Genomic DNA, 226,572 nt, shown 5'->3' with positions numbered 1-226,572 from the left:
GAGGATTTTGTAGGAAGAAACTTGCTTTATGGTGACCGTTTGGATGGATTCTGGGGATCTGTTTCTAGCCAAATGGCACTTGCAGTTTTAGAGATATATATGTAAAGCAAGACATACTCCTATCTTTCTTTCTATATTGTTTTCTTTCTTGTTTTGAATTTTGTTTGCTCCCTCCCTACCCCCTTCCCTTTCTTTATTCTTATTCTATAGCTGATCGCTCAGGTGGGCACTTTTTTTTTTTTTTAAAGTCTAACACAAAGTTGGATTCCTAAAGGCTGCCTTATGTGAAAGTGTTTTAAAAGTAAATTGAGGTGAAGCTACCCTCGCATGTTTTTCTACCTAAATTCCAATTTTATCAACAGCATTTGAAATATTTTTCATAATGATGGTGTCATTTTAAAATGTGAAGGATTACTTCCAATGCAGCAGCAGTGTGTGGGTGATCTAATTGTTCTTCTATCGAGGTTAAATAGTTTTGCACAATGAGATGTAATTTTGTGTAATTGTCTGGTAATTCATTTTATTTCTAACACTTTCTTCATATTCAATTAAAGCGATTTCTAGGAGCAAATTATTTTCCTATTTATTGGAAAGTACTGAAGCTTCCAATTTTATTAGATGGTGGGTATTATGTACCATGTACTCATTAATGTCTTCACATTCACCTTGGATGAGAGCAATCAATCTAAACTGAAAAGACAGAATATTGAAGTCACACACACACACACACACACACACACACACACACACACAGAAGAATGTCAAATACTTTAGTTTTGAAGCTAAAAATATGCATGTTTGATTGAACTGAACACACTTTACTTTCCAGGTGGAACAATCAATTATTCTACTGCTCCAGTTAAGATGAGACATCTTTCCATGTGGCCCTTTGACAGTAATTAACAGTCAAGATGCGGTTGCCTTGAGTCTGTCACTTTGGAAAATGAAGGATGCATTATAGGGAAATCATAATATCAGATTCAACTCATAAGAATATTTTCCTTTGTTAGGTGTTCCATTTATGCCCATATGGAAATAGCACCTGTTTCCATTCCCAACAAATATGAGAACAGCCCCCAGGGAAGAGATCAGAGTTTGTTTAGTCAAGGGCCTGGAAGATGAAGTATTTCAAGGTTGGTTTTTCTACTATGATAAACACAGGTCTGCCTCAGTGTGTGTGGAGAGTCAATCCAGCAATGTTGTGGTTGCTCAAGTCTTTGATGCTCAAGTTCCTTATTGAAAATGACATGTTATTCAATTGTCTCACTTATCCAGAGGGTCTGATCTAGCTGGGGGCTCCACAGCCGGTGGTTCATAATTCATGTGCTTTCTTTCGATTGGCTATTTGTCCATGTGCTTTTTGCAATCTTGGATTCAACCATTCATGCTCTTGCAGTCCCTCCTGGAGCTCCACCTGGGGCCTGGCTGAGGATCTCTGCATCCACTTCCATCAGTTATTGATGAATCCCCAGGGGTGCCTTGGTCCTGGAGGACATGGGAATGGAGGGGAGGGGCTTGGGGGAAGGTGGGGGTGGGAACGGGATGGGGGAAGACAGGGGAACCCATGGCTGATGTATAAAATTAAAACACATAATAAAAAAATTAAAAAAAAGAAAAAAAAAGAAAATGACATGGTATTTGCACATAACCCATGTGTATCCTGTTATATATTTTGAATCATGTCTAGACCATTTAGAATATCCTATGCACTAAGAATGTTCCACAATAGTTATTGTACTCCATTGCCTAAGGAACTATGCAATTTTTCATAAGTATTTTTGATCTGAGGCTTTCCGGGTCCACAAACATGGAACATAGAGGTCCAGAGAGAGGGCTGACTATCAATCTTTTTAAACATGAAGTCTTTTTTATTTTTATTTTTGTAATTTAATGAAAGTAAGTCATGTTGGATTCTCTAGTTTATCGAACATTTTCATCATGTGTAAATAAACCAAAGACCGAAAATGACTCAAAGTCAACCATTATTCTGCACCCAAATGTCACACTACGTGACTCATCTGTGGAAGACACACTGTTGCTCTCATAGATATTGAAAGTAGAATGGTGGCGAGCAAAGGCTGGGCAGAGTAGGAAGGAGGAAGAGATGGGGAAATATTTACCAATGGGCACCAAGTTGCAATCTAGTAGGGGTAATCTAAGCGTTCTGCCTTATAGGGAAGTGTCCACAGACAATGGTTATGTACAGCATCCTCAAAAAAGATAGGACACAGGACTTTGAATATTTTCATCCAGGTGAAGTGATACATGTGTGAGGTAGACATGTTTAATGTGATTATGTAAGGTATACATGTAATGACATATAGCTATTATAATTCTTGTATCTTTATGTATCAATCAAAAATAAATTCAAAGAAAACAACAACTAGCCATTTATACTCCTCTACTTCATAAAGGATAAAGAATTACTACCTGGCATATTTTAATGGTAGCTCACGAGTTGTAATGAATAATGTAAAATATCTCTTCTCTCCCTCATTCTTCTACTGATTATAAGCAATACCAAAGGACTGTCTTCAGAACTCCTAATATGTAGGGTTGAAGCATCAGTGAAGTACTATCATGAACCGATGCATTTATCTCCTCCAAACTGGCTGTTGTCTCCAGTCTTTCTGGATGAACACCACGAAAACCAAAAATCAAGCAGTTATTCCAACTTTTCCTAGAAGGTTAACACTTGTAAAACCAGAAGACCAAGAATGGAATTCTTTGCAAGATTTTCTACTACTCTGAAATAAAAAAGAAAGCAGAAGCATTTAAAAATGGAAGAAAAAATAAATCTAAAGTTGGGATTCCTTTAGAAAGAAAAACATCTGTGTCTTCTTCTAATGGCATTATAATTGCACACTAATTCTGCACAAGTAATTCTAGCAGCTACTTTACAACTGTTTTAATTGGTGACAATTCATTTCCTACTTGATTAATAAAAACATTAACATTTCTATTGGCTTGGGAGATGTATGAGGAAAATACACGGAAAACCAGGAGGTTTGCACCGCTAAGCCTCTAAGTATGTTAATAAGGGTAATTATATGACATTATATTGCTGAGCTGTTCTTTAACATGATATGTTTTGGTAGGTTCATGTTCACAAGAAAAAATAACTGTCACAAAATTACTGGTGTGAGTAAGTCATGAAAGATAGACCAGCAACACTGCAGCACCCTCAAATCTATCTCATCTTGTAGACATTTAAAAAGGAAAAAAAAATGGAGAGGATAGTAGATTCATATCTTCACATCTTACATCAAAGAATCAAATAACAATATGGACTGGTCTCAATGATGTGAAGGTCAGTAAATGTAAAGAGCTATTGTGATAAATGAAACTTTTGTCTATGTTCATTCTTTCATTTATCCATTGTTATTTAGTGCTGACTTCATTAATTCAACAAATATTTATTATTTCATATAGTAGGCATAGTTTCTATATCTGCAGAATTTTCCAGTCAGCCCCTTTCATAGGCATCAGGTTCTCAGGCTCATTATGTTTTAATCGTGGTCTTCCCTGTCCAGAATTCACATGGGTGAGATCATCTCATCCATCTTATCACTTACAACCTTACCCAAATCAAATCGTTATTAACTCACTTTCCTCCTATGAGATTCAGACATACACGTTATTGTCTTAATTAGTGGTTGGTCTTTTCCACAGACATCTCTACATGGCCAAACTCAGTATGGAATGTCCCTGCCCTCAAACCTGTTCCGCTTCCTGTGATTGTCACCCCGTCTACAAATGTAATAATACGACGCAATGTGGCCATTTGTTCTTTTTTATTCTTTTCACTCCATACACGTAATGTTATGATGCTATTTTTACTAAAAGACACAGAAAGATCTGGAGGTTTTGTTCAGCACCCATGAAATGAGGCTCGTGTGCGGCACTTTCTCCAGTTTTCCTAAAAGTGTGGAGTGTCTCAACAACTTTCATTCTGGTCTGCCTGTGATTTGCCCCAACCCGTAGCACAATCACCAGAGCCAGTTGGCTCTCTTCTTCATGATCCTTCTAACTTTTTCTGGCACTCTGTTTTCCATCAACGGATCACCTCGGTGTAACAGGAAGAAGATTAAGTTGCCCCGAGAAACCTGTTGTGGTTGTCACAGGTGAGCATCGTGGGTGAGCATGGATGAGTAAGCATGGATGGGTGAGCATGGATGAGTAAGCATGGATGGGTGAGCATGGATGGGTGAGCATGGATGGGTGAGCATGGGAGGGTGAGCATGGGTGGGTGAGCATGGGTGGGTAAGCGTGGGTGGGGAGTGTCCATTTCCTTTTAAAAAATGTTGACTGCATATTTAAAAATATTAACTTGTTGAAGCGTATGCTAATTTTTCAGGGGTATTAATTCTCAGGGTTGAATATAGATTGGACGATTGAATCAAACTTTGACACTAGTCTACACTTTTTCCTCCTAAAGCTTCGAGAGCAATCTATTTTATATTAACCTTGACTGTAAAATAAATTTATCACAAAATTTCCATGAGAAAAACAAATTCCGTGAATATTACTTCCCTCAGGTCCCTATAGCAATATTAGATTTGAAGAACAAGTTGCCACCTTTTAATCCGTTCTATTTAATTTCTCATGCAATGTGGCGAGTTGAACTCTAGGGGGCAGTCTCATCATAGGAGTTCCAGAAAATACACGTCCAGTCCACCACATGGTAATTTTTGAGTCCTTGTGTAGACCACAATTACTAATCTATTGTGTGATTAATCTTTATATTTATACCATTTAATATATCTCTGTATTTGTAGAATATAAGACACTAGTTTTCAGAAACAATGCATCATGAAGCACATATCCTGAGTGTGGTGTGCATTTGTGTATCCATATTGAACATGCTCTATGTAGTTACTTTACTAATAACAGAATTTCACCATCCAAGATGTATAAACCCTTCAGCTGAGATAGGAGGAGTCAAAACCCTGTCTGTGCACGTCCATACTGCACATCTTGCATTCACTGGGAATATTTGATGTTCTTTGAAAATAGCAGAAGATTCAGTTTCATGTTTATGCAAAACAAAAGCACATGTTCCATTTTGTTGGATAAGTTTTCTAATTGGATTAGTCTGTCATTTTCTGGTAATTTTATATAAGTGATCAATTTAAACTTTGGCTGTGAAGGTGACATCGTGATATGGAGGTGAGCAGAGTGGGAGAGTCTTTTTTTTTATTTTATAAGAATTATGAGGCCACAAAACCCCACAAGGCTTATTATTCAGATAAACTGGGCAATGGAAAATGTTGAAATACCCTCTCCTGTTTTTATGATAAGGTACAAAGAAGATTCGACAATGATATTCTTCCTGAATGATACATAACTTGCTAATTTCTTGTCTGTTTCTGAATGTTTCATACCTTTGAAAATCAGAGAAGCCATATAGAGAAAGTTGGAACTTCCTTTATAATGAATATGAGTTTGGAAACCTTCAAAATATCCATCTACCCCAGTGGTTCTCCTAAAGCTGTGGCTCTTTAATACAGTTCCTTGTGTTGTAGTGACCCCCAAACATAAAATTACCTCATTGCTATATCATAACTGTAATTTTGCTACTGTTATGAATCATCATGCAAATATCTGATATACAGGATATCTGGTATGTGACCCCTGAGAAAGGGTCATTCACCACCCCCCCAAGGGGTTTGAGACCCACAGATTGAGAACCATCAGCTTATGCACTGAGTCCTTAAGTCACATCTAGGGCACAGATCTTTACCCTGGACTTCAATTACAACATCTAACTCTCTATTCATCTCACTGGGCTGTCTTGGAGGTGTGTTTATGGCATCTTGAATTCAGTATGTTCTAAACTGAATTTCAGGCATTTTCCCCAAATCTACTTTACACACACACACACACACACACACACACACACACACACACAGCCCTTCTCTTTTCTGTGTATGACGATTCCATTCATCTAAAAGAAAAAAAAAGACTAGAAGAAAAAGTTTAAATTTACCCTTGAGTATCGTTTCTCACACAGTTCACAGCCCTTTGGATAGGAAATCGGATCTCCCCTGTCTTAAAAATACATCCAGAACCATACCACTTCTCCCCACCAGCCTAAGTACTGTTTCTTCCAGGTTACCTTTCCATCCTGTCTTAGGTTAGCAGGCCTGCTCCTCTTGTTCACCCTTGCTGTCCCTGCAATTAATGATTAAATATTAGGAACCATCATGCCACTGGGCACCATTGATGTAGGAGCTGCTGCCTTTGTAGCTTTGGAGAGCGTGGCTTTCTGTTAACCTCTGCCCTTCTGTTGCATTCTCCACCTTTCACTCTGGCTTTCTTTCATCTCTTAGGGCCTTAGGGATTCTTCAATTTTAAGGCTTTGAGCACGTATTATTTTCCCCTCAACTTTTATTGATTCTCTGTGGATTTCACATCATGCGTCCGGATCCCAGTTACATCTCTGTCTCCTCGCTTCTGCCCTCTGCCCAAGCAACCTCCCTCCCTAAAACAAAACAAAATTTAACAGAACAACCAAAATCCAAACCAAAAATGGGGTGAAGAATCTCGCTGTGGAAGTTGTGGTGTGGCCTGCTGAGTCACACAGTTTACCCTTCATCTTTACTTGTAAGTGTTCATTGCTATGAGTCATTGCTGTGAATCAAGCCTGGCTCCTGTTACCCTATTGATAACCTCTTGGATACCCTGTTACTGTCCTGTGCCATGGAGATCCTGCAGTTTTGGATCTGAAGGTTCATTCCCTTCCCATGCTCCAACAGTTCATAGATGAGGTGGATGTGAGCTAACTCATGGCCCTGGTTCTTGGTAGCTGGGTTGGTCAGCCCACGAACTTTCCCTCATCTTCAATACCTGGGTGGGCTAGCTCTCCGGAACTGCCTCAGCTAGCAGCCTACAACAACGGGTGGGGCCAGTTCAGCTCTCAGGTCCCCAGATCCAGTCCACTCAAATTCGTCGGTTTTAATGTTTTGCTCAGGTTGAGGTGCAGAGCTCTCTCTCCTCATTGTTATAGGGGCACATGGGTGGGGAGTGGGGAGTCAGCTCTCCTGCTCTCCTGCCCTCAGGCTGGCTCACCTGCTTCCTGACAACAGGGTTAGCTCTAGTTTGGACTCAGAGTGGGTGCAGAGCCCATGTTCTTGTGTGCTGCAGCCGGTGAGAGGCAGGGCTAATTCTCCCGCTTTTGTGACCCTGGGACCAGCTCTCTTGCCTGCTGCAGGTAAGCAATGGTTGAGCAAGGGAGGGCATCTGTCTCTTACCCATGTCACCACATGGCAGATGAAGGAGGTGGGGGTCAATTTAATTGCTCCAGTGTGCTGCCCTGATGAGTTGCATGCCTGTGGTGATAGGTAAGGCCATCTTTCCCAAGTGCGGGGTGGCGGGAGGTTGGGGGAACAGGAGGAAGCTCTCCCATGAGAGACCAGGCTTCTCATATTGCTGCAGTATCCAGGGAAGGGCAGGGCCATCCATCCTAGGGTCAGCAAGGGCGGGGCTGGCTCAGCATGGTCCTTGGATTTCCACACCTGTGGTTCCTATGTCCCCTGTGCTAACACTGTCCAAGGACCTACCTGCAGCAGGACCACGGATACAGACATAGCCCTCAGCAGCAGCTTGGGCCCAGACATCACTGTGGCCCTAGCGGCAGCACAGACCATCCAGATCAATGGCGGCAGCTTGGACTTCAGCACCAACATGGTCCCAGACCCTGGGCTTGTGCAGAGCCCTCAGTGGTAATAGGAGCCGTGGACATCACCCTAGACTGCTGCAGGACCACAGCACATGTATTTCTTTAGTCTAATACTCTTCTTCCGGAAATACGCGTGCCTAACTCCTTTACCTCACTTAACACTTTGCTAAAAATCCAATTTCTTTTTCAATGGACTCTTGCCTTAAAATCCCTATATAATAACATGGCTTACTCCTCAAGATCACCACCCCAAGCCTCCTTTTTTTATTAAGGAATTTTTTATTCATTTTACATACCATCACAGATCCCCCTCTCTTCCCTCCTCCTGCCCCTTCAGCCTCCCCCTTCAACCCACCTCCTATTTCCTCCTCCAACAAGGTAAGGCCTCCTATGGGGAGTCAGCAAAGCCTGGTACATTCAGTTGAGGCAGACCCAAGCCCCTCCCCCTGCATCAAGGCTATACAATAGGTAGTGGGCTCCAAAAAGCCAGCTCATGCACCAAGGATGGATCCCTATCTAACTGCCAGGGACCCCTTGTTGTGGATATCTATATGTTGTGAATGTGTTGCTCTGATTTGGTTAATAAATAAAACGCTGATTGGCCAGTAGCCAGACAAAAAGTATAGTATAGGCTGGGCAAAGAGAGAGGAGAATGTTGAAAAGTACAAGGCTGAGTCTGTATGTTTATTTATTTGGGTCTGAGTGGCTCTGGGCCCCGGGTGGGACTGGAGATAACTCCAGCTACAGCCTCTCAAGCAGGTCAAGCTACACTACTGTCTTGCTTATGCAGAGGGCCTAGTCCAGTCCCATGGAGGATCCATAGGTATTGGTCTAAATTTCATGAGTTCCCACTAGTTCAGTTTGGTTGTCTCTGTAGGTTTCCCCATCATGATCTTCACACCTCATAGAATCCCTCTTTTCTTTCTTCAACTGGACTCCTGGAGCTTGACCTGGGGCTTGGCTGTGGATCTCTGTATCTGCTTCCATCAGTTACTGGAGGAAGGCTCTATGATGACAGTGAGGGTAGTCACCAATCTGATTACTGGTGTAAGCCAGCTCAGGCTTTCACATGTATATGTTGTGTATTTTTCTCTCCATTGAAACATACTGGCCTGCATGTATCTCTAATTTGTATTGAAAATAATCAACAGAGCTTGCTCTTCAGCTATGACTGTGAATGTGTTCGTGGGAGGGAGTGCTTGTGAGCACATAGACCTTGAAGATAGATTGCCTGGGTTAGAATTCCAGCCTCATGATTTACCAAGTTACACCTACTCTTAGAATTTCTGTTGCTGTGAAGAGACGTCACGACCACAGCAACTTTTATAAGGAAAAAATTTAATTGAGGTGGCTTGCTTACAGTTTCAGAGGTTCAGTCCATTATCATCATGGCAGGAAGCATGGTGTGCTGGCAGACATGGTGCTGGCTATACCTTGATCAGAAGGCAACGAGATGTGGACTCAAGTACTGGGCATGGCTTAGGCATATATGAGACCTCAAAGCCTACCCCTACAGTGACATACTTCCTCCAACAAGGCCATACCTACTCCAAGAAAGCCACACCTCCTAATAGTGCCACTCCCTAGGAGCTTATGAGGTGGGGGCAATATTTACAAATTACCACACACCATTGGCAAAGTTCATAGACATTTCTCTATAGGAATGGCAAGTCTTATGAACATTGTGAAGTGAATATAATGAACAACTTTGACATTGGCTGAAACCAGTAAGCACTGTGAGAGTGCTTGCTATTTTTATTTCTCAAGCAGGGAGGAGTGGAAATCTTGGGGAGCAGCTGACATGCAAAGTGGGAGGTAAAGACATTGCAGTGTATGTGGGTCTCCACTGAAGTGACTGACTATAGTCAGGTTTTCTAGAGGGTGAAAAAGCCATGAGAAACCTGACGTTTGGGCTTCATTTCTGCGCCCCACCTTTGTGTAGAATTATTTTTTCTGATAGACCAGGGGTTCCTCAGATTCATTCTATGTTGCCTATAATTAAATATCTTTCAGTTTAGTTTAGTTCTATTTACTTTATATTGCAAAGCCCATAAAATTCTTGATGTTGTCACTTGTCTTAATACAGATACATAAGGATAGATGTCATAACCAAGAGAGACAGAAATCTGTGTGAAGTCTAATGATTATTATTATTTTGAAAATATCATGTGAATTTCCAGATGTTTTGAAGCCAAGAAAGAACTTTGTTTCCATTTGGTTGGTTTTCAGTCTGTTTGTTCTCTTCCCAGGATAAGTAAGACTAGTGGAAATCCCCATGCTTATCTACTAGAGGCAGTGACACTCACTTCATATACTTTTCACCAATGACTATTCTTTAACACTCAGAGCATGGAAGACATTTGGTCCCAAAGACTATCCTGACCACTCATTTCCCATCCCCGGGTCCTTTAATCCCCGATAAAGATACCTTTGGAAGCTTTCTCAGAGCATTGTCCTCAAATCCAGGTGGACTAGTTGCTTCTGGAGGTCATCCTTGAAAAAGCCCTAGTTTTGGCAAGGTCTTTGTAACTGAAGAGGGTTGTATGGAATTCAAAGAGGGAACTTAGAAACATGCGAGAGATGACAGAAAAAAATATAATTGGAGAGACAAAAGCCTGGTAAATGCACCTTGAAACCCAGTAGCTACCATATGGAATCTGTTATGGGAAGTTTATTGAACCCTTACTTCCTCAATACCACCCAGGATGGAAAAGGCAAGAAGGTTCCAAGATACAGCTGCATGAGCGGATGGAGATATTGTACTGATTCCATGTCTTAGAATGCTAATTATAGACTGTGTGGAATTTCCACACAGTGTGGGCCCTGGGTAAAGTAGCAGAACAGCGTTAGCAGCTACTTAACAACTTAGAGTTTATTCCATTGCATCAAACCAGATGTTACAAAGAAAACTGAATAAGAAAGAGTATTCTCTAGGGGGAGAAAATGCTTTCCAAAATGTATATTTTTAGAAGGAGGTACCTGCTAAATAAGAAAGACAGACTTAAGGAAACACTGGATAATGTATCCCACCTATCCATAAATAGAAGCAAAATAAAAATGGACCTGAAAAAAATATGAACATAAATCACCTAAAGACTCAAATCTGTTCTAAATGGCACAATAGAGAATTAAAGTACATCAGCTCTTTAGCAGAGGTCAGAGAGTGCGAGAGATGAACGAATTCTTCCTTCAAACTGTTGCCAGGAGCATGTTTCTAAAAATGAAATGACATGTTTGTTCAAAGCCCTTGTTGCCTTCAGGATACAGTCTGACCTTGCTGGCCGAGCTGGCAGAGCTTCTTACAGACAGTTGCTGTAGAAGTGGACACTTCCATGCCCAGAACTGTAGCACGAATCCTAATTGGTTTTAATCAAAACCCAGAGCTGAAAGGTCTGAGAGACAAAGGAACCAGCTGCAGCCACCTGTCACCTCACCAACTCCTTAGCCGAAAGGACTGAGTTCCTCTCTCCTCCTGCTTTATATTCCTCTCTCTTCCCAGCCATATCACAAGAAGTCTCCACCTCCTTAGTGCTGGGATTAAAGATGGGTGTGCCTCCCAAGTACTGGGAGCAAAGGCATGAGATCCCAAGTGATGGGATTAAAGGTGTGTGCCACCACTGCCCGGCCCCTATGGCTATCTATTGGCTGGCTTTGCATTCTGATCTTTAGGCAAGCTTTATTTGTGAGATCAGATACAAAATATCACCATACAGAACTGTGGTGATACTATATTTGTAAAATGTGATTTTATTTGTATATTAATAAAGTTGCCTTGGGGTCAGAGCAAGCCTTAGCAGAAGCTGGGTGGTGGTGGTGGTGGTGGTGGTGGTGGTGGTGGTGGTGGTGGTGCACACCTTTAATCCCAGCACTTGGGAGGCAGAGCTAGGAGGATCTCTGTGTGTTCAAGGACACAGCCAGCATGGCGACACACGCCTTTAATCTCAATACCAACCATAGAAGACCTGGAGTCTGTACAGATAGGCAGTGACGAGGAGGTCATGTGGCTGGGTTTACAACCAATGAGAAAACAGAACAGAAAGTCTATAAAAAAAGACAGGACACACAGAAGTAGGTCTCTTGAGGAGAGGAAAGACAGCAGAAGCAGTGAAGGGTAACGTTTTCAGCTCTAGCTCTGACCTTGTGGCTTTTAACTCTGCAATTGGATCTGTGTTTCTTATTTAACAAGACGGTTACATTTACACAGAACTATTTGTTTCTCGTGCACACCTCATGTTTTACCTGCTTTGATTGCCTGCCACATGATGGGCACTGCCCTGAGCCTGTTGTTTGTGAATGAATTTTATTTAATCATCCCCATGACTCTGTAATGTAATGTAATGTTAGGGACGAGAAACCCAGAACACTGAGAAACTAAAGAGCTAAAAAAAACCTGGAACTGCTGCACGCATGACGCTCACTTAGGGTTTTATGCATTGCTCATGGTTTTGTATTTACCTGGAATTCCTTTGCCACTACCCCTACCCTGTCACACATAGTCTTTCTGGGAAACTGGTCGTCTCTCGAAAGATTCAGACAAAATATGTTTGCCTTTGGGAAGTCTTTAACAAGAATCTTTTTTATCTATACTCTGAACTAAATGCTTAGCATGTCTCTAGCTCAGCTCCAGTATTGTGGATTGTGGTTAAGTGATTGCTTTTCTGAGATTGGGAACCTTCTGAAATCAGGAGTTGGGCTTTATTTACTTCATTTGAGCACACATATCATAAATATTTGCTTACTACTTAAGGATATAAAAAATGGAGACGTTACAGATTCTTATTTGTTCAGAATACTATTTAGAAACAAAAAAATGAAAATAGATTATGCACATTGCACATATAATCTCTGAGAGTAACTTATTTCTCTTATCTTGATACAAAATAAAAGTGTAATGCATGGATACTTGTTATTGTCATAAATTCTAGAATCAGCTAGACAAAGGACATGGAAATAGTCTAGAGACTTAAAAAATGTTCATCACAAATGTCTGCTTTTAATCTTTCAGATCCCAACTGTCTTCAGGTTGTTATTCCCTATAAATGCTGTGGTAACTCTACAACCTTCTCTGTTCAAACTCCCAGTGCTGGACAATTTGATGCCATACTTACCGCAAATGAAGGAGGGGCAGATATAACTGTGTTTATGAAACAAAATAAAAAGGGTTGACATTTAACACTAGAAACAGGATACAATTGGTTCCTTTCATCAGTGGAACTAAGTTAAAGAATATATATTATGTGCTTAGAGTAATCATGTGTTTTATGACTTGCACAAACTTTCTTTGAAACATGGTTGCACTGTTGGTCTTGAAAGCACAGGGATCCCCCTGCCTCACCATCTTGACCTCTGATATGATAGGTGTATGCCATTATGCCCAACCACCCAAACGTTCTCTTGATTTTGGTTTGTGTAGGTTGTCAAATGAATAGTCTCTACACTTTACTGTAGTCATGTTCAAGACTTTTTTTTTCACAGTGATTTTATGATCTCACATGAGAGCAGGAGATTTCATTGTTCTGGTATGCAGGTGAAGCTACCCAAATACAAAAATGCAATAAAGAATTTTTATCTGTCTGTTACAAAACACAGTTTGCATTTTAACAAATTTTCAGTGATTTAATCCGAGAGTGAGGAAAGTAACTAATTATAAGCAGAATATGAAAACTATATTGTGTTTTTGAATCCAGGCCCCCCTTTAGCATCTTAGGCAATTATACAGCTGTACTTTATATAATACAAGGCTGTGGTCACTCTTCCCACCGCAATTTGTCTGTAGAGAATCAGTACAGAGTTTTTTTTATTTCTTTGATTGTTTGAAATTAGTATTTGTTACTATGTAATGGTTTTTACATACCAAGTAATTGCCCTTGAAATTCATAATGATTTGCCATCTCTTTAACTCACTTAAATTTTTACAAATATTAATTTTGAGGACTTGAGGAGCATGGAATTAATAGAAAATGGCTATTTTGAGTGGTTGTACAAATAAATGGTAAACAATAATAAATGCCCTACTAACATAAATCTGAAAATAGTATGTCAGTTTCTTTATCATTTTCTCTTAAAATTTTTTGTTTTCACATGGCATATTGTCACCATTTGTCACTCAGAACCATGATCATTCTTTCTCTGTTTAAATTACTTTTCCATGACATAACACAATTTGATGTCACAAAACCTCACTATTTTGATAGTATTTTAGTCTATTTATTGTCAGCTCATTAAGTTACATTGCGTGTGTGCGTGTGTGCGTGTGTGCGTGTGTGCGTGTGTGCGTGTGTGCGTGTGTGTGTGTGTGTGCGTGTGTGTGCACGAGAACATGTATGCTGCAGCACTCACATGAATGTCAGAAGACAATTTGCAGGTTCACTCCTTTTCTTATGGCAGTTCTGAGGATCAAACTCACGTCATCAAGCCTGATGGTAAGCACATTTACTCACTGGGGCATCTTGCTGGCCTCCCTCAGAACATTATTTTAATATATTTGCTTGCAGATTTTTTATTTTTAATGATTTATTTATTTATTATGTATACTCTGTTCCCTCTACATGAATGCCTGCAGTCCAGAAGAGGGCACCAGATCTCATTATAGATGGCTGTGAGCTGGGAATTGAACTCAGGGCCTCTGGAAGAGTGGCCAGTGCTCTTAACCTCTGAGGTATCTCTCCAGCTCTTGCTTGTAGTTTTTCATGCACCTTTATTATCAGGATTCCCTATTTCCCTTCTTTATATTATAAATTATCTTGACTAGCATCCCTCTTATCAAAATATTGAATTCTTGATTATATAAACATCAATAGGTGATATGAATTGGCAGAATAAATATTTAAGATGACAATCTAGGGTATGACATTTTCATAGATAGTTCTGACTTTTTATTATTGATTATTTGGAAGTCTCACATAATGCACTTCCCAGTCCTCCCAGGTGCATCTCCAATTTGTGATCTCCTCTAAACAAAACAAGAAAAAGAAAAACTAAGAAAAAAAATACCAAGTCCAATTTGTGTTGCCCATATACTCACTGAAGCATGGTCAAACTCCCAGTGGCCAGCCGTGATAATTCTGATTTTTTAAAAGATAGACTCTTCTAAATGGTGGGAAAGCACACTACATTCTATCAGCAAAGTTGCTTTTTTTTCTTCTTCAGGGGGTATCTTTTCTCTCTTTGTCTAGACTTCATGCATCTTAGCTCAGTGCTTCTCAACCTTCCTAATGCTGTAACCCTTTAATACAGCTCTTCATGTTGTAGTGACCGCCCCAACCAAAAAATACTCCATAACTGTAATTTTGATAGTGTTATGAGTTATAATGCAACTATCTACATTTTCCGATGGTCTTATGCAACCTTTGTGAAAGGGTCATTCCACTGCAAAGGGGTCATGGCCCATAGATTGAGAACCAATATTCTAGACTATGCTCATACTTTCACAAAACTTTAACTTATTTCTTATCCTTTGAGTATCATATTTATTCCTTTGGATTTCTTTTATGTAATTTATGTTGTCACACCAAAATTAAATGTTTGCCATTGCATTTAAAGTGGCTCCCTGTGGTGATATATTGTGTACCCCAATAAAGCTTGCCAGACAATCAGAGGACAGAGCCAGCCACTAGATTAAACTTAGAGGCCAGGCAGTGGTGGCACACACCATTAATCCTATCACTGGGGAGGCAGAGATCCATCTGGGTCTTTGTGAGTTCAAGGCCACACTGGTAACAGAGCCAGGCAGTGGTGACACACATCATTAATCCCAGTACTGGGAAGCACGCACACCTTTAATCCCAGGAAGTGATAGCAGGGTGGAGAAAGGTATATAAAGTGTGAGGAAACAGGAACTAAAGCAGTTCACCTGAGATCCTTTCGGGTGAAGACTCAGAGGATTTCAGTCAGAGGAATTGTGGAGTTGCTGAGGTAATAGGTTGGCTGTGGCTTGCTCTGCTTCTCTGATCTTCAGGCAAGCTTTATTGGGGTACACAATATATCACCCCAGCTCCCATTAATTGTAACTGATTAGAACATTTCAGGAGCTGATATTGAATATATAAAAAATACTTTTCAATTTGGAAAGAAGGATAGCGTGATTAATAAACATTATCATCTTTTCCTTGCTGTGCATTTAATATTCTTTAACAAGATAAAAGAGAAAAAAAAAAAACCAGTAAGCAGGAAACATCCCAGAGTAATTTGTTAGTAGTGTGTTATAGGTTGAAGACTTCCGGCATGTCAGCGAATATCCATGAGGGGAGAGTGACTCTTCACAGCCATTGTCTGGAAGCTGCTGATGGAAATTTTCAGCATTATGAAATCCCATGCATACACTGCACTTCTGCTTTCATGGTGCGTTACTAGGGGTGCTTTGGAGGAATTAAACTTGATTTGTTCATGCTGAAACCAATATTGCTGCATTCTCACATCAGACAGGAAGGAAACTAAATATGCCTGATTTTTTTTTTTTTCTTTTGCTCCTGTAAGCTGTGGGGTCCTTCCTTAGTGAACACCCAGTAACTGGTTCTTTTGGATTGATAGGTCCAGACGGACATGCAAGAAACGGCCCAGTTCTCCATCCTGGGTCTGTCCACCCTGCATATCATTTCTACTAGGATTGAGAACTGTTTCAGTAACAGTCCTCAAAACACAAGATATACAAACAGGAACAAAGGCTGTACGTAAGCATATTGCCTGTTTCAATATTCAAATACATCTCTGCCTCTTTAAGAGTAATTAGTTAGACTATTCTCAGCTTGAGGTTGTGAGCGTTGACTCTAATATGTTTTTTCCTCTGTCTCCCTGATATGAGCTTCCACATTCTTCGCTTTTTTTTTTTTTTTTTTTTTTTTTTTTTGTGGGAGTGTTGCCAGACAATAGAGCTGCTAACTGTCTGCTGGCTGCCAGGTTTTCATTTGTGTTTTAATTTCTCCATTGTTCCACTAGGCAGAGAATGAGGTACCACTTTTCCAGTGCAAGCAGGCATTCCAGCAGCAGATGGCGGTTTACACTGCGGTAGTCACAGGAAATAAAAGACAGCTTAAAAAAAAAAAAAAAAAAAAAGGACAGGGAATATATAAAAATTTTCATGTATCTAGTGAACTAAATTACCAACTATTAATATCTATGCAAATAACTTTTTTTAGTTGAGTTAACATTGACACTGTTGGATTTATGGACCTAGAACTTGGTCATAGCTGGTATTCTTTTACTGTATTTAAAATAAGTCAGGGAAGAGTATATACTGGCAATTTGGGTCCTTTATTATGCAGAGAAGTATTAAGGAGGAAAGAGGATGCAATATGCATTATGTGATTTAAAAGTTGGTTTTTTTAATGAAAGAAGAGTGACATTTCTACTACTTTTCTTGATGATTAACTTTGTCACAGTTTGGAATCTACTTAGGATATGTCCTAATGATATTTCCGAGGTTGTGTTTGCACAAAACCAAGATGTAATGTATTCCCCACACGAGGAGACTGGGAACATTTGGATACAACACTACTGAGAAACATATCACCTTTAGTTCAAAGTTTAAAATGATTTTTGCTGAGGTGTTTCTCTTTCTGCTTCTAACTCCTCAGGTCTGCTCGGCAGGGCAAGAAATGTCTCAGTTTCTCTCCGAGTTTACAGAAAGTCAGCGCCAATGATGAGCATTTCAGGGCTGTTTGAAAGCAGGTAGTTTATGCTGTAGAAGTTTGATTTTTATTATTTGTGTCTTAAACGATGTAGCCCCAAGTGAAGTTGAGTGTATGAACCATAATAGCAACTGAAAATAGGAACTGTTACAATAGTCTTCTGGATGAGGACAATAGTTTCATATTAATGAATGAAAATAGTTTGCCTTCCACTAAAATTTATGGCAATACTGAAAAGTGATAGTATCAACTTACTTAGGTTACAATATCAGCATTGTATGTGTGAACGTGTGCATGAAGGCTTTGTCAATGTACTTGAACAAGCAGAAGTTAGAACAAACTCAGGGTATTTTTATTGGAGTGAACTAGAACAGCTAACAGCATCACATGTCAGTATTACCAGGGTAAATAAGTAACAATTCAAGGCATTTGCATGCTAACACAGATAACATGAAGTTTTGATTTAAATGAAATTTCTCTATGAAGGAAATATAGTTTAACCATATACAATGAAAAGGAACCAAAGCGTGAATAAAGTTATTTCCGCAGATGGTGTGAGAAAAGTGTTTTCCAAATGTTTCTGAGATAAGTGTTTTAATAAGTGGCTTTTCATTAACCTGGAGAACATTCACATCTAACAGCATTCCTCCAGGGATGGACCTTCTAATTAGTGTTATGACTCAGGGAGACTAAAAAGAAGCTGTCTTCCTGTCATCGTGGTCAGCACTAGTAAGTTCACTTTGTAGTTAATTAAAATCTATGGGATTAAAAAGCCAGGGATAGCTATGTTTAGATCCAATATTTTGTTAAAGATGAGGGACTTAGACGTAGATGCTCACAGCTTGAGAAGCAGCACTGGTTTGCATGGAGAATGTCTGAGTAATATTCCCGCCTTGGTCACCTATCAGTTAGGCAATCCCAGGGATAACCATTAAGCTCCCACTTGCAAAATAAGGACAATTATTCTTACCTAGGTAAGGAAACCTTATTAAAATAAAATGTAAAACTATTTGGGAAAGTGCAAAGTACTCAAAACCCAAAGCACTATTATGATGAAACACTCAATGTTTTCTCAATGCTTTGGTTATTTATGCCTATTAATATTTAAAGAAAAAAAGATGCCTTGGAATGTGAAAAATGGAAGACGTTGTCTTTTAATTGCAGTATTTGGATCCAATTAGCTTTTTGCAACATTATAAGCATCATTTACATATAAGCCTGCTCTGAACATACACAATCAAGTAAAATGGAATAAACTACCCCTTTAAGTTGTGGGGCTCCTGGTTGTAATAAAGTATGTTTGAGTGGCCATGCTTACTTAGTTGTGAGAGGCGACTTCAGCTCCAAACTTGATGTGGGTGGGAAAGGAAAGGACTTAGAAATGCAACCATGGTCATGTCAGTTGTGGGAAGTAAAACAGTTTGAACAATTATTCCACACCAGCGGGGAATTGTGTATTTCAGAGGCTGCACTGAGCAGGTGTGCACTTCCCAAATGTGGCAGGAGACTCGGAGTGGCTCAGAACTCATTCAATGTGTAAAGGGGGTGTGAAACTTCTGTTTTTATCAGCCTCATTTTTGCAGTGTGTCTATTGTCTTCTACAGTGTATTAATAATTCTTTTTATATCTTTGTGATCCCTCTTAAATTTATTGAGACGGAGAGAGAGAGCATTAATAAGCAAACAAATGGAACAAACACATATTATGGGAATAAAAATTAGTTTCAGTTAGAAGAAAATGTGTTAACACAGAAATTAGAATGTAAGGGGGGTTAGAATGGGTGAACAGGTTTAAATAGACCAGCAAGCTGAATTCTAATAAACTTAAACCAACCAGTGTGTTTATAAAGACCAAAATTTCATGTAAAAAACAGGCTTTTGGTGACATAACTATTCCACTAAAAGTTTAGCATCAGATTTCTTTCTGTTGAGAAATGAAGTATGTTGAACATAAGTAGAAATAGGGATGTGGTACCAATTAGAAGGCAAACTTCTGGACTCTGGGAAAAGGAGAAGAAGATCCAGGAGGGGAAAAGGACCTTCTTCTCTTCTGATTTTTATCCACTGCATAAATTATGTTAGAAAACATAATACCAATAGCTTTTTAAGAATTCTTCTATGAGAAGTTAAAAATAAAAGTCTATAGTTTATACGCATTTTTTTTTTCTTGGAAGAGGCTTTTGTGACATTTACTTTCTTTTCCTGGCCTAGGTGAGATTGGCTATACCAGATTGTGTGGTGCTAATGTCTGCCAGGAAACCCTGGGTGTCCTGTGTCATCTAAATCATACTTTAGAAACAATACCATCGGGTAAATACAGGCTATGCCGTTGGGGAATTTTATTTTCTTCAGTTATCGCTCCTTTCTTGAGCACTGACTTGTAGGCTGGGCAGAGGAAGAGGACTGGGATGGATACTTTTGAATGCACAGGGAGGCTGTGAGGAGGTCCAGGTGAAGAGCATTGCTTCTCTCCTGCAGTCAGACCGTCCATTCATTTGTTCATGATGGCCTCTACTTCATTCCTTCCTTTTTATCCTTCATTTTATAATACTGGTTTCAGAATTCACTGTACTCTCTCATTGTAAGATTTCTTCCCAATTAATCATTTTCTGTTCATTTTTGTGCTTTTGGATTTTTCTTTTTCCTTTTCCTCCGTGTCGTCCTCATCTTCCTTCTCCTTCTCCTCCTCCTCCTTTTTAATTTTGAGAGACGGTCTCTTGTAGCCTAGCTGGCCTCAAACTTGCTATAGACAATGCAGTACTGCTATTGAACACTTTATTTTCCTGACTCCATATCCCAATATCTGGGATTATAAGTATGTACCCCAGAGTTGAATCAAGTATTAGTTTATTTTTGAAATTACAATATAGTTATATCATTTTCACCTCTTCCTTTCATCCTTCCAACAGCTCCCATGTATTCCTACCCCTGCTTTTGAATTCATGGTCTCTCTCTCTCTCTCTCTCTCTCTCTCTCTCTCTCTCTCTCTCTCTCTGTGTGTGTGTGTGTGTGTGTGTGTGTGATTTCAGAGCTGATCACTTGGTGTTGAATAGCCATTGGATTTGGATAGTGTTTTTTATCACTTTCACAGAAAAGTAATTAGGACAGTGGCTCAATTTGTAGAGAGCTTGTCTACTGTGTGTGAAGCCCTAGGTTCTGTCCCCAGGACTATAACTAGGTTTGGTGGCACACACCTGCCATTCCACTCCTGGAAGGATGGAGGCAGAAAGGTCAGAAGCTCAAGGTCATCTTCCACCATTTCACTACCTAGGGGATCTGAGACCAGCCCAAACTGCATTCAGATCTCTTCATGAAAATGAAAACAAAAATACAAAAGAAAAAGGTTGTTTTAGTTGATGTTCAAATGAAAGTGAGTGCAGGCTAGCTCAGAGACAACAGGGGCTAAGCTAGTGTGAGTGCAGGCTAGCTCAGAGACAGCAGGGGCTAAGATAGGTAATGCACAAGTGTGGCTCCATTCTAGAATCTCTTCTTAATTTCTCTCAGGCTTTAGGTGGAAACTCTTGCCACCACTTTTGGGTACCAACTGTGTCCCGTCTGGCCCACAGCAGCTTATAAAATAATCACTCAGAGTCTTAATATTATTTACAAACTGTTGGATCTATGGCTCCGGCTTCTTGCTAGCTACTAGCTCTTTCATCTTTTTTTTTTTTTTTTTAAAGAAAAGATTTACTTACTTATTATGCATACAGAAGAAGGCGCCAGATCTCATTACAGATGGTTGTGAGCCACCATGTGGTTGCTGAGAATTGAACCCAGGACGTCTGGAAGAGCAGACAGTGCTCTTAACCTCTGAGCCATCTCTCCAGCCTTTTGTTCTTTCACCTTACATTAACCCTCTATGTATTGCCTTGTGGCCATGGCATTACCAGTCTGTTGGTATGTTGCTCCTTGATGGTGGGCTGGCATCTCTTCTGACTCCATCCTTCTTCATCTCTGTCTTCAGTTTGAGTGTCCCTGCCTAACCTTATTTGGCCTTGAGGTTGGCCAAACAGTAGCCAACCAGTACTCTGTACAGTGTGGAAGAGCATTATCCCACAGCAAAAATATGTAACTGGCCTCTGTCTTATAATGCTGTAGTCAGTTGTAGTTTAAGCACAGAAGAAAGGCAAGAATGAGATCTTTTAAAAAGGATGTTGTTGTTTTATATGCATTTAGACTGAAATGTAGACTGACCTTTGGGATAGAGTTCATCCCCTTAACAGATTCATTATGCAATGTTGGAAGAGGCCATTTCCTAGCACACATTCTCATCTTTATGGTGGCTATGTTCTGGCGGAACTGCAAATATGGGGAAGGATGCTTACTTACTACAGTAACAGCTCAGGAAAGATACGGGGAGGTGAGGCAGTGTTTTCCAACATCTTTAGCTCTGGGAGGGTCAGAAAAGACTCTCTTTAAGAACAATCTTATACTGCAGCTTATTATAAAACAGAACTTGAAATTGCTATTTTGTTTTGCCTAGCATGCTAAGAGTTTAAAAGATAAGTAATATTTATTAATATAGATAAACTGAAACTCATTAGACACCAAATATTCATCCCACTTGCCAATTCTTTGAAACTATTAGCTTTCTGGCATTCTTTCCCTGAGCATGGGGAGTGAGAGAAGATTTATATCCCCTGAGGAATCTTATAACTATGACAGAAGGGGAGGGAATAGCTATTCTAAGCATGAAAAAAATTGCTCCCATATTTAAAAGTAGAAACAATTGCCTGTGAATCTAGACAAAAGAGCAAGCAGTTGACACAGAATATTTACAGAACTTTGCCATTTCAATTTTTTCATCCTTCAGCTGGATTTTATGAACCTGGAATAAATCGGCAGTCTATCAGATCAGTACTGTGCAGTAGAATTATGAAGTGAATCAGAAATAGGAGACAACGAATTTTAAATTTTGTAGTAGAAACTTCAAAAGTGAAAAAGAAATAAAGATAATTTTTAAGTAATATATTTTACCCTAATGTGTTTTCAAAATTCTAATTGGTAACAAACATAAAAATTATTGAAGCATTTTACATCTTTTTTTTTGTATTGACTGCCTCAAATCTGGCATCTATTTCATGCTTGAAACACATTTCACGTTCCCACTATGCATATCTGAGGCCCTCTGTAACCATGGGTGGCAAATGGCAATCATTGACAGAATAGCCACAGCGCGTAGCTATTGTTATACATTTTTAATAATAAAATGAAAGTTTGTCAAAAAAATCTCTCTTTTGATGCCCAGCTCAAATCCCATATCTTTGAAGGTATTATCACTATGAAAATGATATTTTCTTGTACAGCCTCTCAGAGACCTTTCTTTTAACTGGTACTGTGTTCCTTGAGCATGTCCTTTGTTACTATTGATATTTAAGTGCTAATCTCCTCAAGTCTTTTTCTTGAGGAAACTTTCACCTATTTAGTGATAGAGTCCTAAAGTTGTGTCATAAATAATGTAGTGATTTATTTTTCTCCACAGCTTCCTCTTTCAAGACCCCAGGAGATGGCTACAAAATGTTGTCATTTGATGCAGTTTTGGTATGCTTATCTTTGGTCAGTTTATGTGAGATTTTATGAGGGGATTCTATAAGGAGTAGACTGTGCGGAAGAGTCATGAGCCAGGGATTCTGTCCTCTGAATTCTGATTTCATGCCCACTGGAAAACCTTGGGCTGGTTATTATTCTCTGTTCCTAATTTCCTACCCATGAAAGGGTTTTCTATTGATTGGCTGAGAAAACTCATCAAGATGATGTTCAGCAAATGCTCTGTTTTGCAAATTCCAGGACAGTAATTTCTTCTGCGTTTCTCACTGTTTTGTATGATTATGAGTCCCATCGCTATGCACAACCAGGGAAGCATATTTTAGTGAGAGAACTATCTTCCCAGTACCTGAAAAAATGTATTTAGTCTTCTGCTCAGTTCTAGAAGCACGGCATTTATCTTAAAAAGCACACCCTGAGTCTGTCCGTTTCTTCCCATCTCCACTTCAGCCCCCTTTCTTTTCTCACCAAGACAACCCAGGTGACACACGACCCTCCCTTCTCACAGTTGAATAGCATTTTAGATTTCCTTGCTGTTCATATAGCATCGGTTTTAACATTTGTCCACTTGCTTTTCAAATACATCCTGAACGATGGAGACCTCTCCTGATTGATCTTTATTTAATTTTCCAGCCCACTGAGTGACTATGTAGCAGCTGTTTATGTCTCTTTGTTCCTCAGATCTCCAACCACATCCCTGTTAGATGACAAGCACATTCACTTTACTTGGGCATTCGACATCCGGATCGGATTAACCCCCCCCCCCCCCATCATTGCTCTCTCAGTTTAAATATAATTTTATCTTCCTTCCTGGTTGTCAAATTTAAATAAAACTTCTCTTTCTAGTGCATCTGTGATTTGATTATCTGATTTGTTCATTTACATAATCATTTGTCAGCAGGCGCCAACGCTGGGAGTAACTTCCCTTCACCCAGAAACCTTTCTGTTTTGCCAAAACAAATTGGTTCCTGGAATTATGTTGCCCTTTTAGTATGTGCTCAGTAAGTATTTGCTGGATAACGAAATGCCACACACAAAGTAATTTCCACATATGTTTGGGGTGATTGTGGAAAGCAGTTATTAATTCTGATTGACAATATTAGAGAAAAGCTGAACTTAAGATGAACCTTTACTAAGCCATAGCATCAGACTCATGGAAAAGAGGGCAGGATATTCTATATTAGCAAGGTCATGAAGTCAGGAGCGAGCATCCTATTTGTCATTTGTAAATGTCATTCAAGACAGAGACGTCCTGAATAATAGATGGTTCATGAAAAATTCTGTCCTTTCTAGAATGATTCAATTCATTCCTATATTCAGTGCAGTTATTTGGAGGTAAATACTCAAGAATTTTTAATGTTAATTGTAAAAGAGTCTCAGTTCTCACCCTGTATATCTGTCCTAAACTTTACATGTTAAGTCATGTGCCACAGGGAATGATCTTTTCATGTGTTACACTGAGGCCAATTAAAATTAGTCATTGTAAAATGGAACATATAATCCCACCATGCTGTCTCACTACATGCTCTTCAGAGACTGAAAATTATGCTTCTGTTATTAAGTAAAGATGATCTTTTTAGAAGCATATTGATCTTTAGAATTCGTATTATTGTTATGGATCACACTATGTTGCTAACGGTTATCCGAGTCATTCGCAATCAATGAGATTATTTGTTAAAGTTTAATGAATTGGGCAACAATATCCCAGTTGCTCAGCGAAGTGCACTTGCATAATTGGGATCGTTTCTCTCTTCATATAAAATTTATTATCCCAGCTCTCCAAACACCCTTTAAGAGTTCAACTAAGGCACAAATTATGTTTTCCTCAGTTGGGTTCTGAGGCCTGTGCATTCTTTATATGCTCTGTGAGTTTTTATTCCACTAAGAGGTTACAAAATTTTATGTTTAGATCAGGTAAAATTCTTTTCTTTCTACCTTTCATTAATGTGTTAATGTGACTCATTATGTCTGAATGTAGCATTCCATTAAGATAATATCCACGTGTGATCGTGTGCTACTTTCTGCTACTACTCCTTTCAGACCTCAGGTTCCCAGCATTCCACTCACTCTCCTTATCTTCCCATGCCTGACAGGCAAGGAATGCTGTCGGCAACACCTATTAGTTAGTAAGCACTGAAACGTATCTAGATTTTATGATTTTCCCTCTTTCAGTAAGAAAATTTTATTTCCAGAAGATGGTTGAGCATATCTGCCTAGGCAACAATTTCTAACCCTACCACACAGCATATTATTTATCCAACAAATAAAGTCTAAATAATTTATAAAATCAATTATAATTGTTTCCATTTAGCCTTAGAAGCATGCACTAAAGAACAATAAATACAGGGCTGGTTAGCCTTCAGTGAATTAATATTCAGGTTATTAGAACTCTCAGATTATAGAACTAGAAATATCTAAAGTCAATGGGGATTCTGAAAGTTTTAATGAGCAATTTAGTGACCTGGCCCAGGTTATGTGGAAGATAGACTAGCATGAGATATGTCGTTTATCATTCATTGATTTTCTTCACAATATTTTGTGGGGCCTTTTGTGTTTTGGTTGTGCATTTTAGTAACTCTCTTTGTTGTTGGTTTTTATGCATGGACTGGTTTTCAGTGACATATCCTTAATAATGTCCATCTGTACCTCTCTCCTTAGGAACATGTATGAATTTGCTGGAAGGCCTTGTGAGTCATTGTTCTGACTGCCCATTCCTAGCTCTGGCTTCACCGTTCCTATCTCGTATTACCTTCTTGTTATGGCACCAAGTTCTACTCCTCTATGCTGCTTGGGATTCCTGGAAAGTCTTTTAAGGGAGGGAATTGATAAAATAGTTCAAGTCCAGCCACTCTGGGTGCTAAAGGGACTAGGTGAATATACAATACCTTGTCATACAACATTTAGATTATATCTCTTAAGCTTATATGATGACCTTCAACTTGAAAGGAGAATGATAGATCAACCTGTTTGGTGCTTACGTGTCCCCTAAATGTGGCTTTGTTCAATACTTTTTTCTTGGGGTGGGGAGAATTGCTGCTATTTGTTAACTACAATGTGAAAATTAGAAATATTTGCTATCATGTTAATTAAAACTTGAAGTCATTGCCCTGGGTCTAAATTTTGGCTCTGTTATTTACCATTTAAATGAGATTTGGGTAAAATTATCTAAATTCATTTACCATTTTACATGGAAATAATAGTATCCATTGATATTGTTCCTTGATTTTTTTTTTTTTTTTTTTTTTTTTTTTTTTTTTTTGAGACAGGATTTCTCTGTGTAGCCCTGGCTGTCCTGGAACTCACTCTGTAGATCAGGCTGGCCTTGAACTCACAGAGATGTGCCTGCCTCTGCCTCTGCCTCCTGAATGCTGGGATTAAAGGCTTGTGCCACCACCGCCTGGTTTGTTCCTTGATCTGATGGAAGTATATGAAAGTTTATGGTGCATCATAATCTTTCCAAGAGTTCTTTTTGTTTTGTATTTCTTAAGCTTAGGTATATTATTATGCCTTAGCTGTGGTTTAGCTACAGAAATATTTAAATGTGGTATTAAAGCTTATCAGATAGTTTTGTTATATTGCAAATATAAATGCAACTTGATAGTCTTGACTTTTAATACATTTTGATAGACATGTGTGAATTTTTTGTGGCATTCTTGAGGTATGTCATGCTTTGATTCTACTTTGCATCTGTTCTTTTGAAGGTAGAATTCACCAAAACCCTGGCAATGGTGCCATTCACTTCCATTCTGTATTTTATTTTTTTCCTCAAAGGTTATTTGTCATTTGTGTCAAAACAAACCCTTAATACCTTTGAATTATTTTCCTTATAGACACTGACCAAATCTCTGTTACTCTCCAGCTTTAAAATTCCATGCCAAAACATTTAAGGGTTACAGTGGACTACATTGTCTAACATGTAGCAATTAGTGACTTGTTACTATCAAATCTTGACAAGTGGCCAGAAAGTTCAGATGTGCTATAAAATGTCAAACCCACACACCATTTCAGTGTTAATGTGAAAATTAATGAAATCATTAATAGTTTTATGTTGATACATATAAAGTAGTGGTTCTGATAGATTAGGTTAAATGAAATGTTAAAGTTCATTTTACATGTTTTTCTTTACCTTAAAATACAGTCACAAGAAAATGAAAAATTCCTCTTGTAGCTTATATTATAAGTTAACTGGTCAGAGTAGCCTTAAAGAACCACAGGGTGCAGGGACATATTTAGGTCCCAGAAATTTCCATAACAAAAGAAAAACTAACTTTAAAGGACTTATATGATAAAATGATTTGATCACTTGGTGTGCAAAGACACTGAGGATTAACTTCTGGTAAATTATCATCCATGATAAAAATCTACGAACAGAACTCCTTTGGCTAGCCCTAGCCAAATTTAATATGGTGCTGTTTTTTTCTTAAAATTCCAGATAATTTTACCATTTGATTTTTTTCAGTATTATTTGTAAAATGATGAAGTGTGAGAGTATCTTTGCTTTGTCTTTTGCTACACCTGGGAGATTAAATTCCATGGATAGCTACTTATAGGATTATTATGGCAAAGCTTTCTCAGTGAATCCAGTCTTCAAGCTATCCCCTGAATCTTGCATAACTCCATCTCCCCCTTGTCTCTCCTTAGAGTCTCATGGAACCCTGGACCTTAGTCTCCCATTCCCACATTTTATGACTCTGAATTCATATGCCATATTCTAAATCAGTCCTTAAAACAATCAAAGCAAGTTAGGTTGTTGCTTTTCTACTGAAAACCATCCCCACTGCTTTAGGGGAAAACAAATTTAAAACGTCTTGTATGTCCCATATGGACCACCAGGCTCAGTGCCAGAAATGATCTGTCTTTTCTTGGTTATCTGATTTTTTTTAAATGTCTAGCATATTAATCTCCTGTTTTGTTTTTGTTTTTGTTTTGTTTTTTTGTTTTTTTGTTTTTTTGTTTTTTTTTTTGAGACAAGGTTTGTCTGTGTAGCTTTGTTCCTGTCCTGGAACTCACTCTGTAGCCCAGGCTGACTTTGAACTCACAGAGATCCACCTGGCCCTGGCTCCAGAGTGCTGGGATTAAAGGCATGCTCAACTACCATCTAGCTCATCTGCTATTTTTATGAAAGATTTACTTAATTCCTCTGAAGTATCCAGGTCTTTCCTTTGACTGATTGGCAAATTTCCAGACAAATAAATGTTTCCTTGTCTTCATGAGATGTATGTCATTCCTAGCCAAGAGACTATCAGTGGGTAATATTAAGCCTAGTCTAGGAAGCCATATTCCAGATCAAAGCCATCCACTCACCAGCCCTTCCTTGAGCTTCTCAAGGCTTATAGAAGGCAACTTTTACCTTCTTGCCAAAAGCTTAATGGATTTTACTCATTTTCTGAGATCTCTGAAAAAGATACATACAAATCAGTACTTGGGAATAGCAGTTAGTTGGACTGCTCTGTTCCAGTATGTTTTGTGTATTTTAACATGCTTTGACACAAGCTGTGAAGATGGGTAAAGCATCCATCTCTCTTTATCTCTACCTCTCTTCCCCTCTATCCTTCCTCTTCCTTTGTTTGGGACAGCGTCTCCTGTAGTCCACACTGGCCTAGACCTCACTACATAGCTGAGGATGACTTTGAATTCCTGGTTCTTCTGCCTCCACCTCTGTTCTAGTTAACTCTAACTCTCAACTTGACAGCCTAGAATCACTTGAAAGAGTCTCTATTTAGTTTGTCTTCATCAGGTTCATCTGTGGCTTAGTCTGTGAGGGGTTGTCTCGATTGTCTTAATTGATGTAAGTGGGCTCTGCCTAGCATGGGTGGTGCTGTCCTCTGGCCAGGTAGTCCTGGGCTGTTCTGTAAGAAAACTAGCCAACCATGAACAAGTGAGGGAGCAAAGAAGTAAGCCAACATGGAGTGCTCCTCCATGGTTTCTGCTTCATGTTCTTGTCTTGCATTCCTTCCCTGGCATCCCTTAGTGAGGGACTGTGACCCTGAAATATAAGCCACACAAACTCTTTCCTCCTCAAGTTACTTTTAGTTAGAGTGTTTATCAGGGTAGCAGAATGAGATTAAAACAGACTCCCATGTGTTATGTCAGGCCAGCGTATGTATATGTTTATATTTGGTCCTGGCAGGAAACTTCTGTACAAAATTTAGTTGCCATCTTTTCTTGGGACCAAATATTCAAATGTCTGAGACTATGGAACAAACCACTGAACACATGCACACAAAACAAATAATAAGAAAGATGTGATTAAAAATGTCATCTTTAAAATACTAAAAAAAAAAAAAGTTAGGCTACTTTCAAATTTATGTGACTGCATAATGCTTTTTTAAAGAAGTATACAGATTTTTTTATTATATCATTGTCAAATCATCCCTAGGAATGGAGTTTTGAAATGAAAAAAAAAAAAAAAAGGAGTCCAGTGAGTCATTCCAGAACCCATCCTTTTGGTGTTGGATTGGGTCTGTATCAGTGTGTTTTGATAGGCTTGGCTTCATCGCTTCTCTCCCTCCACCTATACTGTTTGGGATCGACTCCTGAGATAAGGCAGAACACCAACATGACTCATTGGCCACACACTCTGTGCGGAAGCTCTGGTGAAGGATTCCAGGCAGCAGAAACAGCAGTGGAATCATAGGTGGAATAATATACCTGCAATGGGCACTTATCATTTAAAAACTCATATTTCATTTCCAGTATGAAAACTACTCTTTGAAAGAAACATGTACTTCAATCCTAATCAGAAATGTATGAGTTATTGTCACAATTTTCCCAGTTATCCTCTGTGATAAACCACCTAGTTAATCAGGGAGTCTACGTTGATTTTAAAATGATTTTAATGCTCAAATAGAACATAACCTTAAAAAAAAAAAACCAACCAGATTAACCAACAGATTATGTGAACTCAGAAATATCCCAGGAATAAACATAAGTTGATGTTAACTCTCATAATTACATTTAAAAATTAAGAGACTAAATGTCATTGAAAATATACATCCACATATAAAGGTCATTTAGGACTCACTGTTTTCTAACAATTTGATGAATTAAAAATGCCCCTGTAGGCTGTTGATTTTCAAAAAAGTTTTTGGAACATATACTGTATGTAAACCTATATTTTTCAGCTTCATAACTGAAAACAACCCAAGAGTAAAGGGAACAATCTGAGAGAAAAACCATAATAAAGACTTCACTATGCCTCCAAGATGCGTTTCTCTGCTTTGGAGCCTGCCATGAGGCCATGGGGAGATGTTTCTAGTGGATCTTGTTCCTGGCCATGGCTTTGTTACTATCACAGATCTTGGAGGTAGAGAATATCAGGTATGGTTTTCACCCTCGAACTTGGTCAGCTTGTGTGTATGTTAATTTGCTCCTGGCAGGAAATTTCTGTATAAAACTCATAAATTCTTTTCCTTGAATGGATTTTAAAAGCATAAGATGTAGACAAAAAAAAAACATCGATGTCAAATTAATGAGTATAAGTTTCAGCTTCCTGGGGTTTTATCTTAGGGATGTCTTTTGTGTCTTATCTCTCTTTCTGTCTTCCCCTGTGTGTGTGTGTGTGTGTGTGTGTGTGTGTGTGTGTGTGTGTGTGTCTGAACTGAACCTACAGCCATCCATCCAAGAGTTCATGAATAGTTTAACAAAGAAAGGGCAGAGCTATTGAGTAATCCAGGCTCATTAATTGTGTACTTGCCAGGAGAATCTACTTTAAATCATTAATGCAGGCAACATTTCTCTCCAGAGCCATCAATGTGATTCTACTGCATGAAAAAATGTAATAATGATGGATTTTCTCTTCTTTTTCCTTTTCCTTTTTATTGGAACTTCAGAGACACAGGTATTTTATATGTACTCTTAAAATATAAGGGGCTAAGTAAAAGGCTGTAAATGCTTTGAAGATGTCATTGTTTCCTTGTTGACAAAGAGCTGGCGTGGGTAGAAATACTGATTTATACTTTGATAACATAGGGCATTTTGTACGTTTCCATCTTATTTTATGTTACTTAGTAAACAGTTATTTGATGTAACAAATTCATAATTTGTAATGATATGGAACTTTGCTTTTGAAATTTTAAACAGTACAGTTATGTAGAGAAGTGTTAACTTTTAAAATAATGATAGATTTATTATTGTAACTTGCTTTTCAGAAATAATGTGGTATTGACTTGGCATTCTAGGTTGATGTTTCCGACACTATTTATGGCACTGGTTACGATGTAACCCTGTCTTCAATTTCTGCTACAACATACAGCTCACCTATGAGTAGAACAGTGACAATAAATGTGACAAGTAAGTCCATGCTTTCAGTTACTTTTAAAAGTGTGTTTCCTCATTGTAACTCTGTTGGATGGAAATACCTACATGGGCAGCATTTGCATTATATGTATGAAATCAGTATAGAGTAATTAAAGTCAGGTGGAAAGTTGAGAAAATGTTTAGAACCTGCCTTCTCTGGCTCTTCTGTCTCTTTTACTTTCAAAGAGAAAAGGTAATTATATTTGCTGTGAAGCAGATCAGAGAGACTGTTAATGGTAACATTTGGATTATTAGAGCCAAGAAGATAAGCTCACTATTCTTGTTAAGGAGAGATTATTCAGTTCATAAGGCTGTTTTTTCTTTTCTTAATTCTTGTATGAACAAATACTTTCAAAAAATAACTTGGCATCAAAAGTATATTTGGCATGTAGTGTTTAACAGCATTCCATTTTTTACATGCTTGTAAAAGAATGTGGTATTACCTAAGAAATTTATTTCTTAGTCTTTTTTTCTTTTAAATAGCAAAGCTCTTGGGAGGATAAATTCATACTGGTTTCTGAGAGCTTCAAACATTCACATTTATAAATACATTTTTTTAAACTTTTTTTGGTAGAAATAGAATAATTATCTGATCATTTAATAATGTATATTTTAAAAAATAGAACCAGGTCCTCCAGTCTTCCTAGCTGGGGAGAGAGTTGGATCTGCTGGGATTCTTCTTTCGTGGAATACCCCACCTAACCCAAACGGAAGGATCCTATCTTACGTTGTTAAATATAAGGAAGTGTGCCCGTGGATGCAGACAGCATATACCCGAGCGAGAGCAAAGCCAGACAGCCTGGAGGTTCTTCTCACTAACCTTAACCCTGGAACAACATATGAGATTAAGGTAAATGTTTTGTGAATGGATACTTAGTATTAAATAGTAAATCCACGAGAAAAGCGCAAGTGTTTTTGTCAACGTGTAAGTCTGCTGGCTGAAAGCTCTGAGTCACTGAAGAGTGGCAGGCTGCATGTGTTCAACACCCAACTATAAATGTAAAACCTGGTGAGGTAATTGTAATCTTTCTTCATCTCTAAGTAGATGTATATTTATATTGTATCCATTTTGAAAAGCTTTAGCTTAATATCTTCCATGGAAAGCACATTAAGTTTAAATTCAATACTTCAGCTTTTAAAGTGAACATATTACATGCCACATATTGATTATTTTAATTTTTTTGTGGTGCAAGGATGAAACCCAGAGCCTGATGTGCGTTAGGCAAATGCTCAGCTGCCAATCTACACCTCAAGACTAAAATACAGTTCTTATTAATCGAACTTAAATTTAACGTTGGTGTTTTTGTCTAACCCTGTTGAGCTTGAATGTACATTGCTAAGCTTTTGGATAATGGATTGAAAACTATTGAAGATATAGTTTTACTAAAAATAATGTGTTCAAGTCTGTTCCACTCAAGAAATTATTATTGAACTCTTACTCACTTTTGTATTTCTAAAAGTATGTGTTACTTTACAATGTTAACGATTCTTGATTTAATGTTTTATTTGAATACTAAAGATGAACATACACAAAGCAGTGCTGAATGGGATTAAGTAGAAATGTTTCCAATTAGGGATAGCTATGACATTTGCAGATGAGGAAGTAAAGAACAGAGGCATCTTCTTGGCTCCTTGCTATTTCCAACTTAATATAGACGCCTTTTTTTCTTTAAATAAAATCCCACTTATTTATTATTTATTTATTGTGTTACGTGAGGTGTATGTTCCAGGGGATATACATGCCATGGTACAAGTGGTCATGTGTTGAGGTCAAAGGACAATTTGTGTGAGTTGATTATTTCCTTCTACCTGATGGGTTCTAGTGCTCTGACTCAGGTTATCAGGCTTGGTGGCAGAAGTCCTTACCTTCCAAGCCATCTCACCAGCCCTGGCACACATCGTTTCTTTTAGTCTTGATGATAAGTGAGTATAGAGAAGAAAATATGTAAAAGCTGAGTGTGTGGCCTTACTAACGGTGGTGACCTTCCTTGATGGTAAAATATGATGCTATATTTTATAAGAAAGGTTTTTGATATCTGAAAATTGTAAAATGTGTTTTCTAGAAATGTTCATATTAAGTTAACTAGTATCACAACATGTACTCCTGGGTATCATAAATAAATATTAAATTTAATAGGATGTAAAAAATTATTGTTTGGAGCAACTCGGTTTGCCCAGGCTAGTTCTACTTAGATCTATTTTTATGGGTTCTCATTTTATTTCTCTGAATTCTCTCATTTCAGTCTTATTAAGAAGCCTGTAGTCTATGTTTCATCCCACACTTCATAAATCACTGTGGTGACATTTGCTTTCTTCAAATAAATGTTAGCCATTGATGAATTCCAAAGGGAATTTGGCATGGTACATTTGATATCTTCAGTATAAGTAACACCTAAGGGGGAACCTGTGAAGTGGTCTACGTATATTATTTCAGTTAGTCTTGGAAAAAACCCTGTGACACAGGTAAATTATTATTCCCAGTTAAATATGAGAAAAACATGCACCCTAGAAGAGTTAAGCAAATTCCCTAAAGTTCCCTGTCTGGCAAGTGGAAGAACCACAAGATTGTCTAGTTCCATTCATGGCATTTTGTAAAGGTTTAGGAGTCTCTCTGCCATTCACAGTGTCTTCTCTGCCCATTGATCTATCTCATTAAATTATGCAAGTTAAAAATAGTTTGTGTTTCCGCTAAATTTTCACTTTGTACTTACGTTGTGAATCCAACTTGTTTTTCACTGGTACTTTTTCCTGAGTACTCATTTGCCCAGTTATAGAGTGTGAATCTTAACGTCTGATGTCATATCAATAGTCCGTCCTATGTAGAGTACATATAGTGGGTAAAGACTGAGTTTTGGAAAAAAATATTTCAACTGAATTCATGTTCTACTATTATTATTTCTTTTATGAACATGGCCAAGCCTTCTGACTTCTCTCTCACCCAGTATTTTTTTTTAAATTTTATTTGTGTTTTAATTTTACATATCAGCCATGGGTTCCCCTGTCCTCTCCCTCCCGACTTCGACCCCTGCCTTCCCATCAGCCCCTCCCCTCCATTCCTATCTCCTCCAGGCCCAAGACTCCCCTGGGGATTCATTTAAACCTGGTGGATTCAGTACAGGCAGGTCCAGTCCCCTCCTTCCAAGCTGAGCAGTGTCCCCGAGCAAGCCCAAGGTTCCAAACAGCCAGCTCATGCACTAAGGACAGGTCCCGGTCCCACAGCCTGGGTGCTTCCCAAACAGTTCAAGCTATTCAGTTGTCTCACTTATCCAGAGGGCCTGATCCAGCTGGGGGCTCCACAGACTTTGGTTCAGTATTCATGTGCTTCCATTCATTTGGCTATTTGTCCCTGTGCCTCTCCAGTCTTGGTCTCAACAATTCACGCTCTTACAGTCCCTCTTTCTTGACAATTGGACTCCTGGAGCTCCACCTGGGGCCTGGCCGAGGATCTCTGCATCCACTTCTATCAGTTATTGGATGAGAGTTCCAGCACGACCATTAGGGTGTTTGGCCATCTGATCACCAGAGTAGGTCCGATCAGGCTTTCTCTCGACCATTGCCAGTAGTCTACAGAGGATGTATCATTGTGGATTTCTGGGAACCTCTCTAGCACTTTGCTTTTTCCTGTTCTCATGTGGTCTTCATTTATCATGGTCTGTTATTCCTTGTTCTCCCTTTCTGTTCTCGATCCAGCTGGGATCTCCTGCTCCCCTAAGCTCTCTTTCCCTCGAACCTTGCCCTTCATTACTCCCACTCTCGTCCAGGTTGTTCATGTAGATCTCATCCATTTCTCTGTCATTGGGCAATCCCTGTGTCTTTCTTAGGGTCCTGTTTTTTAGGTAGCCTCTCTGGAGTTGTTGAGTAACAGTCTAGTCATCTTTGTTTTACATCTAGTATCTTACTATGAGTGAGTACATACCATGTTTGTTTTTCTGAGTCTGGGTTACCTCACTCAGGATGATTTTTTTCTAGATCCATCCATTTGCCTGCAAACCTCATGATGCCATTTTGTATATGTACCATATTTTCTTTATCCATTTTTCAGTTGTAGGGCATCTAGGTTGTTTTCAGGTTCTGGCTATTACAAACAATGCTGATATGAACATAGCTGAGCAAATGCCCTTGTGGTATGATAGAGCATTCCTTGGGTATATGCCCAAGAGTGGAGACTTCCTAGAGATCAATGAAAATGAATACACCACATACCTTAACTTATGGGATACTATGAAAGCAGTGGTAAGAGGGAAATTCATAGCACTAAATGCCCACATAAAGAAGTTGGAGAAATCTCACACTAGTGACTTAACAGCACACCTGAAAGCTCTAGAACAAGAAGAAGCATAGTCTCCTAGGAAGAATAGACGCCAGGGAATTATCAAATTAAGAGCTGAAATCAATAAAATAGAAATAAAGAGAACAATACAAAAAAATTAATGAAACAAAGAGTTGGTTCTTTGAGAAAATCAACAAGATAGACAAGCCCTAATCCAAACCAACCAAAAGGCAGAGAGAGAGCATCCAAATTAACAAAATCAGAAATGAAAAGGGGGACATAACAATAGACAATGAGGAAATCCAGAGAATCATCAGGTCATACTTCAAAAACCTCTACCTCCACAAAACTGAAAAATCTAAAAGAAATGGATAATTTTCTTGATAGGTACCACATACCTAAGTTAAATCAAGACCAGTATTTTCATCTGAAGCATGTCAGCCACACTAGCTCCTAGTTGGATCACTTGACCTACCCACCACCCACCCATGTCACTTTCTGTCTTGGGAATATTGTAAGAATTAAAGGAAAGCTCTTTTAGAGCTTACCTGGGGGGTTGGGGTAGCGAAAGATGCATCATTTCTGATTCTGTGCATTCAGAAAGCAAAGAGTTTGAGCATCCAATTCTTGATCTGTTTCAGGTTGCAGCAGAAAACAGTGCTGGCATCGGAGTGTTTAGTGACCCATTTCTCTTCCAAACTGCAGAAAGTGGTAACTTTCCTAAGTCGTTAATTCTAAAGTAATTTAGTCATGAGTTTTTATTGTTTAAAAAACTGGAATGTGATGGAAATATGATGCAAAACACACAAAATTCTTGAGAATGCACTTTCAATTCCTTTTAGTTATTTGGGGCAGTAAAAGCATTGTGAAAAACAAAATTGTTCTTTCTAATCATAACAGCTGTCTGGTATAACATTGGGAGCAAAACGTTTGAAAGCACAAGAAGAAGAAAATAAAAAAAAATTATTGTCTTGTCAGGCAAAACAGCTCTATTTTAATTTAATTTATTTATTTTTAAGAACAATTCTTTCTCTGCGGCATAGGCTAGGCTTGAAGTCACTATGCCATCCAAGCTGGCCTCATACTTAGAATCTTCCTCGTTAAGTGTCCTGCCTGCTTGGTTTACAAGGAGGCAAGCTTATAAAACACCTTTATGGATATTTTGGTACATTGGTGGCTCATCTCTTTTTCCTCCCGTGCATCTATGTCCCCATGACTGTATAGTGATGCAAATAGACCATTGCCAAGCTGTAGGTGTATTTATCTTTTCCTAACAGCACCACTGATAAGCATGTTGTGACATTAGACGTGAAAATGCGGGCTTTGGTGATCAACATGTCATTTTGTAACACTCAGCCACGACCAAACTAGTTCACACATCTCCCTTCTTCCTGGGGCTGAGAGGAATTTTTGATGTCATCTTCAGTTCCTCGCTCCAAGTAATGTCTAAATCTACCAGCAACCCTCCGAAGCACTTTAATAAATTGTATCCAGGGTCTTACTCTACACTTCAAATCTTGCTGCCCAGACCACTTTCATTTCCTCCTTAGATGACCAAAATACCTTCCAATCCAATTAGAATCAAATGAATGTATAGAAAAATAGACAACAGTATCACCAATCAACAAATATTTACCGTGGACCTTATAGTCTAATGGGAGAAAATAAACAAATATGTGTTTTAATATGCCAGGTAGATTATAAGGCTATACAGTAATTTCTATGCTTTTTGAAATTATGAATGATATATGTCATTCATATATGTATATATACATATGTTTGTGTGTGTGTGTGTGTGTGTGTGTGTGTGTGTGTGTGTGTGTGTGTGTAAAATTCTCCCAATTGCTAAGCATAATTTAGCATCCTGGTACATGAAGAGGATACAACAGTCAGTATAGAAAAAAATGTGTAGTACATTCAGCAATCCAAGTTACTGGTTTAAGAGATATTAAATTCTATGGAATAAATGGGATGTGTAACTGAAGGTTACATCCTTGTAGTACCACAGCCTCTCAGAGCCAAATGAACACACAGAAGCTTATATTAATTGCAAACTGTATGGCCTATTGGCTCAGGCTTCTCGCTAGCTAGATCTTACATCTTAAATTAACCCATTTCTATAAATCTATACCTTGCCATGTGGCCCGTGGCTTACCAGTATCTTTATATCTTGCTTCTCATGGCTGTGGCTGCCAGCGTCTTCTCCGTTCTGCCTTTCTCCTTCTTCCTCTCTAGGTAGAATGTCCCGCCTAACCCTGTTCTTCCTCACCATTGGCCAAACAGCCTTATTTATCAACAAATCGGAGCAACATATTTTCACAGCATACAAAAAGACATTCCCCATCACTTCCCCTTTTCTTTCTAAACAAAAGGAAGGTTTTAACTTTAACCTAGTAAAATGACATATATCAAGCAAGAATTACAGTTTCAATATCTAGTCTATTTGTATTTTGTAAAATTAAAGAAAGTATTTTATCTATATCTATATTTGTGAGTCTAAAATATTGTATCTAATTAATCTTTTGTCATAACCAAGGAAAATTATGATTATAACTATCTAGTCTTCAACTACATCAAAGACCTCAGAAGGATACAATATTACCTAAGTAAACAGGTGTTGCAGTTGTACAGTATTATGCATTTAACAACCTCTGCTCCTTTGTTTTATTGTATTTTGTATACCTCCAATAAATTAAATATTAAATATTTAACAAACTTCTTAAATTTCAAATCCATTTCATCAATTCCCTTTAAAACTTTCCACTTATTATTTTATCTGTTAGTAACCACTCTCAATAACTGTGGTTAATTTACTTCTGTTATTAATGTCATTTTGGCATTACATTGTCATTGTTCATTCTTACTGTCTAACTTGTATTGAATCTCAGGACCCAACATGTTGCATGATTTACATAGACTTCTTTTACTACAGATTTTGGCATTTTTGAAACAGTGAAAACCTAAATTCTAGCCATTTGGCATCTTAATACCAGTCAGCATTATTATTAGATGTAGTTTACTAAAAGCATTTTTGTTTTATTCTATAATCTGAAAATATCTTGATAATTTATTTGCATACTTAAATTAATGTACACAGTTTCGTTTCACTGTGATGTAATATAGTTGTCGCTGAAACTAAACATACAGATTACCATTATGGATAGTTAATAATTGATAGTAAGAAATTTGGGGGAAAGGTTGATTTTGAGAGAATATAAAAACTCAAAATAGAAAAAAACATGAACTATTATTTAGCTATCTATCCACTTAATGTTAGACACTAGACATTTATAAACTTTTCAGATATGAATGTTGTGTATTTGGGCTACAAGTTTGAATTTATCACTTTTAATCAACTTCTATAGAACCTACATAATTCCAAAAAATATTTAAGGAAGTAAAATTTCAGCCATTCTTGTTTGTATATTCACAACTATTGATTGAATAGCTTTCATGTGAATTTGAAAAGCTTCATTGAATGAATGGATATGCTAAACCAGTAATTCTGAAATATGCAGATATGGTTAATTCCATTTCGTAAAAAAAAATTTAATGTGAAATAAATGAGTATATATTTAGGTAGAAAGATGATTTTATTCAAGGTATTACATATTTAGTTTCATATTATGTGGAAATTTAGTATCTCTGAATAACGTCAACAGCTTAAGTTTTACAACAGTTTCCCCCAACCTGTCCTACCCCCAGCTCCAGGTAAAGTAGTCAACCTCACAGTTGAAGCCCTAAACCATTCTGCAGTAAACTTGATTTGGTATTTACCTCGGCAACCAAATGGCAAAATCACCGGCTTCAAGATCAGTGTCAAACATGCCAGAAGTGGTATAGTAGTGAAGGATGTCTCTATCAAAGTAGAGGATATTTTGACTGGGAAATTGCCTGAATGTAATGTGAGTATTTTGCACATCAAAATTTTTATTAAGCTTGTGTCTTCAAGTTTTCATATTTTGCAAGATTATACTCTTAGGCCATAAGTGTCATGTTATGCGAAACTGACTGTATTTTTGGCGTGTGAATAAAAGATTGGAAGATATCATCTCTAAGGCAGATCTTGAAATACTACATTAAGGGGGCAGCATTTAGTTCAGTAATGGAGGAAGAACAGGGGGGCACTTTTTAAGTCCCTGAGGTGTGAAAGTGTAGTCCCTACTGGAGTAGAGCTCATAAGTCCATGTGTTATAGGAGATGGTAACTGTAGGGAAATGCATAGCCAATGCAAGATTAAACTGGTAGGCTGATTGGCATATCTTTGTGAAAATATTGCCATTTTTTCATTGATGTGAAACTTATGCAAACTATTGTAATTCTTTCTTCCAAATTATCTTTGGTATTTTTTATTATGTGGTTACTGATATAGAAACAACCAAGCAAAGTTATTTTGTTTTAAATAGTGCAGCGAAGTCTCAAAAATCTTTTGTTGTGAATTACAATCTATTTTGAATACACACATATGTATCTGCATATGCACCCTATCTGGAAACATAAAATTTTTAACATTGTTTTGCTTTATTTGAGTACTTATGATTTAAAAAAAATGGTAGGAATAGTTAAGAACATAGATTGAAATTTCTTGGGTCTTTTGCTCTATGTGTTAAACATGAATTTTAAAAATTCTTGTTGATGATGTAGGTGTTGTTTTACCTTCATTTTATGCTTTCTTAAATTCTACATAGAATTTCAAGATTAAAGTACAATGGACATCATAGATATTAGAGCCTAATATTATGTCCTAATACTATAGACATTATTGACTATAATTAAAATCTAGCAGTTTTTCCCCCTGAAACTCAATTTGTTAAATTTCTCACACACATTGAGAAATAATATTGATAGTATAAAGAAAAAATAAATGGATTGTATTTTTTTATGTTTACCTAGAGATATCATGTGTTTATTCCTACTGCAATTTACTTCACTCATTAGGAGAACAGCGAATCTTTTCTGTGGAGTACCACCAGCCCTTCTCCAACCCTCAGTAGAGTTACGCCTCCTCTTCGTACTACACATTCATCCAGCATGTTAGCACGGAATAAGATCAGCTCTGTGTGGAAAGAGCCCGTCAGTTTTGTGGTGACTCACTTGAGGCCATATACAACATATCTCTTTGAAGTTTCAGCTGTTACCACGGAAGCAGGGTATATTGATAGTACCATTGTTAGGACACCAGAATCAGGTATGATTTGATTTTTGTTAGAAAGAAAGAAACTGATCTGAAGTTATTTATAGAATAATCTTTCATTCTGTCCATAGATTTTTTTTTTGTTAACTTTACTTTCTTTAAGTAACTTTTCCTCCTATATTAGATAATAGGCATCCACTGGGAATATCTTCAATGCTAAACACAAAACTAAACACAAAAAGAGGTTTGAAAGAGGGAATTCTTCAGTTACTATGAATGACAATTATCAATCAATCCATGCCCTCTGTAATTCTTCCTAATTGTCTTTGCACTTCCCATGCATCTTAGTTATCTATAGTCTTCCTCACTGGCATTGTTATTACCAGATGTGCAAGATACTATCTGAAACAGCAGAGCTAATGCTGATTAACTCTTCAGTATCATATTATAACAATGGCTAAATATGTAAATGCTCAGATCTTTATGCACAGTATTTTCCTTGCTTGAAAAATGGAGGCAGTCATAGGAACTTCTGTGTGATGGAGTTTTAGGGTTAAATGAGTGCAGTTAAACATTATTAACAGTATTCATTTTTTGAGAGGTCATATTTCTAGGTATGATTTATTTATACATGTATTTACATGATTACCAATGCAGTATCATGACATATTAGTATAGGTAGTATGAACATAATATGTACCTGATATTTTAGTACACATCTGACACAAAATATATATCAGATATGTATATTGTAATATAGCATCAAGCATCAAATATGGTTGATAATTTTTGAGGATACTGGAAATTAATGGTAAGGCAATTTTATCTTTTCATCCAAAGGCACACATGTCGGGTCCTATTATTTTCCTTCACATGTTAGTTTGAGACTATTATTGTCTTTATTTAAATAGTTATATTGGAATAATAGTATATCCTTCTCTTCTATCCCATATATGGTATAAAATAATGTCATATGAATCATGGAAAATGAAATTTGTTGTACAAGAATTTTTAGTAAATACTCAGAGTTGTTCATTAGAACAAAGGTAAATACTGATGTGAAAAAATAATGGATGGTCGTTGTTCCTAAGTTTGAGGGATTTTATCTTAACTTTTCTATCTGTATGTTCAAAAGAAAGAGTTTCTCAAGCCAAATATCTATATTTGTTGGAAGTATTTGTGTATGTGTGTGTGTGTGTGTGTGTGTGTGTGTATGTGAGAGAGAGGAATACATGTATTACATATATTATATATGGTAATATATAACTAATATACATATGGCTACATTGGGACAATATGACATTGGCAAGGATTATATTACAATAATTTTAAGATTGAAGTATATTACATTATCATATACAGTACTAAGTACATTTAGAAAACTGAAAAGAAGTTAATGTCAAAATTTCATATGTCTTATTCAAATCCTTCAATTCTAGTCTGTTCCGTTTTTCTTTCAAGTTTAACATACTTTGCTTTTAGTGTGTTTTTTATACTTCATATTGTGCTATTTGTTTTTAACAGGGTATCTCTTTATCATATATATATATATATATATATATATATATATATATATATAATATTTATTTTCTCTATATTAATTTCAGTGCCTGAAGGACCACCACAAAACTGTGTAACAGGCAATGTCACAGGAAAGGCCTTTACAATTTCGTGGGACCCACCAACTATTGTGACAGGGAAGTTTAGCTACAGAGTTGAATTATATGGACCATCAGGTATGACTTATTCCACTTTGCCTTTACATTTTAGAATAAAAACTATAAAATATGTGAATAATTCCTAACTGTAAAAGGAAATAAGTTTTTGAAATTTCCCTAAATTGAGGTGAATAATAGAAAATTAATGAGGAAACCAGTTTCTTTAGATCTTCTATCTAAAACCACATATGGGTGAAAGGATGTTAAAGCGCTGTTCATGTTCTCCATGGGGAAGAAAGAACTAGAGACAGACCCTCAGGAAAGTCCTAGGGATGAAAGTACCTTCAAGCATTTGAATCAGAAGATCTTGACATATTAAAAGAACATTGGTTCCCCTATAGACCAGGACATTCACTTCTAATCACTAGTGCTCTCTGGACATACTACGAGAAATCCCTGTAATCTGTGCAATGTTATTGTGACCCTAAATCTGCTGTGAAGAGGTTATTCAAAGTGATATTGGTGGCTTTAAATGGTAACAAGTTCTCTGTAGCTGGAGACCTTCTCTCCAGCCCCACCAAGCCCTGTTAGTCCGACAACCCACTTATAAAATAAACACACAGACACTTATATTATTTAAACTGTTTGGCCATTAACTCAGGACTACCATTGTCTAGCCCTTACTCTTATATTCAGCCCATGTCTATTAACCTATACTTTGTCACGTGGCTTGTACCTTACATCTTCCTTGTCCTGGCAGCTGCTGGCAGTGACCCCTCCTCCCTGTTTTCTCAATTCTCCTCTCTGCTTGTCCCGCCTATACTTCCTGCCTGGCTACTGGCCAATCAGTGTTTTATTTATACATAGTGATATCCACAGCAGTTCTCCATCTTATAAAGAAGGAAGACTTGAGTATCCTCTTCCTAGAGGCAACCAGAGGAGTTCAGATATACTACAGGAAGTAAATTAAGTCATCGATTTCTTACTGAATAAGAAATCCCATAGTTCCTGTGAAAGTTTAATTCAAGCAATGATCAAATAACATAAACTCTCGCCTTGTTGTTTGTTTGAAAGCACTAAACAAACCTTAAAGTTGCAAATCTTTTCCTTGCGAAATGTCTATGGTAGGCATCATATGAGTAGACATATTTCCAAGTAACTTCTAGTTCTAAAAATCTGAGATGCATGAAGTCCCTAAAAGTAAAACATAGCTCATGTCCTATACTATACCTGGCCCTAGTACACACACACACACACACACACACACACACACACACACACACACACACACACACCACATAAGTATCCACTCACACGCATTTTTTTTTCAATTTGGTATATTTTTCAACTCTTGGAAGACATATACTTTCTTTTAATTGGAACTTTGAATGTTGAAAAAATCAAAGGAGAGGTGAGTAGGTTTGAGAGTAAGCAGAGTCGACAAATGGAATTTTTACTAGGAATAAATATTGCTGAGTTGCTAAAAATTGAGAGACAAAAGGGGAAATGACCTAAGGGAAGTGAGAATTGTTGAAAGGGTGCTTCTGATGGTAGTAGAAGATCTTTCTTGAAATACAGGGATCGGATTAAGATGAGAATATAGGTTTGTCTATAGAAGGAGTTTTCAACCTTCCGGATGCTGAGACTTTTTAATACAGTTCCTCATGTTGTGATGACTTCTAACTATGAAATAATTTTCTTTGTTGCGTCATAACTACAAATTTGCTACTGTTATGAATTGTAATGTAAATATTTTTGGAGATAAAATATTTTGGAAGTTTGCCAAAGGCATTGTGACTCACAGGTTGAGAAGTAAGGCAGAGTATAGCATGGTGTGGGGGGAGGCACATTCTGCTGGTGGGATTGTACAGGCAGATGTCTTCTTACTGACTTAAGTGTTTCAATATAATGAAACCAAGACCACTACCTGAGACTGGAGAGGGGACAGAGGCTTTGGAGGTCTGAAAAGAAAGCCTATAACAATCACTAACAAGGTAAGACTACTTGCCTATGGAAGATGAGAAAATGCAAGCCACCATTTTAGGACTCATTTTGAATGAGGTCAAGGTCAAAGTCATGGAAGTTGGAATGCATTTGTGCTTTTCTCTTCCTCCTTCAACAAGAGCAGTTGATGGGGATTGAAGCTTTATGTGAGGCAATTGTTATTGGCAACGACATCGGATGGAGTGGGCATCAGTGTTGAAGGTCCAAACAGAGTAAAAGTATAGTCAGTGGTATGATCTTAGAATGGAAGGTTCTAGGGAAATTAATGTTTCCTCATTAATTTAATGAATAACTGTAGTTCAAGTAGAATAACATGGCAGGAGATAGTTGCATGAAAATGAGATAATACATCTTTTGTAGTTATTGGTAATGATATTTATGATCAGAAAATTATTTAAGAGTTTTTTATAATTTAATGCTTATTTCTCAGGATAATAAAATCACCACATGCTAAAATGAAAGTGTTGAGTTACACACCATGTATAGAATGAAAGTGAGTGACCTGAGGCTAATGGAGATCATGTTAACATGGGCTCCAAAACCGGGGACTTTATATAAGGAAGAAGGGCAATGGTGTTCTCTGATACTCCTGTCTCCTCCTCCAAGCTCTGAAATATTGAATTATATACACACACCATCATGCTCATCATCATTATATGCTGAGGATCTAACCCAGAGCTTTGTGTGTGCTAGGCAAACAGTATCCCAAATGAACTATATTTATAGCCTCTGTTTCCAATTTAAGTATATTAAAAATATAAAATCAAACCCCAACAGGACTTTGTAGTGTAAGAAAAGTTACTTTAAGCACTGAAAGATCTTCATGTTGTTTCTATGTTCAAATTTGCGTCAAAATTAACCAAATATTTAAAATATATTCACTCATAATAATAAAATTTTAGTTTAACAGTTTGATTATTGTTCTTCCTTCTATATGTTGTATGAAATGATTGCATATTTATAAAAATAATCCATTGGACTGGTCTGCTTTTTGCAGGGCGAATTTTGGATAATAGCACGAAAGACCTCAGATTTGCATTTACGCACCTGACACCATTTACAATGTATGATGTCTATGTTGCTGCAGAAACCAGTGCAGGGGTTGGTCCCAAGTCAAATCTTTCAGTATTTACCCCTCCAGATGGTAAGAACTTTTTTCCTATATAGAGTTAATGTGATATTTTTTAAATCCTTGTGAATTTTATTGGTAAAATACAATTTTAGAAGGAATTTGATTTATGTCTACTTAAATCCCATAATTTTCTTTGCTAAATTACTATCTACTTTATTCTGAACCTGCATTCTCTAGAGTGTTAAACCTGCAGCATGCTTCATAAAGGAAAGGACCCAGGAACAAGGAGGACCAGAAAAGACTATGTACATTGAAGGTGCCAGAGACTCACAATAGCTTTTTAGCAGAATGCCAAGAAGTCATAAATTAATAACACACATTTTTATGTTGCTTAAATGTAGTATTAGGCAGACATGAAATGTGTTTTCTCACAAAAGTCATTTCTGGAGGAACCACTATATTCCTCCCACCCAGAACAACGTACTTTGTTGAAATCAAAGGGTTTTCTGAACTACTAAGGATTCCTATTGGGAACAAAATACAAAGTTTCCATCATTTAAGGAAATTATGAAAATAATATATCTCAAGAACTTATCATATTTTTGCTTTTTAAGCACCAATGTTTTTGGTGAAATCTATTGTTAACGTACTATTCACATTTTCATGGTACACCTAAACTTGCTCAATGGCTTCATTTCTGTCTAGATACAATTGTTGGCATGAAGGCAATGTTTCAGAATAAACTAACACTGGAAAAAGTTTCCAGAGTTTGTTTGTGTGGTAGCTAACATACAATAACCAGCAAGTTAAATATACATATATATGCACACACCTACCAACACAATTCAACTGGGTGTGATTCACGATGTTATCACTCATGGATTAGACCATTAGAGGGCAGCAACCATCAGCAAATTCTATCCCTCTCTCCCTTCAAAGAAAAATTAAACCTTGATACTATTTGGTTGTTGAAAGAATGTAAACAACATTATATTTATCAACTTAAAATGAAAATCTACATATAGGTCATACACATGCATAGTTTCAATATGCAGATTAAAACAGAAATGTATACTTATAAGGAAAAAGATTTCACTTGATGCTGAGATTTTAGTATTCTGCCCCATCCAAAGAGCCTTTGCGTTGTGTGATATTTTTTCCTAAAGTTTTGCTAATTCAATCTAAAAAGTGCTCTTGCACATTTCCCAGAAAGTTAAGGGATTTTTTGGGGTGGTCATAAAACACAGCAGAGGGTTTTCTCAAACTATTGACCCACTATTGTTTTTCTCTTTTGAAACATCTCGTGTGTGTGTGTGTGTGTGTGTGTGTGTGTGTGTGTGTGTGTGTGTGTGTGTTGTATGTGCCTCTGTGCCAAGGGGCATATGTGGAGATGACCAAGGAACAACCTTGTGGTGGGGCCTTTGGTTCTTTCTTTTTACCTTTTGGGTCCAGGGTCTAACTTGGCTGATCCTGCTTATCTGCAAGTGCTCAGTGGTAGAGCGCGTGTTTAGCATATGTTAAGAACTTAGCTTCAATCTACAGCATGGAAATAATCAAAGCAAAACAAACTAAAAAAAAAAATGAACGAAATTATTATTTTTTATGATCAATCTTGATCTCCAGCATTTGATCAAGATAAAGAATTAGATAACATGTTGCCACAGACAATGCTATCTTGCTTAAATTGGATGTTTCTTAAAATTTATTTCCCTTTATTTGTATTTCTTTTATTCACAAAATACATAGAATCCTAAGGAACCTTGTCCAGAATTTTCACATGGGCTGTGTTTCATACTCAATTATCTTGAGTGGATGATTCTTTTGTTGAATATGAAAAGCAATTTGTCCTGAATTTCATCTTACCCTCTCCAACAACTGCCTATCTAAGAGACTATATCCTAGCGACTCTTGGTGGAATATTCACTGGCTACAGGGAGCCCTACAAAGGCTGGAGAGGCATGGATCTTACATGCTTAAGCCCACCTTCTTTTATGGGGCCCCATAACCATTCATTCAGCTTCAGGAAGGGCTTTCCGTGGGCTTTAACAACTGCAAATTGTTTTCAGCTTCTGAATTAATTAATCCTGCTCCCAATAAAGAAATTGTTCCATAAAAGAATCCCAAAACTACATGAGGCAACCTAATAACTAACTCACTTGCTATAGTCAAGAAAATTGATATCTGGAGTTTATTCTTTATAATTTATTGTTATAACAAGTTTCATTGTATATTAATGAACATTATTTATTCGCTGCCCCATGTCTTGAAGTACTAAATATTCTGTTTTAATTAGAATAATTAGAACTAGCTTATTTCTCCTAAATTATTACCTTTTAAAATAACTAGGTTTCTGACCAGTGTTCAAATAGTCATAGACAAAGGCTTAGTTGACATCTTATAGAGAATGGTGTGTGCTATCAAATTTCAGTGTGGTTGATTTCATTAACACCAAGACTTTTAATATCCATAGTCTATTTGGTTAGGAGAGAAAAGATGCTACTTCTATAGTGGTTCTCCAGGATCTTTCCCTAAGGTTTTTATACATACATCACTTACTATTTTACTGAGCATGTATCTACTTAGGCATGAAGAGAGATGATGGAGGGGGATGGTAATTTAATGATGTCCAGCGTTCCAAATGTTATCTAATTGTTGGAAAACCACTGAGAGTCTCATCACTTCATGTTTTTCGTGAATATGAATGGATTTTAATTTGGTGCTCTCTCATGCTCTTTAATAGAAAACTTCTTAAATAGAAGTTTAACCTAGCTGGATTAAATGATGGAGCATGATTACTTTCATGTATTTTCTTTGCTACAGTATTATTTTCCTGTTTCACTTCTTATAATAACTTTTCATCTAAGAACCTCAAATTATTCTGAATTTACTTGTATTAATTTTTTCTGTTCTATTTCTTATTTTTTTTCATAAAATTTCCAAATGTATTGTGTTGAGAGTGACTCAGTGTCTGTGGCTAACATCCTCAGAATTGATTCTGCACTGTGAATAATTGCCCTGCGTGCTTGGTTTTCTTTAATTTTGTATCGATATTAAAGGGATCAACCTAGTCCGTTCTTTGGTTTCTCTGTAAGAAGAGTATGTGGGATACCAGATAAGTGTTTTTCTGAAGAGAAAGCTGCTGTCTGCCCCACTTCCTTCATCCACTAAATTTTTGTAGTCAATAAAAACAATGTAGCCCCTTAAACTCTACTAGAATTACAATAGCAGGCATTAGTGTCATGATGTAATTTTTAAGTTTTGTGGAGGAATATATGTAAAAATGGCTGCTATTGTTCATAAATTTGACTCACATGTTAACAGTTATAATACATGTGTATTTTTCTATAGTATTGATATATTCAGTGTGTTCCCACTATCTTTCACAAAGAAGAATGGACAATTCACTTGTTTTTCAAGTAGAAGATTTATTGTCTGGTTAAATACAAAGTTTAGTTGTGAGTTATATGTTAATTTAAATTAATGGAACAGTGATCTCTTCTGTGATAGTGCTGTCTAAGGTCTTTGTTACATAATCACACCCCAAAATTGTGGAAAAGAAAGGTAAAAAGTGGTTAGCTGTGTCTGTCACGGCTACTTTACAGTTACTTGAAAAGTTTTATTCTTGGATAATACAAAGGGTTTGTAAACACAGTGATAGCAACATAATACCTAGAAACAATCATCCTAATGGAATAAAACTTTCTTTTATACAATTTAATGATAAAAATTAAACTTTTCGTTTTTATAAAATAATAATTTTACTTACATAAAGCAGGTGAACTGTTGCAGAAGGCTTTATGCCTCTTATGTCCTTGTGTTTTCAGGTGCATAGAGTAATGACCACAATGTTTAGTGTTCAGTCATGAATGAGTGCCTCACTGATTGTGGGGTCCAACTCTAGAACTCTTTCCTTGACATCTTAGACCAAACTATGTGCTCTTCTCAGATCAGCGCATCAGTTTGGAGAGGAGTCTGAAGAGTTATCCTTTATTACAGACTCAAAATTGTAGCTAATATCATTGAGCTTACCTTCCACTTTCCATTACAGCTTTTGCCTGTTCTAGACCCTAGAATCTTAACCACCAGAATGATTTTTCAGTCATAAGTATTCAAGTAATTAGAAATATTTATATTATTACATTGTATATGGGGTTTCTGTTCTGATAATTCCATGGAGACACAGAAAAACAATCTATTGGAAGTGAAATCTACAGTTATAGCATACTCCATGTCTGGATTAGATAGAAATATGTTCTATGATCATAATGATGCTTATGGAGTTGTGACATTATTTTCAGCTTTTTTTTTTTAATTTATTTTTTTTTAAATTTTAGACAGGGAAGGGGTCCTTCTTCTCTGTTTCTTCCTGAGGTTGTGTGAATCTTTTGGAACCAGATTTTGCTAATGCTAGACTGCTATGAAATGCTGACAGGGCATAGGCTTAGCGTGCTATTATATTTTGACCATAAAGGGTGACGTTTTCATGTCATATTGTCTCTCAAACCTGTAGTTTAGAAGTTCCTTTGAGTTTTGATGCATACGGTAACTTTATAGGACTTGAGGGGAAGATAAGAATGCATTTGTACTACAGGTAATGAAAGTGACTTGATTGCCTGGTTATTCACAGAAATGGTGAACTCCCCTGCCTCGTGTATCCTCGCTTCCTTGTCTTTCAGGCACGGGGAGGTTTTCCAGATATCACTCTTGACCATTATAGACACAAATCTTGTTGTAACTACTTGGTGCTTTATGCAAACAGTTGTTTGCTTGTCTTATTTTTTCCCCACTTCAAAAAGTGAGGACACCTAAACTCTGGTCCTACATGGTTAACGTGTAAACTCAGCAGACAAATTAATTCAGCTGAGTCTTTACACAAGTTCATGTAATACATTAAGAGAGACCAAATTGTGCTTGTCAACTATATCTCATTGTATCCTGGCTGTGCAAAAAATACTGTTTTGGGGTATGTTATTATATTTTTTAATAAAGACTTTAAGGTTTTGACTAGGCATTAATTATTTTTAAGAGCTTCTCTGGAAATTCCTCCTCCTCCTTTTCTTCTTCCTCTTCCCTCTCCTCTTCCTCCTCCTCCTCCTCCTCATTATTATTATTATTATTATTATTATTATTATTATTATTATTATCATGTTTGTGAACTCTTGGAGGCCTGCACCTGCCATGTTGTGATTGTGGAGGTTAAAAACACCATTGGGGAGCCTATTTTTCCTTTCCTTTCATCAGGAGTTCTGTGGATCCAGCTTAGATGCTCAAGCTCAGGTTGTCAGGCTTGAAGGCTGGTTGGTGCTTTTAGCACCTGAGCATCTCACTAGTCCAGAGATTATTTTAGTGTATATGGTCTGATCAAATGGTATGATGTTTTGTTTTAGGGAAATGATTCCATGTTATCCTGTTCTTCATGTTTTTAAGAAAAATGCACATAAAATTAGTTTTAAATTTCCATGCATTTAAGGAATCTTTTGCCACACTGAGTTTTTAATATGTTAATAATTATTTTAGTCAATTTCCCCAGAGCTATTTATATATCTAATATCATGGGCTAAAGATTTAGGGAATATTTGCATTTGAGAATATATTTTCTATTTCTAATTCTATTAAAAAATTTTTGTTTTTGTTTTTAGTTCCAGGTGTAGTATTTGATCTACAAATCACAGAGGTGGAAGCCACAGAAATCAGAATTACTTGGAGGAAACCTCGACAACCAAATGGAATCATCAACCAATACCGTGTGAAAGTGTCCCTTGCAGAGACAGGCGTCATTTTGGAAAATACTCTGCTCACAGGACAAGATGAGGTATCACATTTTTCATTCTCCATTTTGCTGAGACCTTTTCTGTTGGTTCTTGGCAAACTTGCTACCAGGAAGTAAAATAGATTGAGATATGTTGAGATTTTAATTAGATCATAGTTTATTTTAGGACTTTTAATTAAATATTACTACTCATTTTTACAGGAAAAATGTCCACTGAACCATCATACAAGACTAATGGTACTTCTATATGTGGGTTTTATTATTCTAATCTGGTTAATGAGTTATTGGGAGACAATGATTGTCATTTAAATGCTCTTTCAGAGGCTTATAATCTAAAACAGTTGCCCCTGCCCCCCCCCCCCCAAAAAGACTACTGTCCACAAGTAATTCTGTCCTATTTGAACCTGAGAAGCTAACAGCCTCAGCATTTCCTCTTATTCATGAAAACATGTAACTACATATAGAGAAAGTCAAGTGTTCCATTTAACACGAGAGGCCTTGTTCTTCTTAATACATTACATTTAAGCACCGTGGTTATCTTATTTTCTCCTCTTCTCTCCGTAGGAAGTACAGGCAGCTGATCTGCCGCACTGTCTTTACTTCCTCAGCCAAGCCAGCCACTCACCTGTGAGGACCCTTAAAGCCCCCAGACTTCTCACTCATAGCCTCACGTTGGCGGCTCCCTGGGCACTCCAAGGCTAAGTGTACTTGGGAGCAGAGTAGCAATCAGTGGGCCATTAGAGATATAGGTGATGCTTATTAAGAAATTGGCTTCTGCTGTTTTTAGTTCAGAATTGCTACTCTTGTACTATAGCACTATTTTCCTTCTCCCGACTTGCTCTATTTTTGGTACCAGACTTCCTTTAACTCTGGCATTGATTTCACCATGGTACTCAGTGCTATGTAGCTGTGCAGGATCTCTCACTCCAAGTTGTTACCCACATCATCCCCATGTTAAACTTCAGTCCTATGTCAGGTCCTTTCTTCTGTGTCATGGATGATGAGTTATATGTTCTCTGATATTCTAGTTGGCATCCCATCAAAGAGCGGAAGCTTAAGCATTTGCTGCAGCTGAGAACATCTTAAAATAGATATGTGGTTTTTGTTGAACCAGGTGACAGGTTTCCCAAGTTTGCTAATGGCATTTGTTGAATAGCCAGACACACCTGCTTTTCTCTAAAAGTTAAAAGGTTCTGGAAAGGCCAGTTGGAGATTCTGTAGCATAGTAGAAAGAACAATATTATTATTAGAGCCCATTCAACCTGCATTTAGATAGGGACCTGGCTATTACAGGATGAAATAGTTAAGAGTGTAGTGCAGAAGGCAAATGGTTAAGGCTCAGTGTCTGGTTCTGCCATTATTGATGGCCTAATCCTGGGAAAGGAGTCCTGACTCTTCTGACTTGAGATGTAAGTTAGGAATTACACGATTTCCTGTACAAAGGGTCAATGATGATGAGGATTTCATGGATGATATGTGTAAAGAGCTTAACACTGTAGCTGACATTGTAGTAAGTTCTCTTCTAGCATTTGTGACTTGTTGGAATTAATCTTGGGATCAGAACTTTCACTCTACTGGACATTCAGTGTTTAAACCCTTCTTAATAAGAAGATCCATTCTATTCTTATGTCTGTAAAGGGATCATTTCTTGTTACACCAAATTCATTTCAGGTACTCTACTTCCTCATGTGATTGGTCACTGTGTTCACCTTGGGATATTGATATGAGTTGGAGGATACAACAGAAGGACTAAACCAAGGGGCCTTGAGTCTTTGACCTGCCTTTGCTGCACTTTACTACTGTGACCTTGGACAAGTCAAACTATAAAGAATTTCTAGTTTCATGTTTTTTAAAAGTGTGTGTGTGTGTGTGTGTGTGTGTGTGTGTGTGATTATATGTGAGGTGTATGTGCGGTTGAAGGTATACATGTGTCATGCACTCAGTGGAAGTCCTTATGTGACTTCTTCTTTTTTTTTGGTTTGAGGCAGGATCAATCATTGGTCCAGAACTTTGCTACATGGGCAAGGATGACTAGCCCAGAAGTTTCCAGACATCTGCATATCTCTGTGTGGTGGTTTGAAAGAAAATGGCCCACAAACAAAGTGGTACTATTAGGAGGTGTGGCCTTTTGGAGTAGGTATGGCCTTGTTGGAGGAAGTATGTCACTGTGAAGGCAGGTTTTGAGGTCTCATATGTGCTCAAGCCATGCCCAGTGAGAGAGATCATTTCCTGTTGCCTCTAAGTCAAGATGTAGGACACTCAGATACTTCTCCAGCACCATGTCTGACTGCATGCCACCATGTCGTACCATGATGATAATGGACTAAATGAAAATGTAATTTTCATTTCAAAGCCCCAATGACATGCTTTTCCTTTATAAGAATTGACATGGTCATGATGTCTCTTCACGACAATGGAAACCCTAAGACACCCTGCCTCATCTCTCTCCATCACTGGGAACACTGATGCATGCCACCATGCTCAGCTTTTTGAGTAAGTTCTGAGTATCTGAACTCTGGCACTCAGGCTTTCCAGGCAGTTGCTTTACCAATGGAGTGATCTTGCCAATTCATGCTTCCCCTTTTATAACTCCCCCCCCCCACACACATATTTTACAGAGGTAGGAGAGTAGCATAACAGATAAAATCCCTGGATTAATATCCTCATTGATTATCTTGTTTTTTTGTCATGGGTAGCTCTCAGGTTAGGCACTCTCTCTCCCCATTCACCTCTGCTTCTGTCTCAAGAGCACTTTAAATCGTTGGAATCTTGTTAGGAGTTCCATGTGACCTCAGTGTCAAATACAGGGGTTGAATATCTTTAACAATTCTCAGGATATTAACACATTTCTTCTCTAAAAGGAATGTATTTTCTTTCTTAAATTCATCCTTCTAACCCTGTATACCAATTGTTCGTTAATACTTTCTCTGCTTTTACATTCTGCAACTTTTCAGTGTTTTGGATTTAAATGATTAAAGAAAACAGTAACAAATGCATTACTATTTTCTAACATATTTTTTCAGAGAGCACCTTTTTTTTTTTTTTTTCTCAGCACTCTTACATCTCAGTACTTTATCTTGAAAGCGTTTGTTGTTGTTGTTGTTTTGATATCAGGTCTCCAAGTTACAGGTGTGTATTTTCAATCACTGATTCCTCTCTGTATTTCTGTTTTCTACCTTCTAATTCTGATACTGTAATTTTCTAATTGGTATGATTCTGTCAGGGCTCAAGTGTGTCTAAATACCACCCCTGTAAAACAAAATAACAGAAAACTGAACCAACCCCCCTCCCCCAACCCCCAATGAATAACAGGATGGTAGGAAGCAGGCCGTTAGGATCCTAGCAGCACAGGCTGTAGAACAGAAAGAATCTACAGGCTATCTGGAAGAAAGCTGGGTAGGGAAATTAATAGTTTTCATGTGACAAGGACTCTGTTTGAAGAGGGGCTGACCTAAAGCTTGATCACCAAGCTACGGCCTGAGGATTACTTCATCTCTTGGTCGATTTGGTTTTGAAACTTTTTTTTTTTTTTTTTAAGAAGAATGCTCTAGAAGACTTTAAAATGAACATTAATGACACTGTGTGCCTGGTTTTTCTTTTAGAACAATGGCACTATTGTCCTCCATTCATGATTACTTGAAATACTGAGGTCTTCTTCCATTTACATTCTCCTTAGTATTCAATAGTCACAGAGCCAGCTGTTTCTACCTTCACAGTGTATGTCTAATGCATCTCTGTCTCACCCTTGTGTTCCCACCTTCACTCAGTGTTGCAGTTTCTTTCCTAGACGTTCTTTGTTGTCCCCTTATGTCAGTTTCCCACTGTTATGTGACTGTTTGACACAAACTCGGCAGTTTTAAATACTACACACCTGTTCTATTGCAGTTTCTGACAGCCAGAGTGCAGAGAGAGCTTAATCAAGATCTGTGCATAGGGTCTCCTAAGGCTGCAGTCAAGGGGTTCACTGGGGTGTGGTCTTATCCTGAGGCTTGGCTGGAAAAGAGTCTACTTCTAGGCTTGTTCATTGTTTTAACAGATTTAATTTCCTTTTGGCTGTAGAGTTAAGGGCCGAGGCTTCTCATTGACTTTTGTTCTTAGTTGGTACCACCTTTTACTTCTAGAAGATACTACAGTTTCTTACCTAGGTCTGTTCAGTCTAGACTTTTACTTCATCAAACAAAGAAAAGTCTGCACAATGCCATGTGGTCACATCCTATCACCTTTGTAACAGTAACAGGTCCCATCTCACCAACAGAAGGGGGAAGAGATGATATGAAGCATATCAGAAGGAGGTAGATGATGGGGGGCCAGAATGAGAGGCTGCTCACAGAAGATTTCACATACACCCTGGTCCTTAGTGTATTATTTAATGAAAGTAAACACATAAGATCTGAGAACTGATAAGGAAGATGTATACATATACATACATATATATGTTTATGTATGTCATCTAGCCCCTCCTTAGAGTCAAAAGTCAAAAGATAGTAAAGTAGACTAAGACAGAGCATATTCTTTTTCAGCGATTTTAGAAGTAAACAAAGAACTCAAATGAGAAATACTTAAAATGCTTCTTAGGAACAAGTCTGGAGAAGGGAAGGCAGGAACAGGACATTGCTGTTGTCATTATAATCTTTTATCATTCCTTTTATCCCATTCTTTTTTCCCACCATCCATGGACACTTATCATGATGAAAATTATATAGAAGCAAAGCTATTCTATGCTCTGTCTCACTGGTCTCAAGATCTTCATTGAAATTTTTCCCACTGTCCCTTTGTGTCTTTCTTGTTACTTATAAATATATGAAGTATCTTTAGGATATTAGGTTTGATACCTAAAAGAATTTGAAAAATATATTTGCAATTCAAATACCAGAGCTTGAGGACTTTTATTTCAACTTTTCAACATGTATTTAAATCTCATCTGTTATATTTTTAATCAACAACTGGAAATTTAACCTCAACTGAGTGTTCCACCAACTGTGATGATAAGGAATAAGCACACTGGTGATTTTTTGTGACTAGGAGGTTCTATATATTCTGATAAACCCAGAATATACATAAATGACTGAGACATTTTTTATCCTTTTATGTTTGAGGCTGAGATATTTGCTTGGTGATATTTACTAGTGAGCCCTGCTCCCTGTTGTGCTTTCTAGACCTGTACTATTTATTATAGTGGCTCTTGGGGATTTGAAACCATGAAAATACAATCTAACCTACTCTGCTAGTTTTATTGACTTGATCATATGACAATAGAAGGAAGTTGAAATTTCATAGTGCATTCAAGTGACACGGCATAAGTTTTCAGTATTTTATTTGACACATGGTATCTTAAAATGCTATCTATATATTAATACAATAATAAATGCAGATTTGACTTTTTGTTGTGGATGGACAGTTTTCTTAAGCAATGGCTTCCCTTTCTCATTAGTTTTTCTTTCCAGACCATCTCTACCAAGTCCATCTCCTATGTGTGTTTTGTAGTGTGACAATGGTCCTTTCACCAAATTGAGCACTGTGGTCTATACTGAGTTAAACTAGAACCACACCAAGCAGAACTAATTTCTCCATTAGTGTAAAATTTTCTCCTATTAAAACAAAGATTAAAATTAAAGTTTTGGATACCTCATTCTTTCTGGACTGAAGCCTAAAGACCCCTATAGTGATTCCTCCATGAAATGATGTTTAGTGGAGTATCACATTTTGATATGGCCTGAGGCATCTTTTTCTAGTAGCCATCAACCTAGTTGCTAACATTACAGACTTCAGAGATCAATATTGATGATATCTTTCATCCTATAACTTTCTCAAGGATATCAATGTTTTTGCCTGGTGAACCTGAGAAGAGAGCCTGACTAGTTGGGACAGAGAAGGCTGAGTAGCTAGGAATGCTTTAGCAAGAGTATACTGAGCACAGATGGAACAAAACCTGATTAAAACCTGAAGCATTTGCTCACCCAGGTAATGGCTACAGTTAGCATCCTTTAGGATGCTTTCAAACGTATTAATTATGAACTTTCCTTTTACTCATTAAAAAAATAGCAACACAAAGGATGTATTGAAATAGGAGTATCTCTTAAGAAGTCAGGCAGTCCATTAATTCAATTCAGCAGAACTCCAGTGAGCCTAAGCTGATAGAAATCCCACTTGTTGCAATGAAGGTTATTACATGTAAAATCAAGTTGGTTTATTCAGGTGGATTAGGAATTTCACTCTGCAGACTTCTAGTTCTTTCTCATAAATTCCAAGGATTCCTCTGTAACATATGCTAGGCCTTTCATGTTGATGAATTGTGACATTCCCTAATTCAATGGTTCTCAACTAGGAGCAACTTTGCTTTTCTTTGTAAACATAGGGTAACCTCTGAAGACATTATCCTTGCAACAACTGGGAATATAATTTTAGTAGGTACGGGCCAGGGATGCTACTAAACATCCTGTAATATGCAGGACAGCATAAGACCAGTAATAAATTTACCTAATGTAGAAAGCCAACAATTCTCATGACCAGTCTTTTGCACTCAGTAGGTGTCAGACTTGTGAGTGCTGCATTGGGCTTTCTTTTTTTCCACTCTAGTCCCTTTATTTCTACCTATTTCCCTCTTCCCATTTATGTTTTTTTAAAAGTCAAATTGCATCTACTCAATTTTGCTCTTAAAATTCACTCCTTTCTCTCTGGAAGAGCCTAACATCTAACCTAATGCCATTTTGAAAGAGACAATGTGCTAGAACTATTCTCAGCATGGAGAAATCAATGATAATCTATAACACTCTGGGTTGATAGGAAGCCAGAGTTCAATTCCTTGCTATGGTTTGAAGTGGACTTTCCAATGAAGATTAGAATTGGGGTGAGGGTCAGAATCAAAAGCATACAAGGTAACTCTTACATCAAAATGGCAGTTTGTCAACAGGTACGCTCAACTTAGTTAATTGTTGGAATGCTATGGTTGGCTCACCAAAAATTTATTTGACGTGTGGTAGAAACTATTGAGAGATTTAATGCACAATCACAGTTCAAGGGCAAGCTCCCTGTGCTGCCTCATGGTGTTATCCTCAGTGCTTCCTATATGGTAGATTTTTCCTGGGCAAATGATTGATAGTGGGAACAGCTGTGTGGTTCCAACATAGCCTATTGGCTGCAATACCAGAGTGTTTTCTGAGTTACATGTTTGTGATTCATGTCTTCCCCCATTTCCCTGTAGAGTCAGAGCTCAAATGAGCTGTAAGAAGATAAAAGGTCTTTACTTTTTTCTATCACAGGTTCTCTTTCCTAGCTTCTTAATACTATTATAAGGGTCGTATAGGTGTCCTCTACCTTTCCACAAAATGTACATTTTGTGGCCAAGACTAAGGATGATTTGTGTGTGTGTGTGTGTGTGTGTGTGTGGTGTGTATGTGTTATGGGTGAGTCTTCTCATGTATGTTCATTTAAAAGTTGATAACAGAGATTGATATTAGGATGTATTTCCCAACTTATTCATTTAGTTCTAAAAACATGTCTATTAATTCATTGAGATTTTCAATGTGTTTTGGTCATATTCACCCCCAACTCCTTTCTTTTATTCCTCCCAGATTCACACACCCCACCTCGCTGCCGTACCCAACTTCACATCTATAATTTATTTATTTGCATCTAATAACTCATTGATTCCAGGCTGGGCTCTCCATATATTTCAGGGTGTGAAGACGTGTACTGGAGTGTTGTTGACCTACCAGGGGTCACACCCTTAAAGTAAATTGACTCTCTCCTATGGGACACATCATCTTAGTTTTAAAGACAAGATCTCTCACTGAACCAAGACTCACAGTTTTGACCATGCTGGCTGATCAGTAAACATACTACACCCACCTCTCGTTTCTTCTTCTTCTTCTTCTTCTTCTTCTTCTTCTTCTTCTTCTTCTTCTTCTTCTTCTTCTTCTTCTTCCTCCTCCTCCTCCTCCTCCTCCTCCTCCTCCTCCTCCTCCTCCTCTTCTTGTTGTTATTATTAACATGTGCTGTATTAATGCATGATCACATGTGTATGGGAGCATGTTTATGTTCACAAGCTTGTTGAGGCCCAAGGTTGATGGTAGGCATCCCTCCTCAATCTCTTTCATTCTTTTTGTTGAGGTAGGATGTTTTCAAAGACCCCAGTGCCTGCTTAGAAAGCTACTCTAGCTAGGCAGCTTATTCTGAGGACCTCCTGTCTCAGTCTTCTGAGCACTGAATTTGCAGGCAGGCTACCATGCTGCCTGACATTTATGTAGGTGCTGGAGGGATCTAAACTCAGGTCCTCATGATTATGCAATAAGCATTTCACTGCCTTGGTTATATCTTCCTAGGTTCTAGATGATTTTATTTTAGTTTTATTATTTTGGAGGCTAGAAGTTTTCTTAAATCATTTCTCCATTTTTTGATCTCTCAGAAAAGTTGACATTTAAATTACACGTTTTGTAGATATTTCAATTGAACTACTCTAATTTTTTTATCATCTTAGTTTTTTTTTCTTGAGCATCCACTATTACTATTACTTTAAAAATACTAAACAAATTAATTATAACAGAGGGAAAAAAAAACTAGTTTTGCCTCCCATGGCAAAGACAACCAAAAATATATAAGGTAACTAAGAGGTAGATGTCCTAGAACATAAGAATAATCAGAGCATACATAAATGATCATTAACTTTGAAAGCATAAGAGTATTTACTTTGTAAGGAACAGAATAAATTCTTTTAAAGGGGGTTTTTAGAAGTGAGTTTGGAAGCAAAAAAGACTCACTAAAACAGATTTTTTTTAATACATTTTTTTTCTTTGAAAAAGTTTTATTTCCGGAAATTTCAAGCAAGTATGGAAGTGGGGTGGAGAAAAATTCATGGCAAGACCCTATCAGGCCAGTATCTAGATCAATCTTGCTCTTTATGTCTACCTAGCATGGATCTCTAGAGAATGGACATTTTCAACCATTTAATAATTCCATGGCTACAACTAGAAAAACTAATGATATTGCCTTGGCATCATCTAATCTACACTATAATCAAATGTTCCTGCTCTTCTCTAATGCCTACATTGACCAGTATGTTCAAATTAGAATCTAAAGTCCACATGTTGCTGTGATTCTTAACCTTCCTGAGGCAATACCTTTGAAGTTAGTGGTTAACATTCATTTCAAATTTAACATTTTATATAGATCCCCGACTACCACATTTCCTTCATCCTATTTTGGTTAGTTATACTGCATTGGGATTAACAAAGGAAAGTGAAATCAAGCTGTCCCCTTCGCCACCTTTACTACATACATCTGTAATGTGCTTCTGATATTTTCACTTCAGTGTCTCTTACCATGGTGGACTTGACATGTATGGATTTGACTGTGGAATGTAGGAACCAGGACAGTTACTGACAGTTACTTTAGAACTATGGACAGGTGTGCTGTGAACCCTGCTTGAAATCTGTTGCATCAAAAGTTTCTTTTTGTCTGTAATTCATTTGATTACAGATAAATTATGGCATCACTAATATTGATAGTTAGCAGGTAGCCAGGCACTCAGTAGTAGTATACAAATGAGGATGCTCAGATAAGGAAAATAACCCCGCATTTAATAATATGCTCAGGATACTTATTATTTGTAGAATGAGAAGTTAAAATATTTCAGATATGAAAACTTAGCATGAAAATATCTAATTATACCATGCAGAAAACAACACACATCTGAAACTAATACCTCCTTTCTCCCCCAAATACAGTACCGATCTAATAAGAACTAGAGCAACCATATTATGTTACCACAGTGCAGGGATTTAGTTGAGAACTAAATCTTGGAAAGCAAGATCACAATACATATAGAAATGTTATTTTCTTATAAATGTGTAATTCCCAAGTGACAAACTTTTAAGTCATGAAGCACTGAGTTTTCATTCTTTGTCAATACTGACTTTTAATTACAGTATATAAACAACCCCATGTCTCCAGAAATGATGAACCTAATGGAACCAATGATAGGATTTTATGAGGGTTCAGCAGAGATATCTCCAGATTTGCACTCTCTAGCTTCATTCATATATAACAGCCAACCATACAATGACTTTCCTGGCCGGACTAGAGCTGAAGACCTGAGTTCACCAGTTGGTAGGTAAAAATTAATTCTTTCTGAAGTGGTTGAAACCAATAGCTAGCAGAGGTATGAACCTGAGCTTAGAGTTCAACCATATTATTAATGGTCTGTGGGCTGGAGTCAGATATTTCTTTTTAACTGTCGGATAGCCTCATGAAACAAATGGAAATGCCACACAAGCAGCGACTGGCCCTTTCTAACCCATTTGACCTTCTTCCTAGAGAAAGTAGCACCCCAGAGTCTCTAGCCAAGCTGCATAGACAATCAGTTATTACAGTTGCCAAAGCAGGTGTGATGGGGAGGGATTAATATATCTTCAAATCATTTACAGGCCTCACATTCTCTGTAGCTTTTGACGAATAGGTTTTCAAATGTCACTAAAGGTAAATAGGTCAGAAAGTTACAACTCTAGTGCACAGTGTAATAAACAGGTGTAGGTATCCCTGGGATGTGGTGATGTCATTAGTGCACACACTTGCTCTTCGGGGGTCAGTGAGTCTTATTGTTTCTAAAAGGAGAATGTAATAGATGGTGAATTGAAGGTTCGTGATAAGATAACACAGGGCTGCACTGTTTCTTTAAAAAAATGTTAGTTGGGGAAGAGCAAGCTATTTCACTGCCTTTTCTATGATCCAGTATTTGCCTCGTTCCAAAATAAAAGTTTTATGGTCTTCTGTTCATGGTAGAATTAGTAGAAGAAATTACATTGCAATCAATACCTCTTTCTTTTGTGGATTTATGTTTCTTCTACAAAGCCAACTGGGGCAATGCTAAAAACTGAAAGACACACAGGTTCTATACATCTGCTCTCTCTACGTATTTCAAATTTAGCTTAGTTTTTAATTGAAAATTCGTAGGCAAAATTTAAGAAAACATCTCAGACCTCTTTGTAGGCACCTGCATGTGTCAGTTAAATGTTAAGCAAGAATGTTTGCTGTAAGGAACCACTGGGACTAGTAAATGTATAATGAATTTTGAGTCCAAATGAAACTTTCATTTCTTGAATTCTACAATTAATGCTTAGCATTGATTTATAATGTTTCCTTCTTATATTGTTGTCTCGTGTTTGCTTTCAGGAAAGAATAACCTCAGCTAGTCTTGGAAAGTTATATATTTTTTTTCTCTAAACACTGCTCTCATGTTCTAAAACATTATATAACAACTTACAAACCACAAGATGTTTATAGATATTGGAGAATCTTTAGAATTCATAAAATGTTCATATTTATTACAAATTGTATGTCTACTATTCTGCATATGAGAGATTAATACATATTATTAGGTTTCATTGAGAAAAAATAATTTTGATTGTAGAGCCAAATGTCTTTTTTTTCTTGTTGATTTCAAATAGTAACCACCAAGAATCAGTATATTACTGACATCACTGCTGAACAGCTGTCTTATGTTATCAGGCGGCTTGTACCATTCACTGAGCACACGATTAGCGTATCTGCTTTCACCATCATGGGCGAAGGACCACCAACGGTTCTCACTGTTAGGACACGTGAGCAAGGTACAAATGCCTTTCCTTTGAAACAATTGCTTGCAAGTATTATTCATATGATTAATCCTTTTACTTCTTCATTCCTGTTAATTGTTCATTCTTCTTTTCAAGTGCCAAGCTCCATCCAAATTATAAACTATAAAAATATTAGTTCTTCATCTATTTTGCTATATTGGGATCCTCCAGAATATCCCAATGGGAAAATCACTCATTATACAATCTATGCAATGGAGTTGGATACACACAGAGCATTCCAGATGACTACTGTAGATACCAGCTTTCTCATCACAGGTAGAAAGAAACGTCCTGTTTCTTTGTGAACTCCCCCTCCTCTGATAGAAAGTGTGCACTTCTATCCACCTTACATGCTGCAGGACACATTCTAGATTTTGTTGATGTGTGCTTCTTGGATATCTTAGAAGTGTTTATGGAAATAATGATACAATGAATTTCTTCAAAATATATTCACAAACATAAAAAAGGCATTGTCACAACTATCACAGAAATACACTTAACATAAGAAATAGAATACATAGTTCATGAAAATAATTCATTATTGAAGACTTGGACAAGTGAATTCACATGAAAATCAGCTGAGACAATTCAGTTGACGGTGTGTGTGTGTGCCAATTTTCTTTGCTGTGTGCCAAAAATTGTTTTTTGTTTAATCTTTAGGTTATTGCCTTAACATTATAGGAAAGTTCTCTGATATCTGCATGGAAAACCTTGAAGCCCCAGGAATTTGGGAGACTGAGTATATGGAAGCTGACTGAGAGAGCCAGTCTTATAAACTATTCACATTAGCCCTATGGTTAATGGCACTAATCTAAGAAAGTTATTTGTGGAAGATTTTAAACAATTTTTTTCTGTTGTCCTTTAGGGCTGAAGAAATATACAAGATACAAAATGAGAGTAGCTGCCTCAACTCTTGTTGGGGAAGGTTCTTTATCAGAAGAAAATGACATCTTTGTGAGAACTCTGGAAGATGGTAAGAATATGCTGTGTATTTTTGATTTAAAAAGGAGGAAGGATGGTAAGGAGGAAGGAAGGAAGGAAGGAAGGAAGGAAGGAAGGAAGAAAGGAAGGAAGGAAGAAAGAAAGGAAGGAAGGAAGGAAGGAAGGAAGGAAGGAAGAAAAAAAGGAAGGAAGAAAGAAAGGAAGGAAGAAAGGAAAGGGTATTATTGTCTTGATGCCTCTACCTAATGGAAGCTTCAGTGTCTAAAGCAATAAGCATGAAAGATTACATGTTTTCAAAGGTTTGTTCTATCCCTCCCAGAGCCAGAATCATCACCTCAAGATGTCAAAGTAACTGATGTGTCTCCAAGTGAAGTGATATTGAAATGGTCCCCACCTGAAAAACCTAATGGGATTATTATTGCTTACGAGGTGCTTTACCAAAATGCAGACACCTTGTTAATAAAGAACACCTCAACAACAACCATAGTTTTAAGTGACCTAAAACCTTACACCCTCTATAATATTTCTGTCCGGTCATATACCAGACTGGGCCATGGCAATCAGTCATCCTCATTCCTTGCTGTAAGGACTTCAGAGACTGGTAAGTGTTTTTTGTTTGTTTGCTTAATAATTCTTAGTTATGTGGTAAACATAGCTGACAATTTAATGTCTGTATTTTTATGAGACAAAAAACCCCTCATTGTTATTTTTTGTGTAAAAGAAATCTATTCACTTTTTTTCTGGCAACAATATAGGGAAAAGGCTGAGCTGTTTAAAAATTTAAAAACTAATTTCCTATATAAAGAATCTTCTAATAAAAAATCCATGAATTGTTCAAATGAGGACTTACCTTCATGTTGCAGGGAATGGGAAATGGGTTGGGGAGGGGAAGGTTGGAGGGGCAGGAGGAAGGAAGAGGGGGATTTTAGATTGGTATATAAAATGAATAAAAAAATTTCTTAATAAAAAAATACCAAAGACTCACCCATTGTGTCTGCAGACTTTAGGCTGAGTAGCTACTTGCTATCAGTTTAGAGAAACACAGAGACACTCAGAAGACTGGATTCCTGTATTCTATGAGGAGTATAAAGGTAGTATGCAGAGTTTGTGCACGAATGTGTGTGATAAGACAGCACTTAGGGAGCAGGTGAAGTTCAGCCTGGGTCTTAATGATGAGGGTAAATAGGAGGAAGGATTCTGTAGAGGTTGTTGAATAGGCATGTAGAGCTGCGTGTGTGGTAGGCATACCCCAACTAACAGAAATAACACAAGAAAAAGTCTCAGTTTCAGTGGTGCATAAGCAATTAGCACAAGACAAATATTTTGCCAGATAATCTTGGTTTATTGTTTCCACTGTGACATGAACACATATTTGGAGTGATCACTACTAGGGCAAATCTGCAGTTTATGCTAAGTGAGATCTCGTTGTAAAGTTACTACTTCATCTGCACATTTAGATAAATAAACCTACACTGACTATGCTACTGTCTGAACTCCAGAAAGTTCTCACTTTGGAAGTTACACACAGCCAAATATCAGCAACCCCACTTAGGTTAGCCAGATACAAATGTGAAGTTCTCTCCTTGGCCTTAAAAATCTAGAAATCTAGTAAGACCGTATACCTTCATTGAGAGTAATCTCTTGAGATTGTTGCACAGATTTACTCTAATGAAATGTCACCACATTGTGGATACAGAATGACGATCATAATTACCAGTCCAGCACTAAGAGTGACAAAGCAGTTCTTTACAGCATTGAGGAGCTGCTGTGCCCTTGAACCAAACTTAATTGACACCACATTACACATTGGCATGCTTTGTTGCTCTTATGAACATTGAGCCTAAAGGCAGAATTTTTTTTTTTTAAGAAGGATAATTGTTCTTTTGTAACTTGTTTTATTTACATTGGGCCATTTTTTTTTTTTTTTGAATGCCTGCTATGTATATGTTACAGTTTCTGTTCATGGCTTTCAAGTAAGTCATCATCTTAATTCTAGAGTAGAGTACATACAGTTATTGTTTTTCATCATGAAAAACTGAGGCTCCCAGGGGGTCATTCAGTCAGCAAACATATACAATGTTTCACAATCTATTTTGCATACAGCAGTATAGAAACGGTTTCCTTTCCCTCTGCAGTTCAGATTAATTGGTAGGAATTTAATTGCTTAAGGCTAGCCAGCTGGCAAGTGATAAAACTGGAATTGAAACCAACCCATTAGTCATATAAAGCCCATTTTGTTCTCAAACTACATGCTGGAAAAAAAATATAAAATGTGAGGAGGATCTCTCAGTTCACAGTGGTGGTTGGCTATCTGAGCTTTACATAGCACAAGGAAGAAAATGATTAAGTTTCACTCTATTGTGACTTTTGAAGAAGCAGGATGCTTATCAGATATTTTACTTCTTATGTAACTATCATATCGAGGACACCACAGTTTAACGATGGATTAGAAAAAAAAAATGTTTTCTGAACATTGCAGATACGTGATATTTTACTTTGTATTGGTAAAGCACACTGATTTCCTTTCCATTATCTGTCTTATGAGCTCATTTCTAAGGCAGGGATAAGTGAATATTAGAATTTAACTTGAGATGTAATTTCAAACGAGAATTTCAGTTCCAGAAAATATTTAAGAAAACATGCTGAACTTTCTGTAGACAAGGCGAGGTGGGACTATTTTAATAAAATGACCAATAAATCACCACAGATAACGGAAAGCTCAGGCTTGATGGTAGGTCCCCTGAGCCCCATTTCAGGGTTCATTTATTAAGCTCCTGATAACGCTATGAAAGAACAATGTGTATGGAGAAACCTACCCCTGAGCTTTCTGGCCCACCTGTTCTGATGGGTCACACTGGGCTGGCTTGACAGCCTTCTGGGAAGTAGGAGACCCCACTCATGGAGGATTGTATTTAATGCTCGAGAGGCCCACCCTCATGTAGAGGTAGTCTCAAGGTCTACTGTACATTCTCCATCTGTCTAGAAGAAGACAGTGGAGTGACGCCAGGGAGGTTTCCAGGTTCCTGGTGAGCTACCAGCTTTTGCTCCCTTGGCAGAAGAAGACGGAGGGGGTCCTGTAAGATTCTAGGACATCATTTGAAGATGAATGAGCTCAAAAGAGCTATCTTATCTATTCTTAGAATTTAATAATATTATTAAAAAATAGATCTTTTTCTTATAAAAGGCCCATGATTTCAGCTAAGCTCTGTGTACAATTGTTGTTGTGAAAACTCATTGATAGGCTAATGCTGCTAATTACAAATAAGAGAACTAATCTGTTCAAGAGTGTCATCAGGTTTCGAGAACCCGAGTTTATTTACACTTGGAAGGAACACGTGGAGTTCCAGTAGGGGAGATCAATCCAGGCTGGTTTCGTGTTCATGTGCTTGAATGAGTTTGGGTACATGAAGGTATTCATAGGTATGTGTTTATTACAGAACAGGCAGTTTACAAATGAGGTTAGCTTTCTTATGCCTAGTACAGTACAGTAATCACCAAAACAACAAGAACCAGTGAGAATAACTCCTTTAATGGCATAGATAGTGTCTCTTTCCTTCTTACCACATAACTTTTTTTATGGTAAGCCTTTAAGTAAATATTTTGAACTTTTCTGATTTGGGGGGAATAACCACTAATCAATTTGACACAGCCATATACCAGAATTTTGAACAGAACTCTATGAATTTTTATGTATTAATGAAGAGCATCTTTAAATTTGTCTACCTACTTCACAATTTTATATGCCAAGCATACTGTCTTCTGACATCTTTGCAATAACACCCTTTATTGTGATCACAAATCAAATTTTATCTTTTGTTTCTAGAGGTTGAATAGATTCAGTTTATTCCAACTGGTAAGCACCATTGTGTGGCTGTTACCATTGGGAGTACTCTGAATGCTAGCTGAGAATATTCTCAGTGTATCTCCACTCTACAAAATCAGTGAGAGTCATTTCTCTGCCTGAAGACTCAGCTCTGGTTATCTCCTAAGGATGAATGAATAAAATATAAAGGCTGTCATGCTGAGTTCAGGGATGTGTTTTTGTCCTGATTACTGATGGTAGGCAAGCAATGCCAGAGGGACACCTTTGCAAAGTGTCTTTCAAAGTCACAAGTTTTACTGCATTAAAGCTTTATTTCCACAGCATTTTAAATAGCTTTACCCCGCCTTATAATTAGAGGACTTTTTTTTTTTCCTTTTTAAAAGGGAAGGGGGAATGATGTAATCACATTTTAATTAAAATTATTATTTTAAAATGAGTAACATTTTTAGTTAAAATATAATTATGTTGGGACTAGGCTCTGCAAATTTGCATATGGATTGGCTATGGTTTTCTGTAGTAGTCTCAATCTGTTGCAAAGAGGAGTTTCCTTGATGAGGGGTCAAGATTACACTTACCTGTGGGTATAAGGACAAATGTTAACAGATTGTTGGTAGTGATTATACCAGGCATGGATGGTATCACTCCTGTTGAATGGGTCTTAAGTCCATTTAGAGTATTGTTGGTTACCACCAAGATATTCATGCCATTACTTCATCTGTCAGGTTATTGTGCTGTGACAGTTGTTGATGTACTTCATAGGCATCACAGTTGCATAGGACTATTGGTTGCTTCTCATCTTTGCATGGTGCCTTCTGGGACCAGTCCTAATGAATATATACATAAAACACTGCTATACCTAAGGCTCAGGGGACAGTGTTGAAGAGGAAGAAACACTGTAAGAGCTAGAGGATCAGGAAGTTTACTGTTAGCTTGTATCTCCTGGTCATACCAAAAATTATACCCATAAAGTCTGGCCAGCATGACTGCCCAGTACCAAACTGGATGGAGAAAGCCCATGAGGCCTCAACCCTACCTAAAGAACTAAAGGCTGGGAGTGGGAAAAATGGTCTTCCACAGTACAGAGTAGACCGATTATCCTGCTTGCAGTGGACAGTCCTGAAAACACATGTACAGGTAGCATTATATGGACTGAGGTTAGGGATATATATCTATATATCTATAATATTATGACATATTGTAAATTCATGTGATATACTATATTTATACATATATTAGTGAGAAAAGAGGTAATGAATTTGAAGGAGAGTGGAAAGGGATATATGGTAGGGTTAGGAAGGAAAAGGAGAAGGGAGAAATGTAATTAAATTATAATCTATAAAAAGGAAAAGTATATCATTTCTCCCCTTCCTTTTACTACCTGAAAACCATCCAATTTCTCCTTTCTCCTACTCCAATCACGCACTAACCCCTTACTCATCTCAAATTCATAGCCTATTTTCCATTGATTATTATTGTTTTACACATAGACACACACACATAACCATATAAATATAGCCAGCTGTCTCTATTTAGTGTTGCTTGTATATATATGATTTCAGGGATGACCACTTGCTATTGGATAATTAATTAATGGAGTGGTGCTTGAGGAAGACTAATTTTCCCCCTTTCCAGCCATTAGTTGCTAAAAATTTCCCTAGTGGACTTTTTAGGGTCACTTATGCATACTATCATAACATCTTCAAATAATGTTACTTTGACTTCTTCCTTCTCTGTTTGTATCTTCTTGATCCCCTTCAGTTGTCTTATTGTTCTAAGACTTCAACTACTGCATTGAATTGGTATGGAGAGAGTGGACAGCCTTGTCTTAGTCCTGATTTTAGTGGAATAGGGCTAGTGATATTTTATATACCATAATAAACTTGCCTAGGGATCAGAGGACAGAGCCAGCCATGAGATTGGATATAGAGGCCAGAGAGTTAATCCTATCACTCAGAAGGCAGAGATCTGTCTGGATCTCTATGAGTTCAAGGCTGCACTGGAAACAGAGCCAAGCAGTAGTGGCACACACTGTTAATCCCAGTACTGGGAAGCAAAACATTCCTTTAATCCCAGGAAATGATGGCAGGGCAGAGAAAGGTATATAAGTTCAGCAGAGACCCTTTCAGGTAAAGACTCAGAGGATTTCAGTCAGAGAATTCGTGGAGTTGGTGAGGTAATAGGTGGTGGCTGTGGCTTGCTTTGCTTCCCTGATCTTTCAGCTTTCACTCCAATATCTGGCTCTGGGTATTTTATTAAAAGACCACCTAAGATTCGAACAACAAATTGTTTTGAATTTCTCTCCACTTAATTTAATGTTGGCTATAGACTTGCTGTAAATGGCCTTTATTATCTTGAGATATGCTCATTCTCTCCCTAATCTCTGCAGGACTTTTATTATAGTGGGAAGTTGGATTTTGTTAAAGGCCTTTTTTTAATCTAGTGAGATGATCATGTTTACTCTTTCAGTTTGTTTATATGGTGGATTACATTTGCAGATTTTCATCTATTGAACCATCCCTGTATCTCTGGGATGAAGCCTATTTGATCATGGTAGATGATCTTTCTCATGTGTTCTTGGATTTGGTTTGCAAGTATTTTATTGAGAGTGTTTTCATCTATGCTCATAAGGGAAATTGGTCCACAATTCTCTTTCTTTGTTGGGTTTTTATGTGGTTTGGCTACCAGGGTGACTGTGGCATTGTAACCCAAACTGGACACTGTTCCTTCTGTTTGAATTTTGTGGAATAATTTTAGGAGTATTGGCATTAACTCTTCTTTGAAAAGCTGGGAGAATTCTGTGCTAAAACCACGTGGCCCTGGACTTTGGGTTTGGGGGACTTTAATGACGGCGTCTATTTCAATAGGGGTTACGTGCCTATTTAAACTGCTTCTCTGATCTTGATTTCACTTTAGTAAGCAGTATGTATTGAGAAAATTATGTTTTTTCATTTTTTGTTTTTTTAGATTTCCAATTTGGTGGAATGTAGGTTTTAAAAGTATCTCCTTCTGATTCTCTGGATTTCCTTGGTGTCTGTTGTTTTCCCCTTTTCATTTCTAATTTTATTAATTTGGATACCCCCTCTCTTCCTTTTTAGTAAATTTGGATAAGGGTTTATCAATCATATCAATTTTCTCAAAGAGTCAACTTTTTGTTTCATTGATTTTTTTTTCTCTTTTCGCTGTTGTTTCTATTATATCAATTTTAGCCTTGATCTTATTCCTTGTCATCTACTCCTTTGGGGTGTGTCGTGTTTTTGGTCTAGAGCTTTCAAGTGTGCTGTTAGGTTACTAGTATGGGATTACTCCATTTCTTTTTTCTTTGTGTAGGCACTTAGTGTTATGAACTTGCCTCTTAGGACCTTCTCTATATCTATCCCATGAGTTTGGATATGTTGTGTATTCATTTTTACTTATCTCAAACATCTTTAACGTCTATCATAATTTATTTCTTGATCCATTTTTTTATTCAATAATGAGTTGTTCATTTTCCATGAGTTTGCAAGCTTCTTTTTTCTTCTGTTGTTGATATCTAGCTTTAATCTGCGGTGGTCTGATAGAATGGAAGGAGTTATTTATATTTTCTTGTATCAGTTGAGACTTGCTTTGTGTTTGAATAAGTAGTCAGTTTTTGAAGAAAGTCCATGTGATGCTGAGAAGAATGTATACTATGTTGTGTTCAGATGAAATATTCTATAGATATCTGTTTTGTCTATTTCGTTTACAATTTCAGACAGTTCCAGAGTTTTCTGTTTCTGTTTAATTTTTATCTGGATGGCCTGTCTATTAGTGAGAGTGAGATGGTGAAGTCTCTCACTATCAGTGTGTAAGGGTCAATATGCGATTTAAGCTGTAGTAGTGTGTCTTCGATAAACTTGGGTACCCTTGTGAGGTACATGGATGATAAGACTAGCAATGTCATCTTGGGAGATTTTTCCTTTGGTGAGTATGTAGTGTCCTTCCCTATCTCTTCTGATTAGTTTTGGTTTGAAGTCACTTTTTCAGATATTAAAATGGCTACATCAGCTTGCTTCTTAGTTGTGTTCTCTTAAAATATTTTTTCCCAAGAGAGATGTCTATCCTTGCTATTGAGGTATATTTTTTGGATGCAGCAGAAATTTGGATCTTGTTTTTACATCCAGTCTGTTATTCTGTGTCTTTTTATTGGGTACTTTGAGACCATTAATGTTGAGAGATATCAATTAGCAATGTTCATTGATTCTTCTTCTGTTTTGGGGTGTGTGTGTGTGTGTGTGTGTGTGTGTGTGTGTGTGTGTGTGTGTATGTTTCCTCTTTTTTGATTTGTTGGTCTGGGATTATTTATTCCTTGTCTTTTCTTTGGTGTGGTTAACCTCCTTAGGTTAGAAATTTTTTTCTAGTACCTTCTGTAAGACTGGATTTGTAAACAGATATTGCTTAAATTTGGTTTTGTCATTGAATGTCTTATTTTCTCCATCTACTGTGATTGAAAGTTTTGCTAGGTATAGTAGTCTGGCCTGGCATTTGTGGTCTCTTGAAGTCTGTAGCATAGCTGTCCAGGCCCTTCTGGCCTTTAGTGTCTCTATTGGGAATTCAGGTGTAATTCTAATTGATCTACCTTTATATGATACTGGTCTTTTTCTGTTGCAGCTTTTAACATTTTCTCTTTGTTCTGTATGTTTAGTGTTTTGATTATTATATTGAAGGGGACTTGCTTTTGTATTTCAGTCCGTTTGGTGTACTGTTTGCTTCTTGTACTTTGATAGATGACTCCTTCTTTGGGTTAGTAAAATTTTCTTCTATAATTTTGTTGAAAATATTTTCTGAGCTTTTGAGCTGGGATTCCTCTCCTTCCTCTACTATACTTAGATTTTGTCTTTTCTTAGTGTCCCAAATTTTCTGGATGTTTTGTGCCAGGCTTTTTTAGATTTGACATTTTCTTTGACTGAGGTATCCATTTTTTCTTTAGTGTTTTCAATGCCTGAGATTTTTCTTTTCCATCTGTTCTATTCTGCTGGTGAAGCTTGCCTCTGGGGTTCCTGTTCCAGTTCCTAAATTTTTCAATTCTAGATTTCCCTCAGTTTGGGTTTTCTTTGTTGATTTTATCTCCATTTTTAGCTCTTGAGCTGTGTTAATTATTTTCTTTCATTTTTTTGTTTGTGATTTCATAGGGTTTTTAAGAGATTTTATTTAATTCATCTTTAATGGCCTCTATTGTATCCATGTGGCTATTTTAACATTTTTGTATCATGCTTCAGCTATGTTGTAATACGCAGGGCCTCCTGAAGTAGGTTTGCTGTACTCTAGTGAAGACACTATGTCCTCATTGTTACTGATTGTGTTTTTATACTGGTTTGGAAAGATTGTAATCTAGGTGCTGATATCTGGTCTCATCTTTGTCAGGTAAATTTCCCCTTTTGTGTCTGCTGTCCTCTCTCATTCTTAGGAAGGTATGGTGAATGTTCATTGCCTGGTAGGGAATTCCTCTCCTATCCTGCCATGCGTGGCCACTGAAGATTCCAGGAAAAATATATTTATAGGTTTTGGGCACTGATACATAGGAATGGGGTGGGGTGGGAAGGAAGCCTGAGCAGGGCCACAGAAGAGACAAGAGCAGAGTGTTCCACCAGGATCTGCTTAGTCCCCTGGGAACTGGTGAAAAATGTGAGGGAAGGTCACAGCGGGTAGTCTGCTCATTCAAATGGGAGGCAGAAAACAATTACCACCTAGGGAGGCTTTATTTACCCAGAGGCATTCATAATTCTAAGTGTGGGGTGAAATGAGGAAAAATAAAGATAAAAAAGCATTCCAGATGGAGAAATTGCCAACTTTTGGAAATAGGGAGAAATGCTCTGTGTTTGAAGAAGGAGATGCTTGTCTCCTTTAAGCTGTGTGGAGCTGGTATGGAGTAGAGTGCCCTCTCAGATGTGAGTACAGACAGACAAACAGGTGGAGCTGATTCCGGGAAGTCTAATGATTCTCACTAAGGTGAAACTGTTGGAAAATGATGACATGAAAACATGATCTGATTTCCACTTTTGGCAGGTTTCTGCTGAATGTGTTACACATGGGAATAGAAAAAAATTAAGTACGAATACTGGAACACTTTCACCTGAGTATCTGTGGGAAAGGTAGTGGCATTTACTGTGATGGAGGAGTTCAAGGAAGCAGTTGTTTAGAGAAAGTTCAGTTCTCTTTCTAGGTAGGTGGCTGTCAAAGGGCAATTGGGCAAATACATTGAATCTCAAAGAATCCATAAGTTTGAAAGCATCGGAAAAGAAATCTCATGAGTTGAGCAAGATAGGACAAGGAACATAAAATACCTTGGGCTATACGATGCTGGAGGGTTTGAAGATGAATCAGTGAAAACCTAAGCAGCCATCATCACCCATGAAGTGGGAGAAAAACCCATCGCCACTCATTTGCATTTAGAAGCCACTTATTTACTAAGTCAAACGTTCTTGATGGGTGAAGAGTGTAGATGTAACTGTCTTGTTAAATAAGAGACACAGCCAATTGCAGAGTTAAAAGCAAGAGGTCAGAGCAATAGATGAGAGCTGAAAACCTTACCCTTCACTGCTTGTGCTGTCTTTCCAGAAAGAGACCTACTTCTGTGTTTTTTCTTTTTTATAGATTTTCTGTTCTGCTTTCTCATTGGTTGTAAACCCTGCCACATGACCTCCTCATCACTGCCTGTCTGTACAGACCTCCAGGTCTTCTATGGTTGGCATTGAGATTAAAGGCCTGTGTTGCCATGCTGGCTATATCCTTGAACACACAGAGATCTGCCTAGCTCTGCCTCCCAAGTGCTGGGATTAAAGGCGTGCACCACCATCGCCCAGCTTCTGCTATGTCTAGCTCTGACCCCAAGGCAACTTTATTAACATACAAATAAAATCACATTTCAATACAAATAAAATATCACTATAGAAGAGAGATGAGGACATGCATCTGATGGGTGCCGTGGTCAGATATGGACGGCATTAGTGACATAAGTGGAGTAGAATTCCTGGGAAAAGCTCCTGATTGGAGTTATGATTTAGAGAGCATGGTTGGTAAGAGAGGGTGGAATTTCAAGAAACTTGGATATCAAATGAGAGATAGAAAGGAACCATGTTTGAGGGGGGCAAGTTTTTTACGGAGGCCGACTTTACACTGGCCATGATACATATTACAATGCATGTGTGTCAACATGCATTTCTAGGTCATGTGAAGTCTGAAGTCTGAGTAGCCAGGGGAATGTAATCTAGAAGAATGAGGGCTTTAGAAAGTAGTAATGAGGGTAGGCATTTTATACAGATTTATAGTAGGAAGATATCTTCTGTGTTTTTTTTTTTTTTTTTCTTAATCAGTGGAATGGGTTATAAGCTTATCAGGTGTGAATAAGGAAGGGTGAGTTTATTGGCCTTTTGGGGGAGATAAGGGAGAGTGAAAATGCACATAAAAGAGGAGAATATTGAAGTAACTAAAAGAAATGTAGGCAACCAGTAATGAACAAGATCTACTTGTAATTTCAGGGTACAAATTCAAGTGAGGCTGTTCCCCATGGAGAGGTATTTCACGTATCCATTTGCAGCTGTTACACCAGGAATGTTCATACTGAATGGAGTTGGGTTATACCTAAATTGAGACTTGGCCAAGAAAGTAAGGTAGAAGCTGGAATTGATGAAGATGGCTGTGGAGTGATTATAATAGCTGCTGGGAACTAGCCTCGATGTAGGGAACTAAGGACACACCAAAGACAATGGACAATGAAAATTTGATGAAAGACAGAGAATTTTTGAATTGGGAATACAAGAGTCAGTAGCCTGTAAAGGCAGGAGGTGGTAGACAAATGGAGGAAGATTGACTATCATTGGTAATCACAAAGTCTCAGGTGTTGCCACGAAAGCCAGGTTTAAGGTGAAGTGGGAGAAAATATTATTAGAGTTAAAGAGATCAAGGGATACAGGGTTCAAGGGATTACATGCATCATTTGTGTGGATGTTGACAATCTAAAGGTGGTAGAGAAAAAGCTAGCTTCCCCAGGAGGTAGAAGTCCTTAAGACTTTTGGAGAAGTGGTTAAGGAAAATGATGCAGCCTATTTAAGTAACGTGATTTAGGAAGGAGGCGATGTCTAATGGAATAGGATCGTAAAGGACCTGTGATCCTTCAGGAAGAAGAAAATAGAAAATGACTGTACACAGCAGAAAGGAGGCATAAATATCTCTTCCCAGGTTTTAGACCGTAGTGCTCTTGGGATTGTGAAAGCAAAGCAAATCCAGTAGATGAGAATCCTTGGGGTCATGTTCTCAGCTGATTCAAACTTTGACTCAGACACAGAGAATGACAGAGGTAGTTAAGGTGGTTTCTGAGGATCGTTGTCACTGCAGCAGGTTGGTTTGGGACAGAACTAAAAATTTAGAATTCTTAGGAAGGGAAGATAGAGTTATAATTGCTATGCATTGCTACTGATATCTATGTATTAAATTATAATTTTTTTTATCAGAGTTTTACAGTACTGCATCAGGTTTTCTCCTAATGCCTTAACTATAAATAAGCACCTATAACTGATAAACACTGAGGGAAATCCATGCTTTCAGGCATTTCTGAATTTTATTACTCTACTATGTTTATAAGTAGGAATTTTATGTCTATTATATTTAGAATACCAATAATAAAAGATTAAATTCCTTTCTTTGGAGAGAAAAATCTTATAATAGGACCATAAAATGCAGTAATATTCAGATACTTTGCTTGCATTGTTGAACTGCTTTCTTGAGTAGTCATTATTGTTACTGCCGTGTCAAGGATCTTTTAAACCACTGCTGTTGTAACCATGAGTACTCCTCTCTAATAAATACTTCCTTTCAAAATGTACCCATCTGTTGCAAAAAGATGTTTCTTTTATGAGGGGTAAGAAGAACACTTATCTGTGAATATGAGGATAAATGTTTACAATATAGTTAAAGCTGCCCTGAGTTCATATACATGCATGTCACATTATATTTAGGAACACACACACATATGGTAAGTATAACTGTGAGTATCAATATTTTTTGAAATCATAATAAACTACATTATTCCCTCTTCCATAACACTTAAAAAATATAAATACACACACACACACACACACACACACACACACAAATGCACTTCTCATAGCCGAATATCATTAGGAATCATTACATTGACTTACATTGACTTTCTTTTTTTCAGTCTGGTTCTAACCTAAGTCTCTGGACTATCCTGCCTCTCTAGGTCTTGGTCCTCCAGGCAGTGTCAGGGGTGAGCTCCCTCTCATGGTATAGGTCAGAAGCTGGACCAATCATTGGTTGGCCACTCCCACAATTTCTGTATCACCTTTACTCCAGTACATCTTGAAGGCAGGACAAACTGTAGGTCAAAGGTTTTGTGGCTGGGTTGGTACGTCCCTCCACTGGAAGTCTTGCCTGGTTACAGGAGAGGGCCAGTTCAAGCTCCTCCATTGGTAGGAGTCTATCCTCATAGATTCCTGGGAGTTTCCATTGTGCTAGGTTTCTAGCTCTTCCTAGAGATGCCCCTGATTCCAGTTGTTTCTCCAAGTACTCTATCCCTCCATCCTTCCCCTGCCACCAGATCCCTCCAGTTCCAATACCCACCTCCCATTGAGACCAGACCACTCTCCCATCCATCAAAGGGGAAATAGAATTGACATCCTTTTAACTTCTTAACTCAGAGGAATGGCGAAAAAAGAATCACTTTTCTTCTGTCCTCTCTGCTTGGGGTGGCAGTGGGTATTTTTTCCCTCCCTGTCACTGAGAATGAATTTACCAGCCACCTGAGTAGAGGAACCACTGCTCACTTAAGCCTGTGATGCCCCTGGAGGAACTCAATGTGCTCCTCCTAGACTCCCTGGTACAATGGCCCTTGTGCCCTTGTGTAATTGCGTTGCTGGGGGCCCCAACTCCTCATGCAGGGGCACTTCTTACCCCTCAGTTGTCCCAAGGCATTGCGTTCACACTGTAGGCAAGTTGGACGTTGTACCAGTTTCCTCCCTAAACCCCCACCCCCTCGGTGTGTGTGTGTGTGTGTGTGTGTGTGTGTGTGTGTGTGCACATACGTGGGTGCAAATGAGTGAGAATGGATATATGTGTGTCCTAGCAACTTTTTGGAGGTTAGAGGACAACAGTCAGGAGTTGGATTTGCTTCTGCCTTGTGGAGGCGGGGCCTTCCTTACTGTTTGTGCTATGTTTTGTAAGCCTGCTAGCTGCCTGTGGTATTCCAGGATATTTTACATCTCCATCTCCCATTCTGCTGTAGGAGTGCTGGGATTATAGATGTGTAACACCAACATGACTGTTTTACACAGGTTCTAGGGCCCCAGTGTGAGTTATCAGGCTTGTATGGGGAACATTTTTCTTGCTGAACCATCTTCCTGCCACAGCTTTCCAATTTCGTTTAGTAACTTTTTATGTCACATGGAGTTTTAGTTATTGCAGGTAAAGTATTCCTTCGGTGCTGTTGATTTTCTCCATTGCCAGAATTAGAATACCATGCATATGAGAACCACTTTCTACATTACTTTCAACATAATGGGATCATTGAATGCAGAAAACCAGGTTTTTTTATTTAGGAATATCTTATATTCTTAGGAGGTGTCTTTACACTCAAGTTATATTACTCAGCCTCATATCCAAGATAGTTTCTTTTTTCATTTAAATTGCTTTTTAATCCCCCCCCCCCCCCCCCCCGCCCCATCCACTCCTCTTCCATCTCTGTTCAGAAATGGAGGCAGGCCTCCCATGGGCATCAACAAAGCAAGGCACTTCAAGTTAAGGCAGAACCAAGCTCCTCCCCCTTCATCAAGGTTCCCAAAAGCCAGTTTAAGGGCCAGGGACAGGTCCTGATCTCACTGATAAGAGTACCACAAACAGATCAAGCTACATAACTGTCACTCACATGCAGAGGGCCTAGATCACTCCCATGCAGGCTCCCTAACTGTTGGTCCAGTCCTTGAGCTCCCACAGGCTCAGGTCAGCTATCTCTGTGTATTCCCTGTCATAACCTTGACCCACCTTCTCCCTTTCTTCTTCAGGACTTCTGATCTAAAACCTAGTGCTTGGCTGTGGGTCTCTGCATCTGCTTCCATCAGTTACTGGGTTAAATCTTTCTGGTGACCATTAGGGTAGTCACCAGTTACAGGAGATGGCAGGTTCAGGCACACTCTCCAGAACCTGGAAACAATCAAGACAGCTTCTTGCTTTTTCATTGATTCAGTTTGGGCCAAACTAGCTTATTGGTCTTTTGAAACGGTATTGTAAGTGAAGGTCAAAATCATTTCAGAACCATTTTTGCTTCTCCTTTGTGCAACAGTGTTTAGCTTAGTACAGTCCAAAGTCTTTTAATAAAAGATATCCTTACAGTCAATTTACTATTAAGTATTAGAACAAGTACTTGATTAAGTTCTCTTTCTTAAAATATGAGGTTGATGTTTTATTTTTTCAAGAAGTGACCCATTGAGTGGCAAACTTAACCAGGACATTGATTTTAACTTCAAACATGGGTTCTATCCATTGATGTTTAAGTGGGAGCCCAATTTTCTGCTTTTACCTTGTGTGTGTCATGAATTCTTCTCTCTCAGGTTAAAATGACTCAAGTTATATTGAGATTCAATAGTGTGTTCATTGTGTGAAAATACAAATATCAATTCGAAACTCCGGAATCATAGCTTGTATTTTCCTTTGAGATGACTTTTCGCCCTCGACAGTTGTTAGTTGCTATGGTTTCTGTGCACCTCACTCTGTTAGGTTGTGTAGCACTGTCAACCTATGTCTAATGTTTGCCTTTAAATATCTTCTTGCAATTATGTGAAAATTTTAGTTGGGGACTTTTAGGGTACATTTTTAAAAATAAAATTACATTTTAATTTTTCCCCCAGTGCCTGATAGTACACCAGAAAATGTTACTTATAAAAATATTTCCTTGGGAGAGATTGATATATCCTTTCTTTTTAGGGTGCATTTGTTTTATTAAATCACATCTTTAATTTTTTCCCCAGTGCCTGACAGTGCACCAGAAAATATTACTTACAAAAACATTTCCTCGGGAGAGATTGAGATATCCTTCCTTCCTCCAAGCAGTCCAAATGGAATCATACAAAAGTACACAATTTACCTCAAAAGAAGTAATGACAATGAGGCAAGAATTATAAACACAACATCTCTGACTCAGAACATTAGAGGTAAAATATAATTCTGCTGTTTGATATTTCCCTTTATATTGACAGCATGGCCAGAAAAGATTAACCTAACATGTTAAAATAACTTAATTTATATATATATACTAGGAATAAGAATTCTTTTTGGCAAAACAATGTGGAAATTTATAAGTCGTATGTGAAAATACTCTTGGTCTGGTGTTTTCTACAGTGTCTTTTACCTTGTATTCATCAACAGAAGGGATTTTTTTGTGTGCATGGTATGTGTGTGTATGTATGTATGTGTGTGTGTGTGTGTGTGTGTGTGTGTGTGTGACTGCACACATTTGGAGGCTAGAAGACAATCCCAGGTGTTTGTGCTCATATGCCTCCTTGTTTGAGGTAGGATCTCTTAGTTGTTTGCCTCTGACCTGAATATGCCAGGTTAGATAGCCTGTGAGCTTCTGTGGATTCTCCTGTGTGTACCTCCCATCTCACCTTGGGAACACTGGAGTTACACAGTACAGTGCCGAGCTTTACTGAGAATTCAAACTAAGGTCCCCAGGATCGCACAGCTACTGTTTACCCCATCTCCACAGCCCCAGGTTAGGACTTTCAGACTGCTAATCAATCCTAGTTTATTTAGCTCTTACTTTTGAAAGAGTGTTGAATTGAGAGTTGTTTTAATTGTTTACCTACTGCATATTGCTAAAGGACATGTTATTCCTCTGCGTTAATTTATCTATTTTCTTTCTGCCTAGGACTGAAGAAATATACCCATTATGTGATCGAGGTGTCTGCTAGTACACTCAAGGGTGAAGGAGTTAGGAGTATGCCGATAAGCATACTGACCGAAGAAGATGGTAAGACTGCTGTGTACTGATACACTTTGTTAATATTTCAAGGAAACTATGGAGATGAGATTGGGATAATGTGACCATAAATTGGAGACATATACAGAATGAAACCTAGTGTAAAAATTCCTTTCATCTAAACTATCGACTATGCACGGTGCTGGTACTAGAGAGAGATTTCACTGTTATGTTGTAGGAGCAGCTACAAAAGTTAGATTTATATTGAGAAAAACCAGAAACAGTCTTCATTTATTTTTTTAAAATCAACTGTACTAGGTAAATTTAAGTAACAACTTTATGGGAGTTTTTAAGACCCACATTTTAGGTTGAATAGTGTGAATATTATAACCCAACAGTTTTCAGCATTTTTATGACATTTACAGAAGTTTTGGAGTAGGATTTATGCAACTTTCAACATGTTTTAAAGTGTTAGGATTAGCTTATTCATACATTCAAGATAATTGTTTTAGATTTCTTTTAGTTATTAGCCAGTATGCTACCAATGAATGTTAATATTCTTTTTTTAATGAAAAATAGATTCTTCTCTCTTACAATACATCCTAACCACAATTTCCCCTCCCTTCACGCCTCTAAGATCCCCCATATCCCCTCTCCCCCACATCTGCTCCTCTTCCATTTCTTTTCAGAAAAGAACAGGCCTCCAAGAGACAACAACCAATATATAACACAACAAGATACATTAAGACAAGGCCAAAGCCCTCACACCAAGGCTGCATAAGGCAACCCAATAGGAGAAAAGGAGTCTCAAGAGCAGGCAAAAGAGTCAGAGACACACCCGCTTTTACTGTTAGGAGTTCCACAAAAACACTAAGCCAACCTCCATAACATATACCCAGAGGACCTGGTACAGACCCTTGCAGATCCTGTGCTTGCCACATCAGTCTCCCTGATGTGAGCCCTGCTTAGTTGAATCAGTGGGCCATGTTTTCATGATGTCCTCCATCCCCTCTGACTTATACAGTGCTCCCCTTCCTTGGGGTTCCTTGGTCTCCGAGGGGAGGGACCAGATGGAGACCTCCAATTTAGACTCTCTCTCTGTGTAATGTCTGGCTCTGGGTCTCTGTACCTGTTCCCATCTCCTGAAGGAGGAAGTCTCTGATGATGACTGGACTAGTCCCCTATCTGTCAATATAGCAGAATATCATTAGGAATCATTTAATTGATTTTTTTTTTTTTGACCAGTCATGTTTGGTTCTACCCTAGGTCTCTGAGCCATCTAATCTATGGTTCCTGGACATCCAAGCAGTGTAGGACATGGACTCATTCTTATAGCATGGGCCACAAGTTAAAACAGACATTGGTTGGCCACCTCCACAAGTTCTGGGCCACCATTGCCTCAGCACATCTTGTTGACAGGGCAGAATATAGATAAAAGGTTTTGTGGCTAGGTTGGTGTCTAGGTTTCTCTCTTGGTGGCCAGCAGAATAATATTAAACATTTACTCATGTACTTTCCAAACCTGAGTAAAATTAACCTTGTTGCTGAGATCACTGCATTGATACTTCAACAAAACACAAGCACATATTAAAGATCATTAAAAATCACTCTGAGGGAAGTGCTTTGGAATAGTTTTTGTAGTTTATGCTTTATATGTTATATATTTTGACACAATTGGCTTTTAAAAAGATTTATTTATTTATTTTATGGATATGAGTGCTCCATCTGCCTGTATGCCTTCATGCCAGAAGAAGGCATCATATCCTACTATAGATAGTTGTAAGCCACCATGTGGTTGCTGGGAATTGAACTCATGACCTCTGGAAGAGCAGCCAGTGCTCTTCACCACTGAGCCATCTCTTCAACCCAACAGCTGGCTTTCTATGTAAAAGCAATTCTTTCTTTCTTTCTTTCTTCCTTCCTTCCTTCCTTCCTTCCTTCCTTCCTTCCTTCCTTCCTTTCTTTCTTTCTTTCTTTCTTTCTTTCTTTCTTTCTTTCTTTCTTTTGGGGATGGTGGTGGTTAAAGCCTTAGAGAGATTGGAGAAATACAAAAGCTACCAGCTAACCTCACCTCACCAGCTCCACAGCTTCCAAATAGCACAACTTCCTGTCTATCCAGGCTTATATGCCTTGCTTTTCTGTCCTTTCATTGGCTCTTAGCCCAGTTACCCTACTTCCTTTTCCTACACAGCTCTGTCACAGTCTATCTGTCTGTACAGACCTGAAGGTCTCTATTTTTGGTACTGGGATTAAAGGCGTGTGTCACCACTCTTGGCTCTGTTCCCTAGTATGGCCTTGAACACACAGAGATCCTGCCTGCTAAGGGATTAAGGGCATATGCTGCCTGACTTCATGTTTACTTAAAATGGCTGGCCTGTAAAAGCAATTCTTATTATCATGTGGGGTCACTCAGGTCATTAAAAATAGGTTGTCAAGGCAAATGTTCATCTGAATTCTTGGCCCAATTGTGTATTCACTGAGGAACAGAGAGAAAGACAAAAAAATCCCTTCTGCCTTTCCTGAAATATTTCAGCAAATGACGAATGGCCCCAGGGAAGTTGGCTTTGCTGAGTTAGACACTTTGAGTCGGAGAGCTTTCAGAGTAGAAGTGACCTATAGTAGACAAGTATATAAACAAGTAATTTGTGTACTTTTAATTACTGGCAGAAGTGCTTCCAAAAATTATTCACTAGGAATGAGGAGGAATTATGTTACTCCAGGGCATCAGGGAAAATAGAGCTAAGCAGTATGTCTAAGGAAGAGCTGAGGGAAGCCGGGTGAAGAGGTATGAGTGAGGCGAGATCATGCTAGTAGAAGACCCTTCATGTGTTCTGCTGATCTGAACAGCCTGAAATGATTATTCTGTAAAAGGTTTTAATTTTTAAAAATTCATTTATTTTTAGTTTCTACTATATTTAGTGTGTATGTGTGTATATATTCACATCTGTGTGTGTTACACTCCTTGGAAGTCAGAGGTCAACTCTTGGGAATGAGTTATTTTCTACTATCATGTAGGTTCTGGGAATCAAACTCAGGATATTAAGCTTGGCAACTAGTGACTTTATCTGCTGGTCACTATCGTTGGGCTAAAGTTCAGTTTTTCTGGATTGTATTTGATAATAGAAATGCCCAAAGTATTAATAAATATTATAATATATTAATATATAATATTGTATATAATATATTAATACTTTGGACATATATTTTTTCTGGCATTCTCCCCAAGAATCTTAAAGTTTATTATAGAATAAAAATGTGGATGTTTGTATCTAAATCACTTCCAGTTTGTGACTGGCATCCTTTTTTTCTAAAAATAAATGGAAATTATCTTTTAGAAAGTTGATAAGAGAATAGTTATAGGTTTGCTTTGATAAGTGAGAGAATGTTCTCTCCTAGAAGTGATTGATAGCACAGGGGACACATGTCTATGATGTGCAGACTCATGGGATAATCAGTATTCAACAGCGTTTTCCAATGTAGTGCCATTGAAAACACCAAAACAGAAATACTGACTATATAGCTGTCACCACGTCATTCACTCATTTTATAAAACAAGCCATTCTCTGCTATTTCAGAGTGATTCTAACCATTTTCTTATTCATGCACTATACTGCTACACTGGTGTTTCCTGTGGGATCCGTTCAATTATAAAGATTCATTAATCAGATTTTGGTCTTATTTAGTATTTTCTGACACATCTAAGGTTGAGGAATGCCATTGGTCTGGGTGAGGGTAGTCATTCTAATTTCCATTAAACTCTTATTCTTTTTGTTCTTTGAATGTATGACACCTTTTTTTTCCCCTCCCAACTCTTCATTATCTGGGGAGAGCTTTACTATGTGATACGTTTATTCACCCCGATAAAACATTTGCTTTTACTAGAGGATGCTAATTTACCAAGATGTTCTTGATCAGTCAATGAGTCACTGTGACAGACCCGTGTTGTATTTTTTCATGAAATACTTTTTTCCATTGAGTCACAGGAGCAGATGTTCCAAGAGCACCATGAAAATCTTCTTTCATCGTTTCATCTGAACGTAAACAATCAGGCTCTCCTGTCTGTGGAGAGAAGTGCTGAACCCGATTCCTTTACCAAAGAATTTATCAACCCAAAAACCCAACAACTATGCACTTCCATTTTCACACTTTCCATATATATTTAATGAAATGTGTCATTCTTTGTCACAAATTTTTAGCTCCTGACTCTCCTCCTCAGAACTTCTCTGTGAAACAGTTGACTGGTGTCACTGTGATGTTGTCATGGCAACCACCCGTGGAGCCAAATGGAATTATCCTCTATTACACAGTTTATGTCTGGTAAGAATTTTTTTGGAAGTAGTTCTGAGAACAAATATTAATGTGTAATATAATAGGAATGTAGTGTTTATTTCAGAATGTGATGCCACATTAGGGCCCTGATTATTAATAGGTGGGTTCAAATGCCTTTTATTAAGAAATAAGTTTACCTCATATTATGCAGTACATCAGCAAATAAAAATCTTTGCAACTAACACAAAAAAATTACGCTATGGAAAACTATACTAAAAGTATATTCTTGAAGGTCTGGATAATCAACTTACATGATTACAAATGTATAATTAAAATATTTGAAACTTGTAAAACAAATGCTTTACACAAATATTTTCACATTTTCTTACATAAAATAATTTCGATTGAAATATGAATCAAAGATATGCTTTTAGATATATTAAGGCCAACTTTCCATTGATGGTAAGCAGTGATTTACTGGTCACTTTAACTTTAGTTACTTATTTATCCTTCAATTTTGAAAATGATGGCATCTAAAGTGTGTCTCATATGAGTTTACAAACAGCTATATTGCTTTAAGACAACCCAGGAGACTAGAATTCTCCTTTTGATCTAATTTATGTTATTTAAAAGAGCCCACCACCCATGTAATACATTTATGAGACTGACGTGCTACCTACTGAGCTAACGAGGCACCTTATCTAAACTAACCAAAAGACAGAGAGAGAGCATCCAAATTAACAAAATCAGAAATGAAAAGGGGGACATAACAACAGACAATGAGGAAATCCAGAGAATCATCAGGTCATACTTCAAAAACCTCTACTCCACAAAACTGGAAAATCTAAAAGAAATGGATAATTTTCTGGATAGGTACCACATGTAATACATTTAAAAGACATTTTAAATTATTTCAACTTATAAAATAAAATTTATACAGTATTTTGTTAAAAAAAATAGATACTTCCTAGAAATGTAAATGTGAATTTGAGAAGAACCAGCATTGGAGAGATTACCCCATTTCAAAAGCTTTTCTTTACTTTCCTAAATTAAGATTTCCCCTAATTCTTCTGTAGACCTTGTATATACTATTCCTTAAAGTTTACCTTTCTTACATAAATACCTGATTTCTGGTTCTTTTGTCTAGTTTTGGTGACACTGGGAATATTGTGAATTGCTAGTGAAAAGGAAGTAATAGAAAGGAAGAAATGATTCTACTCCATCCATTATTCCACTTAGTTTATTCATTAATTCATTCATTCATCATATCTCTAAACCTGTAAACAAGACACTATCAACACCCTGTCTCAGTGAGCCTACTGTAAAGAGAAAGCTGGATTGTATACTCATAAGCAAACAATGGAGAAAACATCAAGTGAAAGAAGAGAACTTCGTAATGTTGTCTTCCTTTATGATCTGAGTAACAAAAAGGCACCTCTGGTCTTGCATTGATCTACAGAGAACTTTCCAATAGTAGGTATTGACTCTACTCCCCTACCCAAACCTCTTGGCCATGGGAAAACATGATTTGTCATTTTGAAGACCAGAGTGTCAGGTTTGATAAGAATTATGGAATCAGAGGAAAGTAAAATTTTGACAGAGCACTCATAAAGCTCAGATACCAAGTCATGAAGACAATCTGGTTGTCCATTTTAACTTAAGAGTTGCCAGAGCATTCCCAGCACAGAGATGAATTGTAGAGGGTGAAATTGTTAGCAGGACACCAGGAAGTAGGTTATTCAAAAGTCTAGGCAAGAGATAATATTGGCAGTGGAGGAAGGAGTGGGCAGCATTGTGCTAAATTTAGAAAGAAGAGCCCAGTGGACTTGGTGATGCATTGATTGGTTATAGGAGTAAAAATTTAAAAAAAAAAAAAAAGAGATGAATCAACAGTGGCTTCCTGATGTTTGAACCATGCATCCTGAATCCTGAATTTCTGATGTTTTAGTAAAATGTAAGTAAAACATCTTCTTCTGTGCTTTCCCCATGCCTCTCTTCACAAAGCATCTGGGAGTCTCAGCATAATGTACAGTACAGAGGAGCTAGAGAGCATACTAAGGTGTACGGCTGTATCAGATTTATATCTTTCTTGCCTTGGATGATGATGATCTATACTTACCACCTATTCTAGGAGCATGACTATAATTCTAGTTGTCTGTCTTTAATACGGAAGTGTATAAAAGTAGGAGGACGTGGCAAAAATGGGCAACTGCAGATATTTTATATTTAACATTCTAGCAAGGTTAGAGTCTCGTGTTATATAAAACAAGACTTTTATTCTCAATAACTTATTCACTATGCTTTTTGTAATGATGTTGAGGACTGTGGGGACGTTTGAGGCAACTCATGCTTTTCACATTCCATGGACTTAGCTTAATTTTTCTTGGGTAAACAATAAATTCAAAGTTCAATTCCTCTCTGAGAATACTTATTCTCTCATCTTTGAAGAGGTATTTCTTTCCTGATTCCTTTCAAGATAGACCTGAACACAAGGGAAATTTGGTGAAAGCCGCGTGCAAGTGTCTCCAGTTGAGGCTCTGTCTGACACTGATGTACAGTTATAGTTCCTGTTTGGAAAGCTCATATTTTCTGTTTTGTCCTTGATTTTCTCAAGACTTACCCAAGTCCCCAGGTCCCCTTGGCCCTCAGATAATAGACTCTTTCGGCTGTTTGCTCAGCCCCAGTCTGTAGCTGTGTGGTACCTGCAAGGTTCCTCCACATCTTCCAGTCACTCCAGGTAGTTGGTTCAGGACCCTGGAGACCTTGCTGTACAGGGTAGCACACCATGCTGAGATTTTCAAAGGGCTTTAAAGTTTTTTCACTGCTGCAAGAATAAGCCTCTTTACATGGGGTTTCCCTCCCAAATCTACTTCTGTATTTGACACTCTAATATGACTAGCATATGCCTCTCAGTCAGATCTCTCAGGAATTTTTTTTATCATGACTGAAAAGAATATTCATTTTCCTTGACAGATGGCAAGGGATCCTGTGTGTATGTGTGTGTGTGTGTGTGTGTGTGTGTGTGTGTGTGTGTATTGTACATGCATGTGCAGTGCATATATGTGCTTGCTTCTGTGTAGTATGTATATTCCTGCTATAGAAGGCCAATGGGTTGTCTCCTTCTGTCCTTCTTATACTATTTCCTCGAGATAGATTCCTTCACTGAACCTGATCTCAATATTTGAACCAGACTGGCTGGCCAGAAAGCTCTCAGTAGCTGCCTGTCTCCATCCACACTCACCCAAATGTAGAGCTTCCAGGCTCACAGAGCCATGCTCAGCTTTTTATGAGTATTGGGGATTTGAACTCAGGCCCGCATGTTTACAGAACAAGAATTCCTGTTGACTGATTCATCTTCTCCCTCTGGGTTATGAAATTTTTGGGTCTTAAATCATACAGGATTGGTTCTTTTCATTAATTGATTAATTAAAAACTTATGTGTATGAATGTTTTCCTACTTGGATATCTGTGTACTACATGTGTGCCTGGTGCCTGAGGAGGTCAGAAGAGGCCATCAGATTTCACCCCCACCCCCTGCCCCAGAACTTGAGTTATAGATTGTTTTTTAACTTCCATGTGGTTTCTGGGAACCTGCCATTTCTCTTAACTCCTGAGCCATTTCTCCAGGCCCTCAGATTGACTCTCAATATGCAAAAGGTAAACAGAAAATTTGCCAGCACACTTGGCTTTGCTAATCACAAACATAACGATGCACACACAGATACAGACAAAAACAGACTTAGCATGTCTAAATACACTTACATAGAAATCTGCTTTGTTTGTGGCTGAACTTAAGACAGTAAACTACCATTCACAATTACTAGAAACTTTATTATATATTGGGTAGGTGAGTAAATGAAAAGTATAGTTTCAAGGTTCAAAGCTTAATCTTCACTCTTTTAGAGTGTTTGCCATATGAATAATGCACTTTATACAACTAATGGTTACTTTAGTGGGGTGATTATTTTACACAAATATAAAGCAAAAAATACAATATATTCAAGAAGATAATCTACATAATGAAACATATATGAATGATAATGAAGTAGCTAAAAATGCATTTTTAATTTCCAGCAGTTACTTACTGAGATATTTCTTGTAAGCTTTGGACAGTGTTGCTATGAAGAGGTGATAGTTTTTGATTTTTGCTTCTTGATGACTAATGATTTGGAGAACTTTTGCTATCATAAGTTTAATTGAGAAGATATGGTGCAGGTATCATCATTCATTACTCACGGATTTCAAGTTAGTGAGACATAGGATTGAATCCTAGCTCTGATACATACATAGTCATCTGTGGTTCCCTTAAAATATTAAATCTAAAACATTTAAATCTAAAAGTGATGTGTGCTATGTGGAGCAAGATCTCTATTCCAGGCTTCCTGTATCTCCCATGATTCCAAATTTCCATCATTCTATATATTTTAATAATTCAAAATCCTCATAAAACCATCCCTTTGGATAGTCTTGCTTTCACTGTGTTTTTGAGATGAATGATTTTATATTTAGCATTCTGGGTGACTCTTCTCCTTGTCATGAATATTCCTATACAAAATTGCTCATGAGGATTGATGTGTAATCATTCTGTTTCCACTACCATGTTAGTCACAGTTTGCAGATGATTTATTCAGAAATCTGTCTTAATCTTTTACAGTTTAAAATAATTTGTTCCTCTAAACTTTTCATCATGAAATAATGCTCATCATATCAAGAAGATAAAGCAACATTTTTTTCTCCTTTATGTCAACAAATTATATGTTTTCAATGATGCACAGTCCTTGCTGAGGGCAAATACATTAATTAAATAGTTTTATCAGAACACTGTACATTTATTCTTTCAATGCACTTTGAATTGAGACACAATGTTCTTGTAAAATCATACAAAGCTAATTTACTTGCTATGTTCTTGAATGCAGCTTGGATTTGTTTAATAATTTTGTCTCTGTGTGTGTCAGTACAATTGAGAGATAGTTTTCTCCAAAATTGTTAAGGGATACCCTAAAAAGTATAGGTAAAAGACTATGGAGTAAAAGTGATATTGTAATTCTAGCTTATTTTCTTTCCCAAATACTATGAGGAGCAATACTGAACCACAGTTTGACAGATATATGTCAACACATATATAGAAATAAAAATGTATAGAACCTCAAAGTGGCTATAGATTTATTAAGTATGTAATAATATGCCAATGTAAAATAATTGTAAAGGATTTGCTTCAGGCCATTGATTGGATTTTTACGACAATTCTAATACAGCTCTTTATTAAATTTGTGGATCTAAAAATTTCTAAAAGTATTATAAAAGCTAATCTTTATACATGACTGTATGATATAAAACTATGCATAGTACCATTTTTGCAGTTATTACAAGATTTTCATCCTATTGAAATATTCTAGTAGAATAATGCAAGTAATACCAGTACTTGAGAAGTTGAGGCAGGAGAACTATGAGTTCAAGGCCAGCATGAGATGAATAGTGATATCATGTCTCAAAAAAATACCTAAAGTTTAAAACACTCAATATAAACTAACACTAAGCATGGGAATTTTCTTGACTAGACTTCTCATTTTGGAATGTTGGTGGTAAAGATAGGTGAATGAGTCAGAGAGTGTTTAAGCAAAAGGATGAAGTCACCATGACTCTTAAGAGGTTGGAAGGTAGCATTATAGGATGTAATATAGTGCTATGTTGAGTGACTGAAAGAAACAACCTTGGGCAGATGGGGTAGCTGAGTACATGATCAAACACGAGCTCTGTGGGGTTCCAATAAATGAGAAAGTGAATTAGCAAACATTATTTTATATTAGGAAGAAAGTGATTTCATAAATAATCAAATAAATGAATATTAACATTATTCGGGTTATCAGTACTTAGTGAGAAAAGGGACAAGTCTAGAATATTTAAATAATAAAAATAGTTCAGAAAATACATTCAGAAAACAACCATTAAGTTAAAACTACCCACATAAAATAAAATATCAACTGATGAAGATGAGAATTAAGACTGCCCCCTTTTATTACCTCTCAACCTTGACTAGGAAAGTGTACCTATCCACATTTAAAGATGTGGGGAAATTTGTTTAGTTCTAGCCATGTAATTTGTTATTACAGATGTTTGTTTGTTTCTTTTGTAGGAAACTGTTATTTACCATGGGCTTGATATTCCAAGAAACAATGAAATTGGTAAACAAGGAATTGGTCTCACGCTCTGGAACAGTGGTTCTCAACCTGTGCGTCACAGCCCCTTTGAGATTGAGTGGCGCTTTCACAGGGATCACATATCAGATATCCTGCATATCATATATTTACATTGGGATTCATAGGAGTAGCAAAATTACAGTTATGAAGTAGCAATGAAATAATTTTATGGTTGGGGTCAGCACACCATGAGGAACTGTATTAAAGACTGCAACATTTGGAAGGTTGAAAACCACTGCTCTAGAGTTAGCTTTTGGTCTAGGTGCCATAATTCATTCAGATAATTTACATGTAAAAATACCTAATAACTTTATCTCTAAGATTGTACTAATACTAATTTAAGATATTTTCTTCAAATAGGTCATGAGTGAAAACAAGGAAACTACATGGCATATTTTTTCAGAATGATTCCAAAGTAAATTAAGATTATTTTGAAACACAAAATAAAAAAAAAAAAGATTTTAAAATATTCTGCCAAGTTTAGAATTAAACTTAGTAAAAGAATTACAGATGACGACCTTTACATTTTTTTTCACAATTTTAAAATTGAGTGACATAAATTTGTCTGTTTTAGAGATTCAGTATTGAGTAACATTCATACTCCTTAACTACAATATGCCCATGACTTTGCACATATAGGGGTTAGATGTGCCTTTCTAGTCTTTCCCCCTGCACATTCCTCTCAACTCCTGGTTCTACTCATAAACTGTGTAGTGATCTTTCAAGTGAACAATTTCCTGCCCCTCTGGCCTTAACATCTCTTCCTTTCCTATCCTTTGGCCATAATTAATTTAATTATTCATCACTTTAAATTTTTTCTTTTGGTGTTTTTTGGGGGAAAGGTCATTGTCCTGTCCTTTGGAAATCCCATTGTTACTAATGAAATATTTTATGTTTAAATTGCTGCTTTCTCTCTGATTTGAGGATAAAATTTGTTTCTAATTATATTGATGTTTACCATAGTGCCTCATACAAAGTAGATGCTAAGTAAGTCTGGGTAACTTCTCTTGAATGTTGGTTTTACATGATCATCTTTATATTAGCAAAGGCATCTATGTTTGGGACATTATCTAAAGACATACACGATTCTCTTAGAAGACTATAATAGGAGACAGGTAAGATATGTGACTAGATTATTTTAAAAGTGTACCACATGTTACAGATAAACAGGAGTACACATACCATATCACTTATGGTCAGGGACATGCAAACAAAAATTAGAAATTTTTATCAATTTTGGCTTGTAGGAGTTGAGAAATTGATAGTATCCAAATCAATATGAGAGTTCATCCAATGTACACTCTCAGATATTCTTGATATAATTCTTAAAATAATTTAAATTTGGAATCATAATTATCGAGAAGCAACAATAACTAAGACAATTATTCAACCCATTTGGATTAATGATCACAAAATTTAAAAAGCAGAAATAAAATGACCATAATAAAGAGATTTCTGTTGAAAGATGGCCACTGGTTTAACATTAGTAGTAGCCAAGGAAAGAGAAAGCAAGATAATCTGAAGGTTAATTAAGAGAACAATGGTTGGCTGGGCGGTGGTGGCGCACGCCTTTAATGCCAGCACTCGGGAGGCAGAGGCAGGCGGATCTCTGTGAGTTTGAGGCCAGCCTGGTCTACAAAGCGAGTTCCAGGAAAGGTGCAAAGCTACACAGAGAAATCCTGTCTCAAAAAAAACCAAGCCCTGCCCCTCACCCCCCAAAAAGAGAGAGAACAATGGTTGAGTATTTTTGGTATGCCCGCATTAAGTAGTTACAAACTAGAATGATGTCAAATAATTTTACTAACATGTGAGATGATACAATTAACATAAGACACACAATAATACATATTTTATATATGAAAATGAAACATTATAATGGAGCACATACACATTCTATTATACATTAAGCTAATAAGTACAGAACAGAGAATTGAAACCTAACCCAGCTAACACCAAATGTATTGCAGTGGTGTCAAAGCTAGAAAGAGTGACTCCTCCAGGCTACAGATTTGCTCACTGATGGCTCCTCGGATGATATACTTGGTCCTGAGAATTCTGTGCCACTCATGACCTGTTAGCAGCTACTAAGAGCCAGGAAAACAGGATGATCCTCAGTGACAGTCCACTTCCGTCTCCACTTCCTCTTTGTTCTCAGTTTTACAGTAAACCACACAAGGGAAATTGTGAGCTCTTTGAATTTATATATGTATACTTATTTTCTACTTAATTTCTTAAAACACTGTGACGCTGCTTCTGAGAGAGTGTCTGATGGTACTGTTTGTTTCCAGTCTCACACTCACACTCTGAACCCATACATTTCTTTTCTCTCTATCCTAAACTATGCAGTTATTTTTCAGGTACCAGTGCTTACATTTGTATTAAATTGATGCTTCTGTAGTAGCAAAGGCAGACTGAAATGTATCTCTGTGAATCACCATTAGTTCACACAAAATCTATTATTCTCTCAAAATTTGAGGATTCCTATATTTCGTTGATAAAGGAGAATTTTCCATTCAGAGGGAAAATTTACTTACTTCTTGCCCTCCCCTTTCTTTCCTTCTTTGAAGCTTCACAGCTTCCTTTTTTTATTTAATTTTTTTTTTTATTATTTTACATACCAACCACAGTTCCCCCTCCCATCCCTCCTCCCCTTTCCCCTATCTACTTCTCCAAAAGAGTAAGGTCGCTCATGTTGAGTGAGCAAAGCCTGGTACATTCAGTTGAGGCAGGACCAAGCCCCCACCTCTGCATCAAGGCTGAGCAAGGCATCCCTCCATAGAAGGGACCCTTCTGTTTCTAAAGAAGAAAACCATGAGAGTACGTGAGACATCTTTTTCTGTGCTCTTACTCTATTCCCTTACATAATTTTTAAAATAATTTCATTGTTCTTAGAATGCACATATTTTTTTTCAATGAATATCTCAGGACCACTACATAAGTGTTTTTTTCCTGGATATAAATACTCATTAATACTCAGTTCAAAACTATGGGAACTGAGTTAATGTGAGTGAAATAAAGTAATTATATTGCTTTACTAGTGCAACATTTTTATTTTTATTTTTTAAAATTACTTCTTCCTCCTAAGATTTTGATGCTTACTTGGAGAATTCTGAGTCAGTATTTAGTCAGTTTATTTCCTAGTCAGAAGTGACATTTTAAAAGTGCTTTAAAGATTTTAATTAAATAACAGATGCCATTTCTGTTTTCTTCTTTTTTGTAAATTATATACTCTAAGTTGCATTTCTATTAAATAAATACATAATAAGTATCAAACTCCTTTTTTTGGATATCAGCACTTGGGCTAGGGGCAGGTAGGAGGATCAAGAGTTCAAGGACATGATGAGTTTGGAGCGTGTCTAAGCTACACAAGACCCAGTCTTAACAGAAACAAAACACAAGAAGACACTACTGCTCAGTATTGTCTATTTACATATTTGGGTTGGCTTAGAAGTAAAACTCACTCTTCTATTGCATATGAGAGATGGACTTATCTGAGAAAATGATAACAAAAATATGATCTTGCCAACATTAGAAGGAAGAAAGTATGTGAACAACCAAAGCAGTGGGGTGTGAAGTGTGCTAAAGTAACTGAATGCAGAGTATTTTGGGATGTCTGGTTTGATCTTTTGTTACAGTGTCAAAATAACTGCTAAAAGGGGCTGGAGAGATTACTAAGGGATTAAGTGAGTGTACTGTTATTGCCTAGCGCCAGAGTTCAGTTCCCAGCACCCATGTTGGGCAGTTTGAAACCAATTGTCACTCCAACTCCAGGGCATCTGATTCCTTCTGCCTCCCCAGAAATAGGCACACATGCATACACATAATTAAAAATGAAATAAATACCTGAGCAAACAGAACAAATTAAGAAAGGAGATTATTATTATTATTATTATTATTATTATTATTATTATTATACTCAGAACTCATGGCTTTAGAAGTTTCAGTCGTGGTGCATGATTTTATAGAACATCTCACCTCACGGCTCCCAGGAAGAAGAGAGAGCTACACAGAGCTTGAACTAGCTATTCTCTTTTCTACATTTATTCTTTCCCGACCCTTAACCACTGGGATGATGTCATCCACTTTCACACCCTCTCCCCAGTAGTTCATCGTCTCTGAAGACACACCCTCATATCCAAGGTCGTGCTTTTCCTACGTGTGATGTAATCCAATGAAGTTGCACTCTCCCCAGATTCACTAAAATTGGCCCAAGCCAATTGTAATTATAAACACTTAACACTTGGTTGAATTACTAAATATACTTGGAAGCTAATGAAGTTAATTTATTGAAGTATTCTGATATTTGATCCTTTTGATATTTCAGAATAAGGGGCATCTTTATCAAGTTAAGCCCATAAATTACTATATATGAGTGCTACATATTCTTGATGTAGTAATTCCCCCAAAGTATCTGGTGGCATTTAATCCAAATGCCAGTTTTAATTTTCCTCTGTCTCTTTTAGGGATAAATCATCATTAAAAACTATTAATGCAACTGAAGCCTCACTGGAATTGTCAGACTTGGACTATAATGTTGACTACAGTACCTATGTCACAGCTAGTACCAGATTTGGTGATGGAAAAAGAAGAAGCAGTATCATTAATTTCCGAACACCAGAGGGAGGTGAGTTCTCAAAGATCTCAGTCAATTCAAAGAATATTCAGCTCAAAAATAATATCAAATATCAGCATGTGCTACTAAGCCTAACAGCCGCCATTAGCTGGAATGTGAAACTGCGTCTACTTCCTGTCTGTGTAAGGTTGGGAAATCTAAGTATCTGTCTGTGCTTCAATTTCCCATTTGAAACAGTGTATGACATCACAGGGTTGTGATGAGGAGCTAGAGAGTAAGATCTGTGGATGGATTCAGCACAGGACTTAACATGTCATCAACGTTTTATCTGTTGGCTAAATGTAGAAAAATAAATTAACTGATGTTGACTCTGTCTGCTTTTATTAATTCAAGACTGTACATTAAAATAGGATTTCATATTCATGTACTCTGCTAGAAACTGGCAACAGTGTTATCTGCAAATCAAAGGCAATGGCAATCTTTTAGAGCCAAGATAGTACTCTATGAGTAAGAAAGTTCCCTCTATAGATATTATATGATAAAAGTGTAGAAGGAAAGTCTGGTGCATGGTATGCATTTCATTTTTGACATTCATGTAGATACTATTCCTAATTTAAGATTTTCAAATATGATTATTCCCATTTTTAACTTATCAGCTGTTACAAATTTAAACACTTCAGTTTAACTTGTAGCCCTGAATGCAAAGTTTCTGAATTGTTTGTTTTATAGCACCCAGCGACCCTCCCAAAGATGTGCATTATGTGAATCTCAGTTCTTCATCAATAATTCTCTTTTGGAAACCTCCTCTAAAACCTAATGGCATCATACAATATTATTCTGTTTATTACCAGAATACTTCAGGTACTTATGTGCAGGTAAGAGCTGAGTATTACTGTTTATGTCCCTAATATTGTTGATATTGTGGACTATTTATATTGATAATTGTGCATAGATGTAGTTTATAAAAGTCTCATTGATGTATAAAATAGTGGTGGAGAAAAGTCAGATACTTTTAAATTTTCTGCCCTCTCTCTGTGTCTCTGTGCCTCCCTTCCCTCTCTCTCTTTCTCCTCTCTTTCTGTATCAGCTTTCTACATGTTTACAGCAGTGAAGCTGGTATCACATAAAGAGACTTCAATTTTATTTTCTCCAAGAACTTTTCTCTTTAAACAACAATGGTTTCATTTACTCTCATTCACTTCTTAGCTGAAAACACATTTAAATTTTGTTCACATACAACACAGTTTCAATGGTTAAATATTTTTGCTTTTTTTTTTAAAAAAAAATATTTTGTGATAGGGTTTCTCTGTGTAACAGTCCTGGCTGTCTTAGAACTTGCTTTGTGGACCAAGCTGGCCTCAAACACAGATATCCCCCTACCTCTGTCCCCCAAGTGCTGGGATTAAAGGCATGCACCACCACTGCCCAGCACATATTTTTAGTTATTTCTTTTAGTTTTTGAGATTATGATATAATTACATCATTTTATCATTTCCTTTCTTTCCTCCAAAGCCTCCTATATACCCTTCCTTGCTCTCTTTCAAATTCATGACCTCTGTTTTTCAGTCATTGTTGTTACATACATATATGTATGTTATATATTCCTAAATACGTAAACACAACCTGCTCAGTCTGTGTAATGTAACTCATACATATATTTTCATGGCTGACTGTTTGGGTTTAGATAGCTAATTGGTGTGTTTTTCCCAAGAAGACTAATTCTCCTACTTTCTGCATTGGTTCGTTGCCTGTAGTTCTTTCTGTAGGGTTGAGGCCTTGTAGACTTTTCCCATCTGCTTGGGCATTTCCATTGATGTTGTCCTTGTTCAGCTCACATTTGGGAAGTCACATGGATTAAGACTTTGTGGGTGTGTCTTCTGACATTATCCTCAATTGAATTTTTTTTTTAATTGGGAAGAGAGTTTTTATGGTTGCAATGATATTATTATTGCTTAGCATTGGCTATAACAAAGACAATAGGCATATGATTATTAGTCTGCAGAATGTAGGGTTGGGACTGTGGTTTTCAGAGGGGAATTACCTGGGATATGAATTTAGTAGTAATAAATGAGCCAAGATGAATTTAATTTGGAGAAATGTTTTCAGTTTTGTCCAGCACAGTTACATGATTTCTCCAAATTAAATATTTTTCAGAATTCTAATATATAAAAAAGAGAAAATTATGGTTGTGTGGTTCAATCAAAGACAGGGGAGTTAGAATATAATCTGAGAAACATGAATTAAAAAATACTGTAATTTGCAGAGTAAGGTTTTTACTGGGAAAAATGACTAAATTGATGGTGACTTGGCAGTCCCTATTTCAGAGTGTCTTTCTAAAGGAAAGAGAAGGTAGATAGTCTGTACTTTGCAGTGACTGAGTTCCATTTGTTATTCAGGACACTTAGCTTAGAGTCAAGACTTGTGATTGGATGTCTCTACGTCTAGGTTGCAGTATGGCTTGCTGAGCTCATAGGTTAAAGACAGAGCTTTGCAAATCATCTCAGGCAAAGGCAGCAGACCTCAATAACCAGAGGTCAGGTCTTGTTCACATGCTGTTGTCTAACTGGAGTTATATAACTCCATACCTAACAGGAAACTAATTTATAAAAGATGTATAAATATAGATGTATGTTTAATTATAGGCAAAGATATTTTTAAACAAACGACTTAAGAACAAAGAACAAAAGAAACGTCTGTTTTTTTTTCCCTCTGTACATCAAGCAGATCTTCTGTCCCTTTTTGAAGATTGAAAAGAAACAAGGCAATTATTTCTTACCACAGAGTCACCCACAGACTCAACATTATTTCATTATGCCATGAAAGATGTTCAACATGAAGATTTTCCTTTTTTATGCATTTAAAAGAGGCATCACAAAATTGTTTGTGTAGTTTGAGATCTTAGCAATGGTTTCACTTCTGTCCATTATACTTGGAGTTGGTGCAAAATTACACAGTTTAATTCTCTTTGTCTGCAGCTGCACCTCAGTTTTGAATATTTACCTATGGTTTTAGCACAATCATTCAAGTCTATATATTCGAACCGCATATATAATATGATCCCACTTTCAACTCATCAGTTTTAGAACAGGTTATCTCCTATCAAGTAATTTTAAGAATGCTTTTAAGTGTAACAGCTGCAAGAGGGCACAGGCTAACGATCCTAAAACTTTTCAGGAGACAGACTCATGTTGCTTGACAATCACTCAGGCTTTAATGCACTCCTAAAATTAATGTTCAAAGCAGCATATCAACTCTATCTTTTTTTTTAGTTGGTGGAAGAAGTACTTGGAATGAAAAATTATGTAGCAGATTATGCATATAGCTTTTATCTTCTGCTTTCTCCCTCCCACGGAACTTTGTGGAACACCCCCACACTTAGCATGCTTTATTTACCTCCTATTCCAGACATCTGGTCCATGTTTTAGAATCCTTCTGTGATAGCTAATGCATTGAAAAAATGGGACATATGATATTTATATTCCATCTATGTTCCTGGAACAGATTCATGTATAGGTTAAATGAAAAACAAATATTTTAATTGAAATAACATTAGAATTATTGCCATGGAGCAAGATTTTCAGCACCTAGCTAAGATTCAGAAGCACTTGAACAGGAACTGAAGCCATCTTTTCTTGCTTTCTTGAGGAGTTTAAGCTCTTTGCTACTGCTAAATGATCTACCTTTATTCAGTTATCACACATTGTGTTTAGTAGAGGAAATTACCACTTACATCATTCAATTTCTACTATGTGTCACATTTTCTTAATAGCTCTGACAGAATGCCATATACATTTAAAAGTGCTAAAATATGTTTGCTTAATACTCAAATTAGAAAGCATTTGTGGGATACCTTCTGCCTATATTTACATGAATAAAGTGTAGGGTTTAATTAGATAATTTGAGCCAAAAGACATTATGAGGCAAAAATAAGATATATGAGGTATAGAAATTAATGAAATGGTCACTTGTATAATGTATAAGATTTTATGAATTTGTTTCATGTCTATGCATGTTAAGTCATACACCCAACTGGAACAAATTTTGGGTGAATCAAAATAATTCATTCCTTATTTGTGATGTTTAATAGATAATTTGAATGAATTCTACTTCAATGAAAAACTAAGATTCATTCTAATAACCTTCTAGTAATTAATACTTTTAAGTTGTGATTACATCAGCCAGTTATATTATGTGTACAGATATTTTATGTATACAGTTATTCTGAGTAGTTATTGTATGTGTACAGTTATTCTATGTATACAGTTACTCTATGTGTACAGTTGGTGTATTAGAAGGCATCCAAGCTCATAAATTACATTTTATGAGGAATTGTTACATGGCTTTAACATGTCTATTCTCAAATAAGACACCACAAAAATCAAAGAAAATCTTTTGTTGTACTGACAGATAATGTGCTTTATTGTGGTTAAGCACAATATTAATTGGTTTGGGTGTATCCTTGAGTCTAATCCTCAATAACTCTCTATAAAGAATTATTCTCTATAAAGTGGGAAGAATTATTCCTATTTTATTGTTAAGGGTCAAGAGACATTGAGATTAGATTTTAGTCCAGCCCTGCTTTTCTATATTTGAGTTTAGGTCTGTAAGATTTAAAGTAATTTGTGTAGAGTGTATTGTAGCTGGAGAGTTTCTCTCCGGGTCCCGCCAAGCCCTGGCAGTCCTGCAGCCCACTTATAAAGTAAACACACAAACTCTTATATTATGTAAACTGTTCGGCTTAATGGCTCAGGCTTCTAAGCTATCTAGTTCTTATATCTTAAATTAACCCATTTCTATAAATCTATACCTTGCCACATGGCTTGTGGCTTACCAATATCTTACATGTTGGTACTCATGGCAGTGGCTGGCAGCATCTCCTGACTCAGCCTTCCTGTTCCCAGAATTCTCTTCTCTGCTTGTTCTGCCTGGCATTTTATGTATACAGAGCGATATCCACAGCAGTGTATGGTACATTTTTCTTATAAAAGTGTTGATATTAATACACATTTGTTGAGGCAGGGTCCACTAGGTATCTCAGGCTCTCTGAAGTGTGTGTGTATATATGTATATATAGTGCAGACTGACCTTGACCTAGGGATCCCCTTGACTCATTTGTCCAGGTGTTGGAATTATGAAGTGCACCACTCTTGACTAACCTTATGGTTTTGCTTAAATTTATTTTCCTTTATTTTAGAATTATTTGTGTTTAATTATATTATTTTAATTTTAAATATTGTCCAGAAAGGAAATTGTAGCACAAATTCCTTAAATACTGAAAAAATATTGAATTTTATTTTAACCCTGTATATGAGTGTATTAACAGCCTTTTCTTTGTTCCCTACAACAGTACAATAAAGAGTCACTGGAGATAAATCACAGAAATGGTTTGAGTTTGTAGATAAGGAAAATACTTCCACACTTCCTTTATTATTAATGGAAAAAAGAAAATGAAAAAGTTGTTTTAATTTTTTTCATATCTATTTGAAAATATCCAATGCTTTGAAAAATACCTAAAAGTTTTCCAAGGGAAATTGATCTGGGCCAGTATAGCCATGGAGTTTTCCCTTGGCCATTTGACATTTTCTACAGAGTAGAGTCAGCACTTTTCTCTTTATTATTTTATGTATTGATCTGGTAAGAAAAACTGCTACCACTTAGTTCCTTTTTAGTACAAATGTAATTCAAGTTTAGTTGTTATGGTAACATTACTTTACGCTGTTTCTCCTAAGAATTAAAATATTAAAATAATAGCAGACAGTTCCTGGTCAATAACTGTTTTACAACATGGATGTGCCTACTAAAACACACTCTGAACTATTACAGTAATGTGCTTATTTTTCAGAATTTTACCTTCCTTGGAGTAACCAATGAGCCTGACAATGTGACAGTCTCTGCAAAAATATATAGACTGGCAATATTCAGCTACTATACATTCTGGTTAACAGCAAGCACATCAGCTGGAGATGGGAATAAAAGCAGTGATGTAATTCATGTATACACAGACCAAGACAGTATGTAAATCAACACATGTGTTTATCTTTAATCAGAAAACTTTAAAATCTCATAATTATGTCAGGAATTTCTCTCTATTTGTGCTCCTTGGCATTAAAATCTGCTAGACATATTTAACTACTTGTCCTGGGAGTTTACATATATCTTCTGTGGCTCTGACTATTACAACTACAACAGCTTCTTCCATTTTTCCTGCATAATATTATTTTCCACAGGGTTGATGTGGTTTATTTTAACACTCCGCTGTGAATGAACTGAGGGGTCTCCACAGTGTTTCTTCATAAACACTGGAAGTCAAGTGCTCTTTATGACTTTACTTCTAATGCCCACTAAATCTCATTTCACTGGTCTGTTCTGTTACAGCTCCCACATAAGAAGTGCCATAGTTCCTGCCCATCGTACATTATAACAACATTTGAATTGTATAGATTGAAATAAATCATAAATTGACCAATATAAGCATGACAAAGGAATACTTTGCTTGTTCTTGGTAAAAATAAGTTTTGAATACTGGACAGGCTCAACCAGTGTCCATTTCTTTCATCCATTCATTAAAGTCCTGTTGCTTCTGTTGCTTTGAGAGATGTCACAGTCATCCAGAACACTCCTGCAATCCTGGATAACCTTTGTGATAGTTAAAATATGTGCTCATTTGTTTCAAAAGTTGCTTTGAAATCCCCAGTAGCTAACTTTCTTTTCTAACTTTGAATCCACATAGGACTTCATGAAGCAGTTTTTAAATTGTCTTTGTGATGAACATAATAAAAATGTCTATTTTCAATTAAAATAAATTTCTTATATACAGCTTTTTCAGAAGGCTGTTCATGCTGAACATTCACCCAACTACGATGACTGAGCTTTTTTTTTAATTGCATAATTTAATTTAATTTTACATATCAGCCATGGATTCCCTTGTCCTCCCTCCTCCTGCCCCCCCCCCCCGAGCTTCCCTCCAACTCACCCCCTTTCTCATCTCCTCCAGGGCAAGGACTCCCCTGGGGATCCAGCTCGGTCTGGTCGATGACTGAGCTCTTGATTTTGATTTTTCATTTGATTCAGTTTTTGGAATGCAACGAAAGGTGGATTGCTGTCCATTTCCCACGTGGCTTCTGGTTCCATTTTATTTAATACTAAGGATTCTTTTTTATGTGTGTGCATGTTTTGTCTGCATGTATGTGAGTGCATTAGGTGATTAGAGCTCCCTTGGTGGCCAGAAAAGATCAAGAAACTCTCCAGCCCTATAACTGGAGTTACAGAAGGTCGTGAGTCATCATGTATGTTCTAGAAACCCAATCCAGGTCCTGTGCCAGGTCCTGTGGAGGAGAAGAAAGTGCTCTTAACTGCTGAGCCATCTCTCCAGCCCCTCTACTTGTTTATTTTTGAAAGATTACTGTCCTATTGAGAAGTGACTTTGATTTAAACTTCTGCTGAATTAAATGCCAGTATTCACTGTTTGAAAAAAATCATTATTTTATCAATAAAACCATGAAAATCTTCGCCTTGTTCTTGGCAAAAATGACTTAAGTAGTGGGCAGGTTCATACACAGAATATAATCAACAAGGTGAAATATATAGTTGATGAATGTTTAACAAAACCTTTTAGCATACTGTGGTCCATATCATTTCAGACACTCTAATTGTAGATTGCTTTTGAGATAATTGCAACCCATAATAGTTTATCAATTATAATTGAAGCACCATAAGTAATAACTATTTGCTGTGTATCGTGTCTTGTGCAACTTTCAAGTTTACATTGAGTCTAGTTGATATCTGAAAATTAAAATTTTATAAGTGGAATAATTTCTTAAAGCGCAAATTCATGTTAGTGTTTGATTAGCTGGAGACATCTTATTACTGGAGTCAGAAACTCTTCGAGTTAAATACTCTTACTACCAACATGACTTTGAGTAAGTCTCCTATTGACTCTGAGCATCATCTCTGTGTATTTAGATAATCATTGGGATAAGGAAATCAAACATATTATTTAGATAATTACTAAACCATTGATTCTACTTAGAAATACATGTTGCATATAAACACATGTAAACCTCATATGGTAAGAAAGGAAAGTCAGAAGAATATGATAGAAGTACAATTACCACATGTGTTAACACTAATAAGGCTTATTTCGAAAAATTTCCATATTAATATGAATATGCCTTTGTTTGTATTTAAGTAATGTACATGTATGAGCTGGTGATGGTGTTTTAATAATTACATTCAATTTATAAATTGTTATCACTGGGATAACTAATGGCTTTTATGTTCTCATCACTACCTACCTCAGTACCCGAAGGGCTTGTTGGAAACCTGACGTTTGAGTCCATTTCGTCAACTGCAATAAACGTGAGCTGGATGCCACCAGCCCAACCAAATGGCCTTGTCTTCTATTATGTTTCACTGAATTTACAGCAGAGTCCTCATGCCATGAGACCGCCTCTGATCACATATGAAAACAGCATGTATTTTGCTAATCTGGAAAAATATACTGACTATATATTTAAAATTACACCGTCAACAGAAAAGGGATTCTCTGAGACCTATACTGCCTGGCTACATGTCAAAACTGAAGAAGACGGTAGGCAAGATCCTGTCTTTGCTTTTTATGAAGATTATTAATGTCCTCTTCGTTTGTATTGCATTTTTAAACAAAAGACATTATTTATAATTATGTTCTCAGGTAATTAGCTTTTCCAAAGACATGACATGTCCTGAGGGGTTTAAAATTAAAAGTCTACTAATAAAATTAAGTCCAATTATATTTGAAGCCTCTTCTTTACTAGTGAAAATTTGTTATCTCATTTGACATTCTCTTTTTCTTTTATAGCTCCAGAAACTCCACCAGTAATCAACACTTTTAAAAACCTTTCTTCTACCTCCATTCTCTTATCTTGGGATCCCCCATTAAAGCCAAACGGTGTAATACTAAGTTACCATTTAACTTTACAAGGACCCCACGCAAACCACTCTTTCATCACTTCCGGGAGCCACATAGTCCTGGAGGAACTCTCGCCGTTTACCTTATATAGTTTTTTTGCCGCTGCGAGAACTGCGAAAGGACTGGGTCCTCCCAGTGTTCTTCTCTTTTACACAGATGAATCAGGTAAGCCAGGAGAGACGCTGCTTCAAGTGACTTCTCTTATGCTTTTGGTTGTGAGCCCAGCCTTTGATGGCTGAGCTACCCCTCCAGCCCTCAAGTGACTTCTCCATTCAGCTTGCACTCTCTCTTGTGAAGGAACAGACTGAACAGTGAAGAACTTTAAATCCAGCCAACTTACCATCATTCCCCTACTTTGCTGATCTATTTTCTTTCCCATTTCAAGCTTTAGAATTACCTGTTCTGTTTAAAACTGTTTTGAAGCATAGGGCTGTAAATAAAAGAGCAAAGTAACTTACGGTATTTGTTTCTAGAATTACAGCATGTGGTCCATTGTATAAATCTCTCTGAATTAGTTTCTTGAAGAAGCTAGACTCAAGATAGTATTTCTGTGCTACATGTTTTATGAACACAAGTTTTATAATGTGTTTCCCTGCAGTGCCTTTAGCACCTCCCCAGAATTTGACTTTAATCAACTACACTTCCGATTTTGTATGGCTGACATGGAGCCCAAGTCCTCTTCCAGGCGGTATTGTTAAAGTATATAGTTTTAAAATTCATGAGCATGACACTGATACTGTATTTTATAAGGTAGGTTGATTATAACAGCACATATTTATTGCAGAAACTGAATTAAAATGTTTTGAGCTGGGGGAAAATGTGCTGCTTCATATTAAACAGGGGAGGGGGAGGAGAAATAGCTCAGTAATGGGATATTTGTCTCTTCTGTGCAAAGCTCTGGGTTTGACCCCAAGCGCCACAATGATTAATTGAACAAGGGTAACATTTATTTAAAAGCCCCCCTTTTTCCAAAACATGGGATGTTTGTGGAAAATATAGGGAACCATTTTTCAGATATGAAAGCTGAATACTTCTTAAAACAATTTACTTATTCTCACAGTTTCTCCATTTTAAGAACTAACTGTACCATTTAATTAATGCTAGGTAATATGCAGTAATTTGTATGGTTTGTTTAAAATCTAATATATACTATACTACTTTTATTGAAAAATCAGTATCAAATGAATCTTTTTAACCTTTTTCACAGAAATGTTTACACTGATCTTGTGGTAATCTTTCCTGATGGCATGTGATGCTATCCATCTTGATCTTTTAAGATAAATTCTTATTCTGTGACTTTCAGTGGTAATGCAATCCTCAGTAGCTCTTCTTCTTTCCATTTTTTTTAGGACATAGAACAGTGAGAAATATGCAAAGCACCAATAAAACAATGCATTTGAAACTTAGGTGCATGAGTTCTAGTGTTTGATAGCCAAAATATGTTACAGTGAGCTAATATTTACTTAAGAAAGTTCTCTCTCTCTCTCTAATGGCAAATGAAGTCCTGGGATATTTTTATTTGCCAGAAGAGTTCAAAATACAGAGTAAACATTCAATATTGTATATATTATAATTTATTTCTATGATAAATCCATTTTCCACAATGTGCAGCTTACAAAGACAATACTAGAAAATCCAGAGCAATAATTATGGTTTATTTGCTTATTATTGTCATCATGAACAGTGTCTTCCTTCCTGGAATTTAATATATTATTTTAATATCTGATAGGTTGAGTAGAATTTGCATTTTGTAACTTCCTAAATGTGGAATGGTTCCCAGAACCATAAAACTTGTATTAGTGACATAGGTGTCTAGCGCTTTATTATCTATCTCAAGTTTAATCTTAGTGTTTCCTCATAAGTTTGGATTGCCTGTATGGGGCTACAGAAAATATTTACAGGAGAGAAATAGTTTTCTTGGAGTAATCTCATCCTTAAGATTACCTTGTATATGCATTGGAGTGTGCATGTATATACATTTCCATTGAATGATGATCTTTAATATAAACGTGCTTAACAGATAGCAAAGCAGAGGCTCTGACATCCAATTACCTGGTTTAAATATTTCTATTGAGATTCACAGTGATGCCTTACAGAAATTACTTATCGTCTTAAGATTATTTTCTTCAAATGCAAAATAAGAATTAAAAAGCTTCATATGTTATTGAAGATTGCAAAAGTAAAACCATAGAAAATACTTTGAACAATACCAGTCATTTAATAAATACAGTAGTGTTCATTGCATATAGATTAAAAAAAAAGAACAAAAATTCCCTGTAGTGTCCCAGTAGCTTTGAGCATGAAAGAACATTATACTGTTACCTGAATATGATTTCAATATCTTTAAACATTCTTTTTCTCTAGTATGTGTTTTCCATTAATATTTCACTAGTCGCAAACATATAATTTCATGCCACAAAATATTAAGTATGTAATTTTAGAGCAAGCAGTTCTCTTTTTAAAAATCGACCACATTTGTTTACTTCTGTTTGCCATTATTTTTAACCCTTTTTAATGATTTCATTTTTCTCCAGATTCCTTTAAATTTCTTCTCATGTCATTCCTACCTCTAAATATTTCCTTTACCATGCCAACTATTTTCACTTTGTCTGGCTTTCACGGCTACCCTGTTTTTCAACTTTTCCTGCCAGAATCACTTTGAGTTCTTTTAAATTCTTTTTTTCTGCTGTTTTATTCTTTTTCTGTTCTCTATTACCTGCCTCTTTGTCGGGGAAGACTAACATTAGAGCCACTCCTGATGACACTGCCTCTCCATCAGTCCACACTGACATTGACATCACTTAGAAATTTGGGTCACTCTGATGTGCTGCAAGAAGTCCTTTGTTTAGTGAAAAGCTTTTTAAAGACTCACTTATGTGTAAATGTATTCAGCAGCCAATAAACTAATTTATTCCAGTGAATGATGACACTCTCAAGTTCAGTCACTTCCCTGGTCGTCATTCTTCAGAAAACTCAAAATGAATTTTTATCATGCTTCATTTCTTATGAGTAACACATTTTGTGGACTTTAATAGCTAATATAAAATTTTCTTGCTGATGGGGACCATGTTATGTTTAGTAATTGTTATATTCAACAGATCATCTCTCAGCATGGTTTGTAAAGAGTGTGACATAAGAAAGAAGTGGTGGAAAAAGTCGCCATAGCATTAGTGAGCTTCAGATTTTCTTTTTTAAAAACAAATTTGAGATTATAATCACAGCATTTCTTCCTTCTTGCAAACCTTCCCATATATCCCTCTGCTCACTTCCAAATTCATGAATTCCTTTCTCATTAATTAGTGTTGCATGTTTAATACGTACACATATACACTTATCTATTTCTAAATACACCTGCTTTCATGGAGATGATTTTAAAATGTGATCTAGAGTTATTACCAATGTAGGTGCCTTAAGACTTAATGCTCTTTGGATGGCACAGTAGCTCAGCCAGTAAAGATTCTCACCACCAAGCCTGACCACTTGAATCCAATCCCTGGAACCACCCGGTGAAAGGAGAGAGCTTGACCTCCACACAAACACACTGGCACTCTCCCTGCCCCCGACATAAGCAAGTAGAAGGATGTTCTTGGTAAAATTCCCTAGGGAAATGTGCAATAAACAGTCAGTATAGTTTATACTTTGAGAGATACAGTTTAGTATTTGTTAGGCTGTTAAATGACTTGACTTTTCACTTTCATTAGCATGCATTTTCTAATAAAGCTCTTTATTATTGGCAGGAAGTTTTTCTACAAAAAAGCATACTCTTCTCTGGTCAACTGTCATACCTTCTTTTAGATTTTCCCCCACATTTTCCTAAAAATATTGTCAAAATAGAAATTTAGGAGTTGTTTTGTATTTCCAACTTAAGTTCCATGGAGACAGAGATTTTTGTCTCATTTCTGGCTTTCTTTCCACTGGCTATAACACAGTAGCTGACAGATAACTAAACATATGAAGATATGTTGGATATTAGGAAATAGGTGGATGTAAATTTGGAAGAAATGACTACTACTGCCTGGCCAGAAACTGTACGTAAATTTGAAACTTTCACTTAGCAAATTGAAAGGAAATTAATAAACACATGATTCTAAAAAACAGTTCAAAACCAAAATGATGACATTCTTCAAGATGCAGCTCATCCTTGTATCATAAACTCAACATGCCCTGTAGGACAAAATATTAATAATTGTTACTCTTAGGAGTGGATGGATAATAATAACTAAGTGGATATGAACATTAATAACTAAGAGGAAATATCATTATATTCAAGTATATCAGGTAATTACAAATAAATGTTTGAAGATGCCCTGTGACAAAAGATCTTTTGCTTTTCAGAATATTTCAGGTTTTCAGACTGATGCCAAGCTTGTTGGGTTGGAGCCTGTCAGCACCTACTCGATCAGTGTGTCTGCATTTACCAAAGTCGGAAATGGCAATCAATTCAGTAATGTAGTGAAATTCACGACTCAAGAGTCCGGTTAGTCACAGTTTCTGCCTCTGAGATGTTTGCTCTCTTATTTAATCAAGACTTTCACCATCCCTCTTTGTTTAATAAAATGTTGTTTAGTATTCCTCTCAAAGGGAATTGAATTCCAGTTCTTAAAGGTTAGGCTGGGTCATTTCTGGAATCATATATACACATCGATACATGTTGATACATGCATATTTACATACAACTTTTCTCCTAGACCTGAGTAAGACAAATGCTATTTCTCTTTCTTTCTTCCTTCCTTCCTTCCTTCCTTCCTTCCTTCCTTCCTTCCTTCCTTCTTTCTTTCTTTCTTTCTTTCTTTCTTTCTTTCTTTCTTTCTTTCTTTCTTTCTTTCTTTCTTTCAAGGACGTGACAAGGTAGGCTTGTAGACATCAGGGAAAACATCCTAAATCTTAGGATTACCTGTGGGGCTGGGAAGAGCAATGAAGTGAATGAGTGGCCACATCTAACACAACCATTTAGATTTTTGTGAATTGTGACCAGGATTTTTCTTCTGGAAATGATTTGAGATGCAAGAGTCCATGTTGCCTCTTGTACTTCCAACAGTCCCCTCGCAACATGAAGTACTATAAAAGGCGACCAGCCTAATCTCCCAGGAACTGACCCACTACAGCACAATGGTGGGAGCCCCATCTAGAATCTGTGTAGGCCTTGGATAGTTTTCATTTGGGAATTAGTTAATGGTGGGTTAGACATGCTCCTTTCCTTCCACTAACTGAGTTATATATTAGAAGACACTCCTCTCCCTCTCTTCTTTTTAACAATTATTACTGAATGACTGAAAATCCATTTTCCAGTCAGTTCATAGCAGCTCTAGATGGACTTGTATTAATGAACCTCCACATGAGATTGGAGGTTGAAGATGCTAAATCAGTAATTTCCCCATGGTCTTACAGACACTTGAGAACTTCTCTCACAGCATGCCTACAGACAAATCAAATCCCTAGTACTTATAGTGGATAAACCTGGAGCTGGGTAATTAGCGTCTGAATTAGAACCTGAGCTGCATGGCTTGTTGGTTGTGTAGCCTTCATAAAGGCTCAGGATTCCTCCAAGCTCTGTAGCTTCAATTGAAAGGAAATGCACATTAGTTACATACATTGCAGGAGTGGTCTAAAACATTTAAAAAGATCCGTTAGCTCTTACTTAGTAATAAGTTTATCATGCAATCGATTATGTATAAATATTATTATAAGTATTCCTGCTTTGAATGAAGAAGCCATGATCCAGACAGAATAGGTGGAGCATACCTTCAGAACTTATTGGTAACTCAACTAGAACACCATCGTTGTTTTTTTTTGTTGTTGTTGTTTTTTGTTTGTTTGTGTGTGGGCTTTTTTGGGGGGGTAGGAAATGATGGAGATAACTAGGGGAAGTGGTTATCAGCTTGAGGGAAAATATCTAAAGATTTTCAATCTATAAAATATTTAATAGTGTTTACACAGAATGAATAAAAGTTGAGTATTGTCTTACATAAACTGTATAAGCTTGTATTTTTCAGTTATGTCACAAAACATAATGCTCTCATTGCAAATGTGATATAAAATTTACATATGTGTATATGTAGACCAGGCTGTCCTTAAACTTGGGGATCTACCTGCCTTTGCCTCCCAAATCCTGGGATTAAAGGTGTGCATCACCACCACCCAACTCATTTTTATATATTAATTGCTGATTATTTGTTGGGAGTTCAGAATAAGTTATGTAGATGTACCCAAAACTTTTAATTTGTATATGTCAGACACATCTTAGTATTGCCTTTCTGCACTGATGTAGTCATCTTACAGAAGAAAGGTTAATAAGAGATGCATTTAGGACCAGAGAACAGTTGTTGAGAAGTCATAGATTTATTTATATTTCTTTCTTTCTTTCTTTCTTTATTTTATAATTAACTTAATTTCACATATCAGCCATGGATTCCCTCATCCTCCCTCCTCCCACCCCCAGCCCTCCCCCCCAATCAACCCCCCATTTCCACCTCCTTCAAGGCAAAGGTCTCCCCTGGGGAGTCAGCCCAGCCTAGTAGACCCAGCAGAGGCAGGTCCAGTCCCCTCCTCCCTACACCAAGGCTGAGCAAAGTGTCCCAGCATAGGCCCCAGGCTTGAAAGAGCCAGCCCATGCACCAAGGACAGGTCCTGGCTCCACTGCCTGGGGGCCTCCCACACAGTTCAAACTAATTAACTGTCCCATTTATCCAGAGGTCCTGGTCCAGTTCCATAGATGCTCCTCAGCCATTGGTTCACAGTTCATGCATTTCCACTAGATTGCTTACCATTTCTTTAAACCACATTTATGTAATAGCAACATTCCTTTTTTTTTCTGCTGTGAACAGTTTGTAATCTGTGAATCAACCAATACTGATTTTCTTCCATTATCCTCATCTTATCATAACAATGAAGTTATGCTATTAATACTAAAACTAGGGGGCATTGTTGGCTATTTCCAGTGAAAGTAGTCAGTGTCTCTAAATTATAATCATTCTCATAGATGGGGTAATATTCTTCATTCATGTCAACTACATAGAATGGACATCAGAAAAAAGAAGTTATTGTCAAATAAATTGAGAGAAGTTCTAACAGAAAAAACAGGTATTTAAATAATACCTCTAGTCACTTCCAAAATAGTCCCTGTTTTTCCAAAGAACCCCAATAAAATTTTGCTTATGGACTTCCCATCACTGTTGAGCCTGGAACAGTAATAGTAGACAGTTTTGTGCTGCAAATGTTCAGTAATAAGTATTGAGAAGGTTGCACCATCCTGATTATGAAAACTGGCATCTGTGACTGCCTGGACCTGAGGTCAATGCATTTCCAAAACTATGAGAATGTGTTTGCTTCTTGGGCCTAGGAAAATATTCCATTAAAGACTCAATATTGTAAGCATTAGCAAGATAGGAGAGAAAAGGGTCCATTGGCCATTTATGTTAAGAACTTGTTACACACATATTGGAAAAGTTGACATACTAAATTTTTATTTTTTTCTTTGTTCATGAAATCTCATCTTAGCTCTTGGTTTCATAATTCGACAATTTACTATGTGTGTATAAATTTTAACTTTGAGCAAATGTTTTTCTCTTCAGTTCCAGATGTTGTACAGAATATAGAGTGTATGGCACGTAACTGGCAGTCAGTATTAGTGAAGTGGGATCCACCCAGGAAGACAAATGGGATAATTATCCACTATATGATAACAGCTGAAGGAAATTCTACACAAGTTTCTCCCCAAGACCACATGTATACTTTCACCAAACTTCTGGCCAATACATCGTACATCTTTGAAGTAAGAGCGTCAACCTCAGCTGGTGAAGGCAAGGAAAACACATGTAATGTCAGCACATTCCCTGAGACAGGTAACTAGTATGGAGTACGTAGCTGGCCTGGTGTAAAATAGTTAACTAAGCCCAAATAGGTCATTAATAGCATGAAACAGTAGGAAGTGTGTAACTGACCTTGAATAGATGAGTTACATGAAAGCAGGTTACTGGAATGGAATAGTAAATAACATGAATCAGGTAACTATTAGTAGTATGAAGCAGCTTACTAGTTTTAAATGAGTAACTTGTATGAAATGGGCAAATAACCTGAAACATGCATCGAAGCTGAAACAGATAAGTAGTGTAAAATTGGTAACTAACTTGAACAGATCATCAGTATAAGACTAGCCTGATAACTAGCCTGATAGGTCTAATGATAACTAGTATGCAGTAGGTAACTAATCTGAAACTAGCTATTAATAAATAATATCATACATTTGTCAGTAGTATTTACATGACACTATTTTATTAGTGTGTCTGTGTAGTAGGTATACCTGTCTCTGTGTATGTATGTTTTTATGTATCTGAGGATGTGTGTATGAGCTCATATACATACATGCACACTTGTGAGTGGTTATGGACACCAGAAGCTGACATGTGAGTCTTTTTGATCCATGTCCACCTTCTATATTGAGTCAGGGTCTCTCAGTTGAATGCAGAGCTCATCCATCATGCAACTGTAGCTAACCAACTTCCTCTAGGGATCCCACATCTCCTCCTCCTTCCAAGCTCTTAATTTATAAGTAGGCTGCCATGCCCAAGCAGCATTTACATAGGTTCTTGGGATTCAAACTTTTCTCCTAACCCTTGAATGACAGGTGATTTACACACTCAGCCACCTCCACAGCCACTATAGCACATTTATATGAAGATACAAAAGTTTTGTTAGAAAAGAAAGCATTTTCTTCCTACCCATGTGATCTCTGAGTACCAACTGAATGCATATTTAACCTTCTTCACTATGATGAGAGATTGAAAGGAAGAAACAAAGACAGTTACACAAATATAAAACCCGCTAACCTATTGAGTGTGTTTTACCATTACTCAAAGTAATTAACATACAAACTTTCCAGAACATATCTTCTTAATAATTGTTTTCTGGGCATTGTTGGTGCTTCTGTGGACTCTTAAGACTTACGTATCAGAGTCCTGTGCATCCATTTCCTTTTCTAAACACTCAGATCTTCCTTTCAGACCATCTGAGCAAAAGAAAAATGTCACTTGGCTTTAGTCTGTAAGAAGACACTGTCACAGCTTCTCAGCACTGCTTTTTTGTGCTGTTACCTTCCTTCTGCCTTGTCCCATATTCTACCAGTTGCATACAGAAAAACTGGACTCATTCTTCATAACATGGCTCTTCTGGCTGTCATCCCTGATGAGAGCCGTGGTATGGCCATAACCATTTACCACTTCTGTAGTTAGAGTTTTCCTGCCTGGCCCAGTCAGGACAAATCTCTCTCACCCGCCAGTCCCACAGTCGCTCAGACCCAACCAAGTAAACACACAGAAACTTACATTGTTTACAAACTGTATGGCTGTGGCAGGCTTTTTGTTATCTACTTTTTCTATCTTAAATTAACCCATTTCTGTTAGTCTATACTTTGCCACATAGCTTGTGGCTTACCGGTGTCTTTACATGTTGCTTCTCATGGCAGTGGCTGGCAGTGTCTCTCCCCCAGCCTTCCACTTCCCAGAATTCTCTTCTCTCTTGTCCCGCCTATACTTCCTGTCTGGCCACTGGCCAATCAGAATTTTATTTACACAGAGCGATATCCACAGCACTTCCCCTTTTCTTTCTTTCTTTCTTTTTTTTTTTTTTTAGGAAGGTTTTAACTTTTACATAGTAAAATTACATAAACAAAACAAGAATTACAGTTACAATATTAAAGAAGATATCCTATCTATCTTATATTTGTGAGTCCAAGGTTTTATATCTAACTTATCTTTTATCATAACTGAGAAAATTATAACTATCTAGTCTTCAACCACATCAAAGACCTCAGAAGGATATAATATTATCTGAGAACCGGGAGAAGGATGCAAGTAACTTTCGGGAGTCTTGCAAGAGTAGACAGAGACACCTGGCAGCCTGGACAGTCACCTAATGTTCCTTTGTAAAGTTGGGGCATTAGTCTTCAGCCCACAGGGCTAGAGTCTCTTCGTCACTTCTCTCAGTGTCCTGTAGAATGTCTGGCAGTTTCCTCTGCGAATCAGGAACCTGAAGGACCATTTTGCCAAGCAAAGTTCAGTGGTCACCTTTCTATGGGTCCTGCACGTCCAGTCGATCAAGTAGTCCATACAAGAACAGTTTCTTGTCCAAATGGCTATTTTTGCCAAGGTGAAGATAAACTCCATATGAAGTGTCTTCAATGCCCATCCTCCTCTCTGAAGTAAATCAGTGTTGCCAGGAGCAGACAGTCTAACTGTCCAGAAAGTCTAAATTTTAAAAATATTTTAAATGCCATATTCTGTAGGTCTTTGAAGTATTTGAAGATTATCTATTTATCTGAAATATCTCTATGTATATCTAGAAGACTTAACTAACATGGCTACGAGTATGATTATCATAGGTGACTAATTATTAATCTATTTTTAATTATCCATTTCAATTTAAAATGAGCTATACAAACATAATACCTTAACCAAGAGTAGAAATATACACATAGTATAACAAAATTAACTCTAAGTTTGTATCAATAGACTAAAACCTATACCAATGTAAAACATTTTAAATGAGTTGTTGCTCTTTAGAAGTAAGTTCATTAATCTACCCTTTCATCCTATCATATCTATATCATATCCCCTTTTTATCTTTAGAAAGGGATTGCATTTATAATCAACCTGTTTTAAATAAAATAGTGGTTTTTCTCTGTCCCACACCAGAGGGCTCTTCTGATTTGGGACACAAGAAGCTCCTAACCTTTTCTTTTAACAATGTGCTTGGGTTTAGAGAAGGAGTGAGCCAATTCCATCTCCAAAGCCAGCTGGGAATTTGGGCGTAGTTTCTCTTACTTCTTCCTGCTGGAGGGGGGCGCTGTATCTTATGGGAACACAAAGAAAATTTTAGAATTATGGAGTATTCCATGAGAGTAAACCTCTGAGCCAGTTGCCTTGAAACCATTTTGGATGTTGGATCATCTGGGCCATGGTGTCATCGGAGACCTTTCAGGTGGTCTTGGCTGATCAAACCTGATGTATCTTAATCTGGAACAAATCCACAGCCTCTGGCTTTCTGTGGAAACAATAGCAGAGACTCTTTTCCAAAGCAACATATCCTTATATCCAAATTTTGAAGTCAAGGTACCTTTAAAATTTACATATTTATTTAACTCAACAGTTTTTACAATCAAATCTTTTTCTGTAGTTAAAAATCCCAAAGACAAGACAAACCAGATTCTCTGTGTAATACCCATCTTTGTAAGACTGAAATGCCACTGTGGCTGCTGGCTCCGCCCATCTCAGCTTCCCAACATGGTGGTGGTACAGTTTACCGCCAGCTCTGGGTCTGGAGCCATGTGTACCATCAACTATCAGAAGCAGTTCTGTCAAAGCAGTGCATAGCCCAGAATTTTTTTTTCTTTTAAACTGGCAAAGGCTAAATCTAACATGCAGCACACTTCACTTACTCTTCCTCATCATGAGACCATCTCACAAGCCTCGGCCCCTGGTGAAATCCACATCACCTAATTTAACTTCACATTTCTATCTTTGAGGATACAAACTCAGATCTTAGAAAGGCCTGTCCTCCTCTCCAGTGTCAGCATCCATTTAATCCCCACTCTCCTTTCTAATTTTTTTTTTTTTTTGAGACAGAGTTTCTCTGTGTAGCTTTGTGCCTTTCCTGGAACTCGCTTTGTAGATCAGGCTGGTCTTGAACTCACAGAGATCTGCCTGGCTCTGCCTCCCGAGTGCTGGGTTCTGGGATTAAAGGTGTGTGCCACCACCACCCGGCTCCCACTCTCCTTTCTAATTCAAAGCTCCTCTGAGCTCACAATATCCTTCCTTTGCACGTTAGAATGGCATATTGCAATAGCATCTTCTGCTTCTTATGTTGCAAACAATGTCATGATCTTTCTCTGAGGAAGATCTTTAACTCTGAAAAAATCCTCCTCTTTACCCAAATTCAAGCTGCTGAATACTGTTAGAAAAAAGTAGAAATGGTTCAGCTGTAAATTCTCCCTTTATGATGGTTGTAGCTGCTTGGTCATCTTGGATATGTCTTGGGTTGATACTTTGCCAGTTTTCCTATGGAGGAACATATTTACATACAGGAGTGATATGACTGTGGATCATCGAAAGCCAAGAGTCTAGCATACAATGGTAGCAGTCAGGTTCAAAAAAAAAAGAAAAAGAACATGGCAGACTAAAGAGTTCTTTGTGCTGTGTTTTTACTGCTTCCCATGATGCCTCTGCAGAGGTCTTATCATCCACAGTTATCCAGCCTGCTCTTCAGTTTTGTCTTTCTGCTTAAGGGCTTCAGTTGAATTGGTTCTAGCATACAATTTAGATTGCCTATGTTGTGACAGTTTAGATCTGTTATTTAAAGACCAGACTTGGCTGTTTCAAATGTAGAGATGATATCAAAAGTCACACTTTTTCATGTGCTTCATCTCTTCTCACACTCTAGAAACTCTATCTCGGACCTTATCACCAGTTAGAATTTTTCTCTCCTCTAGTACTATGTACTTTTACACCTTCACCGTCCCTCCTCATATAGTGGATGTCTCTCCCCCAACTTTATTTATTCAGCACAATAGACTTCATCTATTCATCCTAGGAAACAGTAGCTAAGCACGTATTACAGACTAGTAAAGTTCAGCTCAATATAAGATCTGTAGATTTCAATGACACCCCAAGCTTTGGTGGTCCAGATTCCTATAGTCCAATCTTGTTGCATCAAAGCCTCAAGTGATGAAGTATCTGACTCAGTACACTGAAGCCAACCACAGGCATCCATAAATTTGTTGAAGTACTGGACTATAAAATACAGGTATGTCTGTGGACAGAAGAACGGCTTCGTGTAGGTCTAACAAGGGGTGACAAATAATTTCTTAGTGGGTGGAAAGTACATCATTGCTAGAAGGAAATATTTTCAAATCTACACAGGTGTTCTTTATGAGGGAACACCAGGCTTAAAAAAAAAAGTTCATAAGCAGTCAAGACAGGAGAACTGGTAAAAAAGAAAGGATTATAATTTTGAAATAAATGAGAAGTTCAGACTTTCAAAAACTAGAGAGAGTGCTTGTTATTATTTTAACAATACTTGTGTTCTAGATTAAAGCCAGTCAAGAGGACAGAGCAGATTTCAGTTAACAGAGCCAAGATACAACCAAAGTTCAGTGGACATTAGATATACAGGCACCTGACTTCAGAGTCGAAATCTTTGTCACAACTCCCTAGGTGGGTAATGGAGGTATAATAAACAAAGAATTGGTTTAGTTATTGGCATCTTGATGGCTTCTTGTGCACCCACACAGTTTGTTCTTCTGACCTCTGTCTCAGAGTGGACAGCCATCAGATTCATTCCAGATTTCTGGAGTCAGAATTTTATATATTAGCACACCAACTTTTTTCATTTAAATGAGATGGTGTGAATAATAATAATAATACACTTACTTCTACTTTTCGCCCTTTACTTAGAGAGGCCATGTGGTTTTGTTTTTGTTTACTCAAAATTTCTGGCAGAAAGTCCCAAGACAGAAGGAACTTGTCAGCTAGGCACTTGTAAGTTGGTAAAAGAAAGAAATGATTTGCATTATTCTGGTAGCTATTTTTATCAGGACTTTTTAAAAAATCTATTTCTGTATATTATTTCCACATGCCCATCAGGCAAAAGTAGAACTTTTTTCTCTCAGTCAAATGTAAAATTTCTTATAATTAAGAAGAATCATTCAGATGAAATATTAATTTGTGCTTCAAAAGTATTTTTCATCTTTTAAAATTAGGTGTTGAGTCTAGTATATAATTATATTTATGATTACAATCCTCGTTAGGTATCTAATTTTTTATCAGGATTCACATGGATTGCTTGTTGATGAGATGCTAGTAAGAGCTAGGAACTCATTGTTCGGATGGAAGCAGTCTTATAGCTGTTGCAAGCTTCTAATTTATGGTGGAAAATTAGTCACAGTGTACAGCTAGCTCTGAGTCACAGACTCTGTTCTTATTCCTGTCATAAGAAGAAATCAAATTTGGCTCACTCTCTTACTGTCTGATGTTTGATCTTGACATACATTCTTCCAGGGATTTTCTCTCTCTGTCTCTCTCTCTGTCTCTCTGTCTCTCTCTCTTTCCCTCTCTTCTTCTCTCCCTCTCTCTGTAAATAAACACATGTACATGTGTGTAGGTCAGCATAGGACAATCTCAGATGTCATTCAGCAGTTGATATCCACTTTGTTTTATGCGGCAGGTCTCCTTACTAGCATGGAACTTGCCCGGTAAGCCAGGTTAGCTGTCGTCTACTGTGTCCATCCAGGTTAGCTGTCTACTGTGTCCATCCAGGTTAGCTGTCTACTGTGTCCATCCAGGTTAGCTGTCGTCTACTGTGTCCATCCAGGTTAGCTGTCTACTTTGTCCATCCTCCTGTCTCTGTCTCTCAGTGCTATGATTACAAGAGCACCCTACTTGGACAGAGCATGTTATGAATGAGGTTTTAAAGGAGCACATAAGGTATCAGATATCATTATAGCATTTCATCTCAAAAACTGTCTTTGAGGCTCCTCCAGTCTCCCCACCTCCTTGATTTCCCAGCCCCCCCCCCTTTTTAGATGTTCCATGTGTCTTTCTGTCAATTCTGCTCTTCCTCACTGTTTGTGGGTGTAGGCAGTGGGGGAAATGGGAAAGTACAAATTCGCCATTTTCCAAGTCTGATCAAGTGTGTCCTTTTAAACTCCTTTGTGTTGATCTTCATACCCATTCCAGGAGACATGAGTTGATGGACTGTATGAGGTCCTATAGAGAAGAGTGAAAAGGCAAATATATCTATTGTGCTTTAAAAGTTTTAATGATGCAAAGTTTGACCTTCAGTGCATCTTGAGAATGACTTCAGCAGTTTTGCTTTGCAAGAGTGAGGAATGAAGGGAAGGAAAGGAGGGTGAGTGTGCACTGGCTTTCTGTGGCTGAGTCTGACCAGAGCAACACTAATCCAGAACGCCCCTCCTGCCTCGTGGTTTTCCCTGCCTTAGAAATTCAGAACATTGGGCCAGAGAGATGGCTCAGAGGTTAAGAGCACCAGCTGCTCTTCCAGAGGTCCTGAGTTCAATTCCCAGCACCCACATGGTAGCTCACAACCATCTGTAATGAGATCTGGCACCCTTTTCTGTGTACATAATAAGTAAATAAATCTTAAGTTACTTTAAAAAAAAAGAAATTCAGAACATTATCTGTATTTATTGAAATCCCTCCCACACACACTCTTTCATAAGGTAAAATAGAAAACTTTGGTTCTATCATGAGAATTGTCTATTTAAAGGTCTACACTAATAGTTTTACAGATGAGGGTAAATACAGTTTTGTTCAAATACGAATTGAAAACTCAGGCAAACAATTTATAACCTCAATTCTGTGCTTGATCTACAAAACAAAAAAGTACTGCAAGCTAGTGTGCCTAGAGTTATTAAACACGGAGGCATTGTGGGAAATGTTTTAACATTCCTAGACTTGTGCCACATATTTTTAGCTTGGACCAGTTCCAAAGAGGTAATGTTTGGTATTTTCAAACAGCCCTAGGTATCAAATTCCAAATTTAAAAGTTCTTTTAAACACAATTTTTAAAAAATTGAATTTGGGTTACTATGTATAATTCTCCTTGACCTCCAGGTTACTCTAATATCCTTCATTAAGTGAACTCCAGGCAGGCAATCTTGGCTTCATCCAAGCTCCAGCTAAGGCCAGCTGTTCTTCAGGCAGCTTTTTAAGACTTATTTAGGAGTCAGAGCGTATCCTGTGACCTTATTTTCCATTCCTGCTCTATGTAGCTGATACTCTTTGGAACAGCTTTGACATATCAACCTCCTCCCTCATTTTTCCCTTGTTCTTTTTTTACTTCCAGTTTTAAGTAAGTTGTGTGTACGTGTAAAATCTGGCTTTCCTTTCTAGTAAATATAGTCCTTGAAAGCTTCAGGAGGGTACTTATTATTTTTATGAGACTATCAACTGTGTAGACAACATTTAGCAGTAGTATAAATATTCTGAGATGTTCAATAAATGAATTGAGAAAAAGCATGTTTCAAAAGAATATATTAATTTTCACTTGATTTAAAATCAATGCTATATAAATGATTTGTTCATATAAGTCATGCAAATACCATTACTTAAAGCTTGGTAAATTTTAAATACTAAAGCTTCTTGGCTTACGAAAATACAAATTTAAAGAAGAATTTTATTTTTAATGTAAGATAATAAATATTACCTACAATAAAATTCTTTTGGAATTCAAACAGAATAAAAGTCCCATTTCTTAGTATATTAGTATATTACAAGTTTAGTTTTAATTTCACCATATATTTACTATAACCTCAAATAAATCTTATATTAGTTCTATGATTAAATAACTTATTAGGAAGAGTTACTATCTTAAAACTTGCAGTTTTAGAAAGGTAATAAAAAGCCTACATGAAGTAATTAAATCTATACTTATTAAAGGATTCATTAAAATTAGTAATTAGTTTTCTGATTTGTAACTAATTATATTAATTCTATTGTAGATATATTTCTTTCAAATATATATTGTAACTTTGCTTGATTGTTTTTCTGAGATAGTGTCTCTGTAACCCTGGCTGGCCTTAACTTGCTCCTCAGACCAAGTTTGTAACAAGCCTCCTGTCCCTGTCTTTGGATGTGATGACAGGTAAGAACCAGCAAGCCTGCCTTCATTTTGAGGCTATCTATATACAAGCACATTCATGATACAGTGTTATATAGAAGAAGGTTAACAAAGTGTGTCTTTAGGATGTTGTGCTGTTACTGATTGAGTGCTTAAGCCATGCTCCCTAAGGGCTGTCCTGTGAGCTATTGTCAGAAGTACTTTGTGTACTTTGCCTACAAATTAATCATAATAAATAATGGCAAAATCATCACTGTCATACTCAGGTTTTCTTTGGTGTGGATATATTAGACTTATCTTAAAGCGTGTGTGTGTGTGTGTGTGTGTGTGTGTGTGTGTGTGTGTGTGTGTGTGTGTGAGTTTCTTTCAAAAATTCAGATTTATATCCAGAGGCACCAACATCTAGTATTTTGGGTGTCTATAAGATGTAGGACCTATTTAGAATATTTTCTGTGCTTTTGTAGAAATGTTTTTCTCATTTAATTTTTATAGTACTTTTTACTAATGGGGAATTTACATATGGCTAAAAGCACAAAAATTTAGTTGTAAAAGTTCAGTGAGTTTTGGAAGAATCATATACCCACCCACATTACCACTTTCAGTCAACAGGTAGACTGCTTTCTTACTTCATAGAAATTCTGCTTACATACCCACTCCTCAAGGCATCAACTAGCTCATGCCAATTCACGTAGATTAATTATAGTTGTCCTTAAACCTCATGTTCTCTTTTATGTATTACCTATTTCTTCCAATGCAAATTAGAAAGAAATTCATAATGTTATAGCCTCAGTAACTTTTATTCATTGTTAGATTCTTTTCCATTATAGAAACATATCATTATTTATAATTCTTTTTACTTTTGGTGGACACCTGAGTTTTTCTGAACTTAGTGTCATGAATAAATTTTTGTATTTTCATGTAGTTATTGAATATTCATATATGAACAAGCTAGTGTTAGATCATAACAATGTTCTTGCAGTCTTTCTTTTTCTTTCTTTCTTTCTTTCTTTCTTTCTTTCTTTCTTTCTTTCTTTCTTTCTTTTTTTCTTTCTTTTTTTTTTTAACAAGGTCTTTCTATATAGCCCTTACTATATATACTATATAACTATGGCTGACCTGGAACTCACTATTGTAGACTAAGCCAGTCTTGAACTCACAGAGATCCACTTTCCTCTGCTTCCAGAGTACTGGGATTAAAGGCATGCCTGGCCTCCAATAAACCGACCTTAGTAGTAAATAGGAAAACTATAAATGACATTTGATCTTCAGTGTGTGTGTGTGTGTGTGTGTGTGTGTTACCATATTTTAACTGCCTGTATGTGTCACTTTTCTGTTACTATGATAGAACACCAGGGTTTCTCTGTGTAGTTTTGGTGCCTGTCCTGGATCTCCTCACGCTGTAGACCAGGATGGCCTTGAACTCACAGAGATCTACCTGGCTCTATGTCCCGAATGCTGGGAATAAAGGCATGCGCCGCTACCACCCAGCTATTCTTTGCACTTTTGTTGGGGTTTTGTTGATATTACTTCCCATAGGTCATCATCCTTTATTTTCTTTGACACCACAACATTCCTTATTTACATCCAATTCATCTCCATTAGTTATTCTGGCTGCCTATCTAAAGTTCTGGTGCAACAAATAGCATGGTAAATATTCCTTACTTAACCAACACTTCTCAACCATACTGGCTGACCCAGCATGCCACATGAAATTATTGCTAGGAGACACAAAATTCACATAATTGCATAATTCTTTGCCTAGGCCAGAACTGAAAAATCAGTTCATAATGAACAGTAGGTGAAGTAAAGTAATACGATTAGTTACTGAATTTCTCATTCATCTGTTAAATTTTAGTAGTGATTTCATGATGAGAGGACTAACAGGACCATTTTTATTTCATAGAATTATTCATAGTTACCACATCATTGCAAGAAACTTGAACCCTGCTTTGAGGGACAGGTTATTAAACTGTAGCATCAGAAATTCAATCATACTGGAAAGGTAAAGTGAAGGCTTCCTTACCTCGTTTGGGGAGGTTTCTCTTCAATTCTTTGACAAATGTTATTTAACTTCAATTGTTGGTCTTTTTAAACATTAAGTTACAGGAGTTCCTTGCATAGTTTGGGTATAATCTTTATGCTAGTCAGCTGTTTCTTGCTGGGGCCAATACTGGAATTAAACAGTTGAAAAGAGTAAAAATTGATTTTGTCTCATGTTTTCAGGAGTTTCAGTCCGTCAGCACTTGCCACACATTGCTTATGGCCTTTGCTGATAGAGAGCCACAAGAAAGGGGGATGTACCGTGGGGTTAAGGCACCTACCTCATGACTGCCAAGAAGCGAAGAGAGAAACCTAGAGCCCCAATGTCCTCTTCAATGGCATGTCTGTAATGCTTATCTTTACCTTCCAGTCGGCTAAAGACCATCTCTTTAGTGTATGGAACTTTTGGAGACCACTTAAGGTCCAAGCCAGACTATATATATAAATTTAGTTATCCATTTATTTTATATCCTGACTACAGTTTCTGCTCCCTCCTCTTCTCCTAGTATCTCTCTCCCACTTCCTATCTGTGCCCCCACCACTCTTCTGTTTCTATTCAGAAAAGAGCAGGCCTTCCATGGACATCAACAAAACACGGCACATCCAGCTGTAGTAACTAAGCACTTCACCTTGTATTAAGGCTGGGCAAGGCGACCCAGTATGACGAACAGGTTCCCAAAAGCCAGTAAAGGAGTCAGAGACAGGCCTTGTTCCTACTCTTTTTATTATTATTATATTTGTGTTTTAATTTTACACATCAGCCATGGGTTCCCCTGTTCTCCCCACTCCCGCCCCCACCCCCACCTTCCCCCTATCCCCTCCCCTCCATTCCCATCTCCTCCAGGGCCAAGACTCCCCTGGGGATTCATTTAAACCTGGTGGATTCAGTACAGGCAGGTCCAGTCCCCTCCTTCCAGGCTGAGCAAAGTGTCCCTGTGTAAGCCCAAGGTTTCAAACAGCCAGCTCATGCACTAAGGACAGGTCCCAGTCACACAGCCTGGGTGCTTCCCAAACAGTTGAAGCTATTCAATTGTCTCACTTATCCAGAGGGCCTGATCCAGCTGGGGGCTCCACAGCCTTTGGTTCAGAATTCATGTGCTTCCATTTGTTTGGCTATTTGTCCCTGTGCCTCTCCAATCTTGGTCTCAACAATCCACACTCTTACAGTCCCTCCTCTTTCTTCACAATTGGACTCATGGAGCTCCACCTGGGGCCTGGCTGAGGATCTCTGCATCCACTTCCATCAGTTATTGGATGAGAGTTCCAGCATGACTGTTAGGGTGTTTGGCCATCTGATCACCAGACTAGGTCAGATCAGGCTTTCTCTGGACCATTGCCAGCAGTCTACAGAGGATGTATCATTGTGGATTTCTAGGGACCTCTCAAGCACTCTGCCTATTCCTGTTCTCATGTGGTCATCATTTATCATGGTCTGTTATTCCTTGTTCTCCCTTTCTGTTCTTGATCCAGCTGGGATCTACTGCTCCCCTTAGCTTTCTTTCCCTCAAACCTTGCCCTTCATTACTCCCACTGTCGTCCAGGTTGTTCATGTAGATCTCATCCATTTCTCTGTCATTGGGCGTTCCCTGTGTCTTTCCTAGGGTCCTGTTTTCTAGGTAGCCTCCCTGGAATTGTGTAGCAGTTTAGTCATCTTTGTTTTACATCTAGCATCCTCCTATGAGTGAGTACATATCATGTTTGTCCTTCTGAGTCTGGGTTACCTCACTCAGGATGATTTTTTCTAGATTTATCCATTTGTCTGCAAACTTCATGATGTCATTGTTTTTCTCTGCTGAGTAGTACTCCACTGTGTATATGTACCACATTTTCTTTATTCATTCTTCAGTTGAAGGGCATCTAGGTTGTTTCCAGGTTCTGGCTATTACAAACAATGCTGATATGAATATAGCTGAGCATGTGCCCTTGTGGTATGATTGAGCATTCCTTGGGTATATGCCCAAGAGTGCTATAGCTGGGTCTTGGGGGAGATTGATTCCCCGCTCTTAAGAGTCCCACAAGAGGACCAAGCTACACAATTGTCATATATATGCAGAGGGCCTAGGTCAGTCACATGCAGGCTCCCTGGTTGTTGGCTCAGTTTCCCTGAGCTCCTATGAGGTTAACAAATAGTACTCTCACTTGCTAGGTTGGCTTTCTTTTTTTAAAGATTTTTTGGGGATTATAATATAATCATATAATTTTTACCTACTTTTGAATACCTCTCATGTACCCCTCTTCCCTTAGGGGTCTTGCTTACTTTCAAATTCATAGCCTATTTTTATAAGTTATTATTACACTCCTATATGAATAGGTAGATATCCTAAATATAACCTGATCAGTCTATATAATGTCATTTGTATGTTTGTTTTCAGGGGTGCTCATTTTCTATTGAATTTTTTAATCTCATGTTAATACATTTACTTTCTTTCCTAAGAAGTTGGTGCTCATTTCATTATCATGAGTATATTACTTTAATTTTTATTCTATATATTGGATAGTTTTAGATTATACATTCAGGCCCATTATTCTTCTAAAGTTCTGTGAATGTTGTATGAAGTATAATTTAAAAATGAATTCTTTTGTACTATTCTCAATTTTATTAAAAATTTCCAAACTATTTGTTAAATGTTCTGTAAATTTTTTCTTATAGAAGTTTTGTCAAAAAATAAACTGAGTTTATCACTTTGGTCTATTTTAGATAGACTATCTTCCATCAATTTATCCATCTTTATTATAAAACTACACAACATAGATTATTATAGCTTTATAAGGTCTTATTATTTTAAGACAGGATCCTATGTAACCTCAGATGCCCTTGAACTCACTATATAGAAAGGATGACCTTGATCTTATCATCTTGCCTTCAACACCAGAATAATGAGATTACAAACTTGCACCACCACACCTGGCTTAAAGGTGTTGAGGTTCAAGCCCAGGGCTTCATGTATGCTAGGCAAACACTCTATTCTCGGCGCTACATACTCAGCTCCTATAGCAACTCTTGAAATCACCAGGTATAAATTCTACAAACATGTTCTTTTTCAAAGTTTTAGCTACATTTAATTCTTTACATTTCCATATACATTTTATTATTAAAATCGTCTTGTTAAGTTTTCAAATACAGATACAGCATTTTGATTGATGATGCAATGAATGGATATACATGTGAGAGATATGACTACTTAACATTTTAGAGTTACAATGAGAGTGGTTCTTCATCTTTTTGGCCTTTAATTTCAATAATTTTCAGTAAATAATTATTTGTCCTTTACTAAAATCATTCCTATTTAGTGTTTTTATGTTACTCAAAATGAAGACCTTAAACTGTAGTTATCACGTTGCTATAAAATATAGAAACAGTTGATCTTAATATTGATAATTACATCTGGTGCTTTTGATAAATTCATACTCAATACTTTTCATAAATTCATTTCTTAGTTGTAGAAGGCCATTAAAATACATCTTTTTAGAATTTCTAATATGTTAAAATTCCATATAGTCTACAAGGAAAGAAATTTTTACCTCTTTTTTTCAGCTCCGTGACTTTTTTTTCTTGTTTTATTACACTGGCCAGATGGATAAATCATGACATACTTGTTTTCCTCAGGTATAGGAAAGGATTAGTTCTTAATTAATTTGTGTATTATTGCTGTATGCTCTCCATTAGTGGCATTTTCCACATTGAGAAATGCTTTTTCTAGTTAACCATGCTGATTTATTGTTAAATGGGTATTGGATTTTGAACTTGATTTCCTGAATTCATGGAGGCATCTCTAATATTTCATCCCATTGCTATGAAAACTGGCATGACTTAGTTGGAATGTTACCTGAAATTTACACTCTGTAGAGAGATATACATGATCGGATGGATTATTCTATTATATGCAGATAGACTTGATTTGCTCATATGTTGTGTGAACCTGTATCTGTGTTCGTTATTAATTGTTACTTCTTTTTATTGTAGTACACTTTGTAAATATTTACACTGTCCTAATGAAAGTAGTTGGGAAATATCTTCCTCTTGTTTCCACAAATAGTTTCATGTTTTTCAATTTAAACTGTTTGATGGAGCTACCTTGTGAAGTCATCTAGCCTTGGGTTTTTGTATTATAGCAGATGTTTTTATGACTGACTTTTTGATATTTATTTAATTTTACACATATGTATGTTTTGTCTGCATGATCAGATCATAGTTCCCTAAAGTTATCCAGTGTGGAGGTTAGAATATATTATTATTAGTTTTGGATCCTTTCAAAATTATTTTTGCAAATCAATGTATCTGAGCTCCATTATTCTGACAATTCTAATCATGCGAAGTATTTTGTGTAGAAAATCACATTGAGCACTTGGTGATAGGTACCCAAGATATGTGTTTACATTTTAGTGGTCTATGTTTATTTAAATATATTATTACACATTCTGTTATACATATTTTGGTAACTAGAGATTCTACTGATCTTTTTCTTCTCTCTTCCTCCCCATCATACCTCTCATAGGAGTCCTAAAGATTTAAAAATTTTAATTGTTTACTATGAATATTTTCTTAGACTTTAGAGCCAGGGCATTTTTGTGTATACATCTTTTAATTAATGTTTCTTTCTGTAGAGATATGGTCCTTAGAAGAGAGGAAAAATTTAAATAATCATTCAGTCAGGATTAGTATTGTAGCACACATCTTGTTGGAATTCATTAATTTAACTATACATGCATTACTTTTTCCACTTATAACCTTAATTGTTAAAATAAAATTTACTAGGTACAAATGTTGGCAAGGCATTATAGATTAATCTGAGTTCCTTCTAACAATTAAATTTAAATGCACTTTGTACTGCATAAAACTATTTTTTAAGACATTGCTTACTAAACATTCTTATGATTTTTATAAGCTTTTATATGATTCTGTAGAAGATATATGAATGTATGCAAATATTTTACATTTCAGTGCCAGAGATTATTGCATTTTGTTAATTTATTTTGTCTTTATGATTATGGAGATTTATGATCTTCAGTTTTCTCTTTGAATTATTTTTATATCAGAGTGAAAATCATAGCTTTGTTCTACAATATCCATGTTTCTATTAACCTAATGCTGGGCTCATTTAATTTCATTGTGTTTCAGTTTTCTCTCTACCCAATACATCATCATGTTCCTTTGTATTTCCTCTTAGCGATATTTATAATTTTCTTTATCTTCATGATCTGCATTATATTTCACATACACAACATGTAACTGGTTTCTATAAAATTTACATTTCACAGGCTGAGTAGATGGCTCAGTGATTAAGTACACTTGCCAATTTTATAAAGGATCCAAGTTCAGTTCCCAGCACCATATGGCAACCCACGACCATTTTTAACTCCAGTTTTAAGAGATCTGATGCTTTCTTCTGTCCTCGGCAGGCACTTCATACATGTGATACATATACATATGTGCAGGCAAATACCATGCACATAAAATAAAAATAAATGCATATTTAAAAATTACCTTTCATTTTAATCAGCTAGATTATATATTGTATTTTGTTCAACTTTATATTTTACCAAAGAATTTCTGTTGGTTTTTATCTGTTACCTATGGTCATAATCTAAATGCCTCTCCTAATCTTTCACTGCCTTTCAATAGTAACACCACACCCCTGGTCTCCAGTTTCTTATTGCATCCTATGACAGCTATTTTTTTATTATCATCCCTTAGAAAATATCTTATTGCCATTTCTACATGGCTATTCAAGCTTCTGGAATACCTTCTATTGAATTTTGCTTGTTGTCATAGACCCTTTATAGTGGTTTCTATAAAATAAGCTGTTTTATGTATCTATGAAAAAGAACCTATACATTTAGACTTCTAACCTATGAAACTGAGATGAAGCCAGGCAGTGGTGGGCAGGCCTTTAATCCAAGCACTTGGAAGGCAGGGACAGCTGAATCTCTGGATTTGAGGCTAGCGTGGTCTACAGAGTGAGTTTCAGGATGGCCAGAACTACACAGAGAAACTCTGTCTTAAAAAAACTAAAATTGGGGTTTGGGGATTTAGCTCAGTGGTAGAGCACTTGCCTAGCAAACGCAAGGCCCTGGGTTCTGTCCTCAGCTCCAGAAAAACAAAACAAACAAAACAAAATAAACAAGCAAACAAAAACCAAAAATCTAGATGAATTATAATGCATGGTATTAACCAAATTCAAGTCAGTGCAAAATTTATACTGAAATTTTGGTATACTGAAAATTTGATACTAATATTGATTCATATATGTTAGTTTTACCAAACTGATATTTGTATGTGCCTATATTTCTGTAACTCTCTTTTAAAATATGTCACATAAAAATTCTAGCAACTGAAAGTTTCTTAACAAATTCTGAAAATTGTGGTGATTATCTTTAGCTTTTGTAAATATAATTAATAAATAAAAAATGATCAGGTAGTGTAAACATCTATACAAGATGATGTGTAATATATCTAAAATGCATAGTTAAAGTAAAGAAGTTTCAAAACTTGGTTTTGCACATTAGTGTACCTAACCAGGTTGTGGGAAAGCAAATCAAACTACCATTAGCATTCTGTGGTAAGAGGCTGGTAATTTCTAAAATGTGACACTATATATTAACATAATATTTAAATTTCATATGTACTTTCATCTTCTAAGTACATACTATAATTAAGTCCCTGAAATCTGGGGAATATTTAAATCTGTATCAAGCATAGTTCTTCAGACTCTTCAATTCAACTGTGATGAACATGTTTTTACTGATACAAATAATTTATGAATAAAAATGTAATTTCCTAAATGCCTTGGCCATTAATGTTGATCGCTTTATCACAGTTCAGTCATGTTTAGAAAATTTAAGCAAGCTGTGTGATTACTCCAGGAAACATGGGATGATGTGTTCAAATTAGTACCATCTGTGGACAGAAAAAGTTTTGAGATTTTTTAGTCATTCTTCAAGAATGGAAATCTGATTCTCCATGCTAAAGCGACTGTAATCCTCTTTCTATCTGTAATTCAATAGGGCAGTTGCCTTGAAATGGTCCAGTTCCACACACAGTTCATCAAAGTGAAGATACTGGTTCTAAATAAGGGTTACTGCTGGTCGCTTCTGAGTACTTGTGAAGTTGCCCTGTTATAGATTATCCATGAATAACAGCACACATTTGGGGTCTGATCATTTCTAGTTCATCTTTCTAGATACATTTAATGGAAAAATGTGTGCTGTAATTGATGCCAAATCAAAATCAAAGGACTATTGCAATAAATTATAATTTATTCACACAAATACTTGCTGAGCAGCCACACTCTTCAGTGTTGATTCTATGTAGCTGTCCTATGATACAAAACAGAACAGTATACAGCCCATGAGCAGATGTTTCCTCTACCCACAGCAAGAAAACTTTATGTCTGGACTTTGTTTCTTTGTCAGGCAAAAGTGTGACTCAATTTAAAATTTCCTTCTCTGGGGAATATTAGATTCTGTGAACCAGTAATTTACTGAAAAATTTATTCTGCATCAAATTTTGTTATGGAAGTCCCATTTCCTAATATCTGAAAGTTGAAAGAAAATGTTGCTCCTATAGTTTGCGTCTAAGATGAGAAGGGGACAGTATCTCTGTCTTCTCTAGTTCATTGACTAGTGTCTGCTCTTTAGTGTACATTTCCATATGCACTCCAGAGTCTTCTCCCTAGAACACATAGTTGTGACAGTGTTTAACTTCTTGCCCTTGAAGGCTGGAGCTACCTGGGCCTTGCAAGTCTCCACCTTCTTGGTTGGCTCCACCTCTAGTGGCTTAAAAACCTCTAGGGGAAAAGATGGGAGGAGTGGTTGGAGGTAGACTTAAAAGAAAAGTGTCTGGGCCATAGTACTTGGCTCCCAAGAGGAACAGGCAATGAATTTGACACAAGAGCAATGTAAATTTTAATAAGATTTAAAAAAATGTATCATCTCTTCACTGCACTTAGGCTAAAGCTAGAAACTTAAATCAGTCTAGAAGGCTTCACATGATGTGTTTCTGCCCCACCCCCACGTGTCTTACTTCCTTTCTTCTCATCCCTCTCCTTGTGTGTGGAGTGTTTCCAATATACCCTGCTGTTTTCCTCTTGAGTCTGACTACAAGCTGATGTTGTTCATCTGGCATGCTACTTCTCACATCTGCTCTCTTACTGAATTACCTCTCAGCAGCAGAGCTTGCTCAAGCCATCTAAATAAAACCCCATTGTATGTATTCATTTAATTGTACATTCAAAAATATTTATTGAATTACTAGCCTAGGTCATGGTAGACACTAGCCAATATTCACGCCGATATTTTTATGTATATAGTAGCTCGTCATATTGTAGAATTATTGTTTAATATTTTATTGATATGGGTATAGAGGCAATTCTTTTTTAGATCTTTTTTTTAAGTATTTTTTTTTGAGCTGAGGCTCGAACCCAGGGCCTTGTGCTTGCTAGGCAAGCATTCTACCACTGAGCTAAATCCCCACCCACCCACCCCCTTTTTTTAACTTTTGAGATTATAATATAATTCCATATTTCTCCCTTCTAAACACTTTGAAACTTGCTGCAAACCCTTCCATATTCTTTTCCTTGCTCTTTGTCGAATTCATGGCCTCTTTTCTTCTCACTAATTACTGCTACAGGCATATATGTATACTTATATACATATATGTTCATAAATATATCCTTCTCGGTGTGTAAAGTGCTACTCACATGTATGTTTTCAGGACTGACCATTTGGTATTAGCCAGTTGGTGTGCTCTTGCCTGGACAAGACTATTTCCCCTACACTCAGCATTCCCCAGTTACTTACAGATCTTGGTAAAGGGCTGAGATCTCATGGGCTTCTCCCTGTCTACTTTCTAGATCTTTTATACAGAATATTAAAGTAAAGCTGTGAGGGAAACAGAACTCCTTTAGTGTGTGTTTTTAGTGCAGACTTGAATAATTATGGTACACTAGACATCAGTTCAGAATAATAAAACCTGTAGAAACTAATAGAGTTCTAGTTAATTGTAAAGACCTGTTTGAGATTTGTGGCTTTCACTTTGTTCTTAGTTTTGTATCAGATGCTGCAAAAGTAGTGGCTGATCATTTTATAGAAGAAAAATGATACTAGATTCCCACTGCTGTATAACAAACTATCACAGACAGGGTGGCTCACAACAATGCAAATTATTAATTTGTAATGCTGTAACCAGAAATCCAGGTATTCTGTGCCCAAGTTTCTACTTTTTTTTCATATGGAATTCCTCTTTTAAGTTCACAGAGCTGTGGCAGAATGTAGTTCCTGGAAGGCCCCAATTACCCATTTCTTGGTTTGATTCCTGAGGAGGATCTGTTCTCAGATTTGAGAGGTGACTTATGTGGTTTAATCATGGGGCTCCTTTTTCTTCAAATGCAGAAATAGAGGTGCTTTGTTTTTAATATTGCTGTTAAAACAGTGAATCCATCTCTTCCAGTCTCCTTTTCACTCTTCTATAACAGCCAAATCAATTGTTCAACTTTTTTAAAAATTATATTTGTGTTTTAATTTTATATATCAGCCATGGGTTCCCCTGTCCTCCCCCCTCCCGCCCCTGCCTTCCCCCCAGCCTCTTTCCCCCATTCCCATCTCCTTGGGGGCAAAGACTCCCCTGGGGATTCAGCTCAACCTGGTAGATTCGGTACAGGCAGGTCCTGTCCCCTCCTTCCAGGCTGAGCAAAGTGTCCCCCGCATAAGCCCCAGGTTCCAAACAGCCAGTTCATGCACTAAGGACAGGTCCAGTTCCCACTGCCTGCGGGCCTCCCAAACAGTTCAAGCTATAGAACCTATGGTCAGGTCCACTGGGTATCCTTTGATTTTAAATGTTATGGGTTTGAACTCTTAATTATAGTAACAGTGTTACTTTCTTTCTACTCCTGGGTCAGTGTTTGGTAAAACAAGAAAATGCTGGATGTACAATCAGTCTTGCAGACACCTTTATATATAAGGAGAGAAGTTGACAAAGATTATTGGTCTCTACACTTCCTTCAAATCGTCAGAGTCAATGATTTTGTCATTTGTTTTCCTGTCTTATGGATTTAACCAGCAACGTAGAGCTAAAAATCAGCTCTCGCTCTTCTGCTGTTTTACTTCTTTTCTTGACAAATCCAGGATTCTGTGAAATGCTCTTTTTCCTGTTGAGTAATTACATGACTACACTTGTTAAAATGCTCTTCTGAGCCTCTTTTCATTGCAACACAAGTGATTTGTAAGACCTCACAGAAAGTCCCCAAGCTATTGTGCAATTCTTCTCTTTGTTGTTGTTAGAACTAGATCAAACTTGACTTTTAGCATCTCCACCATTACCACCTGAGAAATTCTTTCCCACATGCTGGCTCTTCTCTGAAAACTTCTCCTGACTCGCTAAGACATTTATACGTATCTGCTTTATGTAAGAAGGTTTTAAGATATGTTCTATGTTCAGGTGACCTCAGTTAAAAATGAGTCACTGAAATATTTGAATAAGCCATGGAATTGCTAAGTTTTTAGCTATTTCTAAAACTACCTCTACTATAGTTCCTTGGAATGTTTTTTTCTGATTGCTTTTCTTTATAATATGTAAAAATTAAACATATTGTGTTATAAGTAGCATGTCAAATATTTTATTGAGTATACATTATTTTTAAAGTAATACCCTTATGCAATAAAATTTGATGTTAAATATTATTAAAGTGATCAGCAGAAGCAGATTCTGTGTCTTTAAATAATATAATAATGTTTTTCCAATAATGTATACCTTCTATTATCTGTAGTTTGATGCCAATATATATATATATATATATATATATATATATATATATATATATATATATATACACACACACACAATTGGTCTGTAAATGATTTAGTAAAAATTTAAGAACCAAATCAGAGGGTTTTATTAGCTCTCAGTAGCATAAATGTCATGAGTAATTAAAAATTTTAAGGCATGAAGCCTACCTGTCTTTCCACAGAACTCCAGACTTACATATACGTCCATCATTTTTATTTCCTGTTGAGTATCCGGGACGCATTTTAGAGTTACCATACTGAAGATAAAAGTTTGTTCTTTTTGCTGAATCTTACTCCTTCCACAGAGCTCCTATCTTTTGATTTATTCTCATTGTTCAGTTTGCTCAGAACCAAGGCCTAGGCACCTCCATTTCTCCTTCCTTTTCTCACACCTTCCAAGTCACACAGGAGTTAATCCTGTCCTCTCTCCTTCAAGACATATTTGAGATCTGAAAGCTTCTTTTCCCCTACACCTGCTACCATCTGGGTCCAGGCCACTGGGGCCTTTTGCATTGACATTACAAAGCCTACACATTCATTTCCTCATCCCCACCATTGTCCCCTTAAGTCTGTCTTAACTCAGTAGCAGGAATGGTTCTGTGGAAACATGCTGGAGCCTGTCAGTCCTCTGCTGATGGGAAAGCCATAACAGTACTCTTCAATAATGTACACAATCTGTCCTGCAGCTCTCACACCTGCCCTCCTGCTAGTCACTCCTCGCTCCTTGTTGTTTTTCAGAAAACTGAAGCATCATCCCATGATAGGCACTTTTATCATGGTTTCCTTTATTAGATGTATTCCTTCTTGAAATGTTTATATAACTCCTTCCCTTTCCTTTATCAGGAACTTAATATCTTCTCATTTAACATGTTGTTATCTATGAAGCCTTCTCTCATTATCCCATTGCCCATTTTTTTCTACATCAGTGATTGCCTTCCAATGTACCATATTAACATTATCTGTATATTTTAAGGTTTTTTATATATATGAATGTTTTGTGTGCATGTATGTATGTGTGCTGCGTGTGTCCCTTGTGCATATGGAGACCAGAAGAGGCCACCAGATCTCTAGGAACTATAGTCAAGGAAGGTAGTAAGCAAATCTGTGGGTGCTGGGAAGAGAACCAGTGTCTTCTCAGGGAACAAAATGATATTTTAACCACAGAGCCATCTTTCCATTCCCCACCTTATTTGTATTTTTAATTGTACATATTCTTCTTGAATATAAATTTCACTGAGCAAAAGACTATGTCTAGGTTAGTTTACTATATTTTGGTACCTACAATATTATTCATACTTGTAGATTATCTTTACATATTTATCAAATATTTTAGTAATTTGACGTATTTAGGAATGAGTGAGTTTTCTGATCATTTATTAACTTTAACTTTCATCTGAATATTAACATAATTTTCATGAATCATACAATTTTCAAAGGTCAAAATCATTTTTTATATCATGTTAGCAAAGGGTATTATAGGTATGCATGAGCACTCATGGTTGAGAATAGTACCAATCCTACTTAGCCTATTGATCTTTCATATTTCTAATTATAATATGCTTTTATTACTTTTCCAATAAATTGCCTTTAAAAACATGGGCTTTAGCGTATAACAATTCAGTGGATACTGATTTCCCAATAGTGGGCTCCGAGTCTGATTAATGGTTCCTGGCTAGAAAACTAAAGTGTTGCAGGGCTCCTATTAAGAGCACACCGTTGTGACAATATATTGTTACTTTAATCTGTACAGTAATGCTAGTGTGTTGGGTGATATTACAGAAAGTGTCGTCAACTTCCATTATACACAATATAAATGATGTTATAGTTAATTACAGGAATTCATTAAGTAAGCTTGTTTATTTAAAACAGATTTTAATCAAAACTTCCAATGTAAAGAATGTGCCTATTGCTTTCTAGATACTTAAATAAATAAAAAAATCTTTAAGAACAGAACATTAAAAATTCAGGCTATATCTAGGGAAGCTCTGAGGATGATGTAAGCATATGATTATCTTTGAATTAGTAAATTTTTCTATGCAAATCCAGAGTGCATTTCTATAACCATTTCAGAGAGGGTTGTACAGTAAAACTAGAAATGAAAAACAACCAAAATGTTTTTCCCTTTCCCTTTTGAAATGATGGCCCCCAAAGAATCAACATGAAATTCGGCTCATTAAATGTGAAGATAATGATCTGACTGCTACTGTCATGTGACTGATCTCCACAGGTTACAATTATGTTGTTTGTAATTTTTCCCTTTAATTTTTAGTTCCTGGTGTTCCCACAAATATAGCAATTTCTAATGTTCAGTCAACTAGTGCAACACTAACATGGGTAAAACCTGACAGTATCCTTGGATACTTCCAAAATTACAAGATAACCACTCAGCTGCGTGCTCAGAAATGCAGAGGATGGGAATCTGAAGACTGTGTTGAACATCGAAAAGTTCAATTCATCTATGAAGCAGACTTAACAGAAGAAACAGTGTATGGACTAAAGAAATATAGATGGTACAGATTCCAAGTGGCTGCCAGCACCAATGCGGGGTATGGGAACGCTTCTAATTGGATTTCTGCACAAACCCTGCCTGGCCGTAAGTACTGTCATGATCTATTTATTCATACTGCTTTCTGTTATGTTATGTCTGTATTAATAATTTCTACTTATTCCATTGTGTACAAAAATCACCCGATGGGAAAATAAATCACTATGCAAACTAAGTTATGCAACAACATATTTGTTTTTTATCTAAACAGAAATGAATGTAAAATTAAATTCCAGTGATTGCTAGAACTTTATATATACTCCTAGAACCTATGTCAACATCTAGAGTCTTATATTACAACCAGGAATTATGGGAACAATCTCTTGTGGAATACCATTAAGCCATATTGATTAGCCATATGAGGCTCTAGAGTGGTGTCTACATTTTCACTTTGAATATATTGGTTTGGGGACTTTTAAGTGGAATTCTCAATTTTTTTCTTGATTTCAGACCCACACAAATATACATAACAAGAACACTGTAAATGTGATGACCCTAATAGATGTGAATTTCTGGGAAAATAATGTAAAGTATCTGATACTCACCTGAAGATAGGAGAAGAAAAATAATATAAAGAAACATAATCTCTCATAATAATATCTACAGTTTAGCACTTTTATATTCAGGAAAAAGTCATAAATTTTTTTCTGGAAATCATTGAGTATAGATAGATAAAGATTGCTCTTGCACTTAAGTTTCATATTTTAAAATAAGTGGGCATCACATTTACTTAAAAAAAACATTAATACTCATGATTGAGTAAATCAATTTCTATTATTTATTCTGAGTCCTGTCCTCGTAGAAGTTATGAGGATTTCAATGAAATGTAAATGACTTACAAGTCATATTTTTCCCCTTTTTTAATTTATTATATTTGTGTTTTAATTTTACACATCAGCCATGGGTTCCCCTGTTCTCCCCATTCCCGCCCCCCCCCCCACCTTTCCCCAGCCCCTCCCCTCCATTCCCATCTCCTCCAGGGCCAAGACTCCCCTGGGGATTCATTTAAACCTGGTGGATTCAGTACAGGCAGGTCCAGTCCCCTCCTTCCAGGCTGAGCAAAGTGTCCCTGTGTAAGCCCAAGGTTCCAAATGGCCAGCTCATGCACTAAGGATAAGTCCAGATCCCACTGCCTAGGTGCCTCTCAAACAGTTCAAGCTATTCAATTGTCTCACTTATCCAGAGGGCCTGATCCAGTTGCGGGCTCCATAGCTTTTGGTTCATAATTCATGTGTTTGCATTAGTTTGGCTATTTGTCCCTGTGCTTTTCCAATCTTTGTCTCAATAATCCACACTCTTACAGTCCCTCCTCTTTCTTCACAATTGGAGTCCTGGAGCTCTATCTGGGGCCTGGCCTAGGATCTCTGCATCCACTTCCACCAGTTATTGAATGAGAGTTCCAGCATGACCTTTAGGGTGTTTGGCCATCTGATCACCAGACTAGGTCAGTTCAGGCTTTCTCTGGACCATTGGCAGTAGTCTACAGTGGATGTATCATTCTGGATTTCTGGGGACCTCTCTAGCACTTTGCTTTTTCCTGTTCTCATGTGGTCTTCATTTATCATGGTCTATTATTCCTTGTTCTCCCTTTCTGTTCTCGATCCAGCTGGGATCTCCTGCTCCCCTAAGCTTTCTTTCCCTCAAATCTTGCCCTTCATTACTCCCACTGTCGTCCAGGTTGTTCATGTAGATCTCATCCATTTCTCTGTCATTGGGCGTTCCCTGTGTCTTTCCTAGGGTCCTGTTTTCTAGGTAGCCTCCCTGGAGTTGTGTAGCAGTCTAGTCATCTTTGTTTTACATCTAGTATCCTTCTATGAGTGAGTACATACCATGTTTGTCTTTCTGAGGGCCCAACAGTCCAATTAAGAAATGGGCTATAGAACTAAACAGAGAATTCTCAACAGAGGAAGCTCAAATGGCTGAAAGATATTTAAGAAATTGCTCAACAACCCTAATTATCTGGTAAATGCAAATCAAAACGACTCTGAGATACCACCTTACACCTGTCAGAATGGCTAAGATCAAAAACACAGAAGACAGCTTATGCTGGAGAGGATGTGGAACAAGGGAACTCTCTTCCACTGCTGGTGGGAATGCAAGCTTGTACAGACACTTTGGAAATCAATGTGATGCTTCCTTAGAAAATTGGGAATCCATCTCCCCCAAGACCCAGCTGTAGCACTCTTGGGCATATACCCAAGGAATGCTCAATCATACCACAAGGGCATTTGCTCAGCTATGTTCATATCAGCATTGTTTGTAATAGCCAGAACCTGGAAACAACCTAGATGCCCTTCAACTGAAGAATGGATAAAGAAAATGTGGTACATATACACAATGGAGTAATACTCAGCAGAGAAAAACAGTGACATCATGAGGTTTGCAGACAAATGGATGAATCTAGAAAAAATAATCCTGAGTGAGGTAACCCAGACTCAGGAAGACAAGTCAAATTTTAAAAACCGCATTTACAGAGATGTTTTCTGAAAAGCTGTTTTGGGCCCAGTCCTAGCTCTTTAGAGTCAAAATAGCTACTCATACCAGCATTATTCAATGTAATATGCCCTCCTTTTTAGTTACTTTAAACATAGCAACAAAATACCTGACCAAAGTGATTTAAGAAAGAAAGGACTTAATTTAGCATATCGTTCCCCAGAGATACAAAGCCCCTAAGTGGGGAAGGTATGGTGGCTAGCGTGTCAATGACTGGAGTAGGAACTGGAAGTAGGCCAGGCTATAAACCCTCAGGATCCGCCCTTTGGTGAGGTACTTCCTCCTGAAAGCCCCTTTTCACTAAAGGTTCCACAATCTTCCCAAAATGTCCAGTAGTTGGTCATGAAATAGTCAAACATGATCTGGTCAGGGACATTTTATATTAAAAGACAACACTCTTTAAATATGGAGTTTATATTGCTCCTCTCTTGATCAAGCCTCTAATTTAGGGATTTTTTTCAAACTAAAACTAAATTTTCCTGAAAGAGTTTGTTCTCATTTGCAAACAGACAGACAGGCAAAGACTGACAGACAAGCAAAGACTGACAGACAGACAGACACATTCACACAGACAGACAGACAGACACACAGACAGACACACACACACACACACACACACACACACACACACACGATTTTTTAGTGACAAATGGATTCTGTTGTAGGTCTTTATAGCAAAAAAAATAAAAAATAAGCTTTTATCTAGAGCATTTATTTGGTTTCCTGAATGTATCTTTTGTTACAGTTCCTTGGAATGCCTGGTGTCATTTTTTTACAGTGATTGACAAATGTTGTTCAGTGTAATTTTGCACTTGATGTAGAACCCCCAAAACTCAAATTTTTAACACACTGCTTTTCCTGGTCCTTTTCTTTTATACTCCTGTTTTTCTGGAAGATTTTCCCCTGGATTTTTTGTTTGTTTGTTTTCCTGACCTTCCTATCAGTCCTTCCTTGGTCTCTCTTGCCAATTTTTCCTGCTCTGTCTTAATACATACTTGTCTTTTTCTTTAATATTACAGAGCATCTTGGAGATCTTATATTAGTAACTTTCTTCTGTCCTATAGTTTTAAGTCTACTTAAGTATTGATTATCCTCAGATCTCTATTTATAGTCCCAAATGCTTCCAAGAACTGCAGATCAGTACATTTTTATGATTGACGGCATTAGCATTAGGCAGGTATGTGTGATAAACCTCTTGAAATAAGCACAATCTAAACACCAAATCTCCCCATATTTATCCTTTGCTCATATATACTATTATTGATTTGCTTGCAGAAAACAAAAATCCAGATAGTGTTCCTTTCTTCTTCCATCTGTCTGGGATTAACTTAACTAAGTGTGCTAACTTGACTGGTTTCTTAACTATAAGACTGACTTTTTAATCCTAAAATAGCTGACTTGTAACCACTTTGCCTTACCTTTAGCTCCATTTGTGCTATGGTATTTGGTATTTTTACTGCTAAAATTCCCTATTTTGTTTTCTTTTGGATAAAATGTTATATCTTGTCTTTCTTAGCATGAACAGAGAAAATATTTATATAGCCTTCTATTTAATGATTCATTCATGTTTAGGATTATTCATGACAACTACCTCTAAAATACCCATGTAGTTATTTTTTCAGCATTTTTTATTATTTAAATTTTTTCATTTTACATTCCAATCCCTGTTCCCCCTCCCTCCCCTTCTCTCAACCCCCCATCTCGCCCTTAACCTGACCCATCCCCTCCTCATAGGTGGTAAGGCTTCCCTTGGGTAGTCAACACAGGCTGGCATACTACTTTGGGGCAGGACCAAGTTTTTATAGCACTATCTTACATTGAATAAATAATTACCTAGCCATTATGCTAATCGTGCTTAGACAACCACATTCTTGAGTTTTATTAATGCAGCTTCCCTATCATGTCTTCAAGACACTATCTCATAGAAGGCATCCTGGTCCTGCAGTTCTTAGAACCTTCCAACCCCTCTTTCATGGTGTTTCCTGACCCTTGGGGACAGGGTTGCATTGTACATTTAACCAATTGGGTTTAGGCACCTGTTCTTTGCATTTTGGTCAGTTATGAATGTCGGTAATAATCACCGTCTGCAGCAAAAATAAACTCCTTGGATGAGAAAAAAAGTATAGCAACTATGGGTATGATGATAAGTATTCAGACTACTGTTGGAAATTCTTTTTGTTTAGAAAAATGGAAATAGACACATAAAGATGAAATAATTGGCAAAGCTATGACCTAAGGTGCTTCAAGTGGTAGGAGTAGGCAAAATGACAAATTAATCTTGGTAGAAAGTGCAACATTCAACATAACGAAGAAACTTTATAGCCTGGGAAACTGTGTGTTATTGCAAAGAGTATCACATGGAATAGAGTGTGTGGATTTAAGACAGTTGAATGATATTAACAATGGAAAAGGAGCAGAGAACATGTGTTATCTAAAGACCATGTTTCCTCTGGTCCAACTCTTAGGTCCTCTGGTGTATAGTAGGGAATAGCAAGGTTAAATATTTTTAAATGAACACATTGACTTTTTAACTTGCAGTTAATTTTTTAAAATTAAAAAATACGTTCCCAAACACATCACATCTGGCCTGTTCATTTGCAACTTTGGATTAGAATAGGCCCTTTTCTCAGTGTCTTATATGAAAGTTTCCATCCTGCAGCCTCTGACTGGCTTGCTCATGAATTGCCTGCCTCTACCTCCTCACTCTGTCGGGAAGTAAACTCTCCAAATGCTCAAACTCTTGCAGAGACACTTAAGGCTACTAGAGATTTGTTTAATTAGCATAAAAGGTTATCATGTCAATTCAGAATCTGGCATATAAAGCAAGAAAGTTGGATTCTTAACAGTCCATGTACTTGGGTTTCTAGTTGAATACTATTCCATACCCTACTTTTTGCACTTCTTACCCATTGTTAAGACTTTGTTACCATATTAAGTTTGCAAAAACAGATGAAAAAAATTACATTCATTTTGAGATTAGTCAAGTTGTATGGGTATTTTCAACCCTTCCAGGTGTGGAAAAGAAATAACTATGTTAATCTTAGTAACTAGAAAAAGAAAATAGTTACATAGTGATTAGGACAATATATGTATGTATATCTTATTATATATGTATATAATATATTATTAAATTAAATATTATTATATAATGTATAATATACATGTTACATATACACTAAACATATATTGTCCTATTCAGCATGCAACTATTTTCTTTTTCTTATTACTATTATAATTGGAAAAAATTTGGAAAAATATAATATTATATATATGATATGTACATAATATATATGCAAACATATACATTTTCACTATGCAACTACTTTAATTTTTCAGTTATAATATAATAATATATAATATACATACATGTTAAGATATACATACATATATGATTTAGAAAACAAAAAGGCACTACATGTATTTATATTTAGCATATATGTACCTTTGCTACATGTGTTATATATATGTGAAATAATATTTTAAAATAAAAAGCATTAATACACTCAAATATTTAAAAATCTTAAAGAGTAGTTATATTTTAAGTAGTCAAAATCAAGACTGGGGAATATATAACTTTTTGCAAATAATCATTTACATATATAAAGTTATATACGTGTATGTGTGCATATTTTAGCTTTGTGAAAATACATTATGTTTTTAGCATTCATAAATTTCATAGCCCTTAATATGAGAAGTCTTTTGTGTGTAGGTATAATAAATTAATTATTTAAATAATGAAGAGTTATTTACTTTTCTTATATTCTAAGGAATATGGCAACTTGGTATAATAGAAAAAAACATTTTTCTAATGATAAATATATTTTAATTTCTGAGTTACATATATGTACAATAGAGTACAATTTTATTAATTTTTATGAAGCCAAGGAGAATCCAATTTTATTTTAATAAAAGACTAAAATAAACTACATACATATATATGTATAATTAACAGATGTATACATGTACTACATGTATGCTCTCATGGTGAAATAACATTTAAAAAAAAAAGGAATTAGATGTAGATATATGGTACACACCTTAAATCCCAGCACTTGGGAGGCAGAGGCATGTGGACCTCTGTGAGATCAAGGCCAGCCTTGTCGACATAGTGAATTCCAGGACAACCAGAGTTTCATAGTGAGACCTTGTCTCAAAGAAAACAAGAGAACACAAACAAACAATAAAAAGGAATTAAAAAGACCGAACAAAAATCTCTTTAAAGGCAGTAAAGTTTTCAGCACTTAAATAATGCTTAGTTTTCTTCATATCAAAAATTAGTAAACATTTTATAAAATCAAATGATCCAGATGAAAATAATGTTTTATATTATTATCTACAATTAGAAGATGGTATGCTGTTTCATGATATAACTTAAGACAAAATTAATTTAATTCCGTAACTGAATTAGATGATCCTGAAGTAACAATATAAAATCAATGTTTCATATAAGTGTGTGCTTGCTCTAACTGTGGCAAGTTGTAGCTTAGCATTTATTAGTACAATATCTTACTAACACTTGGAGGTTTTAAAAAAATGTGATAATGCTTGATGTATAGTCTGAAATTAAACGGTTCAGAATTTAAATAACAAAAAAAATGTCAAAGTATGAATCACAAGGGTAAAGGCTTGTGTATAACATAAGAAATGTTATTATTGTATCTCCCTGGGCTCATAAAGAAGAGCAACAGGCCAGAACCTCTCAGGAATCGAGTTAGGATGCAAACTGAGAGCCAAATTGTCTTACTCTATGAATCTGCAAACAAACCAGAATGAACAGAGGAAACAATACCCAGCCAATTCAAGATAATGTTTCTTTCCCTCTTGTACTGTGATCTCCATAATTGAAGCAAATATTTTATCCTTAAGTCATTTCTATAGTAATCACATCTCTATTTCATTCTCTGTGTATATAGACACAAAGCACAAAATTACGTGTTTATTTTACTTAAAACATTAACTCGCATATTATTATATCTATCCATTTCCCCCCTGATTATCCATACCCTCAATTTGAGTTGTGTAGTGGGAGAGTACAGCATCGAAATCTGTTAAATCTTTGTGTTGTACAACAGGCATGTATAATATTAAGGAAATATACAACATTGAGGAAGGGATGGTGTAAATTAGTATAGAGAAACAGGAATCTGATAATGTGTGTCTCCTATAGACCACCAGGACAGAGTGACTGTAAGAAAGGAAAATTCCTGGGATAGAGCTTAGGTTGTGAAAACCACAGGATACCATACTCATGAGGAATTTTAACTACCCAAACATCTGTTGGGTTAAAAAAATTCAAAAAAACATGCCTCATCAAAGAATTTTCTAAGGAATGTCACTTTACAAACTAAAAAAGAAGAAAAGGCAAACAGAGGGCTGAGTATATGCACCTTAATGTGTTTTAAAAAAATGTTAATGCATTGCCATGTATTTACTTTTCTTAATTTAAGTTGCAAAATATGCTTACAAGCAATGTTAGAGAACACAAGTAGAGAGACACAATGCCAAAGTGATGATAGCTGTAAATTGGAACACTGAATCCAAGACACACACACAAAATGCACTGTCTGGGTAGAAATACACTGTTAGAATAGTTCTATCCTGCTGTCATGAGGGGAGATGAAATGATTAGAATTCATTCTATAAATGAAATTAATCTGACGCTATTAAAAGTTGTCTATACTAGCTACCTAGGACTATCAAATCTGTCCTTTAAAAATGTCTCCTTTAGACCTGTGTATTGATGTTACTGGTCTAACCATTTTAGGTTTCCAAAGATTCGATTACCAGCCTCCTCTGTACCCTGACTAGTCTTTTCCTCCTTTTTATTTCCTGGTTCAACAAATTAAACACCTGATTATCTAGTGGTTGAATGTGGCTACTAAGAAACCATTCTCAGTTCTTATTTTTGGTGATGCTCACCACCCAGGAGTCATTATCTGAGGCTAATGGACTTTCGTGTTTAAATCTTTCTTGTCTTTGTATTTATTTTTCTTTAGCGAAGGGCTGTAAGAATATTCTTCATATTCATCTTCTAGATCAATACCAAAGATACTTGAACATCTGTCCTGTTTTTTTTATAAATAATTTTTTTCTTTATTCTTATGTGTTTTAAATTTTATACATCAGCCATGGGTTCCCCTGTCCTCCCCTCTCCCACCCCCACCCCCGCCTTCCTCCCAGCCCCTCCCCTCCATTCCCATGTCCTCCAGGATCAACAACCTAGATGTCCTTCAACTGTCCTGTTTTCTAATTCTTACCACACCACTTCCATGATGAAAACTTTTTGGTTTTGTTGGCCTGTGTGTAATTTCAGTAATTTTTATACTGCCATTTATGCCTTTATGCTCCTGGATTTCTGCTGTTCTTAGTGTTCCTCTCATCCTCTTTTGAAGATCAGACACCTTTTCTTTCCAAATTATATTTTTGAAAACGTCTTCAAGACATATCCTTACTGGCTTGTGCCTTCCAAAATGTGTTTCTAAAATCTTAAACAAATTACTTCATAATTTATATATATTTTTTTGATGGGACTTCAAGTGCCTTAAAAACAGAAATAATTGGTTAACCATTACTTACATATTCTTCCGTTCCTCATGTATTTGTACCTATAATGTACTACAGATATTGAAGAAAGCCATGTGACTTGGTGAACAAACATTTAAATTCAAATCTATGTTTCAAAATAATTCATATAAATTTTCTTTGATTGTTCTCTGAATCTTGTCCTTCAAATATTTGTATAGGTGTTGTTACAAGTAAAATTTATCCAGTGAGTTAATCTCCACATAGGATGGGTTTAGCTCTTTTTTATTTTAAGACATGGTCTACTTAATGTTTTTAAGAATTTTGGGTTTTCTTTTTATTAATTAGCATAAATCTGAATTTTTATAAAGGAAAGAGTATGTACATAATATTTCTGTCAGGATCTCAAACAGTGAAGGAATAGCTTTCTAGAATGAATCTAAACATTAACAATAATTTATACTCTTTAGAATGCTTGAAGAATTCAAAGTTCATAAACAACTTGCTAAAATAATGAAGTATAATAAATGTACATAGTAAAGGAAGATTATTCACACAGGAAACAAAGGGGAAACACAATGTTAATACCTAGGTTATGACCATACAAGTAAAAGACAGTTGGGTAAAGGAATCTTCAGAGATGGATACAAACAAATACTGTTTCATGATATTATTTAATAATTACTGTCAAGTGAGCTTTTCCAAATTATTAAACAAATGTCCCAGAATTCAATACAAACAAAAGAATATGCAAGAAGAGTCCCAGGGAGGGCCCAGTATCTATAGGGTAATGGAAGCCAGAGGCTTTGAACCAGAACTCATTTGCAACGAACACTTACAAGTAAAGATGTATAGACTAAAATATATGCTTTGTGGCTCACTGTGTCACACTACAGCTTCCACAAAGAGATTTTTAATCTTTCCTTTAAATTAAATTAAATTGAATTAAATTAAATTAAATTATTATTTTGGTGAGGGGAGGAGGTTGTAAGGGCAGAGGATGGATACAAAGGGATGATGGGGGAGATGAATGGGACTGGGATGCATGATGTGAAATCCACAAAGAATCAATAAAAAGTTAAAAATATTTTCATTGAAATTACATTAACATAAGCAAAAAGACTGTTTTGCAACAAACATACTAAATTAAAGCAAAAGAAATTATAAAAGTTATCACCGTATTTTTTTTTAAAATCAATGTTTTTAGAGCCCACTCTTCAGAGTAAGGAAATAACTACCTCTGTCCTATTTATCCCTCAACTCTGGTTTGTTTCAGAATTAAAATCGTTGTCCTCCTTTCTCAGTACCAACTTCAAATCTCATTTTTAGTTGGATTTGCTTTCACTCTACAGAGAATAGTCTTTCATTTGGTTCAGAAAGATCTGTGAATGAGGATTCGTGCAGTGGGAGTTTGGGTCTATAACTTTACCTCACCAGCATTAGTTATCAAATCAGCAAAAATCCAACTGCTTCTTTATTTTCTAAGATATAATTAAAAAAACCCTCTAGTTGACTATGGAAAACTCAAAAAAAAAAAGAAACATGACTGCTGTAAGTCAGATCTCAGGTACGTTTTTGTTACTGAAAAATGTTTTTATTTATTTATTTTCATAAAATATATTTGATAATATTCTTTCTTCTCTCCCAATGCTGACCAGAACCTCCCTCTTCACCTCCTAACTCACATAGTTTTATGCTCTCTCTCTGTGTCACAAAGAATAAAAATAAAAAATCAGAACAAGCAAGCAAAAAAGAAATACTAAAAAAAAAAAAAAATTAAAAAAGATAAAAGGCACACAAAAGAAATGGAATCTGTTTTGTGTTGGCCAAGTACTTTGGGAATAGGACCTGCCCTAAAGTACAGTAGGTATACCAGTGGTATGATACTCCATTGGAGAAAACTGATTTTCCTTTTCCTAACAGTTGCAGATTGTAAATAGCTTCTTGATTAGGGGTGTGAGTTTGTGTACACTTCCCCTTTTCCTTGTTGGTAGTTTTTATCTGGTTTGAACTTGTGGAAGTCTTGTGCATGCTGCCACAGCTTCTGTGAGTTCACACATGCACCGACACAGTTGTGTCTGGATGGAACAGTTTTCTGGGGGTCATCCGTGTCCTCTGCCTCTTACAATATTTGGGGCTCATCTTTCATACAGAATCCTGAGTTTTGAGGGGAGGGGTTTTACAAAGATATTCCATTTAGAAACAATGCTTCAAAGTCTTCCACATTCTGTACATTGTCCACTTATGGGTCTCTGTTTCTTCCTGTCTAGTCCAAAAAGCTCTTCTGAAGGGAGTTGAGTGATGTATTGATCTACAGATCTAGCATTATGCTATTAAGTGGCATTTTCTTGCTGTGGTCCTTTAACAGAATAACATTAGCAGATTTTCCTTGAGGACCCCTGACCTATGTTGTCTGAGGTTCTTTGCCACCTTAGCATATGAGGTATGGGTTCCATATTGTGGAACGGGACTTAAAATCAGAACATGGTTGGCTACTTCCATAACATTTTTGTCACAATGCATCAGTATTTCTTACAGGCTGGTCTCAGCTGTAGGTTTCAGGGTTTCTAGCTGGGTGATACTGATAATTACTTTTGTTGGGCTGGGTAACTAAATTGAGAGCTATGGGTTCCATTGTTCAGAACAATGGTAGCAAGAGTCCACGGTCGTGTCATGGACTCACACAGCCCTAAGGACTGCACATCTGTACTGTCATGTACTTTGTTCATCTGTGGCCTTGAACCTGCACTCTCACACCTTAACAGGACTGGGAAAATCCTCCTCTGAGTGTTGTAAAATGACCAGTAAGTGACCAAGCATGGCTGTGTGTACATGAAATTTCAGCATCTGAGAAATGGAGGTGAGAGATAATGAGTTTGAGGTCATTGTAGTCTCCACATTGACTTCAAAAGCAGCCTATAATAAACAGACATTTTCTTGAAAAGAAACAGGGTGTGAAGTCAGCACAGTAACAGTACGGACATTACCCAGAGTGGAATAGTGCCAAGTACTGTTACAAAGAGCATCTGCCAAGATAATATTGACGAGAAATATCAGCAAGGTTATCAAATTAATCTACCAAAATATATCCCAATATATTGTCAGAAAAGGGTTCCTACAGAGTCTTAATGTTTTCAGAATGTAAATAAAAATTCTTTTAAAATCTCATATGTATAAGCAAATTGTATGCCTTTTTCTAAAGTACTAGAAATGAGAGATACATGAAATTACAAAAATATCACTGTGTGATATTAATAGCTCTAACTAATTGGTCTAAGAAAGATATGGATATCTTTATCCACATTTTTAGCAAGTAATCCAAGCATCTCCAATTATAAATGAATGAGATGGGGCTTTCTGTAACACCCCTACCCTCAAAGTATACATTGGAGGTTTTTTAAAATCTCTCTTTTTTTTTAAATTTTCTTTAATGATACCCAAATGATAATAATACCTAAATTATGCCCTATAACTAATGAGCAAGAGAGAAAAACAGCCATGTTTATTTTGGCCCTCATGTTCTATTCTGCTTCCGGTCTTAAATGATTTTTCATTATTTATAAGTCTCTTTCCAAGACAGACTGGAGTTGGGTACATTTCCTTATGCTGTTATGGAACACAATTACCTATTATGCTCTAGAAACTTGGGAGACTGGAAGAAGCAGTGGAATAGTGAACGTATTCCATAGTTTATCCATCACCAAGATGACATAGCGGTAGGCCAGTCTGTGGAGTGACTGTTCTCAGAAGCTTGTGTCCCCATGTTGATCACTAGCTCCCAAATTCCTATACAGCTATCCTCCCAGCCATCATAGAGGCAGGAAGCAGCTAATCTACCCCCATCTCTACCATTGCTACTATATTTCCAAAGGTAGTTGACATTAGAAAGCAATGATACTTACTTGTGGACAATAAATAACTGTCCTGGGTGCATATTAATTGATTGTGCCTTTCCCCAGGGTTCAATTGATTTAGTGTGAAGTACAGCATAGTTGGTAGTTATTTTTTCTCATGACTATTGAGGATAATACAGATGCTGCTGGTCTGAAGTCACTATTTTGCAAAGTAATTTTGCAAAAATGATACAATTCTAGAAAAATATATATTGTTCTAAGTCTAGTACAATATTGGAATGTTTTAATTATTATCTGGCAATGCTAGTGTTATAGTAGAATTTGTTTGTATTTCATTCATTGCATTTCTTTAGTAAACTGGTCTGAAATGATAACAGATAACGCCTTTAAGAATTAAATGATATATCTATATGGTAAAGTCTAATAGTGTGATCATCCATTAATCATTTTCCATACTTATTATATGGTGTAATTTGACAAATTCTTAAGTTTGCAGTGCCTGCTCTTTGTGGTGCTGTTATGTTGTTGTGAGTAACTAAACAGCAATATTAAGGTGTGTAAAATGAAAGGAAATATTTCATATACTAACAATGTTATCCCATTCCAGCCAAGGAAACCATGGTCTCTAGGGAAAGACAATCTGATATCACATTCATGGGACCACTGGACAGAGGCATGCACTGCGATGCTCTTACTGTGTAGAAACATTGCGAATGTGTTTCTTTGGGTGCCTTTAATGCTTCAGGTCCTTTACATACAAAGACTATACATGCCAACTACATTTTCTCTAGTCTTTAGAGATACCTGAAACACAAAGCTAATTCTTCCAGGTCCTGTGTCAAAGTCGGCTCACAGTCGTAGAGGTTGTTGATGCCTTTGCAACAGAGAAGCTATAGAACCATTCACTTAGTGATGATGGCTGTTAGGAATCTTGTGGTCCAGCATGTCCAATTCTGAACTACCATAACCTGACTAGAGGCATTTTTAAACAAAGTTTAAACTGAGCTTGAATGAAAAGAGACATAAAGAAAACTTTAATTACAATTCATAGACCTTGAGATTTTCAACCTTGTGAACTGCTGTCACTTTTTATTTTTATTTAACATGTATACTTTTAGGAAATTCACCCAAAGAAGGATACACTTAAAACAACAATTGAGTACTTACTATAATGGTTTCAACACTAATTTATAGCGATATGTAGAAGGCAACACTCTGAATAAGTCTTTGAATATGACACTGATGATAGTGTAATATCAGGCACACCAAAAGATATTGGTAATTAAAGTCGTTCAGACTTGGGGGACAGTCAAACTTTTATATGGACTAGGCAAAATGATGGTCTATCCAGACTCACCTTTCAGCTAATGCACTTAGCACAGAGACACAGATGGATGGGAAAGATGACCCTGACCCACATAAGACCCACATTCCTGTGCAAGGATAGAAGCATGAAAATCAGGAAATTATGGTTATTAGTTGCAGAAAATGCATTATTGTGAAAACCAGGAGGAAAGTGCTCATGAGAGGAAGTGATTGGATTATGGGGAATGAGAGAATAAGGATAGATCATGCCTACTGAGTAAATTGCCGTGATTTATAAGAGAGAAGGTATAGTGATATCTTGGCCCATTAGTGACTAGATTCATTTCACAAACAATCCTAAATCAGAATGTGACAGTTTATGGGGAGACAAACAATGTCTCCCAAAGATGCTTAAAACTTACTGAGCTCTCAAACTGGTAGAGTTTGAGCCTGCATAGCTTTGCCTCTCTTAGCTTTCTTTATTTAGTATTTAGCTAAATATTTTTTGTGTTTTCTTTTTATGTGTCTATAGTAATAGATTACCTTACACTATAGCCAAGGAAGAAAATAATGCTGGTGTATTTTATTAGGCATTTTTGGAATTTTAATAAATTCCACATAAAAGTTACCTAGAAGCCTTTGAGATATTTGAGTGCTTACATAATTTGAAAGATGATAAAATAATTGAATACAGGTTTATAAAGGATAATCTTTTGATATTTTAAATATTTCTTTCAAATTTACTATGAATTAAATAATTATTTTTCATTTCTTCAGATAGAATACATATTGTTTTATACAAATACTATACTCATATATTTGCTATGTATATTTATTTGTATTTCATGGTTTCAATTTAGGAGTTCTAATTTTTCATCACTCTAGTTGATGAAATATGAAATTTTTCACAGAAGTGGTTGACACAGGTTACTTTTGTGTAAAACAGGCAATTTTGTCATTAAAATTTACTGAAAATGCAAATATAGTTTAGAGTGATTATTTCTTAAAAGAAAGAAAGTATGAAAGAAGATCAAGTTCAGAGAGCTCAAGAAATGACATTTTCACATAGATCAGCAAGGGGCTGGATAGCTTACTTAAAAAAATGTTCGATCAGTGTGTGGAACATAAAATATTTAGTTTCATGGGTGGGTGGACGTGTCATGAGTGATTTCTGAATGTCATGTTTCTCTCTGCTCTGCTTGTGGTAGCTTGCACTCCCTGATGGGGGCTTTGATTGCTTGCACTGAAGGAATGCTTGCAGGATTGGCATTTTACACTAAGAGATAAAAAGTCAAAGCAAGGCATTTTGCTTCTTTCTGAGCTGGTATACAGATGTACTTGCAAATCCTTCCTGGGAGAGAGATCCGGATCTGCTCTGTACTAAGACTTAAAGATGCATACTGCAGTCCAAGAAGATGTTTACATATTCTCTTGAAAATATTTCCAAAACCAAGCTAACATCAATACTGAAACAAAACTCAAATTACCACCCTTAAGTCAGGACAATTCTCAATAATTGTTCATGATGTCATGGCACTAGCAAGAAGAAGAACTTGCCTGGTGGGGTACTTGTCTTAAAGTACAATCCTAGAAGCTCTGAGCTTGGTCATTTCATAGAGAAGAATCTGCTAGTTTCAAGAGATATTTTCTTCTTTGATCTATTTGATTCATGGGGTATGCAGGGCATGAAGGCTCCTCCCTTCATAAGTGTGATTAAGGTTCCTGTAAAAGAGACCTCATAGAGCATTCAGCTAAATTGCCCTTCTGCTTTCTAGAATATAATGACAGAACACTTCAAGTATGAAGTAGGCATCAGGAACCTTAATTTACAGTGGACTCTTCTACTTCATGATAATAATCTATGATATTTGGATTGTTTTGCTCAGGAGATTCTAAAAATATGCTAGCATTACCCTTGAAGACACTGAATCCTCAGGTCCTCACTTCCTCTTTCATGTTTACTCAATGTCTAGGCAGGATTCATTTTGCATTTCAATGTTATTATTAAAGTATATATTACATGAACTAACTTTGCCACCCAAATTCCACACTATGCCCTATGCCACTATCTTTGAGACTAGATAACTAATAAAGAATATGTATTTGTTTACATATAGTAATCTAGAGGATGGGAAGTGAAAGATAACACCAGAATATTTGGTCGTCTGGGGAGGTTTGCAATCTCTGGGGAGGACACATGCTAGCTATATCTTCACAAGATAGAAGGCTGAAGGGCAAATTAACTGAATGCTCTATGAAGCTTCTTGTATATAGTCCTTAAACCTACTCCTTACATGAGGAGCTCTTATGACCTCATCACCTCTAAAGGTGATGCTTCTTTATGCCATCCTTTTGACTGTAATGTTTCAACATCTAAATTTCAGAGGGGCATACACAAAGTATAACAACATCATAAATGTCTTTCTGATATTGGAATGAACTTGGGTCTTTTCAGGGAATGTTACTCACTTGTACTACATGCACCAGCCTTATTGAAGACATCTCAACATATAACGGATTTCCTGAATTTTTAAGTCATTTTTGCAGAGGCTGTGAAATACAACATCATGGCACCAGTCAATTTTATTGGCAGTTAATAGTGGCTTGAGTTAATTCATATCAATGCATTCACTTGTTCTTCAGCTACCTGAGTTTCTTCCTAAATGCTGAATGAATATGCCTTTTCTTGGTTTTGCCATTTTATTATTTACAGAATGAACTCCATATTTTTCAGCGTAGAGATCAAGCACTCCATAACTAGGTTCCAAAGTTACTCTTCAGGGATTGCTATTTAATTCCATTGTTCCTGCTATTTCATTCCCGTGATATGTACATTTCCTGAATTTAGAAATTCTGCATCTTTTTGGTACCATTCTGGCATTCTGGTAGATTTTAGGAGCTCATTTCCAGAGTAATTTATTTGTAGCCTTTACAACGAGATCCTGAGCAGCACCACTTTGCTGTTTTGATGTGCAGGAATGGAGAAGGATATTAAATCATATTTAATGTGTTGGCTAGTTTCATGTCAGCTTGACAAAGGCTGAAGAAATCTGGGAGGAGGGAACCTCAATTAAGAAAATTCCTCCATAAATTCCCGCTGTAGGACATCTTCTTAATTAATTAGTGATTGATGAAAGGAGGACCCAGCCATTGTGGTGGTACCATCCCTGGGCTGGTGGTCCTGGGTTCTATAAGAAAGCAGGCTGGGCAAGTCATGAGGAGCAAGTGAAGAAGCTGCTCCTCATGTGAAGGATCTTCATGACTCCACATCAGCACCCTTCTAATTCTAGCTGTCTCACAAACTGAAAACACACACAACTTTTGATAAATTTCCAAAATTCTGGTGGATCATGAATATGACTGATGTAGCCAATAAAGATTAGAGTTACTGCATAACTATATCTTACTCTACCTCTCAACAAAAGCATAAAACCAACACAGTTTGCAATCACATGATGATATTTTAAACAATGCCATCATTTTATACTAGTTCCCATCTTCAACTATGATTTTTGTCTCTTTCGGTAATCAAATGTTTCTGAAAGATTTGTGTTAAGACAGTTGTGCCAAGTTATTTACTTCTAAATAAAATATTTATTTATACAAATGGTGTAATTACGCATTCTTTTAGACACATTATGTCAAATTTAAGTATCATGCCTTATGATTTTAATTATTTTATGTGGAAGTCATTTATGTATAGTAACTAGCTTACAAATCTGGTCTTGTGATTAACCTTTAGCATGTTTGTGACCTGTAAATGAATGTAGAATTAATTCATTGTGACTATCCATTTTCCATGGTCTTTCCTTTTATACTGTAGCAAGTACTACCTAATGGGGCAGAGTAATTGATTTCCTATTGTTGCAGCTCCCGATGGTCCTCCTGAAAATGTGCGTGTGGTTGCAACATCCCCCTATGGTATCAATATCAGCTGGAGTGAACCTGCTGTCATAACAGGACCAACATTCTATTTGATTGATGTCAAATCGGTAAGGCATGTCTTACCTACTCTGAAAGGCAGTATAAAACATGGTTCATGATGCAGATTATTTAGTCAGATTTTGTACCATGGTCTTTGGTCCTTTCATAGATTGGTTAGCTTAGGCATTGACTCTGTAGTTACCAACTGCTCAACAACAATAGCTTCAATGCATGTTTCTTTTATTCTCAGGGCAAAGACTGCATATGTCAGAAAGTTGTGAAATTTAATTTAAAATACAGTGAATGGTGTCTTTTGGAATAGGGTGAGAAGGAAGAGATGTTCAAGAAGCAGTCTCCCAAATAAAGTCTGAAGAGAAAAATGTTGAAAAAATTTTGGAGGGCATGAAAGGAAAATGAGAAGAGATATCAAAGTAAAAGAATATTTTTTTCAAAACAAATAATACAGTCATTCCATGTCATGTCATGCAAAAGTTGGTGTACTGAGAAATGAAGCTTGACCCATGTGATGGACACTGACTTTTATGTTCATGGGGCCACTTGAATAACTAAAACAGTGGTGTGGTAAGATTTTTATCACACTGGCAGACTGGTTGCTTGTTTAGATATTCTGTGTTCTGTCTTTGGGATGCAGTCTAGGTCAGTGGCAGGAAATGGTAAGAATAAATGGATAAAGGAAAAAAAAGACAACAATAAAAGCAGAGGAAGTATAGAAAAGGATCCAGATGAGAAATAACAAGTCTGTGAGACTGTTGGAAACTCAGCTAACTCTTGGTGGTGAGTGAGGATAAGAAGCGAAGATAATTGTGAGGTGTATTACTTGGAAACAAGAGTAATAAATCTGAGAAGGGAAGCAATGAACACAACATAGACATGAGATTGAGAAGCCTGGGAATGAATCTTCTGCATGCAGCTGCAATAGCCAAACTGTACACACGTGTAGAGCTCATGGGAGAGAAATAATCGGTACTTATTATAAAATAGTTTGTATTCGAGGGGCAGATGAGACTAACTGTGGAACAGGCAAATAGCTTAATTCTTTAAAGGAGGTGCTTCTGCCTCAAAAGCTCGGCTATCATTAAAATCAAATGAGATTTTAATGTCTTCTCCCACATGGTCTTCAGGTTTGCTTCTTTTGTAGCCTATATTTGTGACGATCTTGATAGACAAATAGAAACAAATAACGTGAGTGCCCTGGGAATATGTATTTAATGCAAATGATAAAAATATAATGATGAATGATTATTCATTAAAGAAAGAAATTATCCTTTGGAATTTGGTTAGGCTTACAGAAAAGGTAAAAAAAAGCTTTTAGGATGATTTTGTCATCTCCTTGTTACAGCTTTCTTCCTGACCTTAAAAGTGAGCAGGTGAGATAAAGGAAAGCAGTGTAGGGAGATGTACAGTCACAGGTGCCAACTCAGTTAATTTCACTAGAAATTTTGTGTGTATTTTACAATTTTTTATTACCTTTATCCTCTGGCTTAAGTCATATTTGAATAATATTGAATAGCTTGTCTTTCACATAGCTCACGCTCTAATAGTCCACATGGCAATAGGAACAACTATAGGGTAAGGTATGATGTCATGGGGGAGATAAGGAAGTGTTTAGAAATTCCTGTTGTGAGGACAGAATATAAAGGAGGCTTCACAGAGTAAATCAAATCCATGGAGAGACTCAGGGATTGAACAGCATTATAGCAACCATGAAAGGCTCTTTCACTGAGTCAAGAAATGAAACATAAATAGGAAGCAGAGTTGGGAGAGAAAATCTGGAGTCCAGTTGTTGAACATGTTATAGTTAGAGCCTGGAGTAGTTTCTTAAAAAGGGTAGGTGATAAAATGATGAGTAAACAACCTTGGAATCGAGGACTCCCAGCACTTGAGGCTTCATTCATGGGTAAGTGGATGCGGTCACTAACAACCAACGTGGAGGAGGTCTACGGATGAAGAGTCATACACTTTTGGAGATTTTGTCTGAGGATCCACAGTTATTCTTTTAGGATTTTGAAAAATATCCTAAATATACAGTAGAGGACTGTGCCATGATATAGTCTTGTTAGTTGATATTGTTATCTACTGTACAAATGGAAAACACTGAATAGTTTAATATATAAATAGAGTATTTTTACATGATCAGAGCTCACTCATCATATTGCAAGATAGACAATTTTGGATTGATGGAAGACCTAGACTGCAATTCTATCTCAGATGTCCTGTAGTTACGGAGCTTGAGGGAGTCAACCAAACTTTGCAAATTTACCTCCTGTTAATAAATTCACTCTGTAGGTACTAGGAGTATGGGTGCCTTATACTCCTTTACAGTGACTGACTGTTTGTTATCTCTAGATAGTTATTATTCAGCATGAATAGGAGCCTAATCATGAGGAAAAATTCAAAATCCATATTTTATGTGAATTCAAGTGTTGATGACTAATTAAATACGCCTATATTTTGTACCATAACTATTGTGCTTGATGAATAGAATTTGTATATTGAAAGGTTTTCTACCATTTTAGAGAAGGGGGTTTTTCTCCCTCCACTGATTTGTACAATAAATGAAACTTTTGACTGTGATGCTGGTTATTGATTAGCCTTTTAGTCTGTTTCTTATAGCAGCATCTTCTTTAAGTTAAAAACTCTTACAAGCCAAAATGTAAAGAAATAACTGAGTAACTCCAAAATTCATTTCTCTGTGTTTCAAAGGATGGGCAAGTTAAACCTTATCTCCACAATGCTAACTATATAGAAAAACCTGCAGTATTTGGTGCAGCTACTTCTGAATAATGTGCCCTGAAGGGTTATGAATTTTCTCAAATTTACATAAGGAAAATCCATTCTAAATTTGTTATATATGTACATGGTGTGTGTGTATGTGTGTGTGTGTGTGTGTGTCTGTCTGTCTGTCTGTCTGCCCCCCCCTCTCTGTGTCTTTTCATCTTTCTTTCTCTCTCTCTCTCTCTCTCTCTCTCTCTCTCTCTCTCTCTCTCTCTCTCTGTATGTACATGTGTACATACTTGTGGAGGTCATAGGTCAACATGGGTGTCTTTTCAGCCACTTTCCACGTTATGGTTTAAGATATCTTTCACTGAACTTGTATCTTGCAGTCTGGCTGGATTGGCTGGCAAAAGGACTGTAGAGATCTGCCTACTTTTGTTCTTCTATCCCAGTGCTGAGTAACAGATGTGGCCTGCCCCACCTACCTTTTATACAGATGCTAGGGATCCAAACTAAGGTTATCATGGTTGTATAGCAAATGCTTACATACTAAGCTATTTACCCAAGGCCTTTCTATTTAATCCTAAATGCTTTAGCCAGATTTAATGTCTAGAGTGGTGAGCAAAATCTTCCATCAAAGACAAACTATATTTGAACAAACCATAGCCACATTTAATATACCTAAAGACACCTGTGGTATTGTGTTCCCCTGAAATTTTGTATGTTCCCCTAAATAAATTTATCTGGGGTTAGAGAACAGACAGCCACTAGAACAGAGCCAGAAATGGTGGCTAGAAAACGGGTCAGAGCAAGCCATAGCAGAAGTTGGGCGGTGGTGGTACACGCCTTTAATCCCAGCACTTGGGAGCCAGGCGGATCTCTGTGTGTTCAAGACCACTTTAGAAACAGCTAAGCATGGTGACCCATGCCTTTAATCCCAGAAATCCAGCCTTTAATCCCAGGGAGTGATGCAGAAAGTAGAAAGATATATAAGACATGAAATCCAGACACCAGAGCTAGTTAAGCATTTAGTTAGTTAAGCATTCGGCTGATTTAGCATTCAGGCTTTGGAGCAACACAGTTCAGCTGAGAAACATTGGGATGAGGATTCAGAAGCTTTCAGTCTGAGGAAACAGACCAGCTGAGGAAATTGTGACGTGAGGAAATTATGGCTTGTTCTGCTTCTCTGATCTTCCTGCTTTCACCCCAATAACTGGCCTCAGGTTTGATTTCATTAATAAGAACTTTTAAGATTCATGCTACAGACACCTCATTTGTGAATGTGTTTTAATTATGATGTTTATAGTTAGTGATGCCCATAGCCACTGTTATTTCTAACAGTGGTAGGCTAGAAGTTCTTTGATCTGTAATTATGACTACAATTTTAAATGAATGTGCATACAATGACAAAGAGTGAAAAAAGAGGCTGAAAGAGAAGGGATCTGGAGAGTGAGGAGGGGCATGTGGAAAGATCTGGAAGGAAAAAAGACAAGAGAGAAATGTTGTAATTATGTCATAATCTCAAAATTAAAAATAAATAAAATTAGAAAAAGAAAACATTAAAAGGGCAGAACATTTCAATGTGCACTTCAAAAGCAAGTTGTTCTCTCACAATTGTAGTTCAGCTAGAAAGTACAAAAATGTAATTTAAGTATCTATACCTTCTGAATTATGTTCTAAAGCATCATTTACAGAGTAGTTACACAAAAACCAAAATCTCCATGCCAACTACTTTAGATCTATTCTTTCTAAAATTTCAAGAAGATAGAATAACTCAGTATTATCACTCCAGGTGAAAGTAAGACTGCTTGAGAGGCTTGCCATATGGAGCTAATTGACCAATTTGGAATTTGAATGCTGGGTGATTGGGCACCAAAACCTATGTGTTTCCTTCTATTGAAGAAAGCTACTGAAGTAGACAATAGTTTCAGCGACACTGAAAGTGACTTTTGCTTATTCAGTTGATAGGTGTGTTGATCGTGGTGGGTTGATAACATTCTCTCACTTTCAACTGTTAAAATAATTATCAATGAATAAACTTACCATAGTACTTTGAATTTTTGAGAGTGATCTGTTTTTAAAGCAAATGAATGAACATTGGCCAGATCAGATATACTGATACGTGTAGCTTTGGGTTGTTATCTATCTTAATTGCTAACTACCTTTTCCATAGGTAGATAATGATGACTTTAATATTTCCTTCGTGAAGTCAAATGAAGAAAACAAAACAATAGAAATTAACGACTTGAAAGTATTCACAAGGTATTCTGTGGTGATCACGGCATTTATTGGAAATGTTAGTGGGGCATATGCAGAAGGGAAGCCAAGTGCTGAAGTGATAATTACTACTTTAGAATCAGGTAAGGACTATTTCTCACCATTCCTAACTGTTAACTGAGGCTTGGCTACTGGTCTTTCTTACAGTTCCTCACACTTTCCTGGAGAAATGCATGTGCTATGAGATTGATAAAGTGTAGTAAAATTAAAATCAAGGATGGTGTGATTGACCAAAATAAAGTTTGTTTACACTTTTGAGGCAAAGTAGGATATGTAGAACATTCAATCCTTATAAATATGGAACCAAATTAAATGTGCCCCATGGTACTTTTTTTGTATTTATCAAATCTGCTGTTTTAGAAACTGAATTACTTTGCCTAAATGTTTTCAGCTAACAATGTTTCATCGAAAATTTCACCTTGATCATGTCTGTCCTGATTTTTTTTTATGAAAATTGACTAATGATATTAAGTAATCTGATATTAAAGTCAGGTCACATATACTTGTCTTCTTAGTCAAGTGATACGCCATATTAAGTGATTGTTTCATAAATGTCAGAATCCATACAGATTTCCTCTAGCTCTGTGAACAGGGTCAGAATGGCTAAAAAGACCATAAAAGGGAGTCGGAAGTGAATGTGGAGAGTGACTCTCCCAAGGCCTGCTTGCTTGCTCACCTTCTTCAGACTTCTGAGGTTCTTTTCCTCCAGACATGTCACGGGAAAGATGAGGTGAAGGGTTGCTGTTGACTATTTGCTGCTGTCTCTAAGGTACCTACAGGAGGCAAAAATAGTTTTTAGCTTGTTTCTTTATTATGCCATGTTTTCCTATACTTACTGCAAAGTGAGGACTCTAATTTGCAAGGTACTTTTTTCTTGTCGTGTGCTAAGGCTCCATTTGTTTCTACTTTGCTGCCAAGTATCCCAGGGATCTATATCTTGATTGTGCTTCTCACATTTCTTCCTCCTGTTTCTCTGTAAACAAAGGGTTGGTGAATACACTCACATGTATACCACACAACACAACTTGTCAAGCTTGTCCTAACAACAGTTATCAAACTTGAATCGTGAACTTACAGGTTGCATATCAGATATGTACATTATGTTTCACAGCAGTAGCATAATTATAGCTATGAAGTAGTCATGAAATAATTTTATGTTTTGGGGGTCATCACAACATCAGGGACTGTATTTAAATGGTTGCAGTATTAGGAAGGTTGAGAACCACTGCCCTAGGAGGTAATTAATAGTGCTACTACCAGAAAAAAAAAAAAAAAAAAAAAGCAAACTAAGCCTCTGAGAATAGAATTTATTATGTAAAAGCTTGTGTAATTTGGGGATAGGAAATTGTTGCCAGCACTGAGAGAATTCCTTGCCTTATCCAGCTTTAAGCCTGATCCTCAATTTGTGGAAATGCTTTCTATATATAAAAAAAAGGATACATTTCTTAAGTAATGTAAATGTGTAAAAACAAGTGGGAAACTGTTTAAACCAAACTAAGCTTTATTTTGTTTATAAAACTTTCTACTTACCATGGGATATTTCGCAAATGATGAATTTTTCTGCTTGTCTTTTTTGTTCGCTATTATTTATCTGCATTTGAGGGTACTGCAAGATTCTATCTCAAAGAAGTTTGAAGTTAATGAAGCTTGAGCACCTGCACTGTGAGGCTACATCTTTTGTCTTCTCACAGACAATTTTGACTGAAAAGAAACGTTTCCATGTCATTCAGATCACAATAGATATACAAATTCATTTTAATGATGTGATGTAAAGAATAGTACTCTAGGGTTTGGGGACTTAGCTCAGTGGTAGAGCACTTGCCTGGCAAGCGCAAAGCTCCAGGTTCGATCCTCAGCTCCAAAAAAAAAAAAAAAAAAAAAAAGAAAGGAGAAAAAAAATGAACAGTACTCTATAATCTTAAAATAATGTTTTCTCATGTATCATTTCATTTTATAATTTGTTATAACTAGTCATATACTAAGCTGTCTTTTGTGGGTGGTTCGCTGTGTTTTAATAAGGGAGTGTTTCATTGGCATAGAGTATCAATTATACAGAGTACTGAGTGTCATTGTGACAATATCTCACCTGCATACACTTTGATCATATGCAACTTCTTTTACCTCCCCTTCATGACTACCTTCCTTTCTATAATAGTCTTTTAAAAGAAAAAAGTTTTTTTCTTTAATTTTTCATTACTTCTTTAAGGATTTCACACAATGATTATTTTAACTTATTTGCCTCCATAGCCCAATTCTTCCTAGGTACACCCCTTCCCCTTTAGCCCATTTTCTGCCTCCATCTTATCAGCCAGTTTGTGTTACACAAATGAATATATGGCCTTCTACTGGAATGCACTGAACTTATCGTGGCCCACAATTTTAGAGAAACTGACCCTTTCTCTTCTAGCAGCTAACTATTGCCAATAGCTCCTTGGCTAGGGATGGGACTTTGTGCCCGACTCCCCTCTTCATGCTGAAATTTGGTCTAACTTGGGTTTTCACAAGCTTTGTGCATGCTATCACAAGTAGCATGCGTTTATGTGCGCAACTGCCCTGCTGTGATTTTATGTTAGTATAATCAACTGGAATTTTACAAGTTTCAGCAATTTAAAAAATCCAATTAGAAAATGGTCAAAAGACATAAAGAAATATTTTTCCATCAGGAGGTATGGTTAGGAAATAACACACAATAAGATGAAACTTCCAGACCATTAGTCCTGGTGTAATTGCAAATAAAACACACAACATTATATAACCATGCAGCTACTGAAACAGAATTACAAAATAATTTTTAAAGTAGTGATAATATCAAATGATGGCAAAGATGTAAACTGAACTCTAATGCTTGCCAGTGAGAATGTAAAGTGGTATAGACACATGGAAAAATATTTGGCAGTCTCTTGTAAAACTAAACATGTACTTCCCATATGGCCAAGCAATTAATAGTCAACAATGATCATAAAGAATCTAAAACTTCTGTTTACAAATGCATGGATAGTAAGTAATGTCAACCTTCCTAGGAATGACAGAAGTTGTAAACAGCACAGATGTCTTTCCATGCTAACCAAACCCTGTTAAAACTGCAAAATGAAACGCTTCTTGGTGACAGTCAGGGCTGCTGTCCCTTTCTCCCGTGGTTGGAGACTTTACATCTGGGAAGATGACTCAGAAGGTTTAGATATTTGTCACCAAGACTAAATGACCAGCACTCCATCCCAGGGGCCCTCATGTTGGAAGGAGAGGACTAAATCTTGCAAGCTGTTCTCTACCTTGCACGTGCTTAACGTGGCACTCACATGTTCCCCCATCAAGAAAAAACTAAAGAAATACGTTTTTGAAAAAGGGTGAAGTATTGATACATCTAAAGCCTAGTGAACCTCAAACACATCGCACTAATAATTGATGTGTTGAAAATGACAAGACAACAGAGCAGAGGAACAATTGCTATTACAGGGAGGCATGTAGGAAAACATAAAAGTATGGAAGGTGACAGTTCTGTAAGTGATGGGCTAGTTCTGTCTTTCCCATGTTGGTGATTGCAGGAATCTATATTTGGCTTACAATTCCATAAAAGTAAATCTCACACAAAACCATGAAAACATTGATGACATCGGAACAAGGCCTGCCTTTTAGTTAGCAATATTGTGTAAATGCTTGTTTTCTGGTTTGGCACTCAATAAAGCCATATGCAGAGTCACCACTGGGAACTCCAGGAAGGTTACACGGGGCTCTGATCCTCTTGTGACAACTTCCTGTGAATCTGTGTTATTTCTGAAGAGAGTGATTGAAAAGTCGAGGAGGTGCTGGATTAATCCCCAGTACTAATCAAAGATCACATCCACAAGGCAAACAGATAAACTAAAGTACCACTAGAATTTCTGGAAAATAACTCGGTGCTTCGTCGTTCTAGTTTCCATAATTCATGATTTTTACAGTATGTGTAATTAGTCTTTCAAAAACACAAGTGTGCAGAAAATACATTTTATATTGAGATTTAAAAATTATAATTGTCAACTTTTTTTTTAAGTGCCCAAGGACCCACCTAACAATATGACATTTCAGAAGATACCAGATGAAGTAACCAAGTTTCAGTTAACATTCCTTCCACCTTCCCAACCCAATGGAAATATCAAAGGTTATCAGGCATTGGTCTACCGAGAAGATGATCCGACTGCTGTCCAGATTCATAACCTCAGCATTGTCCAGAAGACAGACACATCTGTCATTGCAGTATTGGAAGGACTGAAGGGTGGACATACATACAACATCAGTGTAAGCAGCCACAGTTTTTAACTGCCTAAACCAACTTATAAAGTCAATACTCACAATATGCCTGCATACCACCTTTCAGCCTCTTTACTGCTAAAAAAAAAAAAAAAAAATAGAAAGTACTATTAACAAAGAACCTTGTACAAGAATAGCAGGTACCCAGAAATAAAGAAAGAAAATGAAGGTTAAACATAATGGAGTAGAGACATGCAGAGTGACCGTTGCCTAAAAGAAAACTGTAAATTAAACATACAAAAGCAAATTTTGAAGAAAAATAGCACGAGCAGGCCATTTCATCGTTTCATTCCTCTAAATCATTTTTTTTTCTGTTAGTATGTTACAATAATTTTACAAAGGATGTAAGACAGGTACAAGAATGTGTGCAAGTTCACATGCATGATCATATGTCCAAATTATTTCTTCCTGTATTTACTTTGTGTCATACCTTAGGGAATATAAGCAAGATTGTTTTGGTTCAGAAACATCACCTCTCAGCAACCTATCATCCAACATAACAATGCCTAAAATAGCTTCCCTTCCTCAGAGCAATTGTTTGTAAATATCAACTTAGTTATGAGAACATTGTTAATAATATGTAAATATGTTCCTTGCTTCAACTTTGTATCTTCCTGAGGTTCTTGTTGCAATTGCAATTAAGTTTTATGAAATACCTACTAGAAGATAAGTGGTAATTTTAACTTCAGTTCCATCCTGATTTCTAACCCATCTGGAAAACTTCTTCAAATGTATGACTCAACCTCTGCAAGTAAAAATTTGGGGTAGGAATGCAGAACATTCTGTGAGGAATAAATGTAGTATAGATAGAAATATAGAGAGCATAGAAAGAAATACTGTATCAATTTGGCTGTTGAAAAATAAGAGAAAAATAAGAAATAAAACAAAGTACAGATGGTCTATAAACAAAAATATAACTGCTTGTAAATTGCAATATAAACATCTCAGGATATTGAAGTTTATTATGAATATTTGTATTTAAAAAGATTCCCAAGTATCTCCATACATCACACTATTTAAGAAGTGCTTTTAATTTTTTTCACCAATTTTTCTTACTCATTACCACAGTTTAAGTCCTATAATAAAGAAAAGATCATCACTTATTTTGAAAAGTTCCTTTTTAAAAGTTACAAATGACACCAAATTTTTCTTTTAGTTATTTTAACAGAAGTGTTTAGGATTGGCCTCTTTAATATACCATATACCATGCATTATTTTAAGTTTAATTCGACAAAAACATTTCCAAAATTTTGACATAATGCAAGGATGACCCATTAATATATAAAATGAGTTAATCCCAAAGAATATGTTACACATGCCAAATTGTATTTACTAATTACAAGGAATTTGGACTACTCTTGTGGTCTTTTGTTTGATTCAGCTAGATGAGGTGAAGTCAAGGACTCTGGCTCTTCAGTTTCCTGAGCACAAAGCTAATTGAAAGGATTCCCATTTGTGTAAATCACCCACTGTGCACACAAACAAAAATGTTTTATGTTTATATGCTGCATTATGCAGGTTATGCATCAGATACTTTGGGGCAGGGGTGAAGAAGGGCATAAAGGGCAACTTTCAGGAGGATGATTTAATACAGGAAAATAGGGAGGCAGGAGGAATTGGGTTTCATTTCAGACACAAGAAGAAGATCTTGAATATGGATTTAAAGGAGGGCACGATGTGCTGGCTACAGAGAGAAGTAACAGATGTTAAAGGAGAGGGAGAGGTGGTATAAGCTTAGTGGTTTTCTACTCTTTTCCTCCCGTGGGTTCAAACGGCAGGCAGCACAGCCTTCCTGGGCTTGGTGGTAGGGACGTTGGTGTCAGTTAGCATGTAGTCTCATGATTTGGCTCCAGAATATTAATTGTAAGAAATTCTTGATTGTTAGTGTCTTTCTGATATTTGTGGTATTAAGCAGGCTTGAGAAAATATAATTAGTAGGCAGATAAAATTGTTTTTAAAAGAGAGCTCATTTAAAAATTTTTTTAATTCATTTTACATACCAAGCACAGATTCCCCCCCTTCATTCCTCCTCTGGCTCCTCCCCACTTCCCCCTCAACCCACCCCTCATCTCTTCCTCCAACAGGGTAAGTTCAGCCCTGTGGGGGGCGGCAGCTAAGCCTGGTACATTCAATTGAGGCAGGACCAAGGTCCTCCATGCTGCATCAAGGGTGAGCAAGGTATCTAAGAGATCATTTTAAAAACTGTTTGTAACCATGCTCACTTGCACATGCATAGACTGGAAGCTTGGAGTAGTGATAAAGCCATTTTTGTTGTTGTTGTTCCAGGTTTACGCTATCAACAGTGCTGGTGCCGGGCCTAGAGTACAGATGCGAATAACCATGGATATTAAAGGTATAAACAAACTGCCTTCCATTGAATTGTTGTTTTCTTAACCAGATGGTGATTGTAATCTGAATCATGTGCAGGAGGCTAACCTTTACATGATGAATATGCGTGTGACATGCATACATTAAGTAATAACATGCACATATTAAAAGTTTAAACAGCTAAACGATGACATGAATTATTGTTGAAGAGAATGTCCGTCCTAAAGGTTGTCAGCTAAACTTTAATTTTATTGGAAAGAGCTTTTGAAAACTGCATCTGCCGAGACTGAGTCTCTGTTTGTGTTAGGAGCTGGATTCTGCTCAGATGATCAAATAGGGATTACCAAACTCCAGGTAACCAACCTTGTAATTGTGTAATTCTAACTCTAAAGTAGATCTGCCACTTCATTATTCTGGCAGGTATTTTAGAAAATTCTCCAGGCAGTAGTGGCGCATGCCTTTAATCCCAGCACTCGGGAGGCAGAGGCAGGTGGATCTCTGTGAGTTCGAGGCCAGCGTGGTCTACAGAGTGAGTTCCAGGAAAGGTGCAAAACTACACAGAGAAACCCTGTCTCGAAAAAAAAAAAAAAAAAAAAAAAAAACAAAAAAAAAAAAAAAAGAAAAGAAAGAAAGAAAAGAAAAGAAAGTTCTCCTCCAGCAAGTAACCACAAAACCCCAAAGAGTAATTGAAGTCCATTTGACCAGCAACTGCCTGACCAGATGTTGATATCAAGCAATTTTTTGTACTACCTCTATCACTTAAGAAAGTACTAAAAATGAAAGAAAACAAAAGGTCCCAAGACGTTTAAGAAAACCTCATCCAGCCTTGATATGAGGGTCCATGCTTAGTCTTATAACGTGGTATGCTGTGTTCAGTTGACACCCCTCGGAGGCCTGCTCTTTCCTAAAGGGAAATGACGGAGAAGTGGATTTGGGGGAAGAGGGAAGTGGGGTGGAGGTTGGGAGGAGTGGACAGAGGGGCAAAAAAAAAAAAAAGCAACAATAAAGCACCTTAAGTATTTGTTCCAGACTACCTGGAGTAGAATTCCTTCAAGTATGTCTTTCTAAAGGAGAGTATAATGTCTCTTTCTTTGGAAGGGACAGTGGAGGACAGAGGCTGGAGTGGGAGCTTTTCAGGCTGTTTAGATAACTCTTGAGACTGAATCCTGGGTTGGTCTTTTCATATCTGTTTGACTTTGGGAAATCTCAGCATATATAAGTCTAGAAAGTGCAGATGCTATTAGACCCTACCTTGCAGACTGTTAATTATGAGGATTAAGAGTGGGCATCTTTGAAAAACCTTTTAAACAAGACCTGAAAATTGTTATTAAGAGTATGAAAGAGTCGTTGGCAGATGCAATTTTACATTTTATCCTTTTACTAATAACTAATAAATACAGGTGTGTTATTTATGAGCATTATTTATTTGATTTGATAAATTTTGGAGCAATGGCTTAGTGGTGAAATGTGCTTGCTGCTCTTTCAAAGGTCCTAGGTCCTAGGTTCAGTTCTTAGCATCTGCTTTGGGTGGCAGACAATGACCTATTCACTCCAGTTCTGGGTTCCAATTCCCTCTTTGACTCTGAAGGTCCCTGCATGAACACTGTGCACATACAGACAAGCAGGCACTTATACACATTAATATTTTAATTAGTAATTCTGTATCTTGGAATATACAAACACATAAGGTGTTTCAACTTTTAATTTTTTTTTCACAAAACAACTTCAGAAAACACAAAGGAGAGGTCAAGCCACACCATCTGGATTTTTTTTTTTTCATCACTTTATATAGACACCCATATGTACAAGCACAGTTTACCCAGTATTTTTATGCTTGACTGAAATCTCTCATTTCACATGCTTTACCCATCTCTATGCGAAGATGCTTCTGACCTCCACTCTTCATCTATTGCCCACAGAGAGATACAAGGGCATGGGTGTAGTTAGAGTTTTCCTGCCTGGCCCAGAGTCAGGACAAATCTCTCTCACCTGCCAGGCCCACAGACACTCAGAACCAACCAAGTAAACACACAGAAACTTACATTGTTTAGAAACTGTATGGCCATTGGAGGCTTCTTGTTATCTACTTCTTCTATCTTAAATTAAACCATTTCTATTAATCTGTACTTTGCCATGTGGCTCGTGGCTTACCATTACCTTACATCTTCCTTGTCATGGCCATGGCTGGCAGTATCTCTCCTCCCCAGCCTTCCACCTCCCAGAATTCTCTTCTCTCTTGTCTCACCTATATTTCCTGCCTGGCAACTGGCCAAACAGCATTTTATTTATACAGAGCGATATCCACAGCACATGGGGGTTGTAGTGAAGACTCATAGAGATAACTTGTCTTTAGTGCTATGTATGATTTTGTTAGCTACATTCTAATTTTGAATTAGAAGCAGTCTCAATACATTTTTATCTGATGGTAAATATACAGCTGGATCATGGCACCCAAATAATAGGTTCCTGTTACTGAGATCTGTCCTTGAGGACTCCTGGTGACCTCCTTGAGGGTTCAGAACAGAAAAGGGCTCAGGCCTCTTCCTAGTAAACCTTTCCTTCCTTCTCTCCATTCTGTGACTGCTACACCAGGCAGTTGTATCTGAAGGCTCTGGCCACCTACTCCTGCATTTTGCCTCTTCATCTGACATTTTACCTGATAAGGTGAACATTTCCAAATATAAGGGAGACTGTTATCCAGGTTTTGGCATGGATGAACAGTAAGAAAGATGCTACCATGACTAGGATAGAAATTAATCAACCAGATAACAAAAGTGAAGAAAAAGAACACACAAAAAATGTTACACGTAAATAGTTTTTGAAAATTATTTATGACAGCTTTTATAAATTGAGTGTTTTTAATGAAAAAAGACAAATTGCATGTCTGAAAAATTGCACCTGGCCTTCAGTTTTTTCAGGAAACTCCCAAATACATAATTATATCTTTATGAGATAATAATTATTGTATATCTACTGTTTAGTTCGATATTTTCATGAGCTGTCACCTTATTAGAGAATATGAAGTTTGTTTTTTTCTGCTCAGAAAACTGTTAGTCATATTTTACTGTTTTTAGCTCCAGCACGACCAAAAACCAAGCCAATTCCTATCCACGATGCCACAGGAAAACTGCTTGTGACGTCAACAACAATTACAATCAGAATGCCGATATGCTACTACAATGATGATCATGGACCAATCAAAAATGTCCAGGTGCTTGTGACAGAAACAGGAGGTACCTCAGATTTCAGTCTATCTTAGGAGACTGTGGAATGTGACTTTCTGAATGCTAAAGAAAGTTCTACTCAAAATTATCCAGTAAAGTTGGTTCATGATTCTAACAAGATTTAAGGTTATCAATAGACTATTAATATTTTTAGTCATTATATCACTAACTTACTTTAAAAAATACTATACTCAAATGAGGAAAGGCCTGATCAAAATATGCCATCTATTTATTGTGTGTACTGGTTGGAGTGATTTGATTTTTTTGCCATGGTTCTCAACCTTCCAAATGCTGTGACCCTTCAATACAGTTCTTTATGAAGTGGTGACCCCCAACCATGAAGTTATTTTCATTGAAACTTCATAACTGCAATTTTGCTACTGTTATTAATTATAATATAAGTATCTGATATGCAGGATAACTGATATGTGACCCCTATGAAAGGGTATGTCAATTGCTGCCATGGGAGTCTTGATGCACAGGTTGAGAACCACTAGTCCACTTGCTACATTAGCCCCCACAGTCCTTCAGATTCCTGGAGACTGTCCAGGTTTATAACCTGAACTGCACCAGTGGTTGGTTTGTGGTATGACTCTTGCTGCATCTAGAGTTCTCTAATGGAATCATAAAAGTGCTGCATTGATGTGAAGATACCTTCAATGTGATTTGTGGTGGGCATTCTTTTTTCCCCCGTACTAGCTCAGCAAGATGGAAATGTGACAAAATGGTATGATGCGTATTTCAACAAAGCAAGGCCATATTTTACAAATGAAGGATTCCCTAATCCCCCATGTATAGAGGGAAAGACAAAGTTCAGTGGTAATGAAGACATCTACGTGATAGGTGCGGATAATGCCTGTATGATCCCTGGCAATGAAGAGAAAATTTGCAATGGACCTCTGAAACCAAAAAAGCAATATCTGTAAGTACAGTGTATGTCAACCATGTACTAAACTACAAGTTCGTTAATGTATGTCACCTATCTATTAACCTATCCATCCTTCTGGTGAGCAAAGGGATCTCCCACGGATACTGACTATCACACACTAGAAATGAAGAGCTAGAGGAAGCATTAGCTATTCATTGCAAAGGCATACAGTATTATAGGAAAGGCATACAATTCTGAAAGAAAGTATGATTTGATGTGATAAGTTGTTTAAAGGCAATTTAAAAAGTATGGCACTGGAGAACATGCAATGTGGGAGAAGTTAGTTATTTCTGTAATGAACAATGTGGTTGATGTGTTGGAACACAGTGTTTTGCTCTTTGCTATAGACAATGGTGTACATAGGCCTTCAGAAACAGTCTCATAGTCTTTTAATTAATTAAGGCTTCCTCTTATGATACTAATGCTAATATCTCTCTTTTATCCCATCAAACATCTGAATGAATACTTCATTAATTTTTGTTGAACGAATTGATATTGTTTTCTATTTTATTATAGATACTATTTTATAAAATAAGGCTACTGTTAAGAAGAAAAATATCTTATCCTTGATTTTTCCAAAGCTTATTGTTATTACTAATTTAAAAAAATGTAGGTGCTCACATTTCAGTGTGCTAGTTAAAATATTAAATTCTTCATGAATGTTTTTGGCTGAGTTAGAATTAGAATATTTAGAGAAATTGGGCAATTGAAGAATAGTGTTCCATCATTTATTATCAAAGGCAATTAGTTTAAATTTTAGTTATTATTTGAACTAAACATTTTTAAAGTGATAAAAATTTCATATTTACTCTTACTTGTTTCTTTTGCATATTGTTTTCTCAACAGTTCTTCTCATGATAGATGTTATCATAAGAGTTTGAGAATAAATCACACACTGTAATTTGGCTTACAAATTTAAGTTACTGTTGTGTTTTAGCTTTCAAGTTAAGTAATTTCAGGTGTCTTCAAGGATGATCTTCTGCATTTTTTCCATTTATAAAAATGGGTAAATACAACCAGGCATATAATGAAAATAGCCATCATTAGTCTTAATTTTTGTACATGTAAACAAGACAATTCTATGTAATTTCGTCCTTCGATTCTGCAATATTTTCAAAAATAGGATACAATGGCTACTTATGCTTTATATTTGTTAATTATAGTAGCCACATTGTTACTAACATTAAATGATTTCATCTAAACACATCTATGAATTAGATTATCTGCTTAATATTTTTTGACTACTGCTGGCTCATGAGTTTGGTCAAATTCCTACTCATTTTCCCATCAAATTCAATGAGCCTGAGAGCAAGATAATTATTCATTTAATATAGATTAAAGCATAGACTGCTCCTGGTTGTAACTTAGTCTTAAGCTCATGTCTTGTAAATTTATTTTTTATTGAATAAACTATTGATTTTCTATAATTATTTGTTAAAATATTTATGGAAAAGATAATGGGACATAAAATTTGTTTTTCTTTTACAATTTTAGGCCAATGTCTTTGATGAACACAGGCACAAACGTTCTCAATAAAATACTTTCAAAATGAGTTCAAGAACATATCAAAAATTATCCTCCCTGATCAAATTGGCTTTATCCCAAAGATATAGGGATAGTTCAACATAGGTAAATCAATAAACATAATTTATTACATAAGTAGACTCAAGAACAGAAACCACATTGTCATCTTATTAGTTACAGTAAAAGACCTTTGACAGAATCAAGCATCCATTCATGATAAAGTCCTAATGAAACTAAAGATACAAGAGATATACTTCAACATTTTAAAAACAATATATAGGATCCTCTAAGCATTTCCACCAAAACTAGGAATATGACAAGGATAGCCACTTTGTCCATACCTATTTAACATAGTACTTGAAGTCTTAGCAAGAGCAATAAGAGAAGTGAAGGAAATAAAGGGGATACAAATCAGAAAAAAAGTCAAAGTAGTCTAATTTGCATAAAATATGATTTGATCTATGTATGTGACCTTTAATACTCCACTAGAAAACTCCTATAGCTGATAAACACGAGCAAAAACATCTTCCAAGTACCAGGATATAAAAATGGGCACAGAAAAATCAGTAGCCTTTCTACACAGAAATGACAAACAGGTTCATAAAGAAACCAGGACATAATACCATTTACTATTGCCTAAAAAGTATCTTAGAATGAATCTCTTTTTTTTTTTTTTGTTACAGGTTTAAATTTAGAGCCACAAATGTCATGGGACAATTTACTGACTCTGATTACTCTGACCCTATTAAAACTTTAGGTAAGATTTTGTAGTTCAGTTTTTCTTTTTCATGTGTATGTGTGTAGCATCTCTGCATATATACAGGCATGTCTGCTTGTATGTGGGTGTATATGTACATGCAGGTGAGCATGTATTTGTGTCCATGTGCATATGGAGCCTGGAAAGTAATAGCGTGTTTCTCCCATCACTGTCTATTCTATTTATTGAGATAGGGCCTCTTGTTGAATTCAGAGCCTTCAGATTCTGCCTGTCATAGCCATCCAGTTACCTCCAGGAATCTTGTGTTGATCACCACCATGCCCACTAAGCTTTTAATATGAATTCTGGGGATCCAAAATCTGGTTCTCATGCATGCAAGTAAAACACTCTATCCACCAAGCTGTCCCTCCAGCCTTTATCTATGATCTCAGTGTGTTTATACAAGAATAACAGTTATTAAATGTTTGGGCAATACACTAATCCATGGCTGGATAGTCTTTGGTATAACGTATTTTAAAGATGATTAACCATTTTAAGGAAAAACGATATTTACAACATTCTTTTAAGAGATAGATGCTTCAACTATTCACATCTGGCTATAAATTTTGTTAAAGTATTTGTTCCTTGATGATATTATAAATAAAAAGGTATTTGGTTCTTAAATATATAGTCTCATACATTAAAGGTCTTCATAAAGAGAAATCATATGATAATATTTTCCTTTGAAATTTTCTCAAAACTACAAGCCTTTCTTTTCTTTCACACTACTTTCCTTAGTTTCTTCCACACAAATTGGACCTAACTAACACAGTTCAGTCACATGAACCCATCTCATCCGCACTGTTATGACAATACTTTCAGGGATCACTTCTATAGTTTGTGACTATCTTAGATATTCTGAATCAAGCATACCTCCTAGACTCGTTTCATGTATTAGCTCTCAAATTCTTCAAAATTATATTTCAATTTAGATCAGTGTGTTTCTCAGTCGGTGTGATTTTATGTCTCAAGGGACAATTAACGATGTTTGGAACCCCTTTGAGTTGAAAGAAGGAAGTTGAACTGGTGGCAGGTGATGGTGCTCTTGCTGTGCATGCATCCACGGCGCTTGCTTCTCATGGCATTGGAATTTCCACATCGCACAAGGCAGCCCACAACGTCAGTTGGGCCAGGAATGAGAAGCATCAGTTTAAGTGGTATTCCACTCCAATTCACATACGAGGAAACCAATGCTCGCACTGTTTAAGTCATTAAGTGGCCAGAATTTCAGCATTTTAGCTCAGGATTCCCTTACCACCATGCTACAAATGAAGGCTTAAGACCTGGATTTAAATCTTAGCTCTGTGACTTGAAATAATAATACAATTCCTCAAAGTATGTCTTCTTGTTCAAAATCTGAGAATATATTAAGGTTGTTTTAAAGTTCTTAAGTAAAATAATGTATAAATATTAAATTTTTTAGTTCTTAAATGGTTCAATGCTTAATGGCTTCTAAAGGCTTAGTGTAGTTTTTTTTTTTTTTTTTTTAATGTGTATGAGTATTTTGTCTGCATGTACACATGTGCACCATATGTGTGCCTGGTGCCCAGGGAGGTCAGAAGAGGGTATCAAACTTCATGAAATTGGAGTTGCAGATACTTGTAAAGCATGTGTGCGTGTTGGGAACCAAACCAGGGTTCACTACAATGAAAAGTGCTTTTGACCACTGAGCCATCTCTCTAGTCCCTAGTAGCTTCTTTTGATGGGTCCTAATCAAAGACTTTTTCAAGGATTTTTTACTTCATTAACTCCTTAGAATTTCCCTGAAAGGAAACACTAATTTTTAAATAATTGCACCAGGGCTTCAAAACTTATAAGCCACCTAACAAAATACTCAGGTGGGGATATCTCTGGAATATTGCTTGAAAATGTATGAAGTTGATATATGGCGCTGATCTTGGTGGTTTATCAGTAATCATGAGCTATGTACAACACAGTTCAGTGAGAACTGTAGGTGTGTAACATTCCACCGCTCTCAGACTGACCAAGATGTGCAAGTGTGAGCTGGCTAAAGAGTCAGCCTCTGTCACGTCTATGTAGAAAAATAAATGCATCCTGAAGAGTTAAATCAAGAGATATGCTGCCTACAGGCTTGTTTGAATAACCAGTCTCTCGTGTTAAAGAGTTTGGCTACAAAAATCATCGTCTTGGCCAGGCAGTGGTGGTGCATGCCTTTAATCCCAGCACTCGGGAGGCATAGGTCAGCCTGGTCTCCAAAGCGAGTTCCAGGAAAGGCACAAAGCTACACAGAGAAACCCTGTCTCAACCCTCCCCCCCACCAAAAAAAAATCGTCTTGGTTAATTGTACCCAATAGATGTAATAATGAGAAAGCAGGCTGATTGGACTTGTGGTTTTGAAATGGTGTGGACCATTTCCTCATTTGATAGCAGATCTTATCATGCCCCAATATCATCACAGTAAACTGTGTGCACTATGGTCAGCAACACAATCAGAATTTGGCAGCAATTCATACAGCGAAGTAATGGTTGCTCCAGTGTATTTAGTGATGGCAGATAGAAGGCAGACAAGATGCAGAACTCGAGTACCTTCTCTATAAAGAAGAGATGGGGGAGCTAGGTTTGCTGTCTGGGTGTCACTTGCCTCTGCTTGTCACTAAAGGGCAGTTTTGTGTAGACGATCAGTGGGAGCCAGGCTCAGTCATTTGTGTGCGTGGGAAAATTAAGACATTAGGGTGACGTGGAGGAGAGTTGCCTTGGAAAGGGGGACAGTCAAAAATCAGGAGCCATGCAGTCTGAGGACATGGTTACTTTCATTTTTCCAAAAGGCATAATCTAGAACACAGTCTCAAGGCACTTGTCAACAATGGCTTCCTCTTTATTCCCTGTGCTTGCAACCAAGGGAGAGGGCTAAACAAACACACAGTTCAGAAGCACATACTGATTGTGTTTGGAAACATAACAGCTACCACTAAATCATCCAGACACTAATTCCCATACACGCTGTAAATGGAGGGGGCTTTTAGCATGTGACTGATGTGGAATGAAGGAAGAAGCTCAGGCTCTCAGAAAGGCCACAAAAGAAAGGACCATTGAGACATAGAATGGATATAGCTAACTGAGTGCCAATGGGCTGGTAGTGACCGAGAAGGGTCTCATGTATGTATTAGCCAATTCCTCAAAGTTCAGTGTAATCTTCATATTTCAGTGATGTAAGGAAAGCCTTTCTGACTCTCTCTTAGACTGACCTTTCAGGGACTCCCTCCTGATGGATAGTGGTTCTATAATTGGCTTTTGCCCTGTAATGTTTAAATGGCTTTTAAAATAGTGACAGATGAGAGGGGAGGGCATTAACAGAGGCCATGAAATAGAAAAAGCACTCTTGGCAAAAGAGCGCTGCCCAGAAGATAAAGTAGAAGAACTCAGGAAGGAAATAATATTGATTGTCTCCGTAATGAGGAAAGGCCCACAGATGGAATGGGTCACTGTGCACCTGCGGGCAAGCAAAGAGACATGTATTTGCAAGAGTACCTTTGTGTAACCAGATGATGGCAAAGGAAGAAAGGAAGCCTGAGTCAATTTCTGTCCCAGTTATGCCATGTGTCATCATTTACATTTACAGATGACATCATTTACAGCTGACTAGTGGCACCCAGGGCTGCTGACAAGCCCATAAAGACATGTGCATGAATGTAATCCCAGACTTTAGTGGAGGGAGTATAGGTCCCATCAAGGTTATCCAATCACAGGCAGATAAGCTTTCATTTAGAAATATCTGCATACCACTGGCAACAAACACTGAACTGAGTAGCCTATCAATTAAAATTTCAGTGCTTGAGAGATTTACCAAGGCTGTGTTTTGGGAGATCATGCTAGCAGTAATTGTCCCTCTCATAGGAGTTAGTATATAGGATTGAAAATAGGACCCCCCAAAAGTCATCACATACCAACTAACTGAAAGGGTTAAAACTGAGTGAAAATCTTGCATTGAGAAAAATCTTTGTGGCATAGTAGTAAATGGGAAACGACATACACATTACTTTAATTATACTTAATTGATTTTTGTTTTTACTTTAGATTGAACATTTAGCACCCTCATTTTCGTCATTTGCATGAACTCTCTCCAGCTTTTTAAATCTTCCCAAGGCATCTGACTTCATGGAGACTGCATGTAGGCAATGTGTGTTTTGTAAGATTTCATAGGAGAAGTTTTCTGGGATTTGAAAACCAGATATCCCTTTCAGTACATTGCAGGGCCCTTGTGAAAGCGGAAGAAGATGAGGTTCTAAAGCCCATGGCAAAGGGACTCTGGTGGCGTTCTGTTGTCATAACACTTTTCATTTAAAATTGTGCAAAAAAAATTGTCTCAATGTATTCAAGCTTAGGAAGAAGCAGGAAAGAGAAGGAGGGAGATCAGACACACACATACACACACACAAACACACACACACACACACACACACAGAGAGAGAGAGAGAGAGAGAGAGAGAGAGAGAGAGAGACAGACAGAGACAGAGAGTCACACACACAGAGAGAGACAGAGACAGAGAGAGTTACTACATCTGTAGCAATGATCACATCTTCCAAAGAAGTAGAGAAGCAGGTGTATTTAATATGCTTTTAGTATGTGTTGAATTTAGATACCTCAAGACAGCTGTGAAAATGCTTAAAGTATTTAACTTCTGAAATCCTATTTGTACAATGGCAATACTAATACCTACTTTGTAAGTCAGCTGAGAGATTTGTTCAGATTAGGGTATGAATGTGTGACTATGAAATGATTACTAACAAAGACACCTGACACTTGCAGAAATTCAAAACTGGGAAGTAGCTTTAGAAAACACCCTCTGTCCGCTCTGAACTCTGTACCATGCATTCCTACAGATAGTAGTTACCCATAAGTAAGAAACCTGAAGCACTGTGTTGTAACCCAGCAAAGGAGTAGTTGGCATCAGTTTTCAGATCCAGGCAGTTTGACTGGCCAGTGTTGTGCTACAAACTACTGCAAGACGCAGTGGGGATGGGGGTGGGGAACAAAACAAAAGAAAACAAACAAACAAACAACACCATGTTCTGAAGCTGCTTCCAATTTTGCTGTGGATGGATGCCTCTGCTTGTTATGAAGTGATACTTTCTCATCACAGCATTTTAAATTATTTCTAGCTGTTCTCATGTCTTACCATCTTGTCTTGTCTTTTAAGGTTACCATTTCATAAATAAACATGTTCTGGATATGGGCTTTTTTTTCTTGGTTTGTGAACAAAGATTTGACGATAGCTTTTCATTTTTTTTTTAACCAATGAATAAATGACTTTTTCTCACACTCTGGTAAGCATTGTTCATCTCCTTTCAAAATTTTGTCAGTCTGACTGGAAGAAAATGTTCTTGCGGAGCATTTTAGGGTATACTTATTTTCAAAGGAATTGGATGACCCTTAGATCAGTACCTATTTTGAGCTTTACAATGATTCCATGGTGTATGTACATAATGTAGAATACTGAATCATGTTAATTAATGCACGCATTACCTGAAATCCTTATCAGACTTCCCTCCTATAAAACTATATTTCTAAAATATTGACATTAATGTTGGCAAGATAGTCCAGGATGTAATAGCTTACTGTGCCAGCCTGACTACCTAAGTGTGATACACAAGCCACAGTAGGATCAGTTCCCAGAAATTGTTCTTCTACTTCCACTGGCTGGCCTTCGCATGCTCATGCCTAAACACACACACACACACACACACACACACACACACACACACACACACACACTTTAAAAAATATGAGGTAATAAAATTAACTTTAGTTAATTCTTCATGTTGTTTTTAATATCCCAAAAGGCTAGTAATTTAATAAAAGAACAGTTTCCCCATATATTAATCCTAAGAGCCTATATACAGAATGAAGAAACTATGAGGAGGCGAATATTGTAGTGTGAGATTAATACCTCTCATTTACCTCAAAATTCTCATTTTAAAATGTTAGATTTCTCTGCTAAATTTAAGTAATCATAATTCCAGTCAGAAAATAATAGTTATGAAAAATCAGTGCTTCTTATTATAAATTGCTAAATTATAGTGCTAGAATATATTATTCAAACAAAATAATTTAATTAACAGTGGCCAAGTCTAGTGAGGAAATGGCTTGTGTATATTATAAAGAAAGTCACATAAAAGAATCTCACTTCATATGACAGGATTTGGAGAAATGACCTCATTCGTGCATAGCAGTGAATCAGAAAGTGTGTCCGACAATCGCGGTACATTGTGTTCCCTCCTGAGGGCACTTTTGAAATACATGTGCTCAGAGGATTACATGCTGTTTATTAATATATTATATGTCATTTCCTCACTTGGATCAGTGCTTTGAAATGGTAATCTAGTCTGAAATTTCATTTTGTGGTCTCTGAAAACTGAGTGTTAAGGCTCTGCGTCCCATCACCTGATCAACAAGACTACTTATTCATCTTTTGGTTTCCTTTGGCAAGAATACCTGATTAGATATAGCATGTTAAAAATTCATGAAACAAAGCACTGGGATTTTAATAAGTAAGAAGGTGTAGCTAATATCATGGGAAATACTTGGTCTTATAGCATCCTTTAAATGGAGCATGATATACTAGGGACCATGAAACCCAAATGACTATTGAAAACTCAGTTTTCATTCAACTCTACCATTCTGGTCAATAGCCCCAGGAACTTGGGTAGCATTTTATAATCACCAATCTAGAAGAAAAAGATAAAACATGAATCTTTGCTTATTTACAGACTTTGAACTTATTTTCTCATTGAACTGAAACATTTTTATAGTAAAATTATAAATCACATCAACTAAAATTTCTCCAAATACAGGATGTGAGTATAAAGCTTCTCCCACATGAGTTACAGAGACATATGTATTTATTCTATAACAAGTCATTGAGATATGATTGAGCAACCCCCCTTCAAGAAATGAGATGACCAGGGGCTGTGGAGAAGGTTAAATGTTTTTTTATAAAAGCCTGCTATATTGTAGAGGAGAAGAGTTAGGTAACCAGCACCAGGGTGCTTACAATGCATGTAATTCCATCCCAATGATACTTGAAATTTATTTCATTCTTTATTCTCTCACATTAAAATGATTACATTTCTAAGAGACTGTGATTTCATTTAGTAAGGAGCACATGTGTGACTATATATATATATATATAAGATTTATATTAAAGTGTCAATGGGCAGTAAAGTACCAAAGAAAGAGATTCAAATGTGACATTAAGGTTTCTTTTTGACCAGAGCAATTAAAGTAATGGAGTTTTCTTCAACTGAGAATAGGATTCAGTGAAAAAGAGAAAATACACATTTTGGACATACTGTCTATGAAATTATAACCATAAGTCCCAATAAAAATATCTGGTAGGTAAATAGAAGTCCAGAGTTTATTAGTAAAAATATTAAACAATTATTATAAAGATGAAATTACAAAACCATGAGGCTGTGTAAGCTCACAGAGGAATAAAGTGTGTAAAAAATTTAAGGACTGAACTTCCAAATTAAAAGGAAGAAGAGGAAGGGGGAGGAGGAAGAAGAAGAGGAGAGGAGGAGACAGCAAATTAAATTTGTTTTGCTGGTATTCTTAAGTAATATGCCAAGAAATAGTCTATGTGGTTTGAGATTCAAGAGAGAACTCCAGGGTAGCATTAATGATCATGTTTCTGTCTTTCTCAGGTGAAGGGCTTTCAGAAAGGACTGTAGAGATCATCCTGTCAGTCACTTTGTGTATCCTTTCAATAATCCTCCTTGGAACAGCTATTTTTGCCTTTGCAAGGTAAGATGTATCCCAGAATGCTCTGTGGGCATTATAGCTATCATAGTTCAGTCAAGAATCAATAACCACAGCTGTTAAGAAAATGGGAAACACTTATTCTTAATTTTTCTTAAATTTATAAAGTACTCAACCTGCCTGGAATATGTATTATGATGTTTTGAAGTATATACAACAATACGAATTGAACAAACCTAGCTTTAAAGAAGTAAATTCTGCTCTTTTGATAGAAAATGTTTGGTGTAAATACTAGAGAGAAAAAGAGGGAAAGAGAACTTAAAGGGATCCAGAGCTGAGAGTGCAGCTGAGTAACTACTTATTGGACTAGGGAGAGGGACCGATAAGGAAGAGAAGAGTCAAGAAGGTCTTCTCCCAAAGCTGTCATGGGATGGTCATTACAAGCATGTATAACCTTTCAGGGGCAAAGAAGAATGACAGATGGGAGGTAACTGTTTGCAGAAGTTATCCATCCTTGCTGGAGGGTGAGAAAGTTAGAACTGGTTGTCAATGGATCTCGTGTACACAAAATTGTTTGGGCAGACGAGCTTTGTGGAATCATTGACTAATGAGATTGAGGATGGAACACTGAGAACGCCTCAGGTGGGCTGCTGGGCCACCACATGGAACATTGAAATTCCAGTACCAGTCAGATATATGGTGCATGACTTTAATCTGAGCACTTGGGAGGCAGAGGCGAGTAGATCTCTGTTTGTTCCAGGCCATATAGTGAATTCCAGGTCAGCCAGGGCTGAAACATGACACCCTTTCTCAAAAATAAAATAAAATGAAATAAACTATTTAATACCAGAGCCAGAAAGACAGCAACTCCCTGACCCCTTTGCCTGGTCAAGTTACTGTAGTGTCCCTCTGGAAAAAGTTTAGCGTTCTGACAGGTGACAAAGGAAAAATGGAATCAAGGCCCACTTAATTGTGAAGGTCAATGTATGTAGAGTTTTCCATCTAGACCACCAATCAGCTCTGTCCCACCAGCTGCTCCCCAAATAAACACACAGAGATTTATTATTAATTATAAATGCTTGGCTGATAGTTTAGGCTTGTGTCCAGCCAGCTCTTATAACTTAAATTAATCCATTTTTATTCATCTATATGCTGCCCCAAAGCTCATTTACCTTATATATGAACTTCCCATGTTATTTCTTACACCTCTGGCTCAAAACTCCTCCAACTCTGCCCCCCTTCTTCCTAGTGATCTCTCTGCCCTGAAAATCCTGCCTAGCTATCAGCCAATCAGCTTTTTATTAACAATGAAAGCAACACATCTTCATAGTGTATGGAAGGATTATTCCACAGAAGAGACAACTTTAAAGACATCACTTCCTAGTAGGTTTTCACATGATCATTCCTTCTCTTAATCATTATGCATGTACTTGGTTTTCAAGCCTCTCTTCCCATTCTCATTCTCTTATACAACCTCAGGGGAAATCTCTCTCTCCAATCCCCTAATATGGAGGTTTGTCAGAGAAATTGCTAAGATATTTTTTTTTTTTTATTCACCAGGTGGTGGTGGCACATGCCTTTAATCCCAGAACTTGGGAGGCAGAGGCAGGTGGATCTCTGTGAGTTCGAGGCCAGCCTGGTCTACAGAGAGAGTCCCAGGAAAGTCACAAAGCTACACAGAGAAACCCTGTCTCAAAAACAAAACAAAAAAAAAGAAAAAAAAAGAAAAAAAAAGAAAAAAAATTTTATTCATGAAAATAACTAGCCTACTAGTTTTCTGAATAGCTCCATGGGCTTAATTTTTAAACAAAACTTGCCTGGGTAGTTTGGATTCCACCTGCCATCTTTTTCATCTTGAGTCTCTCAAGTCAGCTTTTTAATGTATGATTTGAAAGTGTCTATTAAAAGACATCTTACTTGTTAGCTTACAGACTGTTAGCAGATTCTGATAACAAGGGAAAGTCATTATTCTATTCAACTAGGAAAAATTTCCATTTTAGTAAGAGTTTTGGCACATTATCAAAATGCCTTGACATGAAAGAAGGCTCTCAGACCACAAGAAAATGCAGAAAGAAGATTGTGCAAGTTGTAGGCCTTGCTAATAAGAAGTACTCATCTTCAGTGTTGAAATGATCTGTTGGCACCAAAATTGCACTTGACCTTCTTTTTTCTTACAAGATGAATCCTTGAATGGCAAGAAGGCTTCTCCTATTCAATATAGCTTCCCAGGATCTTCTTTTGGGCAAAGGGAATGAGTTTTGGGGTAAATATCAAGAGTTAATGATTTCTGAAAATTCCCTTTTAGTTCAGTTCATCTGAAATGTTCTCTCTCCCACCTCTCGCTCCAGAGCACCTAAGTCAAACTGAACTACTCTATGTCCTCTAAATACTAATAATTGTAAGCACTCAAAATACTGTCTCATGAGTTTAGTTTCAATATTTTTCTTTGATTTTTATACATTTTGAATATATTGATCAATTATATAATGTCTGTGAGGATGGGACTACATTTTATATCCGTTTATTTATTTATTTGTTTGTTTGTTTGTTTGTTTTTTGAGACAGGATTTCTCTTGGTGCCTGTCCTGGATCTCCCTCAGTAGACCAGGCTGGCCTTGAACTCACAGAGATCTGCCTTGCTCTGCCTCTCGAGTGCTGGGATTAAAGGCATGTGCCACCACTGCCCGGCCATTGTATGTTCTTGATATTACCCCAGATATCAATATTTGTCATAAACAACGTATGTGAAATATTAATGACTGACACAGATCCAAAATAGTGTCTTGTAATATATCATACCATACCTTAAACAAATGAGTAGATAAAGGCCTGAAATTAAAAAGACAGGGCTGGTGGGAGCTCATTCCTTTAGTCCCAGCACTCTTGATGCAGAGACAGGAAGATTTCTATGAGTTCAAGGCCACTCAGGTTTAAATAGTTTCAAACTAGTCAGAACTACAAAATAAAATAAAACTCTGTCTAAAAAAAACAAACAAAAAACAAAAAACAAAAACAAAAAAAACCCAAACAAACAAAAAGCCCAATGTTTTGGTTAGGTTTTCCAGGTCATATTACCCAATTTTGAACCTAAACCTGAGTTTTTTGATTATAAAATAGAGATAATATTTTATACCTCATATATCCATAAAAATTAAATGAGACAATTTAAAAACCAATTTATATATTTGATACATGTAAAATGTTCCATTATAAGAAACAATCACTCACTGATTTTTAATACCGATATTCAGAGTCCTTAGTTATTTCCATTTCATTTTTCTTTGGTGATAAAAAACAATAAGGGAGCTGCTAAAGGGAGGAGGGGTAGTTCACATGGAACAAAAGAATTATTTGTCTAAATGATTTTTCTTTAAAAAAAAAATCAAACAAAAGAAAACCCTCCACCTAATCTGCCATGCTTTCTATGACAGTACACTGATTGCCTTGCCCTTGTTTCAGAATTAGACAGAAGCAGAAAGAAGGTGGTACATACTCTCCTCGGGAGGCAGAGATTATTGATACTAAATTCAAGCTGGACCAGCTCATCACCGTGGCAGACTTGGAATTGAAGGATGAGAGATTAACGCGGTGAGCACACTCCTCTGGGCAAGCAGAGGTACAGAGGGCCCGGAGCCATGACCCTCCTATGACCTATGCTTGTTGGAAGTGTTTGTGGGGCTCCAGTTTACACAGGTCACAGAGATCTTCTTTCAAAGGGTAACCTCCGTCTTCTACACACTGCTGCACAGAGACTCAGTTAATCTTCCTAATATTCTGAGTTCAGTATGAATCTTGGACTATGGTATTCAAACAAGACATCTTCCCTGAGATGAAATATTTTTATGCATCAAATCTTTAACGTTTTGTTTCATAATTCTCCTCATATTTTCTAACTTGGATTTTTCTAGAAATGTCCACAAATATTTATCTTAAGTTTAATTTAATCATGCTCACGAAAGCTTGCTGTTGTTTATGCCATTTATTACCATTTATGAAAGCTCTGCTCATAGTTCCTTATTTCAGCATAAAATTACATGAATGTCTATAGTGTATATGGCATTTATATTTCTAAACCTACTTAGAATTTAAAAACCAATGCAAAATAAAAGCATATTACCTTAGAAAGAGAAATATCAATGTGTGTACTGAATGAGTGACATTATTGTAGCAAATTTTATGACATTTAAAAAATAATAAGTTTAAATCTTTTCAAAAGCATTTACACTGTTTATAATATTAGCACAATTAAAGACTTGTCTAATAATAATCTCCCAAATGCTTAATAAAAGCTGTCATGAGACTTTCTTAAATTTACACTTTCGTGAGCTCCAACAACATGTAGTTCTTATTAAGTACATGGTTATTCCAAGGCATTTGCAAAGCCCTCTTGACATTTTAAAGTTATAATTAATTTTTACAAGGTGGCATTAAAATATTGAGCATCAAAAGTAATGTGTTGATACTACCTATCAAACTTGATCTTCATTTAATAGATCAGCTTCATAAGTATGTTGTTCTCATGTCTAGAAGGTGTGCTGCCTAGGGAGGTCCTCTCAAACCCTACAAAATGAGAGTTATTCATTATCACTACATTGTAAGGATACTTGGTTTGTGGGATAACCTTTTAACTTTTATATATTGATAACTATTTATATTCTATTACAATCAAAGGGGGCACTCTACAGGATTGTATGTATAATTGTATATTACCTAGTATATAGTTGGTTTGTCTTTATATAAGAAAACTATATGTAAGAGAACAATAGATTCCCAACATAGCCTCCACAGTAAAACATATTACCAAATTCTAGAGCATCATCAACTCCAGCTCACCTTATAGTCCTCTAGGGTCATGATCCACAGTAGAAATGTCTTCTCTTCCCTCGTGGACCAACTGAACTCCAGCACTTCTTTCTTTTTGCACTCATTTTCAATCCCTGGGTCTCTTCCACAGGTCCAGGCTGGCCAAAGTCCTTCTGAATGTGTATAAGGGAATAACCTCAAATCTCTCAGTGACATTAATTTGAGCTACTTTAAAAACATAGTGGAATCTTGCTATCCTGATGTGAATTACAGGAAGGTCACAACAGTTCTTTATGACCATTTTTGTTTTGTCTTGAAGCATCTTTATTGAAGCTGGTAGAAATCCACAGTAAGCAGATCTTGAGAAATTCAATACAATAAAGTGTGGTCATTGAGGTCACTTTTCCTGACAGAGAAGATCAGTGCTGGGGTGGCTTTTCTAAATGTGGTGTGTTTTCAGAGCATAACCATTCTCTACTTCTTAACATTCAACACAGCTAGGAATCTGTGTGGTCTTCTTTTTGACTTTTTATTCTGGTAATGACTATCTTGGTAGCTACAGAGAGGTTTTGAGTTATATAAATGTAGGCCAGGTCTCTAACAATTCTTTATTAGTGGGCATTTATAATTCAAGGGTTTTGGCTCTTTATTGATTTTCCTGCTTCACATTGTATCTCTATATATGTATATTTATCACAATATTTGTTAAAACATAAAAGAGCAAAAGAATATTTAAGTATATTTTATTTCTGCATCACAGAAAATTATTATTCAAATAGCAAAGAAATTGAAACTTTATTTTCTATTCTTTTTGCTTGATCATTTGTGTGTAGAACCGCAGAGTTTATGTTATAAAAATCGTCTCTATGTATTGACTGAACTTCTGTAGTTAGTTCTTTCGTTCCTTCCCTACTCTTATGCACTGCTGAGTGTCCTTCATAGAGTTGGTTCCCATCCATTCTGAAACAATACAAAAAATAGTTATATGTACCAATGGCCCATAATAAATATTACCTGCTGGATTTAGTACAGAAAATCATTAAAAAATTCATGCTAGTAAAGTCACTAACAGATAAGACAAGGTTAAAAAAATAATGACTGAAAATTAATTCTTTAGAAACATTTGCATGGGAGCTGTTCATCAGTGGACTGCTGAAAACCTTTGCAGTCTTTGAGGCGCTTCACAATATAAGTATGTTCCACGTCAGAAATAAAAGTTTAATTCTAGAAATGAAGAGTCAAGGAGTTCAGGTTTTCTCCCTCAAAGGCGGGGTTCCTTATGCCAAATGCCAACTATCTGTAAGAAGGAACACAGAGTCCTTGAAATCTACCAATTCGCATGTGTTTTCTACCCAGGACATGGGTGCACTCTTCCAAACTGCCAGCATTTTCTTGTTCAAGTGAGCTTGCATCGATTCTCTTCACCTGTCCAAGAGAAAGTATTTGTCAGTAAGGACAGTATTAATTTTAAGGAGACATGTGGTTGATATAAACAAAGTCAAGATGCTTAGTAGTGTATCATGATGAAGACTTGAGGGTTTATATCATGAAATTATTTAACATGTATGCATTCTACCATGTGCTTATATTTTAAAACTCATCATATTATATAAATGGTTATTATTTAATTATATTCCATTCTGTGTCACAAAGAGTTTGAGGATTCATTCTCTACATTCTTTCCCAAAGAACTAAAAATGAACAAAAAAATTAGTACCCACTAATTCTATGAGAACTTTAAGAGATGTGCTAAGGAAATGTTTTATATCCTTAGTCAGAATTCAAGGCCAGCTTGTACAACTTACAAGATCCTGTCTCAAATCAAAACAAGACAAAAAACAAACAACAGAAAAAAAAGGAAAGAAAGGAGGAAAAGAAAAGAAAAAAATTCTGGGAAAACAACTAAGTCAAATGGGATTTATCTACCTATCTTGAAGCCATTAATTTAATAAATAATATACTTGTATGAATATGCTTTGTAAACTATATATCAAAATGCAGTTGGTATTGTTAGTATTACTTGTATTTGTAAAATTAAAAACCATTCCATTCTACTATCATATATAGAAATTAATGTAATAGTTACTATTTTTTATAAGGGAATTTTTAGTGCAGAAAAAATTCAAAAATACTAAAAAACTGTAGAAGAGAAATTTTTATTTTGACCTTAGGAAGTATCTTCTGGGTTTGGTGGTGCAAGTCTTTTATCCTGGGACCTGTTAGGCAAGGCCAGGCAGATATCTGAACTTGAAGATAATCTGGTCTACCTAGTGCCTTCCAGGTGAGCCAGAGCTACACAGTAAGGTGCTGTTTCAAAATAAAATAAACTGTAATAGACACAAGGAACTAAATGTAAAGTTGTTTGCACATGGATTGCCATCATTGCTTGCCAGATTCTGATCATCAGTTTTACATCTGTTCTAAATTTAAGATCTCTTTGTAAATAGTGGCAAAAATATCTGAGTCCATAACACAATTCCTTGCAAGTAGAATGAACTGTAATATAACCAATGCCCATCTTCCCATACTGGCAAATAGAAGATAATGTGGGATTGTGCTCTAAATGAGTAATAAATCTTTACTTCCAGATACTCTTCAATTTTCTTTAGACGCAAGGAGATTTTTGTCATCCAGTAAGTTGTGTGGTAATGCAGAGTTCTGCTGTGATTATTTTGGTTTTGACAGGTGGTGTGCTGTCTATTTCAAAGCACGTGGTATTGAGCATTTTTGTTGCTTAATGCGCCATTCTTTCCAAGGCCAGAAAGAAAAGAAAATGCTTTCTTCTTGTGATGTGTTCTCTCTCAGACTGCATGCTGTTGCTATGGTAAACTTCTTACCAAAATGCACATTGACTTACAATGTGTATGTCATTGTCGTGTTCCTAGGTTGGGATAGTTCTGATGGCAAATCGGGTTATCATCTAGATTTCTTCACAGGCTTTTCATTCTTTACCATACCTCTGTGACACAAGAGTTTAATTTCCCATATGATGATGGAGAATTCTTCACACAAGCCCATTTCTCCAAGCGCAGGTGTCAATCTGTAAGGACCAACGTGATGGCTCTTCCTGTCCTCTGTCCTCTAACTATCGTTTATGAAACTTCAGTTTCCGTCCTGACCAGTAGGTAGCGAACCACATGCACTTTCAGGAACTACCCCCAATGCTTGGTAATCCCATTTGTGTCCTGGCACAAGTATAGCAGTGTGAAGTTATTAATAATATTATTAATAATAGCGGAGAATGGCACACAGCTAAATTAGAGTTCTAGAGATAATAAATGTCTAGAGGTGAATTGTTTGAATGGAAGCAGAGGATGAAATGACACTTGATTTCAAAATTACAAACCCATTAGAGAGGAGTGAGTATCTGTAAACCATAAGGCAATATGACGCCAGGACTCCCACCATCCTACTTGACAATGTATACTATATGCTGTGATTAAAGTAAAAGGGAACAGACCTTTTCTATTCTCAGCACACTTGATATTTTGGAACTAAAAATAGCACTATTCTATTTTAGTTTAACAAGGGAGCAGGTTAACATAGGCAGAATTAGAAATTTCATGAAACATTTCATTTTCAACGAATTTCTCTGATAGCATAATGCTTATCAATGTAAGATGCTCTTAGACTAAAGACTTCATTGATCATGTTACACATAAACTCTCCGTTTCTAACCAGCATTATAGGCTGACCTTTGGGAACTGTCGATTCATGGTGTATTCGTTGGTTAATTTAACTCCAGTTAATGTTTGGCATCATCATAGAATAGAATGATTTTATTGTTGTTTTCCCTTCTTGCAATTGGTACCTCAGGGGTTCTCCCAGAATTGGTGAAGACTCGGTCTTGGCCTTGAACGAGCTGAGCTTAGTATTTGGGGTGAATGAGTTTTCACATGACTCTTTCCCACCCATACATGATGGTAGTGGATCTCATCTTCTGCATATGATTTCTGTGGTGTTTCCTCAGCTCTTACCCAGAGCTTCCATTGCTCACCTGCAGCCCATGCAGATAGCTCAGGGCAGAAGATTTCTTGTACAGGGTGTGAGGTCTTCTGCTTCCTTTCCATTACGTCTGCACTGAGGGCACTCACCCATGTCTTAACACAGCTGTGCACAGTTCTCCTCACGACTCTCTGCTCCTGTCTAGTTGCTTTTGAGATAAATAATCTGGGCCCACAATTAGTGAAATAAAACATCTGTCAAGAATTAGTTTTCAAATGTGCTCATGCAGAGTGGCTCTGTAACAAGGGAAGTGTGACGCCTGCCACACCAGGAGTCTCACCTCAACTGGTTGGCAGCAGCAAGGATGCTGCCTTCTTATCTCATCTAGATGCTGTTCCCCTTGCCTGAATGAGAGGAACGGCACCTCTCTGCCACTGATTGCTCCCTCCCTTGGGAAATGATGCCTTAGAATAAGTGTTAATGGCCAATGCTCAGAATCTTTTTCATTTTTGTTGAGACCCACAGAACAATTTGCCAGAAGGATGGAAAGGATTTGAAAAAAGCCCCAAACGTATTTAAAACATTAGGATAGGAAGGAATTAAGAAATATTTAAAATCATGACTGATGTTACTTCGGACAAGTGACAGAGTATTTTCAAACACGCAGATTAAACCCTAGGAATAATTAGGATTGGTGAAGTACATAAAGTAAAAACTTATTTTAAAAAAACCTTATAATTTCACAAAACTAGAATTTCTCAAAACCTAGAAAATTTAACATATATTTTACTGGAGAGATTCTTCTCTAATTTGTTGTTTGAATAGTTAGGATGTATTTGGTATACAGTCCATATATTTTATCAAATCAGTAATTTATCTTATTTTATTTTTAACCCTATTAAGCTGCTTAAGGAGGAAAATACAAATTTCTCAACTTGTCCTATACCTCTGTTAATGCTAATTTGAGCTGTTTCTTTACTTTCATTGTGTGCTTACCTCTATAAATTCTATGTTTTAATTCCCTATAGATTTCAACTAATTGGCCTTGAGAGAAAGCCGAGTCCCTGACAATACGGTCTTTCATCACCACCGCCAACATAAATAAATGGTTCCTTTCTGGGTCCATAAGTGTAATCTGAGCAGAATTTAAGTTTTTGATAGACCTTCAAGTAATGAGCTGAACTGTGAAATAATACTCTTTCTACTGAAAGACATAGGATTTAAGGCAGCTAGAACTTAGGTAATGAAAAGATTTATGTAATAAAAGTATTTAGCCCTTTATATTGAAAAGTGGTCTGTAATCTTACAAAAATCTGGCCAATTCTAAACTTGATTTATCCACTAAATGAACTTAATATAATTTGACAGTTATCCTCTCTACCGAAAGTGAATATGAGCACTGTCCTAATGTGAAAATGAGTTCCATCCAGCAGTTTTTCAACGTTTTAAATTCTTAATTAAAGTAAGTATTTTACTAGAGTATGGATGCCCCCTTAGATCACTTTATTTGAACGTATCACTATTGAACTAATATTGGTTGGGTTTTACTCACAATCTCAGGGAGTTTCTTAAGGCCTATACAACCAGTCTATCTCTACAAGGAATTCAATTATTCTACCAGTGATAAACATGTCAATGCATTTTTCTCACAGTTGATCACACCTTCTTTTCTAAACAAACATTTTCCAAATTAATGTTTTCTAGTAAAAACAAAAATTGAGGAGGGGAGGAGCTGGGGAGGGGAAGGGTGGGACGGGGGGCAGGAGGGGGAAGGACAGGGGAATCCATGGCCAATATGTAAAATTAAAACACAAATATAATTAAAAAAAACAAAAAAAAAACAAAAAAATTCAGGATCTTGAAGATAAAGACCTTTTATTTTTATTTTATATTATTAATAATTAGTAAGATTAATATTATTTATGGTTTTATTATGTAAATGATATCATCTAAGGTAGAAATATAGCTATACAGCACATAGGAATCAAATACAGCCATATAACACAATGCTAAGGAACCAGAGCAATGGTGTGGGCAGTACAGACATCAACAACAGGGAGAAATCTAATTTCTATTTGAGATAGCTGGGTAGATATTCTAAAATATCTTCTCTATTTTAGCTACTTATATAGAGATTTCAGGTTTCTGATTTATACATTATTTTGGCATAAGCACTGACCAAAATTTACCAAAAATTTAGGAGTTTAAAAGCCTGACTTCTTATGTAACATAAAGATTATTGTGAAAAATGACTACAAAAAGTTTATTGAGTTTAGATAAAGTGATAGGAAAGAAAATAAGGCCATATCCAAGCCAACAATCTTTCTTCCTTCCTTTCTTTCTTCCTTCCTTCCTTCCTTCCTCCCTTCTCCTCCTCCTCTTCTTCTTCTTCTTCTTCTTCTTCTTCTTCTTCTTCTTCTTCTTCTTCTTCTTCTTCTTTTCTCTCTCTCTCTCTCTCTCTCTCTCTCTCCCTCTCTCTCTCTCTCTCTCTCTTTCTCTCTCTTTCTCTTTCATTTGTGGGGCTGTAATAGGGTACCTGAGATCCTCTTGCATCAGCCTCCCAAGTGTTGCTATGGAGGGTGTGTTCTACCATATCTAGTTTCTTTTCTTCTCACTTGAGAAGGCAAACACAATTTTTTTTGCTCTATTTCTAAGTGTCTAGAAGCTGCTGTATTTTAATGTAAGAGACCTAATATAAAAAATAGAGGGGCTTTATTAAAAAATTCATTATTTGTTGTTGGTAATCTAATGATTACACTAATTTCAAATGTTAGTTTATGAGCTTCTAAAAATCATAGTTTCCTAAGAATTGAGTAAAAAAAAATCCATTGAATTCCAGTATCATTTCATAATAGCTAGAGTATTTCTAATGAGCCTTCAGTGTGTCTGGAGTCACAAATTTATATTTAATAATGGGTTTGTTATTATTATAAACAAATTATGAAGGTTATCAAGTAAACTGAGTGTTAGTTCTGTCTGGACTATCAAGTATATATTTATATAAATGCATGCACTCTTAGTACATGGACTAAAGTATCTATAGCACACAGTAGAAAGTTATTTGTTCTTAGAAATCAGATTGCACAGAAAGAAAACATTATTTCTAGTTTTGCCATTAGATGAGGCCCACTGGGTGCTAATTTGGGAATCGTATATTAAGAAACAAGTAGAATTTGGTCGTGAATAAAGCACATAGAATTAAGATGAAGGACTCTTAGAAGAAAATGAGGATCTGAGGAACAGCATGTGAGGTGGATCTGTGGTCAAGGTCAGCACCAAAACATTAAAAAGTCTGCTAATGGAGTGGTGGTGTCATATACCTTTAATTCCAGCACTCAAGAGGCAGAGACAGGTAGGTCTCTGAGTTTGAGGACAGCCTGGTCTACAGAATGAGTTCCAGGACAGCTGGGGCTACACAGATAAACCCTGTCTTGAAAAACCAATTAGAGAGTGAGAGAGAGAGAGAGAGAGAGAGAGAGAGAGAGAGAGAGAGAGAGAGAGAGAGAGAGAGGAGAGAGGTGGGGGAGAAAGAAACCTGTTCAAGATAGCATAGCTGATGATGGAGCAATATTTGAAGTCAGTAAGATCATCATATTTTATAATGAGGCATGAGTGCACAATCCAGTTTCACAGTTAGCTGTTGAAATTTAAAATTTGAATCTATAGAGGAATATTTCATAAAAATAAAGAGTAAAATTAAAGGAAATTTCTATTTTTTTCACTGAGAAAAAATGGCCATAGAAAAATAATATTTTCCTTATTTATAAGTTGTAAGTGAAGGATAGAGTTCATTACTGAAAAAGCAAGAATGTGAATAATGCTACCTTCTTTCTAGGTCTTGCTTATTTATACTTCATGCTATTCATATTTCATATCTCTTCAAGAGCATGTACTGCTTTTATTAATTCCTTGTTCACGACTTCCCCAAAAGTAGCATCTATCTCACAGTTCAATTATACAAGTAAAATACATTTCTCTAGTCCAGCCTTAATCTTGGGTCTGCTAGGTACAGAGTCTGTCATCTACATTCAGATCGAGAGTTTCTATTTCCACACAGTAGTGTGAAAATGGATGGCTCAAATGCAAAGATCCCAGTCATTTCTCATGTGCAGGTAATCAAGATTTGCCTAGCCTAACACATTTCCAACAGGCATGGATTATTACACCTGTCTCTATGGCCTAAGTCTCTCACCTCCAGTGCCTCCCATTTCCAGCTGCCCTGTTTTACATTCTCCACTTAAAATAAACTTTTTCTGATTGAACAACCCACTCAGTCATTTCTGAATCCCTGAAGAGGTGAGGAGCTCTCTATTGTCTTCCCAAAGGTGCTTTAGGCTGCTGTGGGAAACTCTTCACCTTATCTGGCTTATCCTCAGCTCAGCCCTTACAGCTTTGTCTGTGCTAGGATGGTGCTAGGATGCTCAAGCAGCTCACACTGGGAGAAAGTAGGAGGTTATTTTCTCTTTAACATACCTACCACTGACTTACAATTTTAATATCCACATTCATAATACATGCTACTTCATCCCCACAAGTTCCATTAAATCTTTATATGTTTTGTCATAAGATACATTCTTTTTTTTTTTTTAATTTGTTTTCTCCATTGGACACAAGTCTTTGGGATAATTTTCATAATAGTTAGTCATCATGTCTTGTTTGTTCTTTAATCCAATTATTGTGTTTCATGCACCCATGACTTTAAAAACACGGATTCCAAGAAATATTTTTCTTGAAGTTTATTGTGAAATAATTTGTAATATCCCTTCTGCATTTTGTTTGTGTACATATTTGTGCCTTTTGTGCTTTTTTTGCAGTGCAAATTTGTTATGCATGATATTTAACAGGGAACATATCTCTAAGTGTGTGTTGCGTTATTTGTTTTCTGTTAAAATATCTCATGTTTCAGAGTTTAACTTTGTCAACGACCTGTCACAAAATGTACATAAAGTAGTTGAAATGGATGAAATGTGATTGTTTTGGCTGCATATTAACTAAAACTCAGTCATGAAACAAAATTTGAGCAATATAATGTAATTTTGAATAACTTCTGTTTCACATATTCCACACTCTCTATAAATAAAATATTTCTTGAATCTGTATTAACTCTTTATTCTTTACAATATATTAAAAGGTAGCCTTCTTTTAATTCATTGTCTTAAATGATAATGCTACCTTTATAACTGGGAAGAGAAGCTAACCTAGTCAAAATTAATGTAATTTTGAAATTAAGAATTGCATGTTAATTGAAGCCATAATGTACTTATACATTATTGATTTACAATACTTTTCTGATTTTAACTTAGAACTCTGTCAGAATGAGCCATCCACTCACACTCATAATACATCTAACATGGTTCTGTTGCAGGTTACTTAGTTATAGAAAATCCATCAAGTAAGTTTGTGAACTTTTCCCCCTTCTTTTTGAATATCAACTTTTTAGATTCACTGGCTCAATGACTCTTAATGTGTGGCTCTCTTTCTGAATGTTTGTTGGAAAAACCTTTAAGCTGGATATAAATCATAAAAGCATGACTAATTGCATGGTAACTGGAGAAATGCTTTCTCTCTCTCTGGGGTGAAGCCTGCATGTCTGTATTTTAACTTGGGAAGTAATATGGGGATATTTAAACTCCTTTGGGCTTAAAAGCCATATCATTATGAGAATGAGGTCACTGCAATATTTTATATCTTCTAAAACCTTGTAATGTGTAAAATTCTTCTGTATGACAAAGAGGTATTATGTGCATTTAAGTCAATGATAACTTCATGCACTCACATTTACTTGAAAACTTTTGTTCATTAAAATGCTAAATCTTTCTTTTGAAGTCACTGAAAAATTGAAAGACTTTTGTGTGATGAATGCAAAGAAAGTGAATTTAGAGAGGAAAAGCTCCTTTTGTAAACAAGACAGGTTGACTTGAAAGGACTGTGTGACTAGGGTTTTACAGTGTCCTTTTTGCTTAAATATTAACAGTGTAGTCAGTGCCCAAGCTTTCCCTTAAGAAAAAGAACATAAGCTAACATGGTTCCATTTAATACCTTTCTTTACTTGGAGGCCAATAAGCAAGAAATCCTTCCTGCAACACGTCGAAGAGCTTTGCACAAACAACAACCTAAAGTTTCAAGAGGAATTTTCGGTATGTTACCAGCAGTTGTCACAACATTGCAAGACCTCCAGTAGTTTCCTGTGTCACATTTCATGTCCATTTTAAGCATGCAAGGCCATGAAGGACTCTGGCCTTGATAATCAATACCCAATTACCAGGTTGATTGTTTAGATAGTAATGTTACCCTGGGTGACCTTTGGTGCAACCTCGTCAGAGTATTCACCTACTGTGTTAGGAGAAGGTGATCTTCTTCAGACCTCCCCACAATGGCAGGCTGGCCCCAGCTCCCTGCTCTTTCATCCTGATGGAGGTTCAAATTCAGAGTGATGGATTCATTAGTTTGTATTTGTGTATGAGCTTTAGATAGTACTGTAAATGTAGTTTACTTTGAAATAATTGTGTTAGATTTAGGCCGTAAATGATCACGTGTTGCATTTTGTTATGAGTACATTGAATACCGACTATAATGAGTGCTACTTAATGTACATTTGTGGTGTACAATGATCAGGGAACAGAGCTGGACATTTGTAGATATTGTAAATATCATTACGCCTTTTAGAACTATGATAATACAGATAAGTATGTCTACATCCAATGCAGGTCTTTCTAAGTTATTATTAAATAAGTGCTTTATATCCTACATGGAGATATATAAAACTAAGATATATATTCTTATATATATTGTTTAAGTTTTTTAAAGTTGAAAATGATTTCACTTTAACAATTTTCACATGTTTCTTTTGATACAGTATTTTTGTTAATTAGCTGAGTATTGTATATCAATAAATTGAAATTATTTACAAACGTAAGGTTAGAGCTGTAATCTAGTTTGAGATTCGTAAGTACCTTATCGAGATGGCATGATTATTTTGCATGGTGAAAGAAAAGTAGATTTCATGTTGTACCTAAAAGTCTACTTCTACTTATTTTTCTGTGAATTTCTTAGTGTGTGAACTTCTGAAACAAAGAGTCAGACAATTGGCTTAAACAGTTCAGGATTATAGAATTTCAGTTTCTCGGGGAATAATAACGAGAATGTGAGAAGATGAATGGGGCTCCCTGCTGCTTGTTGGTTATGCTTCTTAAGTAATACTCGTCTGGACTTAGCACAATCAAGGGAACCATGAAGTTCCCTTAGCATTTATACAGAAAGAAATTTCCATTTCTCAGGAGCAAAAGTGTAATTTTACTAGAATAAGGGCAAGCATAATTGAATTATTCATGACTAAGTAGATGAATAGTCTTATTAGCAAATGTATTTCCATGTATTAAGAAAAATTCTAGATTTTGGGGGGAGGATCCATGTTATTCTTTTGTTTAAAAAAATCATTCTTATCCTAATACTTTATTAAGTTTTTTTTTAAATCAAAATTATTATATCATAATAAACATATTGGATGCACAATTTTGACTATTCTTTGAACTCATTTTCTATTTTCTTGTCCTTTACTTAGTTCTTTTTTAGAGTTTGTACAATGGCACACAATGTCTTTGACACTTTTGTATTCATCAGTTTAGCATATACAAGCTAAATGGCTTCAGACAAATTGCCTAATCCCTCTGCCCCTCAATGTCTTCCTTTGCAAAAAAAATATAATAATAATATCTGCCTCCCTGAATTGAGAATACTAAAGTTACTATGTATAAAATGTGTGGAAAGTGCTTGACACAAATATCAGTTACTAGGATGATACTTCCCTACCACCCATAAACTCAGATTAGAGTAAGAACTGTAGAGATGAGAGACATGTTTCAAACAGGACAAATATGTCATGACTGAGATGTGAGGATCAATGCTGAACACTGGTTAGGAAAAACTAATAAAAATGGTGATGTCTCTGATAAATGCTAGCATGAGCTGAATCCCAATGAGAAGATAAAGGGGGAACTATTCCAGAGATAGAGAATACATACCAAAGCAGGAGGAGGGCCAAATAATTTGCTCATCTTTTTCCCACTGAGAAGACATTAAACACGAGCAGAAAGACCTACCTAGGGAAGATCACTGATGTTCTATGTCCTAATAAGAATAAGACCACCCAGTATCATGATGCTATTCAAACTATCAGCCTGATGACTGAGTGTGGGCCACCAGAGCCACAGTCACATAAAACTATAAATGGAAATCTGGATATGAAATCATTCCAAACTGTATCATTTCAAGTCAATTTCCAACACATCTTTCCTCCCCCTTCACCTTTCAATACATCTAAAACCTTGACACAGGGAAGTTATTTTGGGTCTTTTTATTTTGTTAACTTTTAATAAGCCTTGCTGGTTATACCCAGTCTTGCCCATGATATATATCCATATGAAAAGAACTCTTTAGGATCTTTTTTTGTAGAAGGGAGAATTGTTGAATAAAAAGAAATAATGTATAATTACATTAAAGTGGAAAACACAGTGTATTATCATTACAGAAATTGGAATAATTTCATGAATGGCAATCATGAGCCCAAGAAAATAATCAATACATTTTTCTTCCACCAGCTTCTTTAAAGATGCATTAGAAAGATAAAGACAGAGAGACTTCAACATTTTTCTTTCAAATGTCAGCAGTAGATCTTCACAACCTGTCATCTGTATTGGCTCATTCTAAATCTCACCTTTGCATTCCACTATCAATTTAATGAGGCCAACGGAGTGCAGTATTGACCTTTGACATCTTCTTAAAATGACCAGGGTTGTACCAATTAATAGGCATGAAATCACACTGTCTGGGGAGAAAAAACAAAAAATAAATCATTCAACTCCCTTCTTCCCTCTAAAGAGGCATTAACATATTAAATAACAACAGTTGTGTGCACCTGATGAAGCCATGGGTAGCATGTGGCAACTTAGTGCTCTCCAGAGTTCAGTGAAATTATCGTAAGGGAAAGCCATATTCTGGTTGATCAAAATCATTCAGAATAGTAATGGTGACATTTAGGGAAAATCATTACTATTCATTTGACCTTGTTCCCATATCTATGATAGAGATGTTTAATTAAAAATCTAGAAACTGTGGCCTGGGAGAATAGCTCTGCAATAGAGATTGTATCCCAAACACAAGGCTCAGGATTCAATCCCTGGTACCAGTGACACAAAATTGAAAATAAATAAAAAACAAAAACATTCATGACTGGAATGATAATTAAGTAGGCCAATGAATTAGATACCTAGAGCTGATGTAAAAGCTGCCTATCATTTGTAATTCCAGCATTGGGGAGATGGGCATAGATAGATTCCTGAGGCTAGCTGACTGCACAGTATAACCTACTTGGTAAGCTTCAGGCCAATGACAGATTTTTCTTTAAAGTAATAAAATAAAATGGACCAAAGGCACCTGAAGAATAACACCCAATGTTGTTCCCTACCTTTCAACATGTGGATGCACACACACACACACACACACACACACACACACACGTGAACGTATACACACACAAACTAAACAAATGAAGGGTTTAGAATAAGGAATTGTGTTTTACTAAGCATAATTTCATATTTACCAAACTTTGCAATGACTTTTTTTCACAGGAATTACCGAAATTTCTTCAAGATCTTTCTTCAACTGATGCTGATCTCCCTTGGAACAGAGCAAAAAATCGCTTTCCAAACATAAAGCCATGTATGTGCAAGTCTCACTTATGTTTTAACTATGAAGTATTTTCAAATGTCCACCATCTTAACTTTTAGCATTTGTTTAATGTTTTCTTACACATTAATTGAATTACAATAATACACTGCATTAGTGGTGACTTTCAAGTTGTATCACGTTTGCTTTGTCCCTAATTACTGAAGTTAATTTACATGGTTTTCAGTTTGTTCACACAAGGTTCATTTATGCAGGTGCAAGAAACTGTAGATTGACCTGCTTCTTCGCTTTGTAATTTAACTCTTTTAACATCTTCCAATTGAGCATGTTTCAAATCGAAGGGAAATTCACACTTCACTTTGTGTATTAAATTTCCCTAAGAGCGTAGTAGTCTTGTGGAACATTAAAATGCATTGCAAAATACTAGTTGATGAATAGAGTCAATGTGTGTTTACCGGAATTGTTTCTGCAGAGAGACAGAACTATACCTTGCTGTAGGAAAACTCCATTTTTCAATTCAAGGAGAATAAAGTGTTGTTGTTTTAAGAATTAATGATTACTTGTAGAGGAAGATTTGATATCCCTGTGTTGCTAATTTGTCTGTTTTTGTAGTCTTTGAATGCATGTGCCTGCTTAGTAGAATTCTGATCCAATGCATTTTAAATTAAGACATTAAGAATTTTGTTGTCCTGAAACTTTGTTCCAGTATATACTGGGAAGCAGGCCCTGTTCTCTCAAGTAATTGGGAGGCTTAAACATGGAGACCAAAAGTTCAAGAACAGCTTTTTCTACCTAAGGAATTCAAGATCCATCTGAGCAGTGTAGTGAGACCCTGCCTCCATCTTTAAAAAGGTTTTGCAAAGAACTGGGGATATAGTTCATTGATAGAAGAGTTCCCAGCATGCACAAGCTTAATGCTTCAATAAACAAACAAATAAATAAACATATTGAGGAAATTCCTACAGCCCTTTTAGCTAGGGAAGTGTTAACTTAAAGGCGACTGTAATCCCATGTAGAATTTATATAGGAAGCAGCAGAACACAGCCTGGTACTAGAGAATAAATTATTCACGAAGGCAACTGAATTTAGAGGACTGTCTATCAGAGGTTATAATCCATACAACCTGCTGTGTCTAGGAAGTAGAATAGAATGAAAAATAAATAGCATTATCTTCTGCAAGTTCCTTCTGCAACAAAACCAATGATAAGAAAATGACTTCAGCAGCAAAATGACAAAACTGTGATGTGAGAAGTAAAGATTTGAGTGATACGCTCTAAATGTCTGACCACTTTTAACATGCTTTTAAATATATTGTTTATTATTAAGTAATTTTTTTATTCATTTTACATACCAATCACAGATTCCCCCTCTTCCCTCCTCCTGCCCCTCCAGTCTCCAACTCCTCCCCCCATCCCTTCCTACAAGAAGGTAATGCTTCCCACTGGGAGTCAGCAGAGTCTGGTCCATTCAGTAGAGGCAGGTCCAAGGGCCTCCCCCTGCCTCAAAGCTGTGCGAGGTGTCCCACCATAGGTAGTGTAACATGCTTTTTATTCTAACTTTAAGAAAATTTACTTGATTGGATACAATTTTTAAGTGGTAATGTCCATGTTGTTAGATGTGTTTGTATGGAATTTCTTCTACACTGCTTGCAACATGCTTATTCAAGTGGCATTCTGTGTCAGAAAATAGAATACTCTTATCAAAAGGCAACTACCATGAATTTGTTAGTATTTAGTTCTAGCTACATTATACAGTTGGGACTAATTTGCATTATGTCAACACATATAAAGTAACTCAAATAAGTTGAACTAGTTTCTAAGAAGCTTCTGACCTGAAGTATGAAAATTTGAGTTCTTTAATAGTTTGTTGTAATGCTTCATTCTTTTGTAATGAAGATAATAATCTAGTCCCTATATTGGCTGAGAGAAAATTCAGACCATCAGCTTACTACTTTTTTTTCATTAACAATTTTTTTATTTATTTTACATACAAAGCACAGATCCCCCACTTCCCTCCTCCCACTCCCCCACCTCCAGCCTTTCCCACCCCTACCCCTAATCCCCTCCAGGAAAGGACTCCTATGGGGAATCAGCAAAGTGTGGTACATTCATTTGAGGCAGATTCAAGCCCATCCCCTTGCATCAAGGCTTTGCAAGGTGTCCAACCATAGGTAATGGGCTCCCAAAAGCCAGTTCATGGACCAGGGATAGATTCTATTCCCACTGCCAGGGGACTCTTAAACAGACCAAGCTACACAACTGTCTCACTTCTGCAGAAGGCCTAGTTCAGTCCCATGGAGGTTCTACAGGTGTTGGTCTAAAGTTCATGAGTTCTCACTAACTTGGTTTGGTTGTATCTGTAAGTTTCCCCATCACAATCTTGATGCCTCTTGCTTATAGAATCCCTTTTCCCTCTCTTCCACTGGACACCTAAAGCTCAGCCTGGTGCTTGGTTGTAGATCTCTGCATCTGTTTCTATCAGTTACTGGATGAAGGCTCTATGATGACAGGGTTATCACCAATCTGATTACCGGGGTAGGCTAGCTCAGGCACCCTCTCCACTATTGCTAGTAGTCTAACCTAGGGTCATTCTTGTGGATTTGATTCCTGGGAACTTTTCCTAGCACCAGGATTCTCCCTATGATGTCTCCCTCTATCATGGTATCTCCTCCATCACTCTTTCACTCTGTCCCTGTTCCAGCTCCACCATCCCATTCCCCTCCTGAAGCTTATTACTTCTATGTTGAGAAGGGAACAAGAGTGGTTGGTGGAAGTAAATACTCATCTTCAAAACAATAAAAAGGAGTAAGGAGAATGAATGTCTTAAACCTCCATACTGAGGCTAAGACAAAGAATAACAAGACTTCCTGAGATACAGTTCTGGATTGTTGCTGCCTGTTCTTTGTGACTGCCAACATACGGTCTGTTCCTTGTAAGGCTAATAGAAGGATTCAGCAAAATAGTCACATAAATCATTTTTCCCAGTACTGGAACACAGAAAGCATTCAGCAAATGTTAGCCCTCATGGTTAGTAATCAATAGATCATTTTCTTTTAAATGCTGAAAACTTTCTGAGTAGATAAGACTGTGATACATCCCAGGGCACTGAATTCTGAAGACAGCAAGACCCCATCCCTAGCTAGGGCTGACATCCATCTGTAATGTCGTAGCCTTGTCTGTACGAAGCATGGCATATTTTCACACACAAACCCACAGAGAGATAGATACATGAAAGCTAGGCAAGCAACCAAGGTTTTGTGACTATGTGTTGTCATTGTGTTTGCACAGGACCCATTAAACTGGAAAAGTGTATCTTTCATCATAGTTAATGGATATATTTCAATAGAATCTGAAGTTTTGCTGGAGGCAGCTTTGAGTAATGCTGTGTTTCCCCTGAGTAATGTCAGAAAGAGACTTTCAAACATCACAGTGCCTTTTGGAAGATATTAGCTTACAGGGCTTTAGGACACTAGAATTAGCAGCAAATACTTGCAGACATGATTTCCAAATCTCTGTCTGACAGGACACTATGACCTTAATATCCCAACACCATGAGAAAAAATTGAGAGTGTTGTTGACTCAGCTTGTCATAAACAGGCATATCGAGTGAAGAGCAGCCCAATGGCTTCACCTCCTGATGTACAAGACTAGCTACAATGTCATTAGGCAGATCTTAAAAAACGCAGTAACTCAGTAACACCAGCACATAAATCATTTGCAGAATTTTTTTTTAAACATTAGGACTCTCTAAGTTTCAATGCATTGATCATAATTTCTCACAATGTAACTAAAACAGTTTGGATAAATTGGTAAATGCTTAACCTTGGAAAACATGAGAACAGTATTGAATATTTCCTGTAAGCTTTTACATTTCATCAAGAGAGTTATACAAAATAAATATTTTCATTGCGTGGTACAGTTGAGGCCAGTAAGAACCAGAGAAGATAAATGATTCACTCAAGTCTGTGTAGGCATTCACAAACAGTTTGCCTCTTCTGTGTCTTCCATGGAGACCACAAAGCCTTTCTTTTCTGTCCCCTGTACTGATAACCCAGAACCCTGAAAAGGCTAAGTTTGTACTGGACCACTTAGCCGCACAACCCAGCCAAACTTCTGAATTATTCAGTCAAAGATGTTTTCTGATTGCTGTGTTTAAAGTTATCAGTAGATGTTACAGTTATAAAACCAACTTGGAACACATTCCCAAGAACATCTCTGGCACCCTTTTTTGGAAAAAAAAAATTACTGGGCACAGAATACCTACTTGGTGAATGTATTTCTTAAAATAGTCTGAAGAAGAATAACTAGACATTTTACATTAAAGGAAAAATAGGCAGGTAATGGGAAAGAATAGTTTAAAACTAGACCTAAATGTATGGGTAATATAGTATATGATAAAAGTAATATTTTAAATCAAGGGAAAAAAGAATGGAATATTTTTTAAATGGGCCTATTGTGTTACAGATAATAATAAATAGTAAAAGGTAAACCCACACCTCACTACTTTAAAAAAAAAATCTGAGTAAGAGAAAGTCTGAAATACTGAAATGTAAATTAGAAAAATTTGTTAAAGTTTCAGAAGAAGGATGAACTTGTACAAAAATAAGAATATTAGTAAAATGAATGCCCTAAACAATGTTCAACTACTTCACAGAGTGTGTACTGATAAAATAAGAGATAATTAGACAGTATCTTTCCACATACAAAAGGTACAGCTGTGATTTGGGGATTTTTGCTTCTGGCAATATGTTGAACAAATACAGTTTTATAGTTATGTGATTAATTCTATTATGTTTTCCAGTATTTTGAATAATAATTGGGATCAATTTAAGTCATAATTAAATCGAGTATGCTATATTAAAAATGCTGTATGTCTTCTTAAAAACACAAACCAGATATACTTTTGATTGTATAGAAAGATAAAGTAATTAAAAACAATTTTCAGAATACAACATATGAAACTAACTCTGTAATGATATGTGTAGGAATTCTACAAATATGTGCAAGATCTTATTGATAATTTGTATAGTAGAAATACGGGTCACGAGAGAATATTTTTAAAATGTTATATTCATATATGAATTGAGATTATTACATCATACACTTTTATATTACTTTCGTAGTACAGAAGTCTTAGCAATTTGAAAATCCTGTTACAATTTCTTATGGTTTTTTTTTTCTCAGATAATAATAACAGAGTGAAGCTGATTGCTGATGCAAGCATCCCAGGATCAGATTACATTAATGCCAGCTATGTTTCTGTAAGTTACTATTTTCATAGACAGTATAATTTGATGGAGAATGAATACATTTTTAAATATTTAAGATAACACATTCATTAAAACATTATGGAATAGAAAATGCTATTTTCCTAATAGCAACTTGATGCACAGGTATTTGAGAGGGGTTATGTAGGCTTTTAATTCATTATTTATTTCACTAGTTTGTGCAGACAGAACATTTCTTCTCACTATACCTGACCTTTGCACCACTAAACATGCTTTGTTAATGTAGTCTTTGCACACAAGGTCAGCTAATCTCTTTGTCAGTGAAGTATCAGTCAAATTGACAGTCATGTTCCTATGGTGCAAAAATTTGTTATATACCTTTTCCTTTGAGATATGGAGTCCATCGAGGGGATGTTGATGAAGTAAAATGTATACTCCATCTAGCCACTAAGTAAACCTAGATGAATCAACATGAAGATGATAGTCTCTGGCATATCAGAGATAATCAGTCTTACTGAGTTGGACCGAAAACTGAATGAAGCCAATTTGTTCTCCATCCCTCTCTTTCTCTGTGGTTCTTTGTTCTGCCAATATTCTTCACCATGTGGGTGCTCAGAAACCTCTAGTCATCCGGGATTGCATCTTATAATGGGAAGAGCCCTTATGGTCATTTAATTTGCCTTTCATCTTGGATGTATTCCAAATATCCCTGCTAATTATTTGTTAGTGTTTCTAAGGATCAATTCATTTATTTTCTCCTAAGGTAGATGGCTTTATCTCTACACAACTCTGCTGTGCAATTTCAAGGTGGTCCCTTTATGTTTCTTCCTACCAGCCTCAGCGGGGCTGAATGATTAATCATTGCCATCTTGTGAGCCTACAGATGCTCCAAGATGCCTGCCGCTGTCCACACTCTCCAGTTTTATATTATTTTCCTGTTCTTAGGTATTTTCCTACTCACCGACCTGCCATTTCTTTCAATTTATTTGAGGTCCTTCTATGATACTTCATCCTCTTCCTTACATCAAACATACCTGTATTGTATTCATTTTTCCCAAACTTCTGTGAAGTGGTGTGTGTATAGATTTCATTATCATTCTTTACAAGTCCATATTAACTCTGAAATTACAATCCTATATATTGCATCTTATTGTCAAAAGAGTAAATTATGGAGGAGTGAAGACTTCTTTACATGTAATATTTGGGATTATATTGGCAAAGATGTGGTTTTCATCTAGTTTTTTTCTTCCTTTTTTTATTATATTTGTGTTTTAATTTTACACATCAGCCATGGGTTCCCCTGCCCTCCCACCTCCCGTGCCCACCCCCACCTTCCCCCCAACCCTTCCCCTCCATTCCCACCTCCTCCAGGGCCAAGACTCCCCTGGGGATTCATTTAAACCTGGTCGATTCAGTACAGGCAGGTCCAGTCCCCTCCTTCCAGGCTGAGCAAAGTGTCCCTGTGTAAGCCCCAGGTTCCAAACAGCCAGCTCATGCACTAGATCTTTAGGTCTCTATTGGAATGACCATGTGAATTTACTACTGTAGTGTTTTATTCATTTGTCAAATGGTCGAGTCTTTGGGGTATGCAATTCTTCTCTAAAAATTATACAGAACTTTCATGTTAATTTTAATTGTAGGCTGGCCCCTACAACCTGTTGAAGTCCCACTTTACGCAATAATGCCTAGATACCCCAGATTTTTAAATGTGACCTCTGTCCTATTGATCAAATGTCTTGCAATGTTACAGATTAGGACCATGCTAAGTCATTGTACCATTTTCAGCTTGCCAAATCAACGCCTCATCTCTGTAATGTTATTGAAAATGTGGGACAAATGGTCAAACAGGATATGATGTGAGCTCTCAGAGACCAAAGTGGCAAGTGCAGGGCCTGCAGGCGTCTGCACCTGATCTTCTGCATATACCTTATGGCTTTCCACTTGATGTTTTTGTGGAGCTCTTAACAGTAGAAGTGGATATAGCTCTGATTCTTTTACCTGCTCTTGGGACTCTCTTCCTCCTATTGGGTTGCCTTGTACAGCCCTGATATGAGGACTTTTGCCTTTTCATATTGTATCTTTTTTTTTTTTTTTTTTTCTGTTTGGTTGTTGTCTCTTAGAAACCTGCTCTTTTCTGAAGGAGTGGATCTGGGAGAGAGGTGAGGTTGGCGCAGGGGTGGGGAGAACTGGGAGGAATGAAGGGAGGGGAAGTAGTTGGAATGTACTATGTGACAGAAGAATCTATTTTCAATCAAAAAAAGAGGAAACAGTGCATTCTAGTAAGCATGACAAGCATACAGATGACATAGCAAGGTAATATTTACGAGCCTCTAGTGTTCTCTCTGAATGTTATAGTTGTCAGTATGCAATTGCAAGTGATAAGGTGGTTTAAGCAGGGGGTAGGGAGATGGTTCAGTAGTTAAAAGCACCTGTGGCTCTTGAAGAAGACTTGGGTTTTACTCTAGCACTCACATGGTGGCTGACAATAATCTGACACTCCTTTTTGAGCCCAGAGGGCAGCAGCCATGCACATGGTACACATGCATGCATTCAGATAAAGCACTTACAGACATCAAATAAACACATACTTTTAAAAAAGATACTTTAAGCAATAAACTAAGAAGCCTGAAGACATATGTTTTGTTACAATAAGATGATGTTAAAATATATGAAATCTCATTTAAAAAAAAAAAGTTCCTGTGACTTACGTGGTAAGCAGGAAAAGGTGAAGGAACTCCATATGGAAGCAGGTTTGCATAGCACTGTGAGCAGTGTATTGCATTTCTAATACTTTCCAGGAAAGCATCCTTTACGTGAGATACTACAAACAAGGGACAAATACATAGCAACAATACCATAGTGTTCCTTACTTCTGGGCCTCCAAATGGGGCTGTCCTTACCTCAGAAAACACATGTGACACTTCAGTTTTCCCCAATTTGCAAGTTTTGTTATATGACACTTCCTTTTTGTTCTGTTTTTTTTTTTTTTTTTTCTCTTCTTCGAGAGAGGTTTCTCTGTGTAACCTTTGCTGTCCTAGTACTCACTCTGTAGACCAGCCGGGTGTTGATCTCAGAGATCCACCTGCCTCTGCCTCCAGAGTGCTGGGATTAAAGGTGTGCACCACCACCCAGTTGACACTTTCAACAGAAGGTTGATGAAATATTCCCAAGAGCAAATGACAAAAGATTGATATGGCCTTTGGATTTTTATTTCTTTGGATCTGGGAGCAAAGGGAAGAGGACTAAGGGGGTGTACTAAAATAATTTGTCTGTGTAAAGAAAACCTGGCTCCAGGAAAGGGAAAGCGGAGCAGAAGGTGTCATTCAGGAGACACTGAAAGCCAGGACCTAACACTAGGCTCCTGTGACAGTACATCCCCATGTTCCTCTGCCCTGGACCAGGCTGGGTAATTGTGCTTCTTTATCCAGGACTTAGTGAGAGGCTGGAACATTTTGATTAAAGGATGTACTGTGATAAAAAAAAAAAAAAAGAGGAGAGATTGTAGCCTCACAGGTAGCTGATTGTACCAGTACATCCAGAAACAGTTCAATGGGACCAATGGGAATAATGGGATTTTTATGGACAAGCAGAAGGCTCCGCTGCCAAGGGTGGATACCAAAAATTCTCTGTCAACAGATTTTAACCATGTGTGCATTTGTGTGTATTATTAACAATGACATGTTACTGGGAGTTACTAGGATGAATGATTAAATAATTATGTACTCAAAACTGATAGATGTAGCTAAAGTTTTTCTGGTTCTGTTTGCCTCCTGTGGCCCCATGACTAGCCACTTGGATCCAAGTAAACACACAGAGACTTATATTACTTATAATCTGTATGGCTGTGGCAGGATTCCTGCTGTCTGTTCTTATATCTTAAATTATCCCATTTCTATTAATCTATAAGTTGCCACATGGCTTGTGCCTTACTGGTACTTTTATATCTCGCTTGCTCTGTGTCTGGCTGGAGACTCCTGACTCAGCCTTCCTGTTCCCAGAATTCTCTTCTCTACTTGTTCTGCCTATACTTCCTGCCTGGCTACTGGCCAATCAGAATTTTATTCATCAGTCAATCAGAGCAACACATTCACAGCATCCCCAGCAAATAGAGAAAAATACTGCTTTGTTGGTAATACTTATTTAAATCTCTTTTTTTTTTTTTCATTTTTACATGTTCTTCAATTCCTGAGACACAGTACACAGTGAACATAAAATTTCACTAAAAGGAACTTTTAATCATTAGGTGGGAGTGTTGTACATGTATTTCAGAATGTGGGTGGGCCTACTTTCTCTGTCATTTTTGTGTCTGTGACCCTTGGTGCTCCAAGTTTCTATGTGGGTAAATGAGAAAGAAAAGTAACTTCCCTAAAAGCTGCAGCAGGTTTAAAGAGGTTAACAGGTACAAGCAGCTAATCACACTGTGTGCCACATCAGAGGCACCTAATAAATGTATGTTACTTTTATCGTAGTGGGTGTTTAGTTGCAGTAGAATTTACACTGCTAGTAACCCAGAGGCAAAGCTCAGAAACTACCTTAAGGGCAGCTGTAAAAGCGGCCATGTGGGTCAGTGATGATTAGAGTTGAAACGTGCCACGAAACTCAAACTTTTATTTCCTAATTATTATAGAGCTTTAAAACCAGTTAAACTGTATATTCCAATTCAGAGAAAGCTTTCTAGCTAATAGGTCTCTTCTCAGATGAAGTGAATTTTATACACCAACACTCAAAACTAGAGGCTAGGTAGTAAAAAGAAGTGGCATGCTTCCCCAACTCTAATAAAATATAAAGGAAGTGCCTCGATGTGACAGTAGGAAGAAAGGGTTCCAAAAGTAGGTAACAGAGTCAGAGACAGCTCCCTTGTTCACACTGTTAGGGGTCCCACAAGAAGACCAAGCTACACAACTGTAACATATGTGCAGAGGGCCTATGTCAGCCCCCATGCAGGCTCCCTGGTTGGTGGTTTCCGTCTCTGAGAGCCGCTCTAAGCCAAGGTGAGTTGATTCTTGGATTTTCTTGTAGTGTCCTTGACGCCTCTGGCACAATCCTTCCTCGACCCCCTTCCACAGGATTCCCCAAGCTCTGCCTAGTGTTTGGCTGTGGGTTTCTGCATTTGTTTCCATCAGTTGCTAGATGAAACTGCACTTATGACAATTGGGCTAGTCAACAATCTATAAGTATAGCAGAATATCATTAGGAATCATTTCATGGACTTTTTATTGTCAGTCATGTTTGGCTCTATCTTAGGTCTCTGGGCTATCTAGTCTTTGGGTCCTGGACCTCCAGGCAGTGTCAAGGGTGGGCTCCCTCTCATGGTATGGATCTCAAGATGGATCAATTATTGGTTGGCAACTCCCACAACGTCTACACCTAACCAGAGCTTGTTAATCATGTCACAGTCCCCTAACCATTTGAGTTTCTGCTCTCAGTATTATTTTATTCTTTCTCCCAGTTCCAAGGCCTGTCCCACATGTCCACCTATGTCTGATGGGTGTATTTTCTCACTGACACAATGGATACAGTGAAAAGAATTCCTGATCATCTTTATCTGCACCCACAGACAGATGCATTCTTTCTTCTGTGGCTAAGGCAAACTGTCCTGGTCTCTAATTAGCCAATCCCTCCTCTTTAATTACATAGGCTGGGGATTTTCTTTCTCTCCTCTGACACATTGGTGTTATTCTTTGAGAAACCAAGCAAACATATTGTGATTTCCTCCATCTTACAAAAATAAATAGCATAATATTACATTAGAGATTTCTTTTTTTCTTTTGGTTTTTTAAGACATGGTTTCTCTGTGTAGTTTTGGTGCCATCCTGGATCTCACTCTGTAGACCAGGCTGGCCTCAAACTCACAGAGATTTCTAACTACCTCCATGTTCTTCCTATTGTAGCTCTCGTCTTTTGTTAAAGGTTTTTTAATTTTATGTGTATGTGTGTATGTCCATATGTATTTATATGTATACCTGAGTTGGGCTGGGGTGGGGAGCTGCCCATGATAGCCAGAAGAGGTATAAAATACCCTATAGCTAGGGTTACAGATGCTTGTGAGCAACCTCATGTGGGTGTTAGAAACAAAATCTGGCCCTTTGGGAGAGTTAAAAGCTCTCTTAACTGTTGAGAGATCTCTTCAGCCTTCCTTCCCATCCCTTTTTTGAGATAAGGTTTCTTGAACTTCATGAGGTCCTGGAACTCCCTGTGTAACTAAGGTTGACCTTGACCTCCTGATCTTCCTGACTCTACACCTCAAGTGCTGGGATTGCATGCTTACACCAATATGCCCAACTTTTCCCTGCAGTACTGTACTCCATTCACACTAGAGTTCCTTACAGAATCATGTGTGCTCACATCCCATTCTTCTCCTCCTCCTTCTTAATTCTTCTTCTTCTTAATTCTTCTTCTTCTCCTTTTCTCATCCTCCTCTTCTTCCTCCTCCTCCTGCTTCCGTCTTTACCTATTATTCAGACTGTTCCAATGATGCTTTGATGCCAAGGAATCTTGACACAAAAACTGCTTCTTATGAGATCACTGGCTAACCACTCAAGAAACTTGAATCAAATGTCAGCACCTCCACACTTGGATGTCATTGGATATGTCAGGAGTTCTGATTCTTTCATCTATATAACACTGATTATCTCTCATCAGCTTGACCTGCAAGCCTTGTGATGATCTAGATCACAGTTCTTAAATGTACTCCCTTCTCCTAAATCTATGTTCCTGGTGATCTGATGACTTTAAGTCAAATTATCTTTCTACTTAGAGATTCTTCCTTTATTCCAAATGCATATGTCTAGTTGTATAACATTTCAATGTAAACAGTTCACATTCAATACATACAATTTGAATCCCTGATTTTCTACACAAATTTCCTTATCTTTAAGTCTGCCTCTTTTTTCTTTGGAGCCATTATTTGGTTCATCTGTTTACTATGTGCCCCATACACATTTATTATGTATCCCCTATTATAAAATTCCTTGCACTACATTGGATTGTGAGGTTTCTAGTTGATATTGGAAGTTTGGAGTATCTAAGATTATTCATCATTCAAAAGTAGATAATATTTTTTAAATAATCACGTCATTTTACAACTAACATATTTCTGGTATTGATCAGAAGTAAAAATATGCTGCTTCAATATAAATACTAATGCTGTGTCTGGAATTGCATCCTTCTAGGGATACTTATGTCCAAATGAGTTTATTGCTACCCAAGGCCCATTACCAGGAACAGTTGGAGATTTTTGGAGAATGGTATGGGAAACCAGAGCAAAAACATTAGTAATGCTCACACAGTGTTTTGAGAAAGGACGGGTGAGTTATATGAAATATCCTCTACAATGTGATGCTTTATAAATTATATTAATATTTGTGAATGTTCCAGCTAGTGCTGTGTATGATTATCAAAGACTTTGCAATCTATAAAGCAGCTTTGCCTTAAGTGGCATTGATGGTTGTAAAGAGTAGCATTATGATGAATCATGACTGCTGATTTTCTCTGGATGCAGATTAGATGCCATCAGTATTGGCCAGAGGACAACAAGCCTGTGACAGTCTTTGGAGACATAGTGATTACAAAACTTATGGAGGACATTCAGATCGATTGGACCATCAGAGATCTGAAAATTGAAAGGGTAAAATAAAATTTAAAAGAGGGGGAAATGGATATGGTATAAAATATGACTGACTTAAATATATAAAGTGAAATGAACCCCAAAATTATCCCTTGTACGTATAGCTATGTATTTAACCATGCTTTCCCACTGTTTTGTAAATGTTTTGATACATGCACTGAGGTATGTATGTAACTGTTGTAACTGTCACATTCCAAATCAAGTGATTACAGTCTATATCAACCAATTAGCATCAAACTCATGAGTTGGAAAATAAATAGGAGAAGGAAGAAATTACTAGAGCACTTGATGTGTTTATCTAATTATTCTTTCTCAATAAAAACTCGGGAGTCAGATATTGGGGTAAGAACCTGAATGATCAGAGAAGCAGCAGAGAAGCAACCAGTGACCTCCTATCTCTTCCGTTCCTCCATCCAAAAGGGCCCAAATCCTCTCTAATCCCTGCCCTACTACTTCCTATCTCTCTATCTGTGCTCAGTCCTCCAAATTCTCTATGGTTAATTTTAGACAGCTAGTAGCTAGCTCTGTCCTCTGATTCAAAGCAAACTTTATGGTCAGAATGGGATCAAAATATCACACAACAAACACTGGGTTTATTTTATGTGAAGAAACTACATTATTTAAGATGGCAGTTTTCAACACCACTCATCCCTGAGTCCTAAAGACTTGATGTGTATGTGTGTGTCATGTGTGGTTCATGTATTTATGTGCAAATTTTTGTGTGGTGTGTGCCCAGGTTCACCTGTACATGTGGGTATACACATGCATGTGGAGGCCAATGAATGGTCAGTACTGGAAGTCTTTATTTGACTGCCTGTCACCTTTGCATTCCCAGACAGAGATTCACAGTAAACCTGAAGCATCTAGGTTCAGGCTCAGGATATTATTTAGGCTGAGTGGCCAATGAGCTTCAATGGTCCACTTGTCTTTGACCCTGCCTCCCTCCTCCAGAATTGGGGTTTACAGATTCATGTATCATTGTGCATGGCTACTCATGTGCACACTGGGGATCTGAAAGCTGGTTCTCATGTTCTCATGGCAGCTATCTCTCCAGTACCTGGATTTTCTTTTTAATCCATAACTACCACAGAAGAGGCAGTATTGGCTACCACTGCATTATTACTTAACTGCCCTTGTTTTATATAAATAATAAATTTAAATACCTTGTTTCATATCAAATGTTTTCAAAATCTAAGCTCTGCAGAATGTCATGCTATGTTACAATATATTTTATGATGTACCTTCAGATCTATTTGAAGATCTGTTTTTTACTGATACCATTCATAACATACAGTTTTCCTTTTCCTTCTTTTGTTTTGTGCTAGGCATTGACCCCAGTCTTCTGTATGCTAAGCAAAAACTCTGCCACTGAGCTCCATCAGTGGCCTTAATCCTATTAGTTGTAAGAGTAAAATATCTCATTAGAAATTACATAAGCAGAATTTGTTCTGTTTAGTAAAGGGTCATCTTGATAAAGTCACCTGTGAAAGCTAAGACTTCAGTCAACTTTGTCCAGCATGTCTGTCCAATGTTATCACTTTTAATCTTCCACCTTGACTAGCATGGAGATTGCATGACTGTCAGACAATGTAACTTCACTGGCTGGCCTGAGCATGGAGTTCCTGAAAACACCACCCCTCTGATTCACTTTGTGAAGTTGGTGAGAACAAGCAGAGCACATGACACTACACCCATGGTTGTACACTGCAGGTGAGGAAGACATCTATAGAGCCCTTTCTGTGCTTGGAATGGTCTTCAATCTGATGATCTTGTTAGAATGATGATAGTGTTTTGTTTTCTTATAGAAGGTGAGTTTAGATTCACTTAAGCCTATAATTTCCAAGCATTTTATTGTTATGATAAACCAGAATGTAGCTTTCTAAAAGTCTAAATGGCCAAGGTAAGTGCAGAGTTAAGGTGTCACAAAGCAAAGTTAAATCTCAACTAGTACAGGATTGACATTTTTGTCTATTGGCTGGGTGATAGATACTTCTCAGAGGCCCCGAAATCATTTAAAAAATCATAGCCCATCACTTGGCATGTGTGTGTATTTCTGATGAAAAAGTAATAGGGCAAAGCATCGTTCTATGCCTAAACATAGTTTTGATTAAAAAAAAAATCAATATCCAGAGAATCTCCAAATTAAAAAAAAAAAACAAAAAAACAACTATCTCCAGCTAGAACAAAGAACCCCAGAATGTAGCTGTACCACACTTCACCATCAATATGACTTAGTCTTTGCGGAAAACTGTCCCTGTAATTCCATCCTTCTTTCAGTGCTGGGGTTGGAAGAACCGGAGTTTTCATTGCTCTGGACCACTTAACACAGCACATAAATGACCATGACTTTGTGGACATCTATGGACTAGTGGCTGAACTGAGGAGTGAAAGAATGTGCATGGTGCAGAACCTGGTAAGATATCTGGGCTCACACTCAGTGCCCGTTTTCCTGTATTATAAACGCTGAGTGGGGTGGGGGTGGGGGTGGGGGAAGTGAGTACAGATTTTGGGAGATCTAAAGACATGCCTGAGTACCACCACTGACTGTTCATTCAAATTAATTGTTACTTGTTGGCGGTATGTAGAAAGCAATTTACAACACAGATGAGCATTTAATATTTAACAACTTTGAAAAGTGTAGAAAATAAATGAAAAGCCATCTCTTTAAAATGTGCTAAAAGCTGTAGTTGGAAAAAAACTGACTAAAATGTTGGCTTTAATGAATTGCTGTGCATTTAATTTGTCTGAATTTATATCTATTGCATACTAGTATTAGTGATTATTGCAGCATGTTATTAGCTAAATAGCTTGGAGTTTTTATTACTTTGGAATATATATATATATATATATATATATATATATATATATATATGTATGTATTTTTTTCTTTGTTAATAAAGCACATATCAGATCTTGTTTTTTTACACATATTGTCTTGTTTAGTCCTAATATAATTCTTACTGGTAAAATTGGTAGATCAGGGGCCAGGAAACCAAGCAACAATCTAGGTAGTACTGGCTGTACTTTATTAGAAGACAGCGACTCAGTTCCAAGCACCCACAATCTTTTGCAGCTCCAGTCCCTGAGGAGTCAATACCTTCTTCTGGCTTCCATGGGCACTGCTTGCTGTGCAGACATTCAGTCAGGCCATTTATATATATCAAATAAAATAAAGTTTTTTAAACAAAGGAGCAATAAGTTTTTGTCATGTCTTATTGTAGCATCATTATTAATGATGGTGTTATCTTTTAACCTTGTGATTTGATGCAATTTTACTTTAAGAAGCATAAAGATTGCTAAGCATACCAATATCTTCTCATGCACTGAAGCTTGAATGTAGAATTTTAATTTAGTGTCTTTGTAGGAATCTTTCGCAGACACTCCAATTCTGGAAGGATTAGCTAGTTAAAACTAGATCATGTCCATGTCCATTCCTTCATGAGCTGACAGGGAGCAAGTGGGTGAAGTATCACTCTTCCCACAAGCTGCTTCAGAAATGGAATATGACATGTGAGAAGGGCAAACTTCGTGGACATACAACCTCAGTAGTCAATGGATCCCCAGACTCAAAAGAACCCTGCATTTGGTTTAATTTTTACATTACTCATTTAATTATTTTTGATAAAGAAACTTTTGACAAGTTTAATCTAAAGTCACCATTATTACAAAATATCCAAAATTCCCACCACCATATCCTCCTCTTAAATTTATGTCCTTTTTTTTCTATAATTATTATTCACACACACACACACACACACACACACACACACACACACACATACACACACACACTACTGAGTCCAAGTAGTTTGGCTGCATGTACATGGGATTGGGCTTAGGGTTTAAACTCAGGCAATCCTGAAGAAAACTGGCTCTTGCTGCCTCTGCAGCCATTAACTATCTGTAGCTCTTGAACTAGTGGTGGGGCCTTCTGACCCTTTCCCCCATCCATGCTGGCATGATAAAAGACTACATCTGTATTCTGTAGTAGACCCTGCAAATTAGATGGCTGCCTCTTATCCTGGGGTCTTAGAAGGACCCCCAACATCAATCCAACTCTTAGCTATTATACAAATTCAATTTCCTTCTTAATTTTAGTTAAAAGTAGAAATAAGAGTAAAAGGAAAAGCTAACATTTTCTTCTCAAATTCTTAAGGATAGACTCTGACTTCCAATAGCATTCACAGAATTAGCGGTTTGCTCTCTTGTCTAAGACAGAGCAGAGCTGATTGTTTCCTAGAGTCCAATGTCTATCTTCAAGTAATAAAAGTTGAATCACTTGCTAGGCTTTTGCTTTTCAACTTTGTGGAAGTGACCTTTATAAAGAGTTGTTCAAGAACACCAATTAATAAATATGCCTAGCTTAGTACTTGATATATGTTACATGCTGTAAACTTCTTGTAGCATATATGTTAGCCAGCTGGAGAAAAATCTTTCAGGTTGGATAAGGGAATGACATGTTCAAGGTTTCAAAGTCAGAACTGAGTTCAGAATTGAGCTGCACCAATTTTAGGCTCTGAGACTTTGAGCTCTTTTTCTTTAGTGAGCTCTATCATTTACACAAGTGCGTTAACCATGTTAAATAAAGCAAATGTCTAAAGCACTGAGTATCATGTCCAGGATGCTGTACACATCCTGTAAGATTTCCCTGCATCCCCTCTTTGCAGAAAAACAAGTGCTCTAAAGCTCTTTCATCTGCCTTAGTTCCCTGACATTAAGCTCTATCTAGATGTTCTTTATAAAAAAACAAAAAAACAAAAACAAAAAAAACAAAAAACAAAACAAAACAAGACAAAAACAAAACAAAACAAAACAAAAACCCAAAAAACAGGAAAAATGACTATATCCTGGTTCCAGTCCCTGTAAACCGATGTTGTCTTGCTGAAGTGTCATGGCTTATTTTCTTCTGTTGCACTGAGGAGTGATTTCAGTTTCTATGAGGGATGTTCCTGTCTCAGCACATACTATAGTAACAACACGAGTGGGAAGCCAGGAAACCCAGCATCATCCTGCCGCTGAAAGACACCCAAGGGACACAGATCATAGCTAGGAGAAAGAGAGATCTGAAGAGTCACTCTGAGAGAAGGTTATAAAGTATTATTACATCCTGGAATACTATTGATGCTTTGATTAAGGGTTGATCTGGATGTGTCTCAATCTTGCTCTGGGTTCTCCTGGAAGCTAGCTGGGATAAATTCAATGTGGTAGAAGAAAATAACTAATTATCCTTTTGCTGCATATTTTATGTCCTTTAAATCTCCCAGCATAAGTTTTATGATTTCTGGGACCAGGGAATTAAGCATTGGAAAGAGAAATGGATTCTTAAGGTAGTGTGGCTGTCTAAGGGAGAAACTGCAGTTTTCATGACATCTCACAGCCTGCTTGGCAATAACTGTTGATGCCAGAAGGCTCTTGGAGCCCACAGAAGAATCTTACCCAGCTTGGCTTGCTCTCCTGGCAGAGTTTATGCTCCTCATTCTTTCCAGAGAGAGGAGGAGATCCTAACAGTCCAAAGTCTCAAATATCAAATGTGACTTCAAGTTCAAATGTGCTTTTGAAAGATACCGAAATTTCTAAGTGTAAATTATTTTGAAATCATTGATTTCTATTAGCAATGTTATTCACTGCATGCTGGGAATTTGAGGAAAACATAGTTATTGTGACAGGAAACATCCTGGAAATTTCAGTAGAATTGTTATTTCCTGACTACAACTTCATGTCTGAACAAACTCAAATGCTGCAATTGGATCATCTGTGAGTACAAAACTTGAATACAAAACTTGATCTCTAATGACTTTTGGGTGCTGTCTAAATTACATCTTCCCTTAAATGGTAAAGACTGGGTAGTTGTGAAAATTCAATGAGATGAAGTAAACAAATATGCATGGTGCAATTGCTGTGTGCCAGCCATGCATTGTTATTGCCAATTGGAATTTAGCACCGAATATCAAAGAGTTCTGTTCTCATGGAGATAATGCTCTAGTGATGAAGCATTACTGGAAAGGTTTCAGAGCCCAAAAAGAAATAAGTACTGCTAATAATGATAAGCTATCCTAGAAGACAATTTCAGTTGAAAAATTCCCAAAGGGGTTTAAAAACATCATACTAATATGTATAAACATAATCACTTAAAATGGCCATTCTTAAGAATTTTCTCAAAATCATATATATATATATATATATATCATTCAATTATATTCTTTTAAAGCCAGGTGTGTTCCATAGGCATGAAAAAAGATGGTTTAAAATATGCATTTTCATAGTCTGAAGAAACTTTCCAGCAAGGCAAACAGGTTTGCATTAGCATTAAAAATGCATATGGTCCTAGATCAATCAATGTACAATGGAACATTAGAAGTCTTTGCCCAGAATTTACATGTTAAGATACTTCAACAGCAACTAATTTACATTCACAAATTGAGAACATGTCTTTGACATTGGGCTAGCCAAATGTCCCAGTGATTAGCAAAATTACTAAATATATTTAGAAATGCTACTTGTTATATGAAAGTGCTCACTCATAAATTTCACACATAAATACAGCATCTGTGTTTTTCCAAGAAGGTTATCTTTAAATAAGTAGCAATTACTGAATTATGTCTTACATAAAAAAGGAAGCTCACATATAGATTCAGTATTATTTACTACTTTTCATACAGCAAGAAAGAATATATTAATAATTGTCACTTAATGGCAAATATTTTATAAAACAGCCTACTAAACCAGTAAGAAGCCTTGAGAGTTTAGTAAATCTTATGATGGAAATGGGAGAAAATCATTTATAAACTACAGCATATTCTGTTTCTAACTTAGATAATTCACACTTGTCAGATTCAGTCCATCTTTCACAGTAACAATATAGACCTCTTTATAAGAAAAATCCCCACTCTGCCATTTGTTGAAACTTCCTTCCTTTGTTGTCTAGGCACAGTATATCTTCTTACACCAGTGCATTCTGGATCTTTTATCAAATAAAGGAAACCATCAACCTGTCTGCTTTGTTAACTATTCCACACTCCAGAAGATGGATTCTTTGGATGCCATGGAAGGTAAGCAGACACAACGCACTCTGCATTCACTAGCTTACTATCTATTGCAGGACTATAAATGTCATAGTAAGTATAATTTCAAAATGCCTTAGGAGCTACTATAGTGCCCGTATCATGCATTTCATTTCTCTGTTATCTAAGTTGGGATAGTAGCCTTCCTGACTTGATCACACTTTGCCATTAAAAATTCAGCAACAATTAATGGGGGGGGTGATAAAGAGGGAGGATAGGGAAAAAGGAAATGATGTAAGTATATTATAATCTCAAAAAAATTTTTTTTAAAAGGATTAAAATCTTTTAAACTGTTACCTTCAATAGTCTTTGGTATCTTAATATCCTCTCTAGGTGATGTTGAGCTTGAATGGGAAGAAACTACCATGTAAAATTTGGACCAAAGATTGCAATTGGAAGATAGAATTTTCAGATCCCAAGAGCCAAAATTACCCCTCTCGCTTCTGAATTGAACTGGGCAAAGGAAATCATCATGCTTCCCATGCTCTGTCTCACTAACTGGTTTGACCTTTTTTTTTTTGGACAATTGTAGGACATGCTCGTATCAGATAGTTATTTGTTTTGTATAGAATTAAATATTATGTATTTGAAATGCTTAAGGACACACATCATGCAAGTTATTTGAGGTTTTCAATACTTTTTGGAATAAGCCAAATATAAAATTATTACTATATTAGCATTAAGTGTTTCAGTGTGCATTTTCCCTGTGTATTGGATTTCATTTCGAACAAAAGCTGCAAATGTTAATTTGGTAGTGTTGTTTTGGCCTCCAGGGTTCTGATGTTTCTTGTGGATGACTTCCAAGATTGTCATAATGATCCGTACTTCCATGCACGGCCCTGTGTTTTGAATCCTCTGTTTTATGAGTGTTGAGATATCATCTCATGATCCTCAACAGCTGAACAGTAACCCCCTGACACTGCAAGGATCATTCAGCCTTTATTCAGCACACAGTAGCACTCTGAGGAAACTTCAGGCTATTTAAATTGCACTGTGATCTTCAGTTTGCAAAAAGGAAAGGAAAATTTCAAAGTGCAAGTTCATATGTGAAGTTATAGAGAATCTTTCTGGCCTTGCCTACATTTGCACACCACTAGGCACAGATTGTGCCCCTCTATTGATTTGAAATACGCAGAGAATCAAGTGGGGCAGAGTATTTGCCTACTAGGTTTCCACTCAACACTAACAGTTTTAAAGAGTTTCTGAATAGAAATGTATAAAAATGGAAATAAAGCCAGATAGTGTGTTGCTAGCTTGTAAACTGATGAGTGACGTGCTACTGTGGTGCCAATAGAAATTCTGTGTAGACGACATTGGACTGCCCTTATTTAATTCCCAGGGGCCGATTATAGAGGAGAGTAAATGGTAGAATTTAAAGAAATGAACAAAGTTGAAGCAACTAAGTTTTTTTTTAATAAAATCACTTTAACTCCTTTTTCTCTGAGTAATAATGTACTTAATTGAACTATATGAAATTGTTTTTTCACAGTCAAAGTCATAATAAAGAAATAGTATTCATTATTCTACTTCTATGATGGGAACTAAATATTGTGCTTATTTTTGCTGAAATATACATATAGAAAATGTAATGGCTAATAAAAGTGAATATTAAGGAAATGAGTTACTTGAAGCATGATTTGAATATTACTTAAATGCTTTATATATATTATAATATCAATAAATATATTAATTATATCATAGGTAAAACATATTCATATAAAACATTTCTATATTAGTATAACATAATTATAATTTATGTGTTATATATGATTCATATGAGATTATTTCCAAAGGCATCCTAAAAACTTAGTATTCATATGAAATGTACTCACCAAGAAATTAAATTGTTTATTCTTAAAAGCAGTTTCAGGAAAAGTGGGAAATTTGCATACCATTTTTTGTGGGAAGGAAATACAAACAAATACCATCTACAACTCCAATCAACATGTTTATGCTATTGAGAGTACAAAAAATAACAATAACAACGGAGGAGAAGTCTGAGAGGTTCAAATGTTAGCTAAACACTCTTATTGAGAATGGATGTCAGCCAGCAGATTTGGGTTCATGAAGACATAAAATACTCTCTGGAAAAAACTGATTAGATTTACTTTTTGATATAGTAAATGATAATAAAGAGAAAAATATAATTTTATTCAAAGGCAGATCATTGTCTCTAATATCTGCAAATTACATGCATAGAGAGTAGTTTTTCAGGGTTGCCCAGTATGTTTCCATGTAAATGTCCAAAATGCAAAAGAATAATATCACTTTTTAAATTAAGTCACTTATAAATTATTTTAAAATAAAAAAGCTGCTTCAGTGAAAACGGGATAGCCTTGAGGACCACTTGTTTGTATGTTCCAAGTATATCACTGTCTGATATCAAATTATATGCTAAATAATAATGAATCTATAGAAGACATTGGGGTCAGAACAGCTTTAGATCTACCAGAAACTAATGAAGACAATTTTTCAAAAGGACTTGAGTTCTTTACCAGAAAACAATATGTAAGTTGTTAAATATGCACAGCATAGTGACATATCCAGGATCCTTAACCAAAAGTGGATAGAAACTCACACACTAATAATAGATAAATGGTCTCCTAATTACAGTGGGAAAGGACCCATGCACATTTAAGTTCTACGGGTGGCTACTAAGTGTGAATTAAAATGAAGAACACCTGTAGCGTTTTGGATCCAATTTGTCTAAGTTCATTGCAGCACATGTACAATAAATGAGCAACATGTGTTCCATAGGAACCAAATGTAACTGGAGCCTCTCTGACTAGCTCGCCAGAGACCCGAGCAGCTGTGGGTAGTGCCTCTTCTTTCATGCTGCATGTAAATGCATGCTTTTTTTTTGTTGTTGTTGTTGCTTTGTAGGAAATGTGTGTAAGTCTTTGGCAAAAACGCTAATTAAACTTTGACCTCTACAAGAGTGAATCATACTCCACACACTATACCAAACACTTGAATTTTAAAATGGAATTTATGTTCAGCCGAATAGTCTATAAACTCATGCAGTCAGTCATTGAGGGATAACTAAGTCTATTTACAAGGTCTATCAGAAAATTCATAGTAAATATTTTTAAGAGAATTGGAATACAAAATGACTTGAATTACTCTACTGAATGATACTAATATTTGAAAATTGAAATTTATTGAGCATAACCTCAGCAAAACAGCTTGTCTTCTTAGAACAAATAATATTTCAGGATAAATTTCATGAATATGGACAGAGCTTCCAGTCTAGTAAAGCTACTACTCGAGATAGTTTAAGAAACACTGATGATTATTATACACATGAAAATGATTTGAAAAGTAATATAAACTTCATGAGGTTAGAGTGGTTTTCTACCCATGATGGCTTTGAGTGTAATATAAAAATAATTGAACAGTGAACAAAATAAAACTTTCAACATTTATTTTAATTAATAAGCCAAGAAAATGTTTAACAATGCCACATTGACAATATCTAATGTAGAACTACAAAATGCTGAACACGTGAAAAGTTTGTGACCCATAACCAGGAAAATTATCCATTAATAGAATAGAAACTGCAAATGTAATCAATAAAGCTAAATATCCCATTTAAGGATTGCATTGAATTTTATGATAGTGGTTTCATATTTGTTTATATGTTTCATATGGACAGAACAAAGAAAAGATGTTATCTGAGGTATTGATTTCTGCTAAATAAGATCATGGATATCTTTATAAATGAGAAGTCAAAAACATGCTAAAGGAATGTTTGGATTTAAATGGACATATAGACAAATACACAAAATAAAATGTGATTAGCAAAACAAGTTGAGAAGATTTTCATTTTAGATAATTCAACTGGACATGTTGAATAATTCCTGAAATATTGTCCTTTAAAAATAAAACTAATGTAGTAGAAAGTCTCAAAGTATATTACTGTCCTCTGTTAACAAGTTTATGTTTATAAAGACACATCCTGTTTTAATTTAGTTTCATATTCGCTGAAGTTATTTGTAGATTGAAAAGTCATTTGGATGGTTCATAGGACTTTTTAAAATATTTATCTTATTGTTCTACTTAATCCTTACAAAATCATTTAAATGTTCCTAGGTCCTGTGCAATAAAGATAATAAAATATTTTGTTCTGCTTTAATTAACAAATAAGGGTGAGTATTAAATTTAAAACTAAGTTTCTCCCACAGATGAAAAAATCTTATTGCCAAGTGCAAGTACATCCTTAAGTCATATAGACGGGATGCTCTGAATAATGCAACATGTCTTTTATAGGAAAACCATAATTATGCTGCATCCCAATTTCCAATTAGCTAATTAGAGACTTTCTGCTAATTACAATAAAGCAACACAAGGTTAATTGTAATCATGAGTCATATTTTTGAGAAAATGGATCACTCTAGTAATAAAATATAACATCCATGTTAATGAAAAATCATACCACATTCTAGGGCACAAGATTATGTTAGAAATATATCAATTTCTTCTAAATTAATTTGTAAAGTATTATAGTTGCTTTCTAAATTCAAAATTCCAAGATTGTTTCTTTAATTAAAGAGTAGAAATTATTTGAGACTTGAATCAAAATCTTCAGAGACCCCAATAAACTAGATTTATCCAACAAAACTATAACGTTTGAAGTATCAAAACACAGTACACTGAAAAACCCCTCAATCCTGTTTAAATTAAGATGCCAATGAAACACACTTTCAAATGTCTCATTCACAACACACAACATCTAACTATTAATTACTGAGCATATGAAAATGCATGTGACCCATACCAGGATCATGACACATTAATAAAACAGATGCTGTAGGCCTCCTTATGTGGCTGAGCTTTCTTAATATCAATTGCTTGTCTTTCAGAGTACCTGAGTTTGATTCTGAGAACCCATTATCAGGAGACTAACAACCCTTTGTAACTTCAACTCCAGAAACCCAATGTCTCAGGCCTTTGTAGACACCTGCATTCATATGTATGCATCTACATACCTACAGCATGCATACACATACATAAAATTAATAAAAATAAATCTTAAAGCTCAGATGCTGTATTAATAACTTCTCCTCTTGCTGTGATAAAATACCATGACACAACTTTAGGAAGAAAGAGCTTACTTTGGCTCACATTTTGAGGGTCCAGTCCATCTCAGTGGCTTAAGTCATGGCATTAAGAACTGGAGAAGCCAGCAGGTCACATTGCATCCACAGAAAACAAAGAATGGTCACTGTTGGTGCTCATCTGGTTTTCTCTTTTGTATTCAGTCCAGGGCCCAAGTGCAGAGGATGATAATGCCCACTTTTAGGGCTAATCTTCCCATCTCAATGAACTTAATCAAGACAATCTCTCAAAAGTACGCTGTAGAGGTTTGAAGGAAGACGGCCCCTTACAGGTTCAGGGAGTGGCACTATTAGGAGGTGTGGCCTTGCTGGAGTAGGTGTGGCTCTGTTGGAGGAAGTGGGTTACTGGGGGTGGGGAGGTATGAGGTCTCAGAAGCTCAAGCTAGGCCTAATAGCTCGGTCACTTCTGGCTGCTCATGAATCCAGATGTAGAACTCTCAGCTACCTCTCCAGCACCATGTCTGCCTGCATGCTGCCATGCCCCACCATGATAATAATGGACTAAGCCTCTGAACTATAAGCAAACCACCCCAATTAAATGCTTTCCTTTATAACAGTTGCAGTGGTCATGGTGTCTCTTCACAGCAGTAAAACACTGGCTAAGACAGTGGCCAGAAGCTTGCTTCTAGGTGATTTTAGATCTTGTAAAGTTGATAATGCTAACCAACAAAAAGATGTATAATTGAGAGAAAAAAATATTTTGATATAGCTGTTTAAATGTGAGTGAACATAACAGTTACTGGAAAATACAAAAATACTATAAAGAAACTCATTTTGTGCAGTTTCTTTTTATTGATATAATTTATTCTTTGTCAATTTATATGTGTCTCGAGTGAATTCTGATTACTCTTACCTCTCCTCTCCTATCATATCCACTTCCTTCTTACAAATAAGGGTATGATACAGCCATTGTAATCACAAGCTTGTAGCAGGTGTGGTTGGTTGTCTGCACTTGGCTCTGCACCACACTGAGCCTGTTAAAAGCCATTCCTGGATTTGGGAAGACCTAATGGGGCCCTACCACTTCCTACTGAATTGTAGGGTTTTGTTGTTGTTGTTTTTACTCTTTTCTCTTTGCTCTTTGGGGGTGAGGGTGGGGGCTCCAACCAGCTCCCAAATAATCTCATGGAGGCTTATTATTACTTATGAGTACCCAGCCTTATCTTGGCTTATTTCAAGCCAGCTTTTCTTAAATTATCCTGTCTACTTTTTGCCTCTGGGCTTTTACCTTTCTCTATTTCTGTGTATCTTTTCTGTCCCTTTTATTCCATGTCTGACTGGGTGGCTGGACCCCTGGCATTCTCCTCTCCTTCTCATTTTTTTGCTCCCCTCTCTTCTCTTTTTCTGCTTCTATTTATTCTCTCTGCCTGGCAGCCCTGCCCATCCCTCTCCTTCCTAGCTACTGGCTGTTCAGCTCTTTGTTAGACCAATCAAGTTTTTTAGACAGGCAAAGTAACACAGCTTCACAGAATTAAACAAATGCAACATAAAAAGAATGCAACATATCTTTACATCATTAAACAAATGTTCCACAGCATAAACAAATGCAACACATCTTAAATTAATATTGCACAACCCTGAACATTGGATATGGATGGATTCTTACAGGAGAGGCAGTCTTTGCCTTCACTTGAGTACCAGTGGGTGAGCCCTCTGGGCTGCAGTGGATAGCTCTGAACGAATTGTCACAAAAAGAAAATCCTGGCTAAAAATCAGTTGCACACACACACACACACACACACACACACACACACACACACACACTGAGGAGGAAGAGGAAGAGGAGGTGGAGGAGGAGAGAAGAAGAAAAAGATAAAGGAGCTAGGAGAAAGGAAAAAAGCTTTAATGATGAAAACTGTAATAGTCAGTGTCAGAATTTATAAAATTGAGAGTACATTACACATTGCAGAAGGTGTAGTAAACTCAAAGTCATGGACAAAATTTTTTTTAAAAAAATCAAAAATCAAAACAAACAAACAAAAGTTTGGAAAAGTCAGAGGTCCTCAGTTAACTAAGACCTCATGCCAAACAGCATAACACAACTATAATCAGAATTACAGAAAATATATATGAAAAAATAATGTCCAATTGTGCCCCAAATATTAAGAAAATATATATATTTGCAGATTCAAGAATCTCTCTGAGAACTACAGGAATAAAAACATACACATAATCTTAAGTCCTATCTTTGATCTAAGGGAAATTAAAATATACTTACAGGAAAGGACCTGGGTAATTGATCCTGGTAGTTCTATTTATAATTACTAAAAATGAAGGAGTTAAATGCTTATCACTGGGAATAAACAAACTGTGCTTTATTTGGGCAATGAAATGTAACAGCATTAAAATACTAATGAACTGTTGATACCTTCAAGAATAGAGAATTCCCAAAAACATTCCAAGGGAACAAAAATAAATAAGAGTACTTACATACAAGTTGTATGCAGTTTTGGAACAGGTCAAACTAATCTATAGTGTGAGAATAAATGGGCAAACAACAAAATTTGAAGGATGCTGAAAACTTTTATTGCTTAGATGGAGCGATGTTTTACATAGGCAGATCCATGTGCAAAATGTGTCCAACAATAGGCACACAATTAGTGCCTTTTACTTCGTGTAAATTGTGTAAATAAATACAATAAAGTAGATTAAAGAAGCAGAATAATGATGAAATATTTACAAGATGTTTAAATTTTGTCACTTATGTAACAACTTAAGATACAATAAGTCCTATGTATTTATGAATGTGCCATCCTAATACAGACATAAAACCTTGAAAGGGAAAAGTTACAGCTTCAGCTGTGAGGGAGGAGTGGGGATTGGGAGATTGCATAGGATGTAATCCGGGGAATATACAAGGATTTCCAACTT

At 36.7% G+C, this 226,572-nt stretch overlaps 1 protein-coding gene across 1 annotated transcript; it reads left to right on the top strand.

Annotated features, from left to right (window-relative positions):
- The first annotated feature begins 30,525 nt into the window (after positions 1 to 30,525).
- On the top strand, positions 30,526 to 218,955 carry Ptprq (protein tyrosine phosphatase receptor type Q). Its single transcript, XM_036170023.1, has 45 exons — positions 30,526 to 30,690; positions 31,031 to 31,142; positions 31,772 to 31,998; positions 36,060 to 36,129; positions 39,124 to 39,323; positions 40,357 to 40,606; positions 42,160 to 42,288; positions 45,212 to 45,358; positions 50,926 to 51,098; positions 60,980 to 61,160; positions 62,498 to 62,659; positions 62,762 to 62,941; positions 63,531 to 63,638; positions 63,927 to 64,208; positions 79,427 to 79,609; positions 80,326 to 80,427; positions 84,573 to 84,693; positions 95,306 to 95,466; positions 96,145 to 96,290; positions 101,258 to 101,426; positions 103,715 to 104,005; positions 104,255 to 104,530; positions 104,964 to 105,115; positions 108,701 to 108,842; positions 111,937 to 112,206; positions 136,086 to 136,409; positions 154,406 to 154,527; positions 159,369 to 159,555; positions 163,500 to 163,744; positions 166,043 to 166,109; positions 169,159 to 169,317; positions 170,008 to 170,230; positions 172,444 to 172,517; positions 180,183 to 180,282; positions 183,697 to 183,825; positions 194,351 to 194,377; positions 195,041 to 195,122; positions 198,612 to 198,702; positions 203,853 to 203,929; positions 211,069 to 211,203; positions 211,398 to 211,523; positions 213,085 to 213,233; positions 213,801 to 213,936; positions 218,449 to 218,572; positions 218,918 to 218,955. The coding sequence occupies exons 1-45, from the start codon at positions 30,634 to 30,636 to the stop codon at positions 218,953 to 218,955; spliced, it is 6,906 nt and encodes a 2,301-aa protein (XP_036025916.1). The 5' UTR covers positions 30,526 to 30,633.
- The last annotated feature ends 7,617 nt before the right edge of the window (positions 218,956 to 226,572 follow it).

This window comes from Onychomys torridus, chromosome 20 (assembly GCF_903995425.1).
Source record: "Onychomys torridus chromosome 20, mOncTor1.1, whole genome shotgun sequence".
Classification (NCBI taxonomy): Eukaryota; Metazoa; Chordata; class Mammalia; order Rodentia; family Cricetidae; genus Onychomys; species Onychomys torridus.
The sequence above is the reverse complement of the archived record's forward strand: the minus strand, read 5'-3'. Positions and strand labels throughout refer to the sequence as shown.

Excerpts from the sequence above, each read along its gene's own strand:
- Ptprq (XM_036170023.1), top strand. The coding sequence starts at position 30,634 with ATGATGGATTTTCTCTTCTTTTTCCTTTTCCTTTTTATTGGAACTTCA. Across the intron at positions 42,289-45,211 it reads TGAATTATATGGACCATCAG|GGCGAATTTTGGATAATAGC; the intron begins GTATGACTTATT and ends TGCTTTTTGCAG. Across the intron at positions 211,524-213,084 it reads GAGATCTGAAAATTGAAAGG|CATGGAGATTGCATGACTGT; the intron begins GTAAAATAAAAT and ends CACCTTGACTAG.